Source organism: Chironomus tepperi, unplaced genomic scaffold, assembly GCF_022539635.2.
Source record: "Chironomus tepperi strain 1889 unplaced genomic scaffold, CSIRO-AGI_Ctep_v1 contig_74, whole genome shotgun sequence".
Lineage (NCBI taxonomy): Eukaryota > Metazoa > Arthropoda > Insecta > Diptera > Chironomidae > Chironomus > Chironomus tepperi.
The window spans coordinates 1,571,960-1,816,617 of record NW_027226196.1 but is presented as its reverse complement, the minus strand read 5'-3'; the positions used below and the strand labels follow the sequence as shown (position 1 = coordinate 1,816,617).

The 244,658-nt window shown below is 31.6% G+C and overlaps 27 protein-coding genes and 1 long non-coding RNA gene across 49 annotated transcripts; 13 read left to right on the top strand and 15 right to left on the bottom strand.

The window, feature by feature from the left end:
* Nucleotides 1-6,500: 6,500 nt before the first annotated feature.
* On the bottom strand, nucleotides 6,501-8,599 carry LOC139085568 (uncharacterized). Its single transcript, XM_070633651.1, has 3 exons — nucleotides 8,251-8,599; nucleotides 6,904-7,053; nucleotides 6,501-6,824 (listed from the first exon to the last, which is right to left on the bottom strand). Exons 1-3 carry the CDS (start codon nucleotides 8,387-8,389, stop codon nucleotides 6,790-6,792), a joined length of 324 nt encoding a protein of 107 aa, XP_070489752.1. The 5' UTR covers nucleotides 8,390-8,599; the 3' UTR covers nucleotides 6,501-6,789.
* A 2,639-nt stretch (nucleotides 8,600-11,238) lies between these two features.
* On the top strand, nucleotides 11,239-23,463 carry LOC139101107 (COMM domain-containing protein 4). The gene is made up of 2 exons (XM_070653983.1): nucleotides 11,239-11,384; nucleotides 22,847-23,463. Exons 1-2 carry the CDS (start codon nucleotides 11,382-11,384, stop codon nucleotides 23,423-23,425), a joined length of 582 nt encoding a protein of 193 aa, XP_070510084.1. The 5' UTR covers nucleotides 11,239-11,381; the 3' UTR covers nucleotides 23,426-23,463.
* Nucleotides 11,376-18,360, bottom strand: LOC139101105 (leucokinins-like). Its single transcript, XM_070653982.1, has 4 exons — nucleotides 18,102-18,360; nucleotides 12,372-12,704; nucleotides 12,109-12,318; nucleotides 11,376-11,598 (listed from the first exon to the last, which is right to left on the bottom strand). Exons 2-4 carry the CDS (start codon nucleotides 12,685-12,687, stop codon nucleotides 11,501-11,503), a joined length of 624 nt encoding a protein of 207 aa, XP_070510083.1. The 5' UTR covers nucleotides 12,688-12,704; nucleotides 18,102-18,360; the 3' UTR covers nucleotides 11,376-11,500.
* Nucleotides 23,464-23,831: 368 nt separating the features above from the next.
* Ate1 (arginyltransferase 1) lies at nucleotides 23,832-26,037 on the top strand. Of its 3 annotated transcripts, none has more exons than XM_070633663.1 (4): nucleotides 23,832-24,620; nucleotides 24,896-25,042; nucleotides 25,242-25,730; nucleotides 25,828-26,037. In XM_070633663.1, the coding sequence occupies exons 1-4, from the start codon at nucleotides 23,922-23,924 to the stop codon at nucleotides 25,933-25,935; spliced, it is 1,443 nt and encodes a 480-aa protein (XP_070489764.1). In that variant the 5' UTR covers nucleotides 23,832-23,921; the 3' UTR covers nucleotides 25,936-26,037. The 3 variants fall into 3 exon arrangements, with proteins under 3 accessions (XP_070489764.1, XP_070489762.1, XP_070489763.1); XM_070633661.1 differs by having other exon boundaries at nucleotides 25,242-25,757; XM_070633662.1 differs by lacking the exon at nucleotides 24,896-25,042 and adding an exon at nucleotides 24,680-24,823 and having other exon boundaries at nucleotides 23,833-24,620; nucleotides 25,242-25,757.
* Nucleotides 25,776-31,755, bottom strand: LOC139085576 (sialin-like). Its single transcript, XM_070633660.1, has 4 exons — nucleotides 31,436-31,755; nucleotides 26,830-27,867; nucleotides 26,513-26,754; nucleotides 25,776-26,211 (listed from the first exon to the last, which is right to left on the bottom strand). The coding sequence occupies exons 1-4, from the start codon at nucleotides 31,476-31,478 to the stop codon at nucleotides 26,056-26,058; spliced, it is 1,479 nt and encodes a 492-aa protein (XP_070489761.1). The 5' UTR covers nucleotides 31,479-31,755; the 3' UTR covers nucleotides 25,776-26,055.
* Nucleotides 31,756-33,089: 1,334 nt separating this feature from the next.
* LOC139101073 (dnaJ homolog subfamily B member 13) lies at nucleotides 33,090-35,143 on the bottom strand. Its single transcript, XM_070653940.1, has 2 exons — nucleotides 34,305-35,143; nucleotides 33,090-33,309 (listed from the first exon to the last, which is right to left on the bottom strand). The coding sequence occupies exons 1-2, from the start codon at nucleotides 35,141-35,143 to the stop codon at nucleotides 33,090-33,092; spliced, it is 1,059 nt and encodes a 352-aa protein (XP_070510041.1).
* Nucleotides 35,144-35,176: 33 nt separating this feature from the next.
* LOC139101112 (sialin) lies at nucleotides 35,177-39,565 on the bottom strand. The gene is made up of 6 exons (XM_070653989.1): nucleotides 39,174-39,565; nucleotides 37,648-37,790; nucleotides 37,345-37,581; nucleotides 35,844-36,429; nucleotides 35,495-35,736; nucleotides 35,177-35,433 (listed from the first exon to the last, which is right to left on the bottom strand). The coding sequence occupies exons 1-6, from the start codon at nucleotides 39,205-39,207 to the stop codon at nucleotides 35,278-35,280; spliced, it is 1,398 nt and encodes a 465-aa protein (XP_070510090.1). The 5' UTR covers nucleotides 39,208-39,565; the 3' UTR covers nucleotides 35,177-35,277.
* Nucleotides 39,566-41,483: 1,918 nt separating this feature from the next.
* On the bottom strand, nucleotides 41,484-48,082 carry garz (Sec7 domain-containing protein garz). Its single transcript, XM_070653988.1, has 7 exons — nucleotides 47,902-48,082; nucleotides 47,638-47,836; nucleotides 47,347-47,574; nucleotides 45,487-47,287; nucleotides 42,920-45,330; nucleotides 42,454-42,776; nucleotides 41,484-42,397 (listed from the first exon to the last, which is right to left on the bottom strand). The coding sequence occupies exons 1-7, from the start codon at nucleotides 47,998-48,000 to the stop codon at nucleotides 41,924-41,926; spliced, it is 5,535 nt and encodes a 1,844-aa protein (XP_070510089.1). The 5' UTR covers nucleotides 48,001-48,082; the 3' UTR covers nucleotides 41,484-41,923.
* Nucleotides 48,083-50,378: 2,296 nt separating this feature from the next.
* Nucleotides 50,379-58,326, bottom strand: LOC139101132 (hippocampus abundant transcript 1 protein-like). 7 transcript variants are annotated; one of them, XM_070654013.1, is made up of 9 exons: nucleotides 58,056-58,326; nucleotides 54,841-55,526; nucleotides 53,593-53,879; nucleotides 53,389-53,530; nucleotides 52,611-53,072; nucleotides 52,385-52,550; nucleotides 52,004-52,324; nucleotides 51,712-51,825; nucleotides 51,420-51,561 (listed from the first exon to the last, which is right to left on the bottom strand). In XM_070654013.1, the coding sequence occupies exons 2-8, from the start codon at nucleotides 55,273-55,275 to the stop codon at nucleotides 51,755-51,757; spliced, it is 1,884 nt and encodes a 627-aa protein (XP_070510114.1). In that variant the 5' UTR covers nucleotides 55,276-55,526; nucleotides 58,056-58,326; the 3' UTR covers nucleotides 51,420-51,561; nucleotides 51,712-51,754. The 7 variants fall into 7 exon arrangements, with proteins under 7 accessions (XP_070510112.1, XP_070510113.1, XP_070510116.1 ...); XM_070654014.1 differs by having other exon boundaries at nucleotides 52,016-52,324; XM_070654011.1 differs by lacking the exon at nucleotides 51,712-51,825 and having other exon boundaries at nucleotides 50,379-51,561; nucleotides 52,016-52,324.
* A 658-nt stretch (nucleotides 58,327-58,984) lies between these two features.
* Nucleotides 58,985-60,933, top strand: Dgkepsilon (diacylglycerol kinase epsilon). The gene is made up of 3 exons (XM_070654007.1): nucleotides 58,985-60,106; nucleotides 60,163-60,571; nucleotides 60,629-60,933. The coding sequence occupies exons 1-3, from the start codon at nucleotides 59,052-59,054 to the stop codon at nucleotides 60,740-60,742; spliced, it is 1,578 nt and encodes a 525-aa protein (XP_070510108.1). The 5' UTR covers nucleotides 58,985-59,051; the 3' UTR covers nucleotides 60,743-60,933.
* A 5-nt stretch (nucleotides 60,934-60,938) lies between these two features.
* On the bottom strand, nucleotides 60,939-64,432 carry LOC139101128 (uncharacterized). The gene is made up of 4 exons (XM_070654006.1): nucleotides 64,125-64,432; nucleotides 62,999-64,015; nucleotides 61,520-62,410; nucleotides 60,939-61,313 (listed from the first exon to the last, which is right to left on the bottom strand). Exons 1-4 carry the CDS (start codon nucleotides 64,225-64,227, stop codon nucleotides 61,123-61,125), a joined length of 2,202 nt encoding a protein of 733 aa, XP_070510107.1. The 5' UTR covers nucleotides 64,228-64,432; the 3' UTR covers nucleotides 60,939-61,122.
* A 249-nt stretch (nucleotides 64,433-64,681) lies between these two features.
* LOC139085607 (leucine-rich repeat-containing protein 15-like) lies at nucleotides 64,682-66,136 on the top strand. 2 transcript variants are annotated; one of them, XM_070633694.1, is made up of 3 exons: nucleotides 64,682-64,697; nucleotides 64,766-64,837; nucleotides 64,996-66,136. In XM_070633694.1, the coding sequence occupies exon 3, from the start codon at nucleotides 65,012-65,014 to the stop codon at nucleotides 65,825-65,827; it is 816 nt and encodes a 271-aa protein (XP_070489795.1). In that variant the 5' UTR covers nucleotides 64,682-64,697; nucleotides 64,766-64,837; nucleotides 64,996-65,011; the 3' UTR covers nucleotides 65,828-66,136. The 2 variants fall into 2 exon arrangements, with proteins under 2 accessions (XP_070489795.1, XP_070489794.1); XM_070633693.1 differs by lacking the exon at nucleotides 64,682-64,697 and having other exon boundaries at nucleotides 64,707-64,837.
* On the bottom strand, nucleotides 65,864-68,245 carry tum (Rac GTPase activating protein tumbleweed). 2 transcript variants are annotated; one of them, XM_070633691.1, is made up of 3 exons: nucleotides 68,107-68,245; nucleotides 66,286-68,028; nucleotides 65,864-66,235 (listed from the first exon to the last, which is right to left on the bottom strand). In XM_070633691.1, the coding sequence occupies exons 1-3, from the start codon at nucleotides 68,186-68,188 to the stop codon at nucleotides 66,141-66,143; spliced, it is 1,920 nt and encodes a 639-aa protein (XP_070489792.1). In that variant the 5' UTR covers nucleotides 68,189-68,245; the 3' UTR covers nucleotides 65,864-66,140. The 2 variants fall into 2 exon arrangements, with proteins under 2 accessions (XP_070489792.1, XP_070489793.1); XM_070633692.1 differs by having other exon boundaries at nucleotides 65,864-66,226.
* A 271-nt stretch (nucleotides 68,246-68,516) lies between these two features.
* Nucleotides 68,517-70,373, top strand: Dbp45A (putative ATP-dependent RNA helicase Dbp45A). Its single transcript, XM_070654008.1, has 3 exons — nucleotides 68,517-68,710; nucleotides 68,769-69,430; nucleotides 69,486-70,373. Exons 1-3 carry the CDS (start codon nucleotides 68,594-68,596, stop codon nucleotides 70,258-70,260), a joined length of 1,554 nt encoding a protein of 517 aa, XP_070510109.1. The 5' UTR covers nucleotides 68,517-68,593; the 3' UTR covers nucleotides 70,261-70,373.
* Nucleotides 70,309-74,856, bottom strand: Nadk2 (NAD kinase 2, mitochondrial). The gene is made up of 6 exons (XM_070654010.1): nucleotides 74,565-74,856; nucleotides 72,044-72,858; nucleotides 71,305-71,575; nucleotides 70,891-70,956; nucleotides 70,762-70,821; nucleotides 70,309-70,687 (listed from the first exon to the last, which is right to left on the bottom strand). Exons 1-6 carry the CDS (start codon nucleotides 74,605-74,607, stop codon nucleotides 70,581-70,583), a joined length of 1,362 nt encoding a protein of 453 aa, XP_070510111.1. The 5' UTR covers nucleotides 74,608-74,856; the 3' UTR covers nucleotides 70,309-70,580.
* A 5,238-nt stretch (nucleotides 74,857-80,094) lies between these two features.
* On the top strand, nucleotides 80,095-119,480 carry Syn2 (Syntrophin-like 2). Of its 5 annotated transcripts, none has more exons than XM_070633705.1 (9): nucleotides 80,095-80,530; nucleotides 107,384-107,451; nucleotides 107,575-108,046; nucleotides 109,153-109,562; nucleotides 109,648-109,862; nucleotides 110,839-110,919; nucleotides 111,035-111,122; nucleotides 111,238-111,447; nucleotides 119,276-119,480. In XM_070633705.1, the coding sequence occupies exons 2-9, from the start codon at nucleotides 107,389-107,391 to the stop codon at nucleotides 119,279-119,281; spliced, it is 1,545 nt and encodes a 514-aa protein (XP_070489806.1). In that variant the 5' UTR covers nucleotides 80,095-80,530; nucleotides 107,384-107,388; the 3' UTR covers nucleotides 119,282-119,480. The 5 variants fall into 5 exon arrangements, with proteins under 5 accessions (XP_070489806.1, XP_070489802.1, XP_070489803.1 ...); XM_070633701.1 differs by lacking the exon at nucleotides 119,276-119,480 and adding an exon at nucleotides 111,589-113,242 and having other exon boundaries at nucleotides 107,388-107,451; XM_070633702.1 differs by lacking the exon at nucleotides 119,276-119,480 and adding an exon at nucleotides 111,589-113,242 and having other exon boundaries at nucleotides 107,590-108,046.
* A 1,133-nt stretch (nucleotides 119,481-120,613) lies between these two features.
* On the top strand, nucleotides 120,614-168,984 carry Corin (corin serine peptidase). Of its 3 annotated transcripts, XM_070653916.1 has the most exons (15): nucleotides 120,635-120,739; nucleotides 126,579-127,019; nucleotides 149,392-149,485; nucleotides 149,555-150,495; nucleotides 150,560-151,009; nucleotides 152,998-153,149; nucleotides 153,372-154,182; nucleotides 154,276-154,819; nucleotides 154,994-155,153; nucleotides 155,321-155,410; nucleotides 155,476-155,512; nucleotides 158,265-158,378; nucleotides 158,441-158,463; nucleotides 159,660-159,686; nucleotides 159,747-168,984. In XM_070653916.1, the coding sequence occupies exons 3-15, from the start codon at nucleotides 149,421-149,423 to the stop codon at nucleotides 159,936-159,938; spliced, it is 3,606 nt and encodes a 1,201-aa protein (XP_070510017.1). In that variant the 5' UTR covers nucleotides 120,635-120,739; nucleotides 126,579-127,019; nucleotides 149,392-149,420; the 3' UTR covers nucleotides 159,939-168,984. The 3 variants fall into 3 exon arrangements, with proteins under 3 accessions (XP_070510018.1, XP_070510017.1, XP_070510016.1); XM_070653917.1 differs by lacking the exon at nucleotides 126,579-127,019 and having other exon boundaries at nucleotides 120,614-120,739; XM_070653915.1 differs by lacking the exon at nucleotides 120,635-120,739 and having other exon boundaries at nucleotides 126,266-127,019.
* Mad1 (Mitotic arrest-deficient 1) lies at nucleotides 120,720-123,476 on the bottom strand. The gene is made up of 5 exons (XM_070653918.1): nucleotides 123,397-123,476; nucleotides 123,003-123,301; nucleotides 121,992-122,924; nucleotides 121,129-121,928; nucleotides 120,720-121,061 (listed from the first exon to the last, which is right to left on the bottom strand). The coding sequence occupies exons 2-5, from the start codon at nucleotides 123,270-123,272 to the stop codon at nucleotides 120,848-120,850; spliced, it is 2,217 nt and encodes a 738-aa protein (XP_070510019.1). The 5' UTR covers nucleotides 123,273-123,301; nucleotides 123,397-123,476; the 3' UTR covers nucleotides 120,720-120,847.
* On the top strand, nucleotides 156,343-192,534 carry spt4 (Transcription elongation factor subunit spt4). 3 transcript variants are annotated; one of them, XM_070653922.1, is made up of 4 exons: nucleotides 156,343-156,354; nucleotides 191,908-192,014; nucleotides 192,082-192,244; nucleotides 192,307-192,534. In XM_070653922.1, the coding sequence occupies exons 2-4, from the start codon at nucleotides 191,946-191,948 to the stop codon at nucleotides 192,423-192,425; spliced, it is 351 nt and encodes a 116-aa protein (XP_070510023.1). In that variant the 5' UTR covers nucleotides 156,343-156,354; nucleotides 191,908-191,945; the 3' UTR covers nucleotides 192,426-192,534. The 3 variants fall into 3 exon arrangements, with proteins under 3 accessions (XP_070510023.1, XP_070510022.1, XP_070510020.1); XM_070653921.1 differs by lacking the exon at nucleotides 156,343-156,354 and adding an exon at nucleotides 157,047-157,056; XM_070653919.1 differs by lacking the exon at nucleotides 156,343-156,354 and having other exon boundaries at nucleotides 191,878-192,014.
* TppII (Tripeptidyl-peptidase II) lies at nucleotides 170,105-174,792 on the top strand. Its single transcript, XM_070653992.1, has 6 exons — nucleotides 170,105-170,402; nucleotides 170,475-170,545; nucleotides 170,612-170,903; nucleotides 170,969-172,198; nucleotides 172,306-174,212; nucleotides 174,481-174,792. Exons 1-6 carry the CDS (start codon nucleotides 170,276-170,278, stop codon nucleotides 174,688-174,690), a joined length of 3,837 nt encoding a protein of 1,278 aa, XP_070510093.1. The 5' UTR covers nucleotides 170,105-170,275; the 3' UTR covers nucleotides 174,691-174,792.
* Pdxk (pyridoxal kinase) lies at nucleotides 174,864-176,295 on the top strand. Its single transcript, XM_070653981.1, has 3 exons — nucleotides 174,864-175,164; nucleotides 175,219-175,465; nucleotides 175,523-176,295. Exons 1-3 carry the CDS (start codon nucleotides 175,078-175,080, stop codon nucleotides 176,104-176,106), a joined length of 918 nt encoding a protein of 305 aa, XP_070510082.1. The 5' UTR covers nucleotides 174,864-175,077; the 3' UTR covers nucleotides 176,107-176,295.
* scra (anillin, actin binding protein) lies at nucleotides 176,571-180,750 on the bottom strand. Its single transcript, XM_070653910.1, has 5 exons — nucleotides 180,593-180,750; nucleotides 180,258-180,518; nucleotides 177,709-180,180; nucleotides 176,900-177,513; nucleotides 176,571-176,830 (listed from the first exon to the last, which is right to left on the bottom strand). The coding sequence occupies exons 1-5, from the start codon at nucleotides 180,608-180,610 to the stop codon at nucleotides 176,728-176,730; spliced, it is 3,468 nt and encodes a 1,155-aa protein (XP_070510011.1). The 5' UTR covers nucleotides 180,611-180,750; the 3' UTR covers nucleotides 176,571-176,727.
* coro (protein coronin) lies at nucleotides 181,762-187,398 on the top strand. Of its 4 annotated transcripts, none has more exons than XM_070653912.1 (8): nucleotides 181,762-181,844; nucleotides 182,269-182,544; nucleotides 182,640-182,762; nucleotides 183,094-183,476; nucleotides 183,558-183,802; nucleotides 183,867-184,090; nucleotides 185,089-185,364; nucleotides 185,448-187,398. In XM_070653912.1, the coding sequence occupies exons 2-8, from the start codon at nucleotides 182,347-182,349 to the stop codon at nucleotides 185,643-185,645; spliced, it is 1,647 nt and encodes a 548-aa protein (XP_070510013.1). In that variant the 5' UTR covers nucleotides 181,762-181,844; nucleotides 182,269-182,346; the 3' UTR covers nucleotides 185,646-187,398. The 4 variants fall into 4 exon arrangements, with proteins under 4 accessions (XP_070510013.1, XP_070510015.1, XP_070510012.1 ...); XM_070653914.1 differs by having other exon boundaries at nucleotides 181,776-181,916; nucleotides 185,110-185,364; XM_070653911.1 differs by having other exon boundaries at nucleotides 181,776-181,916.
* Nucleotides 188,734-190,142, bottom strand: RpS9 (ribosomal protein S9). Its single transcript, XM_070633658.1, has 3 exons — nucleotides 190,078-190,142; nucleotides 189,236-189,654; nucleotides 188,734-189,047 (listed from the first exon to the last, which is right to left on the bottom strand). Exons 2-3 carry the CDS (start codon nucleotides 189,643-189,645, stop codon nucleotides 188,870-188,872), a joined length of 588 nt encoding a protein of 195 aa, XP_070489759.1. The 5' UTR covers nucleotides 189,646-189,654; nucleotides 190,078-190,142; the 3' UTR covers nucleotides 188,734-188,869.
* On the bottom strand, nucleotides 190,198-191,801 carry LOC139085573 (protein saal1). The gene has a single exon (XM_070633657.1). It carries the CDS (start codon nucleotides 191,710-191,712, stop codon nucleotides 190,294-190,296), a length of 1,419 nt encoding a protein of 472 aa, XP_070489758.1. The 5' UTR covers nucleotides 191,713-191,801; the 3' UTR covers nucleotides 190,198-190,293.
* Nucleotides 192,535-192,619: 85 nt separating the features above from the next.
* LOC139085604 (uncharacterized) lies at nucleotides 192,620-194,177 on the top strand. The gene is made up of 2 exons (XR_011543937.1): nucleotides 192,620-192,807; nucleotides 193,594-194,177. It is a non-coding gene; the product is annotated as an uncharacterized lncRNA (long non-coding RNA).
* Nucleotides 194,178-194,844: 667 nt separating this feature from the next.
* On the bottom strand, nucleotides 194,845-202,233 carry LOC139085602 (uncharacterized). The gene is made up of 10 exons (XM_070633689.1): nucleotides 201,343-202,233; nucleotides 199,804-199,918; nucleotides 199,529-199,669; nucleotides 198,615-198,959; nucleotides 198,418-198,539; nucleotides 198,090-198,161; nucleotides 197,905-198,029; nucleotides 197,560-197,843; nucleotides 196,243-196,476; nucleotides 194,845-196,103 (listed from the first exon to the last, which is right to left on the bottom strand). Exons 1-10 carry the CDS (start codon nucleotides 201,410-201,412, stop codon nucleotides 194,897-194,899), a joined length of 2,715 nt encoding a protein of 904 aa, XP_070489790.1. The 5' UTR covers nucleotides 201,413-202,233; the 3' UTR covers nucleotides 194,845-194,896.
* Nucleotides 202,234-204,164: 1,931 nt separating this feature from the next.
* LOC139101090 (7SK snRNA methylphosphate capping enzyme bin3-like) lies at nucleotides 204,165-207,114 on the top strand. The gene is made up of 5 exons (XM_070653966.1): nucleotides 204,165-204,437; nucleotides 204,509-204,582; nucleotides 204,864-205,877; nucleotides 205,985-206,161; nucleotides 206,312-207,114. The coding sequence occupies exons 1-5, from the start codon at nucleotides 204,296-204,298 to the stop codon at nucleotides 206,912-206,914; spliced, it is 2,010 nt and encodes a 669-aa protein (XP_070510067.1). The 5' UTR covers nucleotides 204,165-204,295; the 3' UTR covers nucleotides 206,915-207,114.
* The last annotated feature ends 37,544 nt before the right edge of the window (nucleotides 207,115-244,658 follow it).

Genomic DNA, 244,658 nt, shown 5'->3' with positions numbered 1-244,658 from the left:
GCTGACGGAAATCGGCAAAAGTCCGCCGAATATCATCTAACATAGGCAACCAACAACTAACGTTGACATCTGCCATCGGTCGCCATCGGTGTCTAGTGGCACCTTCCATTAGCGATTTACCAGCCGTCCGGGAGCCGGTCAACCTTGACTGCCGAATGAAGAAGACAAAAAATTACCGAAGACAGCCGATTGCCAACTCTTAATGGAACTCGCGCAAATTTGACATCCAAATGACTAGAATATTCCTTAGCAAAGTCTACTTCATTTGTGTCGCTCGGAAAAATGTCCTTAATTTTAGATTAACTGATTTTTTAAAAGTCATGCTTTACCTGCCATGACACCTTAATTTCCAATAATCAAGCCATTTTCGCACATTTAAGAAAGTTGTGTAATGAAAATTACTAAACGAACTTGATATCATATAAAGGAATCAAATTTAAATAATAAAGGCTTTAATATCTATTAGTGGGTACTTTTATCAACAACCCTTAAATAAGGACTTACATTAAGATACTATAAGTGTATCCTCTTATTCCTCGCGCAAGTATAGTGTTATTCCTTTGTTATTTACTGTAGGCATTATTGAGTAGAAGGATGTAATGGGTTTTAGATAGAAAATGTGTTTGAGAGTATTTGATTTTTTGGTGTATTTAGGAATTCTAAATTAATTAACTCAATTCTAAAATCCATGTCGGAGAACTTTCTAAGCTAGTTTCTTAAAAAGAATCTATACAATCTACATATACAATCTACAAGAATCTACATAGGCATATTATCTAGAAAACTCAAAATTAGAGACAGTCGGCTCGGATTTCATATGAAAAAGTCGACTTGAGTCAATTCAATATTATTAGGACATGTTCAAGAAACCAGCTCCAAACCAGAGAGTAAGACTAAGAAATACTCCAGAATAAGGTTGAATTTCCCTTTAAACTCCCTAATTTACGACAAAAAATCCATAATTCTACAAATTCTACCTTGAATTCTACCTAGAAAACTAAAATCGATTAAATACTGCAACATGCCAATGTGAGTCCTGTTCAGGACAGAATTCGACATTGATGTGGTAATTAACCTCTTCAGCACATGCCTCAAACCTTGTTATAACATTACCGGCCAACCAAACTATCAGTATTTGATCAAGTTATCCAAATACCAGAAACGTGGCTTAGAAAAGAACAAAATCACATCGAGTATCAGTCAGAAACATAAGACTGTATCAAAAAAATATATAAAAATAGACAAGCTGGCAAAATAAGAATTCCCATAAAAATTCCTTCATCTTTTAATTCCGTCTTCACACAAATAGGCTTAATGTCTTTTAAATTAATTATGACGTGCATAAAATAATCTCTATTTTTCCGTCATGACGACGACTCACAGGTGTCTTGGGATAGTCTTATCATCAAGCAGTTCTCACCTACTCTAACATCATGAAAATGAAATTTATTAATGATAAAATTTTTTTGAGGGGAGTCGTGGGACTTTATCATCACTTGAAGCTGTGAAGTTTATTCTAGGAAGAAGAAATTTTTTAAATAAACATATTTCACTCAATCAATGTGACAATGAAAATCTGAGATAAGCAGTCTCACGTCATGCGATGAGGAAAATTTTTATTCAGCCTCTGATTTTCCTTTTGTACCGCATTTTGGGAATACGAGTAAATCCATTAATCTATTAGCGACGAACTTCTCTCTCTGAGTTTATTTCTCACGACATTAACTCATTTTTACCTTACTTACCTATATGTGTGACTTAGAATAGATGAATGGTTTATAAATTGCTTCATAAACAGATCAAATCAATCATCGTTCCTCTACATTTCCGTCGTTTATTATTACTTTTTTTTACAAATTCTCTTCTCCTTGTTGCTATTTAACTAATAATATACTACACATAAAATAGCATTGAGAGTAGAAAAATCTTCTCACACCAACAGTTTAATGAATTTCGTCATTCACGAGACCGCACAGCAAAAAATCATCTGTTTTCTCCATCACACACGCAATCGTTGAATAAATTTTATTATAGCAGGAATAAAAAGTAGTAAAATATTTTTTTTTTAGGAAACTGAAACCTTTTTTTACGTAAGCTTTGTATTCCTAGTTTATTATGTCAATTTTACGCCTTCTCTCGGTGAATCGAGATTCATTTCCTTTCGATATTTTTTGTTCTATTTATGTGTACCGAGCAGCAAATGCTTGCTTATGTACTTAGCGCGTTGTACAGATCAATTGTGATTCATTGGTATTGTCTGATTCTGACTCTATAGCTTACTTATTTAGTAAATTTGCTGTCCGTACAGATCAATTTTGATCCTTGGCTTACCTTCTACCATGACTTCCCTCCCTCCCTCTATGACCTCCCTAAACTCTAACTACTACAGCATGCCCGTGCCATAAACTTAACATGTCTATGCACATCTTGTCTCCGTTTTACTTTTAAAAAATCATCAGCTATGAATGTGAACTACTCGGTCTACTGCAGTGTTGTCGAAACTTTTTTGATCAGCTATGTGTGAACACTCGGTCTACTACAGTGTTGCAAGCCATGATCACGAGCCTTGTGGTCCATGATCGAATGCATTACACGGCATTCAAAAATGTAAATACGGTTCATGGCATTTCCAAAAACAATTGTTGCGACACAATATGCCGCGGCATATTGTTTAAACAACACTGATCTAAACTCAATCAACCTAAACACGTTCCTCGATGCAAATTTTCCAATACCTTTACTCACTCATACAGAATCTAACACACGCAAAATATTTAAATATTCACATGTTGAAATGCATATGCAGAAAATTTATAAAATGTGAAAATGCATAAAGGCTTTTTTAGAAAAAAAAAACACATGTATGTGCTACATTCTTTGTATCAAGATTGAATTTGATGAATGGCATTAGCAATTTTCACCTCCGATTGCTATTAATTTTGCTGTATATTTTTCAAAAATCGTTAGCTGGAGTGTGAAGTAGTACAAAACTTCAGAATTTAACGATTTAACGAGGGTTCATAGGAAAATTAGATTTTAATCTATTAGGGTAAATGACATAAGCGCATTTTTTCGATCAATAATTATATTCAAGGTCTATTTAACAAAAGTGCTAATTTATTTTATCGGAAGGTAGATAGGAAGGAATTTTCATGGTTTTGTAATTAAAGGTTTAGACATGTTCAAGTATGTATGGTGGGATGTATTATGGTATTTAATTAATGGAATGAGTAGACTTTTAATCTTGTTATAAATTGTGTGGTTCTAAATACAGACATAAAAGGATTTATATTGAGTACTTGATGAAAAACGTTTATACAATTAAATGAAATATAGTCAGCATGAAACTTGAAATTGACGTACGAAAATCGTAGAAAAAATAAAATCTGGATGTAAAGAGTTCAGCTGATTCTGACATATAAGATTGATGTGCTGAAATGAATGTGCCTTAAAAATACATGGGAATTTTTATATGAAGACCAACTAACTCATGTCGACCTGTTTCTTTCAGAATGCCTTTAACAATTGTTCAAATTTGGGACTGTCCGCGAAAATGTTATTTTGATTGATTCAGAATCATTTTTGATGACATATGTCTAATCTTGCACTTGAAATTTGTGTAGCTTGTCGTGAAACAATTCCGAAACCTCACAACATTGAAATGGCTGAAAATCCAGTTTTAGGCCAGCGTGACTATGCCCTCAAGTTGAATTCGATGAAATCTGGTAACAGATCAGAGTCATGTCTACCTGTGGCCAGATTATCAACCTATACTACGCCGTTTTCTTTCCTGGAATCATGTATGTAACAAAACATACGGTCGACTGATCATTGATTGTTCTATTATTGATAGTTTAAGGAACACTAGTCTGCTGTCTGCAAATGAAGGATATTCACTTATATTTCTATTCCACATGACTCAGCGAATCAATAAATAGCAATGCCGAAGTTAATGATATTGATTCAAATTCAAGTCAAAGTATTGCTTCACTATTCAGGAAGGATTTAACATTGAGGACAGCCTAAATGATAAGTGATAAACCTCAAAGTATCTACAGAAAATTGACAAGTAACAGACAAATAATAAAATAAGATGTTTCAAGGACCCAAGTTTGTGAGTTGGAGACACTGCGATTAATAATGTATTGAATCACACTCTTTAAACTGTCAGTTTATAGTGGGATTCGAAAAACTTGCAAGCTCTGCATATTGCATGTCCGATATATTTGTTCCCACAATATCCTAGCCATATTGCTAACCCAATTATGAAATGTTCTAAATTAGAATAATCATTAATAATAAATTCATCCATAATAGCTACATTTCCAAATTGATTGCTCGATTTTGTTTCCAGTTAAAAGCTTTTTAATACGATTTCATTTTAAAAATGCTAATTGGAGCTCAGTAGGCTACCAATTAAACACTTTGAGTGAATAATCAGAGCGGAGGTGAAGCTTTAATGATAAGTACAGATTCATGTAAAGCAAATCCATTGCTAGACTTAATGGAAATATTATTACATGCACCATCTACTACCTTCCTTTACTTCCCCATACTAAATGTTGAGATATGAGCATATATTATCTATATCAATAACCGAAACAACTGAATAAACATATGTACATTGTGTGCATGTCAGTGTCATACAATCATCTATTTCTGGAATAAAAAAAATTAAAATCGATAAAAAGTAGGACATGCTTTTTGCACATATACATAAAGCATGAATAAAATGCAATATGGAAAAGGTAAGAAATGTAAATTTTTATGTTTTATTCTTTTTACTTCCTTTGTTGCATATAGAATATATAATTGAAAGCAATTAAAACATCTGACATTGTTAAGCATGACTATTGTTGTTGAGGGAAGCCGTACACAAATGTAAGAATTACGTAAATAAACAGAACAGAATAAGACGAAGGAAATAAGCTTAAAGGAAAAAAAAAACTATTACCGATTTGGTCACTCTTGGACCGACGGAAACGCATTTTCGTTGTGCCGTACTAGACATCATACATAGATGGACGGACGAACCGACGAACTGACGGACAGACAGACGGACGAACGGACGGACGGACAGACGGATGGACGGACAGACAGACGGACAGACAGGCAAAGTGCGGACACTTTTGCTATCAGGAAAATGCGCTAAAAAAATAAAATCAAGATCATTTCCATAGAAAAAGAATTGAATATGAGTTACAGTAATTTTCACCCTCGGCTATGCATGTTGAAGTTACATGACGTCTGACTGTATTAGCCCAGAGACATAAAAATGTAGTAATTTATAATATGCTAATGATTTTGATAGTGGAAACTATAATGCCACAATACTAATTTTCCACAGAACGGTTAATTATTAATGATAACTGCTCACTCCTTTGGTGGCCATAAAATAGCACAAGTCAGCAGTAAGTCTTAATTGTTCAAATTACTTTGTCGAAATCACTGACTTGACCTACTCGAAATTTTTCATTTTTTGGCGTTGATATCTGAAGGCTGAAATAGTAAGTAATAAAGTCAGTATTATAAAAATAGAAATTAAATTATAATAAATTTTATATAGAAGTGCTTATAGCGTGCATTTGAATCGTTATATTGCTCACATTCTTATTACATTCTTTAGCTTCCTGAAATTTGTATCACACTGTATATATTGAATATCAGTTTTTTGAATACTAATGCGTATTTACAATAAGAATAAGGAATAAGTTCATGACTTAAGGTTATGATTCTTTTTCTTTTGGTTCCTGTTTTTCCCGTCATTTCCAGAATATTTATTGGACTTTTTCATGGATTAATTAGCGAAACATTGTTTATTTGTTTATGAATTGATGACTTTATTAATTGATTTTAAATATGAAATTTTGGTTCGGGAAAACTAGTGAAAAGCTTATTCAGATTAAAGGTGTTTAACAGCACCGTAACAAGGAGAACATGAAGTTTTTCAAACGATTTAAAATCGATGAATATCAATAGTCACTCACGTGCTGCAAAAAATTATTCAACCTGATGCATAACTGTAACAATCTCGAGTGGACAACTTGTCATAATGTCTAGTTCAGGATTGTGCAACCTGTGTCCGGTGGCACACTTTTTGTTAAAAAATAACTTGGAATCGTATGGCGTGAGTGGTTTCGGTCGTAATTTAAGACCAAGGTGTATCGTCAACATAGGAACTTGACATAATGTTAAATTGTCCACATGCGTGAAAATTGATTTTTGTCTTGTTGCAGAGACGTACCCAGATGATCAAGGTGGTCCACCTACTTTCCTTGAGTCTGAAATTAGCTCAAATTTTCGATATATTGCTATTAAATTAAAAATGTTAATGAGAATAATTCAGCCAATTACGTAACGCTCTTGGTGAGGGAGGGAGGCTATTGCGAGCAGAAAGAGATAAATAGTCAATCCGATACACGTGACGTTACGCAATGAGTGAACGACCCCTTAAGAAAATTACTTTTCAATAAATGCGCTTTTCTAAATTCAACCATGACTTTCTTACTTGTTTCTTTATTATTTGCAATCTTACTTATTTAATATTTTTCTTAGAAAAATATCAGAAGAATGTGTGAGATAAAATTATTATTAATTTGCCGCTGACATTAATTAATTGTCAGTCATTTTAATGAAATTAATAATCTTATTTTCATTTTTTTTTCGCAAATGTTTCATGACTTGTAACACATAATATTTAAGAATTGGCACGATCTAAATAAATAAAAAAAAAAAAACTTTTTTAAAAAAATAAAATGTAAACATTTTGTTGCTTTGAAAAGGCTGAGCTCATAGCTGATGACATGGTAAGTATTGTGGCTCGACTAAAATGAATGAAAAAAGAAAAAAAGGAAAAAAAAGTCACAAAACAAATTAATTAACCATGAAATTATTCATATTTACGTTCAAAACAGCACTCAACACCTTTATGCTGATTATTTGGACACAGTCCATTTGCCGAGACTAAACTTCTGCATTTGTCTTTTTCCACGCACATCCCACCGACATTCGAACAACGATGTTCTCGTGGATAGATTACAACACCATCAATCACTGTGTAAATAATATGCGAGAAAAAAAAATAACATAAATTGAGATTGATAAAAGTTGACGGAAAATATTTTTCTTCATTTATCATTTCATCATAATCATTGGATGTCAGTGTTGTTTAACTTGGTATGAGGTCATTTGATTATTGGGGAAATAATTATTAAACAACCCCTAAATAAGCCAGATCTGATCATAAAACAGACTATAATATTTTGTTAAGACAAAGACAAAAGTGCTGGGAATTAGAAACTGGCGGAGTTATCTAAAGACAGATCCAGCTTTCGACGAGCCCCCGAGCGCCTTCGCCAAGGAAGTAGTAAGTAAGACAAAGACAGAATCTGTGCTAGTTAATGTATATTTAGGTATATTATTGACTAATATTGTCAATTAGACTAACATAACGCTTAGAATTCAGAATCTGCATTGATCAGATGACGTGTAGATTACCCAAAATGTATTAATCGTTCAAAAATCCGAACCCAGGCCAACATGACTATAACTATATTACGAATTCAGATCAAACCCGGCATCATACCATAGTCATGCGAGGCTGATGTCTTAATTTGGAACTTTTAACTGTCTTTTGATGCTCGGGTTTGGAATTTACTTTAGTCACATCTACTCTTAGTGGTATAGATCAGGGAATATTGGAATATAAAACTCTGAACAGACCCCGAGCAGTGCAACTTTTTTGATTGGCCGCTTCGTCGCCTTATTAAATGCAATACGTGAAGGTGCACTAATGGAACACGGCATTGAAAATCTGACAAAACCGACAAATCGACTTGACTCTGCCTTAAGGTCGGATTTCATTGAATCTGGCCTTGATCCAAAGTCATGCTTCCTTGGAGAAGGGTTTTGCCATGTCTGTGCAAAGTCAATTCCTAAATCAACTCCAAAATTATTGGACATTTGTCCCTGCTTTTAATAAGGCTTCAGATTCTTGTTAAAATTCAGATTCCATCAATACTGAACATAAACTACTTTACATAAACAGATTTCGCTTCATACAACATTTACCCACCCCCCAAACAAGAACCACATAAACAACACTGATTTAAACCAATAAAAATCGGAAAGCTTTGGCGTCAAAACAGCAATTCAAAGAGACAAGAATTTTCCTGTATCATCCATGAAGCTTTATGATATTCGTTATCACACAACAACCAAACAAACACACAAAAAAGTAGTCATGCTTACATCCATTCTGCTCTTGTGCCCCTTCTGGACAAACGACAATATCATATTTTTCATTGGAATCAATTGGATTTCCATTAACCAAGAGAATAAATGCGAAAAAGGTCGCTACAACCATCAAATTTAATGACATTGTCGACATGATTTACACCACTTTTATGTGTTTTTTTTTTATTTTTTATTTTGATTCTCTTTTCACTATTTGTTTCTGTTCCTGAAGCTATTGTCCTTTTCTATTTCCTTTACTTTTATTGCTTTTGTCTTTAAATCTATGAAATTTCACTTTTTTTTCTTTAATTTATTATTTAAAAATATTTAAAATTAACTGATTGAATTATTCTGAGCAACTAAAGTTGTTTGCACAGCTTCTGTCCAATTTATATAGGACACTTGAATGAAAAAAAAAATATAAAAAAAATGCTCTGCATAAATGAAAAAAAAGGCGTTTACTTTTCTTCTAAAATAAATATTCCGAATGATTCTAGAATGAATCATGTCTTCTTAGTCTTCATATTTTCATTTCTCATAGCATTATGTCGCACTTAAATGAGATGAAATAAATTTGGCAAATTTCTAATCGAATTCCTTGGAAAAAATTGTCTATTTTTAAGAAAAAAAAAAAACATTTGATATTTTAATTTTTCTGTAGCATCTCCTTCATGTGTTTCGTGTATATACAAAATAAATATTTTGTATCACATTTTTATATATTTTTTTCCGAGCTGTACATAAATTTATTTAATGAGTTAATTTGTCGATTTTTAGTGATGAAAATAAATTAATTAATTTTATATTTATTACAGAAAAATGACGAGATGTGTGTGGGGTTCCTAATGAGATGTAAAATACTTTTGGGACCGTTCACACAGTTCGTTACAAAATAACGAAATTGTTTTGACAAATTAACAAAAGAATTCTAGAAATTTCTATCGCTCAAATCAGATTTTTCACCCCTTTTCCAACTTCCAGATGTAAATTATCAGGTTTATTATATGGCTTCTCCTGACTTACCCTCCCTGGCACCCCCTTGTAACGCAATAAGAGAACTACCCCTTTGTTCATTTTAATTTTACAGTTTTACTTGATTAGAAAACAACCAATTTGACTTTTAATGGGCAATTAAGTCAAATAAATGGGATTTTTTAATTGAATGTGACTTTTTGAATAACTTTACACACGTAAACTCATAGTCACACCTATATAGTTACGTTGATAACTAAACAATGCATTTGCTTGGCATTTGTTGATCTTTTATGATTACGGATACATTTACAGATGTTGACTTGTGATTTGATTTTATTTCACATTAGAAGTAGGCTAAGATCTAACTCAAAACTGCGGCAACTACTTGTCAAACTATGACAAGAGTCAGTATTGATCGACAGTATTTTATTTTATGAATGAAACTTTTAATTCTATATTCTCTCGTGGAAATAACACCACTGTGCTTACAAATATGATTGTCAATCTATTGCCCAACCACTCAGCCACACAGGATTTATTCGCAAACTGACAGATTTGTCAACATATGGCTCAATAAACAGGAGTCTATTCTCTTTTAAGACCACAGCATCACATTTTCAGTCCCTAATTCGAGTGATGTCAACCTCACAGACAATGAAGCCTTTTTCCGATATTTGAAAAACTTGTTGGATTTTTTGGCACAATTAAGAAAGAATTTCACGCATTCCTCTTGTTTCCTGCAATACGACGTAGAAATGGCAAAAACCCGACTCCAGGATGACGTGACTCTAGCCTGGAATCAAATTTCACAGAACAGGTCTTAAGGCCAGATTCACCATGGCCTGAAATTAGATTTTCAGCTTTTTTATGTCGTGTGACTTCCGGGCTTCATAATTTCAAATGAGCGATGTTTTATTAGACTAATTTGTCGAACAATGTCTTATTCTAAGGACGACAAAATGGATCTAAATGACAATCGTCGTCTGCAGAGCTAAACGTTCAACTAGTTAGAAAAAATATTTTTAAATCGAACCTGGAATTAACTTCTGAATTTATCAAACAGAATTGAATCAATATCAGTCCCAAGAATCGCACAAGCAATTAAATACTATTCAATTTATGAACACATCCCACATTTGCCATTCATAACTCGGGCTCGTCTCTATGAAGGCCACTACTTACATACGATTTATTTCGAGACGTAAATGTATCAATTTATTTTTGGAAAGAATATTATTTTTGCATTTTTCTGAATTATATCATAACGTCTGTACATATTTGGGCCAACAAATAAATTTTTTTTCTCAAGTGTTTATGATTTGTTTATACTTAATGTCAAGAAGGTCAAGTTTAAACGTCTGTATCCGATTTCATGTCTTCATTCATAATTTATTTTTTGAAAAATATTTCATTTATTTTCTCACAGATTCACTAATTATAGACACTAGTCATACGAGTGAATAATTACTTACTATCATATTCGGTATCTTCACCAAATGGATTATAAATACACGACATGTGACAATTGTACACGAAACAAAACAAGAGTACGATGAATATGTAGATTAATTTCATACTTGCTGTGCGTCTAACAAAATTGTTATTTAATTGATGTTCACTGATCAAGTTATTTGCAATAACTAATTCAGCTATGCCAGATTTTACTAGATTTCTAGTCTCTAAAGATGCAAATATTAACTCATTTATTCTGTCATTATGAGATTGCATCATAAATTACATTTTTAGTATAAAATTCAATATATGCATTAACTCAATCAAGTGTAAAAGATTGAGCATGTATTACAACCTAGGCATTCATCATTTTTGTCAGCTACAGACAAAAACTTGTGTCAATAAACATAAAAAATGAATAATTATTTGTTTTTAAATCATTACCGTCTTGTTTAATGTGCTAAATTATCACGTGCATCGATCCTAGAGAAAAGAAAATCATTATTCTAAAAATAACTGAAAGATTTTGCATTTGAAATAAAAATAACGGCCACTAAAAATTTGAAAATAGTCGACAATCCCCTAGTAAACATTGATTCGGCTAGGGATCAAAACAATCATTTGTTTATTGAATATTTCTCAATGTTTAACAATTGATAAAATCTAAAAGTGTCAATAATCAATTAATTAAGAACAATAGAAAACATCAAGCATCCAGAATGGTGAGTTCAAATTAAAGTTTTATTTATATATTCAGAATTTTATTTCACAAGTTTTTAATTTCTTTGTAACATTTTATTAGTTTTTATTTTTGTGTTTTTGTTTTCAATTAAATCCCTTAAATTGAATGATCACTCTGTTCACTTCGTTTGCCACCCCATGGATAGAATGGAGTTCTAATGACAATTTTTGGGGCACCTCTGTTGCGTTTACCACCTGAAAAAAGAATTGTTTTTAATTGATAAATCAGTTTAAATATTTAGATTCAAATATGAGATCGGAAATGGTGTTTTAAATGAATAAATTTGAGCATAAGGGTTGTTGGATGTTGTGTCTTGGTCTAGTGCAATGATATGAGCAGTGCAATGAGCTCTACATAAAGAATGGAAGTTTAAGTGGACATTATGTCAAGCTCCCGAATAACCCCCGGTAGCTCAGTAGATAAGAGCACTTGACATGTAATTAAGAGGTGTTGTGGGTTCGAATCCCACTCGGATCGTGTTGTGAGCAGAGCCTATAGTCAACTCAAAATTGATTTGCAGATGAGTCCGAACTTATACCAAATCCGAGTCGACTTCAAGCTCTGGTTGCCTCTAGAACTAAGAAAGCTCGATTCGTAGGTGAGATTTCCATCCATTTCGAATCCTACCACCATCATATTCACAAACATCCATTACATGCCAGAATTTCTAAAACATAAGAAACTAATCAAGAATCTCAATTTACCCCACGAATGGAACCTGATTTTCTGCATTTGACTTTTATCTCGCTTTTGGGTCTGCTTTAAAAGAACATTACGGGTTTCACTGTTGTAGCAGTCGTCAAGATGATTTTCCAATGTTGCAAATATTTGTGTCTTCATGATTGGGTCCGAAATTTCCCGGAAGAATTGTTTATATAGATTAACACCGAGATCATTGTTATTTAATGCATGACCTGTGGGTGGAAACAAATTTAGTTTCAGTCAATTCCAAAATAAATCCACTTACTTTCAACAGTTTTATCATCAACTTCATTTGGTGCACTTAAGGCTTCAATGAATCCACAAACATCATTCGATGCTTTAATTCCACTCACAATGACGCGTCTATAATTCTCTAAGAGCATCCCCATATCACCCACTTCCTTCATAAGTGCTTCTATTGTTTCCTGTTGTTTCTGTAGTCGATCTTCATCATTCGACGACGATGCAGACTGCTCAACCATTTCCTTCGATTCTAACTCTTGAGCATTACACATAGCAATAATTGATAATGACAAACATAAAAGTATCATATTTCCTAATCGTTTGAACATTTTTGACATTCCGTTTTTTGTGTTATCTGTAAAAAGCAAAAAATTCCTGTTTACTTTACGCCAAAATATGATATTAATTACAAGCTATAAATAATTAATTGATGAGTTAGTTCTAATTATAATCCTAACATTGAACAAATTTTTTTTCGGGTTATCACTTTCTAATTGAAAGCGTGGGCTTTACGTTAAGCTGATAAAAAATCGCTCCAATCAATCACATGAGCCTGCACACAAATTTATGGACGAGAGACGAGAAAAAAAAATCACATGTTGATGATATGTACATTATGCCAGCTGTAGATGTGATGATGCGTTAATTATTCATTTAAAAAAAAATTTCCATCCCTGCTACACCTCATATATTATCGCCATGGCAACGACCTATGTAATGAAGAACTTTAATGACTTGAAATCATTATTTTATCTGATTTAATGGTCAGGAAAAAAATTTATTGTGAAGAGAATTCTCGTAAGGGACATGCCACATTTGTTATGTTTAGTGAAAAAATGACAAGTCTCTAAAGTACCATTGACTTGTTGACATTACTTGAATTAAGGTGTTTTGTGTTAGAATTGATGTTAAATTATTGTATTCGTAGGAAGTCCTGGGAGGTGTTATTCCAGACAGGTCTGAAATTTGAGTTTGAAGTGGACAAACATAAAATGTTGATTTAGTAAAGCTGATCACAAATTAAGGATCGTTCACTTGTTACATGTGAGTTACGTTAGAGAAAAATTAAGTTTTTCCGAAAATTAACATTTGATTGTCGAAGAAATCGAACATTTTGAACTCAACTTATTTTAAAATAAAAATTTACGTTGCGAAGAATAGTATAATTAACGTTCAAACAAATTTTGAATTTTAGCGACAAAAATATTTTTTTTTGAAAAAAATTAACAGTCGTTTTTGAGAAAACCACACTCTGTTTAAAACAACCAACTCCTAAACGTAAAAGTAAACAGTCTCTTAGAATACTTCATAATTTTAAGGTTCAATCTTACTTTTTTGAAGATATTCACCAAAAAGACGGCGAAAAATGGTCGAAAATCGTGACTTAAGACATTCTCTTGGTAGTACGCCTAGACTTAAAACGGACATGACATAAGATTCATGGCATTTTTCAGTGTACCGCGGCCCAAATATTGCTCATCACTGCTCTAGTCTATGTCTAAATTCGTCAAAATCCGTACTAAGGCCAGAATCAAGTGCTTGCCAGGACAACTAGTAAGGTAGATCAAACATATCAAATCAGTAACTAGTCAAACGAAATTTGAACTGTTCAGATTAAATCTTTAACAATTTACGAGGAATTCTATTTAAAATTATTACATAACACATCAGATATGACAGACATCAACCTTAAATAACATTTAAATCTACGTATAATCCATTTAAAAATTGAGATCAATTGAATCAATTCCAAAAATCGATGCGAATATACAGGAATATATTTTTATCTCTTCCCAATTTTTGTGTATTTTTGATATACACAGAATATTCTTTTATAGTTGGACGAAAAACTTTAAAATTTGCAAATTGCATTACATTCAAATTTCAGTAAATTTTACGCTTTTATATTAACTAGAAATCTATGAAAACCCACGCATTGCCTTTAATTTAAGATCAAATAGCTTTAAAATCAACGCTTTTCATGAATTTTAAAACAAACAAATCAAAACCATGAAACACCCACGAATCCAAATCAATTGCGGTCATTATGTGTTATTCATCCATCGAAGTGTACTTAACAAAGCATCAAATTGGCCACTTTTTTCTATGTAATATTATTTATAGTGGTTTAAGCTTCATTGTTACTCTTATCGATTTGTCAATTCAAAACATCTTCTTCCTTATTCTCAGAAAATGGATTAATGAGCTAAGCCAAAACATTTATAATCACATTATCTGTTCGACACACTCTACATCATGCATCAGGTGGTTGTAATTGCCATAAATTAATTTTCATCGTTTATTTTAGTATCGCTTTTTTTATGCCAACTCATTCAGTCATCGGTCATTAATTAACTTTGATATTTCAATACATCGGGATTCTTTCCTTTTCATATAGCAAACAAACATCATTTTTTTTAATACATAAACATTATTGAGACAATGTAGTGAGGCACATTAATTCCCATATGTCGTAAATTTTAATAGAAAACATAGCGCCAGTCATGGACGTTTAGATATTTAAATGATGATAATTTAGCGAATATAATCCACAAAAAAAAGAGAAGAGAAAATTTATGAATATTCTGTTTAAGCTCAGTTTAATGATTTCAATAAAAGCTTGAATATAATTTATAGATCAATCAAACTTTTCTAATCTAATTCAATGTTTATCTCGTAATTGTATCAACTTTGTTCCGTCATGTGTTATTTATAAACATTGATAAAAGTGTATAAATTATCACTATTACTAGGCTGTGTTGATTTTCTTCTTCTTCTTAAGGGTCATCACTCAAACAAATGATTTCCAATGAACTTGATAATGAATTGACTAATATTAATTTATCCTGAGGATTGCTGGGTATTATGAGAAATGAAGGATCAACAACAATACAATATAACGTTGATTTGAGATTTGAATAATATTTATTGTACATAGTTGAAAACCCCTTTTTCATACAAAAGTTCAGTCTGTTTTTAAACTCCAAAGAATAAACATCATTGTGAATAAATAAAATTCTCAAGAAGTTCTTAATGTATTTACACCCAACCACAATTATAAAACCATTATAGTAAAATGAGATTGCACCTACTTAATGAGTCAATCATCAGCACCCACGAAAATGTTAATGAACTTAAAAATGTAAAAAGAATAAATTATCGTACAGTAACCAAGAAAATTGCTAGTATTCCTTTTATAATAAGAAATAACCCATTAATTAGTAGTAATGATAAGCTCATTTAATTCATCAAAACTAATTTGGATAATTAAGAGATACACACAACATTTACACCATTTTCAATTAGATAAAGAGCTATTTAAAGTCAATTGAACTTGAATACTTAAACAATATGTAATTAGAACATTGAATTCAATGAAAGTTGTCATTCTGAGTTCAATTAAACAGCGTCTATTTAAAAGTCAAAGAAAATGAGAATTTTTTGTCATTATTTTCGAATTAGCATATTTTTTAGGATATATCTTGTTGAATCGTTTACGATATCCTGAATATCAATCTTGAAATATATTCATGAATTCTCAATATTTAAGAACAAGAAATCAAATTCAAATTTACTGTCCAATTTCACAAATGTGTCCACGTTTCTGTAACAGAACTGCATATCCAAACCTTAGTTTCATTAATTGTAATTGATATTTCTCTGTGCGCATTATTCACTTATTCATTAATTTTACTTATTCATCAAGTTGACATTAGTCTTGCAAATTAACGTAGGAATTATGTTGAAAAAAAAAGGTCAAGATTTGTTAATACATAATAAATTGTAGAATAGTTTGTCAAGAGCATTATAATTACATTTCTATTTTTGCGGATAATTTCCAGCACAAGACTCTTTGTACAATTGTCATCCGAATTATGTTAATTCTTTATTATTTATTCAGGGAGTTTCCGCGTGTAACAAAAGATTCTCATTTTTATGGACAAAAGTTTACTTAATATAGTTCCTTTTTGTCATTTTTTAAAATGAAGATATCTTCTCTCTTATTATTTAATTTTGTATCCTCCTCGTATGTCCATTACTTGGGTATTGTATCCAAGACCCGTGACGATTTCATATGGCCTTTATTCTTAGAATCTTTCATGATTTTCTTAAATTATTCAGAATTTGAAAACATTTTTCTTGTTCTCAAAAATGGTAAATATAGGACTTGGTATTTTCTAAAGTTTGAATTGTGGGCTTTTACAATAAAGTTCGTCCATATTTTAACAATTCTTTGTGCAATGTAATGCATTTTTGATAGATTATAGCAGTGTTGTCCAAAGTGTGTTCAGTGGTATTGTAGAGAGTTATCGAAATTTTTCGGAAATACCATGAACTGCATGCTTGTATGCCACCAAAGTGTCTGAGTGACACAAAAATATTCAGACAACACTAGATTATAGCATCCTAAATCAGATAATATGATAAATTTAATTTAAAAGATTGTTCTGAGTTTCTTATTTCAGTTGGCAAATCATAAAATGTGATTGATTAAGTGGGAATTTTGAAAAATCAATTCCTTTATATTCATTATTTATTTTAAATCATTTTTTTTTTTTGCTTAATTCTTAGATTCATTTTCTTGTCTTCTTGAGTCTAATGTCAAAGTTTATTGATCCATATCAGATCTGAGCGACACAAATGAATAAAGTCTATGTAGATTCCCATTGGTGGCCATATGGAGGTCACATGGTGACGGATTCCATTTGATGTTAATTAGGGTTCACCCAAAGCTGCAGACTTGCAGACTTTAATACACCCGAGCGGCACAAATGAAGAAAGTTCTACCACTGAGCTTTTAAAGCTCTGCTAAACTTCATTTATTAAGACCTATGAAAGTCAAACGGAGACGGCTTCCTTTTGGCGTTAATAAAGAGTTTTAGCAGAGCCTTTGTAGCTCTTTGTACGGAGCCTCTGCTATTTGTGTCACTCGGGGAAATGAAGAAGTATTTAAATTGAGGCTCACGACTTTTATATAAAACTCAATAAATAATATTGACAGCAATCTAAATAAATCGCTTAATTGCTGAGAAAATCAAATAAAGGATGTCGAATTTACGTCACCTCTTTAGAACTCTTGAGAAATTAAGAACTCTTTTGTTTTAAATCTTAAAAAAAAAATCTTCTTGAGTAAAAGTATCGGAAGAAAAAGCCTTAAACTTAATCAATTGAAATTAATTGTCACAAAAATAGATCAGAACTGAAAATTTTTAATCCAGCTTATTAACTCTAAAAATATGAATATCCAAGAACAATTCTCCTTGTGTTCTTCTTTTCACTAACCGTAAACTTTTCTAAACTTTTATTTTTTTAAATATTTGAACAACTTTTTCAATGGCTTTTCTCGGAAGTAATCATGAATCCTTTTTATCAATAAAACTTAACAAACACCCCAAACATTAACCGACAAAACTTTCGTCTAGCTGTTTGTTGTGGAATCCCAGAGCACAAAATCAATGGAAATTTTCCTTTGAATCACACTTGAAACTTGTGAAATTTGAAATGATAACACATTCACAATAGATAATTATGCTAAACTAATATCCAGTGAACGGAATGAACTCGGATTTTGGTTGGAATAGTCGACTTGAGTCAGATTTTGTATGGAAAAGTTGACTCCATACAAAATTCAAGTCGATTTCAAGTTCTGCTCATATTTTCCCAACATTTTGTTAAAGTCAAAGGACATCCAGTTGTGTAAATATTTTACAATTTATTATCCTCAATTTAATATTTGATGACATAAAAATACCTTTTCACTTTTTACAATCGCACGCTTCACTAAGTTTCCTTTTTATTTAACAACTTAATCTCCTAGTTCCAATAAACATCAAAAACATTTATTTTTGGACTCGAAAAACAAGAAATCAGATCCAAAAAAATGAAAAACGAAAGAAAATTCACTGAAAAAAAAAAATTATATTTTTTCCACGATTTTTTTCGCTGCTTTTCAGCTGTTGAAAGTTAATGTTTCTTTCGTTTCGTTGCTCTCGGTTGTGTACAGTCCGAATTTATCTGATATACTGATGAGCGCAACGATAATCTTCATTGCTTTTATACTCTCTCACTATTTTTTTTTTTTTCATATCCTCTAAAACAGATTAGAAGCAAGTGGTGTTTTCGCATGACAGTTAACACTTCTGTGCGTACAGTGATGTCATTTCTATAGGAATATAATTCTTCTTTCCTTTCTGCGTACAGTGAAAGAACTGTACTTTTACTGAGAATATACTTTGAATTGAATAGAACTTCTGAATAGTTTTACAGAAATTTTGATTAATTTAATTAATTGAACTTAAAGAGTGATATAAAGTGCGTTTTGGATGTGTTTAAAGGTGAAATGAATGTGGTAAACTCGATTTTCAATTGAAAAATCATCTCTCCTCAATTTAGAATGTGTGTTGGTTTCGAGCTCTGTATTGTGAAGCTTAACTTATAAACAGAAAGACTAAATCAATCAGATCTTACAAAATCGAACTAAATTTAAAAATAATTCAAATTCCATAAAGTATTAATAAATTACCTAAATTTAAAGCATATGAAAAAAAAAGCGCGTGGTTTCTTATCAGGAAAATTTGTATGAGACATCGCTGAAAGGCTCCGTACTCTAAATGAAAAATTACTCCCAAAAGGATTGCAACATTTATAATCCTAATTTATATGAACTGTATTACGTTAAAAGGTGCTTCTCAATCAAAACAAGGGTTAAATTAAAATATTTGTTGAATTTTAATAACCGCAGATTATTGTTAACCGCTAGTCTTCAGAGGCATAGCCGGAAATGATTTGAGAAGGAAAATTAGAGGTGATAAGAATTCTGTCGCAAAAAACTCTTATAAATTGAAGAATTCAATCACTTAAAAAAAGTGGAGTGACTCCGAAACCCTTTCAACGTCTGGTTCCGCCCCTGCGTAACCTTCGTAGCCCTTGCCCAACCCCTCGTCTCTGCGAATGTCTTCAAAACACAATTGAAGTTTCCTTAAGTTTTAGAATTTTTCCAATTTGTTACCTTTAAAGTTAAATTATTAGAAGATTCTAGCTCGAGCGGTACAAGGCGGCGAATCGCAATTTTCAAATCAAAATCAACCTTCACGGTGCCTTTTGAGCCATTTCGTGTCTTATCGTTACTCAGACAGTATATCAACATAAAATGACTATCTAAATGCCATTAAAACCCTTTAAAATCCCCTTCAACACATTCCCAAAGTGTCCAATCCACAATTTTCTTCCTCGAATATAAAGCACTAAGCAATAAGTTTACCAAAAAACTTTTACGCTACATCTTCATCAACCACCTTCATCTCATTAATTTTTATACACACCCTATCTACTTAACCTATAGAATACTCTTTGAAAGTATTGTGATATTTAGTAAGTTCTCACTCATTTTAATTGTACGGTAGCATCTTAATGAATAAGTAGTAATGCAGTGGAAATGGAAATTAAAACATATAGAAAGTGCTTTTCATTTTGGCATATAAAAGATATTAATATTTTATTAACATCGCGTATTCCTTTATACATTTTCTATCATAGTCAATGTTAATGTATTATGTGTGAGTTGTGCGAGTTGCACTAAGCATAAATATTATTTTTTTTTCTAGTCTATAGAACAAAAAGGTAAAAGCACATAATAGCTACGAATACAAATAAGATAGTTTAATTAAGTTTATTTCAATGACTTTGTTCAAGCTGTTTAAAGTGAAGGAATTGTGAGTTGATTGCGACATTTAACAGATAATTCCTTTAAACAGTAACTGGAATCTTGAAAGAATGTTGAGAATTTAAAATTTAATATTGACATTTACACATCTGGATGTGTAGATATGACAATTAGTGTCAAAAGCTGATTGATAATGCAAAATTTTGTCATTTTTGAGGAGGTGTAAAAGCCTAAAATTCAAAATATTTTCATTTTGTGTGCCTTATTATGCTGCAAAATCTTTATCATACATATTAGAATGTATACTTCATCCCACCATTCATCCTTTCCATTCATTTCATTAAACACTCAACTTACTATCCAATTCCTTGAACTAAATCAAGTCAACAAATTATTTAATTATTATCCTATATGGAAACTATTTCGTGTTACATTCATGTAACACAAATATAATTATTAATTACTTAAAGTAATCAAATAGATAAATCAGCAATCAAAGATAACAGCCTATAATTTAGAAATAAAAATAAATAGCCATACGTCATTATTAATGTTTCAATAAATATCGATAACCGCAATTGAACTCAAATCCCCCTATGTAGTTGACAATATGGCCAGGGTGGTGTAAATGGAATGGAAATATTGATTAAAATTACTTAAATTGTCCTAAATATTCTAGAATTTAAAAAAATTAACCTCAAATGTCTTGGTTGAGTTTTCAACACAAAATTCGAGTTTAATTCAAGTTCTGATCAAAGGAATCATATCAGAAGGCTGATCATGGAAACTCAGAACGATTTCAATTGATTTCAAGTCGGCTCAACTGAACAAGAGCCAAATTCACTTCACTTCACCAATTTCGACCTAACCTACTTGCACCCCTGGATCTCGTTATTCAACCCCCTCAAAAATTCCTCGAATACTCCACCCTGAACACAATATTTTGTTTATTGAATAGATATTCCCTTAATGCTTAATAAGCATATCCATAAGTCCATTAATCCATTGATATATCACCTCACAAACAAGAAAATCATAGACATAGCTTTAATTCAAAAATAAACAAATAATTATCTACAAATAACCCACAATACACAAATCCCAATCTAAGTAGTTCCACATAAAATAATAATATTTAATTGCCATCTCAAATGTAAATTTCAAATTTTAATTTAATTACTTTTGGAAGATTTTGCTTCTTAACACCTTTTTTTCTGTAAGATGAACATTTAGTTGCGATTCATACATTTAATGCTGTATGTGGTGTGAATCCTTAATGAGTAGTTATGAGGAATGAATTTCAAGCTATGACACAAGCACAGAACAACATCAGATTGAATTTTCGCTGTATTATAAAAGAAGCGTGAAATTTTCAATTACAATTTTCATGTGTAATTAATTGTAAGCAAGAAATAAAATCATCAATGTTTGATGAAGTGTGTAAAAATATTGTTAGCGTGCTGTATAAACATCATCATCGACACTAATCATAAAACTAAAATGATTATGGTGGCAACAATTCAAAAATGAATTTATGAATTGCATATTTTATGTCATCATGATAACATTAAAATTCAGTGAAGCATGCATCGAAAAATCTATGTTTTCGGGCGAGAATCTCATTAGGAATGAGCAACACAAAAAAAAAGACTGTTTCTATTTCAAGGAAATGAGATTAAAAAAAAAACGGGGAATGACGTAAAGATAGTTTGACTTTTTCCTTTTGATTACGTTTTGTGTCTCACAGTAAATTTAATTTCATCAAAACATTAATTGTTAGTCTTGTAGCGAAAAAACTTTTTTTATCATCCACATTGAAAGTGAGAATTTTCCTACATTTTTAATTGCCCTTTGGCAAATCAAAAAGTTTTTTATTATTTTTAATGTAATCATCATGACTGGAATACGAATTTTTAATGAATGTCAAAAAAAATTATTAAATTTGATAAGCTATTAAAAATATTCTACTGAATTATTCATTGAAAAGAAAGAGTATTCAGCTTCTAGTGATGATGGATAAAGTAGATTGTACGGAAATAAATACAGTGTGATTTAATTAATTCTTAGTCATTTGCATAACATAGTTATGGCTAAATGGGGTTTTAAATTTAGTGGAATTTTGACACTTTGAAATGATTGTAACTGTTGTTTTAATATAAAAATAGAAAAGACAAGAACTTTCTTTCAAGCTCAAAAGTTTTGCTATAAAAGCTCAAAAAGCTTAATAATGTTTACTATAAAAGCTCAAAAATTGTCAAAATTTTCGATAAAAAAAAATCAAGAACTGTTTGTTATAAAAGTTCAAAACTTGTTGCTATAAAAGCTCAAATTGACGGACATTTTGATTTAAATACTCAAAAACTAAGTCTATAGAAGAAAAATTTGCTGCTAATTATTCATAAAAATCCAAAGTCATTAAATATCATAACTCAAATTTGCTCAAAAGCGAAGATTTTATTGCTTTAAAGTTTGATAACCAAGAACTTTTTTGCCATAAAAGCTCCTAATCTAAGCATATTTTACTATAAAATTTGAAAATCAAAAATCAGTTAAATTTTCCTATAAAATTCAAAACTCTTAAGTCCGTTAAATTTCTCCAAAGTCATTATTTTTGCTGTCAAAAGCTTTTAATCTCAAAAAGTAAATTTATCTCTACTATAAACGCTTTCACCATATCTAAAACTCCAATATCTCTTATCGCTACTTTTGCAAACTCAATGAATTTATTTTTGTCGCCACTACCTATATATATAATTCCATTATTTATTTTTAACCACATCCAAAAACCATTAATTAAATTTTCATAAACAAAAAATAAACTTCTATTTTTACAGAAATTCAAATTTTGCGGAGATGGAGACTGCCCCGACTATATTTTGGCTATTATTCACTCAAATCTGTGTGGACTCAGTAGTATAAAGCTCAAATCGTTCTCATCACGAGTGGTTTTATTAATCATAAATGACACAACAGTAGATGAATCTGAATTTTCCAACCTTTTTGATGGATCTGTAAATGATTTTAAATCGGCTTTTGAATGTATTCGCTTCTTACTTCTATCAGCCGTACGATTTGGTGTAACAAAGGATGTATTTGCAGTCGAATTGCAGCAACTTGGTCTGCCTAGAGAGCATTCACTAGCATTGGGAAAAGTTTTTGATGAACATTTCGGAAGTATAGAAAGCTATTTAAGGAAGAATTCTCTATACATAAATAAATTACTCAGTGCAAATTTTGTTACATGTGATGACGGCATTGACTGTGTTACAATGAGATTCAAGCTATCAAATTGTATTGATGGCAGTTCGGAAACAGAGAAAACTATAAATATAAATAATACAGACATTCCAATTTTGTTAAGAGAGCTAAAAATCATAAAAGCTAAAATGGATGAATTTGATTATGGTCAATAAAAGCAATTAAAAAGATGATGAAATTATTTTAATCAAAATTTGTTGTTTATAATACTTTGTGGTTTGTTTTATGTATGCTGACTTAATGTAATTACTAAAATAGGAAGCTATTTTGAACGGAAATTCGATTACTCATAACAATTAGTTATATTTCCAAAAATCCAGCATGACTGATGAATTAACGGTCAAAAATTTGAATTTCCCGCACTTTATTTAAATTTAAACGATTCGTTAAACTTTCGTTAAGATTTGCGAGAAAGACACCCGGAACTTTGCTGGCGATTTGCATATCCATTCGTTCTGAAATTTCTCGAGATATTTTTAAATTTAGTTTTCTTCAAACTGTGCCAATTTCACATTCCCAGCTATCTTCGTTACTGAAATAGTTTAACGGTCGTTTTATATTCAAAATTAGTTTTTTTTATTGTTATTGTGAAATTTTTATTAGAAATTTAAATTTAGTGAAATAAATTGATTTAATTAAATTATTGCCATCATGAGTAATTATTCAATAGTAGAGTATTTGGGTGGAAGTAATGAGAGCAAATGTGGATATTGTAAGCAGACAGGAAACTATAATTCTCATGGTTTCTGGGCGCATACAATGAATGTTGACGATTATCAGAATTTAATAGATAGAAATTGGAGACGATCTGGTCAGTATTGCTACGTACCAAATAATAAGAATACTTGTTGTCCAATGTATACCATCAAATGCGATGCCATGAATTTTAAACTATCGAGAAGTCACAAGAAAATTCTCAAAAAAGTCAATCGATTTCTTCGTGATGGAGTTAAAGAAAAGAATCGTACTAATAATCAAGATATACAGTCAGGGATATCCGAGGAGCCAACACCATCAAAGAAACAAACAAGTTTAGATGTAAAAGAATTGTCGTTAATCTCCAAAAACAAAGAATCTGAGGAAACTATTAAAGCAAGGACATCCTCAGAAATGTCGATTGATGACGGAACTAGTCATTCGTCAGAAAAAACTCCTTCTACTAAATCTGACGTTGCACAAAATTCATTACGTCCAACAAAAAAGAAGTTCATACGTCTAGAGAGAAAAATAGCAAAATTAGCAGCAAAAGGACTTACATTAGCTGATGTAAAGAGACGTAATAAGAGCAAGCAGAAAACTCTTGAAGATTTTCTCGGAGAGGAACCGACCAATGGAAAGCATAAGTTACAGGTCTGTTTATTGCAAAATTATCACTGAATTGGCAATTATTGTAATTTTGTATCATGCAGGTAAAGCTTGTTCGATCAACTGAAGGTGCTACCGACTCAATACTAGAATTATTTCAATCGTACCAAAAGAAAGTCCATAATGATCCGCCTGAAAAGAATTCAAGACGTAGCTATGAGCGATTTCTTGTCAATTCGCCACTTCAGGTAATTTAACTATGAAAATATGTTAATTAATTTTTTTGTTTCTCTTCTTTTCTATTATCCCCAATATCTAAGACCAAATTGGTATCTGTTAGTGCTGCACAAGGTTCCAACATCACCATATCTTATGATTTATTTTGCAAATATGAAACTACAATTCATAAAAGTACCGATAATGAATTCTCTAATTACAACCAATTTCTTGTCGATTCGCCTCTCAAGGTTAGCGTGCATGCTCATTTTAAACGGTTTTTTTGTGTTATTCTGGGATCTTGTTTGTACTAACGTTGCATTATGTTGCACATTATAGACTGAAAATTGTGAATTTCGCTATCATTTCTGTTATTGCACATGATATATGCTACATGCTACATATTATTTATTAACTGATGATTAATTAATTTAAATTTCATTAACACAGCTCCGCAAGGATGGAAATTCACCACCTGAAGGTTTTGGCTCATTTCACTACCAATATTATATCGACGGAGAGTTAATTGCTGTCGGAGTAATTGACATCCTACCATCGTGCGTCTCGTCTGTTTATTTTTACTATAATCCAGACTACAGTTTTTTGTCGCTCGGAACTTATGCATCGCTTCGCGAAATTGCCTTGGTTCGTCAACTTTCAAAGTCATGTCCGCAATTAAAATATTATTATCTTGGATTTTATATACCGACGTGTCCAAAAATGCGCTATAAATCAAACGTCAAGCCTTCATATTTATTATGTCCTGAAGTATTCACCTGGCATCTTCTAGATGAGAATTTATCAAAGGAAATTGATTCTGTTAAATATTTGAAGATCAACAAAACGGAAAAGGATAAGGATGCAGCATCTAAAGATGACTTGTTGTATGTTATGATCCTAGCTGATAGAAGTGCCATCAAATATAAAGATTATAAAAAGGTAAGTTCAATAAATTGGCTCAAAAAGGTGAGTTAAAGTCCATAATTAAATTATTTCTTCCTTTATTTCATTTTGTCATGTCTGTTCCATAAATTAGTTGATGAAATCAAAGAGAAAGAGTGTGGACGATAGCGAGGAAGTCATGGAATATGCATCAAAAGTTGGTAAAAATTTATCACAAAGCATGCTCCTATTCCGATGCTGAACAATGTATTAGCATGAATTTATTAATTAATTAACTTAACCTAAATTGTCTTATATTCAAATAAAAATTATGAGAATTTAAAAATGCGGTTCTAGAAAGAAATTGTGAAAGTTGTTCCACTTATGCCTTATTATTCTTTTCATCACTTTTACTATCACTCTGTCCTTCATTCCACTTTTGTACATCACCGCTGCCGAATGCTATGAAGAAGATACCCGGAAGAATGTATACAAAAGCACCAATGATAAATATCCATTGCCACTCGTCCATCGTACTCTATGAATTTTAAATAAACAAAACAGAATATCAGTTACTGCAAAAAAAAAGCTACTTATGTATGCATTTTTGAGCGACTACCTGTTAGAATGTCATTGACACTGTAACTTTAGAATGAGACGACTTGGTTGTGACGTGAAGCTTGAATGCTAACAAGTTCCATATTTTGAATGGAAGTGAATTCATTTCCTAAACTTTTTCCATACAAATATCAACTTACTGAAAGCTAGCCACAGTCGCTATGTCGCGACACTGTTGCAGACACTCAAAAACACAGCCCATAACAATTTTCATGACTTACCCTCTCCTGCGTAAAGTAAGCCACAATTAATGGTGAAATAAATCCACTTGTTGTGGCTACAAAATTGATCATGCCATACAAATGACCGGCAAAGTTTGGTGCGAGATCTTGTGAATTTTGAAGATTTGTCATCGTTGCAGCACCATTAAATCCAAGTGATAATGTGATGATAGCCACACAGATGTAAGGATCATATCCAATTTTACACAGTAATAAAAGAAACAGTCCAGGAATGATATGAGCTGTAAGAATTAACAGTAATTTATCAAATTGGACCCAAGTGCTTAATACAGCTTATTCTAGACCAAACAACTTACAGAATATACAGAACGACTTTCTAATAGCTGTAGTTCCAAGTATTTTCTTATGCCTAAGTGTATCACCTATACTTCCAAAGATATAGCCAGCAATGAGTCTGGCAAGATATGGAAGACTACTAAGTATACCCGCTTCTGTTAATTTGAACTTGAGGACTTCGCTCATAAACTTTGGTGCTGCCGTTATAAGGAAGAAGAGTCCGAATGTGCCACCAAAATGAAGAAATACGAGTGCATAAAATGGAACTGACTTAAGAACTTGATTCATCGGTGGCCAATGCTTCTTCTTGTCAGTTTTTGTTGCTCCAAGAGATTTCTCAATCAGTTCCTTCTCATCCTTTGTAATTCTTGGATGAACATTTGGCGAGTCATGTACAAAATACAGCCATACAAATGAAATCAGTAAGGACAGTACAGCTGGTGCATAGAATGCATATCGCCATCCAAAATGTTCAGTTATATATCCAGTCAATGGCCAACTAATCACAGTACCAAAAACTCCACCCATCAATGTGCTTACAAACTTTCCTTTCTCTTCAAATGGCGCCCACTTAGATATAATATGATGCATTGCTGGATATAAAAAGCCACCCATAAGACCCAAGATGAATCTCATAATGAACATAAATATGAAATTATCATTAGCTGTCAATGGACTTAATGCTGTAATTATCGATGATATTAGCATGGTAAAAAAGACCACTTTACGGCCGCCATACATTTCAGTCAGACTTCCACCAATTAGATTAGGAAACAGGTAACCATAGAAGTATGCACTAAGAAGTAATCCTTGAGCTTTCTTGTCCCAATTAAATTGATGTTCGTGATCATCATAATGACTACTTCTATAGACAGCATCACTGTCATTTGCTGATAATAAGTCACTAGATGCTAAAGATGAGTTAATTTGCATAATTGATGTATTTGTATCAGCTGACATTTTAATGACTATGATTGAAAAATTAACTCTCAACATATATGATATAAAGCTTGCCATGAACAGCAGCAATGCAACATTTAATCGTGTCGGTATTTTGTCTGAAATGAGATAAAGACATTAAAATTATTATTTACATTTGTATCAGGCTCGTGTACATGATTATTTGTATTTTGAAATTCCACTTTCCATCATCAATAATATGATCAGCGTGTACCGCATGGAGACATAAGTGTTGTCAATATAAAATAACTAGACTGATTGATGACAATTAATAAGATTTTATTTGTTTTTATGCAACTTTATATGCGTGTCTTAATCTCCTTGGCTGCATTTTTGACGTTGCTACATAAATTCTTGGGATAATAGACACAACTGTCATAACTGCAACACTTCCTTGAGTTTATTTCTGTTACGATTAAGTGTATTTTTTTTATGATTTGAAGTTGTTTACCTGGGGGATGTTTATAGGTTATGTTTGGATTTTAGGGTTAAGCGTGGTGATTGGCCTCTTATAGTGTTTAGAGTTTCCAAAAACGAGAATTTTACGGATCCCCGAAATCACCCGGAAACATTCCCGTTCCCGAAGGTCATTCCCGTTCCCTAATCTCGAATTTTTACGGGAACGGGAATCCTGGAAACCCTAATTGGCCCCTTATAGTGTCGAGTAGACAAAAATACGTTAGAACTAATCATCAACTGGACATTAGCTAGTCATCAGATAGTTAAAACGTGGTTTTGTCCACTTGACGTAATTGGAAGATGAAAGGATTCTGATAATGACAACTACAAGGGCTGATCCAGGGGAAACTACACCTTTTTCCACAGCTCGTTAACTAATTTTGAATCAACATCATTTATGAACAACCCAAATACTGGCAATGACACAAGGTAAGATACATTGATATTTCACATTTGTAAGATACATAAGCCTAATTAATAGATTCGCATTTAAGTAGTCATAATCACTGAGCAAATAATCATTCTGATAAAGACATTGGGTTGATTGAACAATCTGAATCGAGTAATCCTTGAGTTGTGTAAACTTATAAAATTTTACGAGTTTTCAATGCATTTAAATGTGCTACTTAGATTTGAAAATATAAAGTCAGTCAATGATCTTTCCATACTAGACATAGAATCATTATCAATTCTGAGGAAACTGTAATTCTAAGTTCTGAAAATCATCTCAATTAGGTAGCATGTAGTTAGAAAATTAGCAACGTTATTTATTTAAGATCGTTACAAGTTTTAAGCTGAGCAGCAAAAGTGTTACTTCCTTTTTCGAGTACAACCAATGACAAAATGTCTTCAACGATTAACTTTTTTCACTTCATACTTAATTCTTATTGAATGGCAAAATCCGCAAGTTTATTGATCTTTAGGGATGTAAATAACTTTTCGTAATGAGGTCCGTGAATGCAAAGAAATGCACAAAGCCTTATTTAATGGTGATATGAAGCAATATATTTTTTGAATAGTTGAGGCGCCAATAGTTTGGCGTCTATTAATGAATTGAGGCAACTAGTTGAGCAACATATAGACACGAAAAAGGCTGCGTGAATTACAACCTCCTGGAGCTCGAAGTGGACTTGTATTCTGATTTGATAAGTCGACTAGAAAGGGCTTCAAGCTCTGCTTATCATCAAATGTACTGAATTGCGCTTGCATTTGCCACGGCACACTCAGGTCGTCTCTACCAACAACGCACACGTCATGCAGTTCATGACATTACCAAAATATATCGACTGTACACAAATGTGACTTAGCATGCAGTTTGGACAGCACTGCTCAACTGTTTTACTGCAGCTAAATAGACCAGCCCTAACAGTTTAAACCAAAATTTATCAAATGTTAACCTCGAAATAATATTGCAAAATTATTATTTCCTAAGTTCAAAGTTAAAACGGAAGTAGTGCATTCAATAAACTAATAAAAATCGTTAGATGAATTCTCAATATATCAATCCCAAACGTACTTCACGCTTCATAACAAGTGCATAAATAATCAATATTTATCGCAAATTCACCATTAAAATTATTTTTCTCACAAGACCTGCTGTTGCCTCCACAACACAATAGATTTAATTTGAAAGTTTAGAATATCTAAATTTCTGACGTATCAGCATGAGAAGTGTTGGATTTGATAAATATTCAGCATGATATATGTTAATTATTGACGATTCAATAATTCAAAACATGATTGAAAAAAAAAGTTGAAATATTCATGGATTTGTGCCACGGTCAGCAATAAATAAAATAGTTAACTTATTAGAAGTATTGAAAATCTTCAATAATCAATTAATAAATTGTAGAAGTGATGTCTGTATTGATTATCAGCTTTTATCACATGATTTTCACTTTTTGATTCCTCAAAAATGTCATCTGTTTACGTAATAAATTGAGAAGATTCCTTAAAAACAAATTATATAATTTTGTTGTTACTAGACTTTTCTTTTGCGTTTTTGTGGCTGTTGATGCATATTGACGAGGAACAACTTGTCCAACTTGACATAAAAATACAAATTTCAAGATTAGCACAGTTTTTGGTTTGAGTAAACAACTGAATGTTTACATTCATTCGTAGGAAAGGAACTGTTGCGAACATGTACTAAGTGTGACAATTAATAATGGATCTGCCGCGCGACACAAATGTAGGCTAAAGGTTCCGCCAAAGCTCTTTAATTAACACCAAATTGATGTTATCTTTATTTGATAGAAGTCTTAAGCCTTCATTTGTGTCGCTCGGAATTTGACAGGAGATTAGACATAGAATTTGAATTTGACATCTTATGATCAATTTGTAACATTGATCATTTATCAATTTCTGACATTGAAAGACATTTTCAGAGAACTAATCTAATTGCAGACATTCACTTCAATACATTCGTAATGATCGAATTGTGCTTTAAAGTTGTATTAAAGACCATAAACATTTGCACATCAGTTTCAGTGTTTTGGTCGTTCATTGATTACTTTTACGCAGAAGTTCGAAGACAGTTCGTCTCATTCCTTGCCTAAACCGAGTCAATTTTGAGCTCTGCTTGCAATAAAATAAAGTACTAGATATACATGATAATATTGTGATTCCAACACCAAAAGCTCTAAATATTCATTTTGTTGCTAAGCTCATTTTCTGAACGACCCTTGCAGGTAAAAAACCAAAAGTAGGTCATTTGATTTTTGAATAAGTTTTATATTGCGAGAGGATTTACCCTTCGAATATTGAATATAAGTATGCCATGATACTCTGCAGCAACAGTGCAATCAAATTTGCATGTCGCAATTTGCAATTTTTCAAAAATTTTCCCATGTTAAAAATTCTTATCTCTAGCTTATCTCCAATAACCTTAATTGCTTCATGAAAACTATTTAGTACGTTAATTACTGATCTCCAATGTCAATTTCATTGAAATTTGCTCCAATTATTATTTTTTTGCCACAAATTTCCAATGACATTTGAAGTTTATGTCCAAATGAGAAAGACTTTTTTTTGATGTCGTCGACTTTTGGATTCTTGGATTGTAAAAATGCAAATTTTTGAATATTACGGTGCTTCCCCGTCGACAAAATAGGTAAAAAACATTAAAATTATTTTGACTCTAGTGCTGATTTTTTATTTCGCAATACCGGTTTTACATTTAGATCCTCATTCTTTCATAATACTTACCAAAAATACTCGACAGCAAATTGGCATTCACTAAATGAACCATCTTAACTTATTTCCTTACAAATTGGAATTTTTGAATAATTTATTAACTTTTTTTTTTATTTGTCAACACAAAAATGCCCAAAAAAATATTTTTTATGTCTTTTTGGCAATCAAAACACTGCCAAAAAAGTCAATCTTTTGGAATTTCACTCAACAAATTACTTTCATGTTTATCAGACGACAATTTCGTGTAAGTCTAAATATTTACTATTTATAAAATAATTAAAAACACACGAAACTGCACGTGAAATGCTTAAACAATCTACCGCACAACGCGTCTACTGTGCGACTGAACAAACATTCGTGTTAAAAATCATTTTTATGTTGATACGATCGCGATTTTCTTGCATTTTTTTTACTCTCGATTGCCATCAGATGTTGGATCAGATGTTTTTTTGCAGCAACGTGAGATGCTTGTGTCTGTGTTTGTGTTTATGTACAAATATTGGCAAACAACCTTGTTTCTCTCATTTTCTCTCTCGTGTACGCATAGATGCCGGTATAACTACCTCAATAAACTTTAAAGTAAGCATGTGAATAGGAAGGAATATGATTATTATGTGCAATTGCATTGTGGGGCATGAAAAGATGCAGTTGTTTGGATTTTTTACGTCAGACTGAAGAGAAAGGTGTTATTAATCTATTATGGGCTTCTTATGTACCATGTCAAAGAGAATGTCAATACTGGGACAAGAACATACGTTTGTTTTACCGTCCTTGGTTCGAATCCGCTGATAAAAATAAGTTCCAGTGGTCCAAAAGCTACTTGACACAGAGCAATCAGATCCACCATGATAGCATGGTTCCAGGATATTTATGGGAGACTTTCTAAAAATCCAAACATAGATGTTTTTACTTTAAGGAGCAGGATTCACCATCCTGGACAGCACAACGTGTTCGCTAGGATTCCGCTTCGCATCGACGTATTGCACTGACGGCACCATGACAGCCGATTTCGAATTACGGAGAAATATGCGGTTCGCTGTATTTTTTCATTTGAGCAATAAATATTTAATGTCAATTACTTCGTCGTCCATAAAGATGAACTATGATTCATGGCCTTAATTCGATTTCGAATGAAGATTTGCTGTCAATTACACAATACCAAGTGCAATGCAGTCATTGTTGGTGCAGTCAGAACATTAGATGAAGCACCCATCATCTTCTGTCTCAGGCACATCCTCCCCATCTTGGATATCACTTGAGAACGACCCCAAATAATATTTACCCAAATACTTCGACAAATTAGCACGAAATTTAAACTGTAAAGAATTTTATTGCCTTGTAAACTATTTCGTCTCGCTTGATTAACTTTCATTAATTCAACTAGCAGCTGACTTTTGTTTCGGAAGTCACCTGACTCATTAAGTATAAATAGACCAAGAGAATGCAATGAAGATTATGTAAACGTCATGGCGCCTTTATTTTTTATTATGATTTAGTCGTTGATAGATAAATGAAATGGAAGAAGAAGTAGGAATGGCATGAAAGATTGCAATGAGTGGATATAAATGAAGCCAAATCATAGCTGTTGAAATATTTTATTATTATGAATTTTGTTACAACATGTGTGATGTCTATTTATAAACATCATGATTAGTTCACAACAACATTAATTGGTGCAGCAGTCAATTAATGACTCACATTGCCTTTCGTCTTGCAATTTCTCATTTTCTTCAATCTCGTTGAATATTTCTTCGACCTTTAATCGTAAATGCTTTGGTATCACTTTTGGATATTGTATTTTAAAATGGATGATGAGATTCCCACGTTGATTGATGTTATCTGGATGTGGAAGACCTTCCGATTTGATACATTTTTTGTAATCGCAACTGTTTATTTGTAAACAAAACGTAGTAAAATTAAGAAATTTGAATAAAATTAGCAATTTTGTAAATAGTTTAGAGCTCTTGGTAACAAAATGCTTAAAATGCATGGCATAAATCAGAAGAATTAATTTTGTCAGATCAGAGGAATACAAAGCAGCGAACAGAAGTTTTCGTCATAAAAATGTATCAAAATCAGTCGTCACGGTGGCATCAGAACAACTTTGCATCTTACTGTTGATACGGCAACGAAACAGTGCCTTAACCCACATATTATGCTTCTCGAGTTTTAAGATACTTTTGATACATTTACAAATGATTTTTTTGCAAAGTATTGAATCGCAGATCAAAATTTGAGGAACACTGGCCTAAAATCATCAGTTTATGATGTATAAAAGGTCATGCAAGACAAAATATCTCTGACTGTATCATGCTGTTAAGAATAGCATCTTATTTCGTGTTTATAACATTCTAAATAAATATAAATTTTCAATAAACCTGAAGAATTTCAATGGGCAAAAGGTGTCGGAGAAGGAAGAAGAAATTAACGACCTATAAAAATAAATCTCGGAAAGAAATCGATTGCAACATCCATTGGATAACATCCAGGGAATTTTGAGATAATGTCAATTAAGTCGTAAACAGAAGACGTCGATAAAGCCTAAAATTTTTAATCAATGGCTCAAATTTGATTCTTCTCACCCGAACAGCCTACGTGTTCACTAGAATACATCGCCGTATTAACGGCAAGACGCGAAATTGCCTTGTCGTCACCAATAAATCTGCTTCAGAAACATTTTTACGGTGTAAAATGCAGTAAGCCGTATTATCAAGTATACGCTGTTCGGATCAAGGAGCCATTTAGTTCTATAGATTTGATCTAACTGGTTTTGAAAATGCAAATTTATGGATGATAGGTCACATCACGATCAGGATTATTTAAAGTCAATAAAATTGTTCCTGTTTTTTGCAAAAATACTAAAACTACAAAAAAATCTCACCTTACAATATCCGTCACATTAAGTTCCAGTTTTCTGTCATCTATCGTTGAAATTGTTATTTTAAATCCAGTAAGTGCCTGCTTCAATGTAATCGAGTAATCCATATGAAGATCAGACTTATCTCGTCGAAATACTTTGTGGGGTAAATCGGAAGTAACAAAAGCTATGTCGGCTGACTTCCGAGTAATTGACTGATCTCCAGCTTCATTGAATGTAATCTTCGTTCCTTCAAAGCATCCTGGATTGACATGAATAGCAAGAAAAGCTTCTCGATTCTCAGTTATAATTTTCAAATCATCAACAAATTCCTTTCTTTTATAGCTGAATAGCTTCGTACATCCAAAATAGACATCTTCAAGTGACAAATTAAGTAATTTTGGTATTTCTGGATCTTTATGGATGACACCAAATCCTTGTTTGACTTTATATAATGGCGGTGGATTTGTAGCAGCATCAATAAGGTCAGAGTAAGGAGAATATGAGCCAAAAAATTCAAAATAAGTCCGCATTGCATCATTGTGATAGCAATAAGGTGGAATATATCCATTTGGTGCGGGAACTCCACGTTTAAGACCTTCCTCACCATACTGATTAAAAACTTCTCTTCTCAAATCATCAGACAGCACATCATACGCTTCATTCAGCAATTCCCAGTAAATATTTTCAGATAATGTCGGCAATGGCTTATCAAAAACATTTTCAGGTCGAGGATTTGGATGTTGTTGATATTGTTTTCTACTTGGATGTAATCGCAACGCTAACTTCCTGTAAGCTAATTTGATTTCCCATATAGATGCATCACGTTTAACATCCAACAAGGCATAATAGTCAACACCCATTTCCCAATGCACAAAGTTAATTAAGCAAGCAAGTTTAATTTTGTTAAATCAAAAAATCCTAAATTTATTTTCATAAAATCATGACCTACTTAAACTTAATTGAATTTTTAAAACAAAAGTCAAATCTTAAAATATTATAAATGTGTATCAATTGCATCCTTCTTGTTATTAGATTTAGGTTCATTCCACTTTTGAACATGTCCATCACCAAAGATGAAGTAAAAGAATGCAGGAGCTATATAGACAGCAGCACCAACCCAGAAAACGTGTTGCCATTCATAAATTGAGTGCTGAAAAGTTCAATGAACTCATTAAAAACCTCAAAAAACAAAAGCAATTCAATTTTCTTACGCCGTCCTCTGTGAAATAAGCAACAATAATTGGCGAAATAAAGCCACTCGTTGTACCGACAAAGTTGATGATGCCATACAGTGTACCGGCAAAATTTGGTGCAAGATCTTGTGAATTTTGTAAATTCGTCATAGTTGCAGCACCATTAAATCCGAGTGATAATGTGATGACAGCCACAACAAGATATTTATCGAATGCTAGCAATGTTATTGAAAGTAAAAACAATCCGGGTATCACGTGTGCTAGACAGAGACGGAAGTAAAAAAAATATTGTTATGGTCGGAATGATAACATGACAATGAATTTAAATTTCATTATCGCAAATTATATCCACAAAAAAAAAACTTACAGAACAAACAAAACGATTTACGAATTGTTGTCACACCAAATGTATTTTTACGTCGAAGATAGTCACCGACAGCGCCAAAGGCAAAGCCGGCTAATAGACGTGCTAATGGTGGAAGTGCAGCTAAGAAACCTGCTTTTGCTAGATTGAAGTTCAATGCTTGTGTCATAAATAGTGGTGCTGCATTCATGAGGAAGAATAGTCCCCATAATGATCCATAATGTAAAACAAGTAATGCATAGAATGGAATTGACGTAAATATGCTGACAACTGGTGGGAGACGTTTTTCTTTCGAGACTGCATCACCAAGTGACTTTTGAATATAATCACGTTCGAATGACGTTATTCTCGGATGATCAGCTGGCGAATCGGCTACGATAATATACCAAAATAATGTAATTATAAATGCAATTGCTGATGGCAAGTAGAATCCGAGTTTCCATCCGTAATACTCAATTATTACGCCAAGCATTGACCATGTGACAACAGTTCCTAACAGTCCACCAAGCAATGCACTAACAAACTTTCCTTTTTCTTCGGGTGGTGACCATTTGCTGACCAAGCAATGCAATCCGGGATATACTACGCCCTTTAAGTATGTAAAATGTGTAAATAGGCAATTATCATTAATATGTCAAGAACAATTTTTAATAGAATGAATTTATAATGAATATAATTGGAAGCGACATGTGATAACAACATAATCAAATATTGAATAAAAGCGTCATTGGTGACGAACCTTGATATGAATTATAGGAAGTTTTATACAGTGAAATGTTCAATGCTGCTTAAGTTTTTGGGTGGTCGTTTAAAATTCGGTTTAGAATCCGAGCAGCACACTACGATGAGCCGTTTTTTTCTCGAAATGTACTATGTCTTCATGCTTTTAATACGATGATACAGCGTTGCCCCTACAAACACGGAATTATTTTCGGGCCTTCCACGTCAACCTGAATGACATCACTCTAATGGTAACTAGATTTACTACGTTAACACCAGAAGTCGAAGCAAAATTGAGCTCGTCACAATTGGTTAGAAACCGAATGAAATTTGTTCGAAATGTTATACTTCACAAGTGAAAGAAGAAAAAATTCCTTGTAAATTTTACACGCTTTTTAGCGAATAATAGAGGATTCATGTTGACATCGACCTTTGGTTACCATATTTAACGTAGCAATCCTAGTGATCTTATTTCATGGTAATAAATCAAATTTGAGGTTATTTTTTTTTTGCATGAAGGCTATTTTTATCTATTTTGATGGCTTATCATCATCAAATTCCCGTAATTTCTAAACGACCCCAAAATCCCATGTAACTATGCTTATTTATGTATTATTTTTTTCTGATGATATCAAACATCAGCATTTAATCATTATCTGAAGTCATGTCATTAAAACAGTACAAATTATATATATTCAGATGCTGTTGCATGCGACTAATTAATGAATGTGAATATGAGGAAAAAGTTAGGTAATTAAGAGATAAAAAAAAAGTTGAAACTTACACCTAAAATTCCGAGAATCACACGAGTAATGAAAATCGGAATGACATTATCAGCCGCAAAATACGGTGTGATTCCCGTGATGAATGCACTGAAGAGCATCGAAAGGCCAACAACATGTCGTCCGCCAAATCTCTCGGCCAATACACCACCGAATAAGGATGTTAATAGATAGCCATAAAAAAATCCACCAAGTATAAAGCTTTGATCTTTTTTACTCCATGAATAGCGAGGTCCATACTGTAAATGATGTTTATAGACTATGAGAATTAAGTTATTTAAATATTTTTGTGTTTATTGACATACATCGTGTGCTATAGCAGTTCTATTGGCACTTTCTTCTTTTATCATCGGAATTATAGCAATTGAAATATTTGTTCTCGTCATGTAAGTTGTAAAACAGGCCATAAACAGCATTATTGCCACATTAAAACGTACAGGAATGTTCCCTAGAAGATTTATAACAATTTTTTTGTGAATGAATGAGATTGTTCTGAGTGTTTAGTTCTATCCGCAACTGATTGTAGCTGAAATCAATTTTTTACACAATTTTAAAATTGTATGCGTGGTGCTAATTTTATGAAATTGGCTTCAAATAAGCAAAAATTGCCTCATTATTCTGTCATAAGCAGAAGCGAATTTTCTTTTTATTGTTCTGAGCGTGTTTCAAGCGAGTTCCGTTCAAGTTGAAGATATAGAAGCTGGTTGTATTTTGAAATCCAGACAATGTATAGTTCTTCTTCCTTAAATTGAGACTAGGCCGATTGGAGCACATTCGAATATATTGATCAAATCACCAAGACGTCCGAGAGTCGAAGATGACTTCCATTTTACAAGAAGTCGATATTCGGAGTCTGACTACTGCTAAGATTCTGGAGAAAAGTCAATATTCCTGATAGGATTCGAACTCACGCCTTCTTAATAACATGTCAAGTAGTCAAACCTACTGAGCTACTGAGGGTTGCTAAAAAGCGTGGCATAAAGCACACTTAAGCCCTCTTCCCTATCCAGTTCACACTGCTGCACGGCTCATATTTTTGTATTCAACCACAGCACAAATCTAACAATCGAGTCGACTTTAATCGACGGATCAATGTCAAACATCTTTCTAAATATAGACTTTCTCTTCCAAAATGATCGTAACTCGAATATTTTTCTCAATGTATATCCTATGTTCATAATAGCATGATTTTCCATACATAGGATTTAAAAAAACAACAGTTTTATGCTGTCGAACTCATAATCATTGAGTCGGTGTGAAGTAATGTACGGCAATAAAGCACTACTAGGTTTATCATTTAGAAGCTTTCCGTAAGAACTATCTACACATATATAGTATACCATTAAATTATCAAGGAACTTGATCAAAACCCAAATAATTTTTAACAATGGTATAGTTAGAATCATTTTTCAGGGAAGAACTCTAGCTTCGAGGCTGTGACAGAGACAATATTGCGAATTAAGTCAATATGGCTACATCTGGAACTCAAACAAGTTTGTCACGATTCGCAAGACCAAATTTATGAGTCAGTCAAAATTTATTTGAAATTTCATTCAAAAACTATTTTTCAACATTTGATTAAACAAAAAAATTGAGTTAGGCAGGTCTTCTTATTCACTTGTCTTGTAACATTCAATTATTGAAATAGCTGGATGTAGAAAAAATAAAACTTCATATCATCGATGTCAAAATAAGTTTCAAGTTCAATTTTGTTTTCTGAAGGGTATTTTTTTTTTAGTTGCTGGAATTACCAGTTAATTCTTAAATTAGTCAATTTGTAATTAATTTCTAGTTACAACCAGATGCTGACGATTTGTTAGACAATAATTACCGAAATAATTAAGTGGTGAAACTTTATGAACCATTTTGATGAATTTTTGTTCTTATTTCCTTTAACTTTTTTTGGACTTATTTAATTATTTTTAAGCATATATCACACTCTATAGGAAGGAATTCAATATCACTAAAGGAATTCCTCAAAATTACACTAAAATTCACTTAAAATTGGAATAATTCATTTTTCCGGATCATGTTATCAATATTATGTTACACTCCAATTTGGACACTTTTAAATAATTTTGAATGAGATTCCACAGCACAGATACTTAATAATAATTTTCACGATGATTTTTCCACAAGCGTCAATTCACAACTGAATCTTTGCCTGAACAATAATATCTGCTTTATACATTTCCATTTTTTATCACAGGCAATGTTTCATATACTTTTTTTAAACTTTTAAAACAGCAGCAGCGAGGCGAGTAAGTGAGCGAACACGAAAGAAAAAAAAACTGACAAGCAGGGTTGAAATTAATAATGAAATATCTGAGAGAGTGGTAATTTTATAAAATATGACTCGATTAACATTTTTTTGGGGGGATTCGGTTGCTTATGATGTCCAGCAGATGATTTGGGGTGAGACCCTGGTCCCCTAAAACCAGTATTTGCTTAGATCCTTCTAGATACATTACTCCTGTGCTATTTAGAGGGGGTTGAGCTCGAGTGACACAAATGAAGAAGGCTTTGCCACGGCATCACGTTTAAGTCAGAGGTCAGGTGCATGTGTCTTCTATTTCATGATAATAATGTCTAGCAAGCTTTAAAATAAGGTGATGTTTAGTGATAGACATCCTGAGTGACAAAAATTAGAAGGATGTGCCCTTGTGGATTCCATATCTTCTTTTGAGTGCTAACTGGCGGTAAGTCTCAAAAATCTATTGATGATCGACATCATTTAACGACGTCCCTATGTCTTCTCTTCAGGTATTTTCAGTCATAATTGATGCCAATTTTTTTGAGATTCTCTCTTTGCTTTGCATTTGGAGTCATCAGACAAGAAAGAATGTTGAGAAAAAAAAAGAACGGAGTAAAAAATTAGCAAATTCTTTCGTCATAGTCCATTATCATGTCATGCATCTTTTTGGAAATAAAATGATGCTCATAAATATATTTTTTGTTGCTATATCGCGATTTTTAATGAAGTTTAATAACTTACCTTGTGTAGTTTACTGATCTTGAAGCTGTGAATGTCCTACATTTTCAAAGGAGTTGCTTCCTGAACAGATTGTTGATGTTAATCATCTTTAATTTATCGTTTAAATTGACAATATTGTCATTGACGTTTTGGCGGAAAAACACAGATTGAAAATGACCCAGTTTTCGTTGTAGATCTAGATCAAACAAAATATAAAGTTATTTATTGACATTTTCTATTGTATATTGTGTTAAATAGTGCTTAATAAGCCGATTTTCTTACGAATTTTGCCAATTAAAATATATTTTTGGTTGAAAACCTCACAATTCCTCAAAATATTTTTGGAAACCATACAAAAGTTTTCCAAAAAAGGTAAATTTAAAATATTTTTTATCAGTTTTTTGCAAACAAAAATTCTGACTAAATAGATACATTATTTAATCGTGTTGGATCTTAACAGTATCTGCTACATTCGCAATTTTTTTTCTTTCCAAAACAAAACTTGAATGACACAAAACATGATTAATTTAAAAACAAATTTCCAAGGCATATTGATTCATCTGAATAAATAAAAAGGTGCCAAAAATCTTCGTTAATCTCATTTGTGGATTTCTGTTATGTTATCTGAGTAAATAATTTATAAAATTAGCGAGTTATTGCGTTCGTATTACTCATATAATGCATGAGTCCATACATCACACCTGCTTCAATGAACAAGGAAATTTCCAATAAAAAAAACAAAACTTTGATCACGTTTCCAATATTTTCATTCATCACTTTATTTGTGGCCTATGGTTGCTGATCAAATTTAGAATCAAATGTGATAATTTTTCGAAGATTCGGAAGTTTTGTGCTGTCTGTTAAATGAGTCAGTTTTTTTTTCTTTATTTTTTATTTTCATTAACGTACATTTACTCAAGGAGAATTTTAGTAACATCAATTATAAGGTGAATCAGTTTATTGGAAGTAATCAAAGCAAGTGAAAAGCTGATCAGAATCGTTAAATACACACGTAAAAATAAAATTGTAACTGTCAAATTGAATTTGAAAAACCTTTTAAAATTCAAATTTTTGAATATCGTTAAAATTTAAGATCAAAAAAATCGTTAAATTTTTAATAAAGATGTCGACGATTTAAGCACCAATTAAATCAATAAAATATGTCAATTTTAGTATAGAATGCTCTTTTTTATTAAAATACTTAATAAAACTTTATATCATAGAATAAACTTTACAAACTTTCTCATTTCATATCCCCAAAAACAATGCTATTTGACCAGTCACACTTAAGTGACAAGTGCCAAACAGCTTATTAGTCAGGACGTAAAGTGAGATGTGAATAAGAAATATATTTTTTATTATAGTCAAGTGGATTTTTCACAACAGACAGAAATTTTTTTTCATACTTTCATAATTTTTTTGACATGAAATAAATTACAACTTTGTGGATAATTTTCATAATTTTTCATTATTAATTAAAAGTAATAAATTATATAAAAACAAAAAAAATTAGACCATAGATTCCCAATAAAAGAACTTGGTACGTTAAATTTTCACTATCGAATGATTATAATTTGCCATACTATTTAATTAATTTAATTTATTTATTATGGTTTAGTAAACAATTCTGATCCTGACGAATCATTAAAATAAGACGATGACTGAAAGAAGTTTGAATTTCCTGTAGAGTTATTTGCATTATTGCTATCCATATGAAGCGTGAGGTTGTAAGGATTTTGCTCATATTCATTATAAATTTCACCCGCATCGGGAATTCTCTGTTGTTCAGCATGTGGAACTGGTGTGAAGCTTTTAATTATGTTAACTGGAACGTGACTAAAATTTTTCATTCCTGGATATGGATTAAAATTAAGCATATGACTTTCGGGAATTCTCGGTGGATTAGAATTGTTTAATTGATGATCTGATGGACCTCCTTGAATGACAAGCTCAATACTTGATGTTTCTGAGAATCTCTCCATTTGATCAAGTTGTTGTTGACTTAGGTATGCATAGTTATTGATGTCTTCGACTTCTGCATTATCTTCAGAATTTTTCATATATGTCTCGTATGATTGTGGCTGTGATTATAAGAATTAATTAAAATATTTACTGTACATTCAGTTTTGTGACTTACCATTGAAGATTCATTCTTTTGTGACATTTCCAGTGCGTAATCTTCGACTATTCTCGATAAAACTGGTGTTTCTTCTTGAGGCTTTTGTGTTTCAATATTATGTTCTGTTAATTCATCCATTACAGCATTTTCTGGAATTTTTGAAACAGCAACTGCTTCTTCTGGTATTTTCTGCTGTATATCCGGTAAAACTTGTTGAATATTAGTATCTAAAGTACCATTTGTTGCTTCTCCTTCCTTTGGAACAAAATCTTTCTGTTCTGTCGATGGTGAAATCATTGGGGACGGTATAATTCTTGCTGATACATTCAGCATTGGATTGTCTTTTGGGAAAAGTAGAAAAAACCGTTAAATAACGTAAAAATTCAAAAACTAAAATTAAATTCAAATTTTTGAGAACCGTTTAAAATTAAACATTTGTACGGTTCTTATTTCAAATTTAGCCGTTGATAAAGCTTTTACTCACCATTATCCTTAAAAAGCTCTTCTCTAAGTGTCGGCAAGAAAGTTCCAATACGATTCCAACTCATTTCCCATAAAACTGAATATGTCACACCGTCAGGATTGTGGAAAGCTTTCACAGAATACATAACAAGAAGCATATTCTTCAAACTTTCAAGAACAGCTTCATAAAGCATATCAGTTCCAAGTTTCATGAACTTTTCTAAATAAAGAATAATTTCAAGCCATAATTCATTGAATTCAGGCAAAGTCATTAATGGTGTTAAATGATGTAGAAAAACTTTGGACATAATTGTTGAAATTCTAATTCTCGATTCCTCAATCAATGATGGTTCGGTTCCATTATTATCATAACTTTCATTCAATAAGAAATTCATAAGTGGAAATAGAACTTGTCGGAAACATCCAGCCCATTCTGGCCCACTTAAAGTTTGTAAATCGTGCATAAGAAGTGATCGTTGCAAGCATGTCACTGCACTTGTTCTAACTTGACGTCTATGATCAGTTGAAATTCGTCCAATTCCTTGTAATAATGGACACCATCCTTGTGACCATAAAGCTGAACATTGAGGCATTGATCCACTTTCTTCAGCCCACCAACGGAAAATTTGAGCTATTCTTGAATATAATGTGTGCATCAGGTCCAATAATTGTATGGAAATTGTCTCATAACGTTCTGGAACTTCACTATTCTGCTGATCCTCACCAAGGTCCTTAATATTCTCAGAACTTTTTACTTTTCTTGCCATATTCTTTTTTGTATTTGCAGCTGAAGCTTGCTTACTCTTTAAGCTCTTCTTTGTCGCTCCATGAATCATTGATGCTTCCACAAATGTCCTGATACATTTTACACAAATTTCAAAGTTATAAGGCGTAATATGAGCAACATTACGGACAATGAACGCCAAACTATCCCAACATTTAACTAATGCAACTGGTGAATGAGGCATTAATGTGCATGGATAGTAAATGTTTGAAACTCCGTTGACTTTTTCATTATTTTTCTGTTCATTTGTCTGCTCCTTATTCACAATAATCCAATTTTCACCTCCTTGCGGTGTTATTGGCGATGAATTTTTCAACATTTCTGAATCACTTGTGTAGCCTCGATCTGACACTTCCGTTTCCTCTTCACTACTTAATGCACCATCTGATTTTGTACCAGTACCAACTGTATCACTATTTGCTTCCGCTGAAATTGAACCAGCACCGACACATTCAAGGATATGAAAAACAATTGACCAATCACATTCTGTGTGAATATTTTGAGCTGATGTCTTTAACAATTCATACATTCCAATTGACACTGGAATCGCGATATGCTGTAATATTTTCGGCTTTAATTTCAAGAATATTCGCATGCTTTGCAAAATTGTTGATGCCAATTCTTCATTACGCATTAAATAGATTCCTAATTTGAGTAATGCAATTGTTGATCGTTTTAATAAAGTCTCGTAACCACATGAAGCACTGCTGATTATTAACAAATTAAACATTTCACTACATCTTGGCCAGAATGGCAGCACACGATCGCGATTTTGAATTAGAATTTTAGTTAAAAGTTCCAGATAAAAAATAATTAAATTTTCTTCATATGCGACACCAATTGATCTATGACTTGTCGGTGGTTTAATTAACGATTCAAGATATGATATAATTTCAGCTAACGAGTCAGGATGTAGAAATTTAGATTCAACAATCATTTGATCAATTTGACAATCTTTGATGCATTTACGTGCCAATTTTAGTATTTCTTGTTCCTCATACGATGGCTGACGTTGACTTTCAGAACTTAAATATAGATATAAGCTGCTTAACAAACTAGCTTCTGATTTTTGAACTGGAACTGGTTCATATTGTAAAATTATTTTATTACTTTCTTCACAGAAATCCTCAACTTCCACAAATGACTTTGGTAGCAGTTTCATTTTATACATTTGGACGATCAAATCAATGACATGCTTCCAACTTTCACGCATTGAATCACCATAATCATGAAGAAATTTAAATATTGACTTCATTGCTGTTCTTGCCTTTGAATTACTACCAAATTGTACACTAACAATTAGCTCATTTGTCTCAGTTGTGTTGTAAAGTGTCGTGAATTTACAAAGTGTTAAAATAATTGCATCAAATTCTTGATGTAGATTATAATGTGAACAAATTGCGGCTGAGTGCATAAATCCTTCAATAATTTTCTTAACGACTGCAATTTCTGATACTTTATCGAAAAGTGATCCAAAAGCAGTTAATGTTGAGCCCCAAGTTACTTGGAAAAGTTGCTTGTCATAATTTGAGTCTAGAACGTGCGTAAATTCTCCATCTTTTCCTTCACCACGACGAAGTAATACCTTCCAAGTATAATTTTCCTTTACAATACCAGTTTGTTCAGCAGGCATTATAATTTCCTCGTTTCTAAAAATTTAAATTAAATATTAGTTTAACGGTTTATTAGTATTTGAATTCCAACTGATTTTTGAATATTGAATAAACTGGACGAAAATGAACTTAGATTACTGAACGTTTGCAAAACAAATCAAATTTCAAAAATCCGTTAGCATTTAAACTTACTTGATAGAATTGTAAATTTCCGTTAGCATTTCTGGGTCAAAATCTGAATTTCCATTCAATCCACGCAAGTTCTTTGTAAAGTCTTCAGCTGTCATGGGAATATTTAGTTTCTTTGCATTGTGATTATGCTGATCCATATTTAACATAATTATAGCATACGCAAGTCTAAACGCAGCGTCAGTATTTGCGAATGGTTCGTTATTGCACTTGTGCCAATGATCTGCGAAATGTTCCATGACGAGGAAAATTAATGGAGCCTCGCCAGGCAATCTGAACGTTTCTAAATATAAACGAAGAGCTTTATCGATTCTCATTGATGTAAAATCGAATGACTTGACAAACACTTCCAATATTCTATTTTCAACATTCTTCTTCTTGCTGATATATTCACCAATCATTTTCTTGTCTAATCCTGGCGATTCTCGAAGGAAATGTGCTATTTCTAGTGGATCCATTTGTAAACTTAATGTTCCATTTTCTTGAAGGAATTGAATTCCCTTTTCTGGACGTTGATTAAACAAATCAGTTCCTTGTGATAAGATTCTCTTCTTATTTTTCAATTCATTCATTTTACTCTCAGTAAGTGCTTCCCCAACTCTTAATTTACCCGAAAATCTGTTGTACATTGAATTATACTGAATGAATGTATCCATATTTTTAATATAAACAGCTCCTTCGACTGTTGAATCATCATTGTTAAACATATCGGAACGTGCTGTTGAATTATTTCTGGAATGACGTTTGTACGATACTTGATTGCCTTTTTTAAAGGATATGCAGTTTTTGTCTATAGACGAAATAATCGTAAACAGTGCATCGAGTGACAAAAGTTGAGTTCCATAAATTGTTGGACCAGCTGTTGCTAATAAAGCATTTTTTGACAGTAATTTAGTGATATTCTCAAATATATTGGCACAATACAAGTCACAATCATAATTGATGTAAAGTTCAGCAGCAAAACCGGGACATCGTAGTAATTGTAACAAATTATCCAGTGCTAATTCACGTATTTCATAAGTCACGCGAGCATTTTCACTTCCAATTATATCAGTTAATTTAATTAAATAATGTTCTAATTGAAATTTCAGATGGAATCTTAGTGACTCGAAAAGAAGAAAGCAAACTTGAAGATTTGCAGCAAAAATGTGGATACGTTCTGAATTGAGTAATTGGAATAGATTCTTGCATAATTCATCCTTAACTAATGTTGTTAATGAATAAAAGTTTCCAATATTATCAGATGCAACTTCCAATACGACAGTCAATAAGTTCAATGCAATATGAATGATGTTGTCTGTATTTTGAGAATCAAGTGGATTGCACAAAGAAATTAAGAATCGGAATAATTCACGAATGCATGGAATGGCATATGGAACATATGAATCAGCCTCGGTGTTGAATCTTGTTATACTTGAATTTAAGCTTGATGCATTAAGTTCCTCTTTTGCAGAGTCTGACAAATTTTGTTGCTCTTCTGTTGATGTAAATTCTTGCTGTGCATTGTCAACTTGTTCTTCTTGATTATTAATCAATTGATCATTTTCATTTGTGGTATCTACTTCTTGTGCTTTAACTTCATCATTTTGCTCTGTGTCTAATTTTGTAGAACTTGTTGTTGCTTGCATTTTGTCATTTAAATCATTTATTGATTTTGCTTTGGAATTCTTTGTGATTACTTCTGGACGTATTTTTAGATGCTTGATATTAAATGTGCTTAAATCCTCAACAAACTGTGGAAGCCTCATAAATAACAAAAGAATCATGTCTTTTAAAGCTTGTTCGGCTGTTCGTCTCAACAGTTCTAAAAAATTAATATTCTTTGTGTTACTAAATGCTGAATATTAAATAAGTCATACATACCATTCAATCTAGTCTCAAAGCATATTCTGAAACAGCTCAGTATAATTTCACAGACACTTTCGTTAGACAAAGCGCTTCCTTCTGGTGATAACATTAATGTCCGCAATACTTGCACGATTTTAAGGAGTACAACTCCATCTGAATTGTTATCACTTCCAACGAATCTTGCATGAGTTACAGCATCAGCGATATTTTGGACAATAACTGGTAAATTTGAGTTTGTTGGATCTAAATTCAGAGAAAATTAACTGTAACATATTGAAGTGAACTATTAATTAAGTAAAGCTTTACCAATCAATCCATAAGACAGAAACTTATTTATAGCAGATAAGGCGATACTCGTGACAGATCCAGTAGTCTCTTCTGACCGAATCGCTTCCAAAAATGGTGAGAGAAAAGTTTCTGGTGTAATTAATTTTAAATCCTCAATATTCAACACCGACTCCTTTAATTCATTAAATGACTTGGATAAACTGTCAGAATTGTCATACTGTAATGCAATTAATTAATTAATTTAGAATATTCATGCAAATTTATATCCAATATTTTGATTACTTGGTAGTTCCACGAATTCCTTGATGTTCTCCGCATAGCTGTCATAATAGCGGATACCTCGCCACGTACCACAAAGATCCCATTGCCTGGAATACTCATGATTCCAGTTAATATATAGAAATCTCCCTAAATTAATTAATTTTGATTTTCTAAATTTTTTTCCACGAATCAGTTTTTCAGCTGTTTCTTTATCGATGAGTAAATGTTTCTTGTGTGACCGAATGACAAAAATTTGAATTTTAAAAAGCCGTTATGATTTGATTTTGACAAATTTAATACATTTTAACTTTATTTTTTAAAAGAAATAATAATAATAATTTAATGAATATTCATTAACCATCTTCTGAATGCATTGGAACATCCTCTTCTTCACTCAGCCACCGTAAATTATCCATAACTGGTTTAATGTCTTCAGGTTCTAATTTTTCCATTTTAATCGTTGGTATGGTGTTTGCAGTATTATCTATAGGAATTTTCGAGCTTTTTAGTCGTTCCATTGTCGCTAGATATTCATTTCTATGTGCTGATATTTTATTCTTTACGAATTTCTCTAATGCAACCATATCAACACTTTTAGCGAAAATTGTATTGGACAGAGCATTAACTAACTTTCCATAAAGCACTCTCACTCGCTGTAGAGCTTTAAAATATTCACATTCATATTCACTGTTTATATTTGAATCTAGTGCTTCATACTCGAATTGTCCCATGAGTTTTGGATCAATTATAGAATTGAGTGTATTATTAAGTAAAATTGAAGGCTTATCGATATCCGATTTGTTATTAACATTATAGAGCTTCTGAAAGACATACTCCGAGAATTCCTTTTTACTCAGATCAAGTTCGAGCTGCTTTAAAATTTGGAGCCTAGAAATCGGAAAAACAGGCACACGACATACAATATTGCCTTTGGCTGTTACATTATTGCCCTTTCTTGGCAGGACTTTAAACTGTTTTCTTTGCATTAATTGTGTCGGAGATGATTGCGTTGATTGCATTTGATTCTGCTGTACTTGATGAGGTTGTTGAGAACTAACAGGCAATTGAGGAGGTGGTGTTGAAACTATAGGTTGTTTTAGGCCAGATAATGGACGTTTTGCATTGCATTTTGCAACTGTTGCATTTATTATGTTTGTCAATTTATGTGTCCTCATTTGAATTGCCACTGCTTCTTTCCTACATTCCATTAATACCTTCTTCATCTCTTTATTTTCGTCTTCAAGCTGCTTAATATATGCTTCCAAGGCAGGTGGAACTGTATAATTAATTGGCGGCTTAGCAACGATCTCTGGGAAAGGTCCTTTAATAACATTTGATCCATTTGCAGCAATCACTCTCGTCATTTGTGGAGTCTTAGTGGCAGTAACTGGTGAATTTGGAACTTTCCGTACAACTATGTGTTTTGATAATATCTGTTGTGAAGGATGCTGTTTTGATATAAAAACATTATTTTTTTGAATTTGAGGAGGTGGTGGTGACTGATTAATTTCTGATATCGTCCTTATTTTTATTGTGGACTCTTCTACTGGTTCTTTTTCTTGCTTTATTTGCATGGTATCTTGTAGACTCTGTATGTTTGATATTTTAATTGATGTTTCCATTTTTTGTCACTTGTAATGTCTGTTGTCCTTCTATTTACACATTAAGATTATGTTTCGGCTTTTAAGTCTACTAATTTGCTTAAATTTAATTATATTTTGTGTTTTGTTTAAATTTAATTTGAAAGTTGTTGTTTTGGTTTGTTTCAGGGTTGGATTTTTGGCGCACTTTTTCCTAACTTTCAAATTACCTGAATTAAACGCAACTTGTTGATTATTATATATCTGGAGGAACTGATGAGAATCTGTGCACTCGCAATTGCTTCAAGCTACCGGTGATTTGCTGTGAAACAAATAAGAGAATTCAACACATAAACTACAAAAGCAACAACTCTGAATGATTTCAAAAAGATTCAAAATTTGAAATCTTTCAAAATCTTTTTTTGAAATCGTTCAAAACTTTATTTTCAAAAATTCAAATTTTTTCGAGCCGTTATGAAAAAGCTCTTGTAAAAAGCTCATCAAATGATAAATTCTGAAAACCCCAAAAAAGGAATGAAATGCATGATTTATTTTCTCTTAAATTTTTTATATCATTTTTATTGTTTACTGTTATTTATCAACTCATCTAAATTCTTTGGATGTTTTTTTTTCTATATTTTCATTCATTATTCATTTGATTAAAAAGTTCTTATTCAACAAAATAAAATTAACTAAATTTTAAACGCTTTATCTGGCCCTTATTTACAGTAGTCATATCAATCTTCATTTCATATAAAATTATATCCTCTTTTTATAGTTTTATCTTTTTTTCTTAAATTTTTTTTTTGAACATTCGTTAGAAAAAAATCACACAATGTTCTCTAATATTATCCATTTTTTAAGAGAAAACAATCCAGTTTAATTAGTTAATTAATAAAAAAAAAATAGGGATGGAAATTAGACTTAAAACAATGAACAATGTTCGTAAAAAAATAAATTATTTACAAAAAATAAGTAGATTATCATCTTTTGAACTAAGAGCAAAAATTTTTAAGGCAAACTACAAAATTTTGTATTTTCCAAACTTATCATACATATTTTAGACATCTCAAATGAGTTGAATGGTAACTATTAATATAATTTACTTTTTTTGATGTGTTCATTTTTTTTATTTTTTGAAAATTAAAAACCTTTAATTGACGAATAGTAAAAAGTTAGAAGGAAGTTAATGCGCTTTATGGCTGGTACAAAATACATATATTCGAATGTGAGATGGCCATGCTAGCCAGGACTTCCTGTTGCTATTTATTGTTTATATTTTTTCTTAACCAGTCACAAGAAAAAGATGTAAAAAGAATTGTATCAAACTTTGACTAGCGTGAAAATTTGTTTTTCCTCATTTTTTTTGTGTATGTATAATAGGAAAATATGTTGATGCAAGCATAGAATAGATGGTGATCGACCAAATTTGGAGTTCTTATTTCATTTTCAAAAAACAAAAAATTAACGGTCATTTTTTTAATATTTTTTGGCAGTTATTTTTCAAATATTATATAACCGTTATTTTTCAAATTCAATTTGAATCAAATTTTACTAAATTTTCTCATTCTATGCTAGGAAAATGCGATTTCGTTGTCACAATTTGCCTAATAAACTAGATCAGATATTTAAAAATTCACAATTTGACAAATTTAAAGAAACTAGCAAAGCGTATTTTTCCAATAAAACGTCTCACAACAAACTTCCTATGCTCACATCCACATACCTTGATGATTTTTAATGCAGTTTAATGCAAAATTTTGCAAAAAGACAAAAAAAAACTATAAAATGCTAAATTCTCATTGAACGAGAATAAAATTTATGAGTACAATTATTTTGAATTTGCAATTAGTAGAATCGGAAGGAGTTATTGAACTTTGGTTGAATGAAAAATGAAAAAAATTACTCATAAAAAATTGTTTTTCTTTTTTTTTTCTCTTTAATTTGTAAAAAAAAACTGTGTGAATAATTTAAAGCTGAACCTCCTTTTCATCATCAATGACTAAAGGAAATAGTGTAACTGAGTAGCGTCTTCGTTCATCATTATTTTCATCATCATCATCATCCTCCTCTGTGTTGTTGTAATTACTCGTAGTCGGACCTTAAAAATAGCAATAAATTATTATTATTTTTGTATCAATTAGAGATGTAGGATATAGGAGATGCACACAAATTTTGAAACTATTGAAAAGCTACAAAAATGTATCATTAATGGTAATGGAACTAAAATGAATGGAATTTTGATAATTACTTTCGCTTAAACTTAAAGGTAAAAACAGCAAAAAATCAATCAATCAATAGGGACGTGTATCCAACATATCAAAAGTTATATCACTGTCGTAAACATTAATTTTATCGTCAGTTTCTGCAAAATTAATAAAAACAGAATGAATTCCTCTCCCACACTCAATTCATTTTTGAAAAAAATTAAAATCAAATAAGAAACATTCTCATGCTAAATTGATAGCAGCAAAGAAGAATAAAAATTAAGAAATAAACTTAAATAAAATAAAAAAAAGAAACAGAAACAAAAGAATTTTTACTTTTCATCTCACCAACAATTGAAGTTCGCTTTGTGTGATCCATAACGTGATCGTCTTTTATAAAAATGGCTACAAGTATGGCAACAACTACCATTAATGAGCCCAAAACGAATGGTGGGCCAGGCATGAATTGTGTGAGATAATTATTATCATGATGCTCGTGCCTCATATTTGTCAAATAATCATTGTGAAAGCTATCCGTAATGTTAAATTTGATGTCATTGAAATTTATATTACTATTCACATTCTTAGATTCGTCGTTCAGGTCCACATTGAATAAATAGAAAATCACTCCAAACATTGCCGGTCCAAGACCGTTGCCTGAGAAAGAACACATCAATTAATCAGTTATTCTCTATAAATTGATCCAAAATTCCTTACATAAGCCACGCATTCCTGTTACCATTCCTTGAACAACACCTTGCTCATCAATGTGAGTATGTATGGATACAAATGCTGAAATCGCAGGATAAGTGATGCTTGCGAGAGCAGCTAAAATTCCTGCACCCCACATCATCCATGTCTGTGTTCCTATTCCATACCACAACTGAAAAATACAAAATTCGATTAAAAATAAATCCAAGGATTTAAGGAAGCATCAACTCACCAACTGTAGAAATTCAAATGTCAATCCAATAATTATAGTCCTTTTAGCACCAAGAACTCTCATCAAGTCGCCGAGAACCATCTGAGCCACAATACTTAAAACGCCTACGACCGCAATAAAAATTGAAACATCTAACGAACTAAAGTGCATCTTCAATTTGAGATAAACGAAAATGCAGGAATACTGTCCAGCTTCAGGTAGATAAGAAAGTAAAACAGTTAGACATTGCATCATAACTGTATGATTCATGCCGACTCTCCGCAGAGCTATAAATGGATCTGCTTGCTCCCAATTGATTGGTGCGCCATTCCATGTTTTCGGTCGCACTTTTTCTGGAAGGGATTCAGGAACTGCTACTAAGATGAAAAATACATCTAACACTGCTACTGCTGTTGCTAATGCGACAACTAACGACTCTGAATATGTATCATTTAAATAGGCTCCTAATGCTGGTGATATTACCTGTCATGACAGAAAAAACAAAGACAATTAAATTATGGCAATTATCATTAATTCACAAATTAAATTAATTATAGACTTGAGTGTAACATCAACCAAATGTCGATGGTCTTATAAATTCACATTGATAAGCTAATTTGAATCGAATTTCCTTTAAAAATTCAACAGCTTGACATAATTTTCCCATTACAATGTCTGAGAACTATGTGTGCCTTTAATTAATTTAGATAAAAAAACGCGCTTCAGCCATTAGACAGTTTATGGCTGGATTCTTCATATGAATAATTCACGTGATATGAAAATTGATGTCATTACTTACCAAACTAGCAGCAAATGTTGCTGAAACTAATCCATATGCTCGTGACCTTTCTTGAACGGTCGTGACGTCCGCAACATAGGCAAAAACAACAGAGAACGTTACGGCAAAGACGCCACTTATTGAGATCATTGCAAAGAACCACCTGGACAAATAAACATACGTGTAAGTGAATGTATAAATGATTAAATGAATTATTAATCTTACCATGAATTTATTGACATTAGTGGTATAGGAGCACATGTGAAGAAAACAGTAATGAGTAGAAAAAATTTTCTCCCCCAAACGTCTGATAATGCGCCGATAAGTGGCGCTGATAGAAATGAGAAAATGCCTTTAATGCCCATCACTAAGCCATTCATCAAAAATGTGTGATCGGGGAATGTTTTGTTGAGCACATTGATGATGGGCATCGTCAGCAGGCCCCATGAGAAATATTCTAAAAATATCACTACTAATGCATGGTATACTGAGGGTTCTCCAATGCCAGAACTCTATAAGACAAATTACAAAAGAAAGATTAAGAAATTGATTTTTAATATGAGAATTATGCAATATATCCAATAAATATTATTTTTCTATGTTATTATACATATTGACGTCACATTAAAGCTACAAGACACATACTAATAATAAGTTTATTAGCACATTTTTTTAATTAAAAAATTAAAAACATTCTAAAGGATTATTTTATAGGAAGGAATGTTATTTAAAAAGCTTCTAAAATACGGAAAGGTGTTAAAAAGGGATAGGGAATCATTCATGAGATTAATTAAATCAGTGACTTTAAAAAGTATTTCAAGCTTTTAGCATTTTTATCTTCGTATTTTTGGGGTAATATTTATGCTTGCAAGCTTAAATTCATTTTTATTCAGTTTATTAGTTCATTTGTTATCAGTTCATCTCACTTCAGCTCATTAGTTCATCTCAGTTCAGTTCATTTTGAAAATCAAAAAGCCGTTAAATTTTTAATCACAAAAAGCTCTTTAATTTTGAATTTCAAATAGCCGTTAAATTTTGAATCTCAAAAAATCGTTAAATTTTAAATCACAAAAAGCTCTAAAATTTTGAATTTCAAATAGCCGTTAAATTTTGAATTTTCAGGAGCTTATTACTAAGATAAATTCTAAACCCCGTTAGCTAAATATTTGATTTGTAATAAAAAAGGTAAATGTAAACAAAATAAGCACGCTGATTATTCACGATCGTGGATAAACATTATGGTCTGACGAAAAATCAATTATCACGCTACTTTGGAATTCAAAACTATATTCAGCTTAGCACAAAAAAAAAGTAAACAAATAAGCGTTGTTGGCAAAATAAATGCACACAAAAAGCTCTATAAAAAGATATTTTAACACTGATTGTTTAATAAAAAAAAATAACTAAAATAAATGTTAAATTATAGATTAATAAGTTAAGTTATTTTTTTGATATTTTTTTCTAGGTATTGACCTTGCAAAGAAATAAGAATTTGCTTCGTTGTAGATTCTTAAATCGTATTGCAGTCGGTGTCGATAATGTTTGATTAGTTGTTGCCATTGATGTAAAGGAGATAGCTTTTGCCAATGGAGCCAATTTCGTTAATCCATTTTGTGGAAGCATTTGCGAATGAAATCGATTTGAAATCAGCTGCAATGATGGCATTTTAAATTTAAGATTTGATGGCAGGGATTCGAGTACATGTGGATTTGATCGAGATATTCGCAAGCTATTTGATTTGGCAAGCGAATCATTATAATTATTGCTATTATTTGTGTTAATGTTATTATTGCTACTACTTATTGTTCTTGTTGTATGAGTCCACGAAAGATTCTTTTTCAATAACAATTTCTTGTGATCACAGCTTTGAGATTTATCACCAATTTGACGATCGTCCAATAAATCCATAATTAAACTTTTTTTTTATGTACAAACCAACAATTTTTTTTTAACTTTTTATTTGCTTTTAGCACTTTAGATTTGACTTATTGCCTTCTAGGTATTTTGTTCTGTATAAAATTTCTATTAATTTCGGTTAATTTTTTTTATTTTTCTGAGTGTGTGCCTCGCTTTATTCTACTTATCGCATCATATGTAAAGGAGAAGAAGAAAAATTCTGTCTGATATTTGTGTGTTTCGAGACTGGGGCGCACTTAATTCTACAAAAAGATGAATAATTTTCATACAAACAAGAGATAAATTATTTTTTGATAAAAAAAATAGAGAGAAAATAGGAAAAATTATATTGTGACTACACATTTACTAAGCAATTAAAGTGAAGAATATAAAGGAATAAAAAAAGATAAAGAGTTATGAGAACAGAGTGATAACGACTAATGAATTCTCGAGTGAGTGACCAAAAAAATGAGATTGACTAAATAGTTAATGATTGTAGTACAGCAATTAGAGCTGAACTATGATTTGTAATGACTATCAAAAAAATTAATACACGAAAAAAACATTATTTTTGTTAATTTCGCTCTTGACCTTTTCATAACTCAGAGTTGTAAAAAATTTATTGCTGGCAATTTCACAGGTGCCACCATGTTCTCACTATCAGTTATTAATGCATAAAACTTTCCATATTTACCACCATTTTATGTCATCAAAATTAACAGAATTAATGAGTTACTGCCGCGATAAAAGGTAATTATTGTAAAAACTAACGGCCAATATCAATTCAAATTCTGTATTAAATGTATCACCATTTAACGGTCAAAACAAATTTGAATTTTGTAAACAATAAAGTCAAATCAAAATTTAGCGGTCAAAATAAATTTGAATTTTTTTAACTCCTAATCCAACTGGTCACATTTAATCCATAAAAACAAGCCTAAAAAAATCACTGATTTTCATAAATGCCGCTTGTTTGATATTATCAACAACCAACAAGGCCAACATGAAACAAGCAAAACGAATGAATTTTCCATTGAAACTAAAGCTGATTATTAAATAAACTTCAGCAACTAGTTGCTACCAAACAGTATCCAAGCTGAAGACTTAATAAATTGGGGATAACATTTATGACGTTAAGGAAAACCTACGTCAAAAAATAAAGAAGAACCTGTAGTCAGGTGAAAATGAATGTGGCGATAAAAAATAAAGCTTATTGAAGCCCAACAAGCTAAATGTATTGTTCATAATAATATGTATGACAGTTTATATGCAGTCGGTAGGTACCTTAGTGAATAAATTTTTTAGATAAATATTGAATTTCACAGCTTTTCTTTTACACATCATAATAAAAACAGCACACACACACACCGGACATAATTCTTCTCTATTTCGGCTTATTTATTATAAAACTTTCTTGACCTTGTGCACATCAAGCAACTTGTTATTTAATACACTTAAAGTATATATTTTTTGTCGCATCTATCGTTCAAAAAAAACAAATTAATTGAATATAATTTAATACAGATGATGATGATATGAAATTAAAAAAACGACATGGATATAGATAAAGGTATTATATTGAAGATGTACGACTCGCGACTGACTAGTCAAGCCGCGTAAGAAGCGCGATTCTCTTTCAAATATTATTGAGTAATCAAAGCTTTTCTCTCATGACTGGAACGAAAATTAATGCAAATTGATATTAATGAATTTTCATTTGATTAAATAAGTGTTAAAAACAACATATTGTCGTGTAATGTTGTAGACAAATAAAACTATTTGCATATAGCAAACTATTCCGAGCGATCCACAGTTACACTTTCATTCTCTCATGTTTTTCCGAATGACTCACAATGACGCCATCGCATAATAAATTACAAATTAATTCGTAATGTTGAAATTTTCCCCTGTACGGTATTGATAAGGAGTTGATAACATGACACACTCTTAATTTCGATTGTACACGTTCTCGATTGAGTAATTTTATATATTTTTTACAAAGTATGCAGCCCATAAGCTTCTTCCAAAAAAATGAAGTCTTTAAGTCGCGGCAATCAACAATTTTTTAGGTAGATTCCGTCATTGAACTAATGTTTTGCGAAATGCCATCACATTCATTTTAATTTAATTTTATGTGATCAAATATCTGACGGTGAAGATCACGGCCTCAACTTTAGATGAGTGACATCGCGAATGATGTGCAAAACAGAAAAAAAGCCAACATAAAAATGGAATTCAAGGTCAAGAAAGGTAACTGACACACAATGGATATGTGCGACTATCGGAAATGATTTACTTCTTATGTAAAAAAATCAAGTCGAGCATATATATTTCATGTTTGGATGCCATTTTAAGTTAACCCAAATCAAAAGTTCTTATAATTGTGTACCGGATTAGTAAAGGAAGGCAGTCAGTAAAGGAATTCAAGGTTATTGATTTTTCTCATTTCACTTCCAATCTACGCGGAACATCATGGCAACAAATTATTAATGTGCGGTATGAGGATAACAAAAAAATAATATAATACATGTAATAAAAACGCCAGCAATAAAATAAGAAGAAATATACCAAAAAAAATGAATGAATTTGTATGTAAAAATGCTATTATTGAGTATTTTTCATAACGAAAGTTATTGATTTTTCACAAGTGGATAAAAAGAAGAGAGTAGGAACTTGAGAATGGATGGTATGATATGAGATGACTCAGTGAGTTCTAGACAAATGACTAATATACCAAATAAAATCTATGCAATTGCAATACATAATAACATAATTAAATAATATAAACTCACCGTCAATAGTGACCTATCTATCGTTTTTTGCATAGATAGAATTTGATTTGTCTTTAACTTTGTCTGCCTTGGAATCTTTTTTATATTAATTTTTGGCATTTCGTTTTTTTCATATAGCTCCAATTTATATCTTATCTTCTCACTTCACTGATTTATTAATCATTTTCTTTAGATTAAACATTTTAATTAACACTTGAAATACACATAAATTGAAAATTATTTCCTCCTAAAACAATCGCACTGCTATATTTTTCACAAAATCTGAACTTCTTTTTCAATATGATCCGAGGGAAAAATACTAAAAGATTTTCAAAAATTAATTCAAAAAATCGGTTACTTTAATTAAATTAAATTTTACTGCAATGATTACTGATTTGGATTTATATTAAACACTAAAACATTAATTTTCTGTTTTTAACAAGTGTCACTTTTGATTTCTTGCTAATTTCTAACTTTCTCAAAATTTGTCAAAAATAACGAGCTTTTTTCAAAATTTAAAGTTTCATACAAAAAATAACGAACGAAAAACAATAACAAAGGAAAATTGGATAGATGGTGAGCTTTCGCAATTATATTCACACTGTGCTTCATGCATAGCTACTTTGCTGTAAACATAATGCTACTATCAAAACAAAATAACGAATTTATGTTTACATTTTGATGTAATATTTAAAATCAACTTTTTCTTCATCTACTGGCTTGATTCAAATACACGACTTGTTTATTGCATAGAGTAATACTCAAATAATATATAAAACTTATTGAACACTGTAATACGACAAAATAAAGATACAATTTGAATTTTAATTATTTGTGGTGAATTTCTATTCAAACTCACCAATTTGGTGAATTATGTATATTCACCTCAAGTCATTGATTTTTACCTCAAGTGAATATGCTTTTCATCAAATCCAGTGTGAATACATAAAAGTGTAAACAAATCATTAATTCAAGTCATCACTTTTTCATTGATCAGATAACTCTTCATCATATTTAATGGAATTTAACTTAATAGTACTAATCCTCTGCATGTTAGTCATTTTATGGTTCATTTTGCATTATTTTGCAAAGCCTACAGTGCCGATAAGTGACAGAAAAAAAAGACATTTATGGAAAACTAGTCTTAGTACATTTGATAAGGATGTTTTATTATTTTGCAATATCTGCGAGCATTTAACTTCACAATTTTCGTTCTTCTGTGAATATTGTTCAGTCGCATGTGATAAAATTGAATGTACAAAAATTGCGGATCAATCAATAAGATGTAAGCAACAAAGAGATCGAACAAATGCGTCATCCAGTAAACATCTTTTTATCAAAGGAAATCTATTGGAGACAGTATGTAGTATCTGTGAATCAGAAATTGATGGTGTACATGATGTAGGAATTCATGGTACTAAATGTGTATGGTGTCATAAGAGCTTCCACGATTCATGTGCTAAAAATGATTTAATCTGTGATTTTGGGCAACTCCAAAAAGTAATTATTCCACCGTTCTCAATCAAGGCATGCCGTACAAGTAATGCACCTAAATTGCATTTAAAAGAAATTACTCCAATACCTGAATGGAAGGATTGGGAACCACTTATAGTCATCTTTAACGAAGCTAGTGGATCAAATGATCATGAAATAGCTACACTATTCCGACGCTTATTAAATCCAATTCAAGTCATATCCTTAACAAGTCGTGGACCAAAAGAGGCATTGGAAATCGTCAAATTATGTCCAGTAAAATGTCGTTTATTAGTCTGTGGCGGCGACGGATCAGTTGCGTGGTGTTTAAATACAATTAAGGAAATGAATCTTGATGATAAAGTATCAGTGGCCATTTGTCCACAAGGAACAGGCAATGACTTATCGAGGGTCCTAAATTGGGGATCTGAAACAAACAGCTGTGATTTTGCAACACCATTTACATTTCTGGATAAAGTGATTAATGCAGAGACAGTATTACTCGATCGTTGGCAGATTGAAATGAAATACGACCATCGAGTGCCAGTGATTAGACGTCTGCATCATGATAAAAAGCTTTTTATGTATAATTATTGCAGGTAAGTCAAGTTGTTCCTAAACTAGTTCTGTGATTTAATTCATATTCCATTTTTAGCATTGGAGTCGATGCTTTAGTCACCTTGAATTTCCATAAAGCACGTGAAAGTGCATTCTATGTGATCAAAAGTAAAATTATTAACAAGCTTCTGTACTTCATTTATGGAACACAACAAGTAATCACACAAGATTGTGATGGACTGCATGATCACGTGGAAGTATTAATTGATGGAGTCAAACAGGAACTGCCTGAATTACAAAGTGTCATCATGCTTAACATAGACAGCTGGGGTGCTGGATGTAAATTGATCGAAATGATCAAAGAAAATGACAAAACCTTTGCTGAAGGACACTCCATTGACGATGGACAAATTGAAGTGTTTGGAGTCTCGTCGTCATTTCATATTGCCCAGCTTCAAGTTGGTCTAACGAAGCCATTGAAACTTGGAAGAGCTAAAGAAGTCGAAGTAAGTTGTGCTTATATTTTGAAATTGCTGACTAATCTCATAAACCTTAATTCACAGATTAAGCTGAAGAAGATCCTCCCGATCCAAATTGATGGTGAACCTCATTTTGAAATACCTTGTCAAATCACGATAAGTAAACATAGTCAAGCACGAATGCTACGTAGAAAATGAGACAGAATCTCTACATTCCTTCCAATATACTCCTGAATTCTCGCATTAACCAAAGCTTTTAAAAATTTATTTTTCTCAATTTTTTTTACATCTTATTTGTTTTTATTTATTCGAATTATACGTGTGTACCTATTTGGAAATTGTTTGTCCTGAAATAATACATGATGTTTGACATGTTGATCAAAAAAATACTCAATTTGTTTTAATTTTAATGAAAGATCATTGTTGCTTATACTTCGTCTTTAAATATTTTTTTGGAATATACATGCTTAAATAAATAAAATAAAAAATGTTGTTACTAATACTATGCAACATCATGGACTTAGCAAAACATAAATATTGGGTAAAAATCACATAAAGCTTACAAAAAAAAAATTGTCTTAAAATGTTAAAATGGGCATTTCACGATGATCCAAGAGATCCTTTGCTATTGAGTACCAAGGTAATGTTACATACGTTAGGAATGAATTTAAAGGTGTTGACGATTGTCGTCGATTCTCTTTCCAAAAATGAAAAGTTTGAGTGAATCCCTTGCTGGTCCACAAAGGATTATATTGTCCATCATCTAATTCTGCAAGATGCAAAGAAAATAACTTATTAGTATTGAGCTTTACGTAAAGTTAATTAAATTAATCAGCATGTTTAAAAAGAAATTGGAATCGATTTTGCTATCCACTGGGTTTAATTTAAATCTTTGGATTAAAAAACAAATCCCTCAGATTTAAATTAAATCCATCGGAGCTAGCAAAATCGAGGAAATTGGAAGCGATTTTTAACCTCTCTTAACTTTCTTTGGCAAGTCGCATAGATATAGAATTTTAGTTCCATCAGGCGTAATCCTCTGCGGTATAGCAATAGCCTTCTTAAATTTCTGTTTGTTCATCAGTGGCAAGGTTGAATATTTGAAATTATCAGTTCCCTTCTCATCACAATTGTTGTTGCCGTCTGACTCATCTTTTGGCAATGATTCATTTCTAGTTGTGATGCTATTTACATTATTTGCAGTATCATCAGTATTGTTATTATTGATATTATTGCTGGTACATGTTGACTCAATGATTTTACTTTTATTTGCCTTCTTCGGGGACTTTTTACATTCAAAAGACTTTTTCAGGAACGATAGAGATCTATTATTAGAACATTTCTTCGTCTTATCGCCTTTGTTGTCTACACACGGCAATTCCTCTTTTCCATTCACTCGAATCATGTTCTTCTTATCATTTTCAGTCATAATTCCAATTTTAATGTTATTACTTATATCAATTGCTGTTTCAATGTCTTCATCCGCTGCTTCACTTCCAATTTCGTAAATTTCTTGTTCTGTCTTTTGTTTTGACTTATTCTTTCCTTTCAATGGTGACTTTTTAGCACTTAACTTCTTATTGAAATTTTTGGAATATTCAATTTCACTTTCAACATTAAGTAACGTCTTAATTTGGTCTGGATGCTTATGCTTACTTATTGTCGATAAGCATGCGGGTGAATTTGTGATATGATCAGGACATGGAGGACTGTAAATTTCTGATAGTTGAATTGAATTCCTAGCACCAGTTTTCGATGGAATGCAATCACAACATGCTGTTGGTGATGTTAACGGTTTGGACGTATGACGATGACGACGACTTATGGTTGCCAATTTTGTATCCGATAATGACGAAGCAGGACGATCTATAATGACATTTTTTTTTTGGTTTGAATGATTACGTCTTTCAAGTGTTCTTCTACATTTCATTTCTTCAGTACCAAACAAACAATTAATCATAAAGTTAGTAAATGATAATAATAACAAATAATGTGAGTTACAAGACTATTAAAAACAAAATAAAGAAAAAGGTAAAATGCTTGTGGATAATTTTGAACAATCGAGAAGGAATTTAAGGAGTATAACGAGCGTGAGTGTGTTAATTTTATTAAAATTAGGAAAATCAAACCAAAAAACCTAGCTTATATAAATCGTCCTGCTTATTTTTTTACATACAATTTCCATAACCCAATTTCTTTTATTCAGCCTCATAAAGTCATGACTTGACGCACTTTTATACTGAACCTAAGCCAAAAGTGCGCACATGTCATGAACTTTATGATCATTAATATTTGTTAGCAAAAGTTAGTGTTAAACAGAGGAAAGCAAATTAAGGATAATAAATCAATGATGTCTACAATACACATAAGATGCTACATATGTATGCGAATATTATGATATGAAGCATGCTCGACAAAGCCATTAATCCATAAATTAATATTATTAATACATACCATCACGAACATCACCTGCCTCAATCTCCCAAACTTCATTAGCCAACGAGTCAAGACCTTCGTTTTGTGAAAGAGCTTTTGAATTTCCATAGCCAGCTTGATTATTTGACGTTTTTGTTGTACGCCAACCATTCTTAGAAAAATTATTTAAATTTGCACTTGGATCACTAAGTCGTCGTTGATGTTTTTGATTATAGCACTCATCTAAATCATCTTCACATTCGGAATCAAACATATCGGTCATACAAAATCCAGGCTCTGATGTTGGTGTTTCAATTCCACTTCCTTTTGGTTTGGTGACTGCCATTTCAGCAAATCCTTTATTTCCGGGACCTTTCATTCGAACAAATTCACAGCGAGTTTGTGGTGCTGAATTAAATAATCCGAAAGTCATTCTTTGTGCCATTTTGGAACTTAAGCTACTTTGCCGAGCATCATAAACTTTCTTTAGTGCATCATAACGTATAGATCCCAGGAAAATGACTCCCTGAATGCTCCCGTCATGATCTTTTGCAACAAGCTCTACGCAAACCATTTCGCCGTCACGAACTAAAATGTCACTAAACACTTCATCAAAATTATCGACCATAAAACAAATGTGTGGATAAGTAATCTCTTCAGATTCGCCTTTTGAATCCATTTTCCTTCTCGATGGACTAGCATATACTCTTTGAGAGTGTCTTTTCAATATTTGAAGCTCTTTGGGTGATGTTCTCGTACAAATAGCAAGCGTTAAATAATAATCAAATTGATGAATAACTAAATTTAAGTAAACCGTCTCTTCCCAGTCTACATCTGGATCACCAATAGGCAATTTCTTTGAATCTTTCCGGAACACCTCTATTTCGTCTTCATACTTTGGTTTACTGCGACTGCTTTCCTTAATATACTTTTTACGAACGAAAAATAAAAGATCATCAGAGTCAATTGCTGCTTTTTGATGATTTTGGAATAAGAAATGTCTAACGAAAATTTCAGTCCATTGTGTATTTCCCTGAAGCACAACGAATCCTGAATCTATGGATATACAAAAGAAAAAGAGTAAAATAGTTAGGGGTTGGGGGTGTTGGAAAAATCAATAATTTTGACGACAATGTGAAAATGCTTTTTTCCAAATTTTTCTTACCATCCTTCATCAAATTTCGCATTTCCTTCGTCCTCTGGAAGTTTATATCCTCTAATAACTGCATTAATGGCGATATTTTCGTCATAACTCCCTTCAAATCCATTTTTCCTTGACTGATTTCACAATATGTCTTTTTCGTGGAAAATCAATTCAATCCTCACAGCCACAATGATTATTTCAAATATCTCTTATCATTTGTGTACTTTTATATATAACTATGGTGTTTTTATAATAAATTAATTTTACATTACTAAGAAAATCTCATTTATAAAAATTTTCTTCTTTTGATTTCTCTTTTGTTCAAAAAATGTATAGCGGGGAAGTCGACTTTTTTCATCAAGCATGCAAACTTGTTAACTAAGTTTATTGCGACTAAAGCGTTTGCATTAGTCATTTCTTAATTATACGTTAGATAACATTTATTATTTTTACTCAACTATGAATTTTATTTAACGCCTCTTTAAGATTCAAATTTTTTAACGATTTTCAACATTTTAAATGAACTGGAATGAATTGAAACTTGAGAATTACTGAATGATTCCTTTGTTTAAAATTTTAAAATTGTATTTTACGGTAATTTATTTAATTTAAATCATAACGCTAGCTTTAGTCTATAGAGTTATATATATATATATATACAGCCGGACATTAAGTGCATTGTATTTCTTTCACAATACATTGATAATCTAATTTGTTTACAAACATTTTGACCGGTAAGTAAAACATCAAATTACAGCAATTATAGCATAATCTGATAGTTAATAGATGTATATGCATATATATGCATTCTTTAATTTGCATTTACAGTACTTATGACTTTGTCTAATTTCTCATTTCTAATGAATTAATTATTTTACCTGTTCCTTGATAGATCCAGTAAACTAGAGATGGAACTTCAATGTCAATTTAAAATACAGAACTTTACATTTCATAAAAATGGAAGAAATGAGTCTGGATATACATGTCGTGTTAAGAATGTAACTTACAATCCAGAACTTAACACAATTGTAATAATCGGCGATCATCAAGAATTCATGACTAACGCAGATGTTCGTGGATTATCAGTTGACAGCGTTAGGAATTTGAAAAGAATTCCTTATGGACTAACAAAAGTCTTTCCAAATTTGATATATCTTCAGATCCGCAGATGTGGTCTAACTAGTTTGACTAAACGGGATCTTATTGGACTCGAACATTTACAGGGTCTATGGCTACCAGAAAATGATATAGTCTCGTTGGAAGCAGATGTATTTGAAAATTGTCAAGGCCTTAAATACCTTTGCTTGTTAAAGAATAAATTGAAGTTCATCAGCAGTGACATTTTTAAGCCTTTAAAGAACTTGACTGATGTCAATTTCTCCGAAAATACTTGTATCGATAAGAACTATTTGGGTGGAAATAAGGATCAATTGAATGCAATGATTGAGGAAATTCTGAAAAAGTGTCAAAAGACAGTCAATGGAAATGAAATAGATGAATCTAAACTTGAAATCATCTCACTCAAGAAGGAAATATTTCAGTTGAAAAATCAATGTGCAGCACTTGAAAATAAAGTCAATGAATTGGAATTGCAAAAGAATGTAAATCCAGGCATATTATCTCGTATTGACTTGTTGGAACAAGTTATATCTGATATGCAAATCAGAATGACAATGATGGAGGATCTGGATCTGAATCTGAAAGTAATTTCTAGCTCTAATTAAGCTCAACTAAGGATTTATATTATTTTAAAAAATATATTAATGATCCAAGAAATCTTTATTCGGTACTATAAGTAAACAATTAATACATTAATGTTTCGTACATTATTATGCTGTTAAGTAAGTAAGTCGAGGTTTGACAATGTTACAACTGATACATAATTAAGTCATTTAGAAAATTATAAGGATTCTTAAGTAATGAAAAAAGCAATAAGAAATGTATAAAAAAAATGTTATAAGTAAGTGCCTTAACTTATGTGCCAACCTTGATAAAAGCTTAAAATAAAGATTTTTTTATATCCAAAAAAAACAAGCTTTACTTCTTCTTCTTTGAATTTGCCGAATATGGAGGCGTATTGTAGAATTTGCGATCCTTGCGCGTAAATTTGAATGACGGTGTGCCTGAAATATCTGAACATGTTAGAAATTTACCTTAAATTGAAAATTTACTCGATTCTTACCTGAATAGAATTTACTGCCATAATTATCAATTGCCTTTTTCTGTTCTTGAGGTGTGACCTGATCTAGCACAATAAATTTAGTCCAATATTCAGTTGGAATGTTAAGCAGGCTAAACATGACAGAATATTGAATTTGTGTTTCAGCAAAAACTGTGTGCTGATCTGGATTAACTGATGAATATCCAACAATTGTTGGTCCAAAGATTTTAGCAAAATTTGTTAAAGGCATTTTGACTTCAGGATATTCAGCAATACGCTGGAAGTGAAGGATAAGGAAGGCTAATGTGTCACGATTTGGTTGTGGAAGTCTTTCGACAGCACGATAAACATCCTTGTTGACATTTTCATCGTCATCAGTTGGAATTGTCTGTGCTGCATTTGAAAATGTCGTCCATAAGGCTAACGGAATTAATGGCTCACTCAGAGAACGTAAAAAGTCTTTAACACAACCACAGAGTACATGAACATCAATCTCTTGTAAATTAGGTATGCCATTATTCTTTAAGAATCTTTCCTTTAATGCCTTAACATCACGATCACTTCCACTAACACGATATAAACCAGCTTCATTTAATCCTCTAGTTTCAATCTCATTAACACAATGTACAATTAATGCAGGAACCATTGGAGCAATACTTGGACTATATTCAGATATTGTTCCTAAGAATCTTGGTGTTTTTACAGCATTTGGAGTTGTATTTTGTGGTAAGCATGCAACTGTAAATCTTTCACGACAATCATGATGAATACATGTACGACATTCAGTACATTTTAGACCAACAGAACCAAATCGAATTTTCTTCGAGCAATGTCCACACGCTTCTGGTTTAAGGAATGTCTTTGATGTAAATTGATGTGGTTTTCCACTAATTGTTGCTGTCTTCTTTTTAACTGTAGCATAAAGTTCCTCATGAAGATTATTAATCTCGTGTAAAGTTGGTGCTGTTGGTGTATAGTACTTTTGTTTTGGCAAATTATGAATCATTGGCGTTGGAGTTTTCATTGGTGTTTTAAATTCTTCTTGTTGGACGATCTTTTTAGTTTGGGGTGTAGCTCCATAATACTGTTTAAGATCCTCGTCAGATGATGTCATTGGAACTGGTTCAATTGAAGCTTCAGCAATAATCGGTGCATATTTGTTTGCAGGAATAGTCAATTTAGTTTGTGTTACAATTTTATCATTTGGTCCAAAATCTAATAAGCTCAACCTAGTGCTGCGACGTTTATCACTACTCATTCGATTTTTATTGCTGACATTAAGGATATTACTGTTGTTAAGTGATGGACGATGTTTCTTCCATTTTTGCGGTCCGTGTGCGACAGGTTTTGGATCAAGTATATCATCACCAGATTGAGTGAGTGATAAGTCTGACAGGAAAGACCCAGTTGAGTTAATGTCATTAAATTCTTCTTCGTCAATTTGATGATTTGATTTACGCTTTTTAGCAAATGTACTTAATACTTGTAAGTGTTTTCGCGTTTCATCTTTCATCGTATTATCGTTAATCAACAAAGTTCTCAATGATTCGAGTTTTGTTTCAAGTTGTGTCTTCTCATTTTCGGCATCGCGCCTTGCTTTTCTTTCCGTTTCAAGCATTTTGCGAGCATAATTTAATTTTCGTTCAATTGATATTGTTTGTTGAGTCTGTTGGTCCAATTTTCCTTGAATGTCTTGTGCTTCATCAACCATTCGCTGATAATCATGTTTAATTAATTCAAATTGATGAAGAAATATCAGGAACTCTGTTTGTGGGAGATAAAAACAATATTTTTTTTTGAAAAAAAACATCCACTAAAAATATTTTTAATCAATTTACTCACTTTCTTCTGCGCCACCTCCACTCAGTTCCTTTTGGCATCTCATCAAGTCATCAAACTTAGCTAATGCTGATAACGTAGACATCGTTAAAACTATAAATTACAACTAAATTAATAAAAATTCTCACTCCGGACGTTTGTTCAGTTTTAACCGTTAAAATAATCTAGTATGCCAACTGATTTTTTCATTCGAAATTCAAATTTTAAACAACCGTTATTTTATTTTGATTGATTTGCCTCATATACATGGTTATTCGTTTCAGAAAGTTGTGTTATAAGGAAAAAGTTTGCAAAGTTTACATTGGCACTAAAAATAATTAACATATTTTCTTAAAAACAATGAAATTAACGACTTTTGAAAATTTTGAATTTTTACCTGTTATGTTGTCGCACCCTGAAGTTGTTGATCCCCTATTGTAAAAAAGCATGCACAAAATAATCAAAACAATAGAAAAAGTTTAAAAAAAAAATTAAATTTAGCAGGTAAAAGATGAACAATAACAGCAGTTTTGAATCCATTGGATGTGCACCATGGATTTGCAAACAAATGAAAAAATTAGGATTGAAATCGCCTACAGATATTCAACAAAAATGTATTCCAGAAATTGTAAGTAAAAATTTCACAAAAAATATATTTTAATTAAGCTAATAATTTATCTGTTCAGTTACAAGGTAGAGATTGCATTGGAGCTGCAAAAACCGGATCTGGCAAAACATTTGCTTTCGCATTGCCCATCTTACAAAAATTATCAGAAGAACCGACACATAATTTTGCATTAATTCTAACTCCAACACATGAATTAGCATATCAAATATCTGAGCAGTTTTTAGTTGCTGGACAACCGATGAATTTAAGAGTTTGTGTAATTTCTGGAGGAACTGATCAGATCCAGGAGAGTTTAAGGCTTCAAAATCGTCCACACATAATTGTTGCAATGCCAGGTCGTTTAGAGGCTCACTTATCAGGATGTAATACACTGTCATTCGAATCTATTAAATTCCTTGTTATCGATGAAGCTGATCGTGTATTAAGTGGAAGTTTTGATGAAGCACTGACAACTATCGAGAGATTTCTTCCAAAAGAACGTCAAAATTTGTTCTTTTCAGCCACAATGAAGGATTTTCTCAAACAATCAAGCTTGTTTCCCATAGCTGATAATGTTTTTGAATGGTCCGAAGATACAACAATTAAAACAGTAGATACACTAGATCAAAGATATGTGTTGTGTGCTGATTACGATCGAGATATGGTGCTTGTTGAGGTAGTTCGATCATATAAGGAAGACAATCCAGATTCAAATGTCATTATTTTCACAAATAAGAAGAAGTAAGTTGATATTTTGTTATGTTGTTCATTCATTAAGTGTAATATACTTTTTTAGGGACTGTCAAGTGTTGTCAATAGCTCTAAACTCAGTTGGATTAGACAATGTTTGTTTACATGGATTCATGAGGCAGAAGGAGAGAGTAGCAGCACTAAGCAAGTTCAAATCAAATATTGTTAGGATTTTAATAGCAACTGACGTAGCAAGTCGTGGCCTAGACATTCCTAACGTTCAACTCGTTCTAAATCATCGACTTCCAAAGTTTACTAATGAATACATTCATCGTGTAGGAAGAACAGCTAGATGTGGACGAAAAGGTCTTGCAATATCCATCTTCAGATTCCCAAGAGATTTAGAATTTCTAGCTGAAATTGAAGGCTTAATTAACACAAAACTTAAAGAACATCTTATTGATCAACGATTAGTTGAGAGAATCTTTATGCAAGTCAGTGTAGCTATTCACGAAGCAGAGACAAAAGTCGACAATGATGACTTTGATGAAAGAATTGAGAACTACAGAAAGAAACGATGGATATTAGAAGGCAAGGATCCAGACGAAGAACAGGCTAAATGGGAAAGAGAACTTAAAAGAAAAATAAAGGAACGAAAAGCAGCACGTAAAATCGAAAGACAAGCCAATAAAAATGATAAGCCAAAAATAGCAATTGAAGACGACAGGTTTAAAAATGTTGAAGAAAAAAAGAAAAAGTTCAAGAAATTAGACCTGACGAAAAAAGATTTCAAAGTAAAGAAGACTCTTCCGACCTCCGCTGATTTAGCAAAAGCTGGAAAATTTTCAAAATCCCTGAAAAAGCAAAAGTCAGCAAAATAATATCAACATACTTGAAATTCATTAATTAATGTGTAACTTTTTATTGAGTTTGTATAAGCTTGCATCATCTTTTTTAATAAAAAAAAATTCTATATACAAATTAACTAAGTCTATTGCTTAGTCGTCTAATATTAAAAATAATTTATAAATATGATCTTGTTATGAACAATAGTTCCTTAAACTTTTGGCTGCTATCAGTCAAAAAAATATAGTCTATAGTATACATAATTATTTTATAAAAACAAATGCATCATATGTAAGGTATGAGAAAGGTCAATATCACGTGTAAAGCACAGCATAACTAGCTTAATATTTCATTTTTAATCTCCTATCTTCATCGTTAATAAAGCGTCTTCAGGTAAAACTTCTAAGAAAGCTTTTGTTCCATCATTAAATGGATAACAAATTGTACCATCTATAACTAAGCCTGTAAAGATAGAAAAAAAATCCCAGAATTAATAATCTATTCCATAGAAATAATCAAGTTTTTAATTAACTTACTTGCATCAAAACATCGACTTTTCACGTACAAATTCTGAGCAAAATCACGTGATTCAAAACCTATGACAACAAATGCAATATAATCTGTTAAAATTACTGTTTCATTAGAATTTATTCAGGTCTGTTTACCTTTTGGATTAGGCCATACTCCAACACAAATTTGTTCTCTTATTGAATAACACAATCTTGGATCATCTGCGAATTAAAGTCACACATTAATAATAATATTCACATTATCTAATCTATTTTATTCGCTCGTTTGCCTAAATGGTCCATAAATGTTAATTTCTATTTTTACTTAATTGACAGAGAATCATGGAAATCAAAAATTACTATTTTTAATAAATTCAATTTCTAACGACTTTTAAAAATTCAAAATTTAACGGCTTTTAAAGATTCAAATTGATGAACTGAACTAAATTGAACACAAGTTTACTGAATGATATTTTCGTTAAATTTAAAAAAGGACCGTTACTTATGCAAAAGAACCGACTACGCAGTAATTCGACATTAAAGCTGTTTAAAGCATGTTCATTTACTTACCAGGCTCAAAAACCAGCTGTTGATTATAAATATCTGAAATAGCTTCTGCATTAAGGCCTTTCAAGTCGAGTTTTGATCCATTTTTAAGAATTTTCAATAAATCTTCGACATTTTTCGTCGATAGACGATTAATAGATGTGTGCCAACTTGTTGAACCTGTTCCTGTCGATACACATAGACCCGAGCTTTTTGTTTTTGTGATTTTTTGTGTTGTATTGGGTCGAATGTGGAGATGAGAAACTCGTGCTGATAACGTTTCTCCAATAAAAACCTTTAATTACAAAAAAATAAATGTAAAGAGTGAATAACATGTCAATTATCATGTACAAAATATTTTGATATTATTTTTAGCCTAGATACTATCATAATTTTTGGTAATTATCTGTTGGTATCATTACGCAGATGGATATAAACGTATTGGGTTATTCCGAAATCTTATCAGGTAATTATTTATCAAATAATTTGATTCCTTAATTCTACTGGATTCTTTTTTTAAATCGCATGACAATTTTGGAAGGACGTCGACAAAAATACAAAAATTAAAAAAAGATGATTTATGAACACAAAAGAAGAAACATTTTCAATGAATTATAATCTCAGCTTAACTACGTAAAATCATGCGGCGTAGGAAAAAAAAATCTTATCAATCGGATGAGACCCCCAATCACAAGTAATAATAAATAGTATTCAGGAATGAAGTTTAAATTCAAAATATTTTGCTAAAAATAGCTCGACATACCTCGTTAAGTGCTAAATAAGGCAGCATACGTTTAGTTGCTTTTGTTTTCTTTCCAGGATAATAAGCACCACCATTAATTTGATCTAATAATGTTGGCTCGGATACAATCAGTTCTTTATGTTCTACGGGCGCCGGATTAAATTCATGTAAATCAACTGGAATTGGAGTATCACCATTAAATTTGAGCAGTGTAATTCTAATGCGTGATCGATGCATCCAGTCAAATTCTCCTTTAATGATTCTCTTAACTGCATCATTGACATCTGATGTACATTGTTTGGGTAACATTAATCGACCTTCAGATCGTAATGGATCTGAATTAAAGCCTACAATAGGGACGGAATTTTCTACGAAAAATGGCGTGGCTCGTGATGCTGCTAATAAGAAGGTTCCATCACCGCCAACAGGCACAATAAGATCAGTCCATCGTAATAATTCTTTGTTAATTGTAATTCGATTGACAACCTTCACTTCAACACCCATTTGACTAAAACTATCAACAACCTTACGTTCTACAGTCTTATGTAAATTATGATAATACAGAAGGGCATCATGATCTGTACCGCGGTTCTTAATCGTCTCCTCTAGCTGACTCGCATCCAAATTTGGATGTCTAAGCTTCTCAAACTCATAACGCGTGAGTTTTGTCACAATCAAGACTTTTTTGATGCGCAATTTGTTGTTCTTTGCATGCGAATGAAATGAATGGTTGTTTACATATGTTGACTTGTTATGAACGGGATTATAGACAGGATAATTGTAGTTTGACGATAAAAGTGCCCGAGTCGTTGCTCTCTTTGCATTTCTACGTAAGCCTGAAAATAGTGCAGGAAAAATTCTCGATTATTATTTACATATTTAATTGTTTTAAAAATATTATAGGCATGTGGATCGATGTAGTGACTATATTTATAAATATACACCGTAGTTATCGTCACTTAGTACCTCAATGTCAAAGAATCACCATGAGGATTAAAAATTTTTTATCTATCAGACTATATTTAATTTTCAAATGGAAAAACCCAAAAGTGATCCCTATTTTTAATTCAATTAATTAACCGATGATATTGATAAGGGATATAACATGTCTTAAAGGATAATAATAGAATCACGTCGAAATTGTGAAATTTTCCCATGACGTGATTTAAACATAAATTCGTAAATCCTCGCAAATCTGTAACGCAATTGAACAAAGAGTATTTTTTTGGAGGCTCGACATGACTGTATGTGTCGAGTACACATAAGATTATGCAAACAGGGAGGTCAAGTCTATGTTTTCGATTATTCTCTTAAGTACCCCCAGTAATTGCTTCTAATTTACATATATGTATGTAGTCTACAATTGATAAATCATCATCCGTCGTGTGTAAAGAGAAATAAGAATCATTCTCAGTGCTGATAACACACAGATGAATTTTGTGTAGAGAGAGTAAATATTTTTCAAATAGAAGAAAACTACTTGATGCTTTATTGGAATAAGGCTTGTGTGTTACAATTTTTTTCACACATTCAATTAGATCAGGATGGATTTTGTTGTCACTTTGGCATGGAAAAGATATTAAAATTTCCAAAATGTAAATGGATCAAAAAACGCTAAAAATTTTAAATTTTTTTGCAAAACATAAAATTTGAATTTTTGAGTCGTTAGAATTTGAATTTTGAAAACCCGTTAAAATCAAATTAATCTTTTAATGAGTTCACTCGTGAATCTTCTAAAATTTAGTAATGCAGTCTTTATAATTTCAACAACAATCTGTTGCACAGCCAAAAAATTCGCTTCAATTCACGAGACTTTCTGTGCCACTTTTCCCTCTGCATATAGAAAATGCGTGGATTTTAAAAATAAATGAAAATAAACAGCAGATCATGTCAAAATTTTTCGTGCTCCTATTTTCATTTTATCAACAAGAAACTTTGAGAATGTTCAAACAATTTCCATGATAGAAATTTGAGTATTACACAACTTTTCCATTTATTCTGTCGAATTAATCAGAATTTTATCAATTTTTTTTGTACCTTATCAAGAATCACATTTCTCATAAATTATAGAAAAAGAAAACTTCTTATAAGAAGAACGAGTAATCATGAATTTGGCATTGACTCTAAAAAATAATATATATACGCGATGTGATGACAACGAGCCGGCGATTGTGTAAATTTTGTAAGAGCAACAGAAAAAAATTTCTATTCACTTTTTTTTTTCTCTATTTTATTTAGCACGATGTATGCAGGCTTAATTAAGAAACTTGAATTGTGCACCAGCCAGCTATAGCTTATATATTATATAAAGCACTTCAATTGAGGCAAAATTGCTCTCATTTTGATTTTTATTTTTCTTATACTTAGTGTATTTGCACGATTGATAAGAACGAATGGGATGATGACTTCAAATTGTATCACTAGGTACAAATTGGAAGTAAATTTAGACGAAATTCTCGCAAAAGTTGAGAACGAACAGGCAAGCATAAAATTTATGTATGTCAGATTTCGCAATTGCATATGAAAATAGAAATGACATTACCTGCGAGGACAACTGTGGTTAATATTCTATTTGTAAGCTGCATTGCACTCTTTATTAATTTAATTCACCAAGATATTCTTTATATTAACTTTTCGTTGTTTTTTTCTTTATTTACTTTTTTGTTGATATCTTTTGCACCTTTAATATTTATGATTTCCTTAATTTCTGATTATTCTCAAGTGTTTCTGCTGTTTATAATAATTATATTAATTATTTATTTTTGTGTTTACATCTCTGTTAACTTTTCTTTTCAAAGTTTTCTCACTAACTAACTTGAGAATTCATTTTACAAAGAGCATAGACACCAAATATATATACACAACTTCTTTAAACGCCCTTTCGGCGATGTAAGATTGCGCACGTAGCACATAATGCGTTGTTTGAAATTGTTATCTACGTTGCGGAGCTTAGCTCAATGAATGTTCGGGGAAATTCCAATTTTTCTTCTCGTATGTTGATTTCTGAACTTTTCTATTGTTGTTTTTGTAATTTTTAATTTCAACGGACATTTTTTATTTGAATTTTAAAAATTGAATCAAAGTCGTAGTTGACTACCGTGTGAAATTGAATTTTTCAAGAAAAAAATCCGCCAAAAATTTATTTTTTAGAATTTTAAAAGCCTAGGTTAGCACAGTTTCTGAGTTATTTATAAGAATCATAGATACACAGTGGTTCAATAGGAACTAATCGTCACAAGAATAGCAGGAGCAAACAGATAAGTAACATCAAAACAAAACAACTCTGAACGCGGGAAAAAAATGTACTAGAAGAAAAAAATTCAAAATTATTCCTGATAACCGTTATCACTCAACATGCGTACATCAGCAATTAATGTGAGTAGTAAGAAGCGTGCTTTATTAATCAGAACATAAGATTTACACACCTCATTTCTCCTATGAAATGAATTCAGTGCCATAAATCATATGAAAAAATCTCTGAATTCTACATATTATCACCATTATTAACATCATTATTCTTGCCATATCTCAATGCTTTATACACTCTTTGATGACTTAAATTATTATCAAGCAAGTATCTCATGAGATCCAGTTGAAATATTTACACATCTTATAATTGAAGTTAATAACAAGCACGTTTACTTTTCCTATTGGGAATTGGATGTGGATACATCCAAAAACTTCTTACTTTATCACTTGACATACTTTAGCTTACTTTTCACATATTAGCAACTCTTCTTCTTGCATTGTCTTTACTCATTCCTCTACTATTAGTTGATATATGTTGAGTCTCTTTAGTACTTTTTATCCCCATTGTTCTTCATCGTCCAACACCTTACATTACTTTTTTTGTGTGTCTTATGCTGTAAACTTTCCTCATCTCCTTTCATGTTCATGAGAATACTTGTAAAATTTATGTCTTGCGATTTAATAAAAGAAAAAAAAAACAATAATGGTTTATATATATATCATCGCGATGCTTTTACGCTTGGAGATGAAAATTAAGATTTATTTATGGCATTCCATTCTCATACCCTTCATTTTTTAGCCATTTACAAGAGGGGGTCATAGCTTTGAATAGTTCAAGTTTTATTTTAAAATGTCAAATTTCATGTATTGTGACAATTCACTTATTGCGTTACAAGAGTGATGCGCAACTTGTGTGTCGCCGCACACTGCTGCCAAAAATACTTAGAATTGGCATGAACCGTATGCCGTGTAGAGGCTTACCACCCATTGGTGAAGTGAAAAATAAAAGGGTGCTCACCACTGCGGTTACCGAGCGGCGCTTCGCGTTAATGTCAGTCATGTGACAGCCATATGACTGACGTGTCATGAACGTGACATGGTAATTTTAGGAAACATGACTGTCTCGTGGCACTGATGTGGTATCCCTGTACATAATAAGTGAACAACCCCTTTAAAGATTACAGAAAAATTCATTTCAGTTCGATTTCTTCAACCCTAACAATTATCCTAAGCAAAGACCCCCCAACCAGTACCAATCTCTCCCTTTCAATTTACCGTACATATGTACTTCTCTCCTTTAGTAAAAGAAAAGAAAATAAGACGAAAAAAGGGGATCTTATAAAAATGTTACGTGCGTAACAATTTTATGCTGTATTTGGGGGGTGCATTTATGAGCATAAAATTGAATAAAACAATGGAATCAAGATAACAACAGGATAGCGTGCGTTAGCTTTGGGATTAAGTTATATAAATTTTATTCTATTCAAGGCCCTATCCAAATAACTTAATGTCTTTTTACCTTTAACCAACATAATAAGTCAATTGAGTGCACAATTTTACGTTCATGCCAATAATCAGCCTCATATTTTATCAACAAAATTGTTGAAAGGTTTCCATTTTTATTTTAAACCTTTTTTTAAATAATATATCACCACAAATGTGTATAGCTGCAGCGGTTGACTGTTAAAGTACCCATATGTATGTGTTCACCAAAGCTTTCAACATGATAAAGAGCTACTGAGAGATGTTAAGCACCATCAGCAACAAAACTTTATTTCAATTCATTTTCTTTACCCACTCACACAATTCGCCCTGTTAATGCTAGAGAAAAAGAAATGTCATATTAAATGGGGTTACTAGTAACATTATAAGATGCTTATACACAATAAGAGAGGACTTTTATGGGTGTTGACTGAATAAAAGCTAGATTGTTTAGTGGTAGCGCATTTATTGTTCATCTTGAGAACAATGTTGACTGGAATTGGAACAGAAATGGCATTATTTCATCTAGAATGAGTGTAGCTGAATGTTTTTGAAAAATAACGAACTCTTCAAATTCAAAAATTTTAACAGTTTCATATCAACATGAGAAACGACTTTTTAATGGCTTGATGATCCATAAATGATAATATAAGCACTTCAAAATTACATTATTTAATCACATAAGAACTGATTGACTCCGCTAATCAAATATGATTCATCCTTGTTCAATGTTTTCTATTTTTGAGTCATCTTAACCTGCAATCTCAAATAGCACAATGCGACGAACTGCAAAATAAGTCAAAATCCGCCGTCACGGTGTCGTCAGAGCAGTTTTGCGTTTAACTGTTAATACGAAGACTTAGAGATGTCCTAGCAAACACTGCATTCTGTCCGGGAATCTTCTAAACTTATCTACAATCCTAACCTCAATATCCTATTTATTGTACATTTCTGCTATCTGACAATTATGGTCTAATGTTTCAAAAACTGCTTCGTTTGCCTGATGCAATCCATAAATGACCAGAAAAAACTCTGCCTTCTCTTTGGATATCATGCATAATGACTTAACGTCTATCTGTGCAGATGTGTACATCCGACCTATATTAGATGAAAATGGACAATTTTTTTTTCCAATGCACACTGACTTTGCAAACTTTTGAGTATTTATGATGTTTTCTCGAGTCAACATGAAAAACAACCAATTTTGCACGTTTTGGATGCTAACTAGTTTACTATGGAACACAACTTATCAGATATTGCTATGGAGAACCATAAAGATTCAATCAGGCAGCCAATCGAAATATCATTGTATTGTCGTATAGTATAGTGAAAAAAAAGCTGTATGGAAGATGTAGAGCGACAACTTCATTCAAGAATGTAAGGATAATATTTTGTCGTAAAACTTTTTTTCTTTCTTGCTTTCCATCTTTATTACTGTTGATATTACACATGAATGAATAAAATGAGATTACAGCACCACAATGTGAGTTGAGAGTAAGACATACACACATAAATAACAAAATATTTTAGATCATTCTGTCTTTTAATTGTATCTCTTCAAATCCGACTGAGATGCACTCTCGAGTGTATTAATTAAGTTTGGGATATTTTTTCTATGCTCTATTAGAATTTATGTGGTGGAAATAATCGCTATCGTTTGCTGATAGAACAGATTCCCCACAAATATAAAGTTTCATTAATCGAGATTATTGCTCTTTAAGGATTTAATAAGGTTATTTATATGAGTGTATTGTGTATTGTAATCGACGTTATGGTGAGCTGTTAAAGATACATGAATTGAAAAATTCTCTCATCTTTACATTAAATATTTTAAATACACATATTAAAGTATAATCCTTTATCTTTTTCATTTTTTCCCATCACGTATTCGATTGAAAATTTTGCACTCTTGTTGCTCGCTGTTTCGTTAAGATTATGAATTTTTTATTAAAAACAAAGCATTTGATAATACTCGACTATGATATCGAATACGTTTCTCAATTTTCATCTTTTGTTACATAACTTTATGGAACTTTCTGTTTGATCAGAAGGGATGGAAAGCAATAATTGATGTTAAAGTTCAAGCTATTGTTCTTGTGATGGTCATTAAATGTGGTTGCTGAGAGATATAAGGAGGATAAATTTGTGTAACATTTAGGTTAACTGAGGATTGTTTACTCTTGAGGCATTCGATATTTAGGAGAGCAAGTAGTGTCAAATATTGGTTTTTGATAGTCTTCATTTATGATTGATATAATTTGGTATTTCTAGGGTCAATACTCAAAATGTTACCTGATTTGTCTACAAATCAGTAAATAAATCAAATCAAGTAAAATTAGACACAAATAGAATTATAACGTTAATTTAGAATTCAAATTGTAAACATAGTATATAGTTGAAACCCACTTTCTAATAAAATGCCATTCTATATTTAAACTCCGAAGAATAAACATCATTGTGAATTTATAGATCCGTAAGGAAATGATTATAATTAAACTGCAAATGCACATATACAAGGAAGACTTGCTATAGTATTTTTATTGTCAAATTACAACTGCCAATAATCCAACTTTAATCTTTATTAGAAATTATCTACGAAACTTAAAAAAAGACAAAACAATAATTTATCATCATAGTTTCAGACCCTTTTTTAATCAAAATGTTAAATATCAAGACTAATAAAGCCCTAACGTACTCATTTCATCAATATTATTCTTCCTATGGCTTCCTACGATCATGTTATTTTTGCGTATAATATTTTTGTAAAGGCTTTATTTATGAGCCTTAAGCAATTTGCTGTATTAGATACATAAGAAGATGAAACTACATTGTTCAATACCACAAACTGTACTATCTCCCACATAAAGCAATTATATTGTAAATATGTAGTTTCTAGATATTATTTCAATCTACAAAGTCAACACCTTACATCCTATAATGAATTAAATTTGCAAATATATCTCAAAAAATCAACAACTGAAATTTATTAATGAATGACTTCACATACATCAAATGAATATTTTGCTGGAAAATAGAATATTCCATATTAGATAGACATCATAGATGGAAATAACAATGGAATAATATAAAAATCTATCTAGACATAAGAGACTAACCAATCCAGTGCAATGTTTATAATTTTATATTTCTATCTCCACGTGCTTTTATCTCTTCCAATTGTTTATGTTTACGATTTTTGCTTATATCATCCTGAAAATGAGCTTTCCAATATGCACAGGCAATTGGAATGTTGGAAATGAAAAGGAAATATTCTGGTACAAAATTTCCTTCATGTAATTTTTACAATCTTTTCTTGCTCATTCGTAGAAAAGTTGTGAAAATGTCAAAATGTGTGTCGATAGAGCTCGTGAATTTATGAAAAAATAAAAATTTTAGTTATAATTATGATGTGAGTAAATCACAGGAAGCGGAAAATATTAAAATAATTTCAAAACTAAAGAATTTTCTTATGAAATCAAGTGAATTAAATAAATTAATCGTAAAGCGTAAAGTCACGGGAAATTAAATTCAAAAAAATTAAGTTGTTGGTGCAAAAAGTAGAAATTTTTTTAAGGTGTGTGTAAAAGAAATTGAAAAGTTGCACAGTGCATTATCGTTGGATACAGAAGGAAGGTCAGAAGCGCATTGAAGAAAAAAATCAATAAAATCAGCTGAAAATCTCATGGAAGAGCAATAAAAGGGAGACGAAAGAGAGGAAAATAATAGAAAAAAAGACTTTGAAAAGCGGAATTCTCTTTACATTTATCGATTTTCATTGTAAGTAAATATAGGTTTATGTGTAATACAATCTAACATCTACATTATGCTGTTCCTTAAATTTCCCTCTTTTTTGTTTTGTTTCCAATTCGCTTATTTTGCGAAATTTCATCATTAAAATATGTTTCTGAAGTGGAATCGTTCACTAATGATACGTTGAAGTTAAGTGGGTTTGGGGTTTACTTGGTACTAAGGGTTCGGGTTAAGAACAAGTCGTTCTGAGTGACTGGGTTGCTATGTATGTGATTAAGTGATCAATGACATAGGAGCAATCAGATTTCAAAGATATTCCGAAATTCAAGCATTGTCTTGATTATATTCCGCGAAACACACAGTATCCGCTACGTCGCCGTTTTAACGGCAAGACACGAAGTTGCCTTGATTGCACCATGACGGCGGATTTGACTCGTACTTTGCCTGTTGGGCAATGAGTCACTAGCTTATTGATTAATCGAAATAGCGCATTGGGCAGCAGTTTAGCCAAATTGCTGCATCTACCAAAGTCATTAATCACTTTCTTTGCTGAATATTTGGCACCATGTATGAACACCATGTTCCAAACGGTCGTCATTTACGAACGACTCCATAAATGAATGAAGAGACGATGCGAAAAGAATAAAGAAGGAATTTGTGTCACATTTTATCAAAAGCCTTATGATTGATGTCATAAGCAGATGCTAAAAGTTACATTACTTTCAATCTTCTACTTGTTTAGTCATCCATCATCGATTCCGACGCATCCTAGAACACCATTCGGATATCTTCTCACTCATGATGTCCATTAGAAATTACTAGATACTAATATGAAATAAAAAAAATAGTATTTCCATTTTTTGTGTATGTTGAGTCAAAATAAAAACGAAAGCTAAAAATCGATATCATATAAGTCAGCTCAATGGAAACATTTTTCATGTCAAGAGATGTTGATGAAGTTTTTTTTTTTTTTCCTCTCGCAAATAAAAAGGGTTCTTATACGTATTTTTATTGCTGATTTTTAGATACATATTTCATGTTAAAGTTTCATGAGAGAAATTTAATCTTTATAAACCACTACTTAATTAGTTTTGCTGTTTTGGAACTTTGAACAACTTTTCTAAAATATTTAAGCTCTGTTTAGAAGGAATTTGGAAGCTTTTACTCTAAATTTTTTAATACTTCATATCATTTGATGGAAATTATTGAGGGATTTAGTTCTATTTTGGATTATTTAGCTGTTATTGAGCAGAAAAATTTAAGGTTATGTATTAAGTTGCCATTTAGACTTGTTTCTCAGTAAAGCAAGACTTGACCTATGTCTTGTGGTTTTCGGATGTAAAGTCTTATTCTGGATCATTTAGAGTATATGAATCTAATAAAATTGAAGCAATCAAGAGTTAATATCTCAAGCAACACAACATACTCACTAGGGTGCCGCTACTTCGTCGTGTTAACGACAAGACGTAAAGATGCAATAAAGACTCCATGACGGCTGTTTTTGGTCCAATTTTATGGCAAAAGCTAATATTTGCCACAGCGTGACGTTAGATCTATGCGGATTTAACATTAGCATATCCAGGCCACATCCTCTAAGTTCTAAATACAAATAAGCTACAAGAACCTTGCCAAAAAAATAAAGAAATTCTAATCTCTAGCTATCTTTAGTTTCCAATAGTAACAACTCCGAATATTCAACAAAAACATCCAAAATTTGCCCAATTTAAAAGCATTTGACATTTACCCGACCCAAAATCATCAAACCCATCAATTTTCTACAAAATTCATTGCAGCTATGAAGTCAAAGCTTCAATAAAATTACCGATTGAACCAGATGTTCATTGTATAAAGAAGAAGAAAAATTCGTTCAAATATTTACCATAAATCTTCGACTTTTGAGATAGCGGTTTGATTTATATTTCATGTGTGAATGCTTCATTTTTAAAAAAGCTTTCATAAACTTTTCACAAAGATTCTAGCCAAAAAATTATGCTTCATACGTTCCACGTCAATATTAACTTAAACTTTTCAAATAAAAATCAATAGAAAAATGATATTTTTGGTCAATAAAGCTTCCCTCAAACACGTATTTCAAAAGCAAACTCACCAGTGCTTATCCGTTGCTCTTGTGAAAAGATTAATAGTCGCCATCAAAACTCTCTCCTCTCATTTATCATGGATATTTATTTTTTTTTTTTAAAAAATTACAAAAGTCCTCGTGTTATTGATCGAGGGACTTAAGCGCATTTTTGTCCCAGCGATCAGTAATCGATAATAGATATTAAGTTTCCTACTCAAAAAGAGATCCATTGAGATCCAGGTCACTTCCAGACCTAATAAACAAGTTCCAGATCACTTCCAGATCTAAATAACAAGATCCAGTAAGTTTCAGATCACTTCCAGACCAACAAAACCAGATGCAGTTAATTCATAGTCACCATACTAGAAATTTAGGAACTTCATCATTTTAACGGATTTTCAGTATTCAAACCACAAAACGGTCAAAAAAATTCAAACTTTGTTCAGTAAACACTGTAAAAACATCAAAAAACATTGAAGAACACTGTAAAACAATGAAAAAACGTGTTGTTGTTTTTGTTGTTGCTGAATATGAAAATGAAAATTTGTTAATTATAGCATTTATGCGTAGATTTGAAACTTTTAAATGCCCGTGGCCGTAATAACTTTATGGAACTGAACTTTTAAAACTATTCCGAGCTCTCTACGATGTCTAGATAAAAAGTTTTTATCGTCAGCCGAACAGACATACATTGTGTCTTATTAAGCTACCTTTTTGAAAAAAATTTCAAAAATGCGCTAAAAAAAGCCAATGTACGATGTTCCTTTTCATTTTTTCTCGCGAACTTTTATATATGCTGAGAACTATTCATTTCATTTTTTTAGGGGGTTATTCATATTTTACGTCTATCACAAGATAGTTTGATGATTGACGTACCTTCGAACGTAATTAGTGAATGGGTCCTAGATATTCTCATAGGTACAACATAATACGGTTGTTAACCGTTATTAAAAATTTAAATTTAATTTAAGCAATAATACATTGATTGTATGAGAATATCCATGGTTCTTGGTTAAAGAACTCCTTCATTGTCTTTAAGGGATTGGCTCTTACTGCAATGGTAGATTAGTGTTGTTCGATGTCTAGATCAGTCGCTTAACACCAAGATGTGCCCATGGTACAGATAAGTCTGGAAAACACTGTGTAAGGTCTAGCATTCATAAATCATTGAAGACATCATAACTGAACAACTCTTTTAACAAAATTGTTCTCATTTTACGTTACGTCTTTCAAAAAAGCACTCACACGCTCAGTCTGTTAACGATTCTATAGTAATGATTTAGCTCCATTTTGTTTTACATGACGGAGAATTTTTTCCACTGTAACATAACGAAAAAAAAAAAGAATCATAAAACTATTGTATATAATAATGTGTTCATTGCATGTCGACAGGATTTCTTTGTATTCAATACATTTTGTTTAACTTCTAAAAAGGCGAATTGATTAAATCTCACGAAAAAAAAGAAGTAAAGTTCATCGCTGTTGATGAAAAGAATGACCATGTAATGTTCTTTTGTAATTGGGACTAACTGTCTGTGGTCAATATACTATTTATGAATGTTACTATAATCAGGTTAAGACACACGAGAACACACCGGGGTTGCTTTATCGAAATGCATTCTCGTAAAATCTGAATTTTCTCCGAAGGAACTTTCATCTAACTTTTTGGTTTTTGTTAATGGATACATTCAAAAGTGTATGAAAATGTTTTAAGGTTGATGTTTAAGGCACTTTATTAGGATATAAAATTAGATCGAAAATTTTATGAACCATCGAAGCATATTTGAATTTATTATTCGGAAGGCTGAACTTTGTTGTATGGGATTTTCAACACGTGGACCATCTAAATGCTTGTTTTATTCCTACAATTTCATTAGAATTTGACTTTTTATAATGGATTTTTGTTATTAGATGGGGAAAATATAAGAAGAACATAGAGTCGGGGTTTGAGATTCTTGAAATAGAAAGATTGTTTGCCTAGGGCAGTCGATGGATAGGTCAAAGCTAATGATTTATTCTGATCTTGCTTATAATAGCTGATTCAGGTATAAATCTATGAATTTGTGTTTAGGCTATCAATGAATCAGAGTGCGGCTATCTGAAAAATTTCTGTTATTTTTTTGTTTGAATTATTTTTTTCGTTACTTTTTTCAAAAAATAAATTTCCGTTATGATGAAATAACCGATTATTCCAAAACATATTGAAAAAATTTTCAGTGTTTACAAAAAATTTTTAAGCAAATTTATGCACAAAATAACGTTAAACCACATCAAGTGAATTGTATTAAGATATTAGAAGCTTCGAAATTTGTATTAGAATGAAAATTTCTAATGAAAACTTCGTATATATTTATTTTGTTACAAAATTGCTAACTGTCAAATTATTTTTAAATTTTCTAATGAAACATCGAATTTTGAGAAAAAATTCGACAATCAAATGTCGAATTTTCGGTTTTCAGGTTGCCGCACTCTGCAATGAATAAGTATCTAAAATTAGTTTCAATCTTACCCGATAGGCAAGGTGCCGTCTTGACAACTTTGTGACTTGCTGTTAATCTGGAGACTTTACGATGTCCTGGTGAACATATTCTGTTGTTCGAGTTAGATTTTGTATGAATTTAGGATGATACCTATTTATAAACTTAATTCTACACAATAATTGTTTAAGTAAGCATTATGCCACCCTCGGTAGCTCATTAGATAAAAGCTCTTGACATTCAATTAAGAGAGCGTGGGTTCGAATCTCACTCGAGCTATGTTGTGGGAAATTATAATTTTTCTTCAGAATCTTAGTTGTAGTAAGGTTCTGAATATCAATTATTCAGAAATAAGTAATTGGAATCATAAGCAACCAAAGAGCATCCCATAAAATATCTAGCCCAAATATTTCCAATTTAACAAAAATTATAAGGATTACCTCTCCGAAAGAGGGTCATTTCCACAAATATAAAATAATGGATGGTACATAAATCATATCCTCGGTTTGTAATCCATTAAGAATTTAGCAACAAATATCTCTACCATCCGAAAAGGAACAGCACAATTACTCCTCATTAGTATGAAGTCTCATAAATATAAAGAGACACATTAAATCAAATTAAGTTAAGAATTATTCATTGATGATTAAATCTTAGTAAATGAAGAAAACTTGATGTTCAACTTTAATTTATTCAGAAAATTTCGTTGTTATTTATGTAACATAAAATTCCTTGTTGAATGGCTTCAACAGACGAAAAATGGTGTCTGTCAATTATGCGAAAGATTCGAAGGTGAAAGAAAAAAAATATTTATCAATTTCGAAAGGTAACGAATGACTGGAAATGAACATTTTTCTCGTTCTTTAACAAGCGATAAAAAAAATCCCACGCGTCTAAGTAAGAAATCGTTTTTCTACTCCAGTTATCACATTCCATCCACCCAAGCAAAATTTTTGTTCAAAAGTTGTTTTTTTTCCTCACCTTAATATACCTCTATACACAGTGATTTTATAATTTCTCATTCCTCTTGCTTATTTTCTAATTCTATTTTACCTCTTTTTTTATGTGAAATAAAACATGCTTACGTTAAGGTTCATGAATCTTCCTTAAAAATTGAGTGGGAAAAATTTGTTTTTTTGCTTACTCGTTTCTATAATTGGTTGGGGGTTCTTGATTTGAATAAATGTTTGGTTACTGATTGTTATTGTTTTGAGAGATTTGTTAAGAATTGTCTGTGTTTTGAATATTTACGTCAGTGCTTTTCAAACTATGCTCTATGACACACTAAGTGCAATGTTGTTGAAACGTGTATGTGCCAAACATCTTGGTGATAAGCAACGTTCGAAACCCCATACTGCATGCAGTTAATAGTCTATTGGGTTCATGATGCTGTGGGATACAGTTCGGACTACACTGCACTAGTAAATAGTGTTCCAGGTCAGCTGTTGCATTATTTACTCATTTCTTCCTTGACACACTGCAGAATCTAAACTTTCACAAAATCCTTAGTTGAATTTGTAGGATTTGAACCTGACTCTTCAAATTTAGTATCAGTCTTCGTGAACCGCATGCGACCAGACCTTATCAACTGAGCTTTTAATGCACTTTAGCTTCTTTGTCTGATATTTACTAACATCAAACTTATTCAAACGATTGATCCCCCACCATCATTACATCTACTTGCGTGCAGAAGAATTTGAATTTTAAATGAAAATTGGAAATTTAATAATGAGTAATTTTTGTTCAATTAGAGCAAAAGCCAGAGGAAAGAGAGTTAAGAAGTTGAATAGTATATCTTTACTAGATGGTACGAGTGCCTAACAATATTTACCGTCAAGCCTTGAAATATTTCCTCGGAGAAAATGTAATTTAATTTTTCATGTAAAGTTCGCGATGGAAAATAAAAGTTGAAAATTTTCATTCAAACTAAAATAAGAAAAGAACTTACACATAAAAAGACGAAGCTATGATTCTTGACGACGACAACTGGCAAGGATGCTGATAAGACGAATAATGAAGTCATTTAAAATAATATAGAAAAAAAAATCTTCAACTTACTTTTTTTTTGTGTATATCTAACACTTTACTGTCAAATGCAGTAGTTTTGAGATGTCTATATATAAGAACTTTGAACGAAGATGTGGAAAATCCTCGGATATTTATATCCACAAACGAGAGTTGAATACTTATTTGCACTTTTTCTGTACATCTGTCCATGACAGTACGTACAGTAGTAATGATAAACTTCTTCATTTTTTCCTCTCCTCTCGTCTTTTGTTTATATTAAATTAGTGACATACAGCTCACTTCTGACAGTCTCTTGATGATAAAAAACTGAAGGAATAAATTTACTTTGGTTAACTGTCTGGTTTATTGAATAAATGATGTACACACGATTTGAGAAATTAGGGTACAATCTCTTGTCACTTGATAGGATTGTTAACAAAAAGCTCCTTATTGATTTGTTTACAAATTGCTATAAATTTAAATGTTATTGTTGGCTCTTGTTGTTCTATTTAAGAATAAAAAGAAATGATGGACGTTTGATGATTAAATTGGATCTAATTTTCTTACGGTATTTACTTTTGGATTCAGTGTTGTCAGATAAATGTTGAATTCAATACTTTACCTTTATTTACTGCTTTAATTAAACAAATTTGAGGATTTTTTGTAAAATTTGTCCTTTTGTTTCACGAAAAAAATGTTTTTAAAGGAAAGGGGGTTGAAACTATGACAAATTAAATTTTTAAATTTCAAAATACGTTAAATATTCATTAATTGTCAAGGCTAATTAAAGTCTCTAATCCAAAATATTATCCACAAAGCTAACAACCCTGCCTGAAACTTCCAAGAAAACTGAAAGCAGCAAAGTTATCCAAAAGCTGAAAAAACTTTTATTTCAATTTTTAATTCGTGTAAATCAGCTTAGAAATATTCTATTTATTTTACCTTCTTCTAATGCCGTTAAATTCATTTCATCCATTACCATCCAAATATAATTTATAAGACATTATTCTACGGGGCAAAATTATCATTGAAAAATTGAAATGGAAAGGAAAAAAAACAGAGACGATATAAAGAAGAAAAAAGTTCTTTCACAGTCTCAGGAGATCATGATGTTGATTACACAGCCATGACATGCACACATACAGCTGACGAAAATACTTTATTCCATACAACAAGAACGGAGAAAGGAAAAGAAAGCATAAAATAATTGGAAAGAAAAAGAGCATTAAAAAGCTGAGGATACGTTGCCTGTATTTACCTTTTCTTTTAAATATGTAATGAAATATTGCTTGACATGCGTATGTATATTAAGCCACAAATGATTGCTATTAAAACACATGTTTCGTGTATTCATAAAAGGATGTAAAAGCCTTTAATGGAATTGAGATTTTTTTCTTCTTTTAAAAAAATAGCAAAAAGGAAAGTTTGTGAGCAGCAAAAAAGGATGCTTAATGGAACAAAAAATTACCCATTTAAATTGTATTCTTGTAATTTTTCATGCCTCAAAGCCTTCACAACAATCTTGTTCACTTCATGTGATCAAACACCATCTGTGTATCATATTGTGGTCATATTAAAATTTAAATTTCAATAGACCATGTTTACTCAAATTGAGAATTATTTTTTTTTTTACCTTCTTAGGAATAAGAAGGCAGACATTAAATTATTCGTTTGGCATATTTTACGTGTACAGAAAGTTTATAAGAAACAAACTTTTTTTGTTCATGTCATTTCAAGAATTCTACTTATGTAGATGAATTCCTACGACATATTTTCAACTTCTTCTATTTAATCCTAAATGATGTTGTTCAACAGAGTTGGAATGGAAGTTGCATTAAGCAGAAATTGCATTGTATTCTAGTATTCTTGGGTAAATCTAAGCTAAATCAATACTTCGCGACTTCATTCCTAAGATTTGTATTCAAAGTTCCTCAATTTGATGCTTTTAGAAGCGAATTCCTGGTCCACGTCCCTTGTAGAGTTGCTAGACTGCTGTCTGTAACCATTGAAAGCTAGCTGATGTCTGTCTTATTTTGAATTGCGTAATCAACTCTCCATAGCTATAGAATGACAATCAATAGACAGAACAAGACACTTGACCAACCCTGCTTGTAAGTATGCATGAAATTGGGCCACCACTCAATGAAAAATCTCTTCTTTTTGTGAAAAAGCAAAATATTATTCAGATATTTCATTGAGATCTCAGGCAAGATATGAATTTTAATAGAATGACAGCATTTGGATACAAATTGGCACAATGGAATTATGAAATTTTACATCGTTGCTTTGCTTTTATTCAGTCTTGAAGGATGACACTCAATACTTGTTCTTGTCACAGCAAACTTAAGTGTGAATAAAATATGAAAGAAAAGATGTCAAAATAATCTTTGTCGGTCATCAAAAACGTGTCAAATTTTTATCCTTAATAATTAGTGCCTTTTATGGACACACATTATCGATTTGATTTGTGACATTTCAATTAATTCACATTAATTAATTAGTTATAATTGGTGGAAATTACCCGCAAATTAATGACTCTAATGTACTTTTACAGTTCATTTAATAACGAACATTTTATATTAATTCATGAATGTAATCAAGTTCATTTCAATTGAGCTCAACAATTATGTAGTCAAGGTTCGTTAAGTCTCTAATTTATGGCTGTAATGTTAGATTTTGCGCATCTTTAAGGTGAAAATTAATTTTTTATGAGGAAAATCCTTGATTTTTTGAAGTGACATGAATATTAAATTCCTGTTTAATGCGTTCTAATACGATATTTGCGACTTTAAGCTCTGGATCTTAGTTCTTACAACAATTTACAGTTGATTGTTAATGAAATTAAGAATTCAAAACAAATTTAAATATTCACAATGATGTTTATTCTTTGGAGTTCAAAAGCAGACTGATTTTTTGTATGAAAAGGGGGTTTCAACTATGTACAATAAATATTATTCAAATCTCAAATGAACGTTATGATAAAACTGATCCTTTCCAACTGATCCTGAGCATTTCCAATTTCATTGAAAGTCTTCCCAATCCAAAACAACAGGATATTGAACCAAATCAGCAAAGACTAAGCGTTATCACCGATCAATTCTCAATATCACGTCAACTTGTCGGTAGATATGTAGATACGATAAAAGTTTTCAATGTATGTTTATCAAAGACCATCATCTACAACCCACATCGAACATCATTTCTGATATCCCTCCTTTAATATCACTCTTCCTTTCTTTTGTTACAAAAGCTCATTCCAGTTCAACTATATTTAGATGTGTTGATCAATGATATGGTAATAAAGTGGGTTTGTTCTCTTGATGCTTATTTTCCATAACTTCTTTAAAGGATGGGGTTATTGTTCGGATATTGTATCCACCCAACTACCTTTTTTTTGTGAGCTGTGCTCCATTCAATATTTTTTTTTTCTCTTTCTGTCCTCCTATTTCTTATTTTTCATGTGGGAATTATACGTCTACATTTATTGCTGAACTGAAACATTCCTTTTTGTTGAATGTCGAATCAACGGAATGTCTTAAAATGTAAAGAATCCTCTTCAACTCAGATTCTTATTTTGATTCCATTCAATACTCTCTTTCCTTCATCATTCTCATTTTCTCACAGCAGGCAAGACGAACCATTTTTTATTTTCATTTCAATTCATCACATCACTCAATATTTATTGAAGTGAAATGATGAATAAGGAGAAGAATAGAATGATGAAATTGTTTTGCATTAAGTCACATAAAGCACATCGAAAAATCTTTTCCTTTTGCTTCGTGTGGAAACGAAACATAGAATTGAAAAAAAAGCTCTCTTGTTCCTTAGAATACATTACAAAATAAACAATTGCCATAAATATTCATGGATATAATAGGAAAGAAAAAAGAGTTTTCGTGCGTGTACGGAAAAATCAGATATTAGAGAGACTTTGCTTATGCTGAATAAACGAACATGACATGTCTATTTCTATCTTTCTTTAACGCATTTTTACATCCAATTTGTGCTTTTCGTCGACTCAATCATAATGACTTGGCTAATAGCTGAAAAAAAGGGATATTTAACCCTATTTACAAATCAATTTACAGCTTATTTGTCCAAAATATCTAAAATCCAAAGTATTTTGATATCGGTTTACTTCCTTATCGAAATCTGAGAACCGGAACTCTCGTAAATGGACATGTCCTCTAATAAAAAATTTAACAACAAATTCGTATATTTACGGTCAAATTTGGAACGTGCGCTGAAATGAGGACGAATCTTTTATAATTGGGGATGCAACATAGGTTCTGTTGACAATTGTCTACTTATAGGATTAGATCATGTGGATTGACACATCCGGATGACATTTTGTTAACTGCTCCTAATCCACACATTATTTAGACACGTGACCTCAATTTGTGCTTAGCATTCAATTCACGAAATTCGCGCTCATAAACTCAATTCACATAGGACTTCCATAACTCTTCTTATTATTCCCATATCTGTGTTTTTGGAGAGGTTTTAAAAACATAAATTCTATAACAACGCAATCATTTAACCTTTTGATATGGAAACGGTTTTGTTGGATGGATAATCAACAATCCTTCATATTTTATAAAATTATTAAAAATTCACATCATATAATGGACAGGTAGGCAAGATAGAAAAAGGCCTATTCGATCGTCATTCACTAAAGAATGGAAAAATTTCATCTCTAAAATTAGGAAAATTCGTTCATAAACACGCATAGATGATGCCATACTTCTCGTTTCATGTAATTTTTTAGGGGTCCTTGCATTCAATAAAGTGGTGAGCAACCTGTCAAGCAGCACTAGTCATGAACCGTATGCCGTATACAGTTCTGGTCTAGGCTTATCATCAATGTTTGCTCTACACGCTTTCCAGACATAAATAATTTGAGGCTGACGTGAAATTTCTAAAATAATTAAAACCGAGACCTCCATTACAAATCCTAAGCCTACATAAATTTGAAAATGGATTTGAAGTACATTTCAGACACATATTTGTCAAAATAAATGTAAGGTTATCTTCAAATGTGAAAATAATAAATAGATACATACGGATATAATGAATATGGGAACCACATGTGCAATCCAAGCCTTAAGCAAAACAACAAATTGTTTGTATTGCTTTTGGGGAGAAAAGTTTGATTATAAAAGCAACGCCTAGAACAGGAGTGGGTAACCTTTCATTGGTGGTAAGGCACACCTTGGCGTATGCGTCGACCGAAACCGTACATGGTGTATGGTTCTAAGAATTTTTAACAAAGCATTCGTGTGTCGCCACACACAGGTTGCTCACCACTGCCCTAAGATAATATCTAAAGACATCAGCAGTAAACAAGTAATTTAATATTGCTTTTCTTATGCCATCTCTTATCATGATGACAACAGCACACATACACAAAATACAGAACAAAATCAAAGACATTGCTGTCTTTTTTCTTTAATGAAATATGGAATGAAGTTAGAAAAAACTGAACACGTTCCAGGAAAGACTCATTAAAAATGGCAAATTTACTTTATAAGATGAAAAAATAATGTAAATTATGACTCGTTTGAGAGCAGCGAATAACTTCATTAAAAAGGTGTAATTAAAATAATTTAAGACTTTACATTATGCAAACTTTTCACTTTTTTTTAATGAAAGCTTCCGAAAAAATATTTCTCAAAAAAATACTTTATTACCCGCGAGCTGTTAACATTTACTGTGATTTATGGTCGTAATCTAATGAGAAAAAATGTGAAATATTTACGCATACAGTGACGATGCTTTCATCTATGCCGACAAAAAAAAGTGAACAGCAGCAGCATTAAGGACTGTTGAAATGTCATTTTATGACTTGATTTGTGGGAAGATTTTTTATTTGTTTTTTTCTGAATATTTTTACATTGTCGTTTTACATCGCTGGTATCTCCTTTTAAAGTTGACAAAATTTCATGCTGTACAGCTTTAGTGGGGAGCAGTTGTCAGAGTGATTTAACTTTTTTTTACATGCATATGAGAGATTTCCATGAAAAACCGCTTATTGTTTGAAAATAAAATGGAATTTTAATCAATTTTTTACATCATTTATGGCATTTGCATTTGATATTTAAAGCAGTTTAAAGTTTTGAGTTGTTCACAAAAATGTAAATTGACCGTTAAATGAAAATATTTGAATTTTTTTAACTGCAGCAACCGAGATAATTCATTCAAAATTTTGAGAAATCGTTAAAAAATTCTCTACAATTTGACTGCTAGGTGAAAATATTTGAATTTTTCCTTCAATAACTGTGATTTTTGAATTCAAAATTTTGAGAAATCGTTAAAAATCTCTACATTTTGACCATTAAGTGAAAATATTTGAACTTTTCCTTTCAACAACCGAGATTTTTGAATTCAAAATTTTTAGAAAACGTTAAAAATTCTCTACAATTTGACAAAATATTGGAAACACTTCAGAACAAGAATAATGAATTCAAATTTCGAGAATTCGTTATAAACTTCCCAACTTTAAAAAGCTTCTCAGTAAAATAAATCTCAACAGCAGCTCCAATAAAAGTTTACATAATTCACCCATAGAGAAATTGTGCATAATCAATCATGTAACAGTGACTTTTTAACTACTTTAAAATTGCATATTTTTTTTATGAAAAAACTTTGTGTGTGTCTGAAACTGGATACCAGCAACAACGCGACATGAATGCTGTCATAAAACAATGCTGTGAATAAAGAAAAAAAAATTTAACTGCATAATTTTTCCATTGCACATCGATGCACATGTCAAGTAAAGTGAATAATAAAGCACCACATTGTGCTTACAACAATGAATCGGCTATAGAATGGAAAGGATTTTAATTTCAGTATTTTTATGGGACACGACAATACACACCGATTCAATTTTGGATCATAATTTCATTTTTTTCTTCTTTCATTATGAAATTTATGGGATTTAATAAAATTCAATCATTTCCCATATTATAGATTAATATCATTACTTCCTTACTTATTTATTGCATTTTATTCTTTACGCGTATTAAGTAAATACCGAAGAAAACTGGAGCAAAAGAGGGAACGGAAGAAGCATCGTCAGATAAAAACATTGAAGGGTATTTCAGTAAAATCTAATAAAATTACGTTCTTTTTTCCATCATCCACCTTCCTCATATTCCTCCATACTTTCATTTATGGGACGTGCACAATAGACATAATATCGAGGAAGATGAAAATTTAAGGAGATTGGCTTCGTGTCTTTAGCATTAAAAGTTTTATTCGCACAAATGCGAATACTTTGAACCTTTAAAGCAGAGCTGCAAAGCAGGAACCTGTCACAGTCAACAATTGTTAAATTTCTTGATAATTTGTATGGTTTTGTAAGACACATTATTCAGAAATTGTACGGTTTTTGCCTGTGCCAAGTTACCAAGTGCCTGTTTTGCAACTCTGTTTAAAGGCAGAAGCTTTACTATCCGTTGTCAAAGCAACAAACCTTAAAACTTATTGAATTCAACGAAAAGAAAAAGAGATCGAAAAATTCTTGCATGATGAGCTCAATTAATTAACATTATTGAATGTTGAGATGATGAAGGAAATAAGAAGATTACTAATTACTAAGCCATTAATTTTTTCCATCCATTTCAAGCAGCTCTCAATTTATTTTTTTTTATAGCCGAAAACAATATAAAATTGGGCAATCGAAATTAAATGATTTTACCAAATGATGTCTAGAATTTTCCATCTTCTTCGTAAACAGTGCATGACATAAAAACAGATGATGATAATTTTCTTCTAGTTTCATGCTTCAATATACAATATTATCAATATCCCATAGAATTTATATACAGATCGATTTGTCTGTTATTGTTTGGGTTTTTTTATGTTGGAAAATGTACATAAGTGGCGTCGGTTTGTCTGCATGAGTTGATTTGTGGTTCTGTTTTCTAAATTGTCTGTTTTTTAATATCATAACGGTCATTTGAGATTTAAAAAATATTAATTATGGCATTGTTGTGTGCCCTTTTCTTAGAAATATTCAGTCTTTCTTTGAATTTCAATCAAAAAACATCATTTTCTATTCATTCTGTAAATAAAAGTGCATTTAATTACTTACATCTCATCCAAATATAAAGCCGCAATAAGAATCACAAAACCAAAGCAATCAAGAAGCAGAACTTCAAAATATTTATCAAAAAATCACTGAAAAGTAAGCGGCAATCTTTCAGCTTTCAAGATAAAAACCACAAAAAATATTTCTTCATCTCCATAGCTGTGTGAAAATTTTTGAGATATCTATCTAGGTCAGGACTTGTGTTGAGTAGCATAGCTGTGGCCACAAAAAAAACTCCGTCTACGAGACATTCAAAACTCATAATATTTATTTATAAAACATGCATCACAAGCACCCATTTGTAGTGGATTTATACTTGATTCTTTCAAATATACATCTCTAGTATGAGGATAGATATACAGCCGTAGTTATATAAGCACACAACAATTTATCTGACAATTTATGGAGAACGATTTTTTTTCATGCAATAAAATAGAAGCAAGTAAAGAAGTTATCATATTTATTAGGCGCATAAATTTATTATGACTAAATTGACATAGGCAATAATAGAAAAGAGTAGCAAACAGCCTCCCACAATATCCACATATTGCGATATATAACATCTATATTTCATGCTTAGTGCTGCTAAATAAGCATAAAAAGTGGATATTCATTTTGATTGAGAAGTTTATCGAGCAATATTAAAGTGAAATGTATGGTAATATATATGTATGTATATAGGCTGTTATCATGCATGTAGAGCAGTGGTGGGCAACCTATGTGTCGCGGCACACTTCTGGATTCCCAAAAGTGTTTGAAAATGTCATGAGCCGTAGAATTTGTATGGTTTCGGTCGAGGGTGGTACGGTGTCTCGCGAAAAAAAAAGGTTGCTCACCACTGATGTAGACATTTGCTTTAAGACCAACTTTATTCGTAAATAATTTATAGGATTTTGCGAACATCAGTCAAATATATGTCCATTTAATTCCATTATTTCCGATAAATTTGTTTATGAGTTATTAAATTTCTGTTTTTATTTTCCGTTATCGATATTAAGTCTATGGCTCATACTCATTGATCTTGAGATTAATTATCATATAAATCTCAATGCTGCTGTATAGTTAGTTTTTCTCATAAATTTTCATGCTTCCAACCACATTCGCATAATATTAAAAATAGGGAAAATGTATTCGAGGCAATTCTTTTGATGAAAGTTTATGGAGCAGAAATTTATTTCATTAGGAATTGAAATCAAAAAACCAATTTCCATGCTCATGAAAAAAAAAGGAATTGAATTCAATTTTCTCTCTGATTAAAGTCCATTGACACGGCAAATGTAAATGATTTTATCCAAAAAGAGGGGGAAAGGCCCTCACATGTTGAAAATATGTGTGAAAACAGATTATATTGGACGTTTGCTTGCCAAATCTATGCACATGGATAAATATATATATATTTCTAACCACACTTTTTTGTAATTTAGTAAAAGCTTTATTATAGAAAATGAAAATTGAATAACGTACAGTTTGGATTTATTCAATATGCAAGGGAGAGGTTTATGAGGAAACAGAGGTGGAAGCTATGGCATGAATTGAATTACTATAATTGCTCTGAAGCAGAATTGACAATCCAAAGGATTGAATCCTTATTAGTCTGCCATTTTTGTCTTCGATAATCGACATTCAACGGCGTCGCTGACAGTAGGTTTGGACGACCACCGTTGACTGCCATTCGAAGATGTTAACCGACGAGCTTATATCGATTGCCTTCAGTCAACTGTCAATACTGCTCTGAAATGTGTATTGAGGGATGAAAGTAGGCGTAAGAATTCACATTAATCTCCCAATTTGAGTTTTTCTCCCAAATCTAGTTTTGTGTTATCCTGGCTAACAGATTCCCGTATTTACAGACCAATCGTGGTCAGGAGTTTAATACAGTAATAAGAGCTGTGCAATGAACACTGTATAAAGCAGGTTTAAAAGAGCATTGCGCTAAACTCTCTAGCCTGTACTGGTAGATCAGTAAGTAAGAATGCTTGGAATGTAAATACCAAAGTGGGTTCAAATCCCATTCGAATTATGTTGTGAGAAAATATACTTGTACTACCTACCCTAGAGCTTTTCGCAATAAATGAACAATGGGAATTTCCGTATTTTCAATCAGATTTACCACCTCCTGCTTCCTCCTGAACCTAATTAATGAAACTCCCCTTTTTAGTAGTAAGATTCAGAACATCTTGACATTCTTAGATCCAATTCTATGTTGAGTTTTGATCCATTTTCATGTTAAGCTTAGCTATCCATTTCGTATAACATCTCACCATTCATCCCTGGACATCTCTGGATGGAGATGCTGTGCGAGAAAAATAAAGTTTTATGTAGTGCTGGGATAAAAGAATCATTATCATTTCTGAACGTAATTCTCATGAGATATTCAAAATATCGATCCATACCTTATCTCTCCATCGAATAGCCATCTTTGTTAAATGAAAAAATTCTTCTTACCTTCACTCAAATGTCTTTCGTGAATGTAATAATAATAATTTTTTCCAAAGTTCAGACGAAGATGAATAATGCCATGACGAGAAATGAAATCATGAAAGCATCTAAAAAGTCGTAAGACGAGAAGAAATTTTTTAATAAAAATGCCTTTAGGTTATTGTTTGCCTTCTTTTGTATTAAGCGGGTATTTTTTTGTGTCGTCTCTCATGAAATTATACATTAATGTGAAATGTTATCCGGGCATTTCCTGTGTTGCTTCTTCTTGTTCCCAAAACTATCATCCTCATGCGATTCTTAACGCGAAAATAAAATTTTAATTTTCTATGCCTCTTTTGGCAAGAAAAGCAAATAATATGACAAGATGAAAGAGGCAGCACATTCAATCTTCAATGTATGATTTTTCACACAGCACAATTTTTTGCGAAAAGCGGAAGTAAATATCAAGCAAGATTTATCAAACGAGAATATGACTGCTTTGAGGAATACAAAAGGACATAAAATTAAAATGGGCATAAATTTACATGTAAAGCCTGACTTTAATCCGATAATTCTGAATGTGAAAAAATTCCTGCAAGCAACCACGGGGGTGTATTCAGGGGTGGGGTATTGGAGTCCCTGATTTGGTAGGGCAATGGTTGACAATCTGAGTTTTTAGTTGTTAAAAAAGCTCATGGACGACCAAATAACTCTTGGAAGGAAGCTGTCGATAGAGAAAGTATTGCACTTGGTATTGGTAGTTGGCAGACGGAAGCCAACTACTGAGCAAGATTTAGGCGCCATCTGAGGGAGACCTTGGATCACAATTGATCTGTAAGGTCAGCGAAATAATTATGTAGTTGGCAATCCTTTATTCTTCGCGTATACTTTGGTGATTACCCCCGACCAGAACCTCACAAGATATACGGTTCATGGTATTTTCTATCTTCCTCTTCCACCCACCCCTTCTGATTACGCCCCTGGACACTCTACTCTATGCATTGCATCTCTAATTAGATCTCGTACTCAATTTTATTCCTTTTAATCCATTGGTGGGCATCCTGTGTGCCACGATACAGCAGTGCACCGTCAAAAAATTTTTGGTAGCATCAAAAACCGTATACTGTGTATGGTTTTGGTAGACGCTTACCACCAAGATGTGCCATAAAAAATAAAAGATTTCCCACCACTGCCTTTAATCTTTCAAAGTTTGTTTTTTTATTTGCTATAAAAAAGCAAAGCTTTTGAGAATTTTAAATGTCAAACGCATCCGAATTCTAAATTTATCTCTTTTACATCTCAACATTTTTGTACACAATTTCGTATGAATCATTTTAGATCCCTTTTTTTCTCATGTCGGAGATAATTTGATTCGATTGAAATTCATATAAGCTGATTAGCTGACGTAGCAATTGATTGTGATGAAAATTGATGAAAATCGATACTGTAGCTGATGCGTATAGGTAAAGAGACTGACGCAATTTTCTCTCTTTTTTTTTTGTGTCGTTTGACAGACCCAATTTTTATTTATAAATCTAATTATTTAGGACAATATTGAAGACTATTCAGAATTTTTAGCACAAGCAAGCATATGGAATGTACAGGCATTCTTTTCAAGTGACTTTATATGGCTTATATCCAATTTTTGCATGAGTGGAATAATTTGTTGAATAATTTCAGTTCCAAATTTTCTCTTCAATTGAAAGCCTTTTTGATATTTTGAAAAGGATTCTGAGAAGCTTAATAAACATTTTGTGAATTGAATTTTGTGATTGTTGGCAACAAAGTTATGGAAAATGTTTGAAAATTGATCGATTGCATTTCATTGGTCTTGTTTCTTGGAATATTGTTTTGAGCTTTGGATTGAAATTGAAACTTTGTATACGATTCTACAATGAAGTTCTGCCAACTCTGTTCCAAATTGACTGGTTACTTTAATGAGTCTTGGTTAGTCTCCAACTCACAATTGTTAATAAAAATAACTAAGTCTTGCCAATTCTGGTTCAAATCAAATTCGCTCTTCTTAACTCAGTTCTTGTTAGTCTCAAACTCACAATTATTAATAACAACAGTTAAGTCCGGCCAATTCTGATCCAAATCGAATTCGCTCTACTCAATTCAGTACTTGTTAGTCTCCAACTTGCAATTCCCAATAACAGTAACCGAGAAATAAACTTCTTAATCAACCGTACTACTTGAATTCACATCCAAAATACTTACACTTTCTAATAAAAGCTTCAGCTACGTACAGTCGAGTATTTTCGTACCAATTCCTACCAACAATAGCGTCAAAATCTCTTATCCTTTACTTCAATCTCTTGTTATCTGTTGTGTTATTCTTAATTAAGCATAAAATCAACCCGAGCATGAAGTAAGATTAAATAAAAGTAAGAGAAAAGTTTACACTAAGTCTAGTTCTGATGTTATTGCTTTAGATATTAAAATAAGAGTAATATTATTGATCAAATAATGAAAAGACTTGTTGAGAGATTATACATCTATTCATGTTCACAGCAATTCATCTTGTTTAACCATAAATAAACTAAATTGAGTTGATGAAAATCTAAAGGAACTAAGAATATCATGTTATTTTGAATTTTCCACGAAAATTTCCGGGTATTAAATGTGTAGGCGGAGAAATAGAAAATAAATATTCATGTCTTATAAACAAGTTAGTCCATTTCGTATCTAAAAAGTCTTCATCTTCTACTTGCTTTCACATGAAAGAGGAAGTTAAAGCTCCCAAAAGGAAAACAAGGTTAATTAATTCTTCCACAAATTTATCTCTCTTACACACTTCCACTTGTGAGTAAACTTTATGCATTCATAATGAGAATCGCATTAATTTACTGTCTATTTAACGTCCAACGTGCAGATGTGCTAAATGAAAATTCATTCTCGAGTGTAATTCATTACTAAGTATTTTCGGGCCATGAAAGTATTATTTTAGTAATTTATTTTTAATGAAATAAAGCCAAACAATTAAATATTGATGCTAAAATACAAAACTCGTACAGCACTTTACTTCCTACTTAGAATTTAACTCTCGAAAGCAAAAGATGTTGTCGACTAACTATTAATTCATCATTCTTGGGAATCTTCAACAGTCTGCCTTATGGAAAAGATGTTGAAACTCCTCGTGTTCTTGATCGAGGAGTTAAGACGCATTTAAGTCCAAATAACCATAACTAACGGTTTTTTGAAATTCAAACCTCTAACGGCTTTAAAAAGTTCAAATTTATTGTTGTAGAAAATCTTTTAAAATGAACTAAAAATTGTATGAAAACGGTAAAAACTTTTTTGAAATTTAACGATCAAAAATAATTCAAACATTTAGACGAGGGGAAATTTCCAAACAGTTTTGTAAATAAATTGAAAAATTCGCAAAAAAAAGTATTAATTAAAGCATTTAGAGATATTTTTAAGCTCCCAGACCAAATGATAAACCAGATAAGTCAGAGCTAATGCTTCAAACTAAAGCTTTCAACGATAATTGGTAGCTGAGATCTCGCGTCTCACCAAGAAACCAACCCGACCAGCCAGTTAGCCAACCAGCCAGCCTGTTAGCCAACCAGCCAGCCAACGTAAGTGATGTTAAAAGCATCATTATTATCCAAAACGCGCTAAAAAATTAGAAGAACCAAATGGAACGAAAGATTTAATAAAATTTTTCGAATAGCAATCACCAACAGCTCTAGTGTTTCCGCCGTGATTTATTAACGGTAAAGCAATTAAGGATAAAACTTTTATATTTTTTTTTTCGTCGGCACAATTGAATAAATAGCTCTACACCGCAATGATATTATGATAATGTATAAGTCTTGGTTGAGCGCTTCTATTCATTACAATCGAGAAAGTAATTAATCAATTTTTTTTTATTGTTTCCACTTTGGATGCCTTTGATCGTAAAATAAAAAACAATCGCTTAGGGAAAGAAGTTTTCAATGTTGAAATTCTATAGTATTATCTTCTTTTGTTATCGCTTTGTCTGTACTTGTTCTTTGATGTGTCTGTAGATTGTTGTGAGGCAGATATTTCAGTTATTTCTGGATTGTTATTGTTTTTATTTTCGTTTATTCAAACGGAATAAATTCAAATTATTTTAAGTGTTATCAAATGTTTACGGAGTTTGAATTCTAAATTGTCGTTGGAAATCTGATTTTTTTTGTTAAAATCATGTTTTTGGATGAATTTTTAAAAATACTTCGTACGAAACCTTACATTTTCTAGGGTTCTAAAGCAGTAACCGTATGTCGTGTGCGGTTTTGATCGAGGCTTATCACCAAGGTGTCCTCTCAAAATAATCCGATTAGGACTTGAACCCACAACCTTTGATTTCCGCTCACATGCTCCTGTCAGTGAACTTCCGGGTGGAGCAAGGGTTGACTTTCATTTTCTTTCCACAGCTCATTACTAAAGATAACTCTCGAGACTTTCGGTTTGGATGGTAAACCGAGTAAACCACAAGAATATCTTGGTCATTTCAAAAGAACTTCCAAAATTTCTCTAAACAACATGTTTTGCTTTCAAAAACAAAACAAATCCACTGAATCATCGGCCTAAAAATTATCATTCATCATCTGCCCACAATGTTTTCATTTCCACTAGTTTTAACCCCTTTTTTCCTTAAGCCATTATTTAATTCATTGAGATAAATGATATAAAGATACTCAAAGAGCACTTTAAGCTGTTTTTTCATCCTTTTCTTCTTTTTGGCTGATGATAAACAACTGTAAAATGACCTTTGATACGGAAAAAGAATTTCTCATTTAAAGAAGAAAAGCAAAAACATAAAAAAAAAATTGAAAGGCATTTATTTTGTAAATAAAAAGGGACATTTACTGTCTCCAAAATAGCCTAAAGAAACATTTGTGACTGGATGCTGAGCATGCGAAAATGTGTATAAATGTTTTGAATTCTTACTAACTAGAGCGTGATTAACCCGCGTGAAAATTTTATGAATTTTAAATTTTTATTACTTATATAAAATTTTATGGATATAAAGGATGTTGTGCTTAAGACAAACATTCCGGATAACACATGAGACTCATTTCCCTAATTTTGTGTGATGTTGAGAATCTTTGCAGCATAACCTCAATCTAGAGCAGTGGTGGGCGAACTATAATTGTGCTATGACACATCTTGTTGAACACATTTGACCAAAATCGCAGACGACATTCGGTTTATGACATTTTTTGTGTCGTCATATTAGTGTCACAACTGTGTCGCGACACATAAGTTGCCCACCACTGTTTCATGTCTGAAAAATTTCACATCCTGTAAAAAATCAATATCAATTTAAAAGTCTTGCCAAGTATGACCGTATGCTGCTCGGGTGCCTTCAAAATTTATGATGTTAATTATTACATTATTCATTTTGTTTATGGTTAAGCATCTGATGCAGTATGCCACATTCAATGGTGAAGTTTATTTAATGCCTTTTTTTTAGAATAAACTTTAATGGATTATGAGTGCAATTTATTGTTGTAAACCTCAAAAAAAAAAACGGTGGGGATATGGCATATTATAGACATTGATGTAGTCAGGAGATGAGGTGATTTGGGAGCTCGAAGCTCGACTTAGGAAGAATTGAGGAGTTGACTACTATTGAGTTAGGTACTATTTGAGCTATGTCCAAATCAGAATGACGCTTGGACAATGGAGTTCTGCCAACTCTGATTCAAACCGACTTGGTTGTTTGGCTCAGGAGTTGAATCGATAGAAGCTCGAAGCTCGACCCTGGGGGAAATGAGTGGCGGGGTTGGTTTTGAAGTTTATTTAATGGATTTCATAGATTTAGGAGAGGCTTTTAGATTTTTTAACGAGGAACCCCAGTAAATGAAGATTTTTTATCCGAAAAAGAGGGTTTGCCACTTGGTCGACTTGCGCTCGACCCACTCGAGCGACACAAATGAAGAAAGCTACGCTAAAGAGCTTTTGGGTATTCTATTTGTGATTGGGTTGGCTAAAGCTCGAATTATTGCCAAAAACCGTAAATATATGAGACAAAAGTTCAGAATCCCCACGAAAGCAATCACCTTCTGCTCAATACATCCCTAATTCCCAAAACAAATACAGACAAAATTGACAAAAAAAAAGTAGGAAAATATAATTTTATAAATGAAAAATGTTTTGTTCAATTTAAAACTTGTTCATTTACTCAGTTCCGGTTTGTTGTAAAAAAAAAAAAATTATTCATTTTTATCCTCAAACTTTTTTTTTATACGGCAAGCCACAACGTAGCTTGATTTCCACTTTAAATTTAATTTCTGAATCGCTTTTATAAAAAAAAAATGTTTCTGCCATTTCCGCTTTTGTCTCCCAGCTATGTTAATATTATTGAATTCCAGACCTTCATTTCATTTTTCTTTCTCTCCTCCATCCACTTCCTTCATCATTCGATGAAGGCAGAAAAAATCAATAAAAGGCTTTTCATTTACTTACGAGAACATTTTTGTTGCAATAAGTCAGGAAATTTAATTCGATTGTAGTCTGACTGAAAATTGAATTTGTTAACCAATCAATCAGCGTAAGGTATTCCTTAATAGAATAATAGTGATGAGTACGTGATTCTGCCATATTCCTATTCTATTATATTTCAATTAGTCACAATCTCTTCTGGAACTATACAAGATAAATTAAAATGTCACATAAAATTGAATTAAGTTAAAAAAAAAGGTATCTGCTATGAGGTCGTGTTAAAATTAAATTAATTTTTGGGTAAAACAATTAGAAGCACGTGTGTACAAAGGCTAATAAGGTGGTCTATACTACAGCAGCAAATATTGGGATAAAACGCATTTTCATGGATAACTTTCAGATTCTTTTCTTGAAAATCAAAATTTTCAACGTAAAATATTTGAATTTTGAGCAAATGACATAGTTTCTTCTCCCTTTTTAACGGAAAATTTGAAATAGTTTGTAAACAAATTTTCACAATAAAATAAAAATAAAAGTTAAAATAATTAATTTAAGAAAGTAAACACACTTTAAACATATTTAAATAGACATATCATGTACAAACAGACTATATAAACGTGCTGAATATCAATTTTTATGTTTAATTGGTCTTTTTGAGGTAAAAAATGTGAAAAACATTTTTGTGTTTAAAAAAAATTGCTTAATTTTTGAAAATTATACTTTTAGGTGTTAAAAATCTAAGTAAAGACTTCCGGATCTGTATCCAAAGTGCCTGATCATCCAAAATATTCTCAAAATACGCTTCAAGTATCCCACATTACACTATTCATAAAAGTTATTAAAACAAAATTCAAATTTTTAATTTCGTCCTTTTTCCTCAATTACCTATGTACCGTATCTCAATTAAAGGTACATAATGATATTTGTCAGTATAATTTTCACGATGTTGTACATGACTAAAAAAAGTGCCAACATCTCACATTCTCTCCCGCAATATTCATCATCAAAATATACTACTTTTCTGATGACAACGACGAAACATGAAATAATTTTCTACAGACGAGGACAAAATACATGATGTAGCATCATTATAGCCATGAATGTGACTGGAAAATAATTAATACATTTTCATAATAATGAAATGCATAATGTGAATCGAAATGCAATGCTTTTTACATTCTTAATGAATATGGAAGTGATATGCAATTTATGATTGCTGTGTAGTTTTTAATGGACTTCATTTGCTGGAATATCGAACAAAAGAGACAAATTGCGAACAACTTGTAAGGTTTTCCGAGACATGATTTGAGTCTTATATAATCAAAACTTTATGATTTGCGGCTTCTAGTCTGTGAATGAACCAGTAGAGTATCCGACATGATAGACAAAAGGACGTTATTAGCATATTCTGTAGTTAAACCTGCTGTAATTATATATGATGATGTTTGCTGAATAACATCTATCTTAAAGTAAAGATCTTCTACCCATTCTTTTGTTCTAAAGAACAGCAAATAATGAACAGAAGCTAACAGAAGTAGAAGTAAAAATTCACATTGAGATAATACAAAATGCACATACAAATGCAAATGAGGATAGAAGAAAAGTCACTTACTTGCATCAGCTTTATTTCCACTTAATTCTTTGAATGCTCATAGGATAAAATGAGATAGTGTACGAGTGGCATGGGGCGAAGAATAAATAAAGAGTAAAATTGTAGATATGTGACACATTCATATAAATGTAGTATTGCAATAAGCGATTCTGCATACAAAACAGAAGAAGGGATATGATTCCATTCCATGCTTGTATCTATGGTGCTTGTTTTAGCAGTAAAATGGAGTTGTGATGTGCAGTTTGGGATGTAAAGAAGATTAAAGTAATCCAAAGGTTTGTACAACTGATATATTGACTTACTAAGCTGAAGAACAAGCTGTTAACATTGGACAAATGTCCAATAAGTATTATGGCACAATAACGACAGCAATAAGCGGTTCCGATGTCGATACAGAGATTGAAATTTCCCGGGAAAGTCTCAATCTCGTTCAAACTGTGTGCCACCGCATGCCGTGCCATGGTCAGACGAGGCCTACCACCAAAGTGTGCCATGGCACATGAATAACACTGTCTCAGCAACTAAAACAGGGAAAAATCAACTAACCATATTTGTTAAGACAATTCAAATTAAAAAAGACCGTTGATAAATTCACAATAAAACATGAAAACTTATAAATAGCTTTAAAATTTAAAACACTTTAACTATAGCCGCTCAAGCATAGATTTTAAATTTAATGCACAAGAGTCCTCCGGCACACAACTTGCAATAACAAAAACATTTTGAAACTATCCGCATTTATATACCCTAAAGTATTTGTATGAACTATGAAAATTCATTCAGCTCTTATTGCCTTTAGTAATATGAATTTCAACCATTCGCCTACGGTAACACTTCACTCTAGACTTTATTCACAATATTTTTTTTTCAATTGCCTTTGTGAACATTTTGCCTATTATAATATGTATGTAGATGCGTTTGGGTGGAAAAAAAACTTTTTTTTTTATTTTTTAGTGCTTTTATAAATATAAATGATGATGCTTGAATACATTTACAGTTGTATGATTCTTTATGCATCTAGGCATTTTTCATTTACACGTATACAAAAGGAAAAATCTTTAATTCATTGAAGCGAAAAAAAAGGATCGGGAAGTTCTTTATTTTTTTCATAATAGTAATAAAAGCGTCGAAGAATAAGGACAATAAGAGGATGAGAAAGGAACTTTTACAGCATAAAAAAAATTATGTTCCATTCAACAGACAGACAAAAAAACATTTTCCATTGTCTAATAACTTCTAAGTGGTGGGTAACCTGTGTGACAAGGCACATATGAACCATATATTGTGTATGGTTTCAGTCGAGGCTTCAAACCAAGACGTGAACCGTATACTTTGTAGGGTTTCGGTCGAGGTTTACCACTAAAATGTGCCGAAGCACACATGAACCGTATAATTTGTAGGGTTTCGGTCGAGGCTTACCACCAAGATGTGCCGCGACACACATGAACCTTATACTATGCATGGTTTCAGCCGAGGCTTCCAACCAAGATGTGAACCGTATACTTTGTAGGGTTTCGGTCGAGGTTAATCACTAAAATATGCCGGAGCACACATGAACCTTACAATTTGTAGGGTTTCAGTCGAGGCTTACTACCAAGGTGTGTCATGACACATGAACCATATACATTGTACGGTTTCGGTCGAAGATTATCACCAAGATGTGTCACAAACATAAGGTTGCCCACCACTGATCTACCAAACCGATGTTTAATAATTTTGATGATACAACATTTCTCATTCTTTTGTTTTTATGGTCATTATTTATTCTTTACAGATAGAATGAAGATAGACGACATACAGATGGCAACCCCAATCGAAGAGAAAATGGATCAAAATTTAAAAGTGAGTTTGCAAAAAAAATCTACTAATAGCTTTTGCTGATCCAAGTAGTGTGAAAACTGTTACTAAATAAAAAGCCCATAAATAATATTATGACAATAATTTCCGTTCATACACGACAAAAAGGACGCTTTTTTACAGGTACGTACCGGAATGGTTATGGTTAGTGATGGTAAAAGTAAACCGGAACTAGCACGACTACATCTAACAATGGAAGTCATAACACTTCAACGGCCTGAGCAAGTTCAAGCAATATCACCGACAGCAGCATTGCTGAGTAATCAACTTAGTCAGCCACCATTAGAATCGAAAGAGCGAATGGTTCAAATAACGAGACAAAAAGAGGGTGGACTTGGATTAAGCATAAAAGGTGGATCTGAACATAAACTTCCAATTCTAATCTCACGCATTTATAAGGATCATGCAGCCGATAGAACAGGACAATTGTTTGTAGGTGATGCAATAATAAAAGTTAATGGTGAATATATAACCGCCTGTAATCATGATGATGCTGTGAATATCTTACGAAATGCGGGAGATATAGTCGTACTAACAGTTAAGCATTATCGTGCAGCTACGCCTTTCCTACAGAAACAATGTAAGTATAAATTATCGATCATTGTCAGGTATTGTCAATCGGTCTTAATTTAGCTTAGTTATTAGGACTTTCAGAGGTATTAAGGCATAAATTGTTTATATAACTTCTTGAAGACTGCTTAATTTCTATGGTAATAAAACAAGATTTATAGCAGATTGTTCAAAAATTGTCAACAAACAAGATAAACATACTTCATATTAATTAATCCAATTTTCACCGCTGGTGATGGATATAATTTCTCACTTAAAGTGCTTCAAAATGCTAAAAAATTGAATAACGCAATCAAAATCAATTCTAGGGAAGCAAGGAGTAGACACTAAGGATATTTAGAAACGTTTTAAAATGTAGTTTATAATTTAAGGGGCATTAAACAACGTAAAGATTTTGAAACGTTTAGAAATGGAGTTCATAACTTAAGGGGTATGCAACTACATCAAAATTTCTTTATTTTGTTTTCAATTTTAGTAATTTTTGACAAAATAAGCTGAAGTTTGACTTTCAGCATTAAACTTCTAGTCACTAACTAATTTTTAACCACTCGAGTAGATTCTATGGCTGTTCCTGACTATCGGGACAATGCCAAGACACTCCAACTGCTAAGAGATAATGAGTATAATCACTTGAATGAGCGTATTCATGAATATATTCTTTGTTCATAGTTGAGCATGCTCAATTTTATGAGAATGCTCATTGTATGTTCGGGTATGTGTCTTTAACGTTAACACGGTGGCTCCTAAGTAGCGCTAGAGGATATTTAGTCAAAGATTTAAAGTATGAAAGTGTCTATGCCTTGATATTATGAAAATTCTATCACTCTACATAATATCACGTTTCGAGGGCATGAAAATAAAATAAATAAAATTTCTTTATGGCTTATATACATCATAATCATGTCTAGGGTGGGAAAAAAATCAACAAGTTTCAATAAACAATCAATTTTTCATGCACAATTTTTTTTTTTTTTTTTGACGATGAAAATATACATAAACACATACACAGTATTTCTTGGAGCCATCTTGTTGCCACCTCCTTCAATCACAAAATCTTTATCGTTTATATTGTCTTGGATTTTTTTTATGTCTATTATTATCATATCTTTTATGCAGTAACACGCGATACACCTGAATCAGATAATGATGCAACATGTGCGGAATTGAAAGCAGATGAAGGATGGCGTTTAGCTCAAAATAATAACAACAATAATAGTAATAATAATTTTAGTGGAAATCCTCAAATGAACAATAGTAACGGTAGTATGAATAACAATTCAAATCATCGTCCAAATTCACTCTGTTCAGAGCCTGAAATTCGTTGGACTGATATCGTTTGTGTTCCTTTAATGATGGCTTATGTAACACGATATATTTACGGTACGGATAAACTAAGAACGAATGCATTTGAAGTGCGTGGATTGAATGGTACAACAACTGGTGTAATACATCTAGATGATTTAGCAATTCTCAGTTCATGGCTGAAATACATTACCGATAATATTACAGGCTTAACCAATTTACAGGTTAAATATTTACATACAAAATTATCAATATTGACTTACTAAGCGCTACCTTCTCTTTCTCTCTGTTTCCTAAACCTCTCTACAGATGAAATTGTATAATCGAAATTTTCCTGTTGGCGAGAGGATAGAGTATATGGGATGGGTGAATGAAGGCGTGTTAAAGAGCCAAATATCATGGCAAACTTATGTACCGCGATTTCTCGTTTTAAAAGGAACTGAAGTTTTGTTGTTTGATAATCCACCACTGAATATTTCGGGATTGAATAAACCCAATGTGGCATACAAAGTATATCAGACAATGTAAGTATAAATGGGGTGGGGGGATTTATGGATGATGTTAAGTAGGAAATTGGAATTTTTGTTGGATAATTTGGAATGTTGTGAGCATTATGCGAATTTTTGTCATATCGATAATACCATGCAGAGTTGCAAAACAGGTTCCTGTGACAAACAAGAACTGTACAAATTTTTGATAATTTGTATGGTTTTGTAGGAAAAAAACAGACAAAAACCATACAAATTATCAAGAATTTATACGGTTTTTACCTGTCATAGACACCTGTTTTGCAACTCTGATACTAAGTAATGGTTTCAAGGTCAGTTTCTGGTGGGAATCGAGCTAACGGAGATATAGTAACAGATATTCAGTATGTTGTCTGACCATTTGGCTACAGAAGCTTTACTCTAAAATCGGAATTTTCGCATAGATATGCTTCTATATTCTAGATTTCAATCTATTGTGAATCGTAAGACGTTAATAAATCAACTGCACAGCTTTCTATTCCTGAGTCAAGCAGTTAGTCTATATTGTTGTTTTTGTTGTTAGTTTCTCATGACATCCTTCAAGAAAAAAGAGAATGAGGCTTGTTGATTGATATGCTCTAGAGTTAGCAATTCTCTGGCTTCCTGGAGTGTACCTTAAGGTCATAACCTAAAGCTTTTGGATCAGCCAGCCCCTAAAACCATCGCGAGTAGACTAAAATGCGATATTGCTCGTCGATGGCATGTATGCCACGACTGATGTGCAAATCGAGTTGATGACAAGTTCTTACGTATTTTTGTCCACTTGGGCATTTAAAACTCTTATTTTGAAAACAAAAGCATAAATTCTCTAATTCTTATTGACATCATTCATAAACAATCCCCAAAAAAATAAAAACAACCTAAAATTTAACGGTTCAGAAAAGATTCAAATTCAAATAAAACCGTTAAATGTCAAAGATTGTCACCCTAATAATAACATCAAATAAATTTTAATGAATCCATAATCATTTAGGTTTCGAGTTGTGAAAGAATCTGAGACGGTAGATTCACGCCAACATTGCTTTTTACTACAGTCATCCGGTCACGACCCAAGGTATATATTTCACTTTTATTGTATGCCTTTCACCCTATTTAATTTAATTACGAAAACTGATATAAAAACTGCTGTTCATTTCGTTCCTCTCCCTTTGTGCATGCATAAATAACAGGTACTTGAGTGTTGAAACACGACAAGAGCTTTTACGTATTGAAAACAGTTGGAATGCAGCGATTGTGACGAGTGTCATTAAACTTGGTGTATGTAAAAAAAAAATTACATTTTTACATTTAAACGACATTTCCTTTTCATTTCTCATTTCCTTCTTGTTCCTATTATTTTTTCATAAAAATATATATCTCCTTTATTATATAGCATAAGACATTTGCGGTATCGTATCAAGGTCGTTCCGGTGGATTAACATTAGATTGGCAAGCTGGATTTTCATTACATGAAAGCGGAACGGAACCAAATGCTGTCAGCTGGCAATATAAATTTTCACAATTACGAGGCAGTAGCGATGATGGAAAATCAAAATTAAAATTACATTTTCAAGATCAAGAAACTCGATCAATTGAGACAAAAGTGAGTAATTTAACGGTCAATTTTTAAAAAATTCATTTTTAATCCTCTTGCTATATATTTTTTTGAAGAACTTGATCTAGTTAGCATTTTTTTATACTTAAATTTATTTTTTTCTTTTTTCTCTTTTTTCATTCATTATAGGAGCTTGAATGCCAAGTTCTTCAAAGTCTGTTATTTTGCATGCATGCTTTCCTTACAGCAAAAGTCGCATCAGTTGATCCACAATTTTTAAATTCCATACAACAAGCTTGAAATCGACATTTCTTTCCTTTTTAAGAAGAATGTTTTCATATTCTTAACAAAAATTGAACGTCTTCGCTTCATTATCGACGATAAAATGACGTAAATTCCTTGTTTTTTTGTGATAATTTTCATTTAATTCGCGTAAAGTTAGCGATTCGTAAATAAGCAGTGCAAAAAATATAAGAAAAATGGCCAACAGTGTAACCGTTTATCATCCAACAATGCTTACCCATTGTCAATTATCATCATGATCATCAATCATATCCATTTCATTTCACAGTACGATTGTCACCATAGAAATAAAGTAAGATAATAGAATCATAAATTTATATCAAATATACAAAATTTTTTTGTGAAGCTTCATGTAAATTGAGAATTGAATAAGCATAGACAATGGAAAATTTTTGAATGGTGATGTTAAAGAATAGATAAAAGTTGCGAAAAGAAATGTGTTGCGTGAAATTCTAGGAAAATTTTTTATTTTTACTTGTCAAATTCTGCTACACGTGGAAAGAATGTGGAGGAATTTCGCGTGTGGGATGCAAATATACAAAAATGTACGCAAAAATTGATTGACATTTCGGAGAAAATGCTTATAAATAGTTTAGAAATTGTTACAGTTTGTTTGATTTACTGAAGTCAACCACAATTGTGGTAGGTTTGACTGAAATTTACATTCTAGGGTAAATGTAATTAAGAAATCTTTACAGATTTTATTTGATGTTTATTCTTCGGAGTTTAAAAACAAACTAAAATTTTGTATGAAAAAGGGGCTTTTAAATATGTACAATAAATATTATTCAAATCTCAAATGACAGTTATAACCAGTCGACATTCAATTTCCATTCCATTCAGACTATCATCAACATTAATCATTATGCATGAAGCTTCACAAATCTATTGTCCATTATTTAGAAGGAATACATAATACAAATAGCAGATAAGTCTCGATTTTTCATATTTTGGTTTTTATTGTATTCTTTGTTTGCATCTCAAAACTCAAAGACGAAAACAAGAATTGAAATGAAAAACATTTTTCTAAAAAGGGAAAAAAACTTAACTATGAATAGATAATGAACAAGTTTAAATTTTTATGGGATTAGTAGAATTAAATATAACAAAAAAAAATGAATCCCGAATGCGAAAAAAAGGATTAAAATCGTCACTTCAATCCAGAGTTGCCAAGCAGGCACCTATGACAAGCAAAAACCGTACAATTTCTTGATAATTTGTATGGATTTGTGAAAAAAAAAACATACAAATTATCAAGAATTTGTACGGTTTTTGCCTGTTACAGCTGCCAGTTTTGCAACTCTGGATGAGAATTCACATTTTTCGACTGAAATATATATGAGCGTAAATTGTATAGGTGAAATTATTTTGAAAATTCAATTACTTCATCTCATGATTATTATGTTCAAACTAGATGTGAACACGTATAGCACAAAAAATAATATGAATGAAATAAGATAAAATAAATCAATTTGTGTACAAAAAATCGTCTCTTTACACATTTTATTTCAATCTCAATTTTAAATGAGAATGAATAAAATTGAATGAAATTCTTCTCGTGCATAGATTCTATATTTAAATATATTAAAATTGTTCAATATTATACATTTGATTGATTGATTGACTGATGTTATGATCGTGAAATGATAAAAAATGAAAAACGAGAAAATCTAACGAACAAAAGAAAATTAAATTAAATTAAATCATTGTCAAATACTTAAGAAACAGAGTGTGGCAGTCTCAAATTCGAATTTTTCGAAATTAGATTGTCGAAAAATTCGAACTCAACATATAAAGATTAACGTTACGAAGAATAGTGAAAGTAACGGTCAAAATAAATTTGAATTTGAACCAAAAATATTTTTTGAAAATTTAACGGTCGTTTTAGTGAGAGAGATTGTCGAAAAATTCGAAAAATTAACGTTACGAAGAAAAATAAAAGTAACGGTCAAAAAAAATTTGATTTTTTTTTTTTTTTTTGAAAAAAATAACCGTCGTTTTAGAGATACAGCCACACTCTGATATTTCCCTCCGAATTTTCCTTCATCACAAAACTTTTTAAAAGCACTTTAATTCTTTCACACACCAACACACACCGTACATAAGCACATACTCGACTCAAATCAAAAGAAAAAAACATGAATGATATGAAAATTTTTTCGATAAAATCGTTGTAATTGAAGTATTGTAGTTGAAAAATATGTAGGATTAATGAATAGTATTAAAACAATTGGATATGATGTGAATTTCTCTTTTATGAATTGATTCTATGACTACTCATTGAGGACATTCCAATTGAAAATTTTTCCTTGGCAACTGACTTGCAAAATTTTTGAACTCTTTAAATTAGTCAAGGACATTGCTGATGAGATATGGATTTCATGTCCATTTCAGTAGATATAGATATGATTGACTTAATTGACTGTTTGGAATGGTATGGTGAAGAAGAGTAAAAAAAACATGGTTTATTCATTTATGCTGCAGGGGAAATTTTTTTTTTCCGAAAGGTTCAGAATCTGAACTTCAGATGAAATAGAGAATATATCATGGATGTAAAGGAACTTTAGTAGAAGTTAACATGAGAAAAAAGTAAGAAAAGTCGGAGAATCGATGCAAAATTCGGCATCAGACTAGCTAGACTCCGGCATTGTGCCAGATTTAATCAGAAATGGGCAACAAGCGGGCTTGACTTTAGCATGGTGCCAGATTTGAACCGAATCCAGTACCAAGCCAAGAATGCTTTGACATTGTGCCAGATTTTATCCGAATCCGACAACAAGCTGGCTTGATTGAAGCATTGTGCCAGATTTTAACCGAATCCGGTACCAAGTCAACAATGCTTTGGCATTGTGCCAGATTTTAACTGAATTCGATACCAAATCGGCGTGACTTTAACATTGTGCTAGATTTAAACCGAATTTGGCACCAAGTCATAGTCGCATCGGCATGTTCCGGATTCCAAATGGCTTGCTAGTGTAAAGGTTTCGTTCTTGGACAGTTAGTCATTGCATACCGATGCAGCAATCATAATGCGACGAAAACGAAACTTTTAGCCTCCCTTTGTATGCTATATGTAGCAATGTCGTCAAAGGTGTGATTCTGGGTCCAATATAAATTGATGGCCTAAGTTTGAGGGCTGTGGTAAAGCGAACCGTAGTTCTGAGATAAATATAACGCAGAACTCTGGATCTTTTGTTCATGCATGTTTTCATGATACAGAAAGACTAAACCGACACCTAAAAGCGGTATCTTTGTCTTTTAAGGATAGTCGGTATAAACCGGCTTTTGCCAGATCTTCAAGTCAAATCTGTTTAAGTCCTTCTAATTCTTCGACTTTTCTTGACATCAAGCTCTTCCATAAACAATGCAATAATGTTGGTAGTTAGTTAAATGAACAGATAACATTCATTTACTTAACAATGAAGACCACAAAGCTCCATGAATCTTAAATGAACCCATCTTAAATTCACACATACATCAGATACAGCAAGAATCTACAATATCCTCAATTAAATCTAAATCTGAAGCTAACAAACCGAGTGTTAATATAATTTATAGAATATTAAAAGACTTTTCTAGCTTCAAAACGATTCAGTCAGGTAGCAAAGGCATACACAATTTCCATGACAGAAATTTAAAGAATTGTAGTCATGACTACCATTTGCAAAATAAAATATAATAAAGGTACCAAATATCAAGCATCATACTATCAAGATAATAGAGAATGTATCCTTTGGGTATGCTGAAAAGTAGGATTTATAGAAGAGAAATTCATCGCATACGTAAAAAAATAAAAATGGAGCACATATTAGGGACAAAAAAATAATAGTCATTGCAATGCATTTGCGTATATCTTAGATTAAGATGAAATGAGAATTAAACACATTTCTAGGGAATCAATTTATTTAATGATTCAGGTGCTATTGATCAGAAAGTAAGTATTTTAATGATTCATCTCAGACTATAAAATTGTCAATACAATTTGTCATATATACCATTTGGACAACTAAGGCGCTTAGAGCAGAGTTGCAAAACTGGCACTTGGAATAGGCAAAAACCGTACAAATTCTTGAAAATTTGTATGAATTTGTTATGAAAACCACAAAAATTATCAAGAATTTGTACGGTTTTTGCCTGTCACAGGTGCCTGTTATGCAACTCTGACCGACAGGCATGACTAGATAATTTAGAACATCTAATTAAGATTTAAGCATGGTTCATGCATAAAATTAATCAGTTCTGCGCCAAAATTTTCATAATCATATTATTATTCGTTATATTTTCTCGGAACAAATAAATTATTAAGAATGATGATAAAATTTTTAAAGGAAAAAAAGGATTGCTTGCATCAAGATTATGGAACGATTGAGATTGTAAAGAAATTTTCTAATTTACTTGTTTGTGTTTAATATTTAATATGAATGAGGATCAAAAAAATACGAATTATGGGAAATTTCAAACCCCAATCAGAAACATGATAAATTTTTTAATGGACAAGGATGAAATATGAAATACAAGATGCGAAGATTTTGAGAGATTTGCTGGCGGAATTTGATATTTTATTAGAATTTAAGCTTTATTTGAATTTTAAAAGCATAAATTCTTCATAGATTTAGACCCCTTTTGTTTATTTTGTGAAAATTATTCATAGTTTTACACCCCTTTTGTTTATTTTATGAAAATTTTTCTACATCAAAGAAGAAAAAAGCCAACCTTAATTTAATTATTAGCAAAGCAACCCAATCAGAGCTCAAAATTCAATTTGATTCTGTCAATTAGCACTCAACCTTTCTCCAAAATCTTCGCACCTTGACAAAAATCAATAAATCTTAAATGAAATTTGTGTCGATTAACAAAAAAAGAGAAAATCTTGTCAATGATTAAATGAGAGAAAAATGTCTTTTTACACAACAATCACATACAGTCTAAATGTGACCTTTATCGAAAGAATAAAAAGAAATTACTAATTCATGATAACAGAAGAGAGAAGAAAAAAGCAAATTTATCTCGTTTCATCCCTTGAGGTAGTTCCTTTTTTAGTAGAAAATTATTAATTACATACTTCTTATAGTGTATAAATCACTAAAACTTTTTAAATATATCAAAGATGTTATAACGGTCATTTGAGATTTGAATAATATTTATTAAGGGTACTTAGTTGAATACCCCTTTTTATTTGCATAGTTCAGTTTCTATTTGAATTTGGATTTATAACTTCACAATGATGTTTATTCTTTGGAATTCAAATACAGGCTGAATTTTACATAGCTCGAAGTCGACTTGAAGTTTATATGGAGTCAAGGAGACTTTTCCATACAAAATCAGAGTCGACCCCGATCTCTGGACCTCTCAATATGAAAAGGGGTGTTCTACTATGTACAATAAATATTATTCAAATCTCAAATGGCCGTTAAATCAACAAATGCGTAATAATTTGAGGTAATTTGCTCGCAAAAAAAGGAATAAATTTTTTAGATTAAAAGAACGTCATTCTTACAAAATTGTTACTTGAAAAATTTATGTCTACCACTTTCAGATGAAAAAACACAAAACTAAATGATAAATGATGAAAATTTTTAATGTTTTAACTGTTACACAAATGAAAAAAAAGGAATAACAAATCAATGTACTTGAAGAAAAAAAAAAATAAATAACAGGAAGTTCAATCGAGCATATCTGCAGTATTACGAAAAAGAAAACAGAAATGTTACATTTTAATATTAAAGAAAAATAATATGGAAACTCCATCGATAGCTTGGCATATATTTGCTTCAATCATTTTTGTATTCTGCATGTTATGTTTAAAAAAAAATTCAATATGTTGTCAAATAATCATGTTGATTCTTATTTTTGATCAATTATTATCTAATTAATTCGTTGATAGTTTGGAATATAATTCAATTGTATTGTTTGAAGTATGATTTCTCTTGAGGAACAGCTCGATAATGTGTTTTATAAGCAGAGTGACCAGAGACAGGCAAAAACCGTACAATTTCTTGATAATTTGTTTGGTTTTTCTTACAAATGCATACAAATTATCAGGAATTTGTACGGTTTTTGTCTGTCACATGTGCCAGTTTTGCAACTCTGCTTATAGCCAGTTTTGTACAAACTGTAAGCTAAAAAACCGTATAACATGTACGGTTTTGGTCGACGCCTACCACCAAGGTGTGCTCTATCCAGAGCTGCAAAACAGGCACCTGTGACAGACAAAAACAGTACAATTTCTTGATAATTTGCATGAAAACTATACAAATTATCAGGAATTTGCGGTTTTTTTCTGACACAGATGCCTGTTTTGCAAAAAGTTTGCCCAACACTGTCTTATACGAACGGAATTGAGACTATTAAGATAATATCACGCAGAGTGCATCTTACGACCTTTTACTCTGAACTTAATTATTTACCCCCAATCTACCTGACTTTATAAAGTAGATAAGATCTTTCAAATGTCAAAATACAGCACAGAACGAGCTTTTCTCAAGAGAAATTATACAACCTCTAAATCTAAGTCATTTTTAGAATTTTTAAAATGTTACTGAATATTTTAAGCAACAAAATTTAACTAAATCAATTATGAATGTACCTTATTAATGGTTATAAACTTCCACGCGTTACATGGAAGTCATTTTAGCTCCGAATGTAGTCATTTAGCACATAATGGGTTGACTCAGGGATTCATTATTGTAAAATAAATTTTTATTGGTCCGGTAAGTGTCGTTGCGGTGACTTGTTGACTAATTGACATTTTAGCACTGAAAAGGTGCCCGATGGATCAATAATTCACTTGTTTAGCGGGTATTTGGTGATTAAAGTTGGTAATGAGCTACTTATGGACATTTTTGACCGTCCGAGTCTTCCCATTATTTGTTATTGCATGATTACAACTTTTATGATAAGCAAAACAAGTCCGTAACACGTAAATTGTATAAAAATAGAGAAATATTTTAGTAAATCATCAATTTTCTGAATCTTCAGTTATTGCAATCTAAAGCCATTAAAGTAATTGTAAAATTGAATGTCCAACAGAAGCTAGCTGATAACATGTTGATTGTTTTGCTATAAAAACACAGAAGCTGCAGTCCAAAATAATAATACAGTCTTATCAGCAGTTTACAGTCAAAATTTCATAGATCGCTCGAGTAACAAAACAAAAACAATTTACATCGAGTATTCTAGTCAGACGTCCAAGGCTGCAATCGTTAAAATATATTCATATGAACAAAGCATTGTCGAATTTTGAAATTTAGATTGTAATTCTGCTGACATGACCGAACGTGTGACTAGCTAGGTCCACAAAAAATGCTTAATGAAGCAAATTATGTATCATAAAATGCGTGGAAGTTGATGACTTTAGTTTGTTAGTAATGTTATTATTCTTATGTTTAGAAAAATAATAGAAAAAAAATGAAAACAAAAAAAAAAACTTAATTAAGACTTTTGGCTCAAACTTGAGGCTTCTTCCCAAAAACATACTTACCATATATCCCCACTCAATTTTAGATAGGTTCATATGAATATTTTGAGAGAAAAATTAACAAAAAAATATTCTTTATTTTTTCATTTCATACAGATATAAGGTCCAGCAATATGGATATTCTTAATTAAGTTTTCATTCTCGTCAATCAAACTTTTCAGAATAATTAATAAAATAGGAAAAGAATTTTATCACACAGGAAGTGAAAATATCATATTTAAAATTAATTAATAGTGAAAGTTTTGAAAAATAACTAAAACTATCGATTTATCTCCCCAAATACCTACAATAGTTATGTTTGTATCCCTTTTGTTATCTACTATCAATTACTTTTTTTTTCAAAGATTGCTTTTATAGAAAATTTGAAAAAAAAAATCTTTAAATAAAAAATTTTAAAAATTGTAAGCAAAAATAAAAGATTTTGTCTTTTTATGCTCCATACATGCTTCCTCAAAATTGAAAACACATTTATATCAAATTGCGCTGTTGATGATAAGACACTTGAATCGCTTGAATCTAATTTACGGCTTATGTTGTTGTATAGTGATATTCTAAAAATGAGTTAAACTGCTATTGTGATCAAATGGAAAGGATTATTGCGCATTATTCATGATGATATTATCAGAATATGGTGAAATTTTCAGAATATGATACTTTTTGATTGGTGTTTGATGATTTGTGGAATGTTTTTTTGATTTTCAGAAGCTTTTTGGACATTTTTTGCAGAATTACGAATTAGCATCTTCTACATCTGTTTAATGTAGTCAATATGTTGCCTTATTTTCAGGAATCATCCTTCGTTTTACATTTTGTGTCTTGAATCCATTTATCGACAATTTTCAGATGCAATCTTGAGGTTATGTTTGAAAATTTTGTAAATTTTTCAATTTTTAAGTGATTTTCACAGCTTTTTAAGTTTGTTCCTTAATATTGGTGTTTGACTAGCATTGTTGATGACTTTCCACTAATTTGTGGCTTAATTCTGTTTGAATTAACATAAAATTAACAAAATATTCCTTAAAAATTCCAGAAAAATCTACTTACCTGCTCAAAATAAATCCGTTGGCTGATTTCTCAGCTCTAGAACCAGAATTCAAACCATAAATTCCATAACTTATTCCTCCAACAATTCCTTTTTGCCAATTATTTCAAATTACAGCTTAAGCTAATAAATTAAATTAATTAAACCACTTCAAAAGATGATTAAATTCCATAGTCAAGTGAAAGAAATTCCACTTTATGCTGTATGATGCCAAAAAATTACAGATAATCCAGTTAAATCTTCAAAGTGTGCTTATAGACGTACAAAATGAAGCAATTGACACATTCGTTCATTGGATAATGCACTTAAAAATATATATATACATTTATTTCTCTCTCATACTGTTCATATATCACATAGCAGAGCGACTTTAGTCACTCATTGATGATTTGCTCAGAAATACGCGACAAGTAGAAAGAAATAATCTAATCTTATTGTGTAAATTAGAAATTAAAAATTAATATTTATATTTTAAAACAGTATTAAGGAAGTAAAATTTAATTTTTTGCAAAAATGGAGTAAGTATTTCCATAAAATTTTATTTGAAATTGTAAAATTGTACAAATTTCGTGGAATTTTTTTTATTTTTATTTATTTTGGGGGACAAAAAACTTAAAAAATCTAATTTATGCTACACTTGTTACTGTCATACGATTTACCAAATCTAGTGTTAAAGCAGATGTAAATGCTGGCAATGATCCATTTGACCCATGCAAGTACTGTTGCATAAAATTAGTTAATGTTTTACTGTAATCACTTTCAAGCATATCTAAAGTGCCAACTTCATTCAGTTGAAATAGAAGCTCGTCATGTTCATTATCGGCATACATGCTCGTAATTCTATATGAGGACATAGAAATGAGTATTACGGATATGTAAAATATATTCTGATAATTATAAAACATACCTGTAATTACTGTTACCATAACGATCTAGCTTATATCCAAAGAGCATATAAATTACTTCTCGTAGTTCCTGATTTATTCTCGTAAAAATTTGCTCATTTTCCTTGTATTTTGCTTGAAGTGTCTTATGTTCCTCCTTCAACTTTTGCATATCCTTTATATTCATCGTCATGTTGACTGTATCAACGGAACGAGTTGTCAAGTCCTCATTTCCTTCCTCTAACTTTTTGTTACGGATTTTAAGTCGCTCAATTTCAGCTTTCAATTTTGATACTTCATTTGCAATCTGCTCTTGTGCAATTGCTGCTGGATTATTTTTAAAATGTACAACCTTCAATCTATCATCGTTCATGACATTACTACGCAACGTTATATTTTCAATTTCAATCTCCAATTCACATTTTCTCTTTCTCAATTTTTCATTTTCAACACGAAGTGCTTCAAGATCCTTTCGAAGAATCTTATATTGTTCACTTGAACACATTGATGGATCAAGTGTATTTACTGGATTTCCACGTAATTCAGCAACTTCTGATTCAAGTTTTGTACATAATTCTTTATATCCACTGAGTGAATTTGTTAGCATTTCAATTCTTAAACGATATTGCGTTTCTTGTGAGCTATTTGATTGTAATCCTTGCGATACGGTCAGATCCTTTTCATAACTATCAAGTAATTGACGTTGTGCATCACGTTCAGATTGGACTAATTTCATCTTCTTTTGTAGTCGAACTATAACAACTTGATGAGTTTTTAGTGACTTCTCTAAGCCTTCAATCTGCTTTGTAAGTGTATCATTTTGCTGAAAAGGAATTAAATAAATTAGAGATCATTAATCATAATCTTATACTGTGCTGTAACTTACATTCTTCAAATCAGATAATTGATTTTGAGCGGTGGATTTTTCAGATGAAACATTGGACTTTTCACTAACTAGTAATAAGTCACGATGAAGCAGCTGTTCAATATATGAGCGAACATTAATTGGATTATTGGCAGCACCTTTTTGGACGAAATCAGTTCCTAGTTGCTTCCAATCTTTCAATTCCTTTTCCAATGATTCAAATTGTGTCTTTGATGTAATTAACTCGACATTTGCCTTCTCATAACGCTCTAATTGTGTCTGAAGACTATGGACTTGCTCCTCAAGTAACATCTTGTTGCCAATTGAGTCATGTAAATTTCTGTTGACTTGTCTTAATCTGCCAACATCCTTTTCCATGTCTGACATTGAACTCATTCGTGATTGTGATGCCTTTTCAACATTCTTCCAATCACCATAACTGTTGACTTCATATTCTAGTTCCTTTATTTTAAGGACAGCATTTTGATGTTTTACTTTTTCCTGCTCCAATTCCGTTTTGAGTGACTTGTACTCGTCAAGCTTTTGTCTCAAATCTTCATTTAACAGTTTGACAGAATCAAGTTCCTCCTCGACTGTAATTATATGAGAGCTTATTTCCGTATTTTCTCGTGTTAATTCACTTATTCTATTGTTTAATTCGTTCTTAATATAGCTGATGTTTTCTTTTAAACTCTCATTTTCATTTTGCAAATTAAACATTTGAGAATCAAAGTTTTGCTTTTGAATTGTCAATTGATTCTTGAATTTTACAAGTTCCTCCTTCATCTGATTTTCATTCCTACGGTTCTTTTTGAAAATTTTCTCATACTCTGTTGCTTTATTCTTGTATTGATTTTTCTCACTTTCGAGTGCCTTCTCTTTTGCTGCAAATTTCAACTCCAGTTCTGTTTGAATTGTTGATTGATGCTGGATTTCCTTCTTTAGCTGAGTTATCTAAAATACATAAGGATATTAGATATTTGCTAACACGCTGGATATTCTAGATCCAGTGATAATTATCGGTTCACTTACCCTAGATTGAGCTTCTATCAAATCGCTCCTTAAGAGCTTAGTTTCCCATGATGCACATAGAGAGGATGTACTGTTATTAAATGAATCGTTAATTGACTCATTTGCATCCTCCTTTTTCCGCTGATTTTCTGATTGATCCATATCACAAAACTTACGCTTTTTTACGGTCTGAACATCCGATGAATGATTAAGAAAATCAAATGACAGCCTTTTTGGTACAATATTTTGAGATGAATTAATGATTTTATCGAAGCTTGTTGCGTTTTCCATTGTTGATATTTTAATATTCCTTATTTCGGCTAATGAATTAAATTATAAAATCAGCATTTCAAGATCACTTTATATAAAATTTGAATAACTTGGTCACTAATGAATAAAATAAACTTTAACTTACAAAACACAGATGGTAAATTGATGGAATTTTATTTAATTTTCAATTTGGCTCGGGATTTTTTTGTTGTTCTTAAAATCGTCTAAAATTTGGTATTTTTTTGTAAAAATTGACGTGCATCACTGACTATGGATTATTTTTGAATTAATTATTGTCAAGTATTCTGCAGCGATTAAGCATGCTTTGGAAGCATACAAGTGTTGTTTTAATAGATTGTTGAATAAATCATAAAGTGTCATTCAAGAAATTCAACAAAAACAACAAAACATAAATTATACGATATCAATTCAAATTCCAAAAAACCGTTAAGTTTATTATACGATTTTAACATTCATCATAAGAGCATGTACATGCTCTTTAAGAGCTGCTATAATTGATGAAATAATTACATATAATTAAAAATGTCATTGAACTTTTAAATTAAGTCATTATAAAGACAAAAACAGAGATTTCCTAAAAAACAATTAACATTTAGACAAAAAGTTTGTAAGATGCTTGAGGATCTTAATTTCTACAAAGCAGGAAGTTTAGTCAGAAGTCAAGCATCTCGTAGATTTTTCGAGCATGACACAAAAAACAAAAAAACTTTTTAAAACATAAGAAATAATTTGTATTAAAAGCTGTTGTTCTGTCATCTATGAAAAAAACTCGACTTTTTTAAGGAAGACTGCCATTATTTACGAGCAGTAAAGAATTAGAAGCTAAGCTAAAGCAAAAGTTTTTTTCATTCCTGACCAAAAAAAATAAGGAAGGAAAGCAAAATAAAGCGTAATGTAAATATGATTTTTTTAAGAGCATCGAGAGGAGAGAAAATTTTTGGTTCGTGTGAAGGGCAAGAAAACAAACTTTTTAGGGCTTTATCGCTCCATTAGAAGAACCCCAGAAAAACCACATTGAGAAATAGAAAAGAAAAGAAAGGAAAAAAAAAGAAAGAATTATGCTTTCAAGCAAAAGAAAATGTGGTATCGATAAAATTCTTATTTATTCTCTTTCCATCTGAATAATCCAATTTTTTTCCCTCCTTTATCCATCGATAGAAACGAATACATTGTAATTTTTTTGTTTGCTGCAACAATTACTTCTTTACGTCCAACGGTACGAAAATTCTCTCTATGGCTTGCATTTTATTTTATAGTTTTGGAAGTTTGTTAGTTTTTTGCAGAAAGTTGTTGATATAAGAAAATTGATTTGGTTTGAAGAAATCTTGGGGAATTTAAGGTTCAAGGCCATTTGTAATGCAGACACAAATCTAAGAGAGTGATTTTTGTCCACAATTTGAGCTTGACTAGACTTGTTCCATCTACTTATTGAAATGTTTTTCAAACTACAGAGATGGTTTTGGAATTGTGGTTAATATAGTTTAATTAAAACGACTTCCTAATTTATTTATAAATAAATGAGATGTTTATTCTTCGGAAAAACAGACTGAACTTTTGTATGAAAAGGGGCTTTCAACTATGAAAAATTAATATTATTCAAATTTCAAATGATTGTTATAACAGATCAGAACAGCATAGAATTAGAATCTTCTTGATTGTTGTTTTAAAACCAATTCAAAAGTGTACCTATCGATTCAAAATAATCATACTCCTTAGAAGCACAACATGCTTGCTAAGTCACCGCTAAGTTGCCGTATTAACGGTAAAAGGTGAAGCTACTCTGATTTCTGATTTCCATTAATTTTTTGCCACTTGGGTGAGCATATAGTGTCTAAATGTTGTTAGTTTATCATTAATGGACCGCAACGTTCCCGCATTGATAGCAACGCTGTCCTTAAACCAATATTAGAGCTTCTTTTGGCCAATTCTAACCACAAACAATGAAAATTCGAAGATTACAGTCTATTAACTAATAACGTATTCCAGGAAGGATGTTTTTGAGACTTCTTCCTTCATTGTCACTAAATTCTAATAGAATCACTTATTTTAATTGTTCTTTAAGTGATTTAAATCGTATTACAATGTCAAATTGAAGCCTTAAAAGTAGAATCAGTCAAATCTAGGAATTATTCATTATAAACTCAATTTTAATTTTTCATTTAACGTTTCCAGTCCCTATTGTTAGACAAAAGATACGTTTCCTTGTTAATCTAACGCTCACGATTTAAAATTGTACTTCAAAAAGGAAACAATATCCAGAAAACAAAAAAAAAAATCCAGACAAGATTGCTAAAGCATTCAAAACAAAGTTTTAAAAAACAGTATCTTGACGGGTATTAACCCAAAGAAATGAAAACAAAAGAGTTTATGTAAAAAGGTAACGTCGCAAAAAGGCGGAAAAAGAAGGAATTTCTATAAAGTTCCGAAAAAAAAGCTTAAACCATGAAAAAGAAGGAATTTTTTCCCTTTTTTTTCTCTTTTACTTGCAACACGTTAAAATATTCACTTATTTTCTTTTCTTTGTCTCTTCATTTTTCCTTCCTCTAAGTTATGGACCAACAAATTTTATTCCCCCTTTCCTTACTTTTCTCCCTCATTTCTATGCACACACCGAAAAAAAGGCAAGAAATTCTCTCACATACATAATTTTTATGTTATTGTCGTCGGGTGAGCACCTCGACTCTCTTTCTCTGCAGTTACTCTCTCTCACAATTCTCTTCGGTACCAGACGTCTAAAAGCTTTCGTCTGTGTGTAAAGCTTCGCTTGTGCCTGCTTTTTTTTTTGGCTAGAGCCAAAAAGGAATCAAATCATTCGTATCATCTCGTTCACTCGCACACAACACAACAAAATTTTTTTTTTTACGTTTTTACTACGATATAAAAACATTCACGACGATGATGCTTTTTCCAAGGCGAGAGCATAAAACTTTGTGAACGGTAAAAAAATATATAAAAATTATGCTAACATCTCCTCACTGTGTGGGCGTCGATCGTAGACGTAAAACGTGTTTTTTTGAAACTCTTGTCTTTAGCAATTTTCACATAGAGGAATAAATAAGAACATAACAAAAGCACCAAAAAAATATCAAGTCAGGATAATAATCATCATACAACATATATTTTATAGTCAAGCTAGTGTGTGTGTGTGTGCTTTCCTCTACAATTTATTTATATTTTTTAGTTACCGCGACATTTTTTTTTAGTGATAAATTGATTTTTAATCCCAGCATATATAAACTTTCCTTTCTTTTCTTCATCATTACACCGTCCGTAAATTGATTTTTTTTTCTGTTCCTGATTCTACAGTGTACAGCTATCGCTTGCCTCACTCAATCGAGAAGAAAAAATATCGCGCGGGAGCTTCTTTACTTTATTTTATACTTTTTTTGGTTACTTTATTTGGAAATTAAAATAAAGAAAGTTAATTTGCTTGGTGTAGCTGTAAATTGTCATATCTACGTGCTAAGAAAAGTGAAAATTCAATAAGAAAAGTGAAAAATAATAAAAATGTGGTGCTTAAATTTATTATTCTATTATTACAAGTGAAAATCTTTATTTTGTCACAATTTACATCAATCTAATAAATAAAGGATATACCAAAAACGACGACGACAATAAAGCGGCAGTGAATACACATCAATTGGAAGAGATTTTTTTTTGTTATTTTTTGTTTTGTGTTCAAGACCAATAATTTTTGCTAAGCGAGAAAAAAAAAGAGGGAATTTATATCCAATACTATACAACTCAGTAAGTTTATGTAATCTTTATTCTTGTCATGGATTCGGTAGTGCTTAATAAAAATTATCATGCTCATTCAATTGATTTTTATCTTCATTTCGTTTTTTCATTATACCGATGCCCTTCTCATTTTATGGTTTGTTGTGCTTCACACTTACCGAAATAAAAAGGAAGAAAGAAAAAATTGTATAAAAATATAAAAAATTTGAGGACCAGGGGATGCTGATAGTGATGGAAGATGGTTTGGATAGAGTAGTATAAAAATTTGTGATTGTTATGGATCCTTAATTAGCAAAGAGCATACTTACCTGCTTATGAGCATTCTTATATAACATAATTAAACAAACTCCGCATGCTCCTTGTCTGTTCGAAATTAAAAATTAGAGTTAAGCTTAGTGATTTTTGGACTATTCGGTGTTTAAATGCATTTTAAGTAAAATTAGAGAATAAGTAAAACCATTCAAAAAGCTCCAAATATGAAATTCTCTGAAATAAACTTGACTTTAGTTGAAAATATTCCTAAAATATTGCAAAATTCGGTGCCGACTTTGCATGAAAAAGTCAATTCTAGTCTTCTTTGAGCTTAAATAAATAAAAGTCAAAAGCGATTATTCAAAAAAGACGCAATTAGATCATTTGTAATGACGACTAAAATTTATAGATTGTAAAACGCAGAGCAAAACTTTAGTAAAGAAATGGATTTGTGAATGTCAATATAAAACTTCAAATTTGTTTAATTTTGGTAAATGTAGATTAATTAAAACGACTTCCTTGCGGATTTATAAATAAATGTGATGTTTATTCTTCGTAGTTCAAAAACAGACTGAACTTTTGATTAAAAAAGGGGTTTTCAACTATGAAGAATTAATATTATTCAAATCTCAAATGAACGTTATAACAAAAACTTAAAACAGAGATTTGAGCGAGAAGTTTGATGAAAATTTAGAATTGTGGTGTTGAGAATCAATTTTGGTGAATCAAACTTGACGAAAAATTCAAATAAAATAGCTAAAATTCTGAATTCTGTGATTGTAGCCAACCCTTCTTCTATTTTCTAGAGGGATTTCATAAAAAAATTTGAAAAAAATCCCAAAAATCCTACCAAAATTTTTGAGATTTAAAAAATCAACCTTTTACCCCCTCCCAAAGAAATGTTTAGTTACACACCACATCAAAGAATATTTCAACAAACGTCATCAAGTCACGTACCCAAAAAACATTGCCTAGTTCTACCGAAATTCATCAAAATCCCGAGAATCCTTGATAAACCCATTCTTGAGAAATAAAAAAAAAAGTCTTTTATTCTTCCAATCCGCACTTGTTGGGTAACAAACCGAACAGAAAAGAAGGAAGGAAATTGGAAAGAGGGAAGAGAATGAAAGTGAAAAAAAAAATTAAATGAATGCGCATTACAAATGAAAATTGAAGAAAAAAAAAGCAATAGCCGTTTTACTTAAAAACACGGAAAATGGAAAAAAAGGAAAAACAAATGGAAATTTGATTTGAAATAGAAGCTTTATGTAATTAAGTGTCTATTATTCAACATTTTTTTTTTGTTATGCTTCTTCCATTAATATTCTGTGTGCATTCTTGTATAGATGCTCTCAAAGTTGACTGACTGATTTATTGAAACAATTCACATTATATTCAAAAAGAAAGAAATCCTCACAAATAATATTTTTTCTGACTCTCAGCATGCTTATTATGTTCTTGAAATCATAATTGTCATCATCAGATATGAAATTTCTATACGGAATTGAATAAGAGATTATAGATAACAAATTATGAGTCAATCAAGCGCGATTGAATTGAATTCAATTATTAAATGTAGCTTAGTAGATGATTGGTGGGGTGACTAGGTGATATGCTTTTGAAAATTGGATTATATCCGGTACTGAGACACTGTGACACATTAGTGTGACACTGTGACATTAGTAGTATGGCATTGTGACACTAGTAGTATGATAATGTGACACTGTGACACTAGAAGTATGGCAATCTGAAACTGTGGCACAAGTAGTATGACACTGTGAAACTTGTAATGTGACAGTGTGACACTTGTAGTGTGACACTAGTAGTATGTCATTATTACTTTGAGACATTAGAAGTATGGCAATGTGACACTGTGACACTAGTAGTATGGCCATGCGACCCTAGTTGTGTGACGCTGTGAACACAAAGGTTGTCCACCACTAATCAAGCCACCCAACGGACAACAAAATGTCATTGAATTACAAAGGAAATATTCCGAGAAGCAATCAAGAATATAATTTCTATAGTGCATATTTCACCATTATTTTCAATATCACAAACTACGACTAGACTTATTAAAGAAAAGGAGAAACTTTTTTTTCTGAAAAGAAAAAATTGTGATACTTGGGGTAGGTTGATAATAATGTGATTTATGAAAAGAAAGCGTTAAAGCTCAACGCTAAACTTTTTTTTTCTCATCATTTATTGATTTTTTTATTTGAATAATAGAATTTTCTCCTCCTTTCTCATGCTATGTGTGGATATACATATATTTTGGATTCAGGAAATAATAGTAATATATTTCACTATCAATATGTATGGGTCGGATATTGAAGTAGTTCTTTATTATCAAAAATTCGTGAATAAACCTTACAGTTGACTAAATGTGTTACAGGACATTTTGAGATGATAACGTGACGATTTTAAATATCCCGATCGGTCCATTGACATACTACTAGTGTCACAGTGTTACACTACTAGTGTCACATTGTCATACTACTAGTGTTTCAGTGTCACACTTCTAGTGTCACATTGTCAAACTTCTAATGTCTCAGGGTCACAGTGTCACACTACTAGTGTCACATTGTCATATCACTAGTGTGGCCATACGACGGCGACGAGTTGCAATCAAGTTGTAGCCACTTGAAGAAAACAAATTTGCCAAGTGGCTGCCACATAATTCTAAGTATACTGTCGCCTCGTCACTGTGGTGGCAACATTTCAAAATGTGCGAATCGGGTATTTTTTACAACTTTATCGCTAAATGAGAAGTGCTCGTGTCGTACACTTTATGTTATTTTGTGTATATCATAATCATTACAGGATGCCTTTTGTGCACAGATTTATTTTGCACAGTACACTCTTTTTTTTGTATATTTCTTGTTGTATACATAAAGTTATTGATTTTACCACCGCAAGCTTTTTTTTTCGGGGGGTTTTTTTTGGTTCCTGTTGTTCATTGTTATGTATTGTGTATATGAAAGGAAGCATGTTAAGGAACTACAGTGTATGGTCGAGTGGAGCGTATTTTAGATGCAACTTTATTCTATTATAAGAGTTTATTAAAGATTTTATGGTTATAAGCTTTAAACCTCAATCGTTTTATGAACTTTTCTCATTGAGCTTTTCAATTTTTTTTTTATATTTTGTGTAAAATTGCACTTTACAGTTCGTTAAACCATAAAGTAAATATTATTATCCAAAGAATGTGTAAGGTGCAATACATTGGTCGACAAAACATGTTTATGGGTACACAAAAGCTTACACGTTCAATTTAATCGATAATTGTTACATAAGTAAACCCCTTTCAAAATAGAGCTTTTTTTTCGTAACTGTGTAGGTGCAAAAGACATAATCTTACATCAACATTATTTCAAAATCGAACTTTGACAAATTTTGTGATAAATTGTGCATAAAACGTGCTGAATGATAGGAATTTAATATTAAGTTGTGTTTAGTTAGGAGTGTGTGCTACTTAATTGTAGATTTTCATAATTTGGAGTCAAGGACATAACCAGGCATGGGATGGGGTTGTGGTTTTGATGATTGTTTTTTGCATTATAAGCAAAAAAAAATTCCAGATTTTTACCTCGAAAAATTCTAGAAATTAAAGAAATTTGTCCAAAATAGAAGGAGGTTGGGCATTGACCCCAAATCCGCTTCTCACATGGATGTCGTACCCTGACTGAAGTTTAAATATTTTTGATTGATACATTTTTGAATGATAAAACTCAGTAAAGAGGCTAAAACTTCAAAGAATTTTGGATAAAAATTCCAATTTTGTATCAAAATTTCACAAACTTTTCTTTGTTCAAGTGGAAGAATTCCGACAATAGATAGGCGTGAACTAGTATAAAAGTATATTGTAAAGCTCAATTCAATTAGTAATGGCCCGACGCTGATTCTTTGTCACATTCTTAACATTTTTGATGTCATCCGGGAAAGATATTCAAGAACATTAATCAATCTTAGACTTAAACCTGCTAATTTTGGTGCGGAATCTAAATTAAAAGCAAAGTATTGATTTTTAAACTGAATTTGATCATTTAAAAGATATCTCTAGCTTCCAGACCAATAAAAAGCTAGTTTTATGCAAGCTAAATCTTAAGTTGAATTCATGAAGACTACACATTGCTCAGAACTTGCTTAAAACTAACTTGTTTACGGTTTGTTTAGAATAACAAGATTACGTATGCTCTTAATAATTATATATGAAGTTTCAATTATAGTTATTGTGGTTGATTGTAAATGTAATTAAGAATTCCTTACGGATTTTATTTGTTTACAATGTTTATTCTTTGAAGTTCAAAAACGTACTGACTTTCTGTATGATAAAGGGGTTTTCAACTATGTACAATTAGTATTATTCAAATCTCAAAGGAACGTTATATCAACAATCTATATGCGATAGCTAGAATTATGATAGACAATGTGTCAGCAATTTTATCAACAAAACTAGTCCACTAAAACTGAACAAAAGAGAGAGAAAGAGTTGGTGCTGTGCCACCGAATACATAAACTAGCATATTTATTTATTTAAAAAGAGAGAAAGAGAGAGAGAGTAAATGAAATCGTTGCATGGCAGTAGTGGTAGATATTTCATTCTATTCTAGTTATTATTTGTGACATATAAAGAAGCCAAATGAGTGGAGAGAAAAAAAAATTAAGTTATTAACTTTTTGTTCAATTTTCCTTTAACTTTTTTTTTTTTTTATTTTGTTGTTGTTGTCAACGCAATTACCTAGGAAAAGTTTTATCTGATTAAAAAACATTTTCTGTCTTTCATCGTTTCATTCAATCAGTGAGAAAACTTATAACAACATTTTCTAGTGTGGGGAAGAAAAAAAAAAAAGCTTAAAATTTTAAGCTTATTAGGTGGAAAATTTATAATTTTCAAAGATTTTTCATCAATAAATTAAGAAGAAAAGATTTTTTTTTTAGAAATATTTTCCGTCGAAGAATTTTTCTTGCCTTTCTAAATCACTGAATATTTTTTTTTTTGACGGTTAGGACATGGGGTTGGTTTGTGAATGACGTAACATTTTTACAATGGCAGCATATAAGGGGTCGTTCGCTTGCTACGTTCAACTAGGGAAGAGGAGTTAAGCCACACTTTGGTGGTAAGCGTCGACCAAAACCGTACAATCTATAAGGTTTTCGTGACATTTTCAAGAATTTTACTAATGTGCCGCTGCACAGAGGTTGCCCACCACTGCCGTAACGTAAACGAATTGATACCTCTCGATACTTAAGAAATTCCATGGAGCCAACCAAGTCCGAAAATTCAAATTTTAAATGTCCGTTATATATGGATGTCCCCAAAAAAGAAAAAAAAATCGCTGCTAAATTACATAAATTCCGTGCTGGATAAATTTACATTCAATTATTTATTTTGTCATTGAAATATTCATGAAATTATTTTTTCATTAAATTGCTGCATGTCCCTGCTGGAATTGAATAAACAATCTCCGTCCTTTGTTTTAAAATATAATCATGAAAATTTATGAATTCCCATTATCATCCTCTGTTCTTCTTTCACATCCACTTCCAATCTCGTCCCTCAGCCATTTATGACAAGTATGGAAAATATTTTTTTTTTTCTTTTTTTTTATCAATTTGAATAACAAAATTGCATTACATAAGGCATGCAGCACAAAGTATCAAGAGATCTCAATTTAACTCATTCACACATTCCGGTATTCATTGACTTTCATTCAGTAAATCAAATAATATGCAGCATTGTTTTCAAATTCAACAAAGTGTTTATGATGAATAGTAAAATGGAAAACTTACTTCCTCCGCATGGTTACAATTTTTTTTTTGTTCAATTGTGTGATAAAGAAAATTTTTCATGCATTCTCAAGGCTTCGAAGCTTTTCGTATTAAATGAAAACCCTTAATTTATTTAACCTCATTGTTTATGAGAACAAAAACTCTACTTTACTTTTTTTGAAAGCTGCTTATGTCAATATATAATTTATTTTTTAAATTTTAATACCTGACTTGTGCCGTTTTTTATTTGGCCTTAAATTTTGTGGATCTCGTCATGCAAAATAGGTAATCATACTCCAAATGTCCAAAACGATGAACTTTCATAGCCAACTTTGGATTATGAAGCATTTTACGTCTGTTTTCTAGGTATTGATAATTTCGTTGTGTAGCTAATCTCAGATTTGTCAATGCGTACTCGTTCAAATTGGTCAATTGACTAAAGCGATCAAATCCAATGAATAGCAATTGATTTCGAATTAGATTTGAATTTCAGGTTACAATCAAGTTTGTTTACAATTTGCAAATAACTCAAATTGAAATAATCAGAATTTACTCAAATAATTCACATTTAAGAATGATATACACTAATTAAAGACATTTGAATCGGCTATTATATAATGATTTGGTCTTAAAAACAGGCTTAAATGATGAAAAAATTACTAATTTTTGTTTTCCAAATATGAGATGTTTATTTATTCGAGTTCAAAACACACTGAATAATTTACATGAAAAGGGGTTTTAAAATATGTCCAATAAATATTATTCAAATCCCAAATGAACGTTATAAAACCTTTGTTTTTCTTCTTAAGATTCTGCAGCAGAAGATGCTTATGATCTATTAAGCAATGATGTTTGCTGTGGTATAATTAGGTTTTTTTATTCTTGGATTTTATTGGTTCATCTTGCTTTGCTTAACAATTAATTATTTTCAAATTTTCAACTTCATTTGTCAATTTCACTAGACATTGTTTATGTACAAATAAATAGATATACATATGTATTATTAGAGTTTTGAAACTAAGTTGCTGCTGTGGTAAATTAATAAAACATTTTCAATTTTTCTAAAGCTAGGTACTTTAAAAAAAAATCACTAAAATATGAAAGCTAATTAGAAAAATTTTAATACGCGTTTTTGCGCACCATGGAAATGATTTAAAATGATGGAGGGGAAAATGAAATAAAATATTATGGTCTAATTAGGTAAAAGTAATTCCCTATGAGAAGCATAGTACTTGCTAATTGACGAAAAGTTGTTTAAATCGCTTTCTTAAAATTATTATATTTTTTTTATCGCGGTATTATTCTTAGTCTGCATTTACTCTGCGTTCCTTAAGCGATGAAGAAAAAAAATTATTATCATTTACGTTACGGAGAGGATTATAATTTCCGACATTGCTTTATGCTCATAGGAGCTTTATCTTAAAATTAATGCTTTTTTGGAATTTCAAAAATTTTTAAAGCACAAACATTTAAAAATAAACATCAGCAAAAAAGAATAATAATTATCTTATGTATATTTAGTGTTGCTAAGTGATTGGCAACAGATTTTAATGAAAATATTTTTAATTAAAATTATTTTTAAATTTACAATTTTTATAAGAAATTTAGATTTTATTTAGATTTTCTTAGTTTAAATTCGAATCTAGAAGAACTTGTTTGATTGTTTGAAAGTGTTAAAATGCACAAGAAAAGCGAAAATATGAAATATTGCAGAAATTGTAATGAACTTTTTGACTCGAAAAAGAAAAAAAGCTTATTTCAGATACTTGTAGATGTTAGTAAAGGTAATGACTAGATGTCAGTCAACTCCCATAAAAACTCATTATTATAATTCTTATTCTAAGCACAATGCGACGAACCGTGTTTTTCCCCTAACAGGCAACGAGTATGCTCGCGAGCTTTATTTTCAGCTTGCTCAGCTTAGAAGGCACCCTCTTTACTTGATAGGGTTCGCCATAAAAATAGGTCGAAATAAGATGATGTCGTCAGGGTATATTTGCGTCTTAATTTTGATATGGCGACGTACTGACTGTGCTGTTGTGGTAAACTTTGTTAATTCCCGGATGCCACATGGCGTCAATAAAGGAGCCTTAGAGAAGCTTAAAAGCTCCATGGCGATGCCTTCATCCTTTATGTTGCTCGGGACTAAACAAATTATTTTAAATCTTGCGCGTTGCGACGAGATTCAAAATCTGTTGATATTCATGATAGAGTTAGCCAGATTCTTTATAGACCCAGATTCTTAATAATGTTCAATCCACCCTAACAGCTAAAGAGCTTAACCTCAAGGGCAGAGTAACCTGAGAATACGAGAAACGCTCGCGAGTATACTAAGCTAGTATATTTAAGTAGAATAAGCTCACAATAGCATTCTCTATGCCCTTAAGAGCCAGATTTTCTTAAAATTAGCTCATTTCCGTGATATGTAAATATTGCTTTTGTCAACATAGTAGTGGTTGTATTCCCAAAAATTCTGATCCTAAAATTAATTCCTAGAAATTTAAATGTTATCAAACAAACAATTTTCAATGGAATCATGAGAAAAAAAAAGCTAAAAGCTTCACCGAAATAAAGCTTTACTGAATGTTCAAGGTAGAAAAAAAAAGCGATTACAAATGGACCGTATAAATTACATATTTACTTTTTACGAAGGAGGCAAACATGCGAAAAATGAATTCAAGAATCATAAGTAGCAATAAATGAGTGAAACAAAAGTGTTTATTGAATTGAATCATATTATTTATTTATATTTTATCGTAGCAGCTTATGAAATTTTGTAGAGTATTTAAGTTAGATTTGAAATTGAAACATAATATGATGAACTTTTTGGAAATTAAACAACCAAAACTCAAATATGAAAATGAAAAAGCTTAAAAATTATGCAAACATACATATGTGAGTTTCCGCAGATTTTGTTTATTTCATCTTCGCAATTTTCGTTTCAACTCTATTTTTAACAACATCTTAAATATCGCTCTTTCTCTCTCTCACTGCTTCAAAACGGAATGAAAAATCCTTCAAACAAGGACGTAAAGGTCGGTTTCCAAAACGATTTTCTTTTCCTCGTTTTATTTATATAGAAAAAAATGAGAGGAAAATTGCTTCTTATAACAATGAAACATATATTTCAGCATACGAATGTATTATTTTGTTCCTAAATACTTCAAGAAAATTCGTAATTTATAAAATATTAGATGTAATTTTTTTGAGAAACATACATTTATTTCTCGGAATGGGAAGTTGCTTGGTACCATGTTAACAAAAAAAGTATTTAATATTTTTAAGTAATTAGACATTTGAAATGACATTTTTGAGTAGCAAGACTAATGTGAAATGATATTTGTTGGGATTACTTTCTTACTTACTGGAACTTTGTACCGACTTGGAGTCTTGGTTACTACAAAAGGCTTTCTTTGTTAGAATCATGTAGTGTGATTTTAACAAATTGGTTTATTTGTGCTTTAAAGTTAAGTAAATGGAAAACTTTAAATAAAAGTTGCTTAATTTACTTTAGATTTATAAGATTAACTATTGTTTGAGAAAATAGTGCTATTTATAGCATTCACTTCATCACAAAGCTTCTTTACAAGGCTAGCGCTTCATAAATCACATTCCAAGTCACTCAAATTAATGAATTTCCTGTTAAATCACAACTTTTCACTTATATTTTGATAACATTGTTTACGTTTTAATGAAATTTAAAATTTTCAACCTGAATTTTTGTTAAGTTCAAAATTTGAACTTGATTTTTTTTTAACTTGAAAATTTAACGGTTCCTTTTTGTTTACTTTTATTAGTAGAATTCGAAATTACAGCATTTTTCTTCGTATTCTAGATTAGTTCTATACTTACAGCAATAAACATACAAATATGGATTCTCTGTAAACTATTAGAACTAATTATAAACCACTAATGCCTTCTTATTTTCAAAAACAACTGAATTCTTCCCCAAATTATGCAAATTTTTAAAAACCTGCAAATTCACGACAACAATTATCTACATTCACGGTTTACTAATTATTCCAAGAACAAAAAAAAAGCCATGCCTAAGATAAAATAGCCAAAAGTATTTCCTTCTTATTGAATGAATGACTTTCACATCCGAGCGGATGTATAAGAAAAGGAAACAAGATGTAAACCAAAGCATATAAAAAAAAGAGATTTTTTTGAGAATGAAAAATCTTTGGGTAAGAAGTGGCAGAGTGGAAAAAGGAGCTTACACCGAGATTTTTAGGGCTAGCTACTGAATTTCAAAAGCACATAAACATCTTATAACAAGATCTTTAATCATTAAGTAAGAAATCTCTTTCAAAGAAATATCAAAAAAACCCTTCTGTTTCCCACCCTTTTTATACCTCATGTGTGCGTTATGCTTCAATACATACTTCCAATCATAGTCTGTCATTTTTTTTTTTTTTGTGGAAACAAGAAAATCCCTTTTCAAGTGCAAGAACGAAATAAAGCACGTCAAAATGAATTATGTATCAATTTTTCATGTCTTGAAATCGTAGAGAATCTATAATGCCTTACACCATTATAGCATTCATTTTGATTTACTTCCCCTTCCCTTCTCATTCTGCTCGTTTCTCATTCCCTTTCTCGTCTAAAGTGATAATGCTCATTTGTTTGTTAAATTTCTTGTGTGTGTATGGAACATGTGCAAAATCATTTATGTAATATTTAAGCTATTTAACATTAAAAAAAGGTATTTTTCTTCTTAATCATGGAATAGAAAACTGCTGAATATAATGTTAGCTTAAAATTACTGCAAATCTCATTGCGCTTTGAAAAGGTTCTCCATTAAGGATGAAAAGGTAAATAATAAAGAGAAGTAGAAAAAAATATAATTTTCCATCGTTCTCATAGCAGAGCCTTAAACATTGAACATTGTGAGTTAATCTGTTTTTATTACTTCCATTGAAATCATTTTGTAAATAAATACTGACGCATGCAGAAGCATGAAAGTGTAGCAAGAGAAAAGAAAGAAAAAAATCTGGGGACCTGTTGTGTCGTGAAAAAGCTCACAAAATAGCGACCAGCTTTTTCTTTCTCATTCCTAAAAAGGAAAGAATGGAGAAACAAATTAGTATGGAAATCACAATTTGAGATTTTATTAGGTGCATATTGCGCAGTTTTGTAATATTTTGATCTTTAGACGTTGTTGTTATTTGAAGGATTCATATTGTTAATATTAGAACATCCGAACTTTCACTTTTGAGTTGATTTTTGTTAAAAACTTGTCAACAGTCGTTTTATATTTGAATTTTATATTAGTTGGTTCCCCATTTATAGAATAACATAGTAACAAACCCCTTTTTCTAAAATATTTAGTTTGTTTTTGAAATTTGAACAAAATTCATCTAAAATTCATCTAAAAATCGTAAAAAGTTCTTAATTATTAAAAGATTGAAGCCTCAACAGGAAATTAGTAGACTCAACTGTTACTGCATGGAATTTAATCGAAGACAAGCCAAAGACCACTCGAATATAAAAGTTTAAAATCGCAAAAAATTAATTTAAACAATAAAAACATCAAATTAAGCAAAGCAACCTATTTTAATCTCAATTTAAGCATCATACAAGATTAAGACAGCGCAATGAATCAATATTACCTCTGCAACATATTCCGAAAAGCACTCCTCAAAGGTACAGGTTAGAAATGCCCTTAAAAACATACTCAGAATCTTATTATTCAAATACCGAGCTCCGTTAGTGAATTAATCACCACAAAATGATCCCAAATCCTGCACAATTTCTCATAAAAAACAGCAAAAGAACGAAAAAATTTTATATTTTTTGTCATTAAGAATTAAAAGCGTCTATTTAGGTTTTGTTGTCAATGCAAAATACAGCAAAAAGCTTTATTTTTTATTAAAAATTATTTCCCAAGGCATTTCTAAAGCATTTAAACATAAAAATTACCTTTTCAGCTTCTTTGAGGCAATTCTGTTTTTTTGACGAAATTCACAAAGAACTTTAATATCACTTTATATCTCTTTCTCTCTTTATTCTGATTAGGTCATAAGAGAAATAAAATTTATTTAGGTAAAATTAACTGATAAACGAAAGGGTGAATTGGTAAAGAAGAAAGGAGTTGATGGAGGTATTTGGAAATTTAAGGATGTAATTGAATTTTTTTTATTCCGTAACGAGGAGGCAATTCCGAAAATTATTGAGATTCTGTTAAATTGAGATCATCGAAAAAAATATTCAATCTATTCCTGTAAAGGACTTTCTTTTTTTTTTTGTCTAGAATTCTAATCTTTTGCTCTTTTTGAGAATTTATTGTTGTTTTCTTTGTTACTGATGCTGATGCGTCTTAGAGAGTATTATCAGCATTTAGCAGGCATATTTCTATTTATAATAAAACTCTTGTTGATTTCTTCTCATTTAAGATGTGTTTTGTTTTTTACTGCGGTTGTTTATGAGATTCGGAATGAGATTTATCTTGGAAAAAATAATGAAGCTTGGAAAGCTTCTGTCTTGAAATTTTTCTGTTATTTCAAATGGATGTTAAGATTTAGTGCTAATTGGTATAAGGGCGTTATGTCTTGAAATTTCGGTTTAAGGATAAGATGTGCAATTTTGGTGTTTAAGTAGTAATGGCTGGTAACTTTCGAGGATTCGAATTGCATTGGAATTCCTTGTATCCTTTACATCAGTGGTTCAGTGGTGGGCAACTTTTAGACCGTGTGGCGTGACGGTTCTTCAAGATGTGAGGAGAGAGAGGGAGTGTTGATCCTTATTCTTTCTTATCCCCCTTGAATACGCCCTTGTTGCACGGCAATATAGAAATTCTGTTCAACATTCCCTAGTCGGTTAGCCGAATTCAAACTAAGTCCAGTTTGTTGCCACTCGGCCGATTTCTCGTTTGGTGATACGTTATGGTACGACACGGTATGAGTATACCACTGATATGACACAATTGTACACCTAGTTTGGCATAGTACAATTGTTACCTGTCCCGTAGCAATGCCACACCAGTGGCACCTCTATTACTACACTAAGTTGCACACCCCTTCTTTACTATTTCCATTTATCAACAGTCAATTTTAAAATGAACCTTTAAAGTTCATCACTTTATGTTCAGACTATAATCTTAATTCTGTCAATAAAAAAATTTTATCAAGCATTCCATCGTAGTTCACCATCTTTTTATTTTGCTCTCTGATCCCCCTTTGTGTCCTTTATACTGTCTGTGTTGTTTTAGTCTAGAGCAACAGCGACAACGACGACCGTGATGCAAAACAAATCTAATAAAAAAATTCCTTTTTACAGTTTATCTTTTCTATGTAGCAATATGTAAAATCTGAGAAGTATTTTGAATGAGACTAGATGAGACAGTAGGTTCATTTAAATGTTTACAATTTTAATTTTGTCACAAGTAAATATTTGTCACAAAAGGAATTCTAATATTTGCTTATACTTGCGTTATGTCCTTGAATAAAATTTTCTCCTTCCATTCTTTTATTCACTTGGAAAATTATTCAAGATCATTAAATCGTGTTTCTGAGCGATATAAATGGATGAAGATGATCAACTAGATTCTTGTGTGTGTTTACTTTGGATTTATTACACAAAATGCTTTTTGCCGTTTTATTTTTTACACAAAAAAAATATAATAATTTTAATGCTCAACAGAAAAGAAAATTGAAGAGTGTGTCTGTGGCGTAGCATAATTCAATTCTATTGAATGAGCTTTGAGGGGTAAATATGCAAATTGAGCTCATTTTTCTATTGTTTAAAAAATGACAATTTTATTTGAAATTCAATTTTTCTCAGGAAATCAAATTGATGGCTACAAAAATTATGTGCTTTTTTTGGGGAAATGTTTAATCAGTAAATAGCAATGGGAATCGGATATTTTAAATTGGATTTCTAGAAAATACTATAAATGAATATTAATCAATAAATACAATGATGGTATTTTGAATAAATGTGGAAAATAATAGCTGATTGCAGGCTTAATTTGACCTTGAGTATTAATTTCATCATTATTGTGTTCCTATATGCATGTATTCCCTGAAGGCACACGGTTTAGAAATAGCCAAAAATCCGACCACAGACTGATTTAATGCAAGTTTGAGGTAGAATTCCATCGAATCTGGTCTGGAACCAGAGTCACGCTGACCTTGGCCGAAGTTTCAGCCATTTTTTGGCCATGTGGTTTCCGGATTAGCCCACTGTGTCTAAAGTATTATGCGAATTCTTGTCATATCAACAGCACACTATGTAATAGGGTTTTCGATCTCGACATTAGATTGTCGAAAAATTCGAAATTTTCAAACTCAACTTATTTTAAAATAAAAATTTACGTTACGAAGAAAAATAGAAATAACTGTCAGAAAAATTTTGAATTTTAATCACAATTTTTTTTTTTTTGAAAAAATTAAACGGTCGTTTTTGATACAGCCACACTCTGATATGGATCAAAACCCATGATTCCACTCTGCTCAAACACCAATAATAAAGAACCAATTAGCACGACCTCATTCAAATTATAAGATAAACATTTCCATTACTTCTTAGAATCAATTAACTTTGGAATTTTGTTAAGTATATAATCTGTAAATATCATTCAAACTTTCCATACATACTGATTTAAATGCACAAAGTTTCTTTCCATAATATCAATATTAACTTGATTTTCCATCAAAGCTTTTAAAATTTGTACCAGAAAGTAATTTGAAATTTATAATTGTTTGCTATAAAAGCAATTTGCCAATATTTACATTATTGGATAGAATCAAAGTCAAACATGATCGACGAAAAAGATTTTAAAATAATTGCCGAAAAATTTTGTATTTTAAGCTTCTTTAGAACTAAACTTGTGACTATAACTTTTTCATCCGTTCCGTCTTTGGGATATAAAATTTCAGTTCATTGCTCTCTTTTATATTAGAAAATTATGTGATAAAACTTTGTCGTTAATATTTCAATTTAAGCAAAAAAGTTGCAAGAATTATTTAAGATTTCATCAAAATTTCAATAAAGGGTCGTTTACTTATCGGGGAAGAAGGGGAGGAGGTTGGAAAATTTGATTTAAACAATGGAAGTTCTGAGAAATTTCGTTGTTTCTTTGTTCATTTTTGAGTAAAGTTCATTGTTCTCTGATACAGTGTTGTCCAAATTGTGTGTTGCGCAACATTTTTTCGGAAATACCAGGAGCCGCATGCTGTGTGTGGTGTCGATCCTGGGGTGCCGTGTCAACAAGTTCTTATCAACAAGGTGTGCTACGACACAAAAATGTTTGAACAACATTGATGTATGTGATGAGCAACTTATATGGCGCGACACACTAGTGTGATTTAGACTGTGGCAAACCTACAATGTGTTTCGATACACACTATAGTAATTTTGTCCATGACTTACCTACAAGGTGTGTCGCGTCACACATGTTTCTCACCACTGTAATACATGAACGGCCACTTAGTGTTTTTCTTACAAAATTTCTTGTTTTCAAATATTTTGTCAAAAACTCAAAACATTTAACTTAAGTATCAAAACAATCAAATCCAAATCTGAATCTTAACAATAAAAAGAGGTAAAAAGCAATAAAAGGATTAAAAAAATTCTAGAAAAATGCTTAATCTGTCCGTTTAATCCCCTTCCAAAATGAACTTTACCGACCATAAGAAATGAAAACTTCGTTAATTAATGCCATCTCCATAAGATTCATGATTGAGTGGATCCCATATCAAAAAAAAGATTCAACATTTTTTTGACACTTTTCAATTTTCACAAAATGGCTAAAGCCAATAATAAAGTATTTTTATACAAATCAAATTGTCCACAAAGTCTATCAATCATGAAGTCAATATTGTATGAATTGAAATAGAGATGGGTATTTAAGGTTTAATACCACAACATAAAGCATTATGCTAATATGTATGTTGAATCCTATGAATTGTATACAAAATATAAATTCTGATTCATTTCATATTTTTTGACATAAACATGAACAAAGAGTCAGTGATTTGTACATAAATAACACAGTAACATTAAATATACAGCGTATTAGTCATCATAATTTTAAGTTTAGTCATCCCAAAGATTTATTGACATAATTTTTTAATTCATTATTCAAATTGGTGAAATTTGATAGAAAAAAAAAACATTACAAGCTTCTAATGCAATCAATAAAGATTATATTCTAGATTATTATGTCAAGTTGATTGGATATTTCAAGGATAAAAGAAAGTTACCCGATTAGCACAAATCGATTAATCGATTAAATATTCAATATTTTAATATTCTGCACCTGATCGATGTGACTCTGACTTTGTTGGGATGGGGTTCCTGTAATTGCCTTTCAAGGGTTCATCATTGGGAGTGCAGGAGCATGGGGGATACAAGAAATGCGAGATTTATATATACAACTTTGCCATGTTGTCGAATAACCCAGGATAGCTCGGTGATAGGAGCGTGTGACAGGAAATCGTAGGACATGGGTTCGAATCCCACTCGAGGTCCATTATTCGGAATTATACTTTTTCTGTTAGATCGTCGATTTATTCTGGAACGTTGCAACAGTCAATCCGGTGCTGCTCGTTATCCCGAATGACATAATGCCGCAAACCCGATTTTTGCGGAAATATAAGGGGAAATTAGCTTTGACAGTGACGATAAAGCAACTTTCCTATCTTACTATAACTGTCTTTTGACATCTCTAGATGTAGCGGTGTCCTAGCAAACACATAAATGCACTGTTCGGGTTAGGAAAATTCATTCTGATTTTGATTAAAGAACATTTTTTGTATGACAAGCAATAATCGATATTCAAATGAAAGGAAAATAGGAAAGGTTGATAAAATTGTGATTCGATATGGACATACCAAAATGATTTCTTTTTTTCCAATGAATTTTTATGCTGTAAATAAACCAAATCATATAATCTCTTTCAAAAAAATAATTTTTTTATAATGTTTCATTGACTACATACGCTTTCAGGTGAAATAAGTACTAAAACAGAATTCATAAAGCTTATGTAGTCATTCGAACATTCAGGAATGCTTTTCATATTTACCATTGGGGATTTTTGTCTATGAAGTAAGCAAAAATGTTGTTTAACTCAATTATCGCTTGATAAATGAAAATATTCATAACATATTTTTCGATATTAAAAGCTAATGTAGGCTGAATGTAGGCAGATTGAAAATGTTGAAGGCTATAACATTCAATATTCTATTAAACATAATTTGAAGCGACATTGAACTTTCCAGAAGAGAAAATTTTTCAGCCATTAAATTCATCATTGCAGTAAATTTGAAGCTTTTTTACGTAATTTGCTGTGATGAATTTCCCGAGTAGCATGCAAGTTACCTCCAGTGTCAGACAAGCGTGACTTTGACTTACTATCGGATTCGGTTTAGGTCCGGCATCATGTCAGACTGACGATGGTCTTGGTTAATCGATATTCGACTTTTGTTATTCGAGTTTGTCGTTACGAAGTTGCTAAATTGACTGCTACGTCGCTGTGATCATGTAACCGTAACGTGACACATGTTTTGATGTGCCACATCGAAAATCCCGTACAACGTAACGTCACCTCATTGACGGTAAGACGGTAAGACGTGAAGTTGCTTTAACAACAACGTTACGTGTTGTGTCGCTCAGGAATGTCACATCATTGTTGCTCGGGCTTCCATTTCAAACTTTATTACCTCAAAAATAGTCCAAATAACAGCATTATTTATCATTTCAAAAATCATTACCAGGAACAAACAAAAACTGCGTTTTAATTTCAAATTTAGTACTTTATCGGCAATAAATTCTAAAAATATTCATTTCTTACTTAAAATCCCATAACATTCCACAGCAAAAAGTTTCATTTAACTGCCAAATTTTTTTATTTACTGTCTTTCACCGATTTTGCTCCCAAAAATGAGAAGATTACTTCTGTTGATGGAAAAGGTTATAAACCCTTTTTTACGAAGCATTTTTCAGCTTATTTCTAAGCGATAAGGCAGCAACAGAAGGAAAAAAAGCTTTTTTCATAAAATATTCATAAAGTTGTGTATATTTTACACACTAGAACTGTCAATATGCTGATATTTAATTGATAAGGCCATGCATGCTTTGAAGAAGAGGAGATTAGGCATATTTTTGGAAACTTTAAGCTTAACAAACCTGTAGTAAACAAAATTGAGGTCAATTACCGCATTTTTGAAGAAAATAAGGATTTTAGTTTCATTTTGATTGGCTGGCTGGTTGAATGGTTGGATGAGGTGTGAGATCTCGACAACCTGACATTGTAGAAAGATCGGATTAGAAGCTTTAGCTCTGTGCTATCGAATTACTGGTTTATTGATTGTTTTCTAGCTTGTAAACATGGTTTAATGCTGTAAAAATTGCCTTTTAAGTTTAAATACGAAAAAATCCACGTGTTCTTAGCAGCTTGAAATTTTGAATTTTTTTTCACCGTTAAATTTCAAAAAAAAAATTGACCGTTATCTTTTATATTGTAATTTTAGCATAAAAATGCGCTTAAGCTTCTCCATTAAAGTAAAATTGTGAAATTGGCCATAGAAACTGAAGCTTATTATAACTGAAGCTAATTTTTTTACCTCTAAAAAAATTAAATTAGTCTAAAATAATCTCTAAATTCAAAAATATAATAAGCAGACCCTTTAAAAATAATTAATTAAGTAAATGATGCAAAAATAAATTTTTCAAGAACTTTTAATTAGTAAATTTAAAAAAAAAGCTATAATATATCTTTACTGACTGTTTATCCTCTTATTTGGAGCAAGAAGTTATGTTGTTTTAAATTATTTCATTAATTTACAGTTGTAAGAATCAGTTAATTGGCAATAAACAATTAATGAGTTTAAATTAAAGCAAGAATCTTTGAAAATATTTAGTTTGTAGTCAATCGATTGCATGGAAAATTCTATTTCCAAATATTGTAAGCTTGTTACTATAATATGTGCATGAAAGGAGTTTATACAGCTTAATCAAACATTGTATCAATGAATAAAAGCTAACATACATGATCCCGAGTGGCACAATGGAGTGAATCCTAATTTTTTGCCTTAAAATTGGCCGAAATTAGGTATTTTGGTGCTGCCAGGGCAGCTTTAATAGGAAAGGCACAATTGATGGAGCCGAAAAATCCACCTCCAGGTCAACTTGACTAGTCTGAGGCCGAATATCACCTGGTTTGAACCAGAGTTACTCTAATCTGAGATTAAGGTTTCCCGAGCTTCGCGGTTCGTCTTAGTTTCGATCTCGACCACGGAATCTCATACTCCAGACTGTAATTTAAGCTACTTAGTGGCTCCTTAGTTACAAGCATTTGAAAGCAATGAACCATAGCTGCTTAGTCGTCTAATGAACCCTAAATTCACCTCTATACCTAATCAAGGACTAATTTCAAGTCAAAATAGTCAAGTCATGCTTTTCTCTCTTTTTTTCTCTAAATTCTCAACATTGAACAATACATCCATCATCATAATAATAATAATTTTTTAGCAGCTGTACTCATTTCCGTTCTTTATTGTAAGCAAGTGAGAAGGATATTACAAAAAAAAAATTATTTTTTTTACACAAAATCCTAGACACTTATAAATTTGGGGATGATACATTCAGTAAGCAAGCAAGTAAAAAAAGGGACAAGAGATGAAATAAATTCGAAATGGATTTTTGTGCTCATTTTTTTTATTTTCATTTTTTTCTTTTTATTATTATTATTGAAAAACATCATTAATTTCATGGAGAGTAAGACTTGCCAATGAATCAAGTCAATGAATAATTTTTCTTATTTTTTTATTTTTTTTTTTTTTGAAATTCACTTTATTGATTATACATGAAGAAGAAGACGATTCGTGCTCGGGTACATGAAAACATTAAAGGAAGAATCGTTTGAAGAGAAAAAAAAGTGAAAAAAAGAAGAAGAAACTGAGAAACAAATTGAAATTTTTATGTTTCCACGAGGAAACCGTGAAAACATCTTTTTTGTAAGGTCTCTCGTCGTTATCTTCAAAGATCTTCAAATGTTTTGCGTAAACAGTAGAAAGAGGAGCAGAAAAAAAATTACAAAGCTTGCTGCAAATTGAAATCTTTTGAGTGGCAAAAAAGAAGAGAGAAATTGTAATAAAGTTAATGAGTTTGTGGATTTGAAGCGCATTTGTTTTGGTTAAGGAGCTTGCTTACTATCCAGAATAACTCTGTTTTATAGGAACAGACTCATAGTATTCTTATTTAATAGGAGATTAGCCACAATATTGCTATTTATTAGGAAAATATCAAAAGGATTTTAGTTTTATAGGAACATATCAATCATTTTTTTATAGAAACTTATCCGAAGCATTTCTATTTTATAGGAACTCACCCGAAGTCTTTCTATTTTATATTAACCGATTCGAAGTATTCATGTTTTATAGTAACTTATCCGAAGCTTTCTTCGGATTTTATAGGAATATATTACTCAAAGTTATCCTGTTTTATATGAAATTACCAAAAGTATTCGTATTTTAAAGGAACTTACCCAAATAACCTCCAAATGATTCCAATCTAGAACAGTAAGACAAATTACAAACTTTACCAACTTTTCCCCCAAAAGTGCTTCCCCTAAAAGAATGTTAATAACCATTTTAGCAGATTATAAATAATGTAATGAAGCATATTTCATTTCATTTATCCAACTCATGTGTGTGTGCAAATGTATTTACTAACTACTTATGTAAGTTTCTCGAGTTTCATCATAAACGTTAAGTACACAACATACATATCTGGATGGAGTAGATGGATGCTGCAAACATATCTATTCACTAACAAAAATTTTATAAATTCATGAAACGTTTTATGTTTTTTTTTCTTTGCTGCTTCTTGATTCTTCATCGCCATTGTCACGTACTCAAGCACAATTGATTCTAAATTATCGAAGCTTATTGCTAGAATAAATTTCATTACTCTTTGAGAAATTTGAGAAGACGCACGATGTAAGGAATGTTGAGTAACACGAGATGTCGTTGTTTTTGGAATGATTTCTATACATACATCCAATAAGATGTTCATTTAAACTCGTAATGTCTTAAGAACTATTCAAAATATTTACATCATCAAAACTTTATCACGTCTTTTCTTTATATTAATTATCTCACTAATTATATTATTATATACATGTATTTTAATGAGCAAATAAATATAATTAATGGGAAAATATGTGCTTTACATAAATCCATCATAATTATATCATTAAATTGATCATAAGAAAAAAATTTTCTTTGCGTTGCTCTTGAAACAACAACAAAAAAGCGTAATTAAAAATTATTTTGAAACTGAAAGAATTTTGCTCTCATTCAAAAAAAAAAGTGAATCAATAAAATGTTACTAAAAATAGATCAACAAGGAGCTGCTGCTCGTCAATTTTAATCTGAAAACAATTACACATTTTTAAGATGAAATGAAAAATTTTTAAGCATTAAGTACTTAATACTTCTAGGAAATATTTCAATGAAATCATATAAAGTTTTTGTAACTCATTGCATAAGGTCTGTTCTGGAGAATTGTGAATGATTAAATAACATTAATATTAAAAGGAAGAAGTAAATAAAAACTTTTTATTTTTTGTGGATTTTGGTTTCATAAACAACAACTGCACATGTGTTTTATATAAGGTATGAAATTGAAGATTCTGGAGGGGAGGAAAACTTATCGTCACATGTATAATATGCGAAACTGAAAGCTTCAAGGGTTCGAAACTTACAGGATGTAGAACAGTGGTGGACAACCTGTATGCCGCATCACACGATGATGACACACCAAAACTGCACACAGCATACAGCAAATGATATTTCCAAATACTTTTGGTGCCACGCTAGTATGCTGCGACACATAGGTTGCCCACCACTGTTATAGACAGTATGTGTCACCAAATGGTTCGTCTTTAGGGCACCTCCGTGTCTTGTCTTCAACGTGATGACTTAGTGCTATCCTAATGACTACATGGTATATCCTAATAACTTCATTTAAATCAGTGTATAATTAAGAATAGTCAATTACATGAGCAAACTCATGAGCATGCTCTTTGTCTGCTGGGAGCAGCTATTAGATCCTAACGACCAGTAAACAGCTTATCGCTATATAATCAAGCGATGACAGACAAATATTGAAATTAATCTAGAAACATCTCCTTCAAATTCATTAAACACAAATATCTGAAATTTATTCACTTTAAGAGTCGTTGAAATATTTTTCCCAATTTTTCCATCCCCAAAAAAATTAATCACGTTGAATAGAGCTTTAAAAAAAATTATTTCATATCCATCATAACGTCTTTTTAATGCAGATAATTTAAATATCATAAGGTATTACCTCGTCTAATTTTGCTGTTCCTTTTTTTCTTTCTTTACAGTTTGCTGCCTAAATTAATTTTTCATCAACATGACGGCTCTTGTAAAGGAACTAGAATGTCGGTTTGAAACGTTCACATCAGACATTAGAAAAAGGTTACATAACGATGATGATTCTGATTTAAATTGAGATTTTTTATAATATTTTTTCATTCTTTTCCGCAGTTTCTTTAATCGTGAACGAGCATCAACAAATGATTTTAATAATACAGAAAAGAAGCAAGATAAGACAGAAACATTAAAGACACAAATTGCGTCTGTAGCATTATCTGCACTAAAAAGGGATTCAAGTCGAGATTCAAGAGATAGTGATAAAATATCAACAGCAAATCAACAGCTTTCAACGCAATTAGATTCGCCTCTACACCATCATCAGCAGCAACAACAGCAGCAGCATCAACAGCAACAGTATCAACATAAAGAACGTAAAAATCCTCCAAATCGTTTAGCACTCGCACCGCCGCCAATACCAAAGCGAACATTTCAAGGAAGACTTTACAATACAAATTGTGAGACGTCAACAAAATTGCCTAAAGTTCAATCTAAAAGCTTATCTGATGCTGATAATAAATTAGATTGTCCAAGTGATTTGTGTTCAATTAGCTTTGATGACATTGGTGATTCAGATGATTTAGTAATTTTTGATAAGAAACTTGATCCAAATCAATCATCAAGTGATTCAAGTCGTTCACAAACGACAATTGATACAGGTTATATATCAGCATTTGAGGGTGATCGCTCATCTGTGTCCACAAATCAGCGACAATTTCGCGGACGTTTTTCATCGGAAGATACACAATCATCATTGGACAGTTATTTATCATCCGATTTACAACGTGCTGATACAATTGATTCATTACATAGTAATTTTACTGATTCACCATTTGTTCTGAAAAAGAATTCCAATATTTTCAATTTTGATCAAAATCGCTTGACAAAAAAGATATCAAGCAGTGGCTCAATTGATTCTGACAATAATAAGTCAATTTCGACACCAATTAAATCAAATTCTGGTATGCGTACTAGCAGGCCAATTGTGCCTACACGAAAAGGAATTAGACCGCCACCAATACCACCATTAAGAGCATCGCAATTAGCTGACATAAGTAAGTCATACTCTATTATTTTGAAATAAATAATCATTCATTCTCGCTTTATTTACAATGACAGTGAAAGACGCCGAACAGTGTTTGTCATCAATGATGAGTAGCGCCAGCGGTAGCAACAACAACAATGTCATTCGCACAAGTGATTGTAATAAACCACCGCCATTGAATCAAATCCATCATGCAAAAATTAATCAACGTCAGGACTCAAATATATCTAGTGACAGTTATTCAATGATGTCAAGTCCTGGTTACAGCACAAAAAATATGGAAGCTCCATTATTACAAAATGTCTCGAAAATAAACAAATCTAAAAATGTTCATCCGAATACTACCGATAGCTTTATTTTGTCAAATATTAATAAAAATTCTCAACGTGGATGCGGTGGTGGCAGTATTTATACAAGACGTCAAGATTCATGCATATCAAGTGATAGTTTTAGTCAAACATCTAGTCCAAGTTCAAAGTTATTAGATGCACCACTTTTGGCACATGCTGCAAAAATGAGTACATGTATGTAGACAAAACTGTTATTTAATTGACTCGGAGTGTGGTTGCATCAGATTCGAATTTTCGAAATTTGATTTTCGATTTTCGAATAATTCGAAATTAGATTTTCGAATTTCTAAAAATTAGGTTTTCAAATTTTTCCAAGTTAAATTTCCAAATATTTCGAAATTCGATTTTCAAATTTTTCGAAATTCGGTTTCCAAATTTTTCGAAATTAGATTTTCGAAATTTTTCAAAATTTTTAACTTTTCTTTCTTTTAAAATAAAAATTTACGTTACAAAAAATGTCGAGAAAAATTTGAATTAAACAGCCGTTTTTAAGCCAACCACACTCTGAGTTGACTTTTATAAAAATATATCCAGCAGATGATGAAATGACTGTTCACGTGAATTTTGATTCATAATTAAAACAGAAAAAATCTTTTATTCAATGGAAAAGACGTCATCGCCCATGACAAATCTATATAATCCATTGACCATTTATAACACCTACCCCGTGCACGTTTTCAAGGAATTATTGTAAAGCGTTTTACTCAACGTGCTGTACAGTGTTCATTATACAAAAATAATCTCATTCAATTGATTGCCGAGAAGTCAAATTAAAATAATGGTTAGTTTTCTTCATCTTGAGCGGATTGAAAAATGCCATTTAATGATTAAATTACTGTTAAAGTCCTCGTATATCATTGAATCTCTTCATTAAGATTGAAACATTGCTCGAGTTAAAGGAATTAATTGATTGATTCAAAGAATTTCTTTTTGGGTTTATTCATTGTTAATCCTTTGTTTTTTATTTACACAAATTTTTGTAACTCAATTGAGGAATTTTGTTGAAATTTGACAGGGTTGTGTACAAGGGCAATGGTACTAGCCCAGCTTACCGTCTTATTCAAGGTTATGCGAGGTGTGATGGTCAAAACAATCCATTTTAAGAATGAATTCTTCAATTTTCTAAGAGACCGTTACATAATTTTCAAAAATGAGCAACGGAATTGCCATAGTTCTAATCAGATCTGTCCCTGCTAACCCTCCTCCCTTCAAAATGTAATAAGTCAGCACCCTCTAAGATTTTCTGAGTCCGAATCCGAATCAAACCTCGACTCATGAATCAGATTCTTATTTTATATGAAGTCTTCCTGACTACCCCCTCATATAACCTTGAAAGTCAGCTGATATGTTGGGTAGCTCTTCTCGGTAACTTTTATAAGCTCATTATAAGATGGAGTAAAATTGAATCCTTGAAAATCTTATAAATGCGGAAAAAGTACGTACATGTGTCTGTCAGTACTTTATCGCATAACAATTCAGAGTTTGTAGAAAATATATTTAATTTTTGTGGGAGTTTTGTCACGATAGTCTTGATTACATTTTATTCATTTATTGAATAATGAATTAATGAATAACTTTATGTATAGTATTGAGGTGTTATTTATTCAAAATTTTTGTGTAGGTTTTTTTGACTCACTCTTTCATGTCGAGTGTCAAAAGAACATCCTACAAATTTTTAAGGTTAATTAATCTGTTTGGGGATGTTCGAAGATTACGTAATGGTAAAAATTGGGTCTAATTCAGTGGTGGGGAACCTGTGTGCCGTGGTACATTCGTGTGCAACGAAAAATTTTTGGAATTGGTATGAACCGTATAATTTGTACGGTTTTAGTCGAGGTTAATCTCCAAGGTGTACCGTAAAGAATGAAAGGATGCCTACCAATGGTCTAACCCCTCCCCGCACCTTATGGTTTGTAACAAAATCATGAAGCGTTGCGTCATTTCCAAGGACTACCAATTCGTTCCCTTAAGAAAGCAACATCATTGCCAAACATTCAAAAAACGAAAAAAAATTCAAAACAATTAAAAAAAAAATCAAAGTTTAGTAAGCAGTCAGATCATTTCCATTGATGACAAAAGAGATAAAAGTCATTCAGACAACAAAAGGATAAATTGCTTTCTCTTTTCAATTAACTTATTGCTTTCATTTTATTACATCGCAGATAAACAATGTTATAAACCTAACGATGAAATAGCACAAGAAACCATTGACAATAACAATGCTGCAGCTATAATAAAGAGTGCGTCGACTCCTGCCAGCTTACAAACAATCGTTAGATTTTCTAACGGTTCAAATATGTCTTTGCAGCACAAGGTAAGCGATTTTTTTTTTATTTTTTATATTAAATATTTAAAGAAAGAAGACAGAGGAATTCCTCTCAATTTTATTTTATGAAAGAGGACATTTGATGGGTTTCTGATCTTACTTTCTTCTTATGCTTATTAAATATCGCCTTCGTGTGTTCTCATACATTTCATATTTTTTTTTATTCTTTCTTTTATTCTCTCAAACTTCTTTTCATTTGACGATAAATAGATTCTGCGAGCTCGCAAGAATTCCAATCCATACGTGACACGTGGCATTTTACGCTTTCGTCTTTGTCAGATATTATTGAATGCAATTGCTCTTATTATAATTGCCTGTGGTTTGGCTGCTTATTTTCGTGCATATCCAACAATAAAGTTTGTCAACAAGACTATAAGTGTACCGACACGTCTCGATTTATCAGAAACAATGAGTATCAATCCAGCACGAGGCATATGCCTTCCAATTATTGTGAAATTTTGTCAAAATCATAAAGTTCCGTACAATTTTACCGTATTTCCGAATTACATTGGACATTTTGGTCAACTCGAGGCACAAGTTGAACTTGAACAATTTGATGCGCTTGTTGATGTACAATGCTTTGAATTAGCACCATTATACTTATGCGCATTATTTGTTCCAAAGTGCAGTTCATCGGGTAAGCCTGTACCGCCATGTAAAAGCTTATGTCTTGAAACAATGAGACGTTGTGGGTTTTTCTTTGACGTTTTTGGCTTGGAACTTCCGGAATATCTAAATTGTAAGCTGTTTACGGACTCTATGGATGGTGACGAATGTGTTGGTGGTAAAGAAATGAAAGAATTCAAAGCACGAAAGCCTGTTTGCGATGAATTTGCATGTGATAAGAATAAACGTTGTATCCCATATAAATATGTATGTGATGGTGTTGCTGACTGTTATGATCAGACCGATGAATTAAGATGTGCACCATGCAATCAAACATTATCAAATGAACGAGCATCATTAATCCATTGTGGTGAAAAGAAGTGTATGAGTGACAGACACATTTGTGATGGAACTGGTAAGTGCTATTAAAGTGACTTTAATGTCTGTTGATTTTCTGAGAAATAATAAGCAACATCTTCATCTATTCCATTATATTAAATGAAAATAGTAACTTGTCCTTACGGCGAAGATGAGAGAAATTGCATAAGATTAAGTTCTACAAATGGTGATCTTGGTAAAGGCACTCTTGAGGTGTATAAGGCTTCCAAGAAACGTTGGGAACCCGCATGTATTCGTAATTGGGATGAAAGTTACTCACCATCAAAAGTTTGTACAATGCTTGGTTACAGCTCAGTGAACTCGAGCCGATTGTTGAAAAAGGGTACAAACATTACAATAAATGCTAATCAAGATACACAAGTTTACATGAGGATGTCACAAAGGAAATCATCGACCTTGCTTAAAGAATTTACGAGCTGTAATGATGATGCATCTCAGATTGTTGTTGAAATGACATGTTCGAATTTCGAATGCGGTAAAGTTCGTGCACGACGTCGATTCCCAAAGACTCGAATTGTTGGTGGAAATGAATCAAAGCCCGGTGACTGGCCGTTTCTTGCTGCCATTTTGGGTGGACCTGAAGAGATTTTCTATTGTGCTGGTGTACTGATTGCTGATCAGTGGGTTCTAACTGCTAGTCATTGCATTGGAAAGTGAGTAGCAACAAATGGCACGTGACATAGAAATCGCTGACAATCCAGCCCCAGGTTATCATGACTCTGACTTCAGGCTAGAGTCATGTTAGCCTTGAGCCTGATTTCCACCCATTTCTACGTCGCATGCTTTCCGAGAACTTCAATTTCTAACCTTTTGTTCCCTTTAACTAGTCACACATTAAGGAATCTAAACGATTGGACAATTCAATTAGGCATGACACGTCGTCACTCGCACTCCCACTATGGACAGAAGATTAAAGTAAAGAAAGTCATACCTCATCCATTATACAATGAAATTGTTGCACACGATAATGATATCGCATTGTTTCAAGTGAGGACAAAAAAAAAAGCTTAATGCTTGTAGTATACAATCCAATACAATACTCTTTAATGTTCTTTAATATGCATTGAGGCAATAAGTTGATTTTATTCATTTTTTCTCTTTTTCCTTCCTTCATTCCTTTATCTTCCCACAATACGAACAAAAAAAAAAAACAGTTGGCTACACGTGTCGCCTTCCATGATCATTTGCTGCCAGTTTGTTTGCCACCAAGTACGATGAAAGAGTTAGAGCCAGGAACAAAATGTGTAAGTAAATCATTATAAGTGGCATTTGAATTTTTATAACCAAGAGGACTTAATGACTTTTTAAGGTTGTCATCGGATGGGGAAAGAAAGAAGACAGAAATTGTAAGTTTTTTGTAGTCTTTGTACATATCTTAAAACACAAGTGAATGATTGAAGAGACTTTCTATTTTAAAAATACAACATTATTCCCTTTTGTTCATGATTATTCCACACCACCTCACCCACTCCTCACTCATTATATTATTGTCATCACATTTAAAACCTATTCAAACATGCGACGAGCACAAACATTTTTCAAAAAAAAAGGAAGAATGAGAAAAACTTTTTTTTTTCTTTTTTCCTATTGAGATTTTTAACACGTAAAACATCTTTTTGTCTCTTGACACTGGCAGGAATTTAATTTCCTCTCTCCACAGAAATATATTTTGATTGCCGTGTGAGAAAAAGAGAAAGAAAGAGAGAGAAAAATATAACCTCAAAATAATTTCATGTATGAGTGTTTTTCTTTTAAAATTTCCAAGCCAACGCTACCATCATTTTTACTCAAGACATCAAAATATTTATTTCCGCAAAAAAGCAAAAAAGAAAACCAATAAGAAGGTAAACGTTGCTTTAGAAATACTTTTGGGTATTTTTTTTTTTTTTTTGGTAAATTAACGCAACTTTATAAACTAAGACACCTTTGAAATAAATAAATAAACAAATGTCACGCATAATGGAATGAATTTTGACGTAGATTTTCGTTTAAAGTATTGAATTATATGTAATGGCTTATACCTACTTTGGAGTAGCATCTTATTTTCACCAGAATTTCAAGAAGCATGAGGGAGTGCAGCTTTCAATACCTTGAAGAGATTGATCCAAGATTTAGTCTTAAAAGGAAAAAGAAGCTTTAACTCGTGTCAGGTATTCAAAAAAAAATCACCTCTTTGTCAGCATTTCTAGACTTAAACCTTTAAAAGCTATTGACAAATTTCATTTTTTAAATCTCGTCATAGGGATTTTGATTGATATTTTTGATCTAGTTTACTTTGTTTTTAAGATTTTTGAATCTGCAACATTGTTTTTGTTCGGAAATTCTTTAAAAAAATTCTATTATTGAGAACTTACAATTAGATTTGAAAATACATTAAAATTCTATTTATCTATCTTTAATACACTTTAATGAAAGAAGTTAGCAAATGCTGTACAACAAAAGAACAATGAAGTTGATTTTAACAAACAGATGTTTATTGTTTGACGATTGTAAACAAACTAAATAATTATTTGAAAAGGGTTTGCAACTATGAAAGTAGAAATCAACTAACTGAGGTTGCTATTACAATTTAAACATAAAATAACCGTTGATATGTTCTTTCTTCACTTTCTAATAGAATTCTATTAATAATTTGATCATCAAGCAAATTCAGACACTATGGATTTTCAAATAAATGTGTTTCATTGCTAATTAAATGTTTTGCTTACGAATGTAAATAAACAAAACACATTTATGCATCAAATCAATCACTTACATCCAAAAATATCATGTAAACAAACATTTTAAAGAGTTGTAACTTATACCATGACTGATTTATATTAGCATATAACAAAAGAAATTATTTAATATTCAAGACTTGTTGAAATCAAAGATATTGATAGCATTTCTATGGTTCAATTAATTTCATTCTAAGAAGTGTTTACCTTCGGTTCTTTTGAGTGAAATAATATTTTCATTTAATGTTATTTTTTTTCTCTACCTTTATATATTTAAGTAACATGCTACTTCCGAGAATTTCCTATTTCCTGAGAAACTTATTGTTGAACAAAAGCGTGTTCGGTTTTTCAATTTTTCCAAAAAGCTTAGACGATAATATTTTAATAATCTTTAATTATTAGCTTCTTAGTAAGGGAACTAAGGATTAAGTTGATGATTTGGTATAATGTAGGATTTGGAATCAAATTTTGTGAATTTTTAACAATGATTCTTGATTTCTTGTAAATTAAACAACACCCAAAACATACTTACTTCTTTGGGTGGCCGAACAGATCATCTGTGATCCATGACAACTCTCCGTTGGCGTCTAAAACGGCTCAATTGCTGGCTTGGTGATTGGAAAAGCCAAAGTTTGACTCCGAAGCTGACTAAATGTCAAGTGCTTGCCTTCCCGTGGTATTCTTTGTTAGCACTTAAAAGCCTATTCAAACCTTTCTATCTGATGGGTAAAAGCACCACAATTAGGATAGGAATGGTATGGTTAACAGCCTTCCAACTAAACTTGTATAAAGGCGTTCAAATAAAGCAACAAGATAACCAGCGATAGCTGCTCTTTGCCAATTACCAACACCAAATGCTTGAACGTCTCTAGCAACAGCCTCTTTTACCAAAATAATCCCCTCAAACTTCAAATATTCGAAAAAAATTGCCGCCTCCAGCTCTAAACAAATTCCCTCAAAAACTCAAAAGCAACTCTTAACATTTATTTCTATTGATTTCACAGCATATTGTCACAAATCTCATGTAAAATGCGCCATAACTTTTCACTACATTACACATCGCTTCCATCATGTATTATCACAGTGTCTACGACTAGAGGAATTTTCCTCAAAAAAAAATATGAAAATAATTTCTTGCCTTTCAAAGATAATCTTTATACTCCATTTGACTTCCTTAGAAAATAAGAAGAAAATGCACGAAAATCTTTTTATATGCTTATCGTAAATGTAGTATGGAATTTCTTATTTTTTTTAAAAATAAACCTCAGTATACATATTTTTCTTTATATTACACATTTCTCTTGCAACACATGTGAAAATGTTGAAAAACTACAACAACAACAAATAATAATGTTTATTGTCATATTTTATCCATATATAGCAAATCCAAATGCACAAAATACAGCATATGAAACAGCCATCAATGAGGTTTCTGTACCTGTATTAAATCGAGATACTTGCAATGAATGGTTAGACTCACTCAACGTTACTGATGGTAAGGATTTCTTACTTTAAACTCCTTCAATTTTTACATTTTTTTTCTCGTCCTGATCTTAGGCATGGCATGTGCTGGTTATCCGGTAAGCGTTTGTATTTCTTCATTGTCATTATTATGATAGAATTTTTTTTCCTTTCTACATCTTCTACGTTAAAGAGATTAAACCCATACTTTTTTATTGTATAACATGCATACTTTTTTGTCATGATATGAAGGAATAAAAAAAAGTATGATAAATCACAGGTCATGGAAGATGAAATTTCAAAAATGAGAGTTTAAAGTGATTTTTACTGGGAAATATTATTTAAAAAATTTAAAACGCATTTTGTAGACTTTCTAGGAATATACTTATGAATATATTAACAAAATTGAGCATTCTCGATTAAATTGATTGAGTTTACTCATAAGTATATCCAATTAGGTGAGTATGCTCAATGTTGGGTAGATTTGATGTCCAGAGATACGCACTTCTGTGTTTGAAATGTTCATCCTGATCGCATTGTAGCGTTACCATATGTAGACATTTCTATCAAAAACTACAAAAGTTCAAAAATGACATAACTGAACATAACTATTCGAGGACTGTTCAAAATTGACTATGCTTTCTTGTTAATATTCTTAAAATTTGACTGTTATTCTCAAGAATCGTCACTTTGCTTACCAATTACCGCATTGATATTAAGAAATCAAATTAAGAAGTCCTAAACCTCTTTTACTAATACTAAATGATCCGACTAAATTTGGCGTCCATGTGCTTTCAAATTTAGGCGAATTTGTTTTGAATAAAATAGCTTTAGTCAAGCACAAGTCCAGCCTTTAAAATTGGAAAATTATTTACAAATGGTTTCAAATTTCAGTATCTTTAATAATAATAAGACAGCACAACAAAGTCACTATGGCATTACGTGTAGGTGTCTTGATGACAACGTGTCGGTGGTTTTTGATCTATTTTGACGGGAAAAAATTAATCGGAAATTCATTTGTAGCTTTAATAATTGAATTTTAAATAGAATTTAAGTTTTTTCTGTAAATCAGAGCTTGAAGTCGGCTTTAGTCAAGTTAGTTCCTATAAAATTCGAGTTAACTTCATCAGATCACTGTTTCAAATTCAGTCAAACTGACCGACAATTCCAGATCAAGTACATAATTCACATCTCTTTAATAAAGCATAAATGGTTAAAGAAAATTTCATCCATATTAATATTGTATTGTATATCGATGTTTCCCTCAATATTTAATATGTAATTCTCTTGTTGTTGTTATTTTTTACCGCTTCAGGAAGGAAAATATGATGCGTGTCAAGGGGTAAGTGGAATTAAAAGTAAAAAAATCCTTTTTCATAACAATTAAATAAATTAATTACAGGATAGTGGAGGTCCTTTACTGTGTCCGATGCCAAATGATCGTGACAAGTGGTTTGTTGGTGGTATCGTAAGCTGGGGAATAATGTGTGCTCAACCAAAACTACCAGGCGTATATGCGAATGTACCAAAATATATTCCATGGATATTAAGTCAAATAAACAATCATACAAAATTCCCTGAGAACGGAGGTTAAATTTTCTGACCTTTTCGGTCAAAAATAACAAAAAATCATACATAATCAAAGATTAAATTTAAGTTTGGTGAACGATATGAAGCAAGTATGACATCACGTAGACAATTTTTTTTACCCCATGAGACATCATTTATTTCATTATTTGAATACGTACTGGATCATTTGTTTTTCTTTCTCGTCTCTATTTTACTTCATCGTCGTCATCTGAATTCATATGTGAATAAAAAAAAGAAGCTAGAGAATGGAAAGAGAAATGTTATCAAATGGCAATTTTTTTTTTTCGGTATATCTCTGTGCTGTTATATGCCTCTGTGAGAAAGGGAATTTTATATTCTTGATAATAAATCATATCCAACGTTCATACATACATGCATACATATATAAAAAATATAATATACAATTTGATCGAATATGAAACCGCTTTTGGTCACCACTACTACATATCAATAAGTCTTTTGTGATAAAGACATGATATTGAGGAAAAAAAAACAAATGAAATATTTTGGAGCTTTTGTGATTATTTCTACTTTTCGTTGGGGATTGTTCACTTGTTATGTAATTGTTTAACTCAATCCAATGTGATTCAGGGAACAGGTAACGTGAAAGGTAATCCTTGATTACAAAAAGCTGCGAATTGGTCGATTAAATGTTTTGAGAAGTTGTCAACTGTCATTTGATATTCAAATTATATTTGCAACTACAAATAGTTGATTTTCCCCTTTCATAGTTGTTGACCCTTTCATAGTTGTTGACCCTTTCATAAGAGTATTTTAGTTTGTTTATTAACTTCAAACAATTAACATCATTCTTACTTTAATCCGTAAAGAAGTTCTTTAATTATCTAAATATTGTGTCTAGCCATAAAGGCCAGTTACAAAAATGTTAATACGAATCGCAGTCTATTCAATCCAGCTATATTTTAGCAAATTTTCGTCTAAAAATGTAAAAATTCTTTTTTATTGGAATTTTCTCACAAATTTCAATAAAAACACGACCATAATAAGTGAACAAGCCCTCAAGACGAATGGGAAAAAGCATGGAAACGTGAATTTTTATATATGATGAAAATAAAACTACATCGGTTGCTCTTTTAAAAAGAATGTATTGAATTTTTATAAAAAATTATTTATTTTTTTGTGTTTTTAAAAGAGAAATTATCTAAAAAAAATCAAAAATAAAAATTATGATGACTATAATGATGAAAAAAAAGAAAATTTTAAAGACGTAGAGTAAAATATTTTGGAAGAAAATTAAAAAATTATCCAAAGAAAGAAACACGCTTAACTATTAAATAATATATACATATGCAACTACTATATGAATAATAAGAAAAAGAAAAAATATAGAATTCATGAAACGTAATGTATGACAATACTATAAAATACAATAATATATTGTTTTCTAGAAACGATGATGAAGATGATAATAATAATGACGTAGATGAATCATGTTGATATGTCAGAGATATTGAATGGCTCTTGAGATTAGTGTCATCATAAAAGATATGATAATGATTATAAAAATTAAGTGACGAACTTTTTAGATGAATTTGAGCTTTAAATTTGTTGAAAAATGATTTAAAATTCTTCTAATATTTACAAAATTCGATCTACAACTTTATTGACTTTGCTACTAACCAAAACAAGCCAAGGGCGTATTTAAAAATCAACCCCCACACTTACTTCCTCCGAAAAGTAAATAGCTAGAAACATAAATAATTATAAAGTCTAGATTTTTTGTTGATTAGGACTCAAATATACTCGAACGTCTGTTGAGGAGTCAAAGGTGCATGGACAAGTATACTCAAAATTGAGCAAATGAAGAAGGTTGCGCCATGGAATTTTAAAGGCTCCGCAGAAATATGAAAGCATAACCTCAATATGGCAACCAATTTGGTGTTAATCAAATAGATTTAGAGGAGCCTTTAAAGATCCGTGCTGGAATCTTCTTCATTTGAATTGCTCAGAGTATACTCCTTCAGATGACTAATGCTCATTAGTCTATTAGTCCTCAACTACACAAATTACAATTGCAACTTAATTGAAATCAAAGTTCTGACTTAATTTTAAGTTTATTTAAATTAAATAATCAATTCATCGTAAATTTTGAAGATTCCTTCACACGAAACATGGTTTAAAATTTGCGGCACAGATGCATATTTAACCTCAACCTTAACCTACATAAATTTTGAATCTTAATTTTCCTATTTTCTTGCATATATGCATAAAACAACCATGAACTAATATGCATGAAATTATTTATTTTTTTGTTTTGTTTTATTTTATGCCTGGAGTAAATTAAATTCTTTTATTGCTGTGCAATTTGTTTAGTTTCATCTGGCACAATGTCCTTCTGTGAAGATAGATGAGAATATTTTCATATGTTTAAGTCAATTCAACCAAATATTAATGGAGATTCTTTTACCAAAGGAGATTTTTTTTGGAAAACATTTATACTCAAAATTGAATTATAATTTAAATGACTGCTCCATTTTTGTCCAATAACATGGTAACAAAATTATTATTGACAAATTTAATCGAATGCTGTTACAGAATGAAAGTTCAATGACTATAATGTAGTCAGTAGGGAATCGTTACGTAACCGCAATGATGACAAGACCTGGAGTTATCCTGAATAATAGGGTTTTCCATGGGGATTCAGGGATCAATTCTCTAGAACCTTAGAAGTAGTAAGGTTCCGATTACCACTTACCTTCACATTCCTAAGCGAATGTGCACAAGAAGGCCCATTGCCGCATTTAGAGTTCGTCGAAAGCAGATTTAGATCTTTAGACAATTTCCGTCAGTATCTAATTCCGTTTAAAGATCCGAGCATATTTTGGCAGTCATAAGGATGCCACACGGAAGCTACTTCCATTTGATGCTAAAATTAGAGTTTGGGGTGAAGCCCTAAAAGCTCCTTGCTTGGAGTCTTCTTCATTTGTATTTAATATAATAAAATATAGATAATACCAAACTCTACGAAGAAGCACACAGCATGTTTTTGAAAAGTCTCAAGAATTTCGAGATTTTCTTATAAAAATTGAAGTAGATAATCGGAAAATGAGGATAATCCACTCAAGTGCAACAAGCCGCTTGAGTTATAGAAAAATTCAATTTTTTTTCTTAAATTTAGGTTTATGACCTTTTTATCAACTAAATTAGCTGAATAACTAGAATTCATTCATGAATTTTCTAGACTCAAAAGGAATCTCAAACGTCACTCAATTTGGTAAATCATAGATGTACACTTCTCTGAAGAGCCCTTCCCAAAATATCAAACTGATATTAAAAAGCTCTTTTTCTTTAATAAAAAAAAATACATACATACCTAGATATAAATATAGAATGAGACACATACATATAAATTTATATTACCTCAAGAGAAAATAATAAATGAAAGACAATAAATGGGAATTTTTTCTTAAAAGTTGATTTTATTGAAGAAATTTTATTTTTTCTATAAAAAAATACAGAGTTAAAAATGAAAAAAGCTTTTTTTGAGAGCTGATAAATTTTTTTATGACATGAACATGATAAAGACAGTAAAGTAAATGAATGTTAAGGAAAAGTTGAATCTCCTGTTTTTTACAATATTGAAGAATTTTTTTATTTGAGAATGACAATAAATGATGAATTTTAAAATTTACCCGAGCGACACATGTAAAGGTGGGTCCGTCACTGAGCGCCTAAGGCTCCGCTAAAGCTCATTTGTTTACACTTGATGAAAGTTGCTTCCATTTGGCGTCTATATTGCTGCCAAAAATAGACAACTTCAATTTAGTGTTAATAAAAGAGCTTTAGCGGAGCTTTAAAAGCTTTGTGGTAAAGCTTTCTTTACTTGTGTCCCTCGGTATTGCATTCTATGCAGTGCATAGTGTGCTTGATATTGAATATAATAAATAATAAAAAAATTTATATACCTCTCGTGAGACACTTCAATTATTGATTGCTACCTATTTAGTAAATCAGTGTAGTGATTCCATAAAGTAATGAAAATTTTCTAAATCAGAAGATAAAAAATGCTAAAAAAAATATGAAATATAATCTCTTTTATGACAAAAAAATGAATGAATATTTTAACCATAGAGTATTTATCCACAAAAAACACATGTGTAATCACATGAAATATTTTTATATACGAAAAAAAAAAGTGAAAAATGAAACTAGAAAATTCAATTTTAGATCGTTATTTATTGATATATATAATGATGAATTTTAGTAATCTTTCTACACACAAAAAACATACGAAAAATATAAGCTTTTAATGAATATCTATTGAATAGTATAAAGAAATAATATCAATAATTATGACAATGACAAATACATACCAAAAAAATGAAAATGAATTTTATGTCTTGATTATAAAAAGATTTTAATCATGCAAAATTGTGTGCGTGAAGATGAGCGGCGAGATGTTGGATTTATGAGAGATGATTATGACTGATTTATGAGATATTAGAATGGGCATTTTGAAATTTGAAACCAAGGGAATTTTGAAAGGAGATCTAATTAAGATTAAAAACGCGAAGTCCGTTTTTGTAGACTTTTACGCTCTGGATCATACTATGGATGGAATTGAATATTGAAATTTGATTGCCAACATCTATAAATTTACTAAATATTAACCAAATCTACTAAATAATACAAATTTTCTTGTTTTCTTTTAACAACAATCTAATGTTTATGATTTAAAGATCGGCGACTTTTGATGGGAATCGAACCAATGTACTTACAGAAAGAATGATAAAGATAATTACCCGATCTGTTTCCTAATCATTTGGCCTAGCACTCCTATTGGCAGAATTGCCTATATATTGTTCGATGCCCAAGATACCATTGTAATTCAACTCAAATTCGACTTGGATTTCATAAGGAAATGTCGAATTGACTTGATTCCATACAAAATTCAAAATGACTTCGAGTTCTTATCAAAACAGAATCTTTTGGAATCTAAAATTCTATAAAGCCAATTACAACATTCTAAGATGCATTACACATCCTTTTTCTACCATTCACATAGTTTCCTAACACAAATACTGACCAGAGTTACACCTCAATTCAAATGTAAAACCTGAAGCAGGTGTGGTAATAAAAATTTTCTTGTCATTAATACCCCATAAATCAGTGCGGAGTTATCTTTACATAATTCAATGCCTCTCTGCCTAACTTCACACACTCTGCAAACATTATGATAATAAATGAAAACTTTTGGACGATTATATTATATTAAAAAAAAATGATAATAATGAAAAATTTTATGTATTAGACAATAAAAGAAGAAAAATATATCTTACATAAGATGATAAAGAATAAAAAAAAATATGTAATATTAGTCACTGGAATAGGTTGGCTTGGGTGCATTTTTCGCTTGACTAGTTTGCAATTGATAGTTCACATATGGTTTGAGTATAGTCAGAAAAAAATTTAATGAAGGGGTATTAAACTATGATTTTGATTTTAGGTATTTTAAAGAATATTAGACAGAACTCGAAGTTGATTCGAATTTTATAATGAGGCAGTGCACTGACAACTAAGGTGGCAAATAGAAAAAATGACAAACTTAGGTTTCACTTGTCACTAGAGTTTCCCGAAATTCCGAGAGAAGTCTTTGTCTCGATCTCTTGAACTCTTACTTGTCATCTAAGTTGTCCACTGCCTGTAATTGATTTTTCTTTACAAAATCAGAATCAACTTCAAACTCTTCTTTAGATTAGAACTCATCAAGTATAATTTTAGGGTTGAGAGGGGTTCGACACTACTCGAATCCCTCTGGTTCCACAACCATATTGTGTCTTGAGTTAAATTGTTTGGAATATTATTTAATTTATAGAAAAAGTTATCATGACTATTATAGTTTCTCAACATATGTAACAAAAAATTACATAATATGGAAATTTATCAGACACAGAGTCGAAGTCTCAAGTGTTCAAAAGTGAGGAGGGGTGTCAAATATCCTAAAACACATCTTCCATTAGGAACGTTTACATACATCCCAGGCAATATGTAAGAATCAACATATGCACAACATGTCTAGCGAAAATTGTGTCCCTAAAGTTTGTAGACGAAGCTTTTTTGAAATTTTAAAACACAGATGTATGAATTTTATCCTTATATATGAGACTATATACACAGAACCGACAGAAGTATGACAATAATTTTATCTTTTTTTTGAAGAAAGAAAACGAAAAAAAAAGTATGAAAATTTACATTAATGATAATGATTTAAATTTCTTTATTCTATTTATCTTTTTCATTTTTTCCTCGTTCTTCTCTCTCATTTAGACATGCCTCATAGTTATTTTTCGACGATGTTCATTTTTTTATCCTTTTTTTTTAATTTCACTCCTTTCTATCTATCTTTAATGTTAGATATATAAAATAAATATACATGATGAAAAATATATACATTTGCGTGGGTTTCAGCTTTAACTAAATAATTAGAGACCGAAAAATATATCTGAAGATGATGATGAAGAAGAAAATTGAAAATGATTATCATAATAATCTATCCATTGTAGGATTGTTTCTTCAAAAAAAAAAGTAAAACACTAAAGAATACTAAAATATACTGAAAATAATATTGAATGTATCATAATAAGTTAGCTATATTATAACCCAGGGTAAACGAATAGAAAAAGTGACAGTTAATTTTGTACGGTTTTGTAAGAATTTGTACTGTTTTTAGCACCACAAATTTGAATAAAAAATTAACGGTAAAGACAAAAATTTTTTAATGTTAATTCTACTTGATATTTGCTGAATTAATCAAGTAAATTGATAATATTTCTGCAAGTTATCACCTAATTATCGATAAGAGCTGAAATTTATACTTTAAATTCAAGAACAAATTTACTTTTTTTGTAAAAATTTCTAACGGTTTTTCCTAATTCAAACATAAGTGCTAAAAGCAGGACACTACTAAAATTGAAGTGCTAAAAGCAGGACACTTTCCGTTTACCCTGGATTATAACGAATATGAGAAAGGATATAGAAACAACTAGTTTCAATCTGTTGATAATATTATTCAAGACAATAATACACCTTCTATATTGAAGGAAGAAACTATGGATTTCCTACATTAATTGTAGTGTTTTTAGTTCCTGTAGACATTATAATCCGAGGAGCATATTTTGGCAATGGCGGTTTTTTGGTTGCAGCTGTTGGATTTATGCTGTGCAACGAACGCTGTATTGAAAGAAAAGGTTTAGTTGTTCAATGTGCCACCCTCACTAGCAACTCCTGGTAGCTAAGTGGTAGGAGCATGCAAACGAAAATCGTTCGTGGGTTCGAATCCTGTTCGCATGGCTTCATGAGCATCTTGACTGTTCAAATACTTCATTTTCTTTGTATTCTGTCCTTTTCTACCTAACCTTAAACAATATATCTCAAATCTTGAGACAACCTCCGTTTCTTTAATTGTTTAATTCTCAAAGATTCATACCTTCTCTTAATTTCCATCTAATTCCTTGTCCAAATTCACAATTCTATCTCTCTTTACATCCAAACTCCTCCTGTCTCGTCCTTCCTACTCTTAATGACGAACACCATTAGTGAAATACTGTCTAAAAATCATGATTATCCCTGTGATTGTCATGCAACTGTTATAAAGCAGCGAACCATGAAATTGCCATTGACATCATACGCCTCTCGGATAATTCACACTTGACTCTATTTCAATTATTCGAAATGAGATAAAAGTACAGAAATGTGCATCAATTATTATTTCTTATCTCTATTTGAATTGCACATTTTATGATCAGGCAGACAATAATAAAGGAATCAAGCCAAATCAAATGAGATAAGCTTGTTTGTAGACGTTGAAAACAAAAATATATCTAACTTCTTAGCTTTATGTTAGCATAAAAACACGTATCAATGTACTAGGATGATTGGAATTTGAAGCGCACATACTTTTTTGTGAACAAAATAACTAATAATCAACTAATATTATTAAACTTGATACATATATCTGATTATAATGCAGACAATATTCCTAGATTACATTAGCAAAATATGAAGCGCGTTTACTTAATATTACTTATTCGTTTTCTACATTATTAAAAATGGATTAATTCATTTTATGAGCAAAAAAAATATGATTATGATTAGATGATAATGTCTAGCAACATAATAACGCTTTTTCTTATGTAATATTTTGAAATTTGTTTGATAACGGCTTTTTAAAATTTGAAAAGTATTCAAAACCATACAGATTGTATGGTTTCACTAGAATTTTCAAATTAAAAAAAGCCGTTACTTTCAAAAAGACTTTTTGAGTCGCAACATAATGACAATATACTCATGACGATAATGACAATAAATTAAAAAATCATTCTTTTACTGTCGACAATAATTTTTCATCTTGACTGTGGTAGAAATTAAAAAAAGAATCTGAAAACATCAAATAAATTAAAATAGAATTATGTCTTAAACGAAAACTTAAGAGAAATATGTTTATTATGCATATTAATGAAAAAAATACAATAAAATAAAAATAAATAAATGTGATGGAAAAATAGTTTGTTCAGAAAACTACCTTACTTGTATATCATAGATAAAAAAGCTATAACTGATGAAAAACTGAATGTTTGAATGCCTCAAAAATTTTTGTAGATGCTCTTTATTAATATTTAATATACATAAAAAAATATGCATGAACTAATGAAGTAAATGGTTGATAAAGGAAGAAATAATAATAATAATGTTTTCTAGATGACTATAGATGATTTTTAAAAAATAAATTAAATAGAAAATGAAAAACAATCAAATCAATCAATTATATCAAGTGGAATATTTCTATTATAATGAAATTAATAGCTGTTAGTGAAAAATATATCATATTTATCACAATAAGGGTAAAAAATCAACTCAAACAGGAAGATGCAAAGAATTAAAAAAAAACTATATATTGTATATCAGATGAACATCATACATGAATGAATTAATGTTTGTCATGTAGAAAAATCAGATGCTTACTATTTCTGAAATGAATGTTTTGTAAGAAAAACACAGATAGATGAATAAAGTTTGTGACAATAAAATAAAATGAGAATCTCTTTGGATGTCCTTTCAGTTGCTTTTTGATTATTTTTCAGACTTCTGGTGGATATTTTGACGTGAAAATTGACGAATTACTGACATCATAGCACTTTAGCAATATACAGGCTTAGAAGCACCTTCAAGACAGGTTGAAGTATTGAACTTTACAGCTTAATAAAAGCAAAAGCAGTTCATTACATCTGGATCCTTATGACTATCCTGATTTCTATGACTTCTACTACTTCATTAGAAGATGTCCATCACCTTAAGGTGTAATGGACTAATCCCAACCAGCGATGCTACTCAATTTAACATAGCAATGCAATTCATATCCTATCGGCACAAAATCCTATACAGCACGAAATATTGATAGATTATCGCTGCAACTTAAAACCTTGACCACTGACCTTTGACTTAACTGTAAATCCTTATTAATATAAAATCACTTTTAATTAATAATTGTTACATGGATTTATTTAAACACCAGAGTCTAAACTTGAATTTACAAATCATTATAATTTAATAGTTTATTTATCAGGAATACCCTCGAGACCCTAAAATGAAAGATTTATTTAATAATTTATATTATTCAGCAGATCCAGTGGGTTAATTAATTTACCTGTCCTTGATAAACATTCTTGTTGATTCTATAGTCGCGCATATACATTACTCGATCAAATCTTTCATCGGTGTTTCTACGATAAGCCTAAAATATACGCAATAAAGTCAATTAATTAAAGTAAAATGCAGTATATATTGATAAACAGCTTAAAATTGTTTTGTTGACTTGTTTTTGTTATACAACATTTTGGAAAATTTTAATTACTTACATTTCCGCAGATTGCTTTGTTTAAATGATAAGTGGCAAATCCTGGGAGGTATAAAGCGACGCAAATAATCGCGCAAGGTGGTATGATCTCGAACCACATTCTGTGTTATTAATTAAATTTCCAAAAAAAAATTCAGATTTTCTTGCGATGAAAATTGACGTTCACCCGGGGGTCTCTTGATCTTAAAAACGTCAACTTTGATTAAAATTCACATTTTTAAGATCAAAGACCCCTTTGAAATTCCATAGAAAAACGACGCAAATCCATTATCTTTATATAACATATTACATTAATTGAATCATTATTTCCACATCAAGCAAGTGTTTTAAGCTGTATAATCACCGGAATTACGTTTAGAATAGCTATTTTTCCAATCATAAATAATTAAGTTTAATATAGCGAGACTTAAGCCCTGATATTAGGTATAAAATAAATTTTGGAAGTGACGAATATAAATTTGCGTAAAATGGGTGATTACAACAATGAGAAGTATCCAATTTGTGCATTAAAACCAAAAGCAGAGACAAATGTGTTGAACTTCCTTCAAAAATATCCTGAATATAATGGAAAAGATACAATAATTGCAATTTTAGGTATTCTATTGTTTCCCACATAAAATGTAATTTAGACTCAATAAAATTAACTGGATATTAATCATTCAATAGATTCTGGAGTTGATCCATTAGCCAGCGGATTACAAAAATTGCCAAATGGTGACGTCAAAGTTATTGAGCGTGTAAGTGATTTATCATGAAATTTAATCTTGTAATACAATTCATTAATTACTTTACAAACATTTCAGTTTGATTGCAGTGGATCTGGAGATGTTTTGATGACGGCTATCGTAAATGCCAGTAATGACGATACAATTATTGGTTTATCTGGACGTACATTAAAAATCTCAGAATTTATGCGATCAAGTAATGCAACAACTGAATATCGGCTGGGTCTGAAAAGCTTATCAGACCTATATCCATCAAGAATCAGAGAAAAGATTACAGCTGATGCTAAACAAAAACAATGGGATGAGAAGAACAAGAAGGTTTTAGCTGATATTTCCCGTGACATTGCAGAATTTGATGGAAAAAATTCAAGTGAGAAAATTTCTTTGTGTTCCTTATTATACATCTATATTTAACTTTTTTTGCTGCTCTTATAGATGCAAACAACCTGAGTTTCAAAGATAAATTAACAAAAGAGAACCTTGACAACCTCAACGAGTTCGTTAACAGCTGCGATAAAAAGTTCACTGAAACTAAAACAACATATGATTGCATTTTATTTAAATCTAAAGATGGATATTGGACATCGGTCATTGATGTTAATGAGAATGGTGATTTAGAAAATGGAGCAGTCATTCGAGAATATACCAAATTTCATGAAATGGTTAAAGTCGATCAATATCTTTCTGTATCAATAAATGTTCATGACGATGGAAATGTCCTTGAAATTGTTGCAATGTGTTCATCGCACGGAACACACGTTGCTTCTATCGCATCAGGATATCATCCAGAAAATGAGGACTTAAATGGTGTGTCACCAGCAAGTAAAATTGTCTCATTAACAATTGGAGACGGTCGATTGGGATCAATGGAAACAGGCGTTGGCTTGGTCCGTGCAATTATTAAAGTAATGGAATTATGTGATGCAGGAGTAAAAATTGATGTGATAAATATGTCGTATGGAGAGCATGCTGCTTGGTCTAATTCTGGTCGTGTTGGAGAATTAATGGCTGAATTAGTAAATCGTTATGGAGTAGTTTGGGTTGCTTCAGCAGGAAATCATGGACCAGCATTGAGTACTATTGGAACTCCGCCTGATATTCAAACAGATGTATGTGTTGGAGTTGGTGCTTATGTATCACCAGAAATGATGGAAGCAGAATATGCTTTAAGAGAGAAATTAGCAGGAAACTTGTATACATGGACAAGCAGAGATCCTTCAATTGATGGTGGAAATGGCATAACTTGTTGCGCACCAGGATCTGCAATTGCTAGTGTGCCCGAATATACTTTATCTAAGGCACAATTAATGAACGGAACATCAATGTCAGCACCTCATGTTGCCGGCAGTATTGCATTAATAATTTCGGCTCTAAAGCAATTAAAAATTAATTATACACCTTATAGTATAAAGAGAGGCATTTGGAATACGTCAACACATTTGAAAAATGCCGATAAATTTGCTCAAGGTTCTGGACTGTTGAATGTCGAAAAATTATTTGAGTATTTAAAAACCTATCAAAAAGAGCCAGAAAATAATGTCAGATTTGCGATTACTGTCGGAAATAACGGTAATAAAGGTATTCATATTCGTACCGGAAAATTGACTAAAACGGAAGAATTTAATGTCAACGTTGAGCCATTAATGTTTAATGACAAATATGCCGGTAAGTCATTATCTTTTTAACTTTCATTTCAAGTTCAAATTTTTTTGAACTTAATGATCCTAATTTGAATTACAAAAGTTCGTTAATAATTAAATATTTTATTTTAGATACAACTGACAAGATAAACTTTAACATTCGATTAACATTGATACCATCACATCCATGGATCCAATGTGGGAAGTTCATCGATTTATGCTATACTGCACGATCGTTCATAATTAAAGTAGATCCGACCAATCTTCAACCTGGCGTTTATCGTGGCTGTGTAAAGGCATACGATACATCCTCAACTGCTGAAAAAGGAACTGTCTTTGAAGTACCAATCACAGTTGTTCAACCATTCGAAGTCGATTCTTTACGTTTTGAGCATGTTCCATCACCTGACACAGTCATTTGCAAGCCCAATACAATCATTCGTGATTTTGTTGTCGTTCCAAATAATGCAACTTATGGCGTATTGGAAATGATTTCAGCCGATTCGAAAGATAAAGTAGGTGGGAAATTTTTGGTCCATACAATGCAAATTATTGATCAGCGATATTGTAAATATATGGAAACTGCAAAAATTCTTCCTGTAAATGGCGAAGTAATGACTTTACATCCATTTAAATGCGTTGGCGGTAATATCGTAGAAATCTGCATCGCAAAATACTGGTCAAACTTTGGGGAAGTTCCATTGCAATACAAAGTTAAATTCCATGGATTTAAATCGAATAATGCGCATATAATGCACAGTTCCAATGGAATTCATCGAATTGATGTCACATCATTATTAACTGAGGAATGTCAACCAGCAATTTCATTAAAACATTCAGTTATGGTCTTAAAACCAACTGATACAAAAATAAGCACCTTAACTAAGCGTGATGTCATCCCAAATCAACGTCAAATCTTTCAGAATGTTCTGACATATAATTTACATCTGACAAAGTCTCAAGAGCTCTCATTACATGCTCCATTATTCAGCAGCATTTTATACGAATCCGAATTTGAATCTCAATTTTGGATGCTTTTTGACACAAACAAGATGCTCATCCAATCTGGTGATGCTTATTCAAATAATACATTCTTTAAATTAGACAAAGGTGATTACATCATTAAGTTACAAGTAAGACATGAAAAGAAGGAATTGCTTGAGAAGGCAAATGAAGTTGTTATGCAGGCATACTTCAAACTACCAAATTCCCTTAATTTGGATATTTATAAATCATTTAATAATGCTGTGTTGGCCAGTAACAAGAAAGTTTCATCATTTTTGATGTCATCAGGATCTACAAAACCTGTTTATGTGACACCACTGCTTAATGAGAAAATTACTAAAAATATTATTGGACAGTCGTCGTGGTTTGAAGGAACAATAACCTTTGTAAAGGATGAAATGGGACGTAAAGTTGATACACATACATTTTCATACATTATTACCGAAGGTCCAATGATTAAGAAGAACGGAAGTTCGCCGCCGAAAGAATCAAAGACAAAAATGGAAGAATACAAGGAAGGATTAAGGAACTTCAAATGTGACTTTATCTCAAAATTAGATCCAGATGATGCTGAAAGTTTATATAAAGAAGTTTTATCCGGCAATGCAGGCTTTGTTGGTGTTCATCTTGCATTAATACAAAACATTGAGAATAGCAGTGACATGAAAAATCAACTGCCAAATGCTTTCCTTAAACAAATTAAGGACATTGCAACAAATCTTGATGAACTTAAAACAAAATTGAGTAAAATTGTTAAACTTTCAAACCAAGTCATTGAAGGAATTAATCAAGATGCATTACTGTCATATTATGGCATTAAAGCAGATAACAGAGCTGATGCGGCCAAAATTAAGCAACAAATGGAAAAGCAAAAGACACAACTACTTGAAGCGTATATGAAGAAAGCTATTGCTGTTGGAAAACTTACCATGATAAGAACATTGGAACTAGAGACATCTGGTCCTGAAAATGATGAGGAGCTTGATAATTTGATGATTGAAATAATGAAATTTGTTGATTTCAATGATCCAAAGGTAGGCATTAGATTGGTTTTATGTCATGGCAATCAATATATGAAATTATTTTGTAACGGTTAAAAATAATTTAAATCAAATTGAATGTTTAATCCGCTGGATTAAAAATTAATCCAATGTTTCAAGAGTCAATTGAATGTTTTAATCAATTTTTCAAAAAAGTTGATTGAATTTTGAAGTGTTTATCAGTTCCATTGATTGATTGTCTACGTCAGATTGATTCATAAAGCACTTGAATGCATTTAGTAACATTGTTAATTATTTACAGTACTTATTATTACCGATATGGCATGCATACACGTCGCAACAATATGGACGATTATTGAAATGTCTGCAGAAATTGTACGAAGATAAGTTACAGCGAGACGTTATTGATGAAATTATTGCGGTCTGTGACATTAAGAAGTGGGATCATATCAACGCATTGATGAAAAGAATTTCCGTCACTGCCAATCCACAAAGTTATCGCATATTTTAAATTTAAATTAACTAAAAATGTATTTTAAAAAGGATTTTATTCAATTTTAATTCATTTAACTAGATGAAAATATTGGTCAATAAAAGTTTTCCTCTTCAATAATCGTAACGTATTTTCCCTCTTTAATTCCGATTTCCAAAATCAGCTGTGGATTTATTTTTTTTTTCTCATTCTCTTCTGTGCTTATCACTCAACTATGTATTTATTCAATTACAATCACATTTTTACTTAATTTTTATGTTACTCACTTACTGTATATAGAAAGTTGAACTTGAATAGCTTAATTAGACTCTCCAGTACATGTTCAATCACTGACGGATACAGAATAGTCTTGTTTTCTAGAATAATTTTACAATAGTGCAATAGTTTTTGTGTTTTTATATAATAATGTCAAGAGAAAGTCGTGTTTTGTCAATCCAAAGTCATGTTGTTCATGGATATTGTGGAAATAAGTCTGCAGTCTTTCCATTGCAGGTAAGAATCAAGAGAAAATAATTAAATTCATGTTTTGACCTATATTTTCTTTAGGTTCTTGGAATAGATGTTGATTTTGTCAACAGCGTTCAATTGTCAAATCATACTGGATATTCGACAATAAAAGGACAAGTTCTTAGTGAAACGGATCTGAGAGAATTATTTGATGGCCTCACAGCTAACAATCTGCATTTGGTCTATACACATTTGTTGACTGGATACGCTAAGAACGATGAGTTTTTAAGAGAAATTTCGAAAATCATCAAAGCACTCAGAGCTGTTAATCCAGATATGATTTATGGTAAGAAACCACAAAAACTTATAATTTACAGCTTAATAACTATTTTATTATCAACAGTTTGTGATCCAGTCATGGGAGATGCAGGAAAAATGTACGTACCAGAATCTCTTCTACCGATATTTCGTGAGGAAATTGTTCCTTTATGTGACATTTGTACGCCAAATCAATTTGAAGTTGAGCTGCTGACACAACAGAAAGTAAATAATGAGAAAGACGCGTGGAAAGGAATGATGTGGTTCCATGAGAAAGGCGTTAAGACTGTCGTTCTGTCATCAAGTGATATTGGAGGTCCTGAAGTGTTAATTGCATTGCTTAGTACGAAAAAATCAAATGGAGAGTATGAAAAGTACAAAATTGTAATTCCACTTCAAGGTCCAATATTTTTAACTGGAACTGGCGATTTATTCGCTGCATTATTTTTGGCACATTCAACGAGACTGCCTAATGACCTCAAAACAGCATTCGAACAAACAATCGCATCCGTTCAATCAGTCATTAAAGTCACAATTGATTCAATGCCTGAAGAATTCAGATCTGGAAAAGTCAAACCAAATGCTCAACAACGTGAATTGAAGATCATCCAAAGTAAAAAGCATATCGAGTCGCCTGATGTTAAATTGCATGCAATAAGAATTGATTAAGTGCTAATGAACTAAATATAATAAATCATAATGTAAGTTGTTATCTTGGATTTTTTTTTTCACTATCTTATCAAAAAAAGGCAAATAATGATGACTTTGAGAGATATTTAACTAACAAAATTACCGAGTCTAAAAGTTGTAAAGTTATTGATTGATGAGACAATAAAGCAATGAGTGTTCAAAAAATAATTGTTTATTTAAATGTGTAGCTACTTGATAATTTTATTAGGCATTGTCACTAGTTTGTAAAATTAAATTCCAGAATGTAGCAGGATTGAACTTCAAACTGAAAAATTTTCATTTGAAAAATAACGGTCAGAAAATATTTGAAAATAACGGTTTTCAACATTTTGAAAATTATGTTTAGTTTGTGGTGGAATTTCAACAAACTCACCTAGATGAGCATCAAAATCAAAGGAATTAACAGTTAAAACAAGCAAATTAGTCAAATATAAATCATTTATTATTCACTTAGGATAATTGTGGAAAGTCTGATTTTCCATACATAAAAAAACGCATCGTTTTTGTTCTTAGGTTATAATACTCAAAAAAAGAAAATTCAAACTAAGTATAAAATATATTATAAAAAAAATTTAAGGTATCAAATAGTTTATGAATGATTTAATGCTTCGAGTTGTTCCACGATTTTAGTAATGACAATGACTTGTTTAAATGTTCACACCATTCCTCACGTTCTTCCTTCGTGTCGGCTGCCAATAAATACCTAAATAATTTATGCAAAATACAGATTAGAAAAATAATTGGCATTAAAAATGCAAAAATAAATATTTACCTGGCTAATGTGTAATTTTCTTTTGGCACACAAACTAATGTTTCGACGTCATCTGATCGTCTCTCACGTTTTGATTCTAATAAGATTGTATGTAGGCGAGAGCAAATTGTCCTTGGTGCTTGATCAGCACGTTCTGTACTTATAGATGTCAAATCTACTTGTCCTAATGCTTCTTTGCGTTTCTCGTCTTCAGGATATTTCCAATAATAAAGTGTATTTCCACTCAATCTACACCAGCGTCGGTGCCAAGCTCCAAATCCAGAAATGTCATCAAACATCGTCAAGAAGCCACAATGATTAACATCGACTGTTATTTTTGAATCAATTTTTAAGTATACATTTCCATTCAATGGACTTACGCCAGCAGCAGTTTCATTAATAACCCACGATTTTTGCTTAATTTCACGAAGTGAAAATATAATGTAGCCATACTGTACGAGTGCTGGAGTTCTAACAGCATTTGGACCTCCAGGAGATTGAATTGGTGGACGAACAAGATTTGATTCTTGCAAACGTGTCTTGAACTTCTTCTTGTTTGGTGTCTGGATGTGATATTTTATGTCATGTGGAAGAATTTCACGCTGAGCAGTCATTCCATAAATTTCAAGTGTAATCTGATAAAGATAATGATTGAATAACAAAATTATTTTATAGCTCATAAAAAAAGCAAAAATTTAGATAACAGTTTAACGAACTTTTGTGATTCATAAAATGAACTTGATTGAAATGAACTTTGGATCACTGAACAAATTTTCAAATTCAAAAAATCCGTTAAAAATTTAAAATAAATAATTCAGTTGAAAACTTACCTTAAAATCAGCATAAACTTCATTGAATGTCAAATTGTCAGTAAATTTGACGCTTTTAAGTCCGGGTAAAGTAGGGAGGGTTTTAGTTGCAAGTACATATTCGTTATATTTAACTAAACATAATAAGTGATGACCGTTAATTTCATCTGTTGCCAATCGATTAATGTACGTCTGTTTCAATGGAATAATAATTTCCGATATTGTTAATGTTCCTTTTTCTTTTGCAGCACCGAATCTATCGACATGTCCTTCAACCTTCAATCGTTGAACTTCGTTTAAGCATGCTAAACGACGATGAGTAGCAACTAATAAATGACGTTCGCCTTCGACAGCCTCAGTCGAGCCCGAGAATTCAACTGTTGATGCACAAAGATTTAAAGCTTGTGACGTTTGGGAAATAATTGTCTGTTGTCTCATGACTTCATCAAGTAGACGTTGAATTTTATTTTCACATTCTTCCTTTGCCTTTCGTGTAATTTGAGTCCTCAATGTCTCATTCTTGTCATTGTCCTCAACTTTATGAACAACCTTCTTAATTGGTGTGTTACTTGCACTTGCTGTTTGTTGACGACGATAGAAACTGACTGTATGAACCAAAGTAATTGAATCATTTGCATTTTTTCTTGGACTTATCTCAACTTTCGATCTGACTGGAATATCATTGTCTTTTGAGAATTCCTTGAAGCTTACACGTTTTGGATATCGTTCATATTCAAAGCTATCAGAACAGGCACTTCCTTTATCATCATAATCCTTTGAATCGTCCAATGCTTCATTCAAATAATCATCCATATCGTGCATTGCATCACTAACGTCTGTTGAGTCTACAGTACTTTCCAAATAGCTTTGACTACCCAAATCAGTACTTTTACGAACTTTATTCAAAAGTTCACGTCCAATGCTCAGATTTAAATCCTCACTTTCACTATCACTCGACATGTCAGGTTCATTGCTTGTTGCTCTTGGAGAACTTTCAGCATAATGATTAGGCTCACTATTATCCTCAGTGCATGATACTGTTGCTGTTGTGTAGTTATCAACTTCCGAATCTGTTGTTGATTCGATGTCTGATAAAACTGGATATAATCTCTGTGTATTGGATACTCTGGCACGTTTTTTGTCATCAGCTGACGTTTGTTTAGGTACTTGCTCAATAATAAATTTATCGGAACCGCTACTTCTACGCTTACGTTCAGATTTCTCTTCAAACATAATTTCATCACCATCTGATTCCTTTACCATTTCTTGTTCCTGCTTATTATAACGATTCATAATGCATTTCATGTCTTCTTCTTTTTGCTTCCTTATTTCATTGCTTATCTGTTGCTCGGAAATTGTCTGTTCCTTTTCAGATAACAACTTATTAACAGCTGATTTAATGTTAATCGTTGCTTTTTCAATGACGCTGTCTTTATTAACAGAATCGCTTGAAAGATTGCCACATGTTACAGACTTTCCAGGACTTTTAAATCCAAAATCATACTTTTTACTGAGTTCTGGCATGTTTGAACGAATAGGATTTGCATCAGTGATTCCAAATTGACTTCTGGGAACAGGTGCTTTGCCTTTATTCTTCTCAAAAATTGCCATACGTTCCTTTAAACTCATTTCGGCTGGATCTTTTGGATTCTTGGCGAAATTGTTTGTGAATCTTACACTTCTCTGGTCAATCGACTTATTTGATGATTGTGAGGAAGAAGATTGCACAGGTTTTGGTGCTGGCATGCTTACAGGTTGTGGAGGTGCCTTTGGAGCTTCTTTTTTAGATGGTGAGTTTATTGAATGCTTTTTAGCTGGTGATTTTGTTGGTGCTATATCAGCTGGTTTGATGAATGATGATTTTTTAGGAGATGCTGATGAAGTTGATGGCTCACTTTTTGAGTAGTCATAAACAAGTTTTGGTGTTGTAGATTCGCGACGTGCAAATCCTTGTGCTTCCAATGAATCCATAACTTTTTTGTCCCAGAGTAGCTTTTTGGGTGAACTGCTTGACTTGTCTGTGCCAGATTTTAACAATGAATCTTTTCGCGATGGAGATGAAGTAATGGCGCTGCGAGGTTTATCAGTTGATATTGTTGAATTAGTTTTTGCTGGAGATGATGAACTGGATTTGCTTGAAACCGAGTTACCTTTCATGGGTGATTTACCACTCTTTGTTTGATGATGCGAATAATCATCATCCCAACTGTTTATGTCTTGAGCAAGCTCTGCCAATTTTGAATACTTTTTGATTGGACGAGTATTTAATGTTGATTCACAGAATTTTTCTTCCGTTCGTTGAATCGGCGATGATATTTGATCATTGTCGGAATATAAAACTCCAAGTCTTTTCAAATTCTTTCGTGAGTGATCTCGTAACTGAACCGCATTATTAATATTGTCAAAGTTTGATAAGGAATTTAATGTCGATTCTCCTTTCTTAATCATTTTACCGTCTTCGTCGTACTCGCATTCAGCAACTTCTACTTCAACCTGTTTATATTATACATGAAGAAAAAAAAGTTATTAATGCACGCTATTTACATAAATCTTTGGGAAACTTTATCTACCTGGATGTTTTGCGTTGATGTTATGTTTATTTCGACAGCTACGTCTGCATCTTCTTTTTTGCTTGATACTGTTTTAGGAGTGTTGTTACTACTATAGCGCGTAACTTGGCTTGTTTGAGATGATTTTCTGGGCGACGATACCTTTACTGTATCCAACCTTTTATTTTCCTTGTCAACAAAAGAATTTTCTTCAAGCAATGAACTTTGATTTGATGTTATGCCCAAAGCTTTATTTCTCTTTTCATTACGTTCCAATAATCCCTATTTAATGGTTAGTTAGTTATTTTAAAGACAATTCTAAGAAAAAACATTTTTGAAAAAACAACAAAGCTTACCTTTGTAAAATTATCCATGTTTCGGAATGTTTTTGAGATGCACTTCACTACACACTAATAGACACACTTATTAATGATCGATTGATGATAAAATATATGATGTCAAATATATATTTCACGCTAAAACTTAATTTACTTATTTTGCTTATTTTTCAAATTTTAACCGTCAAATGAAAAAAACCGTTACGGAATTTTTTCAGAGATTTTCGATAAAATTTCGAATTTTTTGTGTCCGTTGAAAGCAGTGTTCGAATTTTCGACATTATTTTTCGTGCAAGAAAACTCAGAATTTTCTTTCCAACAAAAACTTAATTAAAAGTCTTTTTACAATGGATATGGAGTAAGTAAAATTGGAGAGATAGACATAATATGCATTATGCTTCATATAGACAACAAGGAACAGTAGAGATAATGCGAGTTTTTGATAATTTTCAGAGAAGATGAAATCATGACTTGCCCATTTAATGAATCTCATGCAATTTTACGGTCAAAGATGCCTGGTCACATCAGTAAATGTGAGAAAAACTATGTTGGTCCACAGCTATATAAATGCCCATTCAATATCATGCATCAATTTAAGACTAAAGAAGCATTAAAGGCCCACTTTAACGATGGAGAATGCATGGAGTATGAGATGAACAGCAACCAAATTTAAAGTTTGAAATTATTATTAATCAAATCTGTGATGCACTGTGATACATAAAACTGCATTTAATGTAATTAATAAAAATGTATTTAATAAAAGTCGTTAAAATTTGAAATTTTCGAAAATAAGTTCCGAGAAAAAAATTGATGAAAAGGAATTTTATGCGTAATTTATGGAACTAGACTAATGGTAGTCAATATGATTTGTGCTAGTAACATGATAGACGTAATAATAATGATCAGATCATAGAAAGAATAGCTTACGAAATAAATGAGATTAGCACAGTCACCCGTCAAGCACGATCAGGAAATCTTAAATGATACTCAATTTTTCAGCCACAAATCTTTGAATACTAATGAAAGAACATCCTGTATATTCATAAAAATCCATAAAATTCAAAAACTAACCCATTAAATAAGATCCAGTAGCATCCAAGTTCACAATGTCTAATTCAATAGAATACAACACAAATTAGAGTCATGTACTCAAAAATTGTAAACTATATAAGTAACATTCAATTTGGTGCAGCACTGATGCGGGGAAATAGAATCGCCTATTTTGGTCATTTTTGGGAAAATAATTTTTTTAAGTTTTTTCTGTAATCCTGTAAGTTTCATATGTTTTGAGTTTATTGTGCAAATTCCAGGAATTAACGTTTTATCAAAATTGCTGCGTAAAGTATGTGCTTTCGTGTATACCATACGATTCAAGAATGTGTCATTAATTAGTGAATTAAGAAGAATTTTAAAGGAATGAAAAAAAATCATCACTTTTCTCTGCATTTGATCTGATTTTTCTTCATTTCAAATAGCCGCGAATGTGTGTGGAAAACGAAGAATGAAAATGTGTTCCATTGCAGTGTGTGATAAAAAAATCATTTATCGGCTCTGATAATTAATATTGCTGTATATTCTTTTATTTTATATTTTTGTGTGCGCTTGTATGTTCGCGGTGGCTCAAGAAGAAGCAATAATAATTACCAGCCAAAAAAGCTCATTACTGTTCTTTTTATTAAATCTCTTACAAACAGAACATCACCACTATTGGGATAATCACTGAATTATAGCACATAAATAATATACACACAAAATTAATAGCAGCATAAGAAATGTCTTTTCGGGTTGTGAGAAGTTCTAAATTCCGTCACGTTTATGGGCAAGCATTGAAGCGAGAGCAATGCTATGACAATATCAGAGTATCAAAAAGTAGCTGGGATTCTACATTCTGTGCTGTCAATCCAAAATTCTTAGCCATTATCGTCGAGTCAGCTGGTGGCGGTGCCTTTATCGTTTTACCGCATAATAAGGTAAGGAACTAAAATGTTCTATAATCAATCAATTACATTCGTTCCTGTGTACATTATGTACATTGTTGTAAACAATAAAATATTAATTATTGTAGGTCGGACGAATTCCTGCAGATCATGCTTTAGTTGGTGGACATAAAGGTCCCGTGCTGGACATTGCTTGGTGCCCACACAATGATAATGTCATTGCATCAGGTTCGGAGGATTGTGTCGTAAAGGTGAGCATCGCTATTAATTTGATGACATCATTATTTTCTTCTCAAGGGAGACTCCAATTGCGATTTTTCGTGAAGGTTGCTATAAATAGACCACGGTCGATTCGCTTACTTAAAGAGATATATTTTCATTTCATACCCATTTTCATTAAGTAGTCCGAAGATGAATTCATAAAATATTTTTAAAGTGATGATAGAGAAAATAGAATCGACTATTTTTTTTAATATTTTTCGTCAGTCGCTAGATATTTGTAAACTATTAACAATCCAGTCAGCCTTGTTGTTTATTTGATAATCACATTTTTCAATAAATCTATTGTATGCTTGCTTTAAGGTGTGGCAAATTCCTGATGGCGGTTTATCACGAACTCTTACCGAGCCCGTCGTCGATTTACTTTATCATCAGCGACGTGTTGGATTAGTGTTATGGCATCCATCAGCTCTTAATGTCCTTTTAACAGCTGGTTCCGATAATCAAATAGTAATTTGGAATGTTGGAACGGGTGAGGTTTTAATTCATATTGACAGCCATCCGGATATCGTCTTTAGTGCCTGCTTTAATTGGGATGGGTCGAAACTCGTGACAACATGTAAAGATAAGAAAATTCGAATTATTGATCCCAGAACCGGCGATATTGAGTCAGAAGCATTATGTCATGAGGGTTCGAAAGCAACAAGAGCTATTTTCTTACGTCATGGCCTTATCTTTACTACTGGGTATGTATTTATATTTTATTTTATTTTTTTCCTATAAAACAAAGCATAACTTGTGATTATCAATATCTTAATCTTTTTTAGATTTAATCGTTCATCAGAACGTCAATACAGTCTTCGCGCACCCGATGCCTTATCAGAACCAATTGTCATGGTCGATTTAGATACGTCAAATGGCGTTATGTTTCCACTTTATGACCCCGATACTAATTTAGTCTATTTGTGCGGCAAAGGCGATTCTGTGATTCGCTACTTTGAAGTTACACCTGAACCTCCATTTGTACATTATATTAATACCTTCCAAACCCCCGATCCTCAGAGAGGAATTGGTGAGTAATGCTGAATATTTAATTATGGATAATTTCGTGACTAACGTTGACTTTGGGTTTTTAGGATTAATGCCGAAACGAGGATGCGATGTCAGCATATGTGAAATTGCGAGATTTTATCGACTTAATAATAGTGGATTATGTCAAGTCATAACGATGACTGTTCCTAGAAAATCTGAACTGTTTCAAGAAGATCTTTATCCTGATACTTTGTCTGATGAAGCAGCTATCTCTGCCGAAGATTGGTTTGCCGGATCTGATGCGGAACCATGTCTCGTATCATTAAAGGTAAATTTGATAATAATCATTATAATTAATCTCCTCACATCATATATCTATAATTAACAATCATATCTTTTAATTTATGTTATCATATCCATTATCATCTATTTGTTTGCCCTTTTATAGTTTTTTTTTCATGCCTTCTATACTTTTATTGAATTGTGTGTGTGGCTTAAGCTAATACGTGTACACCCATTTTTTTATTGCCAACTATCATTATTATCATTCCTTAACATACGACAAAAGGAAATGATTGATTCATTACATTACATTACTATACATACGTGATCAAAGCTTGTATGTAGAACTAGCACAGCAAAAAATAGACAATGTGTGTGCTTTTTTATCAACTAAAACTGTCCAAAATCATTTCCATTGATAATTTTCAACATTAATCTTCTGTGTTATTTCATTCGTGTGCTGTTCTTTCATTCATGGGTTGGTCAATTTTACTGTCGGCGATGTTAATTGCTGGCTATTTTGAACTGGATCTATACAATTTTAATCGAAGTTAATCTTGATTCTTAATCCTAGAATTAAAGTTTAATCTCAAGATTTAAAAAACTAAGGATTAAGTTTTAACGGTCAATTTGAATATGATTGCCATTTCAAATTTTTGAAAATCGTTAATAAGTAATGATTCACAAAGTTTGAATTTAAAATAGAAAAAGTTCAATGACATGTCGATAGACGTATTGCAACCCTGATTGATTCATATCATATAAGCTGAATGTAGTGCAACTTTCCATATGAGTGACTATAAGATTGATGATTCAAGCCTGCTTTTGTATTCGAGAAGCATTATTTATGTGTACACATGTTCTAAGCTAATCATGCAATTTAATTTTTTTTTTTCTTTTTTATTTTTCTTTTTTTATATTTTTCAAACTCACCTCTCTAAAACCCTCTTAATCCTTTCAAAAAAAAAAATCAAATAAATTGGCTTAAAAATCTATGAAAAAATTTCCAATGACTCAAAAAAATATGGAAAACTAAATGTTTAGGATCGTGTTTTAATTGTGCAGGGTGGCTACGTATCGAGTTCCCACGGACAACAACTTAATGTAACAAAGAAGTCAAATGTACTTGATAAAGGAAAGCCAAACATCCTCAATTCGGCAGCCAAAAAATTGCAACATAGTAACAATAATCATGATCAAAGCAATAACAATACAACAGATAGCAATGATAGCGGAACTCATACTTCAAGTAAATATGATAAGCAGGAACGAGAGCCATCACCAGTACCACCGCCAGCACCTGCAGTTCCTGAAGTAACGGTAAATATCCAGAAATTCCACGAATTTTAATGAATTTTGCAATAATTCATTCCATCTTCTTATTTATGTACTTAAAAATTTAGCAAGCAGATATAAAGTCGCTTCACGATGAGATACGCAAATTGAAAGCCGTAATTGTAAAGCACGAAAACCGTATTAGAGCTCTCGAAGCGCAAGCAAAAAGCCGTGATGAGGAGAATAACATAACTGAGCAAAAAGTTCAGGCACCGGATTCAACATCAACGCCTGTTCGAACAAATTTGGCACCAGATGAAGTGTAGAACGTTTCATGACTTTTTTTAACTACATACTTTCTTTTAACAAGTCTGAATAGTCTCTCTCATCACTATCGTCATCAAAAATTCATCCATAACATCTACATCTCAGCTCTCGAAAAGATAAGAAGATGAAACTTACTCCCAAAACGTCTACAAAACCTCATTACATGCAGCTATACATTTTTTTTATATATGAGAAATAGCGGTGCCTAAAGAACTTTTTTTATTAATCACAAAATTATCTCGTACTGTTAACGTCCTTTTTTTGTTGTGTCGGAAGATAATTAAAGTTTTTTTTTTCTTTTTTGTGATAATCGTTGATGTTTTTCGGAGAAGGGACTTCCAGAGATGACTAACGGAAATCATTACTTAATTATTTTATGGTTTTCTGATGTCATCTCTTGATATAAACGGACTTAAAATCAAAATAATTGATAATAATGAGAATATTGTATAAAAGTTTACTACGATTAATTAAGGTCAGTTTTGTTTCTATCCTATATCTTATCAAAATTTAATAACGCAACGAATTTATGATACAATTATACATAAAGTTTATTGTTTTTTAATGATGAGATTTACTAAAAAAAAATATACATGCAAGAGTCGGTTAGATAGTTTGTCCTAATAAATGAATGTCGTCATGTCTCATCACTTCTTTTTCTTTTATTCATATTTTTTATTTAAACATTTTACGGGACATGTGTGAGTGTTTTGTATTATTCGACAGAAAGGTTTCAAATTTAGTAGAAGTATTCTTTTTTGAGAAAATACCGGTTATTGAAAATTCAAGTATTTTAAAAAACGGGCATCGAGAATTCAAAAAATAACGATCATTGAGAATTCAAAAAAAAAAGGTCATGAAGAATTCAAAAAATAACAGCCATTGAAAATTCAAAAAATATTACCGATTCAACAAATTTGAAAATGATGTGTAAAAACATTACGTAAGACTTACATTATTTACACATGACTGACGTAAGTCAAATTCAAAAGCACAAATTGCCAAAACCGTTAAGAATGCACTCATGCTGTCCCGATCAATCACTAATCTTACTCCCAAAAAGTTGATTTGAATTAACGCTTAGAAAACATTTTTAAGATAATTAATATTATTATTTTTTTTCGAAGGAGAAACAATTCTATTGTGCCTAAGTGAAAAATTTCATCAAAAAAACATTTAAAATGAAAACAATTCATGCAACATTTCTTATGACTTATATTAAAAACTAAATTTACTAATTTAATAGGATGAAAAAAAAGATAAAAAAAATAATTAGAAAGTCACAATTTTAAGTGCAATTATTTAAGTGACAAAAAACATAACGCACAAATGAACATATTTAAATTGATTGAAAAGAAAAGTTGAGATCGAAAAGTCTTTTTTTTTAGTTAGAAAAGATTAAAATGCTTTTTCTTAATTGTATTTTTTTGTATTTAACAAATTTTTTTTTGTATCACTTAAGTCTTTTTTTTACTTTTTTTTTTTGCTTAGTATTAAATTAATATACAGTGAATCCCCCCAATTGAAATATGAGAAGAATGAAAGTCTTAAAAAAAGTTGGTTGTTAAAGGAACGTTCTTTTTTATCGAGACGTTTTTTGCACAAGAATAAAAACAGATAATAATGAATAAAGAGAAAAATTTATGGTACAATATACACACAATAGAAAAGATTATAATTTAAAAATCTTAAAATCATAGATTTTTTTTGAATGAAAAGAGAAGGAAAGAATAAAGTTGTTATTTTAAGTTACTTTGTGTCTTTTCATTTAAATTTGCAGGAAAATTCGATTTTTCAACTCGTAACGAACATTTCAAATTTGAATTTTTGAACTCAAATGAAATGAACTTTGACTTATGAACAAAAAATTAAAAATTTCCAATAAATTTTGCAAACTTTTCATCAAATCCGAAACATCCAAACAGAAGATCATGCATTATGACTCACACTTAGCACGTGCTCAACAGAAAAGTCCGTTAAGCAAACATCATAAACTTTTTTGAATTTTTCGAATCATTTCACCAATACATCGACATGAAGTTTTTATTTTATTTTCAAGAGCATACAAGCGTATACAAAATTTTGTCAAGTTTTTAAATATAATTTTATATCGTTACTAAGTAGCAGATTAGATCATTAATATCGAGAATTACTCGATATAATTAAGTATTCTATAGTAGAAGTGATGACTACAGACAAAAGTGAAATAATCATCAATAAACAAACCAGTGATTTAATTATATTCAGAGATCAGATCCAGAAAATAAAAAGATCCAGTATGTCGGAAGTAGATGAATCTCTTCCAAAAAAGATCAAATTAGAGAAGGCATATGCCACAGTTCAGATTACTGATCCTCTTGTTGAGGAGACTATAATTGATGAAAGCAGCACAAGTGACATTAAGCGATACATTCGAGAACAAGTAAAAATATCAGAGCGAAAAATTCTACTGAAAATGGATAGGATAGAAAGAAAGTTAAATCAGCTGTTGGCATTAAAAGGCAGTACTTTTGATTCCGATAGTGATGAGAAACCAGACATGAGTGGTGAACCGCCATACGAGGAAGAAGAGCATATAATAGAGGAATACGTCAACGACGAGCTGGACGATAATCATGGACAAATTGATGAATATAGTAGCCTAATATTTCCAATAGCTGATGAAGGAACATTTGATTGGTTTATGCTTAAATTAAAAGAAGATGAATATAGAAGCACTTTAGTTAATAAAAGATGGGCATTAACAAGAAATGTTGGAACTAGATCTTTTAATGTGTCAGTCAAAGACTTCCTTCGGATGCATTTCGATTTGTCAGTCTGTATCAAATATTCAGTTTCTGGATTTGGAAGCCGAGGATCAAAAAAGAAGAAAGTAGACTCAAAAACACTTTCGTTCTATGTCTATGACTGTTTTAATCGAAGTCAGCCTAATATTTACACGCTGGACGATGTTACAAAGGCAATCACACAATTTTGGGGTCGAAGTCAAGATACTTATACGAAAATGCATGATCGAGCATTAAAACGAGAGCTAATAAACAATTAAATTAAATAAAGCATATTCTATATATAGTAAACAGTTCCAAATTTTAATCATTTATCCCTTTTATTACTTAGTGAATGTTTTTTTCAGCATGATTTCAGTTTCACAAATAAAGTTGGAAAAGTTTATCATTTAAAAAATTTGTTGTTGGATTTCTGCGATGTTCAACATTCCAGTAGCTTAATCTTCATCCTCTTCATCAGCACCACCGCTGCCGCCTTGTCCCTTCTTCATGTTCTTTCGCTTTACGCGACCTGGACGTCCACCTCCGAATGGTGATTTCAATGAGAAATCGATGTGTTTTTGCGAGTCTAAACGCACAACGAATGATGGGATATTGACGACTTGCTTGCGGACACTGTAAAATAATGGCATACAATTAGTGACTGTACTCAATTATTTAATAAAGCATAGAATAATTAATGGAATCAGAATCCTTTTGGGGAATCTACATAGATTATTAATTCAGACAAGAAGTGTCAGATAGGTAAATGGTTTTTCATCATTCTAGCTGTATATGCTTTAATAATAATAAATATAACTCACCGGATGTGTCTTTGACGGATCAAAACTCTAGCATGATGGTAGCTCTTAGCAAGACCTAACTTGAAAACTTGTGTTTGTAAACGACGTTCCAAGAAATCTTCGATTTTCAAACCCAAAACGTAATCGAGCTTCATTCTGGATTCATCCAAAACTCCAATACGGACGAGACGGCGGAGAAGTGCATTACCTTGGAACAATCTCTTTTCGTCCTTCTCTTCTAATGTGAGAAGTTCACGAGCAGCTTTACGGATTTTGGCTAATGTGTACTTAACTCTCCATACTTCACGCTTGTTTCTAAGACCAAATTGGCCGATAATCTTCAATTCAGCATCAAGACGAGGCTTTTCGTATGGACGTCTTGGCGTAACATAGGTTTTTGAGAAAACCGATGGTATGCGGTGATTTACCATCCTGATTACCTAAAATGAGTTAATATACAATTAATGTTTGTTCATGAAAACTAGTTGATTTTTATGCTCTTAATTTAATATGAAAACAACCTTAACCTAAAAAATGTGTGTACATTTTGCAAATATTAATTTCTATTTTTTGAGGATTTCAAAGCTTTAATTGTTGCATAATAACCACTTGATGCATTGAATTTACGAGACACGTTTGAATTTATCTTATTTAACCTTTCAAATTATGTCAATTGAGGAGGTTTCTAAAGAAATCAAAACATGCACTCGGACCAAAGTTATTTTCACATATTTCTCACAAAATATGCACAATTCAAGCCTGAATTTAATTAATCCACATTGGTTTCATTGTTATAAATGATAATTTAATAAATTAAGAACATAAATTATAGGATTTCTACAATAATTTTTAATTTCACTTACTTTATAAAATTCTTGTTCAAAGAATTTTTTTGGAAAGGAAGCAGTAACCTGTGACGCGAACCGACCTTCGCATCAATCGAGAATTTTGAAATTTTTTTGACCGTTAGAAAAAGATGCGAATTTATAATCATTAATAGATAAGTCACTTTAATTAATATTTCATCATCTTATAATTAATTAATTATGGTAAATTGTTACATATTATAAATTACGTAATTACTGCTTGTTTAAATCAACTTTCCAAATTGCTTTAATGCTGTGCTTCATTTTTTCAATTACTGACTTTATTTCATCCTCCGGATCTTCATTGTCATTTACTCTCTCAAATAATTTCATGGTCAAGTCTAGATTAAGATTTTTTACAGATGCTGTAAATTGTTCTTGATTGCTGTTAAATCCAGTGCGTGTTAAAAATTCCAAAATTGTCATACTAAGATCGTCAATGTCTATAACGGTTGAGTCCTCTTCATCTTCCCAATCAGACGATTTGTCTTTGTTTTTATCCTCCTCTATTAAATCCCATATTATGACCATTTGTGAAAATATATTTTCGTCGAATGGATCTTGTAATGCTTGTGTAATATCATTTATATTCTCAAGAATTCCTTGATTATTCGAGTTTAATGGTAAAAGGTACATTTTGTGAGTTAATGGTATCAATATACGTCCTAGACATTTTTGAAATTCAGGCAGATAATCTTTATATGCTTCCATTGACAAAGATTCATACTGTGATATTATCATGTTGAGTTCAAGGAATAAATTCATAAATTTCTGATGATTTTGTGTTGGTATAATGTCTGTTGTATCGGATCCAACGCTCATTCCAATCACTTGCTTAAATGCCTCAATCATTGCTTCAACTAGACACTTCTTAACAAACAATTGTGGAAAGCTTGCATCTTTCTCCGAGTCTGTTTGACATTCAATCATTGCAAATTTTGCACAAACGCCATTTAGTGCCTCAAATGAGCTCATTAGGAGGGTATTTGATGTTGAATTTGCAAGGATGAAACTGAATTTTTCCACAAAATCTTCACACTTTTTAAAATGATTATTAAACCAGACAGTCTCGTCACCAGAATTCTCAAATAGTATAGCTGAATGTAAAAGTCTCATAAGTTGGTGTAATATCAAAGGATCACTGCTTGTCAATTGATTTAGAATAACTCCCATCACATCCGTTGAGTTGCAAAGCTGTTCTCGAGTTTCTCTGTGACATGCCATATTAGCTATTATTCCTAACAAAATCTCAATTAGTCTATCATCTTCTGTGCCTTCAATGATGATTCCAGCTATGTCCAAAAATCCATAATTTAATAGCAGTTCCACAACATCCTTCTCTATTGTTGTGTCCCACAAAATTTCAAGTTTATTTTCTAATTCTGTTTCAAGCTTTCCAGTTAGTTCTTTTAGTTCCATCAATGTCGTTAATATAAATCGTTCAGAATACAGCGTGGAACCAATCCTGTCTCCTTTCATCTTCTCCTGAATATCTTCATCTATTTCGTCTATGGATATATTCAGATTGTGACTTTCTACAGATTTCTTCGACGATTGGTGACTATCTTGAGAATTTTCCTCACTGGATTCTACGTCCTTACTTTCCTCGGACTTTTCTTTACTGTTGTCCATATTTTATTTTGATTTTTCGCAATGTTTTTTGTTAAAACTATTAAATTTTTATTGTTCACTTTTTCTAGACAATTTTTTGTGATTTTTGTTCACTATCTTACAATTCATTTCATTTCAGTTTAGTGTCTGTTCAGTAAGTTTGAATATTTCAACTCATTTCAGTTCAAATTTAGTAAACAACGTATCAGCATTTCCAAAAAAATCATTAATTATCTGATTTCTAAGCTGAAAAGATGTCTTTCGACACAATTCCAAAGGATTTAAGAGGATTACGTGCATGCTTAGTATGCTCACTAATCAAAGTAAGTATTACAGAACGATTAAATAAAGAAAAATTGATTATTTTCATGAATAAAATTTTTTTTGCAGACAATGGAACAATTTGAGTACGATGGATGTGACAATTGTGAATCATTTCTCAAGATGAAGAAAAATAAAGACCGAGTAATTGACTGCACTAGTAATAATTTTGATGGCATGATTGCTGTGATGAGCCCAGAAGATTCATGGGTCTGCAAATGGCAGAGAATCAGTAAGTTGAAAAGATCCAGTTGAAATTTTTTTCACTATAATACATAATATTAATACTTGCAGATCGTTTTTGTAAAGGAGTTTATGCTATTTCGGTATCAGGACGACTTCCAAATTCGATTACACGAGACATGAAATCCAGAGGTATCACTTATCGTTCAAGAGACACAAGTATGCGATAAGGACTTTATACAATCATCTCAATTTATTTTAATTAAGCTTAATTTTGTGGATTTTCATTTTAACAAGTTCATCAATAAAACAAATGATTACTCTAATTAAATAAATTAATTTACAATAATTTTTTATAGGGAATACCTGTATAATTAACGGTCAGAAAATTTTTGAATTTGGAATAACACATTTTTGCATAACATTTAAGTTCGTTTTGATTTTGAAATAAAATAATATTAAAAATTAAGTTTAAATACAGACATTTGACAATAGAAATGCCTTTCAATTTTGATAATCTAATTGCACCGTCTTTAAGAAGTACGAGAACACCAGCTAATCGTAACCAAATAAGAAAAATGTTGATTATACATATTGATGTTCGGATTAAAAGTAAGGATCCTCAGTTAATTAATTTTTGATGCAAATGTCTCTCAGTTGAATTAGTTTGTCCATCACCCAATCCTCTGGATCTTCTTCTTGCTAGAACTTCGTTACGTTTGTTTAAATCCTCAAGCCTTCTCCTGTGGATTACAAAAAAAATGTATAGTCACTAATTTCATTAACGGAAACTTATGGCTTACTTTCTGTAAGTGCAACATCCATAAATAATCAATAATAGTAGAACTGACGTTAATGTAACAGAGACAGTGACGTAAAAATGCTTAATTTTGTCAGTTGACATAATCTCATCAAATTCCGATCGATCAGATTCTTCAGAATCGATCTCCAGCGGAACTTCCTCTAAATATGTACACAATAGTTTCTTTCCTTGTTGACATGCAATAAAACGATGACTGGGAGCTGCTTTGATTATCATAATAATAGAAATATCAATTAATTAAAAATTTTGTAATATGACTGATATACAGCACTAGAGATTAAGAACCAATGTGGCTTAGAAATCTGTTCTTTTGCTCTTACTTCAATCACTTCATATCACTAAATGAATATTGGACCTAGACACAACAGTAAACAACACTTTTTTGTTTCTCACGCAAATTCATACTGCGAAAGAAATCAATTGTAGGAAAAATGGAAATCCAATTAGTGCAATAAACTTTCCTCATTGTAGTAATTTATAACCGTTTTCCCTAAACTTTACGAAAAACACATGCTTACAACACACAGTTCTGTATATCACCAATTAATTTTCTAATGCATTTTACATAATTTCAGCTAGTGCAACAGTTGATTCCGTTCTGTCTGAATTTCGATCTAATTTGTAAATTGGACAAGCTCAACCTCAGAAAGCAGCAGAAACAACATCCTGAAGTAATATTTTCTCAAGGGATTTTCAAAGTATCAATTTATGGCGATGCACGTATGTGGCAACAAGCCATCAGTGACAATCATGATCCATGTCAAGAGAATGAGACTTCAAATCATATGAATTAAAATTAAGGCACACAAATACAAGGACAAGAATTACTGAACAGAGATGAAAGCTTGCAAAGTTGAGTCATCGTAAAGTGAGGATTAATGTGAAGCAAGAGAAAAACAGGCTTGGCATTGACACCCGACGAGGAGCATATTAAAATAAAATTGGAAAATGTGCAAGCATTAGTCTCAGCCTCGACACAATTCAAGGGGAAACCTTAATGAGTTATTGACACAGATGAGAATTCAAAGAAGTCAGTGGGCTGTTTGTGGTACAAGAGAATACACTCCAGACAAAGAGTCGTCAGATGAGATGAATAGCTGATCTCCTTTCGATGCTGCAAAAAAGCGATAAAATTGCTAATTGAAACCGTCAACAAAGACATGAAAGATTTGAAAACTATTAGCGTAGGCATGAATCGTATGAATACTGAGTTATTAATTGAAGAAACAAAAAAAAGAAAATAAAATATTTAAAATTTCTGTTTTTAAGAGATCTGTTGATTGATGAGAAAAGTACTTTCTTAAAAAATTATCTTTTCATCGCATCAATTGGTTAGAAAATAAAGAAATTAAATGAGTGACATTGATTTTATTTTTTGTAAGTTTTAATGATCTTCTTAATTTGATTATTGACCTTAATTTAACGGTTTTTCGTAGTTTAAATTGAATGGAAATGAAATAAAATTTAACGACATTTTTGAATTTAAATTGAACTAAACTGAAATGAACTAAAATTTAACGAATTTTCAAATTTTAAACTGAACTGAAATGAATTAAAAAAATTTAACGGATTTTCAAATTTTAAATTGTACTGAAATGAAGTAAGATTTAACGGATTTTCAAATTTTTAATTGAACTGAAATTAAATTCTTCATAAGAATCAATAATTCAAAATCAGCAATCTTAACCTGCCAGTCACGTTTTCAACTTTCGTACCCCAATGAAACAGTTTCAAATGAAGACAAAGTAAAGAAATACAGAAAGTCGGTTAAGCTTAGTATTATAACAGCACATGTTAAACTAAAGCAAGTAAAATAAGAAGTCAAGAAATGTACAAAAAATTAAAAAAATTTCTTTATTATTTCCTACATAAATCACACTACACACTCCCTCTATCAATTGGAATGAATATTTTATCGCTATCTCGTGGTGGTTTATACGTAGGCAAGTCAATTCTAACACTTTCCATTTCATCGTCTTCTTTTAAGTCGTAATTGGTATTGAGTAATTTTTCAATTGGCGGCCTTATACTATCGCTTTTTATCGACATTTTCTGTAGTGTTTGTACTTTTTCCATACTTAATGCACTCTCATCATCTTCAACGTCAAACTTTCTCATCGTTTTCATCTGTGGCGATGCATTATTATTATTATTATTATTGCTGTTTACCTTTTCATTTTTACCATCAAAACTAAATATGTTTGAGATTTGTTCACTTAACAAGGGAAATAATGTATATTTTGCGTATTTTTCGGCACGCTCAAAAATATCACCTAAACGGTATGGGAACAATTGAACTGTAACAAATTTATCGGATGTATCATTTTCTGTATCCATTAAATCTTTTACATTTTCATCATTACTGTCTGTTTCATTCATTTCTTCAGCATCTAAATCAATTGGTTCCTCCATAGCCGTTGAATCATCTCGAATTGGTAGGTTTGAGTCATCATCGGACTGTCCAAATGAACGCTTTTCAGTTTTTGCTTTTGGCATTTTTTCGCCAATATTTAGGAACTTGTCTTCATCAATAGAATTTGTGCTATTGGATGTGGTTAATGAGTCATTAAGACTATTAATTTTAATTGGTTTCCATGAGTCTGCAGGCATTACTGAGATTGATTTGTCTGAACTTGTTGCAATTATAGCTGTAGCTGATTCATTTTTTTTAATTATCATGTGCTTTCCCAATTCAATTACTTCGCCTGTTTTATTGACCATCGATGGTTCCGCATTTAAAGCTTCGGCTGTTTCTGAAGATGATAATTTCATTGAATCGGTAGTCGTTGAAGGTTCAGTTGTTAAAGCTGACAGAAGTAATTCCTCTTCATAACAATCTCCTTCTTGTAAGGTCAAACGAACTGGAATTCCCGATTCCAATTCAATATTTTTACATAACGAGAAGCTTTCACCAAAGCTATCACTTAAAATGACTTTATTGACACTCCATGATGATAATCCACGTGTCAGCCATCCACGATAAACATGATATGTAATTGTTAGATTCTTTGGAAAATAAAGTGCTGGATGTGGTACAATTATTTTTGAAATGAAATCACCGGCAAATATCTCTTGGTCATCGCGGCTATGTTATTCAAATAATAATTAAATGCCAGTCATTATGTAAAAAAGAAGAAGAAAAGTAAAAAGAGCGTGAGTGAGAAATCAACATTTTTACGACAGCTTTTCAATTTCTTTTTTTAACAAATAAACATTATACTTACTCTGTTATAGTAAAAGTTTCAGACAATCCACCTTCGCTTTCAAGTTCAATATCAATGCGACCTATTGTCCTTATTGGCAGATCTGTGATTGAACTGTGTAGCTTAATTTTATATTGGTGAGCGCAAAACGGTTCTTCTTCTCTCGTTCGTAGGTATAATTGGCCTCTACCTGTTGATTTATCGGCATAATAGCCCATTGCACCACATATTGAGTCGACTCTATCGTGAATTTTTCTGTGTTGAAGAGACGAAGAGAAAAGAAAAATTAATGAATATTGCATGTCGTGCTTTTTGTTTGTTATTGTCTGTGAGGTGCTTTTTGGAAGCTCAGCTATTTGTGTAAAGAATTTATTCATTCAAAATTTAACGTTTTTTAAGAATTTAAATTTTAACGGTTTTGAAAAATTTAAATTTTAGCAGTTCAAAATGTGATCTTTAGCAAATTTTTTAAAATTTTGAACTTCAACGACTTTTTAAAAATTTAATTAATTTTAGCTGGAGAATATTTAACGACAGAGTAATTAAATTAACAGCAGGTACGCAAAATTTTATCATCCACTAACCCAGTCAAAATGCCCCAGATTTACGCACAAAAGTGTTAAAAATTGATTATTTTAATTAAGTCGTCGTTGTATTTTTATTTAATTAAAGTGAAACCCCGCATCTACATAAATTTTAAAGCATAATTTTTAATGATTTCTTTGTGGTCATTGTCTTTATATCTTGAAGCCTCACATTAAATAAGAAGCACAGTGATTGGCTAGCCAGTGAACTTGACTTGTAATGTAAACTCTCGAAATTTCCAAATCCACTTGATTGTATTGCACTATTTAATTAAATTCGGCTTTTTATATCTCGATTTACATGATGAGATGAAGTAAGACTTAACATTGTTTTGTTTTTGCATATCATCAAAACATTCAAAGTCGTTTAGAGTACAGACAGACTATTAGAGCACATCTAATTAGCTTCTTAGGAATCTGCGATTTTCATTGAGCTTTACGACTCATTTCTGCATATTAAAAACTTCAAAACCGTTCCTAATGTGCTGTTATGGTTGTTAACAATTAACCTTCCATGATGTCTGGTTTAACTTCATTCTCACATAACATTTTTTGATGATAAAACTGATCTGAGCTTTCTTAAAGCACAAAAGAAATTGTGTACGGTGTCATGAGAAATGTTTGCGGCTATTTACCACTATTGTATGAGATCAACTGTCTTCATTAAGAAAACTAATTGCGATAATAAGAAAATGCAACAGCCACAGCAGCAGTCTTGAGGCTGGATTTCATATTTTCAAATCGTGATACTCACATTTCGCCTGATGCTGAACTTTTAATAGATTTTGCTTTTCTATTCGGACAATGAAAGCAATTCCCTTTCAAATAACTTTCATAACTTTCACATGGAAATGCTGGAAAAAGACATCGCGGTGCAACAGAATCAATAAAGAATTTATAAGCACGTCGATGATTGCATAGTGATCTGCCTTCAATTTCCTTTGATGATGTCCATATGATGTCGGTTACGGCACCTAAGAATAAATTTGAACATCCGTGCTGTATTTTACCTCCATTTGGATAGAAATCTACATGACCCTGTGAATAATAATGCATAAATTTGTAAGCTTAAGAGTCTGTCTTAATAGTGAGTCATTACCATTGGCTGCCAACTTCCAAGACCACCCAATATTAAGTTTTCACCGTTTGAATGAATGACATCCACAAATTCCGCATCGCTTTCATCTAGTCTAGCGGCAATGTGTGATCCCTCAAAGAGTGGGCCTGTAATAAATAATTTTCAATGAGAAATTGATTTTTATGTTAATTAGAGACATTTATAACCTGCAGGATCTAGGCCAGTTATACGCTGTATTCTTTTTAGTTCCGCTCCAGCGAATCCAGATGCATGAGCTCCTGTAAAATTGTTATAATTTCAATTTATTTGATTTAATGATTTGATGGATTTATACAAAATTTAACGGTTGTAAATAATTTGAATTCTTAAAAACCATACAAATGTTGTAATGTTTTGACAATAATTCAAATTTTAAATTGCCGTTACATTTCAATTGCTTCAAATTCTTAAAACATTATTTGCCGACGACCCCTTAGTAGGTCAGAGCTTTCGAAAATAAATGATAAATTGGCAATAAGAGAACTAAGAATTTACCGAGAGAAAATCCAATGATGTGCACTCGCGTATAATTCAATCCGTTATTTTTTTCTAGACCTTTTAATAAAAATGCAAGTTGCTTGCCCACTAGCCTTGTATTTGCAGCTGCTTTGACGTAGCTAATAAATGAGAGACAGAAAAAAACTGAGCTGAAAACCTGATCAACACAGCGAATTAATTATTGTAACACTTACTTTGGTAATAACGCTCCTTTCTCCCATTCAACACACATTACAAAACATTCTTCGACTGCCATTAATGCCGATCTCATTTCATCTATCCACTCATGACGACAATTTGATCCAAAGCCATGAACTATTATTCTCATTGACGCATTGTTCATATCACCGAATTTTTTATAAACCTTCATTGGATCAAATGTACTTTTATTATTATTTGACGTTCTCACATTACGATCTTGACGATCAATTCGATTATTTGTTAATGGATTTTGTGTTGTGGTTGTTGTTAAGGTCTCATTTAATAATGAATATGGAGAAATATCATGGAATGAGAATTGTAAAAATGGATTTTCTGATCTGCAAATCAAAATAGTTATTGACAGAAGGTTAATTAAATATGATAATCAGTTGGTTAAGTCGATAAAAACATTTCTTTAATCCTTGGATTATGTCATGTCGTGTCAGAATTCGTAGTGTTGGGAATTGTGTTCTGGATGATTTATCTGCTTGATGTTTGGATCAATTTTGGAATTTTTCTTAGATAATGCTGTTATAACGTTCATTTGAGATTTGAATATTATTTATTTTACATAGTTGAAAACCCCTTTTCATACAAAATGTCAGTCTGTTTTAGAACTTCAAACAATAAACATCATTATTATTAAATAAAGCCGTATGGCAACATTTTGCCTAACCACAAAGCTTTATTAAGTCGCATTCCGTGGTGGATAACTCGTAGATAATTCAAAATAATCATCCTTATTGCTAAAATAAGTCAAAATCAAAGATCCAGTTGAATTTTTAGAATTTTTGAAAACATCCAGTGAATCATCGATATTAACAGCCGATCTACAATCCCATAACAAATCATCCAGAACAAACCCAAAGACATTCAATTCCCAACTCAAAATCCAGCAGTTTCTCACCTATTCTTAGTCGAATAAACGTAAAATTTGGTATCGATTTCTTCAGGTGAACTTGGCAGCATGTCTATATAACCGTACGGTCCGGAATCTTCAAAACATCCAAGCTCGCCATAGCAAACGACATTTGTTTGTCGCTTGTGTCTAATTTTTCAATTTAAAGACGTAAAATACGAATAATAAATTATTAATAATAGTCACAAGAATCTTAACAATTTAAATGATCGACATTGAGAATGAGATTGTAAAAATAGTGCTTAATTATTCTTATGACCTACCTGTGCTTTGCTTTTTTTATTTTCCATTCTACGATGGAGTCTTGAACAGCTTTTATTATCTGTTGATCCTCGTCATATTGACTCTTTTGACTAGATATTGCATATGTTAATATTTCTGAAAATGGTGCCAATTTAAAATAATTAAATATTTACATATAAATGCATCTCATATCAACATCATAACGACGATTTCGTGTACAATCCATTTACAATTGTTTTCGTTCGTCGGTCGATGTTAATCAACAAATGTACTCATGCCTAAATTCAAGGACCTATTCATATTTGTCTACTGACTTGATATTACGATATGATTGTCATTCAAGCAACAACAAAATTTTTGCCACATAGGTATTATAAATGATCATATTTTTTTGATGGAAATGGAATATAAAGGTAAGATTTATGGCTCTAAATGTCTATTTCACTGTTAGTCGTTAAGTGACGAAATAATTGATCAGAGTACAAAGAAAAATAAACAAAACAAGTGACTGTGCAGGCATTGGAGTCACTGAACAAGATAATAAGATCGTGTGTCAACAAATATGCCTTATTGCCCATCAAAATTCTTACCTTTACATTGTTTTTTATTGCAATCAAATATTTATAAGAAAATTTCATTTTGTCCGGTGTGATCGTTTAACATACCCGTGAGCACTAGTTACTTAATTTTCCCATTATGGCTAACAAACAACTTTATTTTTTCTTGGTAAATTGAATAATTTAATTTTTATTACAGTGAAGCTTTTTCTAACTAATTTGGAAGTTTTGTTGAGCATGCAATGTTTGGTGTTCGAGAAAATTGTAAATTCTTTGGATTTCCACAATTGCTTCATTCATCCGGCTTTCAAATTCTTGAAAATTTACTGAAACCATACAAATTATGAATCAAACTGTTGAGTGGTTTTGAAACATCCAAGTCAAAACAGTACACATTTTTGAGTAGCTTTGAAACATTAAAGTCAAATTCGTTTGGTTCACTCAAAACCGTTCAAATTTTGGAACAAACTGTTGAGAGGTTTTGAAACATCTAACCCAAATTTCCGTTTAATGGACTTAAAACTATACAAATTACAAATTATATGCAAAAATGTTACCATTTTTTGAACTTTTTGAAAGGTTTTGAGGTATTTTCTGAAGATTTATCCAAAATTTCGTGCAATCGTTTGTTCAAAACCGTACAAATTCTAACCATCATAGTCTATGAAAGCTGTACACAAGCCAATTTTTAAAAAGCTTTTAAACACTTTTGAATTTAAAAATTCAGTTGAAAACCACACAATTTACAATTTTTAAAGAAACTGTTGAAAGGTTTCAGAACATTTTCACAAAATTCAAATCTAAAATATCCGTTAAATCAAATATTGCACTCAAAACAATATAAAACTCAAATGCGCCAATGCACAGCCACAGATTGGAAAATTTATCACTAGATTTACGGTTTTTTATCAAGAGTCCCCGCTCAATTTACACAGAATGGTTCAACCATGCGACATAAACATTTATTTTTTGATTTATTCAGTTATATTGTCAAAGACTCACCTTCAAATATACTTAACTCAATGTAAAATACAATAAAAATGAGTATGAATGAACTCTTCATGTAAAACATGTTTTATTTAATTTTATTCACAATTATTAATTTATTTATATTACAACTGATGACATCATTACATTAAATTTCTCTCAGATTTGATAGCCTTCTAACTTTGCTATAATTAATTTTACTAATTATTTCAATATTAACATGTGTAAAATTTTTGTATGGATATACTCTATTCAGATGTGTGCATAACAACTTCGATCAATTAATTAATTTTTTTGATGCATTGTTTTGTAATTTTCAATGAATAAATTTGAAAAGTTTTGCACAAAAAAAAAAGCACACATTTAAGTATCACAACAAGCTTGATGCACTTTTATGTTAGGCGAATTTCCTTCTTGGATTTAATATTTTTTTTTTATTTTTGTTTCTTTCTTTCTGCTTTCACATGTATTCGCTTTCACTATGCTTCACAACACTTTAAGTATTTGATGGTCAATAAAGAGATTTTTTTTTTAATAAAAAAAGTTATTGCTGTTAATGCTTTTATGCTTCCCACCCTGAAGAAGTGGGTCAGTGTATCTGATCTTAAACAAATCTCAAATGACTTTAAAGTCAGATAAAAAAGTTGAAATCATGTTACGCTTAACTTCTTTTATTTTTTTGCGACACTCTTGACTTTGAACTAAACAAATAAATTAAATGTTTATGGGATGATATCAGTCAGTCTGTGGATCATTAAATGAGTCTTTTTTTTACATAACTGTTTCTGTCTTTCTGCCTTGTTTTTTATTATTTAAAAAACTAGTCGCGTTTTTATATTTTTATTTCTCATATTTTTTATTTTTCGTCTTTCTTTTGCAGTATTTCAGACTACGAACTGAACTTCTTCAATGCACGGAAATAACTGAAAAGAAACTTTGCAATATACTCAACAACAGACGATGTGGATTGCGGTGTGCGGTGGATGTTAACTCGCATGATGTGATTACGAAAAAAAATGAAAGAAGAAATACGAAAAAAATGAAAAAAAAAATTGTTGAGAGTCAGGGAGAAATGATAGCAGTAGCGGCAAGTGAAGGAAGAGCAATGAGGTATTTTTTCAGCATAATAACCTTTTTTTTTGCACGCTCGGATGGTAAAAATAAAGTTAAACACTGTTATTTTCGATTACACTTATGCACCTAACTGATAACTTTAATATCTATCCATAACAACAATGTGGTACGTAATTCATTCTTTGTTTCCTATTCAGAGTTGCCGGTTTCATATTAAACTCGAGCAAATCTTCAGGCACTGCCTTTGTTTAAGACGTGTTTTGCAACAAGTTCTTGTCTTTTTGCCTAGAGTTATTTAAAAATTCTTTGATAGAAATGAATGGAAGTGGCTTGGTGATGTAAATGCTTTGATTTCCGGGAGTCAATCTTTACACACTGACCCAGCGATCATGAGTTCGAGACTCAAATTTTCCACATGTCCTTTTTCGAATCATACACACTGAAAACGTGTTAAAAAACTCTTAAACGACCAAAGAGCTTTTGGAAGGAAGCTGTTGAAACTGATAGTGTTGTCCTTGACTTGGGATATTGTCAAGTGGAAGCCACATTGATCCCAAGTGATTTGTATGACCAACGAACCAAGTTAGTAGCTTGCATTTGAAGCACGGCTCACAGCCTCCCTTTGTAATTTACAGGCAGTAATGACGTCATAGTCGGGGTTCGGATCCAATTATAAAACTGTAAGTCTAGGATTAAGTGAGGTGCTTTGACGGGCTTCCCGCTCGCTTACCCATCATTTGGACTGCGACGCGCATATGACGCTAAACCTTGGATTTTTAAGGTCAGAAACCTTAATTTTTATTTACTTAAAAATTCACATTAATCAAAATTTTTGAGAAAACAGAGATTGCCTTGACAATTGTATCGATAACTATACCTTGACACCTGCTAACTAATACCTAATTCAGCTCAGCATTCATCCGACAACTCTGGCACAACATTTAAATGTGATTTGTAACTCATTTTTAGTATGCACAAAAGTAAGCTAATGATTTCTTCACTTATTAATTCATATTCACATCAGATCCATTTAGTTTACATAAATATCCATATTCACAGTTATATTTTTTTGGATGACAATCTAAACTCACCACAACACGTGGTTCAATAAGTCACAAAAAATGTTATTATGCATTAGTAAAACCTCAATTGACATAAAAATAAATGCATAATGTTACCGGTTCCCGCAAAAAAATGTCTTCCGGTTTGTCGTGTTTTGATGAAAATAAAAAATTACACGCAGCTGCTGTAGAAACTTGTCACTTTAGAAAATGATACAATAATGTACAAGTTGTGAAGTTTTATCTCATATTCACTTTCTGTTTCAATTTGCAACTTTGTTTTTCGTTAATTTTATGAGATTTTAAAATATGACATAAATTAAACAACGGTTACTACATAATATTAGATATTTATGAGAAAAAGCTCAAAAATGTACATTTAAAATGTGGTGAAAATATCAACGGTCAAAAAATATTTGAAATTCGTTTGGTGGGATTGAGAAAAATTTGAAAACTTTGTCAACTGTCAAATTTATAAACTTTATGAATTAATTTAATTTAAAATGGCATCATAGTAATCAGGCATTGATATTCATGAATTTGAAGTCAAATTCAATTAATTAATTAGAGAAAATAATAAAATTTCAATTAAATCCCCAAATTAACAATAACGGAAAAAATAATTTCAAAAAGAACACCAGCGACGCCTCGCGGATGTTATGTTTATGAAAAAATCATAATACATTGGTTAGTCACAAAATATCTACTAAAATAATGAGACATTTTTCAAGAAAAAAATTAAATTCATTGGCAATATTTGCATAAATCTAAAGTGATTAGCATAAAGCAGTTCATAAGTGTACAATACGTCGAAATAATATCAAATTAGAGCAATGATGGAAGTGGATAAAAGAGAGATTAAACTAAAAAGGCATAAAGAATCGACAACAAAAATGATATTAAAAAATAAGAATAATAACAAGAGGCAGTTCAGTACCGGAGTTGGGGTTTCAAAATTTTTCCTACCTGAAAAGCGTAAATTACATTAATTTTATTCAATTTGTTCGCTCATCTAATGTTGTGTATTTAATTAATTATATTTTTAGGGGCCCGTCGTAATCGACAGAAATTTCTACTCGGTGGTACATACACAGATCCATTGAATCTAAACAGTCTTCAGGTGAGGTCTATTTTCTCTTTTTTTTTGTTACAACAATTATTGAAATTTTTCATTTTCGTTAACTTTTATTGACATATCTTTAATTTGCATGCTTAATATTAATATTTTAAGTAAAACAATGCTCTGCCAATTTATATGCATAGATTACAATTATTATTTTAATGTTAATACACGACATACAACTCTTCTTCTTTTTGTGCTGTTCATTTAATATCAATTTATTATTGTTTAAATCACATAAATTATATCTTTAACATTGTTATATATATTTTATTTTGTAGAATGAATCTGAAATAACTGATAATGATGAAGTAACCGTTGAGGAAGATAATGAGAATAAAGTGGAGCTGATAATACCACCAAACATAAATGATCCATTAAATTTACTTAGTCCTGTTGATAAAACAGAATATGAATTACAATTATCGGGAAATTTAAGGAAGAAGCGTCAACGTAAGAGATATAAATCTGGATCAGAGCATTATCCAAGAAAGAAAGTAGCATTTGCTGGTAAAATGGGAACATCACCATCACATCATGCATATGATTCGAACGTATCTAAAGAGTCGTCAGATGACGAACAAGCTGATCCATCATGGGATCTTATTGATAAAAGTGCTCAAAAGGAGGCGTCCAGAATAAGTCCAACAATGAGAAAATCGAGTACTTCCGTTGAAGATTCTAAAGTTAGTGATCCAAATTTGTCAACAGAGACAAAACCAACTGAGGTCGATGATGATCCATTCGATGAGGAGGGAGCTAAAAAGAAGCCAGACGAGAAAGCAGAACAAAAGCCATCATTTCAAAAGACAGCACATTGTCAACATGGAAATTATAATCGATATTTTGGTTTTGAAAGTTTAAATAAGAACATGGATGTGCGCTTAAAAATATTTCAACGCAATATTCATTTGTTTAAGAATAAGGATGTTCTGGATGTTGGCTGTAATTGTGGTCTCATGACTTTATCTATAGCAAAATATTTCTCACCAAAAACAATAACTGGAATCGATATTGACAAGAAGCTAATTGGTATTGCACGAAGTAAACTAAAGAAATATGTAGCTGTGCCGAATCAATTGTTAGAGTCTAACTTATCGACTGAAGCAGCAAAGCATCGTCATAAAACCGAATGCTTTCCAATGTCATTTCCTATTTGTTATGGAAATTTAAGTGTGGCTTTTAAACAAATTCAGAAGAAAATGCAAACTCCACAAACACTACCGTCAACACCGCAAACACCACAAAATGAAGCACAAAATCTAAGAATACCTGATAATATATCTTTTGAAGAAGTACGTGTTTTGACTATGTTATGCTTAATCTCAAGCACTGTTTCTCATCTATTAATTAAGTTTTTTAAAACAATGATTCATTTGGATATCTTTTTATTTCCTTATAGATGAACTACGTGCCTAAAGATGAAGTTAATGTATTTCATGATGCCGAAAAATACGATTTAATCCTATGTCTTTCGGTTACAAAATGGATTCATCTTAATCACGGCGATCAAGGATTAAAGTTGACATTTAGGAAGATCTTTAATCAATTGAGGCCTGGAGGAAAATTGATTCTAGAAGTGAGTATCATGTTTATTATTTCATGTCAATGTACGGTCGACACGAGCGCATTTTAGATGACTTAAGTTTACATAGTCATTCAGTCGTTCGAAAAGTCAGCAAATATGTCCATTTCATTGTATTTCTATGTCTTTCTATTCCAAATTCAGTTGCAAAATTGGCCAAGCTACAAGAAAAAGAAGAAGATGACGGAACAAATTTATGAGAATTACAAAAATATCAAATTTCATCCCTCAAATTTTGCCGACTTTTTATTAAGTCAAGAAATTGGATTTAGTCATTTCTATACACTTGGTGTAACACAACATTTGAGTAAGGGCTTTAAGCGTCCAATTTATTTATTTGTTAAGGGTGAATTTACACCAAAAGCAGCATGTAAATGGAGCGATGTATATTTTCCATCACTTACGCCATATCCACGTCGTTCGATGGTTTATACAAGACCAATGAATATACGTTATACATCATGGTTAAGTCCAATGCCTTCGCCACATCCAAGAGTACTGAGTCAACATGGTACACCATATTATAATCCACAACAATCGGATTACATGCCAAGTTATGATGATGTCCCACGCAATCAGTTTGCATTCATGTCACCAAGCTCTCATTCATCGTCGCCAAGGTCACCAAGTAGTTCAAGTAAGCGTAGTATTGATGATGACCAACATTCACCATTACGGCATCACTTGTATCATCTCATAACTGATCCGCCAAAAAGCTCCACTGATACACAAAATAGCAATGATTAGAGTGAATAATATAAAAACTTATACAATATTTTCTATTAGATGCAGATAAACTCTTTTTTGTCACATGTACAATTTTTTGGAAAGAAAAGAGAAGATGAAATGAAAAAAAAAAGAAAAAAAATGTTTTTGTTTCACACAACAAATGAATTTTTTTTTTTTCAATTTCTTATCAGCCTTCCTTTCGTCATACATTAAAAAGTTTATCGCGCCCTCAGAAATAATAATAATAATAATAATATAGAATATGCTAAAAATAAAGTTTGCAAAAAAGATTTCGTACACATTTTTGATTGAAATATTGATTGTTTCGTGGAAACTACTAAATTGTTTGATAGGTTTCGTGTCTATTTATTGGAATTTTTAGGAATTTTATCGTCGATTCTACAATTAATTTGTTTTAGATTAGAATTTTGTCAAATTTAGGTGATTTGACTATAGTTTGATCATTAAATTGATTATGTGCTATGTAATCAGCTGTTATAGAGTTAACAGACGTTCATCCAGTTGTCCAAACACTCGGTCTTCTATATTTAGTTCCAAATAGCTCGATACTCCAGATACTTAACTCTATTTCATCAGAATCAGACACATATCCACATAGAACATTGTCCTATACTTCAAATAGAACATTGCCGTAGACTGCAAACAGAATGCCTTAAACACCAAATATTACCGCGAATTAGGAAATAACTGTTCTTAATGACAGTAGATCAAATTGTTTACTGTCTGTAATTTGATATAACATCCTCCAAATCTCTTGATCGAATACAAATGAGCTAACATTAGTATCATGTGCAGCAACAAATGTCGTAAGCAATCTTCTTTGAATTGACTACACGATTATATCCGAAAATGGACCTAAATGTCACATGACTACAAAGTGACGTTTGTTTGCATTCTGAGTAGATGTTCATATTCGATTGTGTAATTGTCTGGATGTTTCAGTTGGATTGCTCTGGCTTTACATCTAAATTGATTTTTTCAGGCTTAACTTGAACTCTCAGCTGACGTGCAGGCTGGTGGATGTTATTCGACATTGTGCCGTTCAGGGATTGACAAGTAGGCTTTGCTAGTCCAGGTTGGTCAAATAAATAATATCAGCGGCAATAAAATCAAATATTGCAATAATTAACTGTATTTATATGGATTTTAATAGTATTAATGCCTCGTTTCCCAATCTGATTAGTAGATGTCCTTAGAGCTTGACATACACCTAGTATAAAAACAATCGATTCACTCAGCACATTGAAGATGCATACACTTCATTTCATGTTAAAACTGGAAATCTATCAATTGCATATTATCACAATTGCATGAATGACCTCAATACCAATCAAAATTTCATAGTTTAATTAATGATTTGTCATCAATATCCTTGAATCAAACCTATTATTCACATTTAATTGATTTGATGACACACAAAAGCGAATGTAAACTCTATGGAAAAAAATAAAATTTCATACAATGTATTTCCATCATATGATAATGATCTAACTGTGTACACAGTGAAATGTAAATTTGAATAATTCAAAACTTCGTAGCTTTCTCTAATTAAATTTTATTAAAAATTCTTAAACGTTCATGAAAAAAAACTTTTTTTTTTATGACGCTTGAATGGATTTATTTTTTATCGCTTCCATTTGTTTAAGTTTCTGCTAAAGCTTCTTGAGTAGCTGAAGATAATTGGAACAGAAAACTTTTCGCTTTAGAGGAAATGAGAAAATTTTCTGATTAACTCGTTCTTTTGATGAGTAGGAATGTTATTGCTAGTTTGTCTGACTGTCTAGGTTGAGTAGACAGTGTTTATTTACAAATAAGTATATTTAAAGAACTTCCTTATGGATTTAAGTATGATGTTTATTGTTTGAAGTTAGAAAACAGACTAAATATTAATATGAAGGGGTCAACAACTATAAAAGGGGAAAATCAACTAAATGTTGTTGGAAATAGAAATTTCAAATATTTTTTGACCGTTAAATTTTCAAATAATTTTTAACTTTAATTTTAAAATGATTCTCGTTTCTATTCTATCAGATCAAGTTTTATGCGCTTCCATCAGTCACTAACTGCTTCTCAGCCTACATAATATAACAAAAAAGCTTATATAATTTAAATCTGAATCAATCAAAAGTTTTCACAAGAAGCTCTAGAAAAAGAGGATGAATAAATTTTTGATTCTTGAATTTTTAATTCATTGACTATTGTAAACATTCGCTTGTCTAAATCTTATTCAGCATCTTGATCGGTCCCCGCTCTATTATTAAATTAATTATTCATGAATAACAATGAATGAAAATTGACTTAATAAGTTGATTATAGGCATTGAATAGAAAATAGGATTGAACATTTAAAATTGACATGGGTTTTAGAGAATTATTATTATTATTAAGGTGCCTTTAATCTCGACAAATTTGTGGGGGGCAATTTGTTGAACTGATAATCCCTTTCAGATTATAAGTGCAGCATGAAGCAATCGAATAGAGCAATTGAGCCATATGTAGACTCAAATTTCACATATCACGTGCAGCACGTTCAAGATATATTTCGTAATATTTTTGCCATCTCAATAAATAACTTCCTGGTAGTATAATAGTTCTACTCATAGAAATGCTCTCATCTCTAATGTGGGGTCATTCGGGAGTGACGTCCATTAATATTGTACTTAGGCTGTGGAATTGATCTAAACGATATTCAGCTAATTGAAATCCAGAGCTGCGTTATGGCGATTTGCGGCTAATAATTGTTTAGCCAGTGAGAGTGCGCAAGACCTCTGTATTGAGTATGTTGACCTTCAGTTTAAAGTTGGATCAGAACCACTCTTTTGATGACATTCCTGTTTGCAGCATACAAAGGAAGGCTGTGAATATTTCTCCTGTCAAGTCTCGAACTCATCATTGCGTGTCCGGCATTGCAATAATCATAAACCGAAGTTAAGTAACCATTCGGTCACCGAGCCTCCGATCCTCTTCTGTTCCACACCTATAACCTGTCCCTACTATTCTTCTATCACACAAATTTCAGTCCAATTATGCTTCAAATGCAGCTACAAACCCATATTCCCTCTCAACAATGCCAGACATCACAACCGTACGTCCTCTTATGATGCAGAAATTTTTCTTGCATTCATCCTTTATGTGCACAGCAGTACTTGAGAACTATTTGGAATTCTCATAAGAAAAAGTTTTTCTTTTTTTTCCTCTTGCACAAATATAATTCATTGCATGCTTTGGGATTGAGTATCTTTTACCGTTTTATGGTGAATGAGAAAGTTCGGAAAATTAATGACACTCGATGTAAATTTAAATGTTGAATTTATCTATGAAAATTGAAAATTAAGTGCTTAAATAGATAGAATATTTTAAGGATTTAGAGTCTTTTTATTTTAACACCGATTTTTTTTTTTGGCATGTTCATGGTCTTTAAACATGCCTGATAATTAGTTTTTTTTTTGGTTTTTGGAAGTTGATTTATTTAAGATTTATGGATTCGTTTGGTTTTTTGGGGGTATTTAAAGGTTAGAATTGATGAAGATTAGTGTTTTCTTTATTGGAAAGATGGATTTTTGAGTTTAGTAGTCAATTTGTGCTTCAAAACCTTTCAAATTGATGGATTTTCAAACATTTATGATGGTTTGAATTGACAGATTTGATTTGTTTTCAAATTCAAAGCCTTACAATTTTTTAATGAAACATTTGAAAGGTTTTAAGTACAAAATTTTGAGTTTTTCCAACATAAAACTTTACAAATGTTCCAAAATTGAAATAATTTGTAAGGTTTTAATTACAAATGTTTAGTTATTCAACACAAAACCATACAAATGTTCAAAATTCAGATCATTTGTAAGGTTTTATACAAAATTTTGCGTCTCTCAAACTGAAAACCTCATAAATGTTCAATATTAAAATCATTTGTAAGGATTCAGATCAATCAGAAACGACATGACCCGAGCAACACAAATGAAGAAGACTTCGCTACGGACTCAGTTTGGTGTCATTCTCCATTTATGTCGCTCTTTGACGACCTAATTGGCCTAATTCAAATAAAATCCTAACCGTTACTCAAATTCAATGTCTAATATTCAAGATATAGTGACACTAGATAGCCCAAACAATGCCAAAGTCACAGCATTACTAATTTATCGTGTAACAATTAGTCTACTGCAACATATAACTTTCAGGAAAATTAATTTTTTGAACAAAAAAAGAAAAAAATTCTATTCATCTCAAAAATTATTGTGCAGCAAGCACTATGAATATATTTTAAAATTGAAATAATTATCTCTCGACTAATTAGTAAGTATATAAATTTGCCATAGCGTTCAGCTATATACAGCACAAGGGGAAATGAGAGTAAAATAGTTTATCATTAAAGATCATCAAGTTCTAATTATAGTAAGTTTAATAAATTTGCATTTTTTCTCATTAAATAAATGATAATTGTGCCTTCATTAGGAACTGCTTAAAAAATGGCAGCAATTTATGTAAGCTTTAGCACGTGAGATTGACGTGCTTAACATACGCCAATTATGTTGTCAATATCATGCTCTGCTAATATCACTGACCATCAACATCATCCATAAGTATCATGTGTGCATGAACACAAAAAAAGCACAGATATAGAAAAATTGGATGATTCGAATAGGAAGGAGCAACAAAAAAAAATTCAATTTCCTTTTATGTACGGTATAAAAATAGAATAGAGCTTTTTACATCCAGAACATGTATTCATTAAATGCTTTTAAGCTTCGTGACTCTTTAAGAACTAAAACATAAAAAAAGGGGAAGAGAAGCCAAGAATTTCATATTCATGCTTCTCATTTGTACCCGAGTGATGCAGATGGTAGATGACTACATCATGAAGCTATGGGTAAATCTCTTTTTTTGGCACCAGAGTTGGAAGTTGACTTGGATTTTGTATGGATTCGAGTCGACTTGATGAGAATTTCCATGAATTTGAGTCGACTTGACTTTTTCATCCAGTCAAGTCATCTTGACTTTTCCATCGAGTCAAGTCATCTTGACTTTTCTATGGAGTCAAATCATATTGACTTTTCTATGGGGGTCAAGTAGATTTGTCTTTTAAATGAAGTCGAGTCGACTTGACTTGATTTTTCCACGGAATCGAGTCGACTTGACTTAATTTTTCCATGGAGTCAAATCGACTTGACTTTCCACAGAATCAAGTCGACTTGAGTTGACTTTTCTATGGAGTCAAGTTGACTTGAGTTGACTTTTCCATGGAGTCGAGTTGACTTGGCTTGATTTTTTTTTTTTATGCAGTCGAGTTGATTTGACTGGACTTTTCCATAAAGTCGAGTTGACTTGATTTGACTTTTTCATTGAGTCTAATTGACTTTCTCATACAAAATCCGAGTCGACTTCGAGCTCTGATTGACACCAAATGAAAGCTGCTTAAATTTGACGGCCATATGGACATGAAGCTTGTGTAGTACAATTAGGAGTCTTCATCATCTGCGCCTCTCGGGTGTTGCAAGCAAAAACATCATATGAAACAGAGCACGTACAAAAACTTCAAATAGTTGCATGAAAGTGTGTGTGACTCAACTTTAAGAAGTCAAGAATAATTAAATATTGGTGCAAACAGCATAAATCTTATGGAATTTAATTACTCAATCCTTTCCACTCTCACATTCAATTCTCTTATTCAATTTTATACTGCTTTTAATTCATTTTATTTCATATTCGTTTCGGGGTCATAGCAGCGGAATGGACTTATATAATGATTGGATTTCTTAATATTGAGCAGGTTAGTGTTGCTCACTTCTTACTTCATGTCATGTTTTCTTTTCTTTAAATGCTCTATTCCATTGTGTAGACAGATGTTATGTATGTATATGCATTAAAATATTACAAATGCTGCTATACATTCAATATTTAGCGCGCTCAAAAACCTCTCCCTTTCTCATCTTCACTCATTAGTCAACCAGCCTGTTAAATACAAAGGTAATCTTTTTCTCTTCATATTCACATAATTCACGTTTTGGTATTCGCGCCCGTACAACGTGTCGTTTACAAGTCTAATAAAATATGGCAGTTATAAGATGCACAGATTTAGCAATAATCGTTCACTTTTAGCATTTTATCTTTCTATCTCTTTCCTTCTCTAGTCTGTTGTATAACGATGACTGGCTGCTTTTTTAGGATTTATGGTCGTCAAAAATTTTTGCTTACTGCTCTGGTTATCTTATAAATTAAAATCACAATGAACGGCTACAAGTGGATTAAGATGAAAATTTATATGGCGTTTCTGAGGTTTATGTTGTCGTGATTGGCAGTGGAGATATCGGGAATGAAATGACTTTGCAGAATGAAGATTTTAAGCAATTAAAAGTGGCTTGCATGACTCTTGGAAGATTTATTGTAGAAGCATGGAATTTATTTGTTTTCTTTCAATCTTAAAAGGATTTGATTTGATGAAGATTGTGAAGTTTTTGTAGAGATTGAGGTTATTTATTGATATTTTGGAGAAAAAGTTGGTTTGTTTACATTTCCACTTCGAGATTTTGAGCGTCAATTTTGAGTTTGTTTTAGGCTCTTAATCTTTTTTTGTGATTTTAAAGGCTTTATCTAGAGTGAGCAAAGCAATTTATTATCTATTTGTTCAAGTTATAATCCTTAACAATCCAAAAAATGCAAATTTTAATAAAAATTGCTAAAAATTGTTATTTGTAAACAAGTCTAAGAAAAAAACGCGGAAAAATTCAATTTGTTTAAAAAACACGTGTTTTTAAAATTAATGCTGTACTAAAGAAGCCCTAAAACTGGCAAAAAACAGATTTTTGTACACAGATTATGTATTCGCAAGTCGCCATATATGTTCAGTTTTTATCTCGCAATCCTTTTATGTAAATCAGTCAAAAACTTATGCTTTTAATATGCCATTTACACACATAAGCATTATGCGAGAAAAAAGATAATATTTAGCGTGTCTGTTGGAGATCAAAAAAAAAAAAATTTTCAACTAAAATTTATGCCTTTCAATTTACAGTATGCATAAACATATTCTGAATAATTCATTTGTACGACAGACGAGATTTTATGTTGTTATTCATTATTTTATTATATGTTTTTTTTTTTCTAGATTTATTTCGAGAGATTGGAAGGAACTTATTGTTTTTGAGCGTTACTCTGTGCTCCACTATGCATGCATGTATATGCTTTATAATAAAATAATTCAAACAAAACCAATAAATTTAATTGAAATGCCATGCACATATGAGATGTATGTTGGCATTATTCACTCGTCTATATGGTAAGTAATGAACAGTCTGAAAAAACATAATATGATGTGAGGTCGTAGGCAGATTGTGAGGTTATGCGGATAATCTGGGTTTGTGTGATATGGACAGGGAAAATTACGTTTTTAGTGCTTTTGAGTCACAATTTAAGGTTTCTATTAAGTCATCTGTCCAGCTTCAAAATCATCCAACAATCCACAATCCATAAACCACTCCAAACAAGCAAAATATCCCAAAATGCGCTTCATCCACCAACACCCAATTTCTACCCTACTTGCATTATTCTGTCGCCTGAATATTCATGTATTGTTGAACTAATTCCTTACCAGTTTCTGTAGCGATAATTCTCATATTTTACCTATTCATTCATTTATTGCAATAAAAAAATAAAAATTATGTTGAGGACTCGACATGCATGCAATCGTAGTCAAAACACACATACAACATATTCCAACCCGACGGTCGTAAAATCGCATTAAATGCACAACCGTGATTATGTTGTAGCGTGTATAATATTAAAGTCTCGTGATCCATGAAACGCGCATTTCTGACATTTTTCTTCTTGTACACTATCCATATCGCATGCATGCCTTTAGCTCCTACAAAATTCTTTTTTATTGCTCTTGCATTTTTATGAAGTTATGGTCTTGACAGAAAGAATTTTATTGACATTTTCAAGGCAGAAGAGATACCTTTTTTATGACTGTCTTTTGAACCAAATTCTTCTTCTTGTGCACTTGAGCTCATTTCTCCAACTTGAACAGCTCTTGAATTTTCTTTAAAATCTTATGGGAAATAAGCTTCCTTAATAATGTATATTATTTCAAGACGAAGTATGGATGGGATCGAAGAAAAAATACAGAAACATAAAGATAGATTATAGTATCAATCCAATTTATCTTTTCTACACGTTCGTATGTATGCAGATTTCACAAATCGAGAGGCGGAAATTTATGATTTTGATTATGTGGATCGGATATGTCTAGTGCATGCCAAGAATTAAACACAGGGGTTGGCATAGGTTCTAATCGATTGCTGAGATTTTGCTTGCTGACATCAAAGCATTCAGTGAAAATTGAGGCAAAATGTTTTAGCATCAAAAGTGCGTTCAGTGAAAAATGAGGCAAAAATGTTTTCGCATCTTAAGTGCGTTCAGTGTAAATTGAGGCAGAAAGGTCTCGCATCAAAAGTGCGTTCAGTGAAAATTTAGATGAAAAAGTTTTCGCATCTAAAGTTGCCTCAGTAAAAATTGAAGAAAAAAAGTTTCCGCATCAATAGTGCATTCAGTGAAAATTTGAGGCAAAAAATTTTTGCATCTTAAATGCGTTCAGTGAATATTGAGGCAGAAATATTTTTGCATCAAAAAAGCATTCAGTGAAAACTGAGGCAGAAATCTTAAGTGCGTTCAATAAAATTTGAGGCAAGAAGGTTTTCGAATCAAAAGTGCATTCAGTAAAATTGAAGCAAAAAAGTTTTCGCATCTTAAGTGCGTTCAGTGAAAATTGAGGCAAAAAATTTTAAGCATCCTAAGTACGTTAAGTGAAAATTGAGGCAAATTTTTTTTTCGCTTCTAAAGTTCGTTGTGTCGAAATTGAGACAGTAACTTTTCGCATCTCAAGTGCGTTCAGTAAAAATTGAACCAACTTAGTTGCACACCCCGCAAAACAAAATAATTTAGAAGAAGATGAATAGATGTGCCATAATACCAAGATGCTCCACCTTGATCTATTTTATATGCTTTTGGGAATCCATTTATGCAGCAAAATACACAGGAAAAAAAACAGTTTAATGGTACGATGTGCAATAAAATTATAAAAAGCTCAACAGGTTTGCAGGAGTAGAATGAGACAGAGAGCAAAATACGCTCGTGGCCATATTAAGTAATCTCGGTCTGAATTAAATAAAATATTGCAATTTAAGCATAAAGTTGTGAAAGATTTTTATCAAAAATGGGTCTCACGTAGATATTGATGGTTTTAATTTATGTGATATATCCATCTGACTCAGAAACGCACGTAAAGTTTAATTAAATAAACCGAAATTTTATTTATTTTTTTTTGTGTTTTGCAATAATTATGGCATTAAATAAACACATTAAGGTATATTATGGATGTTATGAAATAGAGAGTATGCATGAATATGTTCAAGTGACGGAGACCTCAATTTTAGCCATGAAGCTCACTCATTCGGTCATTCATTTTATGTGAGAGTGCTGTTAACTTATTAAGCCTTAAAATATTAAATATCAAGTGCGAGTAACTCTTTTTCGTTTCTCTGGACTTGCGCAAATTTAAGAGATATATGCGGAGATATTTTTTAATGCCATCACAAATCCCAATGTGACACAATATGTTAATACAGTATGATAGCAATTTCTCATTTTGTTGTAGAATTAGTTCTATTTATGCGAAGTCACTATGTTTGTTTGAGGGTGTGCCAATGTGAAATTATGAGGTTTTGTCATATTTGGAAGTTAATTTCAAATAGGGGTCGTTCTAAACTGCAGGTTAACAGAAAATAAAATGCAGACTTGCAGTCTCAAACTTACTATATGGTTCGGACGAAAGTATCAAGCCTGTCCATCTAAAATTATGGAAATCCGTGCCTTTGTATATATTTTTTGTATGTAGTTTTGAATATTTTTTCAAATATCATCTAAGTTCCAAATAGCATCAGAGATTTTTTGATCGTTAATTCCAAAGATTTCTTGACCGTTAATTTCAAATATTTCATGTCCGTTTTTTCAAATATTTTTTGACCGTTAATTTAAAATATTTTTTGACGATTAATTTTAAATATTTTTTGATCATTACTTTCAAATAACTCTTCAATTCTCTGTTAATTTCAAATATTTCTATACCGTTATTTTAATAATAATTTTCACAATTCACAACATTTTTACATTAATTAAATTAAATTCTGAAGAATTCTGACAATTTTAAAATCTCAAACTTGCTAAAACATGAAGTGACAAATAACATCTATTAGCATACCAAGGCTAATAAAGTCAAACAATACAAAAAAAAAAATATATTCTCATATTTTTAAAAGTGGGTGTTAATGTTGCGTAATATAAATTTTTCAACTTACCTAATCAGTTATTTGTCTAGAATATAATTTTTTGCATACAACAACAAATGTTTACAGTGATTAGATCAAAAAAATAAATTTCTCGTGTTTACCACAGCACGAGTAAGTTTTCAAGGTGCTATAGCTTTCGTCGGAATATTGTTTATGTAACAGTACAAAGTAATTAAGCACGTGTCGAATATTAAGCATCAAATGTGATTCAAATTTTTAATTCTGAATTTTATATCAATTTTTTTTTATTTGTTTTCATTTGTATGCAGTCACTGACTTACGTAAAGTCATCAAAATTAAAATTCTGTATTTCCTCTCAATGTTTATGCATTGTTTGAATAACAGACGAGTTTAAAAGGCATCAAAATAATTTTTTTTTTATCAGAACCGAGGACAGAGAATGTAAAGATGTTGAATGAAAAATCGCTTCAAGTCAGAATTGACAATAAATAAACTTTTCATTGTAATATCGCCTACGTTGTTGTTTTAACGTTATATAACGTATTTTTGAATTTTAAATGAATGATCCAAAAATAGATTTTGAGAAATTTGAAATTTAAACATTTAAAAAGAAATCAAAGGAATCTTTGTAAGAATGCAGAATCAGAGCAAATTACAGCAGAATTGATCTATACAGACCTAAAGCAACGTTACACAACATGCTGAATTGAATTCACAATTTGTTTATTTTTCTTTGATTTTTCCTCTTATTTTACCCTTTTTATTCGATGATTTCGACTCATTTGTTTCATGTTATCCCTCATTCATCATCTAATGAACTATATACTATATGCAAAATTACATAATGATAACGTATGCAGATGTGTTTAGACATTTTCAAATCCTTTTACTTAAAGGGTCAGCTATTGATTGAAGGAAAAAGGCTAGAAAAGGGCATTTTGCAATTTGTTATCTTCCATTTCTTCTTCATCTATATGGAAGTAAAGATATTCCTTTTGAATTATGGAGAAATAAATGTTTATTCAGGATGCGATGGAAAATAAACCTTTAAGATTCTTCATGAATTTTGCAGTGGAAATGAAAAAGCTTTAAAAAAATATAAAATCATATATTCAGATTACTTTTGAGAAATGACTTGAGCTTCTTGTGCTTCAGAAGTATGAGAAGAAAAAGGAAGACGACAAATCTCAATTTTAATGAATTTTATGCAAGAACTTGATTTTGATACTCAAAGTACTTTAATTTGAATTCTTGAAGTTTATTTGGAATGTTGAAATTATTTATGAACTTCTTTGGGACATGATATGTTGTTCCTTTTGCATTTTTGGGATTCAGAGTTATTTTCCTTTGTTGCTTCGTTTTAAAATTTATTGCTTTATTGTAAACTTTGTCGTCTTGTCATTTTCGAAACAATTTCGAATATTTTTCGATATTTGATCCGAAAATTTGAAATTGAAATGACTGAAAGCTAATTTAAGCTATTAATCTGCTCTAAACAATATCTTTGATGCTATCGTCAATACGTCGTGCACAAACCAAGGAAGCTCCAACAGCTTGATTGATGAAGGACACCCCCAACTTAAATAAATAAAATCTTGAATCTTATCTTCCTCATAAAAAGCACAGAAGGACAAAGAAGATAAAAAAATCTCTCTTCAATTCCATTGTTTTAAAGAAAATTTTCCAAGGAAATCCTTCCCCGCTGTGACAAAACAGAAAAGTCAAAAAAATTATGAAAATTGAATTTTTACAGCACAACACATACAAACCACTTCCTTCCATCCAATTTCACATTCAAAGCCATTAAGATGGTATCGAATTGCGGATATATTGTGAAATTTCATCTTATTAGATCAGTAAAGAAAAATTCTTTAAAAAAAAAGAATTTTCCGTCTAAAAAAGCCTTTTCCTCGATTCCACACAATATTGGTTTTTGTGGTAAACATCAAATATACGAAAATAGAGTCTAAGAGGAACAAAAGAAGAAAATGAGCGCTGTGATGGAAAGAGAAGAAAAAAAAGTTTCTTCCGCATACTTCTTACGCTTTAAGCGCCTCATTTAAAGAACTTTTGAGTCAATGACTCTCAACCATAAATCACCGTCAATAGACCGATTCAAATTAGGAGAAAAATGACGATAAAAAATAATTGTTTGTGTTCTAAATGGCACTAAAAAAAGATTCTTCCTCTTTTTTGACTATGTCAATCGACAGTGAAATGAATCGTTAGAAAAGTTTTATAGTACTTGAAACCGAAAATAGATGAAACTGTTTATTGTCTTTGTGGGATGCTTAACATTCGTGTATGGAAGTTGATCTCAAGCATGTTTAATCTTCTCTTCTCATTCTTCTACACTTATTCTACACTATAGATTTGTATAGTTCTTTGTATTTGTTTGCTCAGCATTTTTAGAATAGAATTTTCAACGAATAAATTGTAACGGCTTTTGAAAATTTGAATAAGTTAGTCAAAATCGTAGGAAACAACAAAAAATAGTTTCACACCCTTTAAAAGTGAAAAGTTTTGTGAAATTAATCATTTTGTTGTTAATTTGTGTTTCTAAAAGAAATGTGCTGATTAAATCAATCAAATTGAGGTCTTAAAGCTGGTATGGACATTAAATCTATTGTTCTGGTGAGTGAAAATCTGTTAAAAATTGAAAATTCATAAATTTAAGAAAAATTGTGTAATTTATCACTAAAATCTCAAAATTTATAAGAACTACTATCTAAATAATGCTAATCACTTAATAACATGTGCCGCTTTTGCTGCATAAATACTCTAGTTTCATCACAATTCCGCATATCTCGATATTCATGGAAATTTGTTTTTGTTTTTAGAGCACAAAAATTTTTCTTGGCATCGCTTCAAGCACAAGGTTTGGGGTTTGATTTAAATGAATAAAAGAAAACATCCAGTCCAAACGAAAAACTAAAGAATCTAGAAAAATGTCTGACTTTTTGCTCTAACATTATCTGAATGTTGATTGTTATGTATCTACTCCTCCTTCCTTGTGTATACTAACTTATGGGGGTAAATATTTAGGCTCATTTCATAACCGAAAAAAATGTAAAAAGGAGAAATAAGAATGAATAGAAATTCATGAAAGGTCGACCTTAACCTTTTTCTCCTTTTGTACGCTTTTTTTTTTTTATAGAATATGGCACCAAAAGATCAAGAGGATGAGAATGAAAACTTGTGTTGTGTCATTGAAATATAAAAAAATATACAGAGAACTTCCTCTGCTTTTTGCTCTTTTGATTATCAATTCAGCTAGTGGCAAGAACAACATCCGTACAACGGAAAGGGAGACAATTAAATTTAACCGAGAAAAAATTCTCATTAGTATTTAAAGTTTTTTATCTACAGCATAAAAAATTAAAGCATGTGTAAACATCACTAGTAAAAATATCTGCTTATAGACATAGAAAATTGAAAATGTTGTCGAATTTAAATTTTTTATAGATCTGTAGTTGTTTATTTTTACGGGCTAGAGCAAACTATTTAGATATTTTTTTATATACTTTTTGAAATTTTAATGTATTGTTTTATAGTTTATACATGCATACTTCCGATGAATGTTGAAAATCGGTGTTAGATTCAAACTAACTTAAATGAGTTTTTAAAATCGGAAGCTATCAGGAGTTTAACATTATTTTGATACAAACTAAGCGAAGGCATGAGAAATGAAACTCATACGAACCCGGTTTGCATATATTGCGAAAACCACCAGATTTACCGATTGACTATCACTTGGTTTTAAGTATACTGCTGTCTCATCACCGAGGTGACAAGATTTCAATTTGTACGTAATTACTGTAGAAATGCACCTAATTGAAATTTAGACTGCTTTCTATTTGACTCTTTTGCTGGATATGTCCGCACTTGTTTGTACATGTTCTCTATCCGTTCATTAAACTGACATTCTTTTGTCACTGTTCTGCATCGTGCGACTTTTCGGACTCCAATTGAGATGTAACAATGCCTAATATTCAATTTGTGTTGATCCAGAAAGTTCTAATCAATGTTGTAAAACAGGTACCTGTCACAGGCCAAAACCGTAAAATTTCTTGATAATTTGTGTAATTTTGTAAGAAAAACCGGTTTTTTCCTGTGACAGATGCCTGTTTTGCAACTCTGGTTCTAATCAACTGCAAGCTCCATGTGACTTCCAAATGACAACCAGGCTTGGCTATTATCACTTCAATCTACCCCTATCTAAGCTTAGTGTAACGTCTATACGGCATATAATTAATTGACAATGAGAGAATAAGCATACTCAATCAATGCAATTGAACATGATAAATTTTGTGAGCATACCTAAAAGCATGCTTCTTGTCTGTTCGGAATTAGCCATTTAATCCGTTACATAAAGATAATTTAATCTTCTAAACAATTTATATGCTAAAAATAAAACAAACAAAAATTTCATGAAACATTAAAAAGAAGAAAGAATGAATAAATTTTGCCTTTTATCTTCAAGCATATACAGCACATCACAGTAAATTAAGGCAAAATACTAATAACTTTCAATTTAAGAAGAAAAGACATGAATGATTGATGATTTTGATAGATGAATAATAAGAAGACGACGAGAAGATATATTGAGCATGCATGCTTTTCTGTCTTAATATCACGAATAATTTTTCAATTAATTAGCAGTATTTTAATTAAATTCTTTGTACTAATGCTTACCAATTTTTTTTCGTACAAATGTGAATTGTCTTCGTCTTTTCTATTCATTTTTATAGAGAGGAAAAAAGTTGTGTGCTCATTAAAATCAAGATAATAAAGTGAGTGAGTGTCTGGTGTGTATTTCTATTGTCACAATTATAAAATTAAAGAAAAAAAATTCTTTTTGACTCGACTTTTTTTTTTATTGTTTGTTTTAAGTTTTTTTTTTGGCACAAAGTCAAAGAAAACGGTAAAAGAATGTTTAATATCTTATTAGCGCGTGTCGTTTATTATACATGCATTGTGTCGTGAGATTGATGTCGTTGATTTTAAACAAAATTTAAAATGATTGATTTGCTCACAAAATAATTGTTTTCAGTTTACAACACCACAGAGATTTTGAGATTGTAACGGTTAATGACATTATCACATTAATTTTTTTTTTTAATTTTCACATCATTAAAGCTTGAATGATGAAGTCTGATGAAGTCTTGATAGTATCCTTCGTCATGATTCGAGGCACACGTTCAGAGGATTTTGCAATTTACATCGGAATTTGTTCATTAGTTAATTTTCAAAAAATTGTTTCAATTTTTCTTTATTTGAAATTTAATTAATTTTTATTGACTTCCGTGCTACATAAAAGAAGTTTTTCTGATTAGGAATAAAATGAGAATTTTTACAATTTTTTTATTGACTCATTATTGACTCTAAAGGCAGGGAAAAAGCAGCAGTGGTGTAGTATCTAGAGCGTTGGTTAACCGACTATAACAATCCGGGTTCGATTCCAAAGAAGATGTAGTGGGATACGGTCACATTCTAGTTACACCATCTCGTTTATTGTATTCGGGATTTACAAATTGTGGCTAAGTACATTGCATTGATATACCCTGGCTACACTTCTGGCTTCAATTACAATGAACCTGAATCGTCTTAGGCGTTGGATACCTAGAACTCGGCTAACGCTGCTAATTCGCTGCCATTTATATCATTAAATAAACTAGATGATTTCTTCCTTGAAATCTTCAAGGTTCTGTCTCGGAGCTTTTAAGGCTTTGCTAATGCTCTATTATTAAGACAAAATGTAAGCCACCTGCATATTAGTCATATTAAAAAATTGAAAATTTGTTGTGAATATGATTATTAGAAGCTGTCTTCATGAAAATGTCATATAACAGTCATTTATATGTCACATTTGCTTTTTCCCGGTTTCTATTTGGTGCTAAAAGAGCTTTAGTTGATCTTAAAAAGCTCTATGGAAGAACCTTTTTCATTTGTGTCCTACGGGAAAATAGAACAAAATTTTACTAAACTTTAAGAGTAAAATCAAAAAAATCCCGTTACTATGTACCCACCTTTAACTTATTTCTTTTGTTCTATTTTAGTTACATCCAATAAAAACTTTTCAGAAAAGCTCCCATTCAGTAAATAAAAAATTATGTCACTCGAAATAAAAAATCCCTCAACAAAATATTATGCCATGTCATACAAATTACAAAGTACTGATATAATGTTATGTTTTGCTATTCCTACAGATTTTTAAATGCCATTCATTCTCTTCTTAGGAAAAACATTTTTGTTTTGTTTTAAGGAAAACAATACGAAGAGCTATAAAAACTTATCATAACAGTGCACACGCAAAATTATTACGGTGTATAGCCCATGCCTTGATAATTTAAATTTAGATTCAGACTCCTTTTGTTTGTTGACAACATTTTGAGGCAATTTGCGTTGCAAATAATTGAAATTGAATATTTGTGAATGTTTGTTTGTTGTTTACTTCTAGATGTTATGTATAGTGATGAACTAGTCAATAGATTACTATCTGTAATGTCATAAGCATTGTATAATGATTGAGAGATCGTTATCTGACGGGAATTGAACCCATGTCCTCACAAAAGGGTGATTCAGACTTCTACTCTGTTGCCTAGCCAATCTGGCCTTACAATCGTACTGGCAGATTCACTTATAAATAGTTCGGTACCTAAGATTAAACTCTATTCAGTCACTAACATCACAACTCCACCTGGAACGAATGAATTTCATGACGTCATGACGTCATTCACTCCAAATCTATTAGACTAGTTATATAATGTTTAACATCTATAAATAGGCACTAAATAAATAAGATTTAAAAAGCGTTAATTCAACAATTTAGCGGGTCTTTATCATAAATATTCTACATCATATTTCACTATTATACGAGAATCATTAAAATAAATAAATAAAGACTTTAAACTCAAAAACCGCATAGTCATTCACATTAAATTGACAATAATAGCCACAATCCATTATGAAAGAAAGTTCTTCTATTTCCATAGAATAAAAAAGTTTAAGACATCTTAATGCTAGAATTAATTTTCATTATGGGAAACCAATTTGGAAACTTTTAATCAACTGTAACGCATGGAAGTCTATAACCACAAAGTTTCAAGTTCAATAAAATTCTTCTCACATTTAATGTTTTCTTTATAAAAGAAAAGAGAAAAAAAAATTCACAAAAGTTTTTCTTTTTCCTCTCAAATGAAATTAAAGAATATGAAGAAAGAAAGAAAAGATTGGAATTTTATTAGGGATTGAAAGCTTTAAGCGAATTTTTGTGATTTGTGGATGGGAGTTTACTATTCTGTTAGTACAGATTTGACTGAATTTCCTGATATCTATTACTAACTCTGTAGATGATAAAAGAAATTTTTAGAATTGTAGAGAATATCTTTGAAGAAATTAATCAAAATTATAACGTAAATTTGAGATTTGTAAGTTCAATATTCAAATCTTAAGTTCAAAAATTGAACTTTTTATCGAATAAGCATACAAAATGATGATAAAATTTAAAAAACAAAAGTACCTTGATAACTCACTAGACAAGGGGCTTGTCACTAAACTTGCGGTAGTAATTGAACTCCCGGGTTCGAATCCCATTATCAGCCTAATGATTTTATCCATTCATTTTTCGTCTTCTTAAGCATACTGTTTTATTACGAAAACCAAAAATTTTGCTCCTTAAGTGCAGCAGTTTAATGATGGAAACCGAGAATTAGAACTTGAGATGTTAAGATGTAAAGAAGGGCCATGAACAAAGTTGCTAGAAAACTGGGTTTTTGCTTGATTGAACCTTAATACATTGATGATTACTGAATAAATGTAACGAGTACTGAACCTAAGATCCATGAGTTTTCGATTGGCTACTGTACATCAATTGAAAATAAACAGATTATGCACTGTAGACTTGAGCTTATGCATACATGCATCTATATGCATAATACAGATATATTATCAAGGATAATAATGACAATAATAATAGTGCATGAAAGCTTACTAGACTTTTGTCAAGCAATCCAAAAATAGCTCTAAAACAAATCGAAAGAGAACATGTAATTTGATCCATCTCTTGCGTCATATCCTCTTAATCAACAATTATATGTCCCTATCATCAACTCCCACTCTTACTTATCAACTATTATCAACTCAGACAAACCAAAAATTCCTATAAAACACAAAACTCACTCATCCAGTACACGACAAACCATTTCCATCACTTGTAAGGTGAAACCATCAGACAGTTATGGACAAGGATATGCGTTGAAAATTTATTCTGTGCGTAGGAATAGCTACCTACTGAATAAAACATTTCATGACCTTCTATAAACATCTATAAAAACAGAATTGAAATTAAGGATGATGTAACAACTGAGCCAAAATGGTCACGAAAAATTCCGCATGTTTTAGAAAAAAAAAACAATAATTCACGGACATAAAACAAAAAAATCTTTAAAATGTGATGAAAAGTTTATTGTATTTCGTCGCGAATTGTAACACAATAAAAATAATATCAATAAAAAAAAATTATTTTTGGCAACGGAAAACTATAGAAATTCTATTGTGCTTGTTTCTCGTTCATTTGAGGCATTTGTAGGATTTTTTTTAGTATTTTAGACATAACACGATATCTATCTACTTAAAAATTGTTTTAAAACTCAACAAAAATGGAATTGTGCATGCTAAACTTTTAGTCTCATTATAAATTAGAATTGCTTTATGTACTTGAGGCAGCACGAGTGAATGAGATAATATCCAACATATAAAAAATACAAGATCTGATGCAATAAAACGTAATTTGTGAAATTTGTAATTTTAAATTTTGTATTTCGGCATTATTTTGAAATTCTAACTCTGATTTGCGTAATTAAGGGAAGCTAGAAAGTGTAGGTAGACATATTTTTATGGGGAATGGAGATTGACCTCTTTGAGAGGTCGATTCTTCAATTTCTTCTTACCCTGACTCTAACATAGTAGCGGGAAACCCTTCATTTTTCGCGGCACACCTTGATGGTAAGCCTCGACCGAAACCGTTCAAAGCATATGGTTCATAACATTTTCCAAACAATTTTGTGACAGACTGATGTGACTTTTCCAGCAATCAATTGTGATCCATAATCTTCCTAAGATGCTGTCTGATGTTGACTCCATCGCAGACTACCACTTGCCAATTTCTGATACCAAATACAATAGTACTAATAGCTCCATTATTCGTTCTAAAGCAATTTTGATTTCCTGAGCCCGGAATGCTTAGAATGCTCCGGAATGCTCCTTCGACTGCTTAGAAATGACCAAAAATCCAGCTCTAGTTAAATATGAATCTTGTCTAGAGCTAGATCCGACGAAACACAGCCTCAGACAATCTTTACATCGACCTGAGTCCAGTCTCAGACAGTCTTTCTATCATCCTGAGTCCAGTTTGCTAGCTTCAGACAATCCTTATATCGAACTGAGTCCAGTTTGGCTCATGTCTAGAATTAGATTCAATGAAATCCAGCCTCAGACAAGCCTTACATCGACTTCACCCAGAATATTAACCTTTCTTGCACCATGTGTCTCTCTAGGAGTCACTCCACAACCATACCACACCCTGCCTCCACCCCCGCAGAACATCATCAAACATCAGTGAGAGAGTACACTGCGGGGACTAAATAATGTGAGAAAAGTGCATATTACATAACCTTATATCGTATGATAATATTTTTCTCAATTTAAAAATACGAAAAATGAAAATGTGAGATCATTTTTCACATGAAAATTTTTTTTTTTCACCATGCGGCGATGGCAACAACAAAGAAAATAAACACAAACGGATGTATTTCCCATTCATCTGATTGTATTTGTGATAATTTGAAAATTGCGTGCGTATTCGTAGACATGAGAACAACAACAAAAAAAAAATTGAGAGATGAGAACATAAGTCTCTGGCTACATCTTTTCAGTTAGACAAAATTATGATCTTTGCGAAAAAAAAAAAATTCTCATGTCGCTGTTATTTGAGTCAGGAAGAAAAGAATTAAGCCTTCATATAATATTAGCATTTAAAACACGTGGCGTGACAAGAGCTGCTTCACAATAAAACACGTACGCTCTATTTCTATTGGCCTTTTTATTCTTCTCTTTCTCTCAACAAATATTCATTCGTTTGCACTACACTTATTTATTCTCTCGACAGTCTTGATTCTATGCTCACACACGATGATTGATGTTCTCTAAAGCGTTACATAATATTCCGGCGCATTTTTTTTTTGTTGTTTTATCTTGAAAATATCGGTTATTGTTTGATAAATTTTCTTCATGTCGGACTAGATGGTGATGATTAATGATGATATCAATCTAATCAGGGGTATTTATTATGTGTCGAGCAATTTATTTGATTTTTTCACAAATGTGATGGGAATTGGGAATGGAATTTTTTTTTTTTTTTTGAAATATTTCTGAGAAATAATGTTAGATAGAGTTTTTATATCTGCTGTTATCAACTCTCTTTATGATATTTGAGTGTACTAAATTAATATTCTCTGATGTTGTTTCTACATACAGACATTACGTAATTGCAAGAGTTTGATATTTGAGTTTGCTCAGGTTTGAATATTTAGCACAAAGAATGATAACTTGAAATGACGGATTCTAAATCCGAGTGACACAAATGAAGAAGGCTCTTTCATTAACACTTCATGGGAGCTCTACTTTGGAGCCATATGGACTAAATGGAAGCCGCCTTAATTTAGCAGCCATATGGACGTCAAATGAAGGCTGCTTCCATTTGTTATTAACAACAGAGCTTTAACAGAGTTTTAAAGCTTTGTTACATGCTATCTTAATTCATGTCGGTCGTGAAAGTGGGAATCGAACCTGCACAACTCATGAAATTTTCTATCGTATGCATTTGGTACTAACTATTGATTGTAAAGTATGGCAGAATGCAAACTTAATTACTAACTTTCCAAAGAGACTTTTAGGTCCTAACAGACAAAGAGTGCTTTCATGGTACAGTAAAATCACTTCGGTAACTTTAAGCGCTCTTTTTGTCTGGTAGGATGCTGTAAACAGGATCTTTGGGTTTCATGTAAAAAATTTTTGGATGTTATGAACTGGTAGTTACAACATATATCCGGCAAACTGCATATTGAGTTTTTCAAGATATTCTAAGCATTGGCTTATAATTCCCTAATGTGTAAAGCTCAAAATCGTCTGTAGAACTGCTAATGTGTTAATGTGCTTCTAAAAGTGTATATGGCGATGGAAACTGCATAATTGCAAGAAACAGGGGGAGGTTTTGGGGATCAATCCCTTTGTTGGAAAAATTTTTTCAATTTGCTATAGTTTTCCGAGAAAAAAATCCCAAATCCAAGCAGGGAATAACTTAAAATAAAGCAAGCATAGACTGAATCTCACGAATTAACATCCCAGAAAATGCGCAAAAAAATTTTGCATCACTAACTCAACTTAACCAGAATAAAAGAGAAAAAAAATCAAATTATTATATTCACTGCATGCTGTGTCATGAAGGAGGAATAATAAGAATCAAGAAAATGTTTTTCTTTCTTACTTCTTTTTTTTATCATAATTCTCCTTCGTTGATGTCCGGAAACATAAATATACATTTTATCGTAATATTAATATTATACGGAGGAACTGAGGAATGGTTAATTTCAAAGGCAAATTTAATTTAATTTATGGTCATGATGGAAAAGTCTGTCATGTCTCTTAAGGATGAATAAGATGACATAACGCAAACACTAGTGATTAAATAAATCATCTTCATGTAATTAAATTCATACATTCTCATCTTGATATGGTTTGGTCTAGTTTTTTTAAACTTGATATGCATCATAGAAAGGAACTAAATGTAATTGGCCTTGCTAGAACAGCCATTAATTAGTAATGGAAATAAAGTTATGAATGACAAAAATTACGTCTGGGAATAAGAATAAAAAAAATGTTTTTAATAGAAAATTATCAACAAATTGCGATGTCATAACGTAAATTGGCGGCACCATTTAGTTTTATAAGAACTGTGCTTCCTCTCCTTCTTCCGATTTTTTTTCCTCGCCTTCTCAGGATGTTGTGTAATCATCCTTTACGACTTCTCTTCTTTCTTTATCGTTTCTTCAGCACATTATCTTCTTTTTTTAAGTATGAAGGCTGTATGAAGCTACTATGACTGGATGGATGATGGAGATTCTTGTTTTGTGACTTTTCTTTCTATTGTTCCTTTGAGGGTCGTTCTGATTTAATTTAATATGAAGCTAAGAATAGCAATTCTTGAACTTTATTCTAGTTAGTTCTTCTTACTTAATACTTATTTACCGTACAGCTCTAATGTGATCTATGGCCTCCATCAGTTAGCGCCTGTAGCTGGTTCTATCGCTGGCTACCAATTACTAGTCCCAAGTATGATACTATCTCTAACAACAGCTTCTTCCCATGAGTTTTTTGGCCTTCTTACTTAAAACTGGACAAAACTACGTTATAACTAGTTAAAATCAAGTTAGTGTCTAGTTGATGTCAAATTCTAACGGTTTTATTTCCACTCAGATATTATACTATCATCAAGTCGTGATTGACAGCTTCTCAAGTTAATGACATGAATAAAATCGTGTCATTTCAGATAATTGGGTTCTTGTCTCAAAAATTGATAATATCGACATAAATCAAGTGTTGTCAATAACGCTCAAAAGTGGACCAAATATTGCATTTGATAGACATTACAGACATTGATTGGGTTTTTCTCCAGTTATGAATGAGTTGCGTAGGGTAACCTATGTAACCGTCAACCAAGAGTACTTCCACTAAAAGATTGGGTACTCTAGGTACTGACTCCACAGATAATAATAGAAATAAAACTAAACCCGCAACCAATTTCCAAATTCAAAATAATAAATCCCACTCGGATAATATGAACAGCCATTTGCCGTTTGGCTAGCTCTTATTCAATATATTATATCAATGATCATAATTTCATTTTTATTCTATTCAACCAAATTCTCGGATATTGATTATTATGATTGGTAATTTCAGAACAACGCGTATATTGATGACTGTATGATGCTTCATTGTGTTCCATCAAAAGGAATTTCACAAAAAAAGAAGTCTTTTGCATCATACACAGAATAAGAGAACCAAAATCAATATTTACTATCGATTGTCGAATGAATAAATGAACGAAAAATTGAATAAAAGATCCGAGAAGCAAAAATTATGGAATGAGATGATGAAAAAGGAAGCACGAAAATTTTCATTTTATAGCACAGGGTAATATCTGATAATAGCTACATTTTTTTTCCTATGTATGTCCCTCACCGTAGCGATGAATAGCTTTATATCACCACAGGCGAAAAGTGAATAATGGTCCGAAAAAAAAAAAAAAAAATAGAAAGAAAAAAGTCATATTTATTACATCGTATCATCTCCACTCATTTTTAGTCATTGCAATTTTTAAGAGAATATGAACAAAGAAAAAAACTGGAAGTTATGGCACTTCTTTGTATTCAGCAAAAGCAATCATTGTGAAGGATAAAGGAATAAAATAAGAAGATATTGTCATTAAAGTGTTTGTGACATTTTATGGAGATGCTTTTGGTGAATATGGTGTTTCTGGTATCATTTTGACTATACTGGTGGATAAGAAATGATTGAGAATTAGATAAAACGTACTGGATATCGAAAAAGAATTTTATGCAACTTTTACAAATGTTTTTTGAATTTTACGTACGTATTTTGACTAAAAAGCAAGTGTTTTGACTTTAACGCACCATTTTTGATCAATACGTACGTAATTTGAAATTTACGTACGTATTTTGACCATTGATTTTGTTATTTTCATGCGAATCATGACTATAACGTACGTATTTTGACTTTAACGTACGTATTTTGACCCAAACTAAATTATTTTGGATTCTCAGTATGTATTTCGACTCCTAAATTTGTATCTCAAATTTTATAAACATATTTTGCATATAATTTCAAACATGCTGTGCCCCAATTGCAGAAAAAATATAAAACTCTCATGAAAAGAAGCAAAAAATTAATTAAATTCATTAAATATTCATCACTCGCATGTCTTTCTTCAAATAAAGAAATTGTCGCTTTAAGATTTCTTTCTCATTTCAATTTTTCATCATCTCATCTCTTCTTGTTGTTCCCATCAATTCGCTCCGAGGCGCTTCACAATGACAAAAAAAAATAAAGTAAAATAGTTTTTAACACAAGAATTCAATCACATGAACACAAAACTATCAAGCTTCCCTCGGCAATGAGTACGATATATATATAAAAAATCTTTTATATTTTTTAATACAGCACGGATATGCAATAATGTATGTCGACTGCATTTACAAGGAACAATTTTAGCAACATCTGATGCAATCTCATTGAAGCTCAATAGAAAAGGGGATGCTCAAAAGTTGATACCATTCAATTTTCTACCATCAATTTTTATGTGTCGAAACGAAAAACGAAACTAGTTAAGACGTGGTTACTCGTGACCGACGGTAGCGCATTTTCTCCGAACAGAATGAAAAAGCATCAAAAAAGCTTAAACTGGAGGAGTAGTTGAGCGGCAGACGGACGGATAGACAGACGGATAGACGGACAAACATATGGACGAACAGACAGACGGACAGACAGACGGACGGACGAACAGACAGACAGACGGACGGACAGACAGACAGACGGACAAAGTGCGGACAATAGCGTCTTTTCCCTTCAGTAAAATGCGCCAAAAAAATTGCTTTTCATACTGAACAATTGACACGATTTGTACTAAGATATAAGCAAGCTTGTGCATGAGACACATCACCAGCCATCTATAGCATGCATTGAATGTCAACTACTTTTTTTAAAATTGCTTTTGACTTTAACTTCTACAGAGAATGAGTTGTTGTCGAAAAGTATTGAAAAAAATCTGGAAGCAAATTCGAAAAGTCTCGAGTGCCTGAAGTAATCTTAGTTACATAACATCAGTTGATGTTGAGCTTTTTAGTCTGTACGATAATCCCAGATATTGATATTCTTGAGAATTTTACATAAAATTAAATAAAGTGATGATCTTGTGTAATCGCTTTGCTTTACTACTCAACTAACAAGAATAATTAAGTTGTTGAACCTTATTTTTCTTTGTTGCAAATTGAGTCTGTTGCCAATAGCTTGTTAGCATGATTTTTAACGGTGTAACACTTCATTACAATGTTGCAAGTTTATTAAAAATTTTCATCTCTGTGGGTTCAGGTCTTGTGAAATTAGATAAGGAAATTAATTTTTTTGTGCTTATTTATGGATGTCACTTAGGGGCCGTTAACCAATTACGTCACGTAGTATTAGACACCCTTTTGTTTTTCGTGACACACCTTTGTGGTTAACCTTGAACGAAACCACATGTGACATATGGTTCATGGCATTTCTTAATAATATTGGCGGCACATAAGTTGTCCTCCACTGACGTAACGGTCCCAACACTGAATAAACGGTCCAAACACTGACTAAACGGTCCTACAACTAACGTAACGCTTCCACTACTGACGTAGGGTTAACTTCTTCCTTAGAGCGTTATGTTATAAATGTACGATGCACCCTCAAGTAATATCAGAGTTGACAGGACTTTGTCGGTCCGGAATCCACTAGAATCCACTGTACAGTTTCCAAAATATAGTTCTGCCAATTCTGGATTATGTAACTTTCATTTAAATCTATCCCGAGCGACAAAATGTTGCGAACCATGAAAATAGGTCAAAATCAACTGCCATGGTACCGTCAAGGCAACCTCGCGTCTTACCGTTGACACAGCGACTTGACTAGCTAACACTATGCACTGTTCGCGTAATTAGAATAAATAAATTTTAATTACATAACATCCCTTCGACAAATTAGAAAGGTTATAAAAATTCATGAACAAATCTGACAGACAATCATGAAAACTGATTCACGGCCATAATTAAGCTAGCTTTGAATTTTACACATAACATTACAAATGAAAAATAATTTTTCATCTGTTTTAGTCAGAACTGTCAGACAATTTGAATTTGTTATTTAACAATGAGTAAAATAATAATGAGAACAGAAATTTAAACTTCCTGATCATTTAACATGACTAATTCAACCTGTCTATTACTTAACTAGGTAGAATTCTAAAATGAGACATAAAAATGTTAATGTAGAGAGAAACAAGGAAGAATAGAATATAGAAAAATTGAACACCTTACAGATTTAGTCGTTTAGTTACAATTGTGTTGAGATTAGTTGGGGAATAGACAGGGATGGAGAGAGTCTAGGAGGGATTATACACTTAAATAGAGCACTTTGGGTCGACATATTGAATAAGGCGGTATGCTACAATTATCCTGGATCAAATAGGTTGGCATTAGTCGATTTTATGTAATTTTACAGGCGAGGGGCAGGTGTGTATTAAAGGAAGGAGAGAATTTGGGGGTTTAGGGGTCAAACGTTCTCCTCTGATTACAACCCTAGCGTGAGGTCAACTAATCACAACTTTATCTCAGTGTTGCAAAACAAGTAACAGTCAAGCAAAAAAACTTCAAACAAAATTTCTTGATAATTTGTATTGTTTTGTAAGAAAAACCACACCAAAACCTTACATTTTGTACGGTTTTTGCATATGACAGATGTATGTTTTGCAACTCTACTTTATCTACTCGAATAAGCTACCCAGATGAAATTTTAGCCACTTAGAAGTGATACTCGACTTTAGTAAGATTCGAACCTCCTTCCAACCTCCTTTTTCTTTACTCCACCACTGCTTAACATAAGAAAATCCAAAGAAAATGTTAGAAATTTATTCGCACAGTTCAATAAAGTTTAATTGAATTTTCAAATCTTCTGTCTTTATTACATCGACTTTAGGGGGGACTCCAAGACTTACTTTTTGTCTATAAAATCGTAAAAAAATCCATAACTAAGTTCATAAGAAAACTATAAGCAGTAGAAAAAGAAAAACATTAAAAGTTTTCTATGAAAAAAACACACAAAAGGAAAACCTTGATGAAAAATTTTTCACGCTCCTTCCATTTTCTATAAAGTTTCTTATGTCAATAAAGACGTGTGTGTACTTTTGCCATCAATTTTCCGACTGACTGAGTGTGTCTTTATAAAATTTAAGAAAAATACTTTTAATGTAGGTGAAATGAATTAAAGAAGAAAAGCAACGTGAAAATTCTTGTAAGGAGGACAGTATTTATTGTCAAAAATTATATACAGATGATGTGCTATATTCATTAGCCTCATGTTTAACATCATTTACGAGGGAATTACACGGTACTGTGAAGTGCATAAATAAACGCAATAATTACTGTGTCTGAGATGATGAAAACTTTATTTTTTTTTCATGTTTCTGCATTTCTTAATGGCTCATTACTATAATTCTACTATAAATTACTAAGGAGACGGCGACAAATAGGAAGCATTTGTCAGAAAATTAATTAAATTAGTTTTCAATGATTTTTAACGGTTTTTTTAAAATTTAATGGTTTTCAAAATTTCAAAATTTGAATTCAAAAATTTAATGGCTTTGCTTGGTAATATCCAATGAAGTTTTAAATATAATGAAAATTGAACGTTTTTGTTGTTCATAAATTGATCAAATAGGGTCAAAAAAATTTGAAATTTTTTAAAAAAAATTCAAAAATTTAACGGTTTTTCTAAACATTTGAAGTTACTGTTTTCAAAAATTTAAAAAGTGAAAAGAAAAATTATAAGTAATTTCATAAAATCCCAATTTAATCGTTTTCTAATTAGGGTTTCTAAAAATTTCAAAAAATTAACGGTTTCCAAAAAATTTAAAAAGTGAACTGTTTTCAAAAATTTGAAATTCTGCAAAAAAATTATAAATTATTTTACAAGACTTAGTCTAAAATTCAATGAGTTTTCTTTAAATACTAACGGTTCTCAAAAATTTAAAAATTAACGGCTGTCAAAAATTCAAATTCTTTTTTAAAAACCAAAACAATATTAATCCTAATTTTACCCAAAAACTCTACAACAATGTACAAAGTCGTGTACGACTATCGCCCTCAAAGTTATTTTGTTCATTTATTTTCATTTAGTTCAGCGACTACAATAGCATTAAACCTCACTTATTTCGCGGTTTTCATTTAATATGATAAAGAATTATTTTTTTGTGTTTGATATTTTTGGCACACAAAATAAATGCGGATATGAGTATTCTCTTTCAAAAACGTACTATGTTATTCAATACCCTCACTTCGCATATATTTTGGTCCAATTTTTTGTGCTTTGTCAATTGTGCTATTATTATTTTTGCATTAAAAATAGCAAAATAGCGTAAAACTATATTTTTATCCTTCCGACTTCGCATACATCTATTTTTGTTATCATCATGTCTATTAGGACATGTGTACGTGAGAAAAACAGAGAGCAAAAGAAGAAAGTCTGTTGAGAGGAGTCATCGATCTGCTTATATGTATGCGGACCAGAATTCTTCTTTATATTATAATAATGAATGAATAAGAAACAAGACACATTGTACAACAAGCTATAAAAGAGAGAAATCATGTCGCCAAAAATAATAATAATAATGAAAAAAAAAAAAAAACCCCGACACGTGTAGTCTTATTATCTAATCACATCTACGCCCTCACTTTCAATTTCTTTAGTGATTTTTATATTATTTTAAAAAGAGGAAATGATGCTTATGTGCTCTAATTGTCTGTTAGTCCGACAGGTTGTCATCTATTAGTTCTAAAGTCGAACATTTCATAAGAATGCCAAACTGTTAATCTGTCTGTCCGTCAATCCGTCAGTCCTATCGTCCATTGATCCGTGAGTCGGACAGACTCTCAGTCTGTTAGTTTACTAGTCTATTAGTCTGCCTGTTCTTCAGTCCGTCAATCTGTTAGTTCATTAATCTGTGAGTCTGTCAGACTTTCAATCTGTCAGCCTGTCAGTTCTTCATTAGTCCAGTCTGCCCGAGTGTCTGTCTGTCAGCCAATTGGTCAGTTCAGTCCGTTTGTATGTATGTCTGTCAGTCCAACAGTCTGTCAGATTCTCAAATCTTTTCATTAAGTCTGTCAGTTCGTCCTGTTTCTTCTTCCAGTTTGTTAGTCCATCACTCTGTCTATTCTGCAACCTGTCAGTTCTTTAACCTGTCAGTCTACCTGTCCACCTAGTCAATGAGTTTGTCCTTTACTACCTGTCAGTCTATCTGTCCGTCTGTCAGTTCGTCAGTCAATTATTCTTTCAATCCTTTATTTCATAAGTCCGTTAATCCATTAGTCCACCAGTCTGTCAATTCTAGTTTTTCAACCTGTCCAATCTGCTAGTCTGTAGGTGTACCTGCGATAGTCTATCAGTCTACGTGCCCATTTGTTCTTCAATCTCTCTGTCCTCTCACTTTACAGTCCATCCATCCATCTGTTTGTTCATCCATCAGACCTTCAAATAATGCTTTAAAATTGCGCTTTTGCCAATCTTAATTGACCTCCTTCATAACTAGTTTTTCTCATAGATGAATACAAAATATATTGTGCCTCTGTGTATAGCAAGTGTCTCTCATTCTTAAAGATATACTAAATTAATGATGACATATTCAACTACACTTGCCACAAAACATGAAGAGATCAGGTTAATATTGAGTTTTATCCTCTATTGTTTGTCACGCCACTTTAAGATCATTGAAGAAATCATTGTCTTTGGTACATTTACCGCCAAGGTGTACGTGATGATTTAAAATTAACTAAAATTTTGTTGTCTTAGTCACTTGAATAAAATTCTCAAATTTCCTCACTTTACAGTTACTTTTATTTCTGATACATGAAAAAAATCAGAGTTGCAAAACAGGCACAGATGAAAACCATACAAATTCTTGATTATTTGAATGGTTTTTCTTACAAAACCGTACAAATTCTTGGTAATTTGAATGGTTTTTCTTGCAAAACCAAACAAATTATCAAGAATTTGTACGGTTTTTGCCTGTTCCAGGTGCCTATTTTGCAACTCTGACAAAAAGTTGACAATTTATTTCAATTTTTTGTGTGTTCGCAAAATTTTACGACGCGCCGGCTAGAAATGTCATTAGCATATAGTAGCTGTAGTAAAAAAAACGTTTGTTTTTCTTTCATTTCTTGTTTTTTTAATGTGAAAGATTTAGTTTTAATTTTGTGATATTTTTCTTCTCAGTTCTGTTTCTCTCACATATATGAAAATGTCTGTTCTGCTATTTCATCTTGTCTTCTTGCTCATCATCATCGTGTCTTTGAAATTTTTTCGAAATAAATTCTCATCAAAAATTTTTTTTAATGTTATTTTCAACAATCTTTGTTTATATACTCATAGGAGACTCTCAGTCTGAATATTTGTTGTTCAAATTGTATCAATTGAACCTTTTTATACATTTAGGTTGCTCTGTTTATATGTACCTAAAATGTCTTGATAAGATTTTTGAAAAAAAATTCTGCTATTTTTCTTGATCTTGTCTTCTTGCTCATCATCATCGTGTCTTTGAAATTTTTTCGAAATAAATTCTCATCAAAAATTTTTTTTAATGTTATTTTCAACAAACTGGGAAGTCAATTTTGGGGAATTTATATACTCATAGGAGACAGCAGACGCAGTCCTGAATATTTGTTGTTCAAATTGTATCAATGGAACCTTTTTTAATTGTTGACTTTTATGCTGATTGAATGTTTATGTTGGTTAAATGAGGGAATTACTGTTTTGTACATATTTGGGAAAATAATCAATAATTTGGTGATCTAGCTAGTCGTTAGGTTGCAATGGGATCAAATGCTCGGTGCTGCATAATTGTTTAACCTAGCAGTACCCCAGGAACCCTAAGTAACACCCTCCCCATCCCTGGAAACTCCGATATCAGTACCCTGAGTAGCTCTAAGTAATATTCTCGATGATTCATTAAGGCTTTGCCAGGAATTTGCAACCAGTTACTGACATAAAGACAAACTATGATCAGAAACTCAATTCTTCCAAGTATCGTACCTAATTTGACTCAAATAGCAACAATCATGATAAAGATTTAGATGATGTTATAATTTTAAAAAAAATCGACTATAAAAATTATTCGCTTCTGTCTTAATCATTTATATAATAAGTATCAACGTTAATATATAGCTGCTGTGAAGATCATTAAGTTGCTTGATTAAAATGTCAAACTAAGGAAAGTAATTTGCCATACCGTAAATAATGATATTAATAAGCTCAGACGAAGATTTTTTTTTTTTGAGAATTCGCATCAAATTTAATTTAATAAATGAAAAAAAAAGTTTTTAGTGATTGTGTAAGCAAGTCTGTGGTTAGATGATGGTTTTGGCTATAGTTTTGTAATTGATAGGCTTTTAAGCTCATACACATACACATCCACATGTACATTAAAATCAATAATTAATTGGGAAAAACGTATCAATCTAAAATGTAAATAAAATATAAATCCACACACATAAAAAGAGGCATAAATTGAGACTTGATTGATCGATGCGTGTTGAATAATTTTTTTTTTTCATATTTCCTACTGCTGTACATCAATAAATCTATGTCAGAATCCGCTCTTTTTTAACACACACAGGTTATCAATAAAATATTATAAAAAGCTTTTTTGCCGCATATTTATTGATAAACTAGAAATTTCTATATTGCATTATTCACCATAAAGTGAAGTGTGTCCTATAAATGCTTGTGGATGCTCATTTTCCCGGAAATAGAAATGTCGAGTTATTGATAAAAATTTTAGATTTTATGCTGATATTGATACATTGTGGTGTGGTGCTATGTATAAAATTAATTTTTGGTGTTTATAGTGCTGTTAGGCTGGATACATTTAGGGGCCGTTCACTTGTTATGTATCGCGAAAAATTAACTTTTTGACCCCTGTTCCTCTCTTTAACTATAGTTAAATCTTCATGGATAATAATAATTTTCAACATATAAGGACAGTGGTGGGCAACCTTACATATTTCACGAAACACCTTGTTGGTAAGCTCAAACTGGAACTTCACACGGCAAATAGGTCATGGCATTATACTAACGTTTTTGTCAACGCACAAGTGTGCCGAGACACACTTGTTGCTTTCCACTTCATTAGATGCACTCACCTACCCGACTCGGGTAACCCAAGCCATGCAATATTAAGAACCCCACAACACGGCTTCCAAATTCGAGATTCTTTTCACAAAAAACTCATAGCAAATTGAATAATTGGTTCCAAAAATGGACTGAGGGGTCTTGAACCTCAATTCACTACCAGGAGCGTAGCCTCAATTTAGGAGGGGTATGCACTTGTTTTATAAAGAAAAACAAATTCCCATAATGGCAACTTACCCAGACAAACTGAAGAATTCATATTAAAATAGGAGTTTTTTTTAACCTAAATTCAACCCTCTTCCCATATCCCATGAATACGGCCTTGCCCTTTACCCCTTATTGCCCGAAAAATCCAACACTTTCCATTTGAAAATAATTCTTAATCATAAAATACCAGACAGCAACAGCAACAAGAGACACCCATTAATGCACAGTATTACCCTGTTATAAATTATATCAATTTCTCATTTCGTTTAGTACACATGCATTAAGTTATTATCAACAAAAAAAAAGGATATAGTAACAAAAAAAACTAAAAAGCTGTTATCATTGATGGTAATATTACATTTTCATTTTCAAATTGTGCACATATTCATGAGCAGGCACGATATAATCAAATGGGTTTGCATGACATGTAATAAATATATCAACGCATCGGCAAATGCAAAGAAGAAGAAGAGAAAATAATTTCATTTGATTATTTGTTGGACTTCGTTTAGCACGATTCATTACGTATATTGACGTTACAATTTTATTTTTTTTTGTCTGATGGTTTACAGCGTTCGGTTAAATTTAGGTCAAGATCGCAAAAACCTGCTTTTTTCTTGTTACTGCTGTATTTGTGTCAGTTGCTTTTATTATGTCTTTCCTCTCTTTTTTTTTCGTCTCAAACCTTTTTCTTTCTCTCGCGGTTATGCTGCTTACTGAAGTTAAACACAATTTATATTGCATTATTATATTTTATAATAAAGAAATGTTGAAAATATTGCTATTTAAGAGCTGCTGGATTGAGTAAATAGTCAGCTTATTATGCTTTAGTGAATTAGGATTCGAACTTACAGCTTTGTTGATTTTTGAATTTTCAGCAAAAAATCTTTTGTTTACATTCTCACCTCGAGTTTTTAATTACAAAATTTAACCTCAATCTGCAGTTTTTATTGATTCTGACTTGATTATTAAGTCAATTAGAAGTGAGCAAAAGAGTTCGCATCTAAATTTCAGTCCAGAAACTTATTTTTTTTAAAATATTCAAGTGCTAAAGTAAATGGCGGGAAAATAAAAATCAGCATTTTTTAAGCATTAAACCACAAAGTTTCATGGCCTTTACTCATAATGATACTTTTCCTAATGCAATTTCCCATTCATATTTGCATGCAATCGACTATGTTGCAATCCTTTTGAGGTAAAAGCATAAAGTTTTCTGCTATCTAAAGGAATTCTTTCTATTATTATTAATACATGAAGTACATGAAAGTCATATATTTAATGTAAGGGAAATAGCACAAGAAATATTGCATACATTCATCCATAATTCATAATATGCAAGTTAAGTGAGTATGTTTAATAAATCATGACACTATTTATGAATATTTTATATGAAATTTTTCCTCTGACGCTCTTCACTTCACTTCTGTGTTTAATGGAAGGTAAATTGTGAAGAAGATGACACGAACTTGCAGTAAAATAAAAAAGCTCTCCTGGTATAATTTTATGCATTTTTCATTAACATTTCAAAACACAGCACTAAATTTTTAAATTTCTTTTTTATTCCCTTTTTTTGTCTTCTTCCTTATTTTATGAAAAATTATGAAATATTCATGGGAAGACACAAGTTGTAGCGAAGTTTTGTATTAATATCGTGACTTGATGTCAGTTTTGAATATGATTAGACATCAGACTGTGTCTTGAATGCAAACACTTAGAGTTGGAATGGATCCCTGGGGAACATTAGAAGCCACGAGGAGTTTGGAGAATCTTTGGAATTTGGATGAACTCTGTATGGATTCCTTCTTTTATTTTGTGTCGCTGGGGATAAAAACTCTCCAAAAGTTACTCTGATGCAGAAGCGTAAACAAAAGGAGGGGTTACCCTGGATATCTCACCCTTCCTTCCATTCTATACAATATTCTTCAAATTTTTAGGGGTTTTCTAGGATTCGTACAAAAATGCAGGCCCGCGCATCTAAGCTGAATGAAAAACAGGTCTGCGGCTCTTAGTCGAACACTATTCTCTCCTCAAAAAATTTCTGACTACACCCTTGGTCTCAAGATTGAAGTTTGTATTAAAATGTTTACGAATTGCATTGAGGTCGTTCTCTAATTACCTTTCCTACTCTCAAACGTATTTTGAGACCAGAGGAGTAACCAAAGAATTGAAGATTCTATCAAAAATGGGTGGTTGTATGTATTTGACAACTACCTCACCCACACCCTTCCTTCTGTATACGCCTCTGCATTAGAGTAAGTTTTGTAGAGTTTCCGATCCCCATATCCTCCATTCCCTTAAACGTAATTGCTGAACGGACCTATGGAGAAGCCACCTAGATGACTGGTAGGTCTGGTAGATGACAGACCCCATCAAAACATTACTAGACACGCTCCCGCCCAAATAAAAAGAACTCACATCACGATGCCAAACTATAAACTAGAAAAACACTTAAAAAATTCTACATAAAAAAAGTGAGTCATAGAAAAAATTGTCATTAAATTTAAATTTTTCATGAAACTAAAAACGTTGAATAATATTCATAAGTTACAAAAGAATGTCAATTTAAAGTCTGTGAACTTATTTACTCACTATTTTTTTTATTTTACATTTCATTTGCTTATTTTCATATTTTTTTTATTGCTATTATTTTTTGTTGTGCTTGTTGTTGTTGTTTCGACTTGTTTATTATGAACTCAATTTTCATTTTTTATTGTTGCCACATTTAAAGTACACACGTTTGCATAATCGGCTCTTTTTTTTCAAATTTCACATTACTTATTTAACATGATCATGATGTATAAAACCCAAGAGTTTGTGGCATTTCTCTCCTTTTTTCTTTTCTTCTTCTATGTCTGTGTTTCGCAGTTGAATCAATCAATTTGTAACTAAATATAACCAAAAATATCAACTTGTGTATCTATCATAATTATCAGCTTATGGTTATTTAAACTCTATTTTTTTGCAAAACCTTAATTAGTTTTTATGGGCTAATGTAAGCATGAAATCATGCAATGCAAAAAGTTTTGGCTTTTTGTAACTGTTTTTGTGAGTCTTTTGGAATCGGAATTGAGGGCATTAAAATGAAAATTATATACTTGACAGGTTAACTGTTCTAAGTTTTTGCTACTCAACAGGTAAAGTTGTTTTAAAATTCTTGAATTTTTTGTTACAATTCCTGAATTATTATGCAATAGCTATATTATTAGCGCTTAATAATATACTCTGTTGAACTGACTGAATTGCTGACTAGCTGGATAACTGCCTTGCTAACTGGTTGGTTTGCTGTCTTGTTGGATTACTGGCTGACTGATTGCTGACTGACCGGCTTGCTGACTAGCTGGTTTGCTGATTTGTTGGCTTGCTGGAATTATGGTCTGGCTGGCTAATTGTTGGACTAGCTGGCTTCTAACTGACTTGATGGCTGGCTGGATGACTTTGTTCTGAAATTGCTGAAAATCAGCTGCCTTGATGGCTAACTGGCTGACTGACTTGGCTGACTTGCAGACTTTTGGCATGCTGGTTTGCTGGCTGGATGGCTAATATTCTAACTGGCTGATGGCTGACTGCAATGGCTGGCTGGATGACTGACTGGCTTACTGACTTGCTGGCTGGCTTGCTGGCTTGCTGATTACTAGCTGACGGCTGTTTGCGGACTTGTTGGCTGGCTGGCTTGCTGGCTGCTGGCTGGCTAGTTTCTGGCTGATTGGTTGATTGTCTGGCTCGATGATGACTGGTTTGCCTGTTGGCTAGCATGGCTGATTGATTGGATGACTGATTGGCTTGTTGGCTGCCTGGGTGTCTGACTGGCTTGTTGGTTGGCTTACTGACTGGCTGGCTAACTGGCTGAATCTCGGTAACCAGACCTCGTTCCTCTAGTTTGAAGTATTAATTCTTTATCATTGAGTTATTCCGTTCACTATACTTGTTCTGTTTGTAAGCCACAAATTGAAAAACTTATAACGATTTACAATTCACCATAAACCATACACAAAATGTAGACACTAATCTCTCAAATCCATGAAAACATCAAAAAGTTTCAAGAAACTAAAACAAACTTTATAAGATAAGTAAATCAACTCTTTTCACTTGATGTTTACCCACAAAAATTTAAACTTAATATGTTTTCAATCGTCAATCTGTTTTGATGTTGTTATTCAATCTCTTTCCTTTTGATATCATATCGATGAACAAATTTTGTTAATAACTTATAAATAAAAATCAATTGTTGTGCAAACAGTATCGAGAATACAGAAAATTTCTTCCCGTGGGGCTTCACAGAGAATTAAATTTAATTTTCCTCAGACCGCCTTTTATCGATTTAATTGAAAATTTATATGACTATAAAATATTTACGTAATATAAAATAAGGTAAATAAATGCTTGGAGCGGTCGGTAAGCTTTGAGATGGTGAAATGCATGGGGGGAGCTTTGAGGAGGAGTGATGGGGATGGATTTGGGACGGTTTTTCCAAATTTTAGAGAGGTTTTGAGATTTTTTCACCAAAAACCCTAACATATTGAATAATCCCAAACGGGGACGGCGTATCTCCCTGGATACGCCCCTGGGTAAATCAGATTAGGGGAGAGGAGGAACGGGGTAGGAAATTAGGGTCTGAAACCCCTTTTGAATGGATCGCGAAAACTTAGGGGTATTTGCTTTATATCCCCCAAATAAATGAGAGGATTTGACCCCAAAATCGCTTCTTCACCTCCTGAATACGCCCCGGGGTAAATCCAGTTAGGAGAGAAGACGAAGGGGGAGGGTGTTGGGGTTTGATACCCTTTTTGTATGGATTCCACCAACTTAGGGGTATGCGCTTATTATCCCCCAAAAGGAATTGACCCCAAAATCACTTCTTCACTCCCTGAATACGCCCCGGGGTAATTACACAGTTTATCGATGTTTCCGATAATAACTTGTGAAATTAAACCACTTTCAAAAGTTTTACTTATTCTCTCTTGGTGAGGGATTTTGTGTTTAAACATTTTTTTGAGAATTTTTTTTGTTCCTTTAATTTATTTTTGAAGATATCGTGTTCCAAATACAGACACAGACATTTCTCAGTAAGATACTGAAGTAAATCTTCGCAGCAGGAAGCAAAATGAGATGACTTCAAAGTAAAGAAAAGAAGAGGTCAGATTATTTTTAATTAGAAGTTTTATTAAAAAAATTTCATGC

Coding starts and splice junctions, on each gene's coding strand:
- LOC139085568 (XM_070633651.1), bottom strand. CDS start 8,389: ATGTCGACAATGTCATTAAATTTGATGGTTGTAGCGACCTTTTTCGCA. Junction 7,054..8,250: donor GGCACAAGAGCAGAATGGAT/GTAAGCATGACT, acceptor TTATTTACACAG/TGATTGATGGTGTTGTAATC. Junction 6,825..6,903: donor TGTTGAGTGCTGTTTTGAAC/GTAAATATGAAT, acceptor CATTCATTTTAG/TCGAGCCACAATACTTACCA.
- LOC139101105 (XM_070653982.1), bottom strand. CDS start 12,687: ATGTCAAAAATGTTCAAACGATTAGGAAATATGATACTTTTATGTTTG. Junction 12,319..12,371: donor TGATGATAAAACTGTTGAAA/GTAAGTGGATTT, acceptor TTCCACCCACAG/GTCATGCATTAAATAACAAT. Junction 11,599..12,108: donor AATCAGGTTCCATTCGTGGG/GTAAATTGAGAT, acceptor TTCTTTTTTCAG/GTGGTAAACGCAACAGAGGT.
- Ate1 (XM_070633661.1), top strand. CDS start 23,922: ATGAGTAATTATTCAATAGTAGAGTATTTGGGTGGAAGTAATGAGAGC. Junction 24,621..24,895: donor ATGGAAAGCATAAGTTACAG/GTCTGTTTATTG, acceptor CCAATATCTAAG/ACCAAATTGGTATCTGTTAG. Junction 25,043..25,241: donor TTGTCGATTCGCCTCTCAAG/GTTAGCGTGCAT, acceptor TCATTAACACAG/CTCCGCAAGGATGGAAATTC.
- LOC139085576 (XM_070633660.1), bottom strand. CDS start 31,478: ATGGTTCATTTAGTGAATGCCAATTTGCTGTCGAGTATTTTTG. Junction 26,755..26,829: donor AAAGTCGTTCTGTATATTCT/GTAAGTTGTTTG, acceptor TAATTCTTACAG/CTCATATCATTCCTGGACTG. Junction 26,212..26,512: donor CTTACTTTACGCAGGAGAGG/GTAAGTCATGAA, acceptor TAAAATTCATAG/AGTACGATGGACGAGTGGCA.
- LOC139101073 (XM_070653940.1), bottom strand. CDS start 35,143: ATGGGTGTTGACTATTATGCCTTGTTGGATGTTAAACGTGATGCATCT. Junction 33,310..34,304: donor AATGTGACGGATATTGTAAG/GTGAGATTTTTT, acceptor ACAAATAAACAG/TTGCGATTACAAAAAATGTA.
- LOC139101112 (XM_070653989.1), bottom strand. CDS start 39,207: ATGGTTCATAAAGTTTCACCACTTAATTATTTCG. Junction 36,430..37,344: donor TGATTCTCGGAATTTTAGGT/GTAAGTTTCAAC, acceptor ACATACTTAAAG/GGCGTAGTATATCCCGGATT. Junction 35,434..35,494: donor CTTATTTCACAGAGGACGGC/GTAAGAAAATTG, acceptor TGAACTTTTCAG/CACTCAATTTATGAATGGCA.
- garz (XM_070653988.1), bottom strand. CDS start 48,000: ATGAGTATTCCAGGCAATGGGATCTTTGTGGTACGTGGCGAGGTATCC. Junction 47,575..47,637: donor TCTGTCTTATGGATTGATTG/GTAAAGCTTTAC, acceptor CTCTGAATTTAG/ATCCAACAAACTCAAATTTA. Junction 47,288..47,346: donor CTTTGAGACTAGATTGAATG/GTATGTATGACT, acceptor TTAATTTTTTAG/AACTGTTGAGACGAACAGCC.
- LOC139101132 (XM_070654011.1), bottom strand. CDS start 55,275: ATGGATTTATTGGACGATCGTCAAATTGGTGATAAATCTCAAAGCTGT. Junction 53,073..53,388: donor CAACATTTGCTGCTAGTTTG/GTAAGTAATGAC, acceptor CTGTCATGACAG/GTAATATCACCAGCATTAGG. Junction 52,325..52,384: donor AACAGGAATGCGTGGCTTAT/GTAAGGAATTTT, acceptor GTTCTTTCTCAG/GCAACGGTCTTGGACCGGCA.
- Dgkepsilon (XM_070654007.1), top strand. CDS start 59,052: ATGGAATTTAACTTAATAGTACTAATCCTCTGCATGTTAGTCATTTTA. Junction 60,107..60,162: donor TTTATGTATAATTATTGCAG/GTAAGTCAAGTT, acceptor TTCCATTTTTAG/CATTGGAGTCGATGCTTTAG. Junction 60,572..60,628: donor GAAGAGCTAAAGAAGTCGAA/GTAAGTTGTGCT, acceptor CTTAATTCACAG/ATTAAGCTGAAGAAGATCCT.
- LOC139101128 (XM_070654006.1), bottom strand. CDS start 64,227: ATGGATTTGAAGGGAGTTATGACGAAAATATCGCCATTAATGCAGTTA. Junction 62,411..62,998: donor GGCAGGTGATGTTCGTGATG/GTATGTATTAAT, acceptor ATGTCATTATAG/ATCGTCCTGCTTCGTCATTA. Junction 61,314..61,519: donor GCCAAAGAAAGTTAAGAGAG/GTTAAAAATCGC, acceptor TGCATCTTGCAG/AATTAGATGATGGACAATAT.
- LOC139085607 (XM_070633694.1), top strand. CDS start 65,012: ATGGAACTTCAATGTCAATTTAAAATACAGAACTTTACATTTCATAAA.
- tum (XM_070633691.1), bottom strand. CDS start 68,188: ATGTCTACGTTATCAGCATTAGCTAAGTTTGATGACTTGATGAGATGC. Junction 68,029..68,106: donor TGGAGGTGGCGCAGAAGAAA/GTGAGTAAATTG, acceptor TCCCACAAACAG/AGTTCCTGATATTTCTTCAT. Junction 66,236..66,285: donor TGGCAGTAAATTCTATTCAG/GTAAGAATCGAG, acceptor TAACATGTTCAG/ATATTTCAGGCACACCGTCA.
- Dbp45A (XM_070654008.1), top strand. CDS start 68,594: ATGAACAATAACAGCAGTTTTGAATCCATTGGATGTGCACCATGGATT. Junction 68,711..68,768: donor AAAAATGTATTCCAGAAATT/GTAAGTAAAAAT, acceptor TTATCTGTTCAG/TTACAAGGTAGAGATTGCAT. Junction 69,431..69,485: donor ATTTTCACAAATAAGAAGAA/GTAAGTTGATAT, acceptor ATACTTTTTTAG/GGACTGTCAAGTGTTGTCAA.
- Nadk2 (XM_070654010.1), bottom strand. CDS start 74,607: ATGCAGCTTACAAATAGAATATTAACCACAGTTGTCCTCGCAG. Junction 70,957..71,304: donor ACAGCTGGTTTTTGAGCCTG/GTAAGTAAATGA, acceptor TTTAATTCGCAG/ATGATCCAAGATTGTGTTAT. Junction 70,822..70,890: donor AGTATGGCCTAATCCAAAAG/GTAAACAGACCT, acceptor TTGTTGTCATAG/GTTTTGAATCACGTGATTTT.
- Syn2 (XM_070633701.1), top strand. CDS start 107,389: ATGAAGATAGACGACATACAGATGGCAACCCCAATCGAAGAGAAAATG. Junction 109,863..110,838: donor TACAAAGTATATCAGACAAT/GTAAGTATAAAT, acceptor ATAATCATTTAG/GTTTCGAGTTGTGAAAGAAT. Junction 110,920..111,034: donor TCATCCGGTCACGACCCAAG/GTATATATTTCA, acceptor CATAAATAACAG/GTACTTGAGTGTTGAAACAC.
- Mad1 (XM_070653918.1), bottom strand. CDS start 123,272: ATGGAAAACGCAACAAGCTTCGATAAAATCATTAATTCATCTCAAAAT. Junction 122,925..123,002: donor TGATAGAAGCTCAATCTAGG/GTAAGTGAACCG, acceptor TATGTATTTTAG/ATAACTCAGCTAAAGAAGGA. Junction 121,929..121,991: donor AATTATCTGATTTGAAGAAT/GTAAGTTACAGC, acceptor ATTCCTTTTCAG/CAAAATGATACACTTACAAA.
- Corin (XM_070653917.1), top strand. CDS start 149,421: ATGACGGCTCTTGTAAAGGAACTAGAATGTCGGTTTGAAACGTTCACA. Junction 149,486..149,554: donor ACATCAGACATTAGAAAAAG/GTTACATAACGA, acceptor TCTTTTCCGCAG/TTTCTTTAATCGTGAACGAG. Junction 153,150..153,371: donor ATATGTCTTTGCAGCACAAG/GTAAGCGATTTT, acceptor GACGATAAATAG/ATTCTGCGAGCTCGCAAGAA.
- TppII (XM_070653992.1), top strand. CDS start 170,276: ATGGGTGATTACAACAATGAGAAGTATCCAATTTGTGCATTAAAACCA. Junction 170,904..170,968: donor ATTTGATGGAAAAAATTCAA/GTGAGAAAATTT, acceptor CTGCTCTTATAG/ATGCAAACAACCTGAGTTTC. Junction 174,213..174,480: donor TTGATTTCAATGATCCAAAG/GTAGGCATTAGA, acceptor AATTATTTACAG/TACTTATTATTACCGATATG.
- Pdxk (XM_070653981.1), top strand. CDS start 175,078: ATGTCAAGAGAAAGTCGTGTTTTGTCAATCCAAAGTCATGTTGTTCAT. Junction 175,165..175,218: donor CTGCAGTCTTTCCATTGCAG/GTAAGAATCAAG, acceptor TATTTTCTTTAG/GTTCTTGGAATAGATGTTGA. Junction 175,466..175,522: donor TAATCCAGATATGATTTATG/GTAAGAAACCAC, acceptor TATTATCAACAG/TTTGTGATCCAGTCATGGGA.
- scra (XM_070653910.1), bottom strand. Junction 180,181..180,257: donor CATCAACGCAAAACATCCAG/GTAGATAAAGTT, acceptor TAATATAAACAG/GTTGAAGTAGAAGTTGCTGA. Junction 176,831..176,899: donor GAAAATTACACATTAGCCAG/GTAAATATTTAT, acceptor TAAATTATTTAG/GTATTTATTGGCAGCCGACA.
- coro (XM_070653912.1), top strand. CDS start 182,347: ATGTCTTTTCGGGTTGTGAGAAGTTCTAAATTCCGTCACGTTTATGGG. Junction 182,545..182,639: donor TCGTTTTACCGCATAATAAG/GTAAGGAACTAA, acceptor TAATTATTGTAG/GTCGGACGAATTCCTGCAGA. Junction 183,477..183,557: donor GGCCTTATCTTTACTACTGG/GTATGTATTTAT, acceptor AATCTTTTTTAG/ATTTAATCGTTCATCAGAAC.
- RpS9 (XM_070633658.1), bottom strand. CDS start 189,645: ATGGTAAATCACCGCATACCATCGGTTTTCTCAAAAACCTATGTTACG. Junction 189,048..189,235: donor ATCCGTCAAAGACACATCCG/GTGAGTTATATT, acceptor ATTATTTTACAG/TGTCCGCAAGCAAGTCGTCA.
- LOC139085573 (XM_070633657.1), bottom strand. CDS start 191,712: ATGGACAACAGTAAAGAAAAGTCCGAGGAAAGTAAGGACGTAGAATCC.
- spt4 (XM_070653922.1), top strand. CDS start 191,946: ATGTCTTTCGACACAATTCCAAAGGATTTAAGAGGATTACGTGCATGC. Junction 192,015..192,081: donor TAGTATGCTCACTAATCAAA/GTAAGTATTACA, acceptor TTTTTTTTGCAG/ACAATGGAACAATTTGAGTA. Junction 192,245..192,306: donor CTGCAAATGGCAGAGAATCA/GTAAGTTGAAAA, acceptor TAATACTTGCAG/ATCGTTTTTGTAAAGGAGTT.
- LOC139085602 (XM_070633689.1), bottom strand. CDS start 201,412: ATGTTTTACATGAAGAGTTCATTCATACTCATTTTTATTGTATTTTAC. Junction 198,030..198,089: donor AACTGGCCTAGATCCTGCAG/GTTATAAATGTC, acceptor TATTTATTACAG/GCCCACTCTTTGAGGGATCA. Junction 196,104..196,242: donor GAAACTTTTACTATAACAGA/GTAAGTATAATG, acceptor TGAATAACATAG/CCGCGATGACCAAGAGATAT.
- LOC139101090 (XM_070653966.1), top strand. CDS start 204,296: ATGATGGAAGTGGATAAAAGAGAGATTAAACTAAAAAGGCATAAAGAA. Junction 204,438..204,508: donor ATTTTTCCTACCTGAAAAGC/GTAAATTACATT, acceptor TTATATTTTTAG/GGGCCCGTCGTAATCGACAG. Junction 205,878..205,984: donor ATAATATATCTTTTGAAGAA/GTACGTGTTTTG, acceptor ATTTCCTTATAG/ATGAACTACGTGCCTAAAGA.